Below are 276,564 nucleotides of genomic sequence, written 5' to 3' on the forward strand. Positions count from 1 at the left end.
TGCTTTCAGCTGAGTGTAAAGTCACTCAAGTGTGCCTCGTGATGCCTTTTCCTAGTTAAATGTGTTAAATCCTCATGAAAGATTTGGGACTAGTGAGGTCTCCCCCAACTGCCCCCACCCCCCCGGCAGGGGGAAAAAAATGCATGTTTGAAGATAGCCTATTACAAATTCCTTACCGGGATCCTCATTTAGTGTCAGTATACGGTGGTTTCTTGAGACAATAGCACGCACTCTGACACAGCTTGATAAAGAAGAAAATCGAATTTCCTGGGCCTTTCAGGTGCTCCCTGGCTCTTTTTCCATCTATAGAAGACTGGCCCCCAAACTGGATAAATATATCCATTTTTCCTCCCTTGCATAATGTTGCTCTCACTGATTAGTTGAAAGAGTGACTCCAAGGTTTCTAGAGTAGACGTTAAATGTTCTTCCGGAATAGTCTGATCCTTGTTGGTAATTTCAAGCAGATGCTGATTCAGTCATCAAGTCTTCACTCACTCAGAGAAATACTGATGTGCCTGTTGCTAGTGCGTGGACCGTTTCTGGCACTGCATGCTTAAGTCAGATGCATATTCCTACAAGAAAGCCTTGTTGCAGCCTTGGAGCAGTGCAGCCTTGACTAAGTGGACGTGGTCCACTGCGGACGGCTAGCCGGGAGCACAGGCAGAGGCTACCTAATGGCAGTGGCACTGTTACAAATCACCGGGAGTTATACCCTTGAGCTCAGGGTAAGAGCAAATGGGCAGGTCACCCTGAAACTGAGAATCGGGAGGAGGAAACGAAGTTGAAGTGCAGAGGTGCGTGAAGGAATATTTCAGACAGAAGCAGAGACCAGGGCTGAAAGGTTAGTGCATAATTATCTTTTGAGGTAGGAGTTGTTCCTCTCTTTTAGATGCAATATGCGTGGCCTGCCTGTTTCTCCTCTGAACTTCATCTTCTTGGTCTTTGTCCGGTTACTTTCCCTCTCAGTGCTCCACGTGTGCTCAGAATGAAATTCAGGGTGATTCCGGAGGCCCCTATACCCACCTCACTACCCAGATCCCACATTCTATACAGGGAATCTAAAATGTTACTGCTGTTTAAAAGTCAGTGTGAAATTTTTGCATTGAAAGTATTTCTAAGCTAGAGGAATTAAAAAGAGTTTGGGTTTTTTTATTTTTTTTCTTTAAGGGGGAGCCATTTTTGAAAGCAACTTTAAAATCAGTTTGATGAAACATCTGTTGCCCTGTTCTCTGTTACTCTCCTGTGTTACAGAAGTCCAAATGAGTGTTGAAGAAACAAAGAATTGAAAGGCTGTGGCAAAAAAAGACCAACACTAAGGGGAGGCATTTCAATGGAACACTAAAAGCAATTGTCACCATTTGATTCTGCCTTCATACTTGGCTAGCAGTTTGGGTGGCGATCGAATCCAACTCTGAAGGTACCGCTGCCTGCTCTTCCAGCGCCCTGTGGCCAGTAAAAAGTCCAATACATGTCTAAGTCACTCCTTTCTGGTTTAACTTATTTTTTCATTCAAGAAGTGTAGAATTTGGGGGGACGGTATAGCTCAGAGATAGAGTGCGTGCCTAGCATGCATGAGGTCCCAGGTTCAATCCCCAGTACCTCCACCAAAAGTAATAAATAAATTAACCTAATTACCCCCAAAAAAAATTTTTTTTAAAAGAAGCATAGAATTTGTTTCTGATGTTTTGAAGTTTAAACTTACCATGTCTAGATACATTCATCTGTTACTTAGTCCTAACTGGGTCCTTTTCATCTTTCCTTAGATCTGGGAGCTTTTCTTCCATTACTTCTTTACTCCCTTCCCTTTTTTCACTCTCTTTCTAGGACTTCTCTTATACAAATACTAGGTCCCCTGGATGTTTCCTGCACATTTCTAAGCAGTCTCTTATGTTTGTTTCACCCTGACTTCTGCTTTTCAGCCCATCTCCTGAGTATTTTTATTTCAACAAATTTTATTTTAACGTTATTTGTATTTTCAAAACATTAAGAGCTTCCCCCCAAGTTGCAAAAATAATACAAAGAATGCAACGTACCTTTCACCCAGATTCATAACCTCTTACATTTTGTCACAATTGCTCTGTTGTTCTGTGTGTGTACACACAAAACTACACATCCTTTTTTCTGAACTACTTAAGAGTTCAAAGCTACAGAGCTCACGCCTCTTTATCCCTGAATACTTCAGGGATATTCTGTTACATAACCAATTATGCACAATTACCAAAATCAGGAAAGTTAACATTTACACCATAATCTGCAGACTTTATTCAAGTTTTGCTAGTTGTTCCAATAAAGTCCTTGAGCACATTTTCTTGGTCCAGAGTCTGCCTGGGACCTTGCACTGTTGTCAAGTCTCCTTACTCTCCTTTAATCTGGAACAGTCCTCCAGCTTTTGTCTTTTGCAATACTGACATTTTCTAGAGTAAAGGCCACAGATTTTGCGGACCTGATGTCTGGGTCCTTCTCGAGGCATCCCATCAGGGGCCGTGGCTCCAGCGTGTCCTCTCTCTGATGATGTGACTGTCGATCACTTGTTGAAGGTGGTCCTCACCTAGTTCCTCTACTGTGAGGTTATCAGTGGTTACAAAGGGACGATTTTCTAATACCAGTATTACATCTCCATTATTAATTGGCATTCTGCTGTAAGGAAGAATGCTCCCTTTCTTGTTTATTTTTTATTATCACTATGGACTGGTGGATTCTTATTTTATTCAGTAAGCTATCATCTACTAGGTCAGTATTTGTTGTGGTGCTGAAACTGACCCAGACTTGGCTACTGGGAGTTCATCAAGCTGGCGCCTGAGTCCTTTTGACACACGTGTGTCATTTTTGAGTGTGTCTTGCTTTGGGGCACATTAAGAGGTTCAAAGCTCGTCTGAAACTTTCCTTGCCCCGGCCACGGAGTCAGCCATCTCCCCAAGGTGCTTTGGTTCCTTTTAGGGGAGGGCAGTATTTAGAAACCAGGATCTGGGTGGCAAATCATCAACGTAAATTCCCAGTTTCCTGTACTGTTTCCAGAGATCGTATATCCCCAAATTTTCAGTTTGTTGAGTTTCAGAACCTCTTTCTGCAAATGTTTGGCAACTGATTATCTGTGTGAACCCCTGCTCACCTCAGGTCTGTGTTCCTCATCTTCTTGGCTTTATCAGGGAGGATGGGCCTAGCTGTTAGAGCAAAAGTAAGAAGTAATCCTTTCCTCTCTTCTCGCCTACTCAAGACGGTTCAGGCTTTCCCCACTGTTCGTTTACCTTCCCTGCCCAAGAGTTTTGTCACTGTTGGGCCTGGTTCCGGGGAGTTTTCTAGATGCAGGAGGATGGAGGAATGGCACTCAGGCTAGAGCTAGGGGAAGAGTCTTTGATGTTTTCAAGATAAACATCAGGGGAGACCAGAGGAGCTTCAGAGTGTGAGAGGAGAGGAGAGTGTTGAGAAACAATTTTTTAATAGACCATCTATCCTCTTCACAGTGTTTCTGAAATAGAAGTAAAGGTCACAGTTGTTTCTGACATTGTGTTGTGGTTTGTGGAGACACATCTCTGGATCCACTCCTGGGGGGTCTTGATTGCGATCAGGTTATACGTGTCTTCTGGGCGTGGGGGGGACTTGCCTCCAAGAGTCAGTAGCTGCCCTGCGAGTGGGAGCTCAGGCCTGACCAGCAGTGCTCTAGCTCGAGACAGAGGCCACTGCTGCCCGCTGCTGGGCACAGGCGAGGGACGGCTGGGGCTGACCGCCCGCTGCCTTGACTGCCCCTCCTCCACGGCTCCCTCAAGTGTATCAGCGGCTGAGTTTGGGGCTCCCCTGAAATCACTCCCATCTCTCAAATGTTTGGGGTTATGATTTCCTCCTGCTAATTCATTTTGTACTTGCTCCCCTCTACTTCCTATTTTTCAGGAATTACTGAAATTTCCTGATCTGCTTATGGTACCCTTTCTTGTTGTTTAATGATGTTTTTTTATTGCTTTACTTTTGTGTATTTTTTTTCCGTCAGGTTTGGAGATAACACTCTGTGCTCAGGCCATTGTCTTGTTCTGGGTGCTACAAGTGTTTACACACTGGCCTGGGTAACTGGGGGTAGGGGTGGGGTCTAATTGAGGGACACTCAGTCTCCACCCAGAGATATTAGTGGAGATAAGAAATCTATCAAATGAACTTTAGAATTCTTGCTAATCTGGGGTCCGTATTATAGAAGTGTTTAAACTGAAAATTTGCACTTAAACTTGATAATTAAGGTTTTGTGAAATTTGCATGGAAAGCACCCAATTTAAAAGAATCATTGTTTTTCCAGTTCTAACCCCAGAAACTTCCGGAATGACTCATCCATGCTGCTGCCAGAGCTTACCAGTTAGCACTTTCATTAATAACCTTCCTATTGAAGAGCACCGGCCGCATGAGGGCTGGCAGACATGCCCCTTACAGAGGAAGTCAATTCACTCTGCTTATTATGTGCAATAAATTCCAAATGAAAATCTTAATTAATAAGCCTGTATTACCCTAATATTTCCACTTAGTCATCAGCACAGCCTGACCAGTAAGAGCAGGATTGAGGAGAGAGAAGAAACAGCATGGTCGTTCAAGCAGCCAGGGTGACCCGGTACTGGCTGTCTAGCCTTTGGTCAGGGGTGGCCCACGTACATCACGCCTTGGGTCAGGACTGGTCTTGGTCACTGGGCTGTGCTAGGTGGGAGGCCCTGGCCAGAGGGAAGGGCAGGTAGGCAGGAGTTGAACCTGAGGTCAAGGTAATAAAAGTAAGACTACTTGGAGCTGTTAGACTAACCACCTGGTACTATAGACGGAGAAGTTCAAGAGAGGTTGTGATTTACCCTGCGGTCAAACCGTCAGTGGCAGAGTGGCCTGGCACACTGTTCCTTTTAACACTGATATGTTAGCGCATTGAGCACACCATGTTTAGTGGTAAATTCCAAGGGGCAATTATTGGAATTAATGAACCCTTTAAAACATCAGAAGGGCTGGGAACTTTGTTAACCCTGATAACCAACTCCGTCCTTTTTCAATACCCAGACCAATCTGATTTGCTTAGGGAGAAGACTATATTCAACAAATATTGACTACCTACTCCCCAAATTAAAACATTTCCAGTCATCTAGATGACTGCTTTCCCAAGCCAGTTTGCACTAGGATCTGTGATTTTTTTGTTTAATTTTGAAAATCATTTATTGATATTGTGGAAAAACTGTAGCCCTGAGCTGTACTGTCTGTTCCAATGTTATTAATGCCATTGGCTACTGTGAAAGCCTCTGAGTACTTTCTGTGGAATTAACTGAAATTGAGAAGTCAAATATGGCCTGGAATAATCAAAGTCACACGCCCAAATCACTCATTTTGTCCCATCTTTCTACCTACTTTACCAAATCCTTTTGCTCGCCACAAGTGAACCAGGCAAAGGTCTGAAGGGCATCGCTTTATTTCAAAGTTGATCACTGTCGAGGGGGATTTTTACAGTCTTCCTTCCCTCCCTCAGCTCCGTTCCTGGTTAGAAATGCCGAGAAGAACTAGGGTGTCATAAGCTACTGGAAGAAGCAAAAAAGGTGAAGGGTATACACAGTTTAGTTCATGCTGGGCATGTCTCGGCCTTTACCCTCTGTGAGGCGAGGAGAAAAAGAAGTGAATTTAAAGTTACGATAAATTCAAGGAAGGACTGAAACTAAGGAAAAGATGCTAATTTTGTTTCCCTTGGTTAACGCAACCAGGTCTTTGTCTCCCTTTTTGACCAACAGACACCAAACGGGTTGGGCTTCTCCTACCGCCCTGCCATGGGAGGGGAATGGTTTCCAATATTGTCCCAAACGTCACCTCCATTGAAACATACTCCTTCCGGGAAAGAATGATTTTTCTAGCATAAGACGAGGGAGAAGAGGCAATGGGAGAAAGTGTTGAACGGAAATTTTCAACCACAGGAGGAGCAAGACACCAAAGAAGCTACAGAACACAGGGTTTGGGCCAGGAGCTTGGGTCCAAGCCACGCTGCCTCAGAAGGCCTGCCAAGCCAAGTTCATTTCACACTTCCCTGGACCAGGTCCTGCCCAGAGAGAAGCATTCCAGTCCTTCCCATTGCTAAGAAACAGCCAAACCCAGTGTGTCAAGAGGGAGGCCACACATACCACACTGTCTTTGCAGAAGGCTTCCAACTGGATGGTCTCCAGACCAACCCTGGCCTGAGCCCCTGGCCAAGGAGAGCTGGGCGAGTCCACGACGTCTGGTCTGCGCCCGGTGCTCAGGTCTTGAACATCAGGAAGCCCCCGAACGCAGTGCCTGGGGGGCTTCTCTTCATTACCGATCCCTGCGTTAGCTCAAACCACACCCTCTCACCCCTCTGCAGCTCGGCCATGGCAAAGGTAGTGGCCATGCTGCCACCCCTCCGCTCCTCGGTGGTGTGGACAGGGGTCCGATGGTGACCTCCAAACACCAGCTGCCCGGTGCCTGGCCCTGGGCCGAACTCAACGCTCACTGCAAACAGATAGACCCCACGCTCGGGGGCTCGGAAGTAGCCGTGTTCAGGGAAGTAGCTGCTGCCAATGTTGATGTAAGTAGTGTTGAACTTCACCGCCTGCAGGGTGGCCGTCCCTTCGGAAAAGCTGGCGTAGAAGGCCACTGGGGAGCCTGGAACGCAAGAGGGAAGTGTCAGTGACTCAGCCCTTCCCTGCCTTGGATGCAAAATTATACCCTGAGACCTGCCTTCCTCACCTTCTTAACACTACAAATAGGTCACTATTTCTAGATAACCTAGAGATTCCGAATAGCAATGTGTTTCAGTGAGTGGGAACTGACTGGCCAGCTCTCAGTATTTCGATAGTTAAGAGACAGGGACATGAGGTTCGATCCCTTCCATTAAAAATAAATAAGTAAGTAAGTAAAAATAAACCTACCTTCCTAGTCCCTAAAAAATAAATTTAAAAAAATTGAAGGAAAAAAAAGAGCAAGGGAAACACAAATCTGTTGTCTTTACTGGTGTACATTTTAACAAAGCACTTTCTTGTTTGATCCTTCTTCCGTCCAACCTCCTTGAGAGGTAAGTACTGTGATTGAGGAAACTTGAGTCTTGAGTGCTTAACTAGTGTCCAAGGCTATATGGCTTGTTGCTGGCAGGCTGGGACGGGTCTCAAACCCAGGTGTCTGACTCCCAGACTCCTGCCACTTGCTAGGGATCTTGAGATACCCAGGGGAAAGAAAGCATTACCTATCCTCAAAGTAATCATGCTAAGCCTGCTGAGGTAATTAAGCAATGAAGGGTGGCTCCCGCGCCATGTTTAGCACAGGAACCTGGAGAAAGAGAAAAGCAGGTGGGACCAGGGAAGAAAAGTCTTTTCAAGCTGGTCATGTTAATGTTTTCAAAGTGTTGCAAAGAACCCTGGGATTACAGAGAGGGAAACAGGCCCAGAAAAGGAAAGTTGCTGGGTCTCTCTTGCGTGCTCTCCCTCCCCCCATCCCCCCATCCGCGCCCCGTTGAGACCTTGCTCCCTGTTTCTCACGGGATGAAACCAAGACCTAAAGGAGAAGCAATTTGCACAGCAGTTAGTGACTCAAATCCCAGAACTACAGCCCCCGCTCCTTGGCTCCGGGTTCAGCATCATCCTTGTAAATGACAAAATTTTTGCTGTTCTCTAGCTCTGGAAGAAGTCCTGAGAATTAGAGTTCAGAATAGCTTTGCCATCTAAGACTGTTACGTCAGAGGCCCGCTGCTGGCTCTGCAGTTCCCCCCAGCACCCAGGAGGCGGCGCGCTCGCCCCGCCGAAGGAAGGCCAGTCTAGCGCGCCCTCTGCCGGCGACACTCGCTCACGCCAGCCTGCCCGAGGCTTGGAGTCTGGCTTTAGAGGGAGGCCGCCGGCAGCCAGCCGCCAAGCGTGCTCCTCAGAAGATGGAAGGTTTGTGTGAACACTGATTTGCTAGCAGGCAGACTGAGAGTGGGCTTCCCAGCAAGGCACAGAATCAAACCCTATAGCCTTCCCATAAGACAAATAAGGGCAAATTTTTATTTTTAATTCTAAGACAAAAATATTTTTAAATAAAATATTGCAGTGGTAAACTCAGATACCTAAATTATTAGGCTCTTGAAGCCTTGCACCCTCACAACAGGGAAAAAGATGTAAGAGTGTGGGAGGATACAGCCTCAGCCCTGAAAATGCCAGGGAAACTGGAAAACATTGGTTTCTACTAAGTATCAAGCCTGTGCTGTTTTTGGTAAATGTATCTGTTAGTCTTCCTAACTGTCCTTTGAGGCAAGTTGTGGTCCCCCCACTTCACAGAGGAAGAAACAGGCAAGTACGTCCTCCTGGACGACTCCTGGCCTTCACTGCTCCCAGGAAGACGGTCTCAGAGCCAGCCTCCCAAGACCAGGGCTTTGCAGGGCCCAGTCAAGAGCCTTTCACAGGGAAGAGCCAGCACCCTAGAGACAACCAGACTGGGATAAGGGTTCCTCTAAATTGCTTCCTAGCTGTGTGAGCAGGATGCTTTCCTGACCAAGCTTTAGTTTCAGGCAAGGGACAGTGATAACATATCACTGAGCGGTTGTGATGATTCAACATGGCAAAGCCCAGGAAAGGCACCATGGGGGACCTGGCTCAGGGTGGGTCCTCTGTGTTAGCAGAATGAGCTCCTTTCTGGGCCCAAGCCTTCCCCTGTATTCACCTCTTGTGGGATGCTGTCCACAGCAGATGGGATAGGGGTGTCCCAGCACCTGTTCACACACTCACTTACCTATAGGGGAAAGCTGAAGACACATAGTGGGGTGAATTTCAGGGGGTGGTGGGGAAGAGCTGAAACAGAGGGATTTGGGGTGTGCTATGGAGGAAAGAGAGGCAGCCCCCACTCCCTGCTTCACAGTTAGGGCGGCAGGCAGGCAGGGGTGTATATATGAGCTACAGACGTGTGCTCAGTAGGGCTCTGCCTGCTCACTGATGGTTGGGTCTTGTGAATTCTACCTCCTAAGAAATACTCCGGGTAGCTTAAAAGGCCTCTACGCCTGAATGGAAGGTAGGTCAAGGGCAAAGCCGGCCCTGAGTAGTGGTGATTGATGGTCATCCTGTTCTCTTTCACCCACACCCCCTCTGAGGCAGAAGAGGTGCTGGCAGACAACCCTGTCCTCCAAGACTCCTCCTGGCCTTCTGCGGCCCGGAAACTCACCTGCCTCCCACAGCGCCGGCCCTTTGACATTAACATGCACATCCTCCAAAGGTTCCACTGGCTTTCCGTCCCTCCTCCTGCGAGCTTCTAGATCTTTCTGTTGCTTCTTCCCTTTCCTGCTCAGCATGGCCTGCAGCTTCCCCAGGTCCAGGCTGACGTTGGCGGCCACGAGTCCTTGGAAGTTTCCAAAGAGGCTGTGGAAGAGGCGCTCGTGCTGCTCCAAGCCGCGCTCAGCGGTGGAGAGCGCCCCGCGGAGGCCCTCGAGGGAGCTGTTGAGGGAGGAGGCCCCGGAGGCCTCGCAGCATTGGCCCACGCGCTCGACGTCGGCGCTCAGGCGCTGGAGCTCCTGTGCCAGCCCCTCCGGGTCCGTCCCGACGACCTCCCCTGGCCATGCGTCCCGACTGGGCTCCAGCCGCTCGCCTTGCCCGCCGGCCCCCGAAGCCTGCTCCAGGGCGGCCACCCGGGCGGCCAGCGTGTCCCAGGCGAGCGCCTGCTCCTGCAGCCCGCTGGCGGCGTCCAGCAGGCCGGCGCGGATCTGCTCGTAGCGCAGGGGCAGCGGACCGGGCGCCTCCTCGGTCATCTCCTCCATCACCTCCTCCCCGAAGAGGGCGGCCAGCACGGCCTCGTGCCGCAGCGCGTCCTCCAGCAGGGCCGAGAAGGAGCTGTGCAGCTTCCCGACCTCACTGCGGATCTCGCCCTCAGCGGCCCGCAGCGCGCTCACCTCGCCGCCCAGCGCGCGCAACTGGCTCCGGAGCCGCGCCGCGTCGGCCCGCGCGCGCTCGCCCTCCGCCCGCTGTGCTTCCACCGCCTGGTACAGAGCGGCCACCCTGCCGCTCAGGGCCTGCAGGGAGGAGCCGTCCCGCTGGCGCCGCTCGTCCAGGCTCACCTGGGTCTCCTCCAGGGCACGCGTGGTGTCCCGCTGGCCCTCTCGGATGATGTCCAGGTCAAAGTAAAGCTTCTGGCAGTTGCAGTCCTTGACGTACTTGATGAGGTCCGCGTGGCCGCCCTGCAGGTGCTGGAGAGTGAGGTTGAGCTCCAGGAGCTGCCGCTCCATCTCCTCCTTGTTCTCCTCCATGATCAGCGACTTCTCAATTAGGATCACCCGCAGCTCGCGCAGCGCCGTGTGGTTCACCTGCAGTTCCTCCACCTGCCGCTGCACCTTGGTGATCTCATCGAAGGTCTCATCAGATTCCGAATACAGCTCCCTAATCTCCTCCACGTGCTGGGCCAGGGTGGCCTTCATGTCGGCCAGGGTGCTCTGTAGCTCCTCTTCTCTGCGGGCGGTGACCACGTGCAGCGCAGAGAGGTTCCTCTGCAGCTGGCCCAGCCTGGCCTGCAGGCTCTCTGGCTCTGGCCTTGCTGCTGCCCCTGCTGCTGCCAGGACCAGGCTGCCATTGGCCCCCAGGGACTCCTGAGCCTTAAGGAGCTTCTTCAACCTGGCATCCACATCAGCCTGGACCTCCGAGAGGGAGTGGTGCAGGGAAAGATGCTGGGCTTGCAGACGGTCCTCCACATCCTGCCGCAGCTGGCCCACTCTCTGGGCATTCTCCTGCACCTTGGTCTCAAATTTAGCACCAAGATCCTGGAAGTCAGCTCTGGCCACAGCACTCTCCTGGACCCTCCTGATGGCCTGTCGGTTGGCCTCCACATCAAGAGATAAGTTTCTTATGGCCTGTGAGAGGCTGTGCAGGCTTTGGTTGAAGCTTCTCCACATGGGGCTAAAATGTACTTGTAGGAAGGTGTTCACGTGAGGCAGCAGCACTTGCTCCAAGGATCTGCCAGGGAACTCTGCAACAGACGCACGCACTTACACAAGCCCTGGGGAGCAGACATCCCAACCCTGGTGGCAAATGTGGTGGGAGGCCACTGAGATTTGGGCCTTCCTGCCTCCCCTCCTACTCATCCCCTTGGACAGAACCAGGCTCTTCCTCAGCCCCAGGAACCTGCCACTCACCCAGATCTGTCTGATTTGCCTCAGTCGTTGCCGCTGTGAGGTTACTTGCCAGAGCCTTCCACAAGCCTGGGAGGCTATCCGCCACCTGGTGAATGTCGTTCTGGAGATCTCCCAGCCGGTGTTCCTGCTCCTCCACCATGTTGCTGACCTCTGCAGCAGGATGGCCTGAATACACGGGAGAGATTAGTGTCGAGGTCTCACTCCCCAGGCCTGGGCACAACATGAGGTCCAGAGGGGAGATTTGGGGGTTGAAAGCAGGGAGATGTGTCCTGGTGGCCTCTAAGCAGGAGCTTAGAAGCCTTTACTTCCAGAAGGGCAAATGTTGGCAAGTGAGCCCTAACCCCGCCCCCTACACCCATGACAGACATGACTAATCCATCGTGGCAAACTTTCCTCCTCAGCCACAGAGACATGGCCTCCCGATGTCTTTCTAGGCAATCCTTGTCAATAGATAGGAGTTAAGCCACGCAATGAAACTCATTTGCTTATCCCAACCGTGGCCCGCCCTTGAAAGGCCTCACAGATGGTGTCTCTTGGTGGTTCTGTGTGCTGACTTGAGAGCAGGGACAGCATGACCTCCTGGCCCTGGTTAGGGGCGAGGGGTGGGTGGGAGCTTATGCAGTTCAAGGGGCAAGGAGGGTGCCCAATGAAGCTGTCCTTTCCAGAAAATGGGGTCAAGGAGAAGAGGGGCGTGTGCTGAGCCAGCAGGCAGGTAGCCGAGGACCCTGTGAACTTGGCCACCTGGGTGTGGGGCTGGGGTGAGACAGGGCCACAGAGGGACCCCCACTGAATCTGGAAACAAAGGTTTCCTGGAATAGCACTGCCCTATCAGAGGAGAAAGGGCCTGGGCACGAGGGTGTCTTCTGCCTCCCCGTCCCTCCTGCGCCTTCCAGGAAAGTGGCATACCAGCTTCAAAGCTGACTGGCCCATCCCAAAGCTCCTGGAGGCTCTCAGCCACATCTTCGGGCTCGGGGACTGCCGTGGGATCTGCAGAGAAGAAGCATCAGATGTTGACCCCAGAGGTCAAAGGAGCTGCATGACCTCTAGGATCAGAGGGGAAGGGGGAGGAGGACCACAGGGAATCCTACCGTGGTGCTGGCAGTCGGGTCCCGTGAAGCCCGGGCAGCACCTCCAGGCCACTGAGGCCAGTACCTTCTGCTTGACCTGGTACACTGGCTTGTGGGCCACACGGTACCTGGGGGAAGAGGGTGGGCTCAGCGACTCCAGGGTGAGCCATCACAGGGCGGGGACGAATGGGCCACCCTGCTATACCCCCACTCACATGACTTTGACTTTCTGGCAGTCTGGAGCCTCCTGTGGACAAGGCTGCTGTGAGTGAACAATGAATTTCTCTGTTTTGCAAGCAGCTATGAAGGTGACCAGCCTGGACTTCTGGTAGGGACACCAGTTGCTGGAAAGAAACAAGCAGAGGAGAGAGTGTCTGAGCCACACCTGGGCCCCCCTTAAGTCCCCCTAGAGGTCAACGGGCCAGTGCAGAGCGGCCCCACTCCCTGCCTCTCTGACCCACCCAATCCCGGGATCCTGGAATCCATTAACCTGCGAAAGGAGTGCTCTGCATTATTCATCCCTCTGCTCCAGAGCAAAAGCTCCACATACTCTGCCTGCAAGAGCCTCTGCTCCACTGCCTTCCCTTCCCAGAAGTACCCGCCACTTCCAGGTCAGCACAGAGAGGCTGAGGAGCTCCCCAGAGCCACAGAGCAGAGTCACCCCCCAGAGCCAGGAAGGGCTCTCCCTGTTTCTCCTGGTACCAGGGAGGCAGTGCAGTGCTGCTGGGGCTGCAGAGTCCCCAGTTCAAATCCTCCACACTTTCTGGCTGTGTGACCTTGAGCAGGGCACTCAGGGAGTTTTCGTTTCCCACCTGTCCGATGGAGATTGTGACACCCTCCTCCAGATGGGCAGATGAGAGCCAGGGGCCTGGCTTCTTCCAGGTGTCCAGTGAGCACGGCTGCTCTGCCCCTTCTGGCGCCCTGGCAGCCTGTCCCATTGCAGCCCACACGGTTCCTCACTGGAGGCCCAGCTGCAGGGAAGGCATCTGCTCCCTGGCCGTGCCCCATTATGGCCATTATGGAAATGGACTTTTACACAGTTGTAGGGGAAGGCAGACTGGGCCACACTGAGGTCCTACCGAGTGGCTTGGGGTCGCACTTGGCATCCTGATCACCTGGGAGGTGCTCACTGCTGACAGAGCCCCAGCTCACGGGCGTGGTGGCAGAATTGATGGACTCAGGAGAAGGGGTCAGAGGGCCTTTCCCCCAACAGGCAGCTCTCGGAGCAGAGTGATAATGACCACCACGGCTCAGCTCAACATAGCACCTTGTGGGAGCAGGTGCTGGGCTCCAGCTCAGTGCCGATATGGAGGAGCGGACCTTCTCTTCAGGGTCCCGAGGGACAGTAGGTGATCTCAGACGGTGTGACCAGTGTGAGATGTGGGGAGACTTTCAGGAGGAGATGATGACTGGGCTGTGTCTTACATGGAGAGTGAAGTAAGGCACCAGGAGCTGTGACAGAGGCATGTGGCCCCACTGAGGTGCAGAGGGTGGGGCTGGGGAGAGGGCTGTCGAGGAGAGGTGACGGGGTAAGAAGCCAGGAGGCCTTGAGTGCCGGCTGAACACAGGAGTCTGTCTGAAGGCATGGGGAGTCATGGAGGGGTTTAAGTAGGGAAGTGACACGAAAGAGCTACCCTGGTCCCAGGGTGCAGAAAGGATGGGAGGGGTCAAGACGTAGGTGGTGGTGTCAGGGGTCTCGGTGGGAGATGCTGGCAGCTTGGACTGGATCGGGGGTGGATGTGGAGAGAAATGACCATATTTGTGAGATATTCGGAGGCAACATTCAGGGCCCTTGGTGATCGAGTGGCTGTCGGGGCTCAGATTTAATTCTCTGGAACTGATCTTTGCCCCAAGCCCATCAGGCTCCATCACACAAGGGTGCAGTTGAGGATGGCAGGGGAAAGACTGAAGGGGACTGAGGGACCATATTTATTTTGATTGCTGAGACCACACGCCCTACTTTCCCACTTGGCTCCCAGAAGCCTGGCAGCCAGACTTTATCCTTTCAGCAGCAGCCTGGAAAAGCCTGTCAGGGAAATGACCCCACTCAAGAGGAAAGACCTAAAGACACTAATGCCAGGGGTTCCCCCAACAAGCTAGTCCAGCAGAGCATCTGGTAGCTAAACAGATCACAGCCTCACCCAGCCACCCGGCTTCCAATCAGCCTCCCGCCCTGTCTATTCTTAAGTGGGCAGACAGCTAAGGATGGCCCCTGAGTAAAATCTCCTGCAAAAGCAGGAGGTCAAAACAAGCAAATGGAAGAAAATCAACTTGGAGAAAAGTGAGACCGTGCGGGGAGAAAAGAACTTCCCCCCAATTTGCATCAATATTCCCAGATTGATTAAAGAACTTACTGCATCCAAGAGATAAGAACAGGAAGCTACTTTAGAAATGGGGGAAGAACACTGAGAGAGAGCAGAACAGAGCCCCTGAAAATTAAGACTATTACGGTAGAATTCCAGAAGAAACTTAATAGAAAAGTTAGAGGGTAAAGTTAAAGAAGTTTTCCCTAAAAGAAAAGCAAACAGAGAGATGGAAAATAGGACAGAAAAGACCAGAAAAACAGAGGACCAGTGTTGGGACTCCAACATCCAAACAATAGGAGTTCCAGAAAGAGAGGGGGAGGGTGGGCAGGGGAGAGGCATCAATAAAAACGATCAAATGAATATTCCAGAAGTGAAGGACATGGAATTTCAAATTCAAAGGGCCCACAACATGATGAAAATAAACGCACATCAAAGAGTATCATTGTGAAATTTTGGAACTCAGGGAATGAAAATGATTCTGCACTTTCCAGAGAGAAAAACCAAGCCCCGCCCCCTCACCCCACCCCCACCCCACCCCCCAACACCAGTAATTAGAATAGCCTTGAACCTCTCAACAGCAATGCTGGACACTAAAACACAGTGGAGAATTGCCTTCAAAATACTGAAGGGAAATTATTCCCGGTTTAGAATCCTATACCCAACCGAACTATTAATTTAAGGAGCACAGAATAAAGAAATGTTCAACAAGCCAGATTTCAAAGCCTTTCCCTCCCCGGGACCCTCATGGGGAGCTATTAGGGCTGTAGTTTGCAATCCTACCATCAAATCTTCACATCAAAAGCAGTCCTGTGGCATCTTAAACACGGGCGGCTGAAAGCCCCACCCCTGGCCGGTTAAAGGAGAGTCTCTGGGGTTGGGGCCTGGGCACCAGCACTTTGAAGCCCTCTGGGTCACTCTAGGCACAGCCCGGGACTGAGGATCATTCTGCCAGGAGCGCTTTGCCAAAGCAAGGGAGAACACCAAAAATGAAGAAAGCACGGCGTCAGAAAATAGAAGTTCCAGCCCGGAAACAAGGTGAACAGAGACCGCGGGACAATGAGAGGCAGGGGCTGAGTGGGCAACGGTCCAGCCTAGACCCTGGCTTGGGGCTCTGAGAGAGGGGTCTCCAAGAGGACACACGTGGTCAAATACCTGATGGCAACGACAGTGGAAAGCAGATGGGGACAACTACCCACAGCTTGGAACTGAATAGTAACAGAGAGACAGAAACCTAAGCAAAAGAGAAAAAAAGATTAAGATGATTGTTTATTTCAGGGAAAACCAAAAGTGTGCAAGGAGGGAGAAAGATGAATAGTTTTTTCATCTCCATTCTAAGGAGCATACGTAAGTCATATGAACATAACTATTCAAAATGACAGTAGGGGATACTGATGACTGGAAAGTGCGTGTGTGTGTGCGTGTGTACGTGTGTGCCCCCATGTGTGTGCACATGCATTCCTATGCATGTGTGCTTGGGTTGGGGTATGGAGTAGGAAAGAGATCAGAATCCTAGATAATGCTACTTCCCAAGAAGTGGCAATATAAGCGTGTTACTTAGAGATACGGAGGTAAATGCCCCAAGAATCACCTGAACAGTTGACGGTCATTGCTGCTGGGGACCACAGCGGGCTGGGGCTTCTTGTCTCAACAAACCTTGTGGAAAACTGTTTGACTGTAACCTAGGGGGTCGTCAAAGTTTTTCTGATAGTAAACAGATAGTAAATATTTTATACAAGACCAAAGATGTAATTTGTGGGGTCCAGTGCAAAATGAAAATTTGGGCAACAACAGAGATTAAACCAAGTGCAGGGCCCTTCTGAGTACTGGGCCCTGGTTTTTAGGCTTTCCAGGACAAACAGACTCTGTTCCCATCTACTCAATTTACTCAATTCGGCCATCGTACCACAAAAGCAGGCACTGACAGGATGTAAATAAATGGACGTGGCTGTGTTCCAATAAAACTTTATTTAGAAAACAGGTCAGGGGACCAGATTTGTCCCACCATCTGGAGTTTCCTGAGCCTTGCTTACAGGTGTGTATAACTAATTAAAAGAAAACAAAACCTTAAAAGTAAATAAAATAATTTCCATCTGGAAGACAATACGCAGGTGAATAGGTACGAATATTTTGGAATACAATGAGGGAAAAGATTCTCGTCTACCTTTCATGACCGACTCTAATGCCAAATAATGAAATCAGTGGGACGCCGGCACAAGATCTGTCAAGACCAGGAAGGGGCCCCGAGCATCCCCAAGGGACTAGCAACTGATAAAAGGGACAGTTGAAAATTGGGACGGAAGCAAAGGATGTGCACATCCCTGACACACTGGGCTGTGACAGTGCTGGGCCCACAGGTCAGGCTGGGGCGAGGTGGCCGCCTGTACAGACTGTTTCAAGGACCAGAAACTGTGGCCCCCGACCCTGCCGTGGGCCCCATGCTCAGGCTTAGGGAGAAATATTTCTCTAAACCAGTTGTTCTCAATGGGGCGCAGGTTGGGGGAAGAGGGGATTCCCCACAGGTGTATTTGGCAATGCTTTTGGAGACATTTGTGGGTGACACACCTCAGGGGGTGGGGATGCTACTGGCATCTAGTGGGTGGAGGCCAAGGATGATGCGAAACACCCTAGATGCACAGGACAGCCCCACCCCCACTACAAAGAACTGGCCGGTCCCAAATGTCAAGAGTGCAAGGCTGAGAGACACTTGCTCCGAACAAAGTTCTGCTCCTCGCACACCCTCTAAACTACAGTAGAGGGTCCAGAAGTCCTGCGCCCCCGGTTCACGGGGTCACTGTGCCAGGGAGTGAACCGGGACTTTCCACCTCGGCTTCCCAGAACCAAAAGCGGTGTTACCCACCCTTCCTGCCCAGGAACTTTCTCTCCTGACCTGCCCAAACCTCAGGCTCCAGCAGCCGCTATTCTCCCTGCCCACGGTCCCCTCCCTTGGCAGCCCCATCCCCTTGGCACAGTACAGGCTGTTGGCCCAGAAGCCCTGGGAACATTCCTGACCTATGCTTTGGTTTCCTACAGCTCTTGGCAGTTTCTTGCTGGTCCACTGAGCCCCCAGTCCAGCTCTCTGAAGCACCCCATTGTTCTCATCGACTCCTGGCCTCAGGCCTGGGCCCTCTTGGCACCCTCATCTCCCAGTGGCCTACTGAGAGGCAGGTGCCAGCCTAGAAACAAGTGTGGGAGTCCTCCAGCCTGGTTTGGGTCTGTCCTGGGCCTCCGACATGGCCCCGGCCTGATGCCCCACCCCAGGCAGGAGAGAGTCAGGGTGACCTTGAGCAAGGCCCTTCCTCCAGTCCTGGAAATATGGAGAAGATTCCCACCCCCAGCCCCTCCCTGGAGCCCTGGCGGGCTGTTGGGGATTGGGGGGGGGGGGTGGCTCGAGGAAGGCAGCGAAAGCCTCTAGCAGGGAAAGGGCTGTTAGCCGGGGCCTCCTGAATTATAAATGTGCTGCAACCGCAGCCCACTGGGACACTTAAGTGCCTCTTAACCAGCCAGTAAAACCCACCTCTGAGTGCCCCTTCAGTCTTCCTGGGGAAGGAGGTTGTGTTCTCAGAACCCTTGTTTTCTGAGGCCCTGAATGCAGCTGTGAATGTGACGACTCCAGGGGAGAATTTTGCCTTGGTCTCTGAGCCACAGAGGGGCCTTGGCAGAGGAGCCCGAGGCCTACTCGGTGTCCAGCCCAGAGTCAGGATTCCCTGAGCGTTTATCTCAGGCCAGTGGGGCTGTTCCCTGTTAGTGCCCAGAGCCCCGTGCCCTGGAGAACAGAAACAGGTGCAGGAGGTACAACGGTGGCCCAGAGACTGGCAGCCAGCAACATGCTCCTGTGTGACCTCCAGCAACATGCGTGACTCCTCTGGGCCACAAGCTCCCAGCTGCAAAACCTGCAAACACTCCTTGTGAAGAGGCTGATGCTGGCGGCCGGGGCCAGCTGGGCTGCTGGACAGCCATCTCCTACATTCCCATCTGTCTTGGCGGAGACAGAACAGAGGACACCTGGTATTTGCTGCCCAGCGACATGGGCCTTACCTCTGACCTGTCACTTAGAAGCTGTGTGGCCCTGGCTGGCGACCCCACCCCTCTGAACCTCATAACAAGTAAAGCGGGGAGAACAGTGGTGACCTCACAGCACTGTCACAACAATGCGGAGATGGGGCACTTTGCATAGGTCTTGACTCAGTCCCCACAGCTGGCTTAGTCCTGCCTGGGAAGCAGTCCTGCATCTGAGGAGCCCACATCATAAGCTCCTGCTCTCCTCACCCCCACCAAAGCCAGGGAGCACAGAAAGAGCCACTCAGGGTCCCAGGGGACCTAGGAAGCATCCAACCATGTCCCTCCTCCATCCTGGGCCCTGACATCCGGCACCAAGCTGTTTGCTCAAGCTTCTCCTTGCAAAGGGTCTCATCTGGGTCTGTGTCCGGGACCTCCTCTGGCCCTGTGGCCCCAGACACAGGTGTGAGGGGCAAATGCAGGGCAGGGGCCTAGCTCCGGCAGCCAAGGGCAGTGGGCCCACCAGGCTGAGTGTGGAGGGCCTGGTTCACGTCCCCTTCCCCTGTAGCAGGAGCGGGGCTGGGGCTGGGTTTCCGCCTCTCTCCTTTGCAGGATCGCGGGAAGCAATCAGCACAAGGAAGCCGCGCAGAGCTTCCTTCCTTTCTCACCAGCCCCTCCGGAGGCCTGGACAACCTGGGCTTGACCTATGGGGACTGCAGTTTCTGGGTTGTGGGCAGGAGACCAGCAGGCCTCCTTGGGGCTAAGGGAACACAGTCCCTCCCCAGAGCCAGGAGGTGGCAGAGAAAGAGAAGCACTTCCTACCTCCTTCCCACCCTCTGGGGCCAGGTTGCCCAGAGACAGCCTGGAGCTAATGGCTTTGGGGAGGGAAGGCTGGGTCCTTGGTCCTGAAATCAGAGCTGGGTAGCTGGTGTCCCCCACCAAGAGCCACCTGCACCTCCTGGCTCTGAGCCAAATTAGCGATGGGGCAGAAAGGGAAGCGCTCCAGGTCCAACTTCTCCCCTCTCCTCTCGCATGGCCCACCCCTCCATCACCAACAGGCAGTGCCCACAAGCTACTCTCACCCTCCTACCTCTCCCCAGTCAAATCCACTTTCGGGAAAGTGTCCAACAAACACATTCACCTTGAAGTGTCAGAGCTGGATGAGCACTGTCCCAGGCAGATTCGGCCCAGGCCAACATGATGGGGAATCTCAGCCAGCCAGATGGGAGGCTCTGGGTGGGTATAAGTTGGCCCCTATCACCCTCCAAATCCATTCAGAAGCCCTCCACCAAGTCTTATTTGTTTGTGGAGGTTGGGGCAAGTGGGTGGAGGGGGAAATAAGCACCCCTGGACCTGGGCTGCCTCTGACTGTTCCAGGGACCAGAGTATGACCTCTGGAATCAGACTCAGATCCTGGTTCCAGATCTCCTTAGCTGTGTGACCTTGGGCCAGCTGCTTCACCTCTCTGAGCCTCAGGCTCAGCCAGGGCTGTTGGGAGGATTAACTGAGATAACACTTGGCAAGATGCCTAGCCCAGTAAAGATGGGCCCAGTAAGTGGCACCTGCTGCTCCGACTACAGGCTACCATGGGGAAGGGCCCACGATTCCAGCACCTTATCAGCAAGAGGATCAATCCCTGGCCCTGGATAAATAAAAAGACTGGAAAATGGTGTCCTGGTCCAGTCAGAAGACCATTCTGCCCATCTCTAGGGGTTGCCCTGAAGCAGAGCTCACTGGATGCCACGACCTCCTTTTTGTTCTGGAAATAGAGCAGGGCACCCTGGCTGCTCACTGCTTGGCTCTTAGGGCCAGGCTGAGGACCCACATCAGCCCCTTGGGCACTCAGATCCAAATCCAGTCCCCAGGAGCATCTGTCTTTTTATGGCTTAGGCCAGGCCAGCCTCACCTGGGCTCAGCTTTCAGAACTGACTTACTTCAAAGAACAGGAGCCACTCCCAGGCCAGCTGGAAACTTCTGGAACCACGGGCCCTCAGCACTCTATGCTGGTGGTTGATGGCAAAGAGTACTCGCCCCTTAACCCCCAGGGCCATCCCCTGCCATGGGCCAGGCAGGAAACTTCCTGTGGTCCTTAGGCTGCGCCCTAGGGTGCCTAGTCCAGGCTGGCTGGGGGTGGCCTCTTAAAGGGGAGCCTGGAACCTAGCACTTCATTCAGCCTCACAGCTGGCCCAGCAAATAGACAGTGTGAGCCCATTTCACACATGAAAAATTGAGGTCCAGGGAGCCCCTGCTTTGGCTGAGCTGGGACTCAGATCCTGTACCACTTCCTCCCCAAGGCCCAGGCCCTCCTTACCGCCTGATGGGGTCCCTGCCGGTGTCCTCAGCCTCTGCCCTCCAGACCCCAGGTGGCCTGGGGCTGTGTGGATCAGAGAACCTGGTACCCGGGACCTGGGCCCAGGCCCCCAGCAGCCCCCAGCCCAGGGGCCCCCCGAGGCCCAGCAGCAGCGTCAGAATCATCTTGGCTTAGGGCAGACTCAGCCTTTGTGGGTGACTCCAGAAACTGCCGCTGCTGGTGACGTTGTCTTCAAGTTAAGTCTCAGAAGGAAAAAAAAGCACGAGGACAACAAAGAGAGGAAGTGGCCTGGGCCGGCCCACCCGGTGAGTCTCGTCCGGCCCCCCTCACCCCCTGCCTGGCTCCCGCAGAGGCAGCCAACAACGCAGGCCAGTTTCTGTGCCCTGAGAGGACTTGGGTCAGGGACACTGGGGATGTGGGAGACCCGGGGGGAGGTGGCCCCACCAAACATGTACCCATGGGAGTCAGGAGCTGTGCACGGGTGTTGAGTGGGGCGGCAGGAAGCGGTTGGATGAGTCTCAGGGAACCTGCTGCCCATCCATGCTGGTGGCCCGGAAGTGGGGGGTACTTCTTGTCTAACTCAGCATCTCTCACCCCTGGGCTGTGGGAGCCAGCAGGTGGGCGGAGACCCAGAGGGAGAAAGGAGCTGTCCTAGAGTAACACAGTCTGTAGCCAGGGCCAGGGCACAGGGGAGCCCTTTGGTGTATCTGCCCCAGCTCCCCCACCTGACCTTGCCCGAGCCCCGGGATGGGGGCGTCCACGGTGCTAGTGAGTAGCCGGGCAGCCCAGGCCCGTCTGGGAGGTTGGCCACTCTTGCCTGACAGGTCTGTTTGGCTCTGACCCCTGCCCTACCTGGGATACTGGTAGCAAAGTCACCTCCCCTCTCTGACCTCTCTCTGCCCCAGAGGTACACAGACAGCAGCTGCAGGCCCAGGAGCATCCAGTCAGGGCCACCCCTGTGGGCATGCAGGGCAGCAAATGAATGAAGGGCAGTGATGGATAAGGATATATTCAGCCCTCTACGGCCCCATCTGGGTGGGTAGGGGGCAGGAGGGGAGGACTGAGCCAGCAGGGGCTCGGGGGACCCTGGGAGAAGGTAGCGGCAGCCCCACTCCCTCCCTCTTCCCCTCTCTCCCTCCCCGCCCCCACCCCTGGGCTGGCTGGGCTCCCATCAGCCGCGCTGCATCATCAATATTTCATTGGCGTCAATAAGAGGCAGCAGCCGGGACAGCGGCTGCGGCAGCACTCCAGCCAGCTCCAGTCACAGTTCGCCTGGGGAGTCAGGCTCCTGTCCCTGCCCACCACCATGGACGTCTTCAAGAAGGGCTTCTCCATCGCCAAGGAGGGTGTGGTGGGCGCCGTGGAGAAGACCAAGCAGGGGGTGACAGAGGCGGCTGAGAAGACCAAGGAGGGTGTCATGTATGTGGGTGAGTTTGGGCGTGGAAGGGCCGGGCAGGGCGGGGCAGCTCGGTGGCCGCCCAGCTACCTGGGCCCCAGGAAGGCATTTTGGGAGGGATGAGGACCTGGCTGTAAAGTCAGGGTCTCCCTGCCCTGGAGCACCTCCACTCTTTTACTGTTTGGGCCTCCTAGGGGGCCCCTGGGGTCTCTGGGGCAGGACAGCAAAGAGGGTCACTCAGCTCTCAGACACACCTGTTTGTGCACACACCAATGCACACCCCAGCGCCCCCGCCCCGCCATCACCCACGGGCCCCTTGACAGATAAGAAACCACACTGAGCCTGGAGCCCTGGGGGCAGAGCAAGCAGGTGCTCGACAGCCAGGCCACAGGTCCCCACCCTGGTCAGAGGGAAGGGGGTGGTCTGGGAAGAGGAGACAGACCCTCAGGGTCCTGTCTAGCTCCACCCCCCCATCAGCTCCCTCTGAAGGAGAGGCCAAGCTGATGACTCAGCTCTTGCTGGCCCCATCGTGTGCTGCTTCAGAGGCCTAGGCCACACCCGCACGAGGTCGGACCCTACCTTAGGCCTGTCTCTCTCGTCTCCCCATCCTGTCCTGTCCACTTCCCATCTGTCCCCTCCTCCAGACACAGCAGGAAGTGGCCTTTGAAGGGATGGCTGGGCCCAGACACCAGCCTTACCCGCTGCTACCCTGCAGCTTGTCCAGCTGTTCTGCAGTGTGTTTGCCCTGACCACTCCCCTCCCAGCACCAGGAGGGGTGGGCCTGGGTTGACATCTCCATTTCCTCCGCAGGAGCCAAGACCAAGGAGGGTGTCGTGCAGAGTGTGACCTCAGGTGAGGAGCCCCAGAACCAGGGTACATGGAGGCAGGGATGTCCGGGGACTTCTGCACCCTGGTACTGAAGGCCCAAGCCCAAGCCTCTCCCTCCTCTTCAGCTGTACATGGACCCAGACCTCTCCAGAATCTGAGGCTAGACCCAGGGTGGGCCACCCCTATCATCATCAGAGCTCCCCTGGATTCAAAAAGGGGGCAGCCTAGGGTCTCCGGTAGAACTAGGGTTTTGAGTGCCCTGGGACAGGAGCTGCTCTGGCCTGGTGGGCAGGCCAGGCCCTGGGGTGGGGGAGGGGTCAGGGCCAAAGCCAACCAGTTTCCTCCCACAGTGGCTGAGAAGACCAAGGAGCAGGCCAATGCCGTGAGCGAGGCCGTGGTCTCCAGCGTCAACATCGTGGCCAACAAGACCGTGGAGGAGGCGGAGAACATCGCAGTCACCGCCGGAGTGGTGCGCAAGGTGAGACCTTGTCCCCAGCCCTGGCCCTCAAACCAGTGCCATCCTTTCCCCTGGCTCCCAGGGAGACCAGCTGGGGAGCAGGCAGTCTCACCCCGCTGACATACAGGTACATGGAGACTTAGGGGTCCTGGTCCGTGCTTGGTATTGTCACATCTATTAACTTCTGGAATCCTCACAAACACGCCTACGAGGCAGGCAGCGTGAGGCCCAACTGGAAAGTGAGGCTCAAAACCACGCCCTCTTGATGGTGCTCAGCATTTAGGAGATATCACAATTTACAAGTGAAATCGGGGTCCAGTGGGCCCTACGTGGTGACAGGCAGCCTCTCACGGCCAGTGGAGAGCAGGCCAGAGCTGCCGAGTCACCGCCCACCCAGTGTCCAGCCTCCCCACCGAGCCTGGCGGAGGAGGGGGGTGGAGAGGTGGGGAGGGCTGCCACCTCCTCCTCCGAGGAGCGGGGAAGCAGCGCCCCCTGGTGACGGGAAAACCGTGAGGGTTCTGACCACGCCCTCCGCCTCTGCCTTTGTGAGCATGCGTGAGTGCGTGCCTGCGCCTGCTGAGAGTGTGCACGTGTGTGTGCCGGGCCGCAGAGCGCACAGGAACGGGGAGGGGGCGGGGGGCACGCCCAGGAGGCGGAGGCCGGCTGGGAGAACTGTCCTTGCACCCACCGCAGAGACGCTCTGATTGAAGCATTTTACACTTGCTAACTCATTTAATCAGCACAAAATCCCACGAGACAGGGTGTGGCAGTGAGGCACAGAAAGATCAAGTAATGTGCCCAGGGTCCCACGGCTAGTCCCAGTGAGCCTGCAATGCCCAGGGCAGCCCAGGTTCCGAGCCTGTGCTCTGAGAGAGAAACTGTGTGAACGTGGGGTCGTGGTGGGAGCGCGTTCATATTGGGGACAGGAGGTGCTCCTCTTAGAGACAGTGCTGTCACCAGCTCTGTGTAAGGCTGTCCTTTAGAGAGCTCCTCTGCCTGGCACAGCCCCCTCCCGGCAGTAGAATCCCAGGCACCCATCACTAAGAATCCCAGCTCCAGGGAGTGGGTGGATGGGAGAGCAGGGGGTCACCCTGCCCCTGGCTCTGGGAACAGCATACGTTCTCCAGGTCCTATTTCCCAGCTCTTCCTCTTCCAACTGTATGACCTTGGGAAGCTACTCAGCCTCTCCAGGCCTCCATTGTCTCAGCTGTAAAATGGGAGAGGGGTGGTGAGGGTACCCACCTCACTGGGCTGTGTGATGATGCAGGGAAATGGCCCGCATGAAGCGGCTATGCCTCGCTCATGGAGAGCATAGTGACTCTATCATCATCATCAGTGTCCCTGGGCAGGACCCATATGTGCCGCAGGAGGTGCCAGGCCCCTCCCTCCCTCACCCCCACCCCCTGCCCATTGGAACAGGCCCTGGGATGGGGCCAGGCTGCCCCTGGGCCTCTGAGTGGAAGCCTCGGCACTCCTCTCTGACTTTGGAGGAGGGCCGGTGGGCCCTTGGAGCTACCGGGAGAGACATTTCCTGGTGACACCCAAAAACCTGTCATGACTCACCCTCCAGTGAACGGTAGAAGGATGCAGCATTGCCTGTCTGTCTGACTGCTCATGCCACTGGCCTTATGCACCCACCTTGGGGCAACAGGACTAGGCAGGTGGCCACCTGCCCTTTGCCTGGAGAGCCTCATCCAACTCTGGCCTCCCCAGTCCATCAAGAGGTGGGATAGCCCTGTGGTAGCACACAGGTGGTAGGACCCTCCAGAGGCAGGTGCTGAGACTGTGGTCCTAACTGATCATCCAGTCTGGCCCCACCTACCAGCTGTCACTTGGCCACCCCGAGGCAGGCCACAATCTCAGGCAAGTGTCTGGCTGAGTAGAGGCAGGTAGAAGGAGATGAGAAGTGGGAGAGGATTGTATAGTCCCTGCTGCTCCCAACCAGACCAGACTGAGCCCACACCCATTCAGGAGGCAGGGAGAAGGAAAGAGGGAGGCACTCATGCTACTGGGGATATGGGTGGGCCTGGAGCAAGCCAGACCTGATCCCTTCCAGCCCCACTGCTTTGAGCTCTGAGGCCTTGAGATAGATAGCTGTCCTCTCTACTCACAGGGTCCCCATGTGAACAGTGATAACATGCCCCTCCTCCTAGGGCTGTTTGGGGTCTCAGTAGGGTAAGGGTTTGTGATTCAGGCTGAATCACATGATCACATACCCTTATCCTGCTGAGGTTACACCTAGGGTGGGGTCAGGCCTAGGGTTTCAGGGGCCACTGCCTACCTCATCCCACCTCACTGGGCTTCATTATGGAGGAGGCCCAACCAGGGACTGTCAGTATCAGCTTTTGGGGGTGAAGCTGAGATCAAGGGTACTGGGTACCGCCAGAAGGCCTTGGCTCCATCAGACAGGGCCCCCACTGTGATTCCTTCACAAGGCTCTATCACCTCCATGGGCAGTCTGACCCCACCTCCCTCACCTCCAGCAGACACATACAGCAAGGTGATGAGGACCTCTACTCCTCTTTGAGGCCAGGGTGACGAGACCCTGGTTGCAGGGCAGCTGGGGGCTCTGTGCCCTCCACCCGGTCCCACATCCCCTTTGCTTTCCCACAGGAGGACCTGGAGCAACCTGCCCCGTCACCGGAGGGTGAGACAGCCAAAGTGGAAGAGGAAGTGGCCAAGGAGGTAGGAGCTGGGCTCCTGAGGTTACACAGGGGTCCCTGGGCAAGCCTGCTTCCCTCCCAAGGCCTCAGAGTCCTCAGGGGAGTCTCCTGACCTGCAGCCTCCTGAGCCTGAGTGTGAGGTCCCCTCATGGATGACCCCCTCAGATGATCCCTGTCCCCACCCCACCCAGGGTGGCCACTGAGGGGTGGGGGCCCAGAGCTGTGTGTGAAAGTCACTCTCTCTCCAAGGCCAAGAGTGGGTGAGATTAGAGGGCCACAAGTGAGCTGCGGAGGCCCTGAGGAACCCATCCCCTTTGCCTTGGACACCATCCCTTCCCAGCACAAGGAGTGCCTTGCCCTGGAGTGTGACCTGCGGGGCCACCCATGGTCCCCACACCCTTGCCCGGCTGCCCACAGGCTGGTCCTCCCGTGCTGCCACGACCGCCTTCACTTCCCTCCTTTGCCGCCCCCTGCCTCCCGGTCCTTCTGACCCCACTGATGCTGCTGTGAATTTTTTTTTTAATGATTCCAAATAAAACTCAAGTCCCCACTACATACCTGCCCATGCCTCCACTCTGTGCTGCCTCATTCATGAAGAGGCCCCTGGGCCCTCCTGGGAACCCAGCAGACCTGGGGTGTATCCCAGCCTGCTGGCCATGGGCATCCACTGCTGAGGAGGCAGAAAGGAATAGTGAGCTGCTGGTCCCCAGACCTCCAACCCCACCATGGGTGGAGTGAAGGATCTGGAAGAAGAGCTGGGCCAGGTAAGCTACGGGGACATCCTGGGCATTTCTGAAACCTGCTGAGAGCAAGCGCTGCCTTCAGGGACTTCTCCTCATCACCATCATTGTGTTTTAAATTACTTGATTAACTGACTGATTTAACAGAGATACTGGGGCTTGAGCATGCGCTCTACCACTGAGCTATGTGCCCAGTCCAGCCATCGCCTTGTAACATGGAGGTGGCGGCCCTGCTTTTGGCTCCTGCAGACACCTTCCAGGACACGCTGTCTGCTAGAGCATGAGACCTGGACACCCCAGGTTTTGAGCTTTGGCTCATCTCCAGGGTGGACTCCACTGACAGCAGGGGGTGAGGACGGACCTCTTGGGCCTTCCAGCCACGTGTGTTTTTGGCTCCAGGGTCCTTTCAAGGGAACGGGGACACCTAACACCCCTCCCTGGAGCAGACGGTAACTTTTAAAGATGTGAAGTCTAAACCCATAGCGAGGACCCTTTGTTCATTCCTCGGCAGAGAAGGCCTTGACCCCAGGGCTCCTCCCAGTTGGCCCCACCCAGCCTTGTGTTCCCGCCAGGCTGGGGCTGGGCTGGGCTTTCCTTTCCTTCACCAAAGAGGCCTGTCAAGCATCATTAGAAAACACAACAGCTGAGGTGCAGGAGAGGAAGCCTCCGCCCTGAGAGAAAAAGAGAGAAAGCAAATTCTTGTTGAGCTCCTCCCAGGTGTCAGATGCTGTACGCCGTGCTCTGCCTCGTTTAATCCTCAGAACAAATAGTCCGTATGCCCCAGTTTCACCGAGAATGAACTGAGAAACTGAGAGGTTAAATAACTTGCCCAGGGGCACAGAGCTAGGAAGCTGGGGACTGGGCAGGAGGCGGCGGGGCCAGGGGGCCCAGCTCCAGAATTGACTCCCTTGCTCTGCTAGGTCCACACGGACTGCCTGGGCTTCAGGGGGATCAATGGCAAGTGCCACCATCCCCGGGTTGTTTTGAAACCCCGGTGGTTCTTACAGGAAGGGCTACTGACATCACACTCTGGAGTCTTGTTCAGAGACAGCTAAGCAGAGAGCAGGGTTCCCTCTCCTTTGACACCCAGGTTGGGCTCAGAACATCTAAGTGGCTTGCCCCAGGCCTCCAGCCCTGGGTGTTGGCTCCAGAGCCTGAGTCCACACTGCCTGCAGACACGATCAGGTCCACACCGCCTTCCCATCCTGCCTCCGTGGTGAGGAGCAGAGGTCAAGGGCAGCCGTAAGGGCTGGAAACCCAGTTAAGCATGGCTGAGCAGGGTTGTACCCCAGCCTGCTGGCCATGGGCATCCACGGCTGAGGAGGCAGAAAGGAACAGGGAGCTGCTGGTCCTCAGCCCCACCCAACCCTACCATGGGAGAAGTGAAGGGTCTAGAAGAGGCTCGGAGCGGTTGGGGTGTTCCTGCTCCCAGGCTCAGACACTGCTCACCAGCGCCTGCACGTGCCAACACATGCCCTAGGAAGAGGCCACCTGGGGCCTGGGTGTGCCTGACAGAAAGTGAGGAGGAGCTAGGCCCACTCAGGTGACCAGGGCCCTGGGGACAGCGCATCACCAGGATCCCAGTGCCCTCTCCTCAGCTGAAGGAACCTGACAGTGTCCCTGCTGCTTGCTCCCTACCCCTACCCCTGACACATACTCAGGGCCTGATTCTGTGGTCACACAGCAAGGTCTGTCCTGTCCAGGAAGCCTCATCCCCACCCCATGGGCACCAGCAAAGCTCTTTGCCTTTAAGCCCCCATCACGTGCTCCTGACTTCCCTAGAGGAGTAACTGCTCTCCCCTCTTCCCTCTCCTTATCTGAGAAGACTTGGGCAATCTGCCCCTCTTTTCTTTGTTTTTTTTTTTTTTTTTTGGTAGGTGGCAGTTTTAATAAGCAAGAGAACTTACATACAAGGCTTGTCTTGGGCAACTGTAAGATGAGTAGATCTCTGCCCTGGACCATCAGAATCTTAAAAGTTTATAGAGGCTGTAACTGGAGTCAGTCATATGTTCAGTCCAGATGGTCTCAACAACACCTTACTCTCTCAAGGCTACATCCTTGAAATGGCTGCTAGAATGGGAATTATAGGCAGGGCATACATTCCAAGGATGGGGAGGGGGTGAGGAGCCTCTGATGGCCCAGGTCCAGTGACCAATAGTTACATCCTCTTGGTGACCTTTTCCAACATTGCTACAACGAATTTTTCAGTCATCTACTATGTATCAGGCAAGGTGCTTGACTCTTAGGAACCAAACTAAGCAAACTAGATATGGTCTTTCCTCACAGATTGCTCAGAATCTTGGAAGTGTCGGGGAAGAATAAATTTCTGTTTACCCCTCTAGGTTTTTCTGGCTGGTCAGAAAATTAAATTGACACAAGACAGACTGACAGGAGAAAACCAAAGTTTAATAACATGTATACATGCGAGAGACCCAGGAAAACTGAGTGACTCATCACAGTGGCTGAAACCTTCACCTTAAGTATCATCTTAAGTTAAAAACAAAAGAGGATGCTGGGACTACGGGTTTGGGACTTCTAAGGGGAGGAAAGCAATTGACATGGAAATGGAAAAGCAAATGGTTGGTAAATAAATGTTCACTCGACTATATACAGACAATGGGACACAGAGAGGAATTTAAACAGAATTTTCAAGGTTCTTTTCTGTCTACACACCTAGTTCCTACTACAGTTATCTATGGTGATAGCTCTATTCCTGTATGTAATAGGCTGTCCATCTAAATTCTTTAGGCAGATAAGGGTGAAGGTCACTATTTCTTCCTGTGTCTTTCAGACCTTGATTGTTTTCAACTTGAAATAACCTGCATATACCAACGAGACATTTTGGAGTGGCAAATTATGCTCCCCTACAGAGGGAAGCGAGACAATTTGAAAAGCAGTAACACTAAAGTATATCATGTTAGGGAAGGATGGAATGCTGGGAGGCCCAAACTGGAATGCTTAATCTAATCTGTGATCGTTAGGGAAGGCTCTCCAGATATTGTGATATTTTTGATGAAACTGGAAGGATGAATAAGAATTAGCAAGATTAAGCCCCCCACCCCCAAGGCCCCTCAGCTGAGTGTTGAGAATGCATCAGCCTATTTAATCCTCACAATAACAAGTTGGGAGATTCTGTTATTGTGCATCCCACCATCAAGGATTGAGGTTTGATGAAAATCCTTTAGACATTGAAGCTCAGACAGATTAAGGAACTTGCCCTAAGGGGTATCCGAACTCTAGAGGTCTGACTCCAGTGCCTGCTGCTTTAGAGCCACTCAGCTGTCTCTATTATGACCTTCTGGGGCCGCACTGTCCCTCCCACAGAGGCTGCTGCCTCCCCATCTGCTTTCTTGCCCACTGGGCCTGGTGCCAAAGCATCAGCATCTCAGCAGTGAGCTAACTTGAAACAATGTAAATGGCCTTCCTGGCCAAAGGGACTGGTGCTACTGGTGGTTTTTCAGGAAGGCTGGCAGGCCTAGGGCAGGGGCTGGGTGGGGCTCCCCCGAGTCCCAGAGGCAGCAGTCGGGCGACCCCGCAGCGACTTAGAGCTCGGGCTGGACCAGGTTCTCGGCTGGGAGGGGTGGGGCAGGGTGGGGCGGGACGGGCCAGCTGCTTTGTCAGTGTGCGTTTGGTGTCCCTCTCCAACCCGATCTCAGCGCCTGCCCCTTCCTCTTGTTCCGGTTCCGTGTGTGTGTGTGTGTGTGTGTGTGTGTGTGTGTGTGTGTGTGTGTGTGTGTGTTTCCAGATACCCCACACTAGGGACTGACCCTCCCCGGCTTATCCCGCCTGCCTCTCTCCCTCTTTACCCCGCCCCCCGTTAGAGGCAGGGCGTGGGCCAACGGAGTGGACCTGGGTAGGTAGGGGCTTCCCAGAGCTCCAGGACAGGGGAGACTCAGACAGAGGTGCAGAGGCAGGTCCAAAGAGGATGAATCCGAGAGCGGCTTTAGAGAATGGAGCCCTACACCGAGACGCAGAGCGGGTGGCCTCCAGGCTCCCAAGGCGAACCCCGGAGTGGGAGAGCACTGGGTGGGGCGAGGGCCCGACCTGCACCCTTTAGTGCCAGGAGGATGTGTCATTTTGCTGTCCCCGAGATTCCTGGCTGCCCTGCTGACTCACAGGTCTCTAGCCCCCATCCCAGCGCCCCTGGATCCCTGGAGAGGTGACCTGAGTGGCCTAGGGATTGGCCGCTCCCTTCTTCGCTGTGTGGTCTGGGGTGCTTCCTGCTCTAGTAATCGGGCTTTGGTGACCCACAACGATTTCCTTGCCTGCGCCGCGTACACACCGACCGCCCTCTCCGTTACTCCCCCTTCACTTCGGGCTGCAGGTCCCCAGCCAGGGCCGCACGCACGCACACCAGTGACTCGCCTTCTACGGAAGCGGGGAAGGATTTACTCGACCTTCTCCCCACTGAGCTCCCCCTAGCCCGGTCCCAGTGGCGGCTGGGCAGATGTCCAGTCCGCGTGTCCAGGCTGAGTGTGTGGGGACCACGTGCTTGGTGTTGATCAGGGCCCTAAGGTTTACGGACAGCCGACACGGATTTGAGTCCCTGCCATGTGAATTTGGGTGAGACCTAACTCACCCTCTGTGCCTCAGTTTCTTCATATAAACTGCTAATAAGACTCATTTCAAGAGGTTGTTGTAAAAGTTACACTAGGGGCTATAAGTGTTAGGGCAGCGCCAGGCACAAGGTAAACGCTGAATAAAAGGCAGCTGCTATCATTAACGAAACTCCAGCTTTGAGACCCCGACCTGGTACCGACCCCAGGCTCGCAGGCTTAGGGATCCTCGGGGTCAGGGAAGCAGGATTTGGCAGACAGGGTGGAGGGAGTTTGGTGAGCCTCCCTCTGCCCCGAACAGCTCTCTGTACCCCGGATCCAGCCTCTCTTCAGACCCTGGGTGGGACCACCGCCTTCCCACCGCGGCCCGCCTTCGGCTAGGACGTGCTCTCGGGCTGGCGGGGCCTGGAGCAGGGCCCGGTCACTCCCCCGAGTCCGTGTGCTGGGAACCGCCCCGCGCCCCCTCCATTCCCCCTCCCTTGCGGGGCGGGCCGGCCCTGGGGCGCCTTAAAAACCAGAGCCGGCGCTTGGGTTGCCGCGGCTGTGAGCAGGATCCAACGTCGCTGCTCTTACTCTTGACCACCTCGCAGACCGCCCCCCGCAGCCATGGCCAGCAAGGGCTTGAAGGACCTGAAGCAGCAGGTGGAGGGAGCCACCCAGGAAGCGGGTGAGGACAGCAGGCGACCTGGGGCACATACTGGGGCACCCGGCTAGACGCGTAGGAGCAGAAGTGCGGGGTGGGGGCGGTGTCTGCGCAGCACGTAAGTTCGCAGGTGGCTTCGGCTTAGAAGGGCCCTCCCCTGTGATGCAGGGACTTGGCAGGACGCCCACCCTGGTTAGCGCGGGGAATGATGCCTTGAGGGAGAGGGGAGAACAGCGGTGCCTGAGAAGCCCGGGACTGCCCTTTGGGCATTGCCAGAGCCAATCTGAGGAGGCTGGGAAGGCGGGGAGCAGCCCCACCCCAATCCTTAGAGGCCCCGCCCGGGTCCTTAGGAGAGGGTGAAGGTCCCCAGAGAGTGCGCTCTGCCACCCTGAGATCGATCTCTGCCTGTCAGGGTCCCAGAGGCGCACAGAACCAGGATGGAATGGTTGAAGCCCCTCCAGACCTCCTCCGGGCATTGCTTTGATCCACCCTCCCCACTTCCCAGATACTTTTTTGATCCACCCTCCCCCACTTCCCAAATACTCATTTCCTTTTAAGTCCTCACCCAGAGAACCTTCCCACCCTCAGCCCTGCAGGGCAGGTCCCCAGTCTTAATTTCTCCATCTCCAGCTCTTTCCCCCTCAGACCAAGCTTACAGGACTGGTGGTGGGAAGGGACTGAGGAGAAGGAGGTGTGAGGAGATCTTGGGCCCACCCGCTGAGGCTCTTCCAGTCACAGCTTAGCCTCCCTTGGGACTCCAGTTCCCAATCTGTCTTACACACATCCCACTCAACAGACAACATCCAAACCAACCCCTCCTTCATCAGTACCCTAGGGAAAGCCCCTATTTGCTCCTTTGAGGCTAAAATTCTACCAAGAAGCCTCTGTCTACAGTACCCTTCCTTCTGGACCTCACTTTCCCCATCTGAAAGCTGGGTGTAAAGGCTTCTTCTCTGGCCATGCCAGACAATGACCCCAGGGACCTCTGTGGGCAGCAGACCCCAGGGCCTGCCTGACCCCCTGGAACCCTGGCCCCTGGGGTCTGGATAAAGCAGGTCCGTTCCAGTTCAGCACAAGGATGAGTCAGATCTCTGGAGGCCAGAGCCACCTGTCTGTCTACCCAGCAGGCGTGACCCACCTGATCCCATGGGAACGTTGTTTCCACAGGCACAAACTCTGGTGCAGAGGAGATGGCCTGCCCTTGGAAGTTTCACCTATTTTCTGCACTTTGTTTCCTAATGCCTTAAGCTGCCTGCCCACGGAGGCACTGGCATCATTGCTTGTGTGCCCTCTGGGGAGAAGCACAGAAGCGAGGAGGTAGTGAGAGGGCCTTGCAAAGTAGAAGTCCCAGTGCTCCAAAGGCAGGAATTCAGGCATTGGGGCCAAGCTTCTGGGAGAGAATCTGTTAAAAGGAGCAGGGTTCTTTCTGGGCCATGCCCACCAGTAGCCACAGCCCAGATGCCAGCTCCAGCCTGGCCCTGCCCTGCCTTCCTTCCTCTGTTGGATATTTTCTCAGCAATCCTGGAGAAGGCAAGGGAAGCAGGCCAGAGGGGAAGAGCCCAAAGTTATAAATAAACAAGAACACCCTGGAGTCACGGAAAGGACTCATGCCCCCCACTGGCTGGGAGGCCTTGGCCAAAAGGTTTTACTTCAATGGCATCCATCCCCAGGCCTGTAGCATAGACCACTTGTGAGAACAGATGGGGGTTGTCAACAGTGGGGCCCTCGTGGTTGCTATTATCTCAACAGGGGCTAAAGGGTACATCTCTTTGTTCCAGTGACTGCGGCTGGAGCAGCGGCTCAGCAAGTGGTGGATCAGGCCACAGAGGCAGGGCAGAAAGGTCTGATAGGGCTGGTGGGCAGGACGGTGGGCAGCCCCAGCACACTCCCACTCCACCCAGCCCTTGCCCAGACACACCCTCTCCTCTGCAACTGCTCTACCCACATTGCTTCTTGGGGAGGGAGACCCAAGCCCGGTTAACCCCGCATGGCTGTGGTTCCCTGCCCCCCCTCCCCCATACCCCCCGACCCTCTGCCTTCATCTGCCTTATCCTTTCCTTTCCCAGCCATGGACCAGGTGGCCAAGTCTACCCAGGAAACCATCGACAAGACGGCTAACCAAGCCTCTGAGACTTTCTCGGGTTTTGGGAAAAAAATCGGTCTCCTGAAATGATAGACGGGAGACACGGGTTACTCCCTTCCAGGCCATGAGCTCTAACAGGCCCCTGGCCAATTGCCTTATTAAAGCACATATTCCTACCCCGTGTCCACTTCATGCCTCCCCCTAGAGTGGGCCCAGCCCTCCGTCGCCTAGAGCAGAGCCCTAATACCCATAAACTCAGCCGCAACATCTAGAGTCCTGGCATTCCAGACTCAGAAACCTGGACACTCCAAGAACCCTCAGCCGCGTACCTAGACTCTCCGTTATCCAAAGTTCAACCCCCATCTAGGCACGTGCTCCTCCCCGCTCCATTTCCCCGCCCCCGATTCCAAAATCGCTCCCCAGCTCCAGGACCCCGGCCCCTCCTAGGAAGGGGATACTCAGTCCCCAGATCCTCTAGGAGCTCAGCTCCGGGCGGGGGAGGTGGGGTGGCGAAGGGTTCTAACAGCGGGGAACTCGGGAACTTTTCCCAGTGAAGCTAAGCCGGGGGACTGGGAGCACTGGGCATCCCCCGGGCCAGGCACCCGCGAGGACTTCGGGGAAGACAAGGAACGCAGGTGAACGGCTTCTGGCCCTGGTGACCAACCTCGCCCGCCCGCCGGGTGTTTGCGCGGCGGCCGCACCCTGCGGTGAATCACGAGGCGAGAAGGGAGGGCGAGGACACGCCCCTAACACCTGGGCCCCGCCCAGTTGACTTCTGTTTGGCGCATCCCCAGGAGCCCCGCCCATGATACGCCCCCTGGGGGTAAGGTCTTCGGTACACGGGGCAGTGCACGTGGGAATGAAACGCTGGGAGCAGGAATGTGCGTGCTCGCGCGGGACCACTCCCTGGAGCACCCTTTCCCTTCCGGACGCACCGGTACCTTCTGGCCCAGGACAAAGGCCGGCAATTTCGTCCGGCAGGTCCCCCAGATGGTCTAGAGTTCATTTAATTCCCTCCCGCCCCCAGCACGTGTCCACGTGTCCCTGCACGCGACACCAGCCCTGGGTACGCCCTGCTGATGGGTGACTCACAGTTGCCACAGGAAGAGGCCCAGCCCTGGCGCCGGGTGCTGGCGGCCCTCTTCATCGAAACCCCCTGCCACATCTCGTTTGGTGACTCCCCTTTCCCTTTCCCCACCTCCACGTCTTGGCACACGCTAGTCCCTCTGTCCCTCCGGTGTTTTCTGGAAGAGCACGAGCCATGGTTTTTCAACTCACGAATACTGGCTACACGGCACTCCCCAGTCCTGGGGAGACTGAGAGAAAACAGCATCGTCTTTCCTTCCCACGCTGACTTAAGGCTGGCTTTTCCAGAGGCCTTTCACGAACTGCCAGCAGGGGGCAGTGTCGTCGTGTACACCTCCTCCCAATCACCTCTCCTTCACACCTCCAAGCCCAGGTCTCTCTGTGGGTGGCTCTGCCTAGGTGACCTTGCCCTTCTCCAATCTGAGATTCCTCCCAAATGAGCGACAAGTCTCCTCCTTCACCCTCAGCAGCTCCCACCCTCACCCCAGGGCAAAGCCCAGTGTCCTGCTTGGTTCCTGTTGCTCACAGTCCCCAAAAGAAGGCCTCACCAGTCTGCAAAATGGGCCAAGGCTGCTCCTCCTGGTCTAAGGGAAGGTCCTTGAGGAGACACCTCGGGTAATCTGGAGGCACTTCCAGCATCCCCGGGAGCCCCTGCTCTCAGGAGAGGACGCCAGGGTCCATCCAGAGAGACCGCCTGGGGCCCCATGGTGTGGGGGAGGGGTGGGCAGGGCTGGACCCACAGAGCCCTCACATCTTTTGCATCCTTCCTCTGCATGACTCAGGAGAAATCCCAGTTGGCCCAACAATCGCTCTTCATCCTGTTCTCCTTGTGAGTGTTGGCCTGAGGGATGGGTCTGTGAACCAGCTCAGGCCAAGGACAGGAGGAGTCAGGTCTGAGGGCCAGGAGCCTTCTAGGAAAGTTTTTTCCACTCAAAAGAAAGGCAAAGAAAGAAGCAGTTTCTCATCTTCCAGTGGACATTTTTGTGGCTGGAAATGCTGAGAACTCTGGCCGTCACGTGTAACCACAGGAGGAACAAGCCTAAGGAAAAGCCAACGTGCTGGTTAGGGCAGAGCAGAAGTACAGAGAGAACCTGGGTCTCAGGTTACTTTATTCAGTCCCTACTTAATCAGTCCTCTGGCTGCCACAGGCTAGGTGAGAGTGTCAGTTTCCTCATTGTCTGAACCACGCAAATTAGGATTCTGTTGCAAACCAAAATTTAAATCCTCATGTTACGTAGATGCTAAGGTCCTGCGTTTGCTGGCCTCACCCACCTCCCCAGCCTCCTCCAGCAAAGCGCCCTCCCTCTCTGCCTAAACCACATTAACTTTTTTCCATTTCCCTTGACATCATCCTTCTGCTCACCTCAGTCCTTGCATGTGTTTTCTGTCTGGAATGCTCTCCATCCTGCCCCATAAACTGTCTGGTCTAGGTGGCTCCTGCTCTTAAGGTGAGATCCTTAAGATCTCACCTTCCCTGATCAGCTCCCAATACACAGAATGGGTCCAGCCACTACTGATATGTTCTCACACCCTCTGTGCTCCTTTTCCACTGCTGTATATTAAGGAGTCACTTTCCTGTGCTTCTTTGTGATGGTTGTCCACAAGGCTGCAATTAAGTCCATTCTAACTGCTTAGCTCACACCCAGTGCCTAGAATGGTGCTCTGGCAACACCTGCTGCATGAATGCAAGAATGCCTGTGCTTTGGTTCTACAGATAGCAGAGTTGAGGCATTGTCAGGTTCACCACTGATGCAGGAAAACGGATATGGGGTGTGAGGAGGGCTGTGTCCCGGGCTTCGGTTAAATCCTTGGGACATGCCCCACCAAATATGGGTCCTTGGCTTCACGCAGGAAAGAATTCAAGAGTGAGCCACAGTTGAGTAAAGGTAGATTTATTTAGAGATACATCAAAAGGCAAGAGGAAGGCCACGAGGTATGGGGGTTGGGTGCTCAGATTAGAGTAAAGGTAGGTACACACGCCATAGACAGAGTGTGGGCCATCTCTGAAGAGGGAGAGAGAGGGAAAGGCCACGAAGTGCTGTGTTGCCAGTTTTTATGGGCTCAGTGGCTTCATATGCTAATAAGTGGAAGGACCAGTCTAACTAGCCTGGGGAAGGGGCTGGGATTCCCAGGAAGTTGGCCATTTCCCACTCTTCTGTGGCTAGCCTTGGGACTGTCATGGCACCTGTGGGCATGTTGTTCACCATGTTAATATATTACAATAGGCGTATAATGAAGCTCAAGGTCTACTAGATGTCAAATCTCCCACCATCTTGAGCCTCAAGGCCTACTGGGGGCTGAATCTTTAGCCATTCTGGTGTGAATGCTTATATTCCTTGAATGGCTGTGCCCTTCCTGTCTCACCGTGGTGCCATCTCTTCAGTGTAGCCTCTTCCACAACCCCCTGCCTCCGTGCAGCTGGTCCTCCCACGCACCAGGCAAATGCCTGTTTCTGCGTGCTTCTATCCCCCTCAACACTGAGCCCTGGGGGGCAGGGCCAGGTTGGACTTGTCTTTGGCCCCATGTCTGGGACAAGGTGGGCATGGTGCTGGGGAGCCCTGGGAGTCTCTAGGAGTCCAGGCCCGTCTCCACGAGGTTCATGAAGCTAGTTGAGCCCAGATGGGCTGAAGGGAAGAAGGCTGTGGCCACTGCACCTGTTGGATTTGGTCAAGTCTCCAAAGATTAATTCTTCCATTGGCAATTCCCCAAATCATTCCTAATTCTACAAATCTCAGTCCCCAACTAGCCAAACACAAAGTCACTAACATCACATTTTGGTTCCCCTCAACTTCTCAGTACTGATTCCCATCCAATTGCAGATGAGAAAGGGCAGAGTTTTCTACTTTCCACTTTATCTCTCTTTCTCCTTTTTTTAATTTGGTTGCTGTTAGTTCTCATTTCTACTTTACGAAAACACATAGCATTTGCATTCCATTCCTTCACACCTTTGTTTTGTCTTAGATCTGCAGCTGAAGATATTAGAAGCTCTCTGCCATTCCTTCTGCTGAAATATTTTCTGCTATCTCTGGGTTGGTTGGAGTTAGTCCTCTAGAAGTTGCCTGAAGAAGGAGGTATTTTCAGATGAACTGAGAAGACATCTGGGATCTGAGTTGAGAATTGTTATAGTTCCGCCCCTTGGGTTATTTCAATGTGTCCATGAGGGTTCATGGTGTTCTATTTTTGTGTATGGCATTTTCTGTTTTTAAAAAAGCTAAAATAAAAATTTAAAAAGAAGGGCTCAAAAAAAAAAAAAAAGGAAGGAAGGGTTCACGTGAACCATATTCTGAGTTCTTAAAAGTCTGGTAATGTTGGTCTGTATGTAGCCTTTATAACTACACTTTCAACTGGGTTTGAAATTAATAGCGTGTATTCTAAATAAAACTTCACTGCCTTCTGGCACAGAAGGTTGACACGTCCTTAGAAGCCTGATTTCTAATTCGGTGGAATTCCAAATATGTGACTTGGTCTTTATGGCTGGTTGGCGTTCTTTATCTTTAAAGTACAATGATATTTCTGGAGTTCCTCTCCGTGATGATTGTTCTGGTTCAGTTTTCCCTGGTATGCTCTTTCAATATTGATTCTAGATTTATTATACTTCAGGAACATTTCTTAATTGTATTTTTAAATATTTGCTCTGTTCCATTGCTTGGCTTTCTTCTTTGGGAATTGTCTCCCAAACATTGTATGTGTCTTTAATATGACTTTTTTTGTTGTTGTTTTTCATTTCTATTCCCATAGATGCCTACCGTGGCTCCTTCTCATTTAGTCTTCATTTCTGCAATGGTTCATTTTATCTTTTTTCTTTTCTTTTAATCCCAAGGTTTCCTGTCCTGCCTACTCCTACTGTCTGCCATCTCAATCCTGAATTCTGGTATTTCTGTTTTACTGTCTTCCTTCATAACTACTAATGCTTTATTAAGCGTCTTATTTTCTTTTGTAATGAGTACGACTTTCACCCAGATCTTGATTTCTAAATACTACTCTCCTATAAAGGAACCGGGGCTCCAAGGAGAAGTAGCTGATCATATGACTGGGGCAAGGAAAAGTCAAGATCAGCCTGGAATGTCTTGTAGTGACAGAAAATAAGGAAATGCTAAAACAAACAAACAAACAAATACATAAGTAAATAAATAGTAAAGATGGGGGCTTATTGAAAGAATACGGGAGCCAACCTGATGTTGTTTCTAGTGGCCAAAGCTGCACCAATGAACAACAAAATAAATAATAGTATTGGATTAAAACTCACGGAATAAGATAAATATTCTATTAATGAATCCATACTGATATGAATAAATGTGGAGAAGGGGGCAACTCTTTCAGCAGAATTCCAATTATTTAAAATAGAAGGAAAGAGGGAAATAGTGAATCACCTTTAGTTAAACACCACAGAAGTAATTACTGCAGATAAGATTCACTGATGGATGCTAAAATTAGTGTGAAAATGTTTGAGGAGAAGTCAAATGATTTTTGACAAGGGTGAAGAGATCATTCAATGGGAGAAAGACAGTCTTTTCAACAAATGGTGCTGGGAAAACTGGATATTCACATGTAAAATAATGAAATTGGACCTTTATCTTATACTTTATATAAAATTAACTCAAAATAAATCTTGTATAAATATAAGACCTAAAACCATAAAACTTTTATAAGAAAACATAGGGTGGAAGCTTGGTAACATTGGATTTGGCAGTAATTTATTGGATATGACACCAAAGGAAGAGGTAACAACAATAAAAAGCTAGATAAATTGGACTACCTTAAAATGTAAAATTTTTGTGCATCAAAGGACACAATCAATAGAGTGAAAAGGCAACCTATGGAATGGGAGGAAAATATTTGTAATTCATATATCTGATAAAGGGTTAATATCCAGAATATATAAAGAACTCCTACAACTCAGCAGTTAGGAAATAATCCAATAAATAATGTGTGTTTCTCCAAAAATAATATCTAAATGGCTGATATGTATATAAAAAGAGGCTCACCACCACTAATCAGAAAAATGCAAATCAAAACCATAATATCATCTTATCCACTAACATTAGAATGGCTTCTTTCAAAAAACCAGAAAATAACAAATGTTGGTGTGGATGTGAAGAAATTTGAACCCTTGTGCACTGTTGGTGGGAATGTGAGATGATGCAGCCATGACAGAAAACAGTATGGCAGTTCCTCCAAAAAATTAAAAATAGAATTACCATGTAATCCAGCAATACCACTTCTGAGTATTTATCCAAAAGAATTGAAAGCAGGGTCTTTAAAATATTTGAATCCATGTTTAAGTAGCACTATTCACAATAGCCATCAGGTAGAATCAACCCAAATGTCCATGGATGGATGAATGGATAAACAAAATGTGGTGTATGCACACAATGGGATATTGTTCAGCCTTTAAAAGGAAGGACATTTTGACTCGTGCTTTACAACATGGACAAGCCTTGAGAACATTAGGCTAGAGGACAATAAGCCAGTTACAAAAAGACAAATAGTGTAAGATTTCACTTATATGACATCACTAGAGTAGTCAGATTCATAGAAACAGAAAGGAGAAGGGTGGTGGCCAGGAGCTAGAGGGACGGAGAGAAATGAGGAGTTGTTATTGAATAGGTGTATTTTCAGTCTTGCAAGATGAAAATTTCTAGAGATTGGTTGCACAATAATGTGAATATATACTGAACACGACTGAACTGTACATTAAAAATAGTTAAGATGCCTAATACCTACTCCCCTCAAAAAAAGTTAAGATGGTAAATTTTGTGATGTGTAATTTACCAAAATTAAATTTTTTTTTAAGTTTGAAAAGAAACAGAGTATGTCTCCCAAGATGTTTATTAACTACAAGGGAAAGAGTAATATTGCAGTGGGAAAGCCTGGCAGAAATTACCTTAACCAAATGGTCAAGTTTAACCTCATTGGTAATAAAACATATTGATGTCAAGAACCCTGTGAGATTATGTGCTGGGAAGGCGATACTCTTGCCAAAAATGTATAACATCAGTCTATCCATAAGGAAACATCAGGCAAATCCATATTTTTTCTCAAATGAGAAACGTTTGACAAAATAATTGATCCGTACTGGTTAAAAGTTTCAAGTTCGTGAGAAACAAAGGAAAACTGAGGAAATGTTATTGAAGTCCTACAAAACTGCAGGAGACCAAGAACTAACAGCTAAATGAGCGTGTGATCCTGACAGAATTCTGGGATAGAAAAAAAACACATTATTTTCTACTAAAATAGAAATAGGCAGCTCCCATCAGGGTCTGTTTGGTCCCTCCCTGGTGAAATTCCATTATGGTGTTTAACTTAGCTAATATGATCATTTGTTAACTTAGTTAAATAATTTTAATAATATTAACATATTTAAACTTATTTAATTAAATAATTTTCATTTATTTAGTTAAATTATTTAAATGTCCTCAGTGAAATGTGCTAACACTGACCCCTGGTTCTGATCATTGTGCTGTGGTTACGTAAGATGTGACCATCCTGGGAAGCTGAGGGAAGAAGATATGGGAGATGTACAATTTTTGCAGCTCAATTAACATTGAGTTGGAAGAGCCAAATCTACCCTTGTCAATCATAAAACCCTTGTATTCATGAGGTACTAGAGGCTCTCAGGAATCCAAGGTTCAAATCTGAAGCGGAATATTCTAGAAATCACTGGGAACTTCCTACGGAGAGAAGATGGGGTTGAGGTTACCCAGGCTCCTTTGCTCAGAAGCCTGCCCCCTTTCACTAAAGTGTTGAGCTCACCTATGCAGCCGTGACCTGCTCAGCCTCTCAGAGCCCATCTGGCTTCAGGAAGAGTCTACAGGCAGCCTTTCCCCAGTGGCAGCCCCCGGGTTCGGTCCTTGCCTTCCCAAGGGCTCCCTTCTCTCTTAGAAGGTGGTACCCCTCTAGGCTTCCTTGGGCAGGTTTCTCCTTTCTTTACCTCTTCCGGTCTTAGTTCTGGCCCAAGGAGTTCTCGCTCAGGGGGGCCTCTCCTCCTGGGAGGGAGTGTTGCTGGCAATATCTGAGACCCCCCAGGACGGCCCCCTGCCCCCATCCCCTGTTCTTCCGCACTTGCTGGCTATTCTGCTGGTCTTGACTGCTTCTGGATTTGTGTGGTTTCCCAGTCTCCTGGTTTCCCCGAAGTTAAATCTGATGTGTGAGTTGGTGAGAAAACAGAAGAAAAATCCTGTTTCTTCTCCTTTCTCTTTCTTTGTTACCTCATAGAGTTTCAAGAAGAAGAAATGGAACTGTTTAGAATTAAGCTGCCACCGTGTTACTCCCAGTCCTGGAAGTCTGGCAGGCAGGGCTGGTATTCTCTGTTTACAGAGAATCCACATCCACTCTCTACCTTCTCCTCCCTGCCCTCACCCTGAGAACCTGCCCTCTTGAACTGCATCACCCAGGCTCCCTCACCCTCAGGACATGATTGGGTTCAGCCAACTGGGTATATCGGTAGGAGGTGGAGAAGAAGAGGAGAGGAATTTGTTCCTCCTGCTCCCTTCTCGCTGGGCGTGGTTTGGCAGCACCGTGTTCCTCTGCTGACAGCTGCAGCTTCTGCCTGATGACTCTTTCCTACAGCCGCAGCTCCCATCGGGGTCTGTATGGTCCCTCTCTGAGCCTAACAACTCCCACTATTCCTGGTCCCTGGGGGCCTCACCATCTTCCATTGGTTTCCTCAAGTCTTGTGAACTGTCCCTTTCCTCCTGTACCTCTTTGATGTGCCCTCTGATTTCTTCCATGAATGTATGAGTGTTGACATGCTAGGGATGTCTTCCTTTGGTGGTCAAGTCTCTAGGAGACTAGTCTTGGCTCCCCTGTGGCTGGGAGAGGTCCGTGTGTGTAAGATATATGGGCTCGGTATATCCTGGGAGCTCAGACCCGTGAAGCAGAAGGGGAAAGCAAGAGGCAGGATGACAATCATAAAACTCTTGACATTCATGATATTTGCAGTTCAAATCACATGATACAAACTTACGGTTACTGGTAGGGGAGGCGGTGCGGGAAGGGTGGGGTGAGGGGATAAATTGAGAGTTCAGGATTTGCAGATACTAACTACTATATATATAAAATGGATAAACAACAAGGTCCTATTGCAGAGCACAGGAAACAACATTCAATATCTTGTAATAACTTATAATGAAAAAGAATATGAAAAGGAGTATATATATACATAGCTGAATCACTATGCTGCACACCAGAAATTAACACATTATAAATCGATTATACTTCAATTAAAACAAGAAAAAAAATCATATGAGAAATATTCATGCTTTGACATAAGACAGCCCTAAGTATTTAAGTACTTAAAATAAAATTTTTTTCAGAACTGTTAATTGCTCAGTTGGCAAATTGCTACTTGAAAAATTGGCTCTCCTTGACTTGATGATGTAGCCAGCTGGTCCTTTGCCAAATGGGGCTGTTGAGCAAATTCCACTTGGGGATTTAGTTGGTTCCTGTCAAGCCTCGATTCTCCCGCCCCAAGTACTGGACTTGACCTTCTGACTCAGGACAGGCTGACATGGGTGCTTGTGTTCAGGGCCCAGCATGGGTCAGGCTTCTTCCAAGATGGGGTGGTTCCCCCCTGAGTCATCTCAACCTCATCCAGGCAGGAGTGGCCCAAGCCCAGCCCCTCAGACTGGCATCCAGGCCTGGTCAGGAGGGTCTTGGGCTGTCCTAGCTTCTTGGGCTGGAAAGGTGACCCTCAGGGAGCCATGGATGGGCTGGGCTGAGCTGAGCTGAGAGAACAAAGATCTGGTCAGAGCTGGATTGGGAAGGCCCGTGGGGCTGGACCTGGGCCAGAGCACCGAGGTCTGGGGCCCAAGTCCAGCCCTGACCAGCCTGGCCTCTCCAGGCCTCTTGCCATCTCCCTGCTGGGCATTTGGGATCTGTGTCTGAACCCAGCCGTGCTAGGAGATCTGGGGCCACGGTGTGTTGTCACTGGAGTCTGGATGCTCACACAGGGGAGTGCATTAGTGGGGAGCAAGATCCCAATGGCAGGGGGTGCACTGAGGACCACAGCAGTCTGACAGCGAGGGAGAAGTAACACTGTAGTGGCCGGGGCTCCGGGCAACGCTGGGGCCAGAGCCCTGCGAGCTCTGACACGGGCCTGTCAAGGGGCTGGTGAGCTCCTGAGCAGAGGGGGACGGTGAAGAGTACCCCAGGGTGGGTGGGCACTGGTGGGGTGGGGTCGTGGGGTCAGGAAGCCGTCTCAGGACTGGTGCCATCCCGTCAGGGGAACTGGCACAAAGGACCCCTGGGAGTGTAAGGGACACACGCAACCTCAGGGGAAACAGGGAAGGGGCTTTGATGGTCCAGGGAACGTCTCTGTGGGTCTCTCAGCCCATTCCCATCAGCCATGTCCTGGAAGTCCCCCTACCCTTGGTGGCACTGTCCTGACACCTTGAGCAGTACTCTCTGGTGTTTGGCTGTAACAAGGGAGGAGTGGACAGAGTTATCTGGACCTGCTTACGCTCCAGGCCCCCTCAGTTTCACGGCCCCTTCTGAGTCATACATACATATTTATAAAACTTGCAAGAGTAGTATTACTGAGCTTTTTCTTTTCTTTTTTAATTGAACCCAGGACCTCGTACATACTAAGCATGCGCTCTACCACTGAGCGATTCCCAACCCCGCTCTGTATTCTTTTCCTTATTTAAGAGCTCATCTACTCCTGCCAATGGCATGTGAGGGGCTGTGGCCTTGTGACCCAGAGTTCCTACTGCCCGCAGCATCCACTGCCCACCCCAGAGGGGCTGGCCACTACCCAGGGCTTCCCAACACCACTCAGGAATGTGGGAGGGCCTCAGCCCTGCAGGGCCCAGGTTGTGAGGGCTTGTGGCCAGATAAACCCTAAGTAGGCCCTGCCACACCATGCTGGGCCCCTCTGAGGGATGAAGGAGCCTGCATGGGGAGAGTGGCCTCAGACTCCTGTCTTAGGCCTGGACCATGTGAACAGGATCTTGGGAGCCCCATCCTCCTTGCTTCCTGGCCAGTAGGGGTCACATCCCCAAGCCCTCTCACTCCAAGGCAGCCTCAGGCCCTGCCACTCTTTGCTTCACCCACTGGTTGATCAGGGCTCACTGCCAAGCAGCCCCTCCCTAGCACATCAGTGATGAGGGGGTAGGAGCGGAAGTTTACCAAGAGTTTGTATGTATGATCCCACCAACTATTACTGACAAGGCCAGGAAGGCTTGGCTGTCCCCATTTTATAGATGAGGAAACTGAGGGTCAGGTTGGGCCAGTGACTAAGGGAAGCAGCATGTGACACGTGGCCTGAGGCATCTCTATCCAGCCTGAGTAAGAAGGGAGGCAGCCCGGCTCCCCAAGCATGTGATGCATCAGGGGTTGGCAGAGGTGCTTGCTGGGAGCTCTTGCCAGAAGCACCTCCCCAGGTGGTGGTGGGTCCTCCATCTACTCCTCTAGGGCCTCCTGGGTGCGCACAGCTGACTTCACAGGGCCCCCCCGAGAGGCCAGGCCCAGTGTGCATGTTAAGGCTAGGCTCCCTCACGTGCTGGCTACCCCAGTGCTGGGCTACTCAGGTGCTCCCCTGAATGAGAACCTGGTGACTGCCAGCCAGAGATGACTAGACTTCTGGTCAGTGTTGCATCCTCCTCTGCCTTGGGCCAGGCCTGGCCTTGACCCACCCCCAACCTGTCCAATGGCGGCTGCAAAGCCACTCTGCAGAGCTGAGCTGAGGTCCTAGGGAATGGGGAAGGCAGCTGCCCCCACTCCGCTTGTGTTCTTGGCCTGAGGGACTACCCAGATCCCCAGGCCCACAAAACCCTAAACCCCGATTAGGCTACTCTAGGGACCCTGGACAGCGGGCTGGATGTCCTAGGCCTTGTCTGGGTACCCACCAGTGCCCACACTGTGGGGAGCTCGAAGCCCACGGGGCTGGCAGAGATGCGGTCCCCAAATGCCTCTCATCCCACAGGGCACTCAGGCCTCCTACCTTGGGAGAGGGGCATGTTCTAGAATCCATCACTCTGTCTAGCCTCAGCCCTGCTCCCAGTCCCTGCCCCTCACAAGGTCCCAGGATACAGGGTGTAGGGGGTCTCATGCTGCCAGAGGGGCACTGTCCCAGCCACAGAGCTGGGGTGGCCCCACCCAGCCTCTTCCTCCTGCCGCCTGCGCTGAGTCACCGTCGGGGCGAGGCCCGTGCCCCAGAGCCCAGCCAGGCATCAGAGACATCTATAAAAGCACATTGGTCCAGGCGCCAGCATCCGTCTTCATCACCACCCGTTGCCACACAATGCTGGGAGGACTGGGGAAACTTGCTGCCGAGGGCCTGGCCCACCGCACTGAGAAGGCCACCGAGGAAGCCGGTAAGGACCCCGAGGCTCATTTCCATCTGGGCTGCTCCTCCCACTAGGGGATGGGGACAGACTCCAGGGGTCCGTGCGAAGTTCATCCCAGCAGGATTGGGGCAGGCCTTGGCTCCACCCTCCTGGCCCATCAGCCCCACAGGGACAGGATGGAGGTGGGGGGCTATGGAAGGTGAGGAGGGCAGTTCCAGGAGGAGCCCTGAGGGGTCCCACTGCCCTAAACAACCCTCCCTGTCAGACCAGCTCTGCCACCCGGGCTTGGCCCATTCCTGGGCCTGTGGCTGAGGGCCGGAGGGAGGCAGCTCAGAGAGGCCCCTGGAAGCAGGCAGGGAGCTGGGGTGCTGGGTGAGCAGCTGGTGGCCTGAATCTTTCCCTCTGGAAACCAGGAAGGCCCTTCTGTATTCAAACAGCCTATTCTGAGTATATCCTACACAGAAAAAAGAATATGGATTTTTATTTTTACTGTAACTTTAAAACTTCAAAAATGTCTTCCTTAAGAAACCGCTGAGTCTGATTTTATTCATAGAGAGCCCTCAGGGTTTACACAAAGGACGTTTTCAATTTCTTCCAAATTGTTTTTGTTTTGTTGGTGGAGGAGGTAATTTTCTTGTTTCTGTTTGGCGGGGGGAGGTAATTAGGTTTAGTTAGTTCTGACCTCGTGCATGCTAAGCAGGTGCTCTAACCACTGAGCAAACCCTCCCCTATACCCTACGTTCAGAAACCCCTTTTTTGTAGGCAGCTGTCAGCCGCTGGATGCAGAGAGGCTAATTTAGGCCCCATCTGTTGAACATTGTGTGAGAAACAGCTTGAGTTTGCTGTTCTCTTTCTAAATGGCTGCAGACACGTGTGTATTTCATTTGCTAGCTCTGCAGCCGCTGGGGACGGCCCCTCTCTTTCCTCTTTCACCAGCTCTCTGAGTGTGGTGGTGTTTCCATTCTGCAGACCAGGGATCAAGCAGTGGGGTTGATTCTGAGAGTCAGAATCAGAACCTGTTAGTTCTTCTGACTCCAAAATCTTCCAGTCCTAGAGTGTGACCATCCTAGGAGGGCAGAGAGAGTTCCCTCTTACCTTAATGGAGGAATTGCTTTGGGGACCTTGGTGTTGCTGGAGGAAGCTTCGAGATTCAGGTCCTTTTGCTGCAGCCTCCATCCGGCCACAGGCAGGACAGCAGCTCACCTGAGAGGCGTGGTGACCTGGGAAACAGGCCTTGCCTTGGCTCCAGGGTCCCAGTGGGCAGGAGGGCCTATGTTCCAGGCCCCCTCCCAGGACATCCAGGGCTGTGTGGGCCGTGCAGCGAGGAGCAGTGGCTTGTGCTGTGTGTGCCCTCATTCTGGGCTGTTCTCATCTTTTCAGTCCACGCCGTGGAGGGGGTAGTGAAGGAGGTGGTGGAGCACGCCAAGGAGGCTGGAGAGAAAGGTAGGTACGGCCAAGGTCAGGACAGGGAGGGAGATGGGGAGGGAAGGTGGGAAGCTAGGTGCTGGCAGTAATCTTGCCCAACCAGGTCCAACCCTGACCCAGATGTTACTTCCTTTCAATCGCTGTATAATTATCTGCACTCATCTGAGGTCACAGACTGTACTTTGCTAAAGCAAGATCCATCTGGATCCATTCCTCTCTGTGAATGTTAAGAGGATGATGTCACAAAAGACCATGTGGCAGCGTGCTGGGACAAAACATTTAAGACATAAAATATATTTATACACATACGTATTTACGTCAATGTTTATACGTCTGTGCGTGCTGTGAAGATCACGACAGTAAAAGCACACGCACACTTCATTCCTTACAACAAAATCAATTCCAGATGGATTAGATCTTAAAGATAAATACAGGAAATTATTAACTTGAGAGAAGAGAACATAGATTTTGGCATAATCTCAGAGAAGGGAGGATCTTTTTAACTAGGACGGAAAATCCAACAGCCATAAAGGAAATATTAGGTACATCTGACAATAAAACTTCAACATTTTCCAGAGTGGAAAAAAAATACTACAAGCTAAACCAAAAGAAAAACCACAAACTAAGAAGAAAATATTTGTAATAGAAACAATGACCCAAGACAAAAATGATAAAAAAAAAAAATACCAACAGGTATTTCACAGAAGAATGAGGTATGAATAGACAAACACCCATGAGCAGATGCTCTGTCTCATGAACAGCTGAAGAAATGCAAGTTGTTTGGCGAAACAAAACCAAATTTGAATGCATCTCTCTGGGAGCTGGGTTGCCCCCTGTCCCATGGGCTTCCTCTGGGGCACGACCCAGTAAGACTGCCACATCCCATGGGCCACTCCAGGTGACAGCAGCCCGGCAAGCGGCTTGAAATGTTTCCTTTGTTCACCTGGACATTCTTTCTTCCTGACAGCCATTGCTGAAGCCTTAAAGAAGGCCCAGGAGACAGGGGACAAAGTGGTAAAGGAGGTCACTGAGACGGTGACCAACACAGTCACAAATGCTGTCACCCACGCAGCTGAAGGCCTGGGCAAACTGGGACAGTGAGCACGCCCGCCATCGGCAGACTCTCCCTGAATCTCAATAAAAAGCTGTGAAATGTGTACACCGAGCCCTGGATTTATTCCTATCTGAATGGAAACACTGTCTGTGTCCTGTGTGTCCCCTCTTCAGGGACCAGGGGCCAGCACCTCGGCACCCTCTGGGGGTCAGATAGGTCCCTGTGATGAATCAGATGTGCTGTTCTCATATCACGATTTCTCATGTCAGCAAGGAGCTTTGTGAATCGTTAGTGTCTGTGCTACTTTTCTTGAAAGATTATTTCCCCAGAAAATATACATGGCTTTCTGAAACCATAGTGCTTCCAGGACACCCCAAGGGAGGACCATAATTCAGCTTACGTGTTCTTTGGGTTTTCCTTGAAATGCTCTTACAGGACTCAGGGAAGGTCACAGACCAATGTGATGGAGAGGTTAGCTGGCAGACATGAGCTGCTTCATGTCTGAAACAGGCTTCAAAGCAGCGCTTCTGCTGGGCAGTAACAGAATCAGGTCAAGGAGAAACTGAGCCCTCTCTCTACTGGCTGTTGGAGATCTGTGTTAGACCTAAAGGGTGGTAAGGGGTAAGGACGCCTGGCTTCCCCTCCTTCCTTCCACGAGTGAGTCAGTACCATAAAACTTAAACATATATTTAAATAACATTTAGCTTAACATTTTGGATTTTAAAAAATAAGGTGGGGGGTGGGAATAGCTCAGTGGTAGAATGAATGCTTAGCATGCACAAGGTCCTGGGTTCAATCCCCAGTACAACAAATTCTCTATTGAAAAACAGAGAAATAAGTAAACAAACCTAATTAACCCCCCTCCCCCCATTAAATAAAAGGAAATGATCTGTAAAGAGGTAGCATTGCTTATTTATCTTGCTGGAGGTTACTTGTTCTTGGCAGAAATGAGAAGAAAAGGTGTTTTAATCGAATGAGTGAGTTGCTCACCATATTTCTGGCATTCTTTCAGAGCTGGCTTCACAAGTCTCTGAACAGCCAAGGAATGTCCAACATCCTGGCCTGGAACATTTGTCACTTTTATCTTGGTTTGGTTTCTGATGACTTTTCAATTCCCCCCAATCTCAAACTCAAAAGAAAGTGGATTGTGGGTGGCAGTGTCAGCCAGAACACCCTCTCTGGATGGCAGTTCCTCCTCCCAGACTTCATTCTCCAGGGACATACAGATGTCCAAAAGGCGAGCACACAGATTCATCCTGGCATGTTTGTAATAGCAAGAGCTTGGAAACATCCTAAAATGATAATATGAAATCACTTGGATGGTAAGTTTTGCTCTGCTTGTCAGGCTTGACACACAATACAGAGCTGACACTTATGTCTTCTAGTGGATTACAATGCCTTAGCGTGAAAATTGGGACTTGTGCCTAGAGGGCCATCAATAAGGACTGGTTAACAATTCTTGCATTTATATGAAATGGAATACTCCATGGTTGTTAAGAATGAGGAAAATGTACTTATATGGGAACATGTCCAAGTAACTCAATAATTTGTAAAATATGTATGTAGAATAAGTTCATTTGTACAAAGCAAACACATAATTGTGTAAGAATAGAAAACAATTTGTAGTATATATAGAGCAAACATCAACAGGGCTCAGCTCTGTGTGCCTGTGGGAGTATGAGGAATCCTCATTTTCTATATTACATCGTTCCGTGATGCTTGAATTTAAGAGAAAACCAATACAGATATATTTTTAAATGTGGCTGTAAATGTCACATACTAGTTTATTGAGGATTGTTTCCTAGTTAAGTGCTACTAAAAATTTGCTTCAAACTTTGTTACCACTTGGCGACAAGATAAGTAAAGAAATGGAGAGTGCTTAGAAACTCTTCTAGAAATTGGACGTCACCTGGACCTCCAGGAGTGTGAACAGTGGAGAATTCTTGTCCAACAGGGTAGAGACCAGCCCAGTTTGTTGAACTTGTACGACAAGCTGCAAGGCGATGAGTCATGTGGAGCCTCACCACATATCATGATGAATGAGATTAAGAAACAAACAAACAGAAAACCAAAAAACTGGACCTTCCCCACAGGAAGTTGGAGAAGCACTGCCCACGTTGCCTTCACTTCACCTTGCAGTGTGCTTTCCTAGAATAAGTACATCCAGCTCTCATTTTCTTCTTACTGTGTGCTGTGAAATGAGGGTTATGACACTGACCTCAGATAGACTCTAACCGTGTTATAAGGAAGCAATCAAGAATGGTATCAGAGAAAACAGTGGAGCAAGGACCTCCAAAAACTCTCTCCTCTGTAAAAGTAATGAGAAAACTGGCAAAAATACAGTTAGAGTCAACTTTTTCTGAAACTCTGGAAATTAACTGAAGGTTTATAGCAATCCAGGAGCATTTACATAAAACAAATTAAAAACAAACAAGATCTTGTTAAGAACAGTCAGCTTTGTGATGTTTTCAACTTGCTCTATTCTCTTCTCACTTCCCCCTGACTCCCAACAGCTGAACTACAGCTTTGAAAACCAACAACCCACAATCAGAGTGAAAACCAACAGCCTGGAAGCTACTGGAAAGAGCAGAACAGGGTTGGTGTTGTTTCAAAGCCTCATTCACAGAAAGCTGTCATTATTTGACTTGACTGGTGGTTCCTAGGAAGACTCCACTGCCTGGCTGTCTATTTGTCACGACTAGGAGCACCTCCAGTGCATTGTAGAGTTTAAAATACAACTGAAATTAAAAAATAGGAATTTGTTACCAAATCCAAGGCTGTGAAGACTTACAAATGTTTTCTTCTAATAGTTTTCTCTCTTGTATTTAGGTCTTTGATCCATTTTGAGTTAATTTTTATATATGGAGTGAGGAAGAGGTCAAACTTCATACCTTTGCATGTGGATATCCAGTTGTCCCCGTGCCTTTCGTTGTAGACTATTCTTTTCTCACTGAATGGTGTATTGAATTGTGTACCCTCCTCAAAGGATATGTTGAAATCCCAAACCCCAGTACCCGAGAATGTGACCTTATTTGGAAACATAGTCATTGCAGATGTAACTAGTTAAGATGAGGTCATACTGGAGTAGGGTACATCCTTAATCCAAAATTACTGGCGTGCCCTATAGGAAGACACAGATTCACAGAGGGATCATGGCCATGTGATGACAGAAGCAGAAATTGGAGTGATGCAGCGGGATTGCCGCAGATGTCAAGGCCGTACACCAGCAGCTAGGAAAAGGCAAATTCTCTACTACAGGTTTCAGAGGGAGCACAGCCCTGTTGATGCTCTATTCGTAGCCTCCAGAACTGTGAGACAGTAAATTTCTGTTGTTTGAAGCCATCCAATTTGTGGTACTTTGTTAAGGCAGCCCTAGGAAACTAATACAATTGGTATCGGAACCAATGTTAGAAATCAATTGACCACAGATGTTTCTGGACTCTCCATTCTATTCCATTGGTCCAAGTGTTTGTATGTCAGAACCAGTGTTTACTCTAGCTTTGTATTACGTTTTGAAATTGGAAGCGTGTGTCCTCCAAGTCTTTTTCTTTTTTTTTCAATATTGTTTTGGTTATTTAAAGCCACTTAAGTTTCATATTAATTTTAGGATTAGATTTTCTATTTTTACAAAACAGGCCATTGGCATTTTGAATCTGTAGATTGTTTTGAGAAGTAATGTCATCTTATAAAATTAAGTTTTCCAATCTATGAACATGGAATGTCCTTCTATTTATTAAGGTTTTCTTTAATTTCTTTTAAACAATGTTTTGTAGTTTTTTGTTTCCTAGGTTATGTAAGACTTTCACCTCCTTGGCTAAATTTATTCCTAGATATTTTATTCTTTTGGATGCTATTGTAAGTGGAATTGTTTGCTTAATTTCCTTTACAGATTGCTTCTTGCTGATGCATAGAAAAACAACTGATTTTTGTGTCGGTTTTGTACTCTGCAACTTTGCTTGATTCACTTATTCTAGTAGGGTGTGTGTGTGTGTGTGTGTGTGTGTATTCTGTGGGATTTTCTATGTAGAGAATCATGTTATCTGCAGATAGTTTCTCTTATTCCTTTCCAGTTCAGGTGGATTTTCTTTTTCTTGCCTAATTGCTCTGGCTAGGACTTCCACTATCTTGAATAACAGTGAAAGCAAGAATCCTTGTCTTGTTTCTCTTCAGGGGAAGCTTTTATTTTTCACCAATGAGTATGTTAGCTGTGAATTTTTTCATAAATGCCCTATATGTGTAGAAAGTCTTAAATTTTGTCAAGTGCTTTCCACAGCCATTGAGATGATTATGTGGTTCTTTTCCACTTTGTTCAGTTATTGGGGTGTATTAGATGAATCAATTTTCTTATGTTGAACTACCCTTGCATTTCTGGGATAAATCCTACTTGTTTATGATCTATGACACTTATGAGCTTTTGGATTTGGTTTGTTAATATTTTTGTGCCTATGTTAATAAGGGATATTGGTGTATAATTTTCCTTTCTTGTGATGTCTGGCTAGCTTTGGTATAAGGGTAATACTAGCCTCATTAAAGGTTTAGAAAACCAAGAAAAAAAAAGTGGACTCTATCAAAACTAAAAACTTGTATCAAAGGACACCATCAAGACAATGAAATGACAAACCAACAGAATGAGAGAAAATACTTGCGAATCACATGTCTGATAAGGGTTACATATCCAGGATATATGAAGAACTCATAAAACTCAACAAAAAGACAAATAACCCAATTTAAAATGGGTTAAGGATTTGGATACAATCAAAATGAAAAATTTTAAATTATTGGAAAATGAAACATCTAAAACTCCCTCTGGGGGGTTAGAAAACGATGAAGTGGGTGCTATGAATTGGAGGGCACAAACTATTTATTGTTCACAGTAAGCCCTGTAAACTATTTGGCTCTCTACCCCAGTAATTCTCAATACAGTGTGATTTTGCCCCTCATAGGACTTTTAGCAATGTGAATGCATTGACTGTCACAACTGCAGGATGCTACTGACATCTAATGGGTAGAGACCAAGGATGTTGCTAAACATCCCACAATGCACAGGACTGTTCTCCAAACAAAGGGTTACGTGGCCCAAAATTTCAACAGTGTTGAGGCTGAGAAATCCTGTCTAAGCTATGATTAAAAAAAAAACCAACAAAGCCAGTAAGTTGAGAAAAAAAGTTAAAATATCATTAACACTCATATTACAAGGCAAAAAACAAAAACAAACAAAAACTTTTGTGGAGGTTTCTGTACAAGGTTCACAGATGTAATTGTCTTCATGTGCTGTGCTTTGACTGCCTTATGTATCACAGCAGGGTTAAGAAAGCCTGCCAGGGATGTTTAGGGAATAGGGAATTTGTGAGTTAATATGCAGGATTTCTAAAGAAAACAGTAAATCATCAGTCCTAGCAAGTGAGTTGCCAGAAGCGCAGCTTAAAAAAGAGAGAAAAAAAAAATCAAGCTTTTACTTCTCAAGCTTCCCTAAACTTCATCTATCAGGGTAACTAGAACACATTCTGATGTAGGGGTTCATGAAGCAAGAGTTAAGTATTCTTTGAGTGCTCCATAAGCCATTTATGGCTATTTCAGAAGCAATTAACTTTAGAGAATTGTATGTAAAATTTTAAAAAGAATTATAAGTAAATTAGAACATTTCAGTGAAGCCAAGAGTAACTGACCAGAATTGTCTAACTCAGCCTCCAGGAACCAAAGCTGACACTACTATTGTGTTGTCTTTTTATAGCGAGCATAATTAGTACCAGTTTCCAACATTGTTACCAATAACCAGTAACACCCATCCATCCATGCCTTTAAAACACTATAAATACCCCAATATGTCAGCCAGAGGCCACCACTAAGACCTACTGTCCCTTTCACATGACCTGAATCTACTGCACCACCAGGCACTATTCTAAATATTCTGGAACTTATTTTCCTATCCCGCCACCTCTCCCACCTAGTGCTCCTCCTAGAGTGCAAGGAGACATCGCTGTGTGTGGGAAGGGCTTGCCACGGCCACGGTGCCACAGGCTTGTTTAGTCACTCTTGGACCTGATGCTCAGAACCATGGGGAGGCAGAATCAGGACAAAACGCTTGCAAAGTTATGTCCCAGAGGTGGCAGCCATGTAAGCTGGTGGAATCAGGTCTAGAGTCTAGTTCTGTTGATTATGGTTAGTATTCTCTTAAACTGTTACATTCTGTGCCTCTATTATTAAAAAATGAAACTTGCAATCAACAAAACCTTCCTTCATTAAGAAAAAAGGCACTTATATATATAAAAAGGTATATAAATTACATCAGTTTTCAGCTTTAAGCACTAGACCCTCTTCCTCAAGAACAGTCACTGATAGTGTTTATTAGAATGAAATACAAAAGAATTCAAGAATAAAATTTGGGCAGCTCACAATATAGTGGGAAGAAATGTTATACAGTTGGTTGTTCCACAAATTTCAGAAACCCAATTGTAGTTTTATCATCTATTAAGAGAGATACTATCAAATATAAAACACAGAAAAGAAACGCAAGCTTTGGAAAAGGTAGACTTTTAATAACTTCTTTTATCACCAGGTTAAGTCATGCAGTTACAAAGTAGTTAGAAATTTCTGAAAGGATATTGTTAAAAAAAAAAAAAAAGCTCATTCTTACATAAATAATATCTAGTACTTCATTGGGACACTACCGTTCAAAAGGCCCTGGCCAAGTAACTTCCAAACAAAACACAAGCCCAGGTTGTTTCCAGCCCACTGGGAAGGAAGCCATGTGCAGAATACGGGGCCTCCAAGAGGACACAGTCGGGGCCATTGGCAACGCTCAGAGCCGCCAGCCAGACTCCACAGAGGGAGCCCAAGCAGTTGTTTTCTGGGACACTACTTGAATTATTGTTCAATTAGTCAACACAATAGATCTTCAAGAGAGAAGAACAATTAATTAACATGATAAGGAGGTTACTGCACTCTTTGGACTATATGTCATTATTGTTAAGTAAATTCCGACGGTCTTAACAAAAAATAGCCTCCATCATTTGCAGGTATGAAGATAACTTAATTCTCCACCAGGCTTTTCATTTTTTGCTGGATGACAATATGTGATTGATAAGCTACAAATGATACTGTTTTATGTTATAAAAATACTAGTTTTTTTCATTTATGTTTACAGGCATTCACTGCTTGAGTCAAGGTTAGGCTTGTTAAGTGATTAAAGGCAATTTTATTACAGCAGCATGTACTTATTTTATTCTAAAAGAATAAAATGCATAAAGAGAAACAGCTTTTAGTTTTGTTTGCAACCTGTAAAATTGAGTTATTTTGCTGATGTAAAATACCAGTAACTCACTTTAGGACCATGCCACTTTCTGAAAATGCCGTATAAATGTGTAAAAGCACTTTATAGACTTGTCCAGAGCTGAAGCGGCAAGCAGCTGACTGCTCGTGGACAACAGGAGCTTTCTCAGGGCCATAGCTGACTGCTGGGGAGCGGCCACGGAGCAAGGCAGCACAGCCAGATGGATGGGACTTGTTATTAAAGGCAGAATGCCCAAATGACTCTCTGGGATCGCTGATTTCTACTGGCACACTTACCAGGCTTGCACATGATCCCCTAACCTTAAGCTTCTTCTTCTAAAGGGGCTGATTTGGATTGACTTGTTGAGTATAGTGTCCATTATCTACTAAGTCATGAGAGAGAGAGAGATTTCTGCGGTTACATGTAAACTTGTGGTAGGTCTGCAGATGAAGAGGTGAAGAGGGCAGTGAAGAAGTCAGTCGCGGCCCATCTATGTGAAGGTCACACCAGCTTCATTGTACACCCTGAAGACTTTCTCAATGGCGTTGACATAGGCAGCCGTCCTCAGGTCCAATCCCAGGTTATACTTCATGGCTGTGCGCATGATTTGCTATGAAATGAAGGAGAAAATGCAGTGAAGATCATTCCGATGCCAGCAGCCAGGCCACGAACACCCAAGGCACATCCTGGCCTGGTACAAGTTACCCGGCACCATTTCAGGGCAGGACGTGGGGAGCCAACGAGGAACCACTCAGGCAGCAGAACAAGCTCTAGGCAGGAGGGACTGACTCTTGAATTTAAAACAAACTACTGTTTAGGCGACACTAAGAAGTTGCTCTTTAGAATTTAAAGTGTGAGCTGTCTTGTGCCCTTCAGACACCCTGACATCCAGAGCAAGTTCATATGATACACACCGTGATAATTTAGAATGAGGTGAAGAAAATGTCCTGGAACTAGCGGTGATGGCTACATACACAGCCTTGTGGACAAAAGCTGCTAAACTTTATCTTTTAAAAGCATGCATTTATGGTAAGTTAATTACATCTCAATAAAAAAAGTTAACAACAAACACCACCATTGATATCTGCTCCTGCTATTTCAACTTAACACCATGTGGATAAAGGCTGAACTTGAGAAGAAATTAAGAAAACTGGATTCAACCTGGGTTTAAGGCTTTGAAATAAGGATCAAGTGGTCAAAACCTCTTTCACTTACACCAAATTCTATAGTAAGGTAACAGACTGGTGCCCTGAGCGGAAATCCAGTTTGGCTGACTAAGCTAACTGCCAGACACCACTTGCTCCTAACTTGGCATTAGTATTTATCACCCAAAGTCTGGAAAACATCTTCCAGACCCTAAAAACAATGCCCATCATCCCAAGACTGGAAAAGCACACGTTCTGCTAGACATAAACGAGGAGCACGTAAACAGGCTGCTATTTTCTGTCACTGCACACACGATCTGGCAGCTGACATGACAGCTGAGCTGTACTTTGTGTAACTGGCAGGAAGAAGGGCAAACAGCACCTGTATACCCACCCTGGCAGATCGCTCCATAGTGTAAGCTAAGCCAGAGTGCACGATGTCTTTCTCAGAGGCGCCCTGTTAGGAAAAAGAACATGAATTTAACATAAACCATATGAAGATATGCTTCACCCGCAAGAGCACAAAACATTTTGAGTCAGTACACAGTCAGATAGAATTGCTTTGTCTTTCAGTAAAGAGACACTTAATTTTTGTATATAGTACCTTGAGATCTATTTAAGTAGTTGTGGTTTTCTTTTTTTTTTTTTTTGGAGTAAAGATAGATTTATTTAGAGAGATACATACAACATAGAGTGTAGGCTGTTTCAGAAGGCAAGAGAAAGGCCACAAGGTATGACGGTTGGGTGCTGGTTAAAGTAAAAGTAGATACGCGCTCCACAGACAGAGTGTGGGCTGTCTCTGAAGACGAGGGAGTGAGAGATTAAGTAGCTGTGTTTAAACCACAATTTGGTTTTCGTTCTAGCTGACAGCAGACGAATACCCATGAAATTATGATCATGGAAAAACAGCAAAGTATGGACTAAGAAACACGAGGCACTGGTCACGCCTCTGGTATGGAAATGCATCACAGCACACGTCACCCTGCCCGGGTCACGGTGCAGCCACCCCCTCTCCCCTAGATGAATGTACAGAATGGAACCCAGCTACCTCCCACAGCAGCTGTGGGTAGAATCCTGCCAGTCTATTCAGCAACTCTGAAAGCGGGACGGACCTTAGCTTTTCTTCAATTACCCCCTAATTCTACTGATGAGGAAACTGATGATCAGAGAACTTGGCCAAGGTCATAGGTAGCTGTCTTTAGAGCCGAGCTATAACCCAGGGCCTTTGACCATCAAATCAGCTCCTCTCTTTCCTATGCCAACTATTTCTATGAATCACTTTGTTTCAGTGGGTTCCTCTAATTTGGTTTTAGGAATGCTTTCTAAAATTAAGACAATTAACTATCACCACCACTACCAATATGACATATATAGCTATTCAAACACATCTTGATATGCCAGATAAAAACTTAATGGGGCTCACCAACCAAAGTTATCCATCCTGAACTTTATCCAATTAATGCTTTATTCACTTAAGAAGGTATATTTCTGTAATATTTGTATCAGTTAAGAAACATTTGAGTTAAACTTTGTTTTGTTCTACCAAGTTGGGAAGAGGAAAACAACCCTTGCTTTACAGGTGGAAAACTGCTATTTTCTTTTCACTCACTCATTCATTCACCATTTACTGAGTACCTGGCACTCTTCTAGGCACTGGGGACACAGCAGAAAACAAAATAATGAAAATTCTGTTCTCAGGGAATTTATATTCTAGTAAGAGGTGATAGCACATGCAGTTAAAAACCATGAGGCTGAGTGAGATACAATTTTGAATTCAGACAGAGAAGCACTTCAGACTGAGGACTTCCCAGGAAGGAATGGCTAGCAAAGCAGGAAGGAAACCAGGAGGATGTAGTGCCCTGGAAGCTAAGAAAAGAAATATTTCAAGGAGGAGAAATCACTGGTGACAACAGCTGCTGACGGGTGAAGTAAGATGAGGGCTGAAAGGTGACCACTGGGTTTGGTGATGCTCATGTCATTGGTCACCTTGATAAGAAGAGTACTGGTGGAGTGGTGGGCAGAATAGTAGGTTTGAATATGGAAGAAGAATTGGAGGCAGAGTATATACAACTTTTAAAGAGGTTTGCTGTAAGGGAAATAAAAATGGCAGGACCTGGAAGGGAAAGTAGGATTAAGATTTATATATATATTATTACTTAAAAAAAATATATTTTTTTAAGACAGCATTGGGTACATTGATAGGAATGACTGAATAGAGGGAAAATTGACTGATACAGCAGAGAGAGAAAGATTTGCTTAAGCAGTGCATTTTAGATACTGAAAACTGGCCATCCGCTGCCCAGAACAAGATGTGGGCTTAGATGGAAGCACAAAGAGCTGCTCTATGACAAGAGAAGACACAAGACAGGGTACAGAGACGAGGAGCCGGGCGGACATGGAAGTTCCCTGACTGCTTCAGCTTTCTCATGAATAGATACCAGGCCATGAACGGGAGTGCAGGGGAAGGAAGACAGTATGATATAATAAATCAGGAGGATGAGAAAATGAATGGAACGGGAAGAGCAGTAACTGCTGGGCAGCAGAGGGCCTACTTGAGGTTAGTGGTCAGAATTTGCCAGGCCTTCTGCTATCGGGGGATAGTCACGGAGCGGCCAGAGAGCCAGAGCTCACCAGGGTTCAAGTGCTGACATGGGGGTGTGGTGAAGCAAAACAAGACCAGGGACTGGCTGTAATGATGGTATGTGGAATTTAAGTGAAGACAGGGGTGATGAGGGACAATGATGTAGGTCCTGGCAGGGCCAGAGCATGGTTAGGGAGAGGGTAACTAGAGGGAAGGAGCCAGGAAAACAAACAAACAAACAACCCCCCCCCAAAACCGGGTTTTTCAGCTGACACGAACACAAAACTCCTGCAATAAGTCAGAAAGAGTGAGAAAGTGTAAAATTAGCACTAAAGTGTAATTTTAGCAGCACAGAAAGTATCTGAAAATTGGGAGATGAATACCCTGGGCAAAGATTTTTTAAAAAGGAAAGTCATCATGGCTCTGTCTTCCTAACTGACTGGCTGTCCTCCTCACTCCCGCTGAGTGACTGCTATGTGGCAGGCACGTGTGGGACATGAGGCGGCCACAGGGAGGAGCAAGAAGCCCATCTTCGAGCTGCAGCAGTAGCAGGTCCTTTCAAAGCGCTCCGAGTTATTTGCCATGGAAGGATACATGGAATGCTGGCACGCAGAGGGGACTTTCAGGGAAAGTCACAGAGATGCGGTGATACTTAAGCAGGGAGTGGATCAGGGCACTCCAGACAGAGGGACAGAACCAAGAGACACATGGATCTGGGAAAGAACAAGGTTCTTTTAGGGGAACAGTCAGTACCCAGAGTGGCAAAAGCATCTTTTCTCCTTCAAAACAAAACCCTTAACCTTTTTTCATGTTGCAATATAGTTTTAAGTCACTTTCTATGACTGAATATTTCATAATATTTCATATATATACAACAGCCATTTCATCTCCCTAACACCCACCACACACATATTGGACTGTTAAATCAAACCCAATTTTAAAAAGTAGACTGCAGACAGCTCCAATGACATCATCATGCATGGAGTCAGTCCTCTCCTTTAGAATTGTTTTCTCAGGACAAATTCCCAGAGGGGACGCTATTATGGTGTCAAAGGGCAGGAACAAGTTAATAACTCTCATATTTTCCAAAGAGCTGCACCAGTATGCATGTCATCAGAATAATGGTACAACTGCTTCACCACAGACACGGTGAGTGTAAGATCCATTAATTGTTTCCGCTGGTTTAACACAAAGATATTTTAATTTGTATTTCTTTAACAGCGAGGTTAAACATTTTTTAAGGCCTATTTCCTGTGACTTTTCTTTTTCATATCTTCTGCCATTTACTGGTAAAGACGTTCTCTTTGTGATGTGTATGCAGTATTAATATACCTGCCAACCTAATTCACATAAATTATCTTTTCTATTTATTTTAATTTTCTTTGGAGGTACTGGGGATTGAACCCAGGACCTCTTGCATGCCAAGCACACGCTCTACCACTGAGCCATATCCCCACCCCGCCCTTTTCTAATTTTTCTTTTACTCTTATTCGTGTCCACATTAGCAATTTCAATTTTTATATAGTTCAATCGAATGTTTACTTTTCAATTCTTTCTATTTTTCTAAAGCTTAAAATACGTAATAAATCTTCACAAATATGTTAGAATCATTTGTTGAGTCATCTGTATGGCGAATGTATCAAAAGCAGAATCATTAGCCATTTACTTTAAACTAAGAATCTTACTCCATTTTTAGAACGAAAGAGGAAGGTACAAAGCACACACGAGTCATATAATGACTGTCGTGTGGATCAGCATCCCTTGATTCCAATGAACCCACTCTGCCTGAATCTAAAGAGGGCAGGCGGTGTCTGTCTGCACACTCACCGATATCCTGTCTTGGAACTCTGCTGTGGGTACAATGGGAATAGTTCCACCATGCTTTCCGAATTTTCTTTCCAAACTCTCTTGAACAGACACTATAAAAAGCCAAGAAAAAAAAGTAGAAAAAAAAAGTAGAACCCAAAGTCGTCCCAAACTATCTCCACAACCGAAGACTATCAGAGTTTTAACATGAATGACATAAAAGGGTTAACCATTTAAAACTCAGTTAAAAAGGAATAAAGCACTTTGCCAAATTCCTATATAAATGTGAATTTAGGTCACTGCTCTGTTTCCATAACACCCATCACCAAGGTTTTGCCTTGGCTCTTTTAAAAAGAAAATGCCAAGGGAAAAAGGAACGGAAGTAGTGGGAACGCTTCACCCAGATTCTCAGTGGGCTCAGCAAAGCCCAGCTGGAGGGCTTGGTCTTATTTCAGCTTGATGAAAATTCTGATGTTAACTCGGGAGAACCTAATCTAGTCAATGAAAAACAGTATTCTCATCAGAAGACTCAAAAAAATTCTTGACACTAAATAGGCCTTTACTAGGAGCAACCTGAGATAGAAATGGATGAGTATCAACAGGAAGTCCTGGTTTAAAACGATCCTCTTTATAGTACTAACTTCTCCTGTGTTCCGGGAACATTACATCACAGAATAAACATCTGAACGGAAATATGTTCGAGAGACTTAATATACTTAATATCTAACAAACAAATTGTGTAATTTTGGTCTAAGGCTCATGAGACAGAGCAACACAGTTTTCTGTTCTGAGATTAAGTTATCTGATTACAAAAGGAAATTTGTTCTCTTAGTAAATGTAAGCTTTCCCCAACCTTTTAGATGACCCAAAAGATTTCTAGAGAACAAGATAACCAGAACTTACTGAGCAAGTGGTAGTTAGAATCCCTTTCATATTTGAAGGTCAAACGGCCATAGCTGACATGATTCAGATTCTTCAGCCACTCAAAGTACGACACTGTCACTCCTCCAGCGTTTAAGTAGAGATCCTATCCACAAACATGTGACAGGAAGACAACCAAGGAAATGAGGAGACGATAGTTTTAATAAAAGCTTACAATGAACATAAGAGTTCAGTTTTAATATCATAGAAGACCAAGCTTTAAGCTTCTGAAATATATCTTAGTATCAGAAATTTTACATTGAAATTTAACAAGTCACCTTTCCAATCCATCTGAAGTTTTCTCAATTAGAGAAAAAAGGTTTTTTTTGTTTTATTAATCAGCAAGTACTCGATCAATTTTGGTTACAGCCTTTTCTCCACCAAAAGGTTCTCAGAAAAAATTGCTTGCCCACTACCCACTGGATTGGATTGTCCAAGGGTATCTCACCGGAAGATTAGCATTCCCTTTCCCACTAAGTAAGGACAGACAGCCTATTTCAGTTAAATTGAATTTCTTAAGTGTTTTTGGCAAAAGGGCTTCTTCACAATGCATCCCAATTCCACACTAACTTCCAATTTCCAGTGACCTTTTGGTATAGACTCCATGCTTATCCACTGAGCCTAAGCACATGCTACTCATGTTAGCTTTCTGAGTAAAGCAGAAAAAGACATTCCAAATGCATAAGGTTAGGAATCACAGAAAATAAGAGTTTGAGTAGTATTTCTAGCACATTATACATTTATATGATTGGGGTTTTAAGAAGGGTAAATATATACCCAAGAGCCTGAAACTGGAAGAAAATGGCCAGGTCCAAGTGAATTGACAGGCTTATTATATATAGCCCCGCTCCTACTTATATTTTCTTAAAAGCAAAATTAAAAACTTCACTAAGGCTTGGGAAACTAACAATCCTCCTCTCCCCTCAGTTCTTTGCAAAAGATAATTATGATTCCAAGCACATACAAAACTTGGCAAACACAGATGACTTACTGGAATAACCATAATGTTCCTCTCCAGGAAAATTTTATCAGCTTCTGGAGTTGTTGGTCCGTTGGCACCTTCAGCAATGATCTGCAAGAGTCAGGAATATAGAGAAATGCCAGTAACACCATCAAATCCCCTCCAACTGAGCTCAAGAGATGTGAGTATATGGGAAGGGGGCTGTGGGAAAGAACAATCATCCCTCTGTAAATTGTACCCTTGGGGAATTACATGGTATGTGAATTACATCCCAATAAAGCTGTTAAAAAAAGAAAGAAAGAAGAAACTCAATTAGAGCTTTCCTATGACCCTCAACGACATTCCACATTGGTAAGGCTGAACCCATCAGGCTCTCACCTTGGCTTTGACTTTGGGTGCATTGGACTTGGTCAGCTGCTTCTCGCTGGCAGCAGGGATCAATATGTCGCAGTCGGCCTCCAAGATGCTCCCTTCATAGATCTTTGCCTTGGGGAAGCCCAGGATTGTTCCATGTTGCTATAATTGATTGAAAATCAGAATTAGTGACTGCACCAGAGTTTAAATGTTTACGTTTACTGCCTATGATATGAAGACTCATTTATTAAGAGCTCTTTGAGTTACATTTAAAAAAATAAGCACAGGAAATAGACTTCAGTTAAGACTTATTTCAACTTTACAATATTCAGGTGGTCAAACCATTCAGATATTAGATGAACATACCAATTTGAAGTCTTCTAGTTCTTTTGGGTCAATACCATCTGGATTATATATGCTCCCATCAGATTCACCAACACCAACGCATTTAGCACCGAAACGATGTAAGTATCTCATAGAGTGCAAGCCCACGTTACCAAATCCCTGTGAAGAACAATTATGCGTGAAACAAAAACCGAAGTCCCAGCAGACGGTTAACAGTCATATTCTGGCCAATACACATTCTTTTAGTTTAGAAGTAATTCTCAAAATCCTTTTGGCAAAAGAAACAATGGTCTCTCTTCAGCAATAAATTTCTATGTTTAAGAATGTAGAAACCAATCCTTTGTAATCTGTAATAATGAGTCCTGAAGAAGTTCAGTTAGATGCAGCCTTGCTGACTTACAGAGAAATGGCAGTGGCGTCAACCACATTACCTCAGTCCCTGATGACCCGACAGATGTCCCATGGTCATGAAAAGGTAAGTCACTAATGAGGAGGAGTGAGTTTTATTTTAAAGTAGCATTCACCTTAACTTAAGATTCCCCTAAGTAAATTAATTAAATACCAAGTAAATTCTTCCTGAAAGTTGAAATTTGGGTCATTGTGCAAACCCTTCTATATACACATTAATAAGACCTGTCCTCTTCTGGATATAATTTCAATTTAAATACTGAATAAAAGAAGCTGGTGAGTTTCATGTCTATCTGACTGATACTTGGTTTAGTCACATGAATCACACCAAGGTACAAAAGATAAAGGATGTATTAATACTTTTCAAACATCCATTCTAAAACTTAGGAGATTCAAAGGAATCAAATTTTAAAAACCGCAAATCTAAAAACCCTGAAAAACTTTCTATGTGTATATCAGTTGTTCTTTCAGAAAGCAAACATTTTTACCTGAACAACAAATGACTTATCTCCAAACCCTGGTGTCATTCCTAAAATACTCATGTAAGAAGCTTCATTGATGAAGTTTTCTATCCCGTGGAAAACTCCCCGACCAGTAGCAGAGATCCGTCCGTGGATTCCACCCTGACTGATGGGCTTACCGGTAACACAGGCGTGGGCATTAATATCCTGTAAGAAAGAAGTCAAAACTTAAAAGATAAATGTCAAGGTCAGTTTCTGTGATGAACCAACATAATAAGTCGAAACACATTCCCATTTAACTAATAGGCTCATCAGGACTGTGTGTTTAAGGTACACTTCCATTAATAGGGATAAGCCTCACGTTCCTCAGATTTCTGTCCCCAGAAAATACGTAATAAAGTAGACTGTAATTTGTGATGGGAGAAACAGGGTTTTTAGGAATTTATGTACAAGTATGTACAAACAGTATTATTACAAAAGTAGAGATAGTTCAGCTTAAAACTATTATTCCATCAATAAATGTTTAAGCCCTATGAAGTCATAGTATACGTGCCACCTGTAAGTGTCTTAAAATTTACCACAAGACTTGAGCATGTCACCAAAACACAAAGACAGGAAGAGGCAGTCAGGTGTTCTTGGATGGGTGGACTCAACATTGTAAAAATATTTCCCCACCAAACGAATCTAGAAATTCAATACAATGCTACTCTTTAAAAAGAACTTTATAAGCTCATACTCCAGTTCACCTAAAAGAGTGGATTAACAAAAGTATTCAAGAAATTAATTAAAAAAAAAAAAGACAAGAAAATAACTAAGGTTTGCAGGGCAATTTGGAATACCTAGCAAAATAAAAATACCCATTAACCCAGGAATTCAATTTTTTCTAGTTAGTGTGGTATCATTTGAGTCAAAAAAAAAAAAAAAAAATCGGGCGGGTATACGTGGGTGGGACACAGAGGCCCGTGCTACGTGTAAGTAGTGAATAATAAGTTTTAAGTTAGTGGCCGAAGTAGGGGTGATTTAATACATTTGCTCGGGCAATTTGCTACCCACATGAAACAAGATAAAGTGCCTTACTTCATGCCATTCCCTCCACCTGCCACCCCCATGTGTATTCTAGCTGGAAAAGTTAAAAAGTGACCTGGTCTGTATCTGTGCTGTTTGAACATTTTTATGGAGAGGACTTAGAATTGAATTAGTTGTACAATTACCAACAAAAATAATAAAAGCAAAACAAAACAAGACAGTCTAGTAAAGTGATTTATGGAATTAGGGGTTTTCCCACAGTTTTCCTTCATGAATAGTTAACACTTATGAATACAGAACTGCAGACCTCGTGCCAAATGCTTTGGAACAGTGAGAACGCAAACGCTGGAGCTGTCAGTGATCTGGCTGAGGTCCGGCGCGGCGCCGGCTGGTGCGAGCTCCCCCGCATCCTAACTGTCCTGGAAGCCGGCGGAGGACCCTGCGCCCACATTTCTGGGCCAGGACAGACGAAAGGACCTGAGTGTTCAGGTTCTCGTCCGGACATATTTAACACAAACTGTGGCTTCTTACCTTAGGCCTTGACTTTGGGTTTCCCATCTTAAGAAGGGAAGTCTTTTACCAGTATAGTCCAAGGCTGAGCTGGCAGCACCTCACAAAACTTTCTTGGGAATGAGCTACTACGTGTAACAGCATCCTGCCTCCTGTTTTGCACCAATCAGCACCTTGCTCCAAAACAGACCACACCCAGAGCTCTTTTAACATAAAAAGGTGACTTGAAAAGCAACCTTTTTTGGGAATGGCAGTCAAAACCAAAATTTTTTGTACTGTTCCTGTTTTATTTCAGGGGATTTGTGGAATTTACCTGATGTAGTATTTATAAATATTTTTGTGCGTGCTTACTAAGGGCTGCGTTATACTATTATTCATTTAGTCCTCAACTGTCTCATGAACCACGTACTATTATTGTGATTTTACATCTGAGGAAACCGAGGCACAGAGAACTTAAGGCACTTGCCACAGGTCACAGAGCTGGTGTGTGAGGGAGTCAGTGCTTGAATCTAGGCTGTGTGCCCAGGCTCCCAACCACAGACACACTACCTCAGGAAATGAGGCAAGTCTAAATTCCTCCACTGAATGCTGTCGCCCCCTTTCTTCCTCTCAGAGGAAATAATATTCCTCCTCTTCTAAGGCCAGTCTTTCCACTAGGGCCCTTAAAAGAGAGATCTGTGGCCCACAGCCAATCGACATGCCAAACAACAAAAACCTTTCTCTTTGGACAACAGGCACCTTTCAAGCTGCCTTCTCTCCAGGGGCATTTGTCTTAAGTGAAGGCTATTTCTCATGCTCCACTTACCTCTCAACACTCCCTTGCGGTTGGTCTGGCTCCAACCTCACTCTTCCACAGAAAATCTACTTGTTGAATTGGCCTCTTCTCAGAATCCCCACCAGCACCCACAACCTGGAGCTCTCGGTGCTTGTTCTTTTGTAACTGACTGCTTCTGCCCCTTGAATCTCTCTCCAGTCTGTCCACTCCTCTCCAGCTCTATGGCAGGCCGGTACTACCTACCTCTCTTTCGGGCTCAATCCCATCCTCCGCCACACACACAGTGACGCTTAAAATGCACACTTGGTCCTGACACACACCTGCTTTCATTAGCACCTCACTGCCTTCCTTCTGTTTTTTCACTACAAAGACCAAAGTCCTTGCTGTCACTTACAGGGCGATAATCTGGTCCCACCCTCCTCTGCTGGCCTCTCACACACCCCATCCTTTTGCTCTCTACTCTGGCCACCAGAGTCTTCCCTCAGCCTCTCTGGTTCACCTGTGAATGCTTGCCACATCAGTAAACAAAGGATGTCGCTGCCATCAAGCCGCTACGGCTGCTCCCCCACAGTGAGTCCAGGATGCCAAGCCCTCAGCCACTGTAGCCACCCACAATGGTGGCCCTGAGGGGACTTAGGATGAGAAAGAACAGGGTGCAGGCCCTAGACAGCTAAGGTGCGTATCAAAGGCAGGATTTCAATAAGCCCAGACTCTTGCATCTTCCCACACATAGAAAAGTGCTAAATTCATTAACTTGAGATATCTTGTCTTTAATTAACAGTAATCTTATAATGTTCTGACTACTTGGTCTTTGTTATGAAAACCCCTATAAATCTTGACACCTCCCCTACCTCTTCAGAGCAGTCCCTCAGATTTTTCTGAGAGGCTCTCTCTCGGGCTCAGAAAGTCCACCAAATGACACATAATTCTCGGTGTTTAGATTGTGTGTGTTTCCGGTCGATACCTCTTTTGCATGTCAGGACCTTTACACTCAGGTGTCTCCTTCGGCCTCTTGCCCAGCAGCGCTCCCCCAGTCCTTGTCTGCTCATCTTTCTGAACACAAACTGGAAGGTTACATCTCAAGGAGGCTTTTCTGATCCTACCCTACAGATGTGGTCAGGCCCCTGCTATTCTTTTTCATACCTTCCAAACTCTTCCTTCAAGGCTTTATGTAAGCAGATAGGGTAGAGAGGGTCTCTGGAGAAAGAGAACCAGGCATGGCTTTCTAGACATAAGAGAAGCCATTTTTGGCCTAATTCATTTTGTGATCTAAGCCTGGCCAGAATGCTTGCCCTTGAACAGGTCTCAGTGATAAATGATCTTAAGGGAACAAAAGAGTGCAGAAACAAATGACTGTTATCAGCTAAGAGAATTAACAACAGCAAAGATAATAAATCAGTTGTAAAGACTAAAGTTCTATTTCAATGGTAAAGATAAGCCTGAAGTGTCCACCACCAGATCAAATGGAGTCTAACAGATGATGATCTTGACCTTTTCTGACCCTCAAGACTTCAATCAACTAAAGCTTGGACTCTGTGGACTGCCCAAGCCCCTTCATGAATATGCATGTACCCTTAGCTTAAACTTCCCCAGTTTTGCTCTCTGGGGAGACACTGCCTTGGGAAAGATTCAAGGTGTTTTCCTTACTTGCAAGTGATAATACATCCTTTCTTCTCCTGATCTTTGGGCTGGTTGTGTTTTTTTGCCTTTTGGACACCCACCAGGAGATGAACCCAGTTCTGGGGAACATTTATCTCAATTGTATTAACTCTTGCTTGCACTTAGCCTTCATATAGTAAGTACTCCATATATATTTTTAAAATGCTTTTTCAACTCCCTTTCTCTTCCCAGTCCTTAAATGTTTGTTCCAGTGTTCTGTATTAGTGGCACTACTGCTCAGTCCCCCAGACTCAAGTCCTCCTGGTTCTCTGCCATTCAACCTTGTCCTTTCCCTTGGTCCCACACATGCAATCCAGTCCTGCTGAGTCCTGCTCTGTCATGCGCCAGTGCTTCTCCCCAGCACTACGGCTCCCGGGCTGTGAAGACAGGCATGGAGGCCATCTCTGTGCTCCAGCCTAACACTGCAGCCTAAGGAAGGGTCAGCATCAAAGGCTCCCCTCGGACTAGCAAGTAAAACAGAAACTCTAGGACTTGAGTATTTCTCTACTAGTTCATGTCTTCCCGCTTCTGTTACCTTTCTAAATGTGCCTTATGTTTAGACAATCTGAGCCCTACAGTTTCTCCTCCCATCCCCCGAATCTCCATGTTAAAATTCTATCCATTTTCAAGGTCCGGCTCTGACCCAAATGCCTCTTGTGGGAAGCCTTCCTTCAGAAACTCCGCTCAGGTATCACACGACCTCCATACCTTATCTGCTTAAGTGAACGCTCTTTGAGGGAAAAGTCAGAACGGAACGCTTCTTTATTTCCCTTCTACTGTCTTGCAATGTATCCTGCCCTGGCAGGTGATCTGTCTTTGAGGGTCACATCCCGGCGTTCAGGATGGGGTTGCATGTAAGTAAAGTTAAAGTTCCCTACATTCACGATTTAAGAACAAACAAACAGATAGCAGTAAAATAATACATAAATCAAAATATGATTAAAGGAGAGAAGAAAAACCCAGTGAATTCTCTTTTTATATGCAGAATCAATTTAACTGTTACTTCTGGTAGATAGCAAATGAAGCCTTCAGGGCTTCTGGTGGGTACTCACATAGTGCCCTATGGTGCTGGCATAGGTGTCAGCAATCCAGGACATCTCTCGTTCTCCTGTGCTCATGTCTGGGGCAGGCACATCAATGCCGGGACCTGGGGGCACAGGGGAAGGGCAATGCACCAGTTTTTAAGATAAAGGCATCTCAAACACATAGATCCTTGCAATTCTCTATAATAACAAAGCTCCCATGGCTAGAAAACTTTGGATTTCAACTAGGTAACGAATTGAAGTCATAGAAATACTCATCATTAAGTACTTCACTACAAAATGTACACACACACACAGTGTTACATGGTCATTTTTCCCACTGGTGTTTACTTGCTATGTTTGGAAGTTAGCTATGCACAACAGAGAAGCCACTCAATATCTGAATGTGCAAGCAAAGGCAAAATCACTTTAGCCTCTCTTGACCTCAGTTCCTCAGAATTAGCAAATTGAAAAGTTTGAGGATTACAAGAAGTTAGCCCAAAGGCAGCAATAAGTACCAATGGTAGCACTAATACTGAGGTCCACAGTGAGGTTCAGATGTAAATGTGTTAAATGGTGCCCGCTCAAATCTGTAAAGGCTGGAATACATTGAAATAGATTCATCAAAATAGTAAGAATAAGAAACAACCTAATTATCTAGCAGGTCAGTTAAATAAAATACGGTATATCTACACAAAGAAATACTATGCAGCCATTAAAAAGGATGATGTACATCCACGTGAATGGCTTGGAATCATCAACAACACATATATGTGGAAACAAAGGAGGTTTCTTATACCATGTATAACATGTTCCCATTCTCATAAAATTCTTTCCCTCTATTTATATATCTATGCATAACATCTATACATGTATTTCTAGTGTATATATATATGTATGCAGGTTTACAGAGATGGACCAACTTTTTCATCTATGTTGGGGTTTCAGCCTTGTTTATAACTTTATATCATTTCAAATGTAAAATAAACTTATAACCTTTGTAAAAAGAAAAACAACTTTAAAATGTTTAAACCATTGTCTCCCAAATAAAGGTCTTTCTAAGAACTGTATTTTCTATAATTATTACTCTTCAATCAGCAGACTAAGTTCCATTTTAATATTCTCCTACAGTTAAGGGGCCTAGCCCCTAGATAATGCACTTCTTTGTACAAGTTGTGATGTAATGGAAATAGGACTGGTGTTAAGACAACTCTGAAATGGTCAAGATTTGCTTTCTACATTCCTGCCACCCACAGTTCCCCACCCAATCTGTCACTCTTCTATGCCCGGGCAATCTTTTCCTTAGGCATCTTACAAATCTCAAGTCCCCCCAGCCTACCCTGGCCCCATACAAGTCCCCTGCATGGAACAGTTCATGCCATATTCTAGCCTTGTTCTCTGACATAGGGCTCTACTCTACTGTTCCCACTTGCTCACAACTTCCATTCCTTTACAGAGACATACCTCAACCGGAGGTCAGTATAAATCTGTTTAATCAGTATTTCTCTCCTAAAGTGTAAATGACAAATTGCTCCCGAATCCTTTCAGAGGCATCTACAAAAGGATTATGCTGGTTTTCAGCAATACCAAGTGTTAAATAATCTTATGGCCTCAAATAACAACAATTCCATTTGCAGAAGGTATGTTGGTAAATGGCAAGTTTGAGGGACATAGTCTGTAAACCAAAAATGTATAATGACTACAAGTAATTCCTGAATTACAGATAAATCCTCAAATACCCTACAGAGCACAGGTCTGAAAGTCCATCCTTTTGAAAACAGGTAACTACCCTTAGGAAAGTTAAAATGCCATCACTCAATCCCATAAAAGATGAAAAATTGGCTAAAAAAAGCAACTGCTTTAACAGAACATGAGCACAGGGGTAGGAGTGAAAGGTTAATTTTGGTGCACAGAAGTACAGAGGGATGAAAAGGATGAAGACATCAGGTTATTGCAAGGGAACTTTACAGAGATGACATCTAAACTCACAGACCAGAATTAATACCCTTTCACAAACTTTTCCAGGGGGGGAAAAAAAAAGGAAAGACCACTTCCTACTTCAACTCATTCGGAGGCCAGTATTATTATCCCGTTATCAAAGACCTCACAAGCAAAAAATACTGCAGACCAGTATCTCTTAGAAAAGCATCAAAAAGAATAAAATACTTATGAATAAACTTAACAAAAGTAGTGTGAGACTTGTAAGCATCATTAAACAAATTAAAGAAGACCTCAACAATGGAAAGATTTTTCAGTGTTCATGGACTGGAAGACAGTATGGTTAAGGTGGCGATACTTCACAAATTGGTCTAGATTCAAAGCAATCCCTTCCGAAATCCCAGCTGACTTCTGTAGAAATCAAAACGCTGATCCTAAACTCACACAATGTGACAGGGCCAGGACTCAGACTCTGGTCTAACTCACAATCTGAAACTCCCTGTGGAAAGACAAGTCAGAAAATAACTGAAAAATGACATCAATTCCAGGGGTTTGCTCAGATTAGTTCTGTGCCCTAGAGAGAGAAAGAATGCTGACTGCCTCCCTCTTATGTGACAAAGCTTTCTGAGCCCAGATGTCAGTTTAGTTGCACAGTGGCTTAGTAAAGTTTTTGCACATAAGCAAAGTCAAACGCTAGTATTTAAGCTCTCAGTGTTTCAATGAATCACTTTTTAACCTTTGGAATTATAAGGTACTTGTCAATATAGTGAAAATAAAGCTGGATGTACTCCAGATATGGGTGATAAATACAACTAAATAAAGTCTGAAACCACTCAAGACTTGTAAGTTTGAGATTCAAGCTAAAAGTTTAAGCTAAGCTATGATATAATACACTATGAAGGCTTTCAGAATTAGTCGATATTTCTCTGAAGGAGGGAGTTAACTCATTACGTCCTAGTGCTTCCCCTGTAAAATGACTGTAAGTAAAGCTCACAGTAGTGCCAAGGAAGACACATGCCAAGAATCCAAATGCCTTTTAAATTATGAAAGACAAGACAACTCTAGCAAAGTTCTAGTGTTACTTAAAAGGGACACATTTCAAAACAAGGATATTTTAAGTTCACAAGAACTTGTCAACAGTGGGAAGAAAACCACAGGGGCAGGAAAACAGAAAAAGTAAACTTTCTTTGCTATTTAATTTAATCTTCTTTAGTTAAACTATGTTAAAATGGAAAATGCTATTAAATAATTTTGTTTATTTTATTAAATCAGAATCCTAGAATAAGAAATAGAAAGACTTAATTTGCTTAAAAATTAAAGATTAAATAATACTTATATCACAGAAAATATTCACATTGTTCACAAAAGAACGTGACACAGACAATAGTATGATACATAAACATCCAGCAAATGAAGACCAGCAACCTCATAATTTAGTCTGATTGGCAAAAGCTCCTAGAAACAAACATTAGGAGCCCCAGGAATCCTCAAAACCAGCCAGGGACGGATGGCAGAGTGAGCCTCCCGCCTGTGCCCACTGCTTTGAAGGAAGAGGCCTGCTTATTTAGGCCTCCAATTCCAAAAGGCATCACGTTTCTCACTGCTTTCAGAACAACAAGATTACTACTATAAAACTGCTTTTTGCATATTAAAAATTACTTATAATGCAGGTATTATTTACTCCCTAAAATCTTTTTGGATGGCACAATAGGGATTGTTCAATGTTGTTACCCTGATCAAAAACCTTTCATTATGTCTGTACAAGGAGAAGAGATGGAAGTGATCTCTCCTGGGGTCCACACTGCATACTGAGAACCTAACTTTTCTATTGGAGATTATATACATCATATACAGGCTTAGGTGTGCCCACCACACCTAACATAGAACCCCGTTGCTCTAAATAATAGGGCAAGTCTATCCACGCATGTATAGACAGAAGCAGGAGTTTAAATTAAGACAATTACTTTTTAGATGTTCCCACTCTATGCAGAAACCTACATGGCAATACATACCAATAAAGCCCTTCTTTGCCAGCTCCATGGTGAACCTCCTAGTGATTTTTTCCAATTCATTATCCTGCAAAGGGAAGAAATGAAATCAAAGACAATAATGAAAAAATTTGATAGAAAAACCACTAGTGGCAATAACTAACAGTTGCGTCCTATTTCCTATTTATAGGACACTTCCACATATCTCCAGAACAACTCATAAAGCGGGCATTTCCATTTTAAATGAAATTTTAAATTTCTGAGATCAAAAATTAGACTAAGCAACAGACAGAACTGTGGACCAAAGCTGTTCTCCCTGCATTAATATAGGACCCTATGAGTAATCCCCATGATATATTTTCATTTAAATGGCAGATTATGTTTACATAGATATTAATTTACATAACTAACTTAATATAGATGTTAATCAGAAGAGTAACACCAGCTTAGGTTAACTTGGAACGGATAGGATAAAACAATAAAATTTCTACCAAATTAGTTAAGATATGTCAACCTTGAGATCCCAACATAAAAATCTCAGATCACAAGGCGGGAGGGTATAGCTCAAGTGGTAGAGTGCATGCTTAGCATACACAAGGTCCTGGGTTCAATCCCCAGTGCTGCCTCTAAAAATAAATAAATAAACCCAATTACCTGCCAAAAACAAACAAAAAAAACCAAAAAAACTCAGATCACAGATATACATATTTACATACAGTACATAATACATGATATTCATTTATGTATAGAATATACTTATATTATAGTTATATATAATAAACATGACTATAAATACCTAAGAATATAAAGGTATACTAATCACCTTTTAATCAAGAAAATGAAGAAAATGAGAAAGTACATTGATGTAAGCAGCTGATCTTTTATACAGCTAAACATTCAACAATTATTTACTTATTTTTCTATTCCTTTTAAAAGCAATAATAACCATTAATCTCACTGGTAGAGGGGATACACAGAAGCCCAGTGACTGCTACCTATACCACGTGTACAGATGTCACTTTGATACTTACGGTATAGTTCTTAGGGTTGATCTTAACACCAGCTTTGGCACCCCCAAACGGCACATCTGAAAGAGAAGGCAGAAAGTTGTTACTCCATATAAAGGATAAAAGAATTAAGGAAAATCCAATTAGTTCCTATAAAAAATTCCCCATTTTAAAAAAAGACTAAATCTTAATTAGGATGAATTGAAAAGTGACGTAAGCCTTAAATTGTGCAATGCAAAAAAAAAAAAAAAAAAAAAAAAAAAAACCCCAGTTCTAATAAAGTATATATCTCTAACATCTTAAAAGTAACCTTGTATGCAAACATTATATCCCCAAGGAGTTTTTATTAGGTAACAACAAAGGAGATCACTTACCAACCACTGCACATTTATATGTCATCAGAGAAGCCAAAGCTTTTACTTCGTCTACGCTCACATCAGTGCTGTAACGGATACCTGAGGGTTTAAAAAAGAAAGAGGGGGGAGGGGAATGTATTTAGCCCATCCTTCTAGCATGTCCAGACTTTTTACTGGTTATTTTCAAGAACACTTGAAGTAGTTTATGATTAAAAAACCAATAGGAAAAGCTGCTAATTAGCCACCCAGAAAGAGTGACAGAATGAGCACTGCACTTGATTTGAAATATTTTGATATTTAAGAGAAAACGATTGGTGTGGAAGTTCAGTTTTTGCTTTCTGGTATGAGTAGCATCAGGCACGATTTCTGGGAATTTAGGGATGGGATAGCCCTGTCCTTCAGGGACTTACAACCTAGAGGGAAACAACAGTAACCATGATTTCACAAGACAAAGACTACCTTCAAATGAATGTTTACACTTTCAAGAAGGCAACTAACTCACTGAAAGTTTGATTTTTTTACTTTTTGGTTGAGGTGATTTGGTAGCGGGGAGTTAAACTTTGCATTCTGATAGCATACAAATAAAGGCAAATGGCTCATTAGCAAATTCGACAGCTTCAACTTAAGTATCAGATGTCTAAACAGAGGTTTTGGCTTCTCACAGATGCACACAAAGAGATGCTTACCCTGTAACTCCCTTCACCCCCCTGCCAGCCTCTTTTAACCGAGAGCTGAGAAGCTGACAACGTCATCTCTCCTTCCTGGAAATGAGGTAATTCCCTTCACTCTTTCTACAAGAATGGGAGGGGGCCAAGCAGACAGACAACTCTGAGTCTTAATGCCCACCCCCGTACTTACAGGTAAGTAGGTGTTCGGCAAAGGGGACACAGGAAGTGAGTACACCCACCATTTTGGTTTTGGGGATCTTGGTCAATCACCCTTCCAAGTTTTATAGGGTTAAACCACCTTGCATCCTTAGTTCACTGCTTCTCAACCCCAGAGAAGAAGGTCTTTTGAGGTTGATGATTCCATGCTGCTTGGGGCCCTCTGACACTGAGTTTGTGTGATGAAGGACACCTGGATGAAGTTGCATGCAATTCCACGGAGAGTCACAAGTGATGGGGGCCCAGGGACATCTCTTAAAGAAGAATTCTGGGAATACAAGTTTTTCGGTAGAAATCTACAGTAATTTCATGGACTGGCAGTTAGAGAAAACACCCCTATCCATTTTAAAACTGGCTTCTTGTGCTTCAGAAAACACCTGTCTAAAGATAAATGACATGTTTTAAGAACATTTTCTCTATGTAGGATCATAAAGAACAAATTCTGAAACTGAACATATTTCTTTGACCTACTGGAAAAATAAAATAATTGTATTTTAGAAAAGTGAGCTATTAGAACAATCTGTATCTTGCATATAGTGGGTTCTCCGATTATCTGTGGAATAAATTTACTCGTTGCTAAAATTTTAGATGAGAATTGACTTTTTTTTTTTTGCATATAGCAGATCTAGTAGCTCTATTGCTATACAGCTTGCTTCCCCATTTTGTTCAGGTCTTTATTAAAAACTTTCTTCATTCTGAGAGGCCCTTCCTGACTATCCCACTTAAAATAGTACCTCTTCCTCATCCCCACTCTCCAGCCCCTTCTACCTTATTTAATGCGTTGACATTGACTTTGTATCATACTTGTTCACTGCCTTGCGTCCGCACCTGGCAAGTTAGCACCACGAGGACAGATTTTTTGTTTACTGCTGTAATTCCTGGTGTCTCACACAGAAAATGGCTCAATACTCAAATACACGTTGAATGAATATATGACTGTTTCTTGACTCCTAAAACTTAAGGTAGAAAGACAAAAGCCATGGCCACTTAAAACTGACATACACACAAGTTCTAAGCAAGTGTCTGTGCATATTGTGAAAGAACTAAAAAGTAGTAAAAAGCAGAAGTATCAGGTCCTAGAAAGTATTCAGGAAAAAAACCCTCAAATTTGTGAGTAATATTAAGAACAAATATTTGTTTTTTTAAAACAAAAATTGCTTTTTCATTAAAACATTTTTTAATTGAAGTATAGTTGATTTACAATATCATGTTAGTTTTACGTATACAACATAGCGATTCAATATTTTCAGATTATACTCCATTTATAGTTATTACAAAATACTGGTTATGTTTTCTGTACTGTACAATATATCCTTGTAATTTATTTATTTTACACATAGTAGTTTGTACTTAATCCCCTACTCCAATCTTGCCTTTCCCCCGGGTAACCATTAGTGGTGTTCTCTAGATCTGTATGTTTCTGTTTGGTTATATTCAGTTGCTTATTTTTCAGATTCCACATATAAATGATAACGTACAATATTTGTCGCTGTCTGATTTATTTCACTAAGCACTAATGCTCTCCAGGCCCATCCATGTTGTTGCAAATGGCAAAATTTCATTCTATTTTATGGCTGAGTAGCATTCCATTGTCTGTAATGTATATATATACGTATCATATCTTTATCCATTGATCTGTTGATAGACACAAGTGCTTCCACAATCTTGGCTACTGTAAATAATGCTGCTCTAAACACTAGGGTGAATGTATCATTTTGAATTAGTTATTTTTGTTTTCTTCAGATAGATACTCAGGAGTAGAATTCCTAGATTATACAGTAAGTTCTATTTTTACTTTTTTGAGAAACCTCCATACTGTTTTCCATAGTGGCTGCAACTGCATAGCGTGAGAAAATGTTCTCATTTCATTCTCTTACATGTAGCTGTCTAGTTGTCCCATGAACCATTTACTAACTTTTCCCAACTGTATAGTCTTGCCTCCTTTGTCATCGATTAACTGACTGTAAGTGCATGGGTTCACTTCTGGCCTCTCTATTCTGGTCCACTGATCTATGTCTGTTTTTGTGGTGGGACTTTGTGTTTTGATTACTGTAGCTTTGCAGTACAGTCTGAAGTCCGGGGGCACGATACCTGCAGCTTTGTTCTTTTTTCTCAAGATTGCTTTGGCTATTCAGGGTCTTTTGTGGTTCCAGATTAATTTTAGGATTATTTGTTCTAGTTCTGTGAAAAACTGTCATGGGTATTTTGATAAGGATTGCTTTAAATTTACTGATTGCTTTGGGCAGTATGGACATCTAATATTATGAATTCTTCCAACTTGTGAACACAGGATTATCTTTCCATTTCTTTGCATCTTCACTTTCTTTCAACAATGTCTTAAGTTTTCAGAGTACAGGTCTTTCATTTCCTTGGTTAAGTTAAAAAATTGTTTAAATACTAAAATGTGTTTAAACAAGTTATTACTTATTACTGAGTAAATAGGAATTACTTAAGCTTACTATTTAGTGAAAACTATGCTAGGCCAGGGATCTGGGTGGGGTGCAGTGTCCAGCACCTCCTAACCCAGTGAATCCAGCCCAACAGAAACTGCTGTGGACATGTGCACTTGCTCACCTGGGGAGGTGTTAACAGTACTCTTAGGCTTCATGCCAAGATTGCTTGGGACAATGTGTGCGAGGCAGGTGGCGTAGTGTCTGCATGTGGACAATTTTTCAAATCTTAACTATCATTGCTACTATAGTATGACAAAGTAGTGGCAAAAAACAAAGAAATTTATTTTAAAAATTCTAAATGTATAGGATTTTAAGCAAGCAGCTCACTGAACTTTGATTTGATTACTCAAAGATAAATTCATAGGGGTGGTAAAATAGTGCACTCTCAAGAATCAGTATTCCTCCTATCACCTCTTTATTGTTCTTTTAGAGTCTCTGGAAGTAGTTAATAAGTTATCCTAATTTTCCTTGCTTTCTTAAGTGGGGGAAAAGTTACTTTCCCTTAGCCAGTGTTAATAACTAATGCATTCAGTGGGAAAGGAAAAACAGCTTGAAATCAGACAGCAATCCTACCATTCTAGATATAAATGCTAATTAAAAACCAGGCCCCTCCCACAAAACGATGTAAACAAGACTATTTTATTGCAGACATCCTAAACTGATGAGTCAGAAACTGTGACTGTAACAAAAAACATGTTTCCACTGGAGGGAACTCAGGAATTCCTACTTGTAAAGTGAAATTTTCTTTCCAAACCACACCCATTTAGAGAGTCCAGGATACTGAAAAGAAGTAGTTACATAAATTACCTCTCACTCTACAGGCATTTTCTGCAGGCTATGAATCAAGGAAGACTTCTAATGAACTGAGGCAGGGAGCACTATAAGGAGAGTAGCAGATGAGTTGGGGAATAAACCTTGGAGTAGATATGGGTGGGGACAGAGAGGGACCCAGAAATGAAAGCAGGAGGTGCTTGGGCTAAAGAAGACGTAACGCTCTCATTTTAACTTCCTAAGAAATTAGCGATACATAAATAATTTTACTTCTAGAAATTGGCAGATATACTGGTATAGTTACTAAACTGTTAACAGGGGAATAAATAAAACAAATACCTGTAAATAAAATACTCTGCACTAAATATGAGATAATAAGTAAACTCCAGTAATACAGGAATTACCCACACCCAAAGGAAAGCTAGTTACTCTTCCTCCTTTGAGACTGAAAACCAAAGACAACTAATAAAAACACATTGTTACCTTAAAATTCTTAACCATTTTAACAAACGCTAAGAATGACCGCAAAAAAGATGATCCTCTCCACCGAATTTGTAAATTCAGTGGATTAGGAGATATTAGCACAATTGGTGTACATGAAGGGCAAAATGATGTGACATGTACTTCAAAGTTCTGAAAGAATGGGAAAACCTAGCATTTTTGAATGCCTACTCTATTTCAAGAATAGTGAATTTGAAGACAAAGTCATCCAATAAAGCCAAAAAGATACATACAGACAAGAAAACCAGAAAAACTTAAAACATTTTAAATCAAACTAAGACAAGAAGGGTCTTATATGCAGTGTGAATATTCTCACTTTTATAAAACCAAGTCTTTCCACCTTTCCCACAGCAGAGAAGGATAAAGGTAAGCAAGATCAAGGGCGACTGGATAGGGGCAGAGGGATAGAAACTGGAAGGAACGAAAGTTCTATCATAGAAAGTTAATTATAGAAATACATAGCCTATGTTGGCCCCAGCATTACTAGCGTTTGGGAAGAGATCAATTGGGTATTTGAAGGACACGTAATCACGGATGTAGATGCTTTCAATGGAAAGCAGGAGTCCATGGCTGGCTACACTAAAAAGGGAAGTGGGTGATGGTCCACAGATGTGGACCACAGGACTGATGTCATTAGAAACGGGGTTTAAATGAAGGACCGTATCTCAGAGTAATCTGTGCTTTCAGTTCATCAGAGGAAACTAAAAAAGCACCACCCATGACAATGTTTATTGTTTATCAAACTTGGTAAAGTTGGAGGAAGGGTTGTGATAGAACTTTGACATCATACCTTTGATTCTCAAGAGGAATTAGCTTTATAGTCATTGAGTTAACTGGTATCCAGATGTTTCAAAAGAACATTAATAAAATGCAGATATCTGCAAACTACACACAGCAGAAAGCATTCCCTCTTAATTCTCCAAAACTTTCCTTGCTATCCTCAGAGCCTAACATTGGTGTACACTAAAGTTTTTCTAGGAGAAAAAAATTAAAAAGAAAAACTGGCTAAGTTACTATGGTGATGAAGAAAACACACCAGCTAATTACTTTGAAAAGATGCAGTGAAAACCACAACTGAGTAGCTTGAATTTTTCTTCCTTTTGCTAGCTGACTCAAAACCAAAAACATACAAAAAAGCTCCTTAGTGACTAAGTCACCATTGTTTTTTATGATGAATCATTAACTAAACACATTTGTGAAAATTCAAATGGTTTTAAAACTTAACTGAACGTGGATCTTTTACTAAGATTTGACTTATTCACTAGAAATTCAATTTCCAACTGTATTATCTCTTTCCAGAAACTATTACTTAATAACCAAGAGTCCTACCACAAAAATAGAATCTCCAGAAAGGCAAAATGGACCCAGAACTCTAAAAATGCCTTCAGCACAGGGAAGAAGCATTTAGTACAGGAGCTCAGGAAAATCATACACTTTAATAGCTTTTGACAGTATCCATGTACCGTTCTGTGTAAGAAGGCAAGGAGCAAATAGTTTTCACCCATTATCAAAATATTTATTTTAAGGGTTTTGAGAAGACAACCTTAAGCTTTCTGGAAAGCAAACGTTTAGCTAATGTTGGGGGAAAAAATGAAATCGAAGGTATTTCTTCTTTCCACTAAAATTTCAAAATTATGTTAACTCCCATGCATATGTTTTCATCAAAATTCAAATATAGGAAAAACCGAAGTCTTCTGATTACCACTTGTGACCCCAGTCCTTAGGGGTGACCATCCTTAGCAACTTTTATATATATATAGCCTTTCAAGTCATTTCCCTTCATTTATGTACATACATACCTACAGAACGTATAGCTTTGTTTTGTGTTTAAGTATATAGCCTACTGCCCAATGGAGAGAAGAAAGAATATGCATTAAAAGGGGGATTCTGTTAATTTTTTTTATAGATTCCTTATTCTAACAATGACTAACAGTAAACTTAGATCTTCAACCTAACAGGTCTTGGAAATAATGCTAGTAAAACTGGTGAATATAAAGTTGATAACATTCAGTAAAAGACAACAATAAATGTTTCAAAGGGGTAAAGACGCAAAATTTTAGATACCCAGTTTCATAGAAATTACTTACAAGTCTAGGTGGCATGTGAGAAGGATCTTGAGAGGAAAATTATAGGGCTATTGGAGACATGGTAGGGACAGACATGGTAGGGACAGGCTACTTTCCAAGGGTAAGACTGAGAAAAATATATGCCTGTATTTTCATTTTTCCTAAGGATCATTTTACCCCAGATTACCTTTCTAATCGTCTTTCCTAATAACACTTTTCTGTCCCTTATACCATCAGTTTTTCTACCAGTGTCTCAGGCTCAAAATCTGAGTTATCTTTGACTCATCCTCATTCCACACATCCTACCTGTTGAAGGATCGTGAAGCCATCCAGGAGCCCATCAAGAGATGCCTCATTAAAACAAAAGGTGATCTTACCACCCAGGAAATTCCAAGGGATTTAGGAACTCTGTGTAGGACGCTCCTACCATCCCCCATAACTCAGTAAATGACAAGAGTTTCAGGAGCTCTGTGTCAGCAACTGGATTCAAAGGCCTAATAGCAGAACAAACGGTTGCTCCCAGCACCCCTATCACTCAGGAAATTATACAGATTTTAGGAGCTCTGTACTAGGAACTGCGGACAGAGACCAAATAAATATTTATTATGCCATAAAGCCTTACTTTCCACTATTTACAAACACACAGGCTGTCCCCATGACCCTACCACAGAGTCCTGCCTCCTGCCTGGGCTGAAGCCACCCTCCCTACTTCTCTTTATCTGAAATGACCTTTCCCCTTTCTAACCCTTCTCCAGGCTTCCCTACTTTCAGATCAACACTGCCTTTCCCTGGCATCTTCTTTGAACTCCTATTGCAGCAACACATTGTCCAGTGTGCTTTCAACTGTGTCACTTATTGACTGGTTCCAGGAAAGGAAAATCAATCTTTTAAATTTTCATTTGTGCTATCTTTCAGTTTCCCTCTAGCCAAGGAGCAATTCAGAAAAATTTGAAGGTCTGACAGAAATTCTCCAAGAACAATCAAGAGAAATAATAGCAATTCATGACAAAGACTTTTTAGTTCTTATGAAAAGGCACCTAGAAGAAAGCCAGTTAAAAACTGTTGCACTGAAGACCCTCAAAGATATATGTAATAACACTCTGGCAGAGAAATGAGTTGTTCTGGCTGACACACTAAACTGCTTAAACACCAAAGCTCTTCAAACCTCTTTCAATGGAAAACTCCCTTTTAAAATGTTCTTTTGCTGCCTAAATAATTATAACAAATGGACTGGTAAAGACATCACTGATGAATGCATTTCTTTTCTAGGAAGGAGGTAGGTCTTTTCATAGCTTTTAACAAATCTCAAATGATCCAAAGTTTTAGGAATCATTGTGTTGAGGGCATAACATGGTTCTCAATCAGTACTTACCCCAAGATACAACTTGTAACTTTTTACACAAATGAATCCAGACAATAATGACTAAGAAATGGGGAGCTGGATCAGATGGCTGGAGCCTGAACCCAACCCTGCTACACACTGTTGTGTAATCCTGCCAGGGGGAGGGGGGGCTTACTCTTCAGCCTTAGGATCTGCATTTGAAAATCTGGATCAACAGTGCATTTCATGAGGTTGTTCTAAGGAAATCAAAGGAGTGATGCAGGAAAAGCTCTTGGAAATGTTTGGTGTACACATAGAGCTCAATAAATGTTATCTATTACTGCTCTCCCCTGCTTTGCCAGTTGACCTTTGCGAAGGCATACTCTCCTAGGTACAGCTGCCATTGTGAAAGGTACCTAAAGGTGCTATGAGCAGCCCTCTCCCAGGTTGTCTTCTTGCCCTTCATAAAACCCTTCCTGCCTTTACCAGTCGTAATTCATACATTAACACTTCAGTCTGGATAGAGAACAATCTGCATTAATTTCTGCCTCTGGAAAAGGGGAACACTGATTCATCTGGATAGCTGGGTTAGTTTTCGGTAACAGCTTTGGACCTAACACTGTTCATGGTTACCTTGTAGGGAAGGACTTGGGGTAGAGCTGCTTCATTTTTCACTCTACAACTTTCATTATTATTTGAGTATTCGAGTCATACTTACAACTTTCATTATTATTTGAATACCCGAGTCATACGTATGTATTTTAACAAGGGATTGCTGGGTAGAGCAGTTATAGGCCATTTATGAATCAATGTGCTTCATTAAAGTGATATTAGAGGACTTTTCCTTTATTATTTGTATTATAAAAACCTAATTATTATGCAAAATAGAAAACAAAGGAGTGTCATGTCCAGAGCCCAGTAATTTTTCAACATCCCAAAGTTAATATTTCAGTCTTTATTGGTTCCTGGCAGAACCCTGAGTATCTTTAACATAATTGAAACAAAAAGAAACAATTTTCCCAAGCAATCTAAGTTATTGCCAACAGTGCTAAATACAATTTCTTCCCCCTGTAAGTCAAAAAGTTTGTGTTCAACGTTCATTTCTTATTAAACACTGTCAGTTTTACTGGAGTTTGATACACACTGGTGCTTGTCCTCCAATTTTTGACGCCCCAATTCCTGCAAAGTGTACTCTGCATAATGAGTGAGCAGCAAGTGTTTAGTCTTCCTGCGTATGGGTTTTTACTGCCAAAGCAAACTATCTAGATGGATTCACACAAAGTGATGGGAAGACTGAACAATAATCTGACGTCTAGGTCTCCATCATTATCCTAGCTCTTCATTCCCTAGTATATTTGGAGAAGGGAAGGGGGTAGAGGCATTTGGCTTCTTAAAAACAAAAAGGCCTTTATAATGGCAACACAATTCACATTAAACTAAAAAGTGCGAAACCACCACCACCACCTCAGGGCTAAAGGCTAGAGTAGAAGAAATTATCTGTCTTTTAACTGAACTTTCAGATGGAGTCGAATCTTAAATTTAAATACAAAGGCTACATTTACCTTGTGGTAGCAGATGCAGATACAACTCACACTTTAAAAATAGAAAGTGTGAATTTATTCAAAGTCACCTATGTTTTGATGGTTGTCAAATTCGGCAAATACGTCAGAAGTATTTTTTTTTCCAGTGAAAGTAAAGGATGCCCCAACTGTATCAGTACTTTCTACAGTTTTCCCCAAGGCACTACCATCTACCACAGAATCAGATCCCAGAGGCCCAGGAGGATTTCAGTATTGCACTGACTCCAATCCTTAGCTGCCTCCCCTGCCCCCACCCAGGCATCCTGCCACCCAAAGATGACAACAAAGACCATCTACCTCCTACGGTTTCTTTTTTGCATTTTGGCTCTTAAAAAACAAGTCAATGGGTTAACAATGGTCCTGATATCTGTAGTTAAATAAAAGCTTTAGGTCAATGCATCTGAGGATTCCATCAACTTTATTTAAATGATAATCTGAGAAAGTTCTAAGATAAGAGGAAGAATCTGTCACTGAGTTTGGACTCAGTAAGTTTTAACCTGAAGACTGGAGGTGGGGGTGGGGGAAGGGAGGACAGGCTGGAAGGGAAAGTAAATTGACTCCCACATCAATGAATTGGAACCATCAATCTCTCTACTTTTCCCCCAAATTGACTTTTAAATAATAAATTTCCTTCTAAAAAGATTAATCACAGGTAGAACCCTGGCCAATAAAACACAGAGATTTTATTCGGGGAAAGTTAACAGGAACAATTACTTACAATGTCTGAAAAAATCTTCTCAAAGCACAAATTTCCACAAAGTTCATCTTTGCTGAAAATAATTTTAAAGCCTCTCTTAAAACTTCCCTTCAGAGGCTGGAGCACACTCTTTTGCAAATCCTTAATAGATGGAAGCCTACGGCTTCAGTTAAATATGGTATGTTGGAAAAGAGAAGCAGATAAACTGTTTATTATTAAATATTTACTTGGTACAAAGTACACATCGGCCACCCTCAGGTCTTAAAACCACCTGTTCCCCTTACAGAGATTTTAAGTTAGACTGCTGTTTTACTTCAACCTGCGAACTTTATTTTGGAAAACTCAGGTATAAGGTCGCTCCTGAGGAAAGACCAGAAAGCTGAGGGTTGGGGAAAGGATGAAGGGGAGCAGATAAGGTGTTTTGTTTTTTTCCCCAGGGAACAGCTTGTAGAGAAGGCAGTTGAGCCGGGTCAGGACAGGGAGGGAAGGGTGCTAAAGTATGCACAGGAAGGAAGGACTCATGTTAGTGAGGATTATCCAAAGCATTTAAAAAATCTCAATCACCTAATATACGCAGTATTACTAAAACCAGAGTGAAACCAAGAACAACTTTCTTATACTGTTTAATTAGAAGAAAAAACCCACTGAAAACAAGTCCTTCATGGAGTATACATTCTGCAATCAGACAAGGGGTTGATAAATGGGTAGGAAGATCCCAGAGTGTCATGAAATCAAAGCATGGATGTCTAGAGTACCCCAACTTTGTTCATCATCTATCAGTATCCTGTTTATTACCTTAAGCACTCAAATATCCTGGAAAGCTTTCATAGCTATATAATCCTTCCCAATCCTGTTCTCTCTATAGTCTTTCAAATTCCTTAAGATAATAAATTTACCACTTTACAGAGGCTGATTTTCTTTCATGTTAAATTATCTTGCAATGCTTGCTACTATTAGTTGCAATTCAGTTTCTGTTTATATGCTGGGAATTAATAATGCTTTCAACAGCATGCCTTCTTGTAAATGGGATGAATAGAACAGAGAATTGTATCTTACGTTCTAGTAAGAGCAAGTGCTACAATAACAGTGCTTTGGCTGATGCAATTTGTTGCTAGGTTTATTAATATTTTGGTATAAAACTGCTGTGCCAACAAGAGGAAGAGGAAGAGGACTGACAAACTATGGCAAACTTTTGTGCGTCTGTGGAGTTGTGACTCATAAAGATAGGAGAGGGCTTGGCATATAAACAGAAGAATATAAAGGACTTCAAGGAAACCAGACCCTGCAGAAAAACAAATATACTGGTTTAGTTGCATATATTTTAAGCAACTGGAAAATACTGCCAACTTGATGTCCATTTCAAAGAAACATTGCAATTTAGTATTTGCTAACTTTGCCACTTCTCCTAACATCTTTGTTTGCTTTTCTTGGGAGCCTGAACTTGTATTCTTGGTTTAGAGAACAAGGGAGTGGGTAGGAAGAGGGAAGGTGATGTTTTATGTAATACTGCAGCTGGAAAGGGAAAGTAGAGCTCAAAGTGGTTCAAAAGTCGGTGTTAAAAGAGGAAACTGAGAGCTAAAGGGTAATAAAGCTTTGAAGGTTAAGTCCTAGTGGTGGGTGGGGTCAATGCAAATTTAGCAAGTAGTAGAAGTAAATTATTAAGCAGTTTGAAACAACCTTTGTTCCTGGATTAGGAATACCAGCAGAGCTCAAATTTTTCTGGTAGAGAGATTTCTAAAAATCATTCTTAGAAATCAGCTAATATAATAGAACACTGGACCAAATTTATTGAGACAAAGGGTCTAGCCCAACATTCTCAGTACTCATTAGCCAAGCAACCTCCAGCAAGGCTTTTACCTTCCCTTGTCCTTTATTCGACATAATTTTAATAGGAAAAAAGTAGCTTTTCTATGTCACTTTTAAACACCTTTAAAGATGTATTGTGCGGTTTACTGGGTTAAAAAAAAAGGAAAAAAAGCTTTTATTTGCTCAAAGAAAGCCATATGACTGCAGAAGAAGCCAAATCTACAGACATTCAAAAATTTAAACTACAGGATAACTTGGTGACTATCGAATTTTAACCTACTTAACTCCTTTCTTCAAGCACTTTTCCTCAAGCTCAAATCTGGTCCTAGCCAGGACCAGTACACACCCCCAGAGCTATTTCATTCCATTGGCTGCCGGGCGGTCTTGCTGTCTACACCCTTTAGATTTAATGTCACGACGCCCGGTGTTTGTGAGGTTACATTGTTCACGTATTAACCTTTTTCACGTGTGTGCAAAACTGAAACTGTCAGGGTAGAAAAATAATTTAAATATCAACGTATAAATGAACAAATTCATTTGGTTAGTAACACTGTCTAAATTTCAAACCTAGAAGGCAGTTCACTTTGTATGTTCCTGTATCATCTGCCACTGCTGTAGAAAGAGTGACAAAAATTTCATGGTTTGCATTCTCCTGAGTCACACAAGCCCACAAAATCTTGCAGAGGCACAATCAGATGAGCCGGTCATTTCCTTTTCTACAAAGGCTCTTCGTCAGGACCCACCCTGTTTGTGACATACGCTAGGATCAAAAGAGCGGTGCAGTGCCTCTTCTGCATACAGCATCAACATGCAAAAGCCGGGGAGATGGCTCATGGGGGAAGGAGATGCGACCAACTACATGGTGGTGACATGGGTGGAAAAATCACGATTCACCCGCGCCTGACACATCTGAGACTGAGGCCAGGGGTGGAAAGCGTGGGCGGGAGACAGTGCCAGCCCTGCTGGGCTGAGCCGTGGCCTCGGGAGGCAGGAGGCCGGCCTGGGCGGGGCAGGGCCGCGGGGGCTCGGGCGGGCGCTCACCTCCCTTGCAGGGCGTGCGGTGCTGGCTGTGCTGGGCCCGGTAGCCCTCGATGACCTCCCAGGAGCCGTCGTCGCGCCGGATGGGGAAGGACAGGCTCAGCACATGGTTGCAGGGCTTGATGATCCGCAGGATGCCACGCACCCGGTTCCGCTTCTGCTCCTCGCTCTCCCGGGTCCTGAGATCCTCCACCAGCTTGTCCTCCACGATGCTGGCGCCGCGATCGAAGAAGCCCTCCACCATCTTGAAGAAGTTGGGGTCGTCCTCGCGGTCCGCCGCCGCGTCGCTGTAGTGTCGCCGGGTGGGCGGCGCGAGCCCCGGCTGCGGAGCGGCAGCGGCGGCGGTGGCGGGCTGCCCGCGGGCCCGGCCGAGCAGCGCGGCCGAGTCGGCCGCCGCAGAGCCCAGGGCGGCGGGCCCGACTCGGGACAGCAGCAGTGCTTCACCCAGGCAGCGGTACATGGCGGCGGGGCGGAGGCCGTGGAGGAGAGGCGCTCTCGCAGGCTCGGGGACAGACGGAGGGAGGAAGGGCCCGGCGCGGGCTGCCCTTTTAAGCCGCGGCTTCCTGCCTTTCTGCCGTCCCCTCCCCTCGGGCGCTCGCTGCCTAACGGGGAGGGCGGACTTTGGGGGCCGCGGGCCAACGTCGCCTGTGAATGGCGGGGGGGGGGCGCGCGCCGCCCAGGGAGCCGGGCCTCCGCCTCCGCCGCGGCCTCGCCCGGCCTCCCCGGCGGCGGCGCGTGCCGGCGGGGTCGCTCGGGGGCGCGCAGGCGCGGGCGGGCCTGGTGCGCATGCTCGCGGGGCAGGGGGCGGGGCGATGGCCTCGCATGCTGCTGGGATCTTCCGTGAGCCGAGGATACTTCAGGTCTGCGAGCGGCCTCCGCCTCGCTGGGGGAGGGGGCTTGCCGGGGGAGGGGGCCTGCCGGAGGAGGGGGCCTGCCTTGGGAGGGGGCTTGCCACCTCTTGGGGGCGCTGAGAGCTCGGTCCCGGGACCACACGCGGGTGAAGGTGGTGCGGTCTGGCGGCGGGCCCGGAGCGAGTGAGTCACGGGTGTCTCTCCTTTGCGCCCGCGCGCCCTCGGGCGGGGCGGCCGTCCTGCCACCCCTGCGCCTGGCTGTCTTCGGGCCACCAGGAGAAGCAGTGGTTGGAGGGCTGTATCCGCGGGGACTGCTAAGAACTCATGTCATCCGGAGTTGGAGTTTTGAGATGGCTTGCAGAGACTGGAAAGGGAAAAGCCTGGGAGCTGGGGAACCCCTTACCTATTGGCTTTTACACTTTTAAGTTTTTAATTTTGTCCCATCCAACCAATCAGTGAGGGTGAGATGAAATAGTTCCGTAAATCATTGTATCTTTATAGAATTTCCTGACTGTGCTTCCCCATTTCAGAAACATGTTCTTGAAATAGTATAAACTGAAGGAAATTCTTTTTCAGTAATATATGTATTAATGGTCCAGAATAGGATTTGTAAACTTTAAGGGACATGAGAGTTTAATTATGTGCTTAGAGACACTTGATGAGAAATGCTAAAGTTATATACACTCCTGTAAGTTAAATGCTTGTAAAAGTCTAAAGACTCAGTTTTTAAGGCAGGCTATCAAAGGCCACATTACTAGCTTTAGGGGTCCTGGTGTATTTTGGTGATTTTAACATGGCACCCTTTTCACGTGCAAAGCGACTTTCTTCCTCACATTCACTTTATTCACCTATTAGAATATGGAAGAGAATGTTTTAATTCTCAACAATATTCTGTGAAGTCATATTAAACTACGTCAACTAAATTGCATTCGTCTGTTCAGTGCACTGTCAAAGCAAACAAGATGGAGCTTACCTTTTTTTTTGCTAGATGAATGATAGTCATTATTTGTATTTGTATTGTGTTTTTCAGTGAAAACTGTTTCTCTGGACTGAATCCTGAATTTGTCTTGTTGGTCAAATGATTAAAGGTACTAAAATTCCTTTTCACTTCTTAGTATCATTTTGTATTGCAAGAACAACAACAGCAAAAACTTGAAAGTGTTAGAATAAAGTGATTAGAATCAGTAAACGTGGAAATTTTTTCTTTTTTGATTAAATTCTTTGGTATGTTTTGAGGAAAGTGGTTTAAAAATTAGTTTTATTGCCCTTGGGTATCTCTTTCTTGATAACTATAGCCTTCAGAAAAATAAATGTTTAACTTTGCTTCTTCCACGGTTTGTTCACCTGAATTCAAGAAGATGAAAAGGCTTTGGAAGGAGTGAGAAAATTTATTTTTAACTGAGAGTCTCTCATGTGTAGATGTCTTACAAAAATTTCTCCAAAAGAACCCCATAATGTAGATTTTTAAATTTTTAAATCTTCAATGTGTTTTAAAATTATTTACAGATTGTAAAAAAATAATTCAAGCAGTTTAGATAGATTTAGTGAAATCATCCAAGCACTATTCCCCCTATCTTCCCACTACGTAAATAGTTAAAACCTTTCTTTTCATACTAAAGTAGGTATTATAATTCCTGATTTAACCGGAAGGGGAACTGAGGCTCACAGGGACCAAGTAAATTGTTCATGATCACCTAGATGGTAAATAGCAGACTAAGATTCAAACCTTGTGTCTGACTCCAAGTTATGCTATTTCTGTTATTCCAAGAAATATTTTAAGTATTTGTTGCATTTAGTTTAAAATTATTTACTGTAATATAAAATCCAGCACGTTTAAGCTTTACATTGATGATTGCCTTTATAAAATATACAGATATTTTGTGAATTAAAGTTAAATTCTTGACCATAATTTTCATTTCAAAAGGAGGCTGGAATTTACCTTGAAGGGAATTTTGGTCATTTGAAAGACAAATTGGTTTTCTGCCTTTAAGGTTTATGAGTTTTCCTTAGCTGTTTCAAAATTCCAGGTCATAGGGGAGGGTGTAGCTCAAATGGTAGAGTGTGTGCTGAGGAGGTCCTGGGTTCAATCTCCTATACCTCCTCTAAAACTAAATAAATAAACCTAATTGCCACCCCCACCCCACCCCCAAAAAAAAGAAAAGAAGGAAAAAAATTCCAAGTCTTTCCTCTTTGATTCATACCTTTCATCTTTGATTCATAGCATGCTTTTGTGCTTTCAAGTGCTTTAAAAAATATTTTAGAAGAATTAGTTTAGGATTTAGGAAGACATAGCACATATAAACATAGGAACAACATAGTTGTTTTAAAAAACAATTTAATTTGATAAGGTAATAGATATATTCTACTTTATGTCTCCTTAGATTTGTCTATTTTGTACTTTTCATTTACATGGAATCATGTAATCAATATGTGATCCTTTGTGAATGGCTTCTTTCACTTAACATATGTTTTAAAGATTCATCCATGTTGTAGCATGTATTAATATTCCATTTCTTTTAATGTCTGAATAGTATTCATTGTATGGCTACATCCCTCTTTTTAAAATCTATTCATCTTTGATGGGCATTTGGTTATTTCCATTTGTTGGCTATTGTGAGTAATGCTATTATAAACGTTCTTGTGCAAGTTTTTGTTTGGATAGATGTTTTCAGTTCTCTAAGGTACACACCGAGGAGTGGAATTTCTGGGTCATATGGTAACTGTGTTTAACACTTTGAGGAGGTGGCCAGCTGTTTCGCATAGCAGCTGGACCGTTTTAAGTCCTACCAGGAGAGAGTTCCAATTTCTTTGCATCCTCATCAACAGTTGTTATTATCTTATATAAAGTGGTAACTCATTTTGGTTTTGATTTGGATTTCCTTGACGGCTAATGATGTTGAGCATCTTTTTATGTACTTACTAACCATTTGTATATATATTTAAAAATAAATGTATTTTTGCATATTTCCTATTTTTAAATTGAATTGTCTTTATATTGTTAAGAGTTCTTTATATATTTTAGATACAAATATTTGCAAGTGTTTAATTCCATTCTGTGGATTGTCTTTTCACTTTTTTGATGATTTTCCTTGAAGCACGTAAGTTTTTAATTTTGATGAAGTCCATTTTATAAATGTTTTATTTTGTGGCTTGTGCTTTGGTGTCATGTACCATTGTCTAGTTGAAGGTCATGAAGATTTACACCTGTGTTTTCTTCTAAGAGTTTTATAGTTTTAGTGTTTACCTTTTGAGTTAATTTTTGTATGTGGAGTGAGAAAGGAGTCCAATTTCCTTCTTTGGATAACAAGTTGTCCCGGCACTGTTTGAGACAACTGTTTATTCCTCATTGAATTGTCTTGGCATCCTACTGAAATCAGATGACCTAAATGTGAGAGTTTATTGCTGCACTCTTTAATTCTTTTCCACTCACCCATATGTCATGTCTGTTCACGTGCTAGTACCACACAGTCTTGGTTACTGTAGCTTTGTAGCAAGTTTTGAAATCGAGAAGTGTGAGTCCTCCAGTTTTGTTCTTTTTCAAGATTGTTTGGTTATTGTGAGTCTCTTGAATTTTCATATGAATTTTAGGATCAGGCAGTCAATTTCTGCAAAGAAACCAGCTGGAATTTTGATTGATTTTATGTTGACTTAATAGATCAACCTGGGGAGTAGGGCCATATTAACAATATTACACATTCTGATTCATGAATGTGAGATGTCTTTTCATTTGTTGGGTCTTTTAAAATTTCAGCCATGTTTTATCTTTTCAGAACATAAGTTTTATACTTTTGTTACACTTATTACAAGTATTTTATTCGTTTTGATGCTGTTATAACTGGAATTATTTTCTTAACTTCATTTTCAGATTATTCATTGCAAGTGTACAGCAATACTGTTGATTATTATATATTGATCTTTTATGCTTCAACATTAGTGAACTCATTTATTAGTTTTGATAATTATATTAGTGTGTCCCTTAGCATTTTCTATGTACAAGATCATATCATCTGCAAATAAAGATAGTTTTACTTCTTCCTTTCCAATCTGGATGTTTTATTTTATTGCCTAATTGTTCCTTGTTTTTTTTACTGTTGCATAGTACTTTGCTGTATGTATGTACTATAATTATTTTTACTCATCTCTCATTGATGGACATGTAAGTTGTTTCCAATATCTTGAAGTTATAGCAGTGCTGTAGTGAATAACTTATTATATAGAATATCAGTTTTAAAACTCTTTCATTTTAGGACTGCTTTACCTTCTTAATTATGAGTAGTGAGTTTGAATGTAGACAGAATTAATAGTCACCAGAATTTTATTTTCTTATAAAGCTGTTTAATTCATATTTGACATAAATTGTTATCCTATCTAAATATTAAAAATGATGTAATAAAACCAAATGATATAACAAGTCAAATATTTAAATTGTTTAAACAAGGACTTTTAAAACAGGGAACTACAAATCTTGATTTTTTTTTTTTTAAATCAGGTTCCCATATTACTCATTTTAATAGGTTTTAGTTCTCAGGTACTTATCAGTACCTCATTAATCAGCCAGATGAGTTGGGGAGAGAAGAGTGCCCTGTACAAAGGGAACACTGTATGCAAAGGTCTAAAGATAAGTGAGACCATGGTTTGAAAATATAGGGTAGCATATACTTTGGTTGAAAGCAATTTGATCATCATAGCAGTTTGGCTTAAATAGCCATTTGGTTGAAAATGAGTATCCCCAGTTCTGTTTTTTTGTTTCCCAAGTATTGGTAATTTTAGTGCATCATGAATTTTTTTTTTTTTTGAGTCTTTGTGCTATATTTTCACAAAAATTTTTTCTAGTATTTGCTTTTGTGTTTCTAATTGATTTTCAGCAACATTTGTAATTTTGATTTTTTTCCCTTTTAGTGGGCATATTTTTGTAATAAGCAGAAAAACAATAAAGGAAACTACATCAAAGAGAAGGATCTGAAGTTTTCAGGGTCTGTGGGCTTTTTCCTCTTAAAAAACTGTTTTCTCCTAATAAATCACATGTCAGTTTTACCTGCTTGACTAGTTTGGCTAAGTTTTCATTTTGCTGCATTGCTGTATAATATTCAACAAAGGTTTTATCAACTCTTGCTTAAGGGTTCTTCCCCTATTGTGAGTTTACATGAAATATCTTAGTAGGATCTTTGTCTCTTTAAGCATAGCATGTAAGAAACAAGTGAGGTCTCTTAAAAATAAACTATAATAAGCTAGGATTTTGAACTCATCTGTATATAATTCATTATGTCTCTTTTTCCTTTTTTGTAAGTTGAAATTAAGTTTTTTGTGTTCCTTATAGATGGGAAGGCTAGTATATTCAGTTATTCATCATTCAAGATGCTCACCACTCACCTCCACTTACTGATGTATGTGGATGACCCGCTCCAGAGGCAAATTCTTATTTTATCTTTAGCATTTTTCTCTCTGGAAATTTTAGATCAGTTGTGACTTCAATATGGGATTAGGGTTTGAATAGTAAAAAAAGTGCAAGCTAAAGATTGTAACACATCTGTGATGCTGTTAAAAGCAGACATAACCGAAAAACATACTTGAGAAGCAAAAAGTACCTTCCCCTTGACCGTCATGTTGAGTTGCAGAAGAAACAAACTTTATTGTGAAGCATAGATGTGAGGTGAAAATTACATTGAGTTTGCTCCTTAGTGAAAAGCATGAACGAAACAGTAGGGAACAAAGCAGAGACACTGGTAATGCCTAGAGTCAGCTAAGTAGTCTAACTTCCTGATCTGGATAGCGTTGAGTGAACAGGTATTTGCTAGCTCTATTAGTTAGGATGCTTTGGCCCTCGAGTAACAATACCCAGATAAAGATGGCTTAAACTAAAGCCATAAACAAAGAACTATTATCCAACAATAAGTCTGGAGGCAAGGCTATTTGTTACTGGTACGGGGCTTAGTGATCCAGTGCTTCAGGGATGCGGGGCTTTTCTCAGTGTTATTTTCAGCAAATTGGTGTCTCTTTCCTCAGGGTTGTAAGATTGCTACAGCAGTTCCAGGGATCACATGCAGGCACCACCAAGTATTGTGTAAAAAAGAAAAGCAGTTTCCTCCCGTACGTATCTCTTTATTGGCAAAGAAAACCTTTTCCAAAGGCCTGCCTGCCAGCTTTAGCTCTCCTAGGCCCATGTGATTGCTGTAAGGGAGGCTAGAAGGAGGACTTTCTGGCACTTTTAGCTTTTGAAATATAGGCAGGCTCTGCCAGCAAGGAAGAAAATGATGGAAGAAATAATTGCTCAATTGACAGCCAACAGTGTTTGCCATATTTGTCCTTGAAAATAACTGACCTGCTCTGTGTTCTCTTATCATGATAATATATTTTCTTAGAATACAAGTACAGTTTGGGGGGTGAGAATAGCTCGGTGGTAGAGCACATACTTAGCATGCATGAGGTCCTGGGTTCAATCCCCAGTACCTCCATTAAAAAGAATTTTAAAAAATACAGTATAAGGGAGGTGAAAGATTTTTAAATATGACACTGGGAATTGGGATACGTATGGTTTCAAATCTGCAGAGTCTAGTTCCCTTTGAGATCTTATATAAAAGTGATAGTTTTAAGATCATACCTCCTTTTTTTGAACAGTTTTTTTTTTTTTTTCCACCATGGACAGCTTGTAAGCAATAACTCCATGCTGTGGTGTTTACTCCATTGCCAGACAAGAGGACAGAGCAGAAACCCATCCTCAACTTCAGGGGGAAATCTGGGAATTGTAATGAAATATCAGGTGCTCAAATGACTTCAACAGATTTTCACATGAAACTGCCATCACAACTTACTGTCATCGGTGTTAACACATAGGCAAGTGGCTTAAATTAACAAAATGACTAATCTAGCCTTTATGTTGAAATTAGAAGTTTTTCTTATCTTTGTCCTAAGGGTGGAAATGACAGCCTCATTGTTGTCTCTGTGTTATAGTAACTATCAGAAGCGCAGCTTGGGATAAGACTGTTTTGAAGATACCTGGGTAGATACGTAAAGGTGCCCTTTACTTAGTTTTGTCCTCCACAGTGTCCTCGTCAACTGGAGAGTCTTTATGGTTGCATCCTTGCAGGCCATCTAAAACCAATGAAGCACAAAGGGATTACATCTTAGATTCTAGAAACTGATATCTGCCAGCTATCCACAATGAAAATTCCACTCAGTTATTTAAAAAAGAAAAAAAGAATGAAGTGTCAGTGAAAAGGTGCTAATACAGAAAGAAGAAATATCAGGACTTCGAGAATGAGAGAAGTTTTTGATGAAAGATTCAAATTAAAGCAAGTGTTTATCCTTACCTTCATGTTTTTTTTTCCTAGATCAGATATAGAATGGAATTATTTTGAATAAATTATCTGGTAAGTCTATTCAGGTGAATTTTAAACTTCGACTATCTTCTGTAATTTCATTTTTTTCTGCCTTTTTAAAAAATACAATACAAACACCAAAAAAGTGAACCAAACCACGTTAGAGAGGCAACCACAATTGGCTTTAAATTAATTAGAAAATGTTTGAATGGAAAAACTCAAAAAACCATGCCTTGAGAAATTCTAGTTCCTTGTCTCTTACGGTTTTCATTCATTTTAACACTTCCTTAGAGAAAAATTAAAAAGTGTACAAATGAGAATAACAGAAATTCTTCCCCTAAGTCCATGACACCTGTGCATTTTTAACTATAGGTGTTCCTCACTGACCCAGCTCTTGGCTGCCTGAACTCAGAAACAGGCTAAATGGAGTAGAAAGCTTAGGTTTTACTCCTAAGCTCCTTCTTTCTTTTTTTTAAAATTTTACTTTTGTTATTTTATTTTTTAGGGGGGATGTAATTATGTTTATTTACTTATTTATTTTTGGAGGAGGTACTGGGGATTGAACCCAGGACCTTGTATATGCTACGCATGCGCTCTGCCACTTGAGCTATACCCTCTGCCACCAACCTATTTCTATCAATTCATATTATTTCTTATCTAAATCACAATTTTTTTCATATTGTTTCTCAGTATGAAATATTTAAGTTGTTCTCGTTTTTCTCTATAATTATCAGTTAAAGCAGTAATAACTAGTAAAAATGAATTAGAATTTTTAAAAGCAGGATAAAACCTGAAATTTTTGAAATATGAGAGAGTAATGCTTAAAAAATTATCTAGGTGCATGAAAGCACCCTGTGATATAATTAAGGTATGAATACAGGTAATTCTCCACTTTTGGAAAATTTGCTTTATGCCACTTCACTTTTATGAAAGACCCACGTTAGTACCTGTTTTCAATAACTGAAAGAAATCTGAAGAGGATTTTTGCTTTAATGAAAAATGGCAAAAAGCAAAAATAGCATTCAGCGTTTGTTTTGAAGGGAGCCAACCATGAGCAGCGAAAGTGGCCCCACCAAGTTCCTTCTCGGGAACCATAGTCAGCATCTCAGCATCAGGTGGCCATGGCTTTGAACCGTTCCTGTGCATATCTGTGCTTTGTCTCAGTCTGTTTTGTGCATCTATTAGCTAGAGTTCTCCTAAGGTAACTTGCTTCTTCGCTTTACGCTGTTTCAGCTTATGAAAAGTTCCTTTGGAATGGTCTGCATTTTGGTAGTGGGGGAAACTACCAAAGGAAAAAATGACTAGGTATTTTTAGTTTTTCCATTTTTTATTTTGAATAATTTTACTGATAATAATTTTTCTTGTAATAATTTTCCTTTAGAAATAACTTTAGATTTACAGAAGACATACAAAGATACTGCAAAGAGTTTCCCTCACCCATCTTTTCCTGATATTAACATCTTATGTGATACATTTTTATCAAACTAAGAAATTAGTTTTAGTACAGGTGTATGTTATGTATGTATGTATGTATGTATGTATATTTATTTTTGATTGTCATTGCAGCCAATCTGTCATATTGACCAACATGCTTTTTGCCACATTACCTGTACATATACTGTTGATCTTAATCACCATCACTGCTATGTCCTCAGTCCTTTAAGGTGGTCATGTGTCTTTAATCTACTGTTTCTCAGGCTACAGATGACCGATTGCCTTTTGGGAAGGTCCCTTTGGGCAGCAGATGCCTTTTGGGCAGCCACATCCAGTCTAAATGCTGGCGAGAAGCCTGTGATATGACATGATCAGAAAGAGGTTTTCCAATTTTAATTTTGTTTCTCATCTATGTATATAATATCCCTGTCCCCTCTTTTAAATGTGGTCTGAGTTTTCTTTTTTAAACCAAAAAAGCCTGATCAAAATGGTGTGCATTAGGTAGCTGCATCATAATTCACTGTGGCTGGAGTGTGTGTGTGTGTGTGTGTGTGTGTGTGTGTGTGTGTATGGCAGAGGGTGGGGGAAGGGGAAGGAAGGAGAGGCAGGAGAAGAAATGGCACGAGATCAGGTGGGGCAGCTCACCAGATGGTGTATCTCTTCATAAGACCAGTGTATGACTGGCCTTACTGATATCCTCTGTTGTTTGTTTGTTCTTTGTGATTTTTGAATCTAGAGATGGGCATCTTTCATAGGTTTGAGAACATTTTCAACTGTTACCTCTTCAAATACTGTCTCTACTCAATTCTGTCCTCTCTCACTTTATCTTCTATGTATCTTACTTATTCTTTTTGTGTTTTCTGACTTTTAATTTTTTTAAGCTTTGTTCTATAGTTGCCTGAGGTCAGGCAAAGTGCCACCTTAATCCAAGGTTTGCAATTCCCAGGACCATGAGACAATGCAAACCTTGGTTACAGGACTCCAGGGCCTGGCTTACTTACAGATGACTGTTACCCTGAGAGTGTTGCCCTTCAGGGTTACAGGTTACCATCTTACTAAACTCATCATTTTATGTAGGTTCTGTGCTTTGAATTATGTTTCCCATACCCTGTGATACTGTCAGACAAAAATTTATATTTTCCCTCAGGTCAAAAGCAGCTCCAATGCTAACTTGCTCTAGACTCCTGATTTTCTCTTACAGTTTTAACTGGGTAATTCCTTACTATCTTGTTATCTCTTAGTGACTTTTAATAATTTGTTTTTTATATTTCATCTAGTGCTTTTAGCAGTTTTCATAGGACGAGTTGGCTTGAATCTAGCTCATCATTTTGGAGAGCTGGAACTTATGTTTCTGTTTATATATTTAAGTATGTCTAATATTGATCATGATTAACTGAAACATATACACGATCCTTTTGTGTTTTACGCGAAGTTGCATTAGATTTATAGAGTCATGTGGGGAGAATTGCTGTCTTACATTACTGTTTAACCATAAAAGACTATGAAGCACCTTCCATTATATTCAAATAGTCTCTTTGGGTCTTTGGTGTTTTTATATGCTAAATTTTATTCTTGTGGGCTTTATTTATTTATTTTAATTAAAAAAAAACTTGCCCTGATTCTTTGCTGGATGTTTGTCTCTGTTTTAAATGGCTTTAGCCTGGAGAAAGCGCCCTATGGTTTTACATACCACCTTTCTGAAACTCTTTAATTGCATTGTTCTTAAAACAGAAAGAGAAACTTACTTATGGTCTTTTATTTGACTTTGATATTCAAATTAAGATGTGGTGGTTGTCCACTTTTAATTTTTTTAACTCTTTAATACTTAGATTTATTAGAAGATTTTAAAGTTTATTTTGTCTCTCCCATTTAACTTTGATTCTTTCATTCACGTAGAACTATTTATTGAGTGCCTATCGTTGACCAGACCCTGGGGAGAACAAGACAGACGAGGATAGAGCTTGGGAGTTTAGATTGCAAGGGGTGCAGGATAGGAGGTAATGGGGTGCTGTACTGCTTTTTACAAGGTGGTCAGAGAGGCCTCTTCAAGGAAGAAACATTTACATTGAAACTAAAGGTTGAGTTGGAGCAACCTATATAAAGAGCTATGGGAATGAGTAAAGGAAATAGCGAGTGGCAAAGCCATGAGAGAGGAAAGACCTTGGCATATTTTAGGAATGGACAGAAACCAATGTAATTTCGGTTTCCAAGTAAAGAGCAGCATGTTGTGATTTTGCAGTGGTAGATCACGCAGGCAAGGATTTGACATTTTACTTTTTGTGCAGTGAGGCACCTAATTGGAAGTATAGCAGGCATAGATTTCGTAAACTACAAACTTGAATGTGTAAACATGTAACTTTCATTGTTTTTCTATAACTAAAATTTCCTTGTCTCTGGAGCTTCTTATCTCTAGTGGGTAGTAGAAAACAACCTTTGCAATTTAAGATAAAGTCAGTAGCTTCTGGTTTAACCTAGTTAATTCCAGATGAAATCAGACCTTTGGGTAAGTAGTTAGTTCTATGGATAAATACTCAGTTTTTCCACATAACTTTCCTTTTTTTCCCTCTGGTCTGGAAGGTATTAGTAGAGAAGCCCTGTAATATTTCCTGGTATTGAAGAGAGGGCGTCTCATCTTTGTGCCACTCCTGAGTTGTACCTTGTTCTGGCTTAGTCTTTTTTTTTTCTTTAGTACATTACAACGTTGTGTCAATTTCTGGTGTACAGCGCAATGCTTCAGTCATACATGAACATACATAGATTCATTTTCATATTCTTTTTCATCATAAGTTACTACAAGGTATTGAATATAGTTCCCTGTGCTATACAGTATAAACTTGTTATTTATCTATTTTATATATGGTAGTTAGTATCTGCAAATCTCAAACTCCCAATTTATCCCTCCCCCCACCCCCCATAACCATAAGTTTGTTTTCTATGTCTGTGAGTCTGTTTCTGTTTTGTAAATAAGTTCGTTTGTCTTTTTTTTTTTTTTTTTTTTTTTTTAGATTCCACATATAAGTGATATCATGTGGTATTTTTCTTTCTCTTTCTGGCTTACTTCACTTAGAATGACAATCTCCAGGTCCATCCATATTGCTGCAAATGGCATTACTTTATTCTTTTTTATGGTTGAGTAGTATTCCATTGTATAAATACACCACAGCTTCTTTATGTAGTCATCTGTCGATGGACATTTAGGTTGTTTCCGTGTCTTGGCTATTGTAAATAGTGCTGCTATGAACATTGGTGTGCATGTATCTTTTTGAGTTAAGGTTCTCTCTGGGTATATGCTCAGGGGTGTGATTGCTGGATCATATGGTAAGTCCAATTTTAGTCTTTTGAGGAATTTCCATGCTGTTTTCCATAATGGCTGCACTGAACTTGTTCTGACTTAGTCTTGAATGGCACTGTCTGCTCTATTGCATCTGAGGCTGAGGTTCCTGCTGCTACCATGGATCTTTGTCTGCTGGGTCCTCCTTAATCCCAGGCTCTTTTGCACCCGTGGGCCCAAAGCAAACTCCTTAATGGTTTCTACATCATGCTGGGATGATTGGGATTGAGGTAACTTTTCAGGAATGTGGTCTGGGCATGTCATTGGCAATTGCTCCCTTACCACATCCATACAGTGTTGGTTGCAAGGTTTTGCTAAAAGGCTTGCAGTTCTCTGGACCATAAACTGGGAAGGAGAAACATAATTATTTTCTATTTTGAGTCCTTCCCTAAACATACTGGAGATTTTTCTCACCCTTCCTCACCCCAAGACTCAGTCCCAGATAGGCCAGGAGGTAGGGATTTTGAACTAATATCTAAACTATCTTCTAATTCCTCTTTCTCTCTGTGCTCCTCCCCTAGGTTTTTATGGCCTCTCAGTTGTGTGGGAGAATTGCATTTACGTCACCACCTGCCACTTCCTCTATGCTGTAGTTTACAGTATAAACTCTGCCAGGAAAGTTCTCTTGCCTTGGGGTGTGATATTTAAAGCCATGGCTTTAGAAGTTAAAAAGTTTTTTTTTACTCTTTAGACATTGCCATTGAAATTCTTAGCTCTCGAGAATTACGGTTTCAGTGGATTAAAGACCTAAATATAAGAGCTGAAACTATAAAACTCTTAGAAAATATGTAGGTGTAAATATTCATGATCTTAAATTAGGCAGCAGTTTCTCAGACAGGACTCCCAAAGCACAAATAGCCAAAGAAAAAAATAGTTAAATTGGACTTTATCAACATTGAAAACTTTTGTGTATCAAAGGGCACTATCAAGATAGTGAGATATCCAAGTACCAGTACCTTTTCAGAGGGAGTAAATGGATCCAGAACTTGGGGTAGATTTCTCAGCAAGAGATATAAATTTTGTAATCATCAGTGAGTAGGTAATGTCAATACAGTAATCCTGGGATGGATGTGAGAAGAGCAAAGATGGGAGGCCTGGGGGATGATCAGCACCTAAGGGCTTAGTAGAGAAAAGAAGGGATGATCTGAGAGGTGGAAAGAAGGGTATGAATTATCATAGAAGCTTCCTCAACTTGATTTTAAGTTTCTTGAGGTCTAAGACTGTCATGTTCATCATCTTATCCCCTTATCATAAAGTAGGTTTTCAGTAAATGTTGTTAAATGAAGACTGAGAATTTTTAAGAAAAGAGTGGCCAGCAGTGTCAGATGTATCAAATGGGTCAACTAATAGAAGGACAAATCAACAAGTGGCTGACTGACCATCTTCTGTAGAACAGTGTCAGTGCGTTTCCATGGTAAAGATAAATGCCAGGTTGCTGAGGACTGACGAGTGAATGTTGTGAGAGGTGGGAAGCAGTAAATGCAGATGTTCTTTCCAAAAAGCTTGTGGAGATACAGGATAGTATGTAGACGGCATGTTCCATCATGATGAGGGAAAGTTAAGCATGCTTATATGCTAAACGGAAGAAGTCAGGAGGAAGGGAGAAGTTGAAGCCACTGGGAAAAGGAGGTGTGTGAGACTGATTGAACATTGTCTTTAGGAGTAGAGGGGTCAGTGAAGACGCTGGTGTGAGTGGGAATAAGAGTCTTGTTTCCACTGAAGCAGGAATAAAGGAAGAAGGGATGGTGCAGATGGAGAAAAGTGTTTGGCTGGTAGGTGAGAAATCTGGGGCATCAACACACTTGATGAATTTTTTTAGTGACCTAGGGGGATATCCTCATCAGCTGAGATTATAGGGGAAGGTGATGGTGATTGGAGAGGAGAGTTTGATGAGAAAGGGAGAATTTTGAGAGGACCATTGAGAGAAATGAGAGGGCTAACTGAATGGGATTACTTAGAAGAATTGTAATAATGCATTATTCAAGGCTCTGGTGTATATGGTTGTGTGATGACTCCTACCTCCCCTGCCCCCCAGGCCTCACCAGCCTGAGTATCAGAGCAGACAAGTTGAACAATCGGACTGATCTTGGTCCGAGTTTTACTGGCCAGTGTGGCAGAAAGGGTAAGGAGGCAGGAAATTCTAGTAGTGGGAGCACTTGGAGTGATGGGCCATTGAGTCCAGGCTGAATGGGGAACAAATGAAGCCAGAAAGTAGCTGCTGGGATATGAAGTGTTTGAGACTGGATGCTGGAATTTAGCATTAAATAGGAGGGGCAGTTGCTGGTTATGACTTGGTCCAAGATCGGGCTATAGAAAGGGTTTCTGCAGTGGAGAGAAAGAGAAGTTTCCTGGTGCTGAGGAGACAAGGGAACTGTAAAGCTCGAGTCAGAAGTCAGCTACACAGCAAGTGAGTTGCTCAGAATGGAGGCAGAGCAAGGGATGGAAAGATTCTGAACCAGGTTCCAAAGCCTGAAGTGAGTGTGGCCAGGAGGCCAGTGGGTGACAAAGAGAGAGAAGGTAGCAACAGAAGACCTAAACCTCAAAAGAGGTACCTTTATTTGAGGCTAAAGAACTGTGATGGTGAACAGGGAATGGCGTCCATGCTTCATACTTGCTGAGTGGGAGAGAGTTCACTGCGAGGTTAGCATAGAGAAGAAGAAGAAGACCGCTGGCATGTTGTATAATTTGGTTGGGGTCTAGGATCCTTGTTTACAGTGGAACAGTAAAAGGGTTACCAGGGATATAGCTGTTGGAGGATGTGTGATGGCCGAGGAGGGGAAAGAGTACAGAGCAGAAGCGAGATCAGCAGGAAAGAAGAATCGATGCGAGGGTCTTACATTTTGGAGGATCGTGGTGATGATGAACATGGTGGTCTTAGCTGAGCTCAAAGATGTTCTTATTAATTTTGCAGCAAATTGCATTTATGCTGACAGACTGAGGTACAGAGTTATGCACAAAGCTAGGTGACTTCCTGTTTCCAGGTCTATTTGGCAATGTTTAGCAGCCTGTGGCCTTTGCTCAGCATGTCATGAAGAACCCTAGCATGGGGCTGTTTTCTTTTGCAGCAAGGCTTAGCCCTGGGGGAGGAGGAAGGCAGGGGTAGAGGCTGTTGGTGCTCACTTGATCTTTTGGCCTTGACAAGCTTGTCTCTTAAGGGATAGGTAGGTGGGTAGAGATAACCCTGAGTCCAAATTGAGGTGAGAATTCATTAGGTCATCAGGCCTTTGCACAGCTGACACCAGGTTGGGGGGCAGCTTGAAAATTTCTGAGTCATGAAAGGAGGGAAAAGCATTATGAATAGTTCATGATCTCTTTCAAGGCATGTAAATTTAGTAATACTGCAGCAATGATTAAGTCACATTTAAGTTCTAAAGTATAACCTGAAATGCTACATTCAGAGTGTTTATTTTTTGGAATTAGAAAATGTATCAAATCATAAAATTGTGAGATAATACTCCAGGAGTTTTACTTCTCCCCAAATGCCTTAAAACCAAAGGTTACACTACATTAATCTTTGGCATAAAATATGCTTTCAGACTTCCTCAGGTCATAGAACCATGATGCATGGTGTTTTTGCAGAACACTGAGAAATACTGATGTGTATGATTACACTTACATAAACTAAGAACAATTTAGCTAGCAGGAAATATGATTTCATTGTTGTGTTTAACCATCTCCGCCTCTCACAAACTAATAAGTAACATTTGAAAGAAATCACATTTCACAGTTTCCCCATCTTTTTAACCACTAGGCCAGTTTGCTTCACACTGTTTCTTTTGTCATCTATTAGAACTTTAGCTCAGAGGCAAGTGGTAGCAAGTAAGAATTAAGCGAGATTTGGGGTGGGGGTACAAAAAAAATTTAGGGGCAAAAATTCAACTTTTTTTTTTAGATTTAGAAAAAATATTTTAATAGTAAGACATTCTCAATAAAGGAAACTTGGAAAATGTAGAGACTTAGAAAGAGGGTCACCTATGGCTCAAATCAACCATGGTTGACATTTAGGTGTATTTCTAGATTTAGCTTTTGTCTTAGATTTTGATTACTTAGGGTTTTATCGGCTTGTTTTAGAAAATTATGCCTATACTGTTAAAAATGTATAACTTGCTTTTTCACATAGCATTATTCATAATCTCTGAAATATAATTTGTAATGACAGTGTAATACAACTAATGTACCACTCTGTTTAATCCTTCCCCTAAAATTACTTTTTTTTGGTATTTCTAGTGTTCCAGAATATTAAACAGTGTTGCAATATGTGTATTTACATGAAGTTTTATCTTGTATTCTTATTTATTCCCATAATATTGATTCTTGGAAATTAATTCTTTGATCGAAGGGTGTAAGCATTTCTGAAGATCCTGACACATACCGCTTAGAAAAAGTTTTAAGTGGAAAGGTAGCATAATTGGCATTTCTGGTAATGACTGTAAATTTGCCGCATGGGCACAATAAACACCAAATGGAAAAAAAACACCATCATTTGGATATTGACTTCAAGTCTATACGATGGCTATAAGACTTAGATAGATGACTATATCTTGATAATGGAAACCATTCAGGTCCTTATTCAAATGATCCCTGGCTGGATGGTACCATACAGTATCTTGGATAATTGAGTGGCAACTCTGATGAGGCAGATGATTTCTTGAAGCCCCTGGGGGCTATGAGAATGAAAAATAAAACAATGTTCCATTCCACTCCATGTGCAGGTTTCAGGCACTGAATCCATGTGCAAGAATCTGTAAGGAGAGATTACTGGTTTACTTCACAGGATACAACTCAGGAAGAGCCAGATGGAAGCGATGCGGGGGGGCAAGGTATGGGGGAAGGGGCGTGGACCTTCCATGCCCTCTGTGGACACGCCACCCTCCCTGCACCTCAGTGTGTTCACCAACTGTGAAGTGCTTACCTTGTGTTTTTTAAAACAGATTTAATTTTAATGATGGAATTCTGTATTGTTTCTCAGACTACTTTTTGTTTTATTTTATTTTGAAAAGACATTAGCCAGTCTTCCTGATGGATGGTCTGTGGAAAAGTGGGTTCTATCATATAAGTTTGGGAAACTGCATATTAGGTTAACTCTTTGCCCCTTGGCAATTCACAATGAACATCAGCTTTCATCAGCTTCATAAAGACTCAGGGAAATGATATTACTACTAGTAATTTAACGTTTATCGAGCACTTATTTTAAGGCTCTGTTCTCTCAACCTCACATTTATTAATCTTTCTAATCTTCACAAGTCTGTCTTCTGCAGTTATCTCTTTTTTTTTTTTTTTTTTTTTTGAACAGATTAGAAAACTGAGGCCCAGAGTGGTGAAATACCATGCCCAGAGTCCCATGGCTAGTCCAAGCTAGTAGGTGGAAGAGCCGGGGTTCAAACCTAGATAGTCTGGCTCCAGAGGACTCCAGGCACTGTGTTATATTATTTGTAACCAGCAAAGAAACTGGTTTAATGTGAAGTCCAGCATTTCGTAAACTTGTTTGACTGTGGAAACTCATTATCTTTCAATATTTTTGTAGAGATTAGTCTTCCGTGGAGTTAACTCTGAAAAATGCTGCTTTGAGCCAGGCTATGCTAGTGACCTACAGTCTTTTAAAAACCATTGCTTTAGAATAAAACTAGTTTTTTTTTTTTTAAACTTAGTTCTCTTTTGATGATATTAAACGATTATATTTATTTGTTAATTTTTTCTACTCGAAAGCCTAGTATTTTGACTTAAAGGCATTTTATATTCTCTTTCACAATGACCATCCTAGGAATTTTTTAAAAAGATCAGCATCATTCTCTAATACTTCTGAGGCACAAAAACAGTTTACAATCCAAACTATTATTTTACTCTGCTTTCTCTGCTCCAATATTATATTACCATAATTTTTTTTTAAACAGAAGTTTCTTTATCAATGAAGACGTAGGTATTTAGTGCTTTGGAACATTGTAATAGTTGACATCACAGTTTGAACCTTGGCGCTCTGCCTCTTTATTAGCTATGTGACCTGGGAAAAGGTACTTCATTTCTCAAAACTTCTATTTCTTCCTCTAAAAGACAAAGTTAATGTCTTGCAGGTGGCTATGAGAATTAAATAAGAAAATGCATGTGGTATCTGGCACATAGAAGGCTCTTAGTACATGTTAATTACCTTTTTCCCCCCTAAGTTAAGTCATCTCAGTTCTCTACCATAAATGAATAAGGAAAATGGTTGGAAAAGAAACATCAGTTTTAAATTTGAACTGTCTCAGTGTTATGCTGACATTAGCGCTACATTTCTGATAAAGTGATGTTGTCATGATACAGGTTGTAAGGGAGTTGAAACCAGTCTCCTTCTGGCTTTCCAACTGACATAATAAGCAAAACCTGACTGGGCAAACACAGACCTATTTATTAGATCACTTATTATTAATGTTAAACTAGCCTTGGTGCTGACTTCTCCTATTCTTTTTGAAATTTCACTCCTGTCATTTAAAATCTGCTAGACCTTCGAAAGCTTCGCAAAATGCTTAATGGTTTAAATCATCCTTCAGAACACAAGGAAGTGTATTTTCCAAAGTGTGGTCTTCTTTACCTAGCAATATGTTCAAAATCATGCCTGTAGGACAGAATTGCTTCAGTTTTCTCATTTACTACTGGAGGCTTGTTCAGTTTTTCTGACAATCCACTTTTTGGGTTTCGGAGTAGTACTTAACGTGTATGACCAAAGCATGAGTAATCATTTAAAACAAAGCTATTCAAAGAAAAAAATCTGTGGGGATTTTTCAATTTTACAATGATTTACTCCCTAAGCAAAAAGAGGATGGGTTTGGTTTGAGCTGTATGTGGGGGAACTCTAATATTCCATTCTAAGTGCCCCATATAGCCCTGGTACGTAGTAAACACTCAGTAAATATTTATTGAGGAACTGAGTTTGGTTTCCAGTTCCAACTATATGCCTTGCAACTTCTGTAACCTTGGCCCTTCTTGCACCTTCTAAACTTCAGTTCCATCTTACATAAAAAAGGAGGTAGTACCAATATTTACCTCCCAGGGCTGTTGTCACAGTTAAGCGATCATGCATTTAAAATGGCCAGCACAGCACGTGGCACATAGTAGGCACACAGTGCATTGCATTTTCCCTAGACACCTCAGTTGATTATTCAGCAACGTTCTTTTCAGTCACTCTTTTTCTTCCTTATTCCCAAAGCATTTAGAAGCCATAGTCAAGAGAAAATGAGTATTTGCCTTAAACTGAAAATATATTCCTGTAAAGCCTGCACTTGGAATGTTTTAGCAAGACTGATTGTGTGTTTGACAGATCTTGGTTTGAATCCTGGCTTTGCAATATACTAGTTTTGTGACCTTAGGTCAGTTACTTAATGTCTCTGTAAGGACTGTGAGGCTGAAATGAGTAAAATATATAACGCCTTTACTTCCATTGCCTGGTTTGCATAGGTCCCAATTAGATGTAATTATTTCAAGTTGATATTGTTATTTAATCTGATAATTTATGTAATTAATTCATATATGTTGAGAGCCTATTCAACTCAAATCTTGTTAAGAAAGAGCAGGAAGATTGTGAATGAACATTGGGCAAATTATTATGTAGGTGAATTTGGCCTTGCCTAGAATCACATTCAGCAGAAATGGTATTTTCTATTGTATTTGAGATAAATAGATTAATGAGCTATTATTGCATTTGGCATGGCCTTTTTTTGGATGTTGCCTTTTTGTATTGAATGTCAACGTTTTAAAAAATGAATGTCAGAGATAGGTTTGTGAGGGCTAAAGCAAACCAGGTAAATTTTGCTATCTAAAAAGTTTCTGATCTTTTGCTGATCTTATTCATCAGAAATAAATATGTTCCTCTCTTGTACTAAAATTCAACATGTGATATTGGTAAGCCAAATTTAATCGAACATTCTGCCCATTTAAAAATTCACTTGAATTATGTAGGTATTATATAAAATTGGTCCCGACCCCGGCAGATTAAGCATTGCAAAGCTGGTGGTAAAGAGTTTTATGAAAATTCCCGGCAAATAGAAAGTTAAGGATGGCATTGGGCATTGTAGAAAAACGTTTAATTTTGAAAATGTTTCTAATGTTCTTATGAAATTAACAATAAGATTTTTAAAGGTGTACTGAAATAAGCATCGTTTGTTTTGGAAGTTGATAAGATGTTAGCATTTGTTTTTTGTTTTGTAGGGTTTCTTTCATTAATTAAAATATAATTGACATAACACACGTTTCAGCGATGTTAAATATATTCAGTGTTATGCAACCATCACCATTATCTAGTTCCAGAACTTTTTCATCACCCTCAAAGGAACCCCTCTTAAATTTTTCCACTTCACCCAGCCCCTGGCAGCCACTAATCTGCTTATATCTCTATAGATTTGCCTATTAACAGTAGTTCATATAGGGACATGGTACTGTACACCAGAAATTGACCCATTGTAACTGACTATATTCCAATTTTAAAAAAGAGAGTAGTTCATATAAATAGGATCATAGGATATATTGCCTTACGTGTCTGCATCCTTTCACTTAGCATGTTTTCAAAGTTTGTCTGTGGTGTGACATATCAGTACTTCATTGCTCTTCAGGGCTGAATAATATTCCGTTGTTAGGATATACCACATTTGGTTCATCCTTTCATCAGTAGTTGGACATTTGGTTTGTTTTCATTTTTTTGACTATTAGGAATGATGTTACTTGGACATTTGTGTACAAGTTTTTATGTGGACATATTTTCAGTTTTCCTTGTTACTTACCTAGGATGGAATTACTGAGTTATATGGTATCTCTATGTTTAACTTTTTGAGGAACTGCCAAACTGTTATTCCAAAGCAGCTGCATCATGTTATGTAGTGTTTAATGTTATTTAAGATACTTAGAAGAAATGTGAAAAGAGTTTATGAAAATGTTAACCTAAGAATGTTGGTACTCGTGACAGCCCTTCTGGCAGCCAGCTGGAAGTCTCAATTTGCCTCGTTTGCTTTTCAGAATGAAAACACTAAGATATAAACCTACACCATGGAAGTGTGTCAGTTTTTATGCTCTTTTGTTCCTTCACCCACACTACCTGAAAGTTTGGAATATGCTTGGAATTGATGATATTTACTATAAGGGCAGGTGTCTAAAAGTGACATAGTAAGTTTCCTGCTTTGCTTTCCCTTAGCAAGTTCCACATTTTATCATATAGTTTACTAAAGCAGAGAAGTTGAACATTGCTCTTGCTACAGAAAACATTCTTGAATCAAAATTCAAAATAGATTTAATTAATTATGATTAAATTCTTTTGGATATAAACATATTATTCAAAAATATCACATAAAGACCTCACTTATAAAACAAAAAAAAAAATAAGACCTCACTTATATGATAACCTATAATGGAAAAGATTCTGAAGAAGTTACACATCTATAACTAAATCACTTTGCTATATACCTGAAACTAACACAACATTGTAAATCAACTATACTTCAATTAAAAAAAAAAATTCTCCAGGGAAAGAGACTGTAATGGGGAGTGTAGATGAAACAAACAAACAAAAAACCTCACTTAAAATTTTGGTGTAAAAGATGTTGTGTTAATACGGCAGGTGATTTAGAGGTGCTTTTGTCCCCTTTGCTGATGACACAACCCTTGTCTCTTCTTTTGCTCAATAGTCATTATCAACTATTCAAACTCCTACATTCATTCTAACAGATATTTATACAGCCTTCATAAATTTACATGAAATGAAATCATTATAAAAAGTAAAGTAAATTGGTTTTTCACTGGGGAAATAGACTTTCAAAGCAGAAAGGGCATTCAAGAGAAATAATATTTGTGGATTATTTCTAATACTAGATTGGAGCTTAAGTGCTTTTCATGCTTTACTCCATTTAAGGTGACAATCCACCTGAATTTTGTGTCGGGAAGAAGAAATGTGATTATCAAATATTCCATAAAGCTTGAAGTGAGCTCTATCTCTCTAGGATAAATTAATCTTTATTCCTTTAAGGACGTGTCATAGGAATTGAGTTGTTTTATTTGAGTAATGAAAAATTAAAGGATTTCTTTTTTAGGTAAATTGTCTCAGGATTTAAACTGTGAAATTCAGCTTTGCAATGTGGACATCAAATACATTGTTTGCTAAAGTCTGTAATTTTAAATAATTTTCAGTTGTTTTTGTAATTATTTTTGTTCCTAAAATAATTTATATTATTCCATTGGGTAATTTTATCTACTTCATTTCTGAAATCTCTAAGTATAGGTAGTTGCATTTGAACTAGAAAAATGTTGGGTTTTAATTAGGATTTTTGTCTGAATATTGAGTCTTCTAATAAGTTTTTTTATTGCATGTTTTGGGCCATTGTATTGATTTTTCAGTTGATAGCCTTCTGTACTAACTAGAAATAGTAGAAAAACTGCAAATAAAAAAACCTACCTCAAAAAATTGAAAATGGACTTACTGTATGATCCAGCAATTCAGCTTTTGGGAATATATTCTAAAGAAATGAAATCACTATCTTGCAGAGATATCTGCAACCCCATGTTCATTGCAGCATTATTTGCAATAGCCAAGACATGGAAAACCGAGGTGTCCATTGATGGATAAATGGATAAGGAAAATGTAGTGTACATATATACAATATAATAATACTCTTAATTCTCATTATCCTTTTGTTAAATAAATATTTTATTTATTTAATAGATAGAAGGGAGGTACTCTGTTATATACTGTTTATGTTTACAAGGATACAGAGTGAATAAAACAAAGTGTGACACAGTTCTTAATCCCAAGTAGAGCTATTTTTTTGCTAGCTATGAGAGCACAAAAGAAGTGCTGGAAAGCACCTAACATGGTTATATTTATTCTTTTCTTTTTTCCATGATTCTTCCTTTGTTATGGATTAAATTGGCCTTATTCATTGCCCAAGGTCTCAACTTTATTTCATAATTTTGTTTCTTTGGAAAAGTGTTCCACAGGTTTTATAACAAAGTAGAACTGAACTTGGAGAGCACCATCTGTGCATAATTTGGAGACTTTACCTATTTAGAAATGGAAAAAGCTTGTCTCAGCATTACTGAGTTAATGTATAGTTAGTACAAACTTTTCTCATTGCTGACTTGCTTCATGAGTGAATGATTGATCATAATCCAACTAAAAATTGTAAGATAAAGCCTGGTGGCCTGAGTATTTTTTCAAGTGCAGTCGGTTCTTCAGTATGATTAGCATCTTTGTAACAATCTTCATTAACTGTTTTTTCTGTTTCTCTTGGATAATCACTTTATCTCCTTCCCCCCCTTTTAGGAGATATATGTGAAAGAGTTAGAGGCCTGGATGTTTGAGTATACAAGGTAAGCATTCAAGTAAACTTTCTGTATCACTGTGACAATTGAATGATTTGAAATAAAAAATAATTTCAGTTGTTTAAAAAAAGAGTAAAGTATTAACTGTGTTAATAATATTTATTTCCAACATTGCTGTCTGCTCTTTAATGTTCATTATTGTATCGAAGCCTCACAACAATCCTATGAGAGGGATACTGTTATCCCCACTTTATAGACTGGGGAACTGAACACGGAGACCTAGGGGTTTCCGCTGTTGATGTCATGCATTTGGCAAGGGTTATGACAGCATGAGAACAATGTTGCTTCTTTGTTGCTCTTCCTCCCCCCCTCCCCCATCAAATGCATTCTTTTTTGTTATGTTTCACTTTGCAGGACAATTAGGTTAGACTTACTAGTTTCCAGAGGTCACATTTAGTTGCCAAGGTGGGTTTATGTCCTTGGGAAATCCTTAATTATTTTATTTCCTTGTCTTCTATATTTTTTTTAAAACTTCATTTGTTTTTCAAAGTTATACAGTTTATTGAGTTAAGCGGTTTGTCTGGGATTGTCCAGACAAACAGTACTTCTCAGTCCCTCGCTCTGTTTCTTTCTGTTTTTGTTTTCAGTCCCTGCCTTTCTGTCCCCTTCTCAGAGGTAGTTACTCTCAACTTTTTCAACTCCTAGCCATCTGGTATTTGCTTGTTACTCTTCAAGTGACATAGTTGAAGTGATGTTTTCAGTTTAGGACATAACTTATGTTGTTATGTCTAAATCTCCTGCCTGGTGGGTGAAAGCTTATTTGTGGGTTCTCTAGGGGCTGCATGAGGGAAGGAGAGGATTTCAGCATTCAGTGTATGTATGTATTTACGTGAGGCCCCTGGTTGCACTGCATGTTTCTCCCTACAGTGTGCTTTGTGTCCCTCTATTTGGAAATCCTCTTCAGAGAATAATCCTCTAAAATTTTGCCTTGGTGAAAGAGGCATAGTAACACAACCACATGAAATTTAGGAAGACATTGAGAAATGAAGCCATTTCTTTGAGAGCTTGTAATTAAACTTCCTTATTTAGTGCTCCCTTTACCCCTATTTCCAGAGGTAACATCTGTTACTAATTCCTGAGCCTTTTGAGAATTCTGTGGGCTCAGTCATATTGGTTTTTTGCTTTCCACATTGCTGGTTTAGGGTTCATCTTTCTTGGGTCTGCTGATAGTTATCACTGGTCCATCTGCTGCTTTCCAGCCTTTAAATTTTTGTTCATGCCTTAAAAAATGCTTTATTAGCAATTTAGCACAGTTTTGAGAAGGAATGAAATTAAATGTGCATTCAATCTTCCATCTTTACCCAGAGCCTTGTTCCAGATGTTTTTAGTTTGTTTAAGCTTTTATTTATCTGTTTTTCTTATTGTGGTAAAATACACATAAAATTATTAACCATTTTAAAGTGTACAGTTGAGTAGCATTAAGTACACGCACAGTGTTGTACCACCATCAGCACTATCTGATTCCAGAACTTTTTCATCACGCCAGAAAGAAACCCTATACCCATTAAGCAGTCATTGCCTTTTCCTCCTCTCCCCCAGCCCCTGGCAACCACTAACCTGCTTTCTGTGTCTGTGGATTTGCCTACTGTGGGTATTCATATAAATGAAATCATACAATATGTGGTCTTTGAGTCATATGTTTTCACTCAACCTGTTTTTGAGGTTCCTCTGTAGTATAGCACAGACCAGTGCTTCATTCTTTTTTGTGGCTGAGTAATTTCCATTGTATGGATGTACTACATTTTGTTTATCCCATCACCAGTTGACGAATATGGATTTTTGATTATTTCCACTTTTCACTTCTACGTTTAATTTACTGAGGAACTTCCAAACTGTTCTCCACAGCAGTTACACCATTTTATATTCCTACCAACAATGTACGAGAGTTCCAGTTTCCCCACAGCCTTGCCACCACTTGTCATTTTCCTTAAAAAAATTTTTATAGCCATTCTAGGGAGTGTGAAGTAGTGTCTCATTGCAGTTTGGAGTGGTAGCTCCCTAATAACTAATGACGTTGAGCATATTTTCTTTTCTTTTTTTTTTAAAAATTTTAACGGAGGTACTGGGGGTTGAACCCAGGACCTCGTGCATGCTAAGCATGTGCTCTACCACTGAGCTATACCCACCCCTCAACGTTAAGCATGTTTTCATGTGCGTGTTGGCCATTTGAATATCTTCTTAGGAGAAATATCTATTCAACTCCTTTGCCCATTATAAAATTGGGTTGTTTGTCTTTTTGTTGTTGAGCTGTAAGAGTTCTTTATATATTCTGGATATTAGACCCTATTCCAATATATGATTTGCAAATAATTTTTTCCATCTCTAAACCTGTTTTTATTTTTCATTGAATGCCTATGTATTCTATGGTTGTGATGTATTGACAGAAATAGTGTCATTTGTGTTTACTTCTCTGGTTATTTAGAAGGATGGTATTTTGGGTCTTTTCCCTCTGCTCACCCCCTCCCCAAATGGCATTATGACAGAAGGTTTTGTGAAAGAAATGATAGGAAATGATTAATGACAGAAGGTGAGGTAGACCAACTATATAAATGTGGTCCTAGCAAAATGAACTTAGTTGCATTAGTAACTGTAATCAAAAAGCTATTTTTGACCATGATAATGTATTATAGTTGTGATTTAAAATTATATTTCTGCATTAAATATATGCATATAATCTTGTCCTCTAATATTTCAGGTAATAATTGTTGTATTGTACTCTTGATAGGTACCCGACAGTATTCTAAAGTCTTTTTCATAAATTATCTTCATTACTCTTGTTCATTGCTGTATCCTAAAAAATGAGTACTCACATATTTGTTGAATGGTTAATCTTTCCCAAACCCTTTGAAGTACAAGCTGGTTTTGGAGAGGTTCACTTGCCCAGGGTCACACAGTCGGTAAAGGCTGAAACCCAGATTAGCGCTGAGTTCTGATTGCAGAGTTGTGTTTCTTAACTGTACTGCTTTCTGTGGAGTTCTGCTACTGATCTCTAGACAGAAAGTTCCTAGCAAGAGAAGAATCTAACTCTAGTATCTTAGTTTGTTGCTTCTTTTAAAGGCTAGTTTCTTCATGGGATGTGTTCTTTATGCCCCTTGTTCAATCTGAGGAAGATGTTTTAAAAATATGTCTTTGAAATCCCAAGGTGTATCATATCACTTCCTCAGTATCTGAATTCATCCTAAATTTTACTTACTTCATGTCTCCCTTCTACAGTCCTTTCTATTATTGCTAAGCATCAAAACACTGGTTTTATTTTTCTTTCCCATCTAATTTTTAGTGTTATGCTTCCGGTGTCCAGATACCATTTTTTGATCATTAAAAAAAAAAGAAGAAGAAAGATAAGTGATATTTGGCAAGCAATGAATAATGTTCTTTTCATTGAGAACAATTGCTAATTCTCTTATCCTTTCATGAAGAATACATAATTCTTGCTCAGAGCCTGGGTTGATGGCAAGATCTGAGGAAGCAGTAAATGTACACAGAATGATTTAGCTGGGAAAAAAAGAATTCTAATAAAGCATATTATGTTGCCTAAAGACAGAGTGGCACCAATTGGATGCTTCTTTTTTTAAGCTTCAAGATTCCTTTTCTCCCGTAAAAGTACTTTCTTCTTTTATAAAATGAAACAATTATTTTATATTAGATAATTGATTTTAAAATAATTTATAATTTGTAAGCAATCGTATTTGCTCTCTACCATTGTTCTAGAACTGAGGATACAGTGACAAATAAGAAGAATAATGTTTTTGTCCTAGTTAAACCTAACTTACAGTGTAGAGAAAAAGCTGAAAAACAAGATGAACACATTTCAGGCAGATGTGGGCAGTGCAAGAAAAATAAAGCAGGGGGAGGGTATAGCTCATTGGTAGAGCACATGCCCAGCATGCATGAGGTCCTGGGTTCAATTCCCAGTGCCTCCATTAAATAAACAAACAAATAAACAAACCTAATTCCCCCCATCCCCAGAAAACAAAAACAAAAAAAGAAAAAGAAAAAAAAGCAGGATAGGCACGACGGGAGACTGGGGTCTGGTGAGACTTTTTAGGTGAGGTGATCAGGGAATGCCTTTTTGAAGAGGTAATATTTGAAGAGAGACCTTAGTTTTACCGTTGGAGTGAGCCATCAAAATCTGAGGAAATAATTCTGCTTCTTCGGATGTACAAAGTCATCGGATATTGTCATTCTCACTCTGAAAACCAACAGCAGCCAAATAAGAATCATAGTTTTTGAAAATGCATCAGAGAGCTGCGGACACAAGGAATCTTAAATGAACCAAACTCTAGAAAGTAGTGAAACCTTCATAGCAGAGAATAAACCCATGGCTGCTCTGGGGGTAGGACAGCCCAGAGAAGAGGAATCTTTCGTAAATAGGGGAAAGGAGAAAGCAGCCAGACTTTCAACAGACTGTTAGTGGCCACACGTGGGCTGGTGTGATGGGCTGGGAGCCTGAGGAGCCCAAGTTCCTCTGGCACCAAAGGGCACGTCTTCTCCCACCTCCAGCTCTTACCCTCAGGTCTTCCTTCACTCAGTGCTCAGGGGTAGTAAGCCCCATGCTTGGGCCAGGGATGTAGAGCTGACAGATCCTACCTGAGGCATGTGAATCGTCCCCATGTGCACCACAACCACCCTTAGAAGGCAGGGGGTCGAGGGAGAGTGAAGGAGCAGAGCAGGAGCATGAGGGAAACCCACCAGAGCTGCTCTGGGCTTTCAGTTATGGGACGCAGGGAGAGCTGGAGATGACGCCCACCCCATACACACTCTCTGCTTTCAATCACCAAGGACAGGACACAGCAGGAGAGGTAAGGGAAACTCCTCAGATTCATTTCAGGCCTTCATGGAACAGAGGGAAGCTGCCCTCCAAAAGGATGGCTGGGGAGAAGGAACAGGGCTGACAGATCAGCTGAGCTGTGGAAAGCAAGGTGTGGGGCTGGAAAGCAAAGACGATTTTCTAGCAAATGAAGAACCTGGCAGTCATGCTTAAAGCAGAAAGACAGCTCCCAGGTTTTGGTTTTGGATTTGGTTTTTTTTTCAAAGATAAACTTTATTTTTTGAAATAGTTTTAGATTTATAGAAAACTTGTGAAGATAGTATAGAGAGTTCCCATACACCCCTCACCCAGTTTCCCCTGTTATTAACACATACAGTAGTATCATATATTTGTTACAACTAATGAGCTAATACTGAGACCCCCCTTTTTTTTTTGTCAGATAATGTCATTCCTCTCCTTCAAAACCCCTCAGTGACTGCATATCTCAGAGTAACAGTCAGTTTTTCAGGGGCTACCAGGCCCTTTATGACCAGATTACATTATCCTCTCTGGCCTCACCTCCTCCCTTCCCCTCTGCCAAGATCAGTCAGCTTCAGCCTCAGTAGCCTCCTTCAACTTCCTGAAACCTTGAACTTGTTCTTGCCCCAGGGTCTTTACATTTGCCCTTTCCTCTGCCTGGTGTCCTCTACCCAGGGCACATGGCTTGCTCCTTCATTTCTTTAAGGTTGAGACATTATTTTTTAACTGAATTCCATACTTTATTCTGTATCTTTTGTCTTTACAGAATATTCCTTTTTTTTGGTTCCAGGATCCCATCCAGGCACCACATTACCTTTAGTTGTCATGTCTCTTCAGGCTCCTCTTGACTGAATTTCTCAGAATTCACCTATTTTGGAGGACTTTGACAGTTTTGAGGAGTATTGTTTAGGTATTTTGTAGAATGTACCTTGATTGGTATTTGTCTCATTTATTTCTCATGATTAGACCAGATTTTGGGTTTGGGGAGGAAGACCACAGAGGTTAAGTACCACTCATCACATCGTATTAAGGGTACATACTGTCATCATGACTTATCAATGTTGCTGTTGACCTTGGTCATCTGGTCAAGGTAATGTTTGTCAGGTTTCTCCACTGTAAGTTATTCTTTTTTTTTTTTTTCCTTTCCATTCTATACTCTTTGGAAGGAAGTCTTTTATTTGCAGTCCACACTTAAGGAGTGGGTAATTATACTCTCTCTCCTCAAGGATGGAATATCTATGTAAATTATTTGGAATTCTGTGCAGGTTTGTCTCTTCTCCCTCTTATTTATTCAGTCCTTTTTTATTGGTATGAATTCATGGATATTTACTTTATACTTGACATTATAATTCAGTTACTACTTTATTTTATTGGTAAATTGTTCCAGTTTTGGCCATTGGGAGCTCTTTCAAATTGACTCCTGTGTCTCTATGACATACCGCCATCAATGCGCGTGCACGTGTGTGTGTGTGTGTGTGTATGAATACTTTCTTACTTTTTGACTCTGCATGGTGCTTCAGGTTCATTTTGTATATTTCCTGCTGCAGCCCTAGAATCAGCCATTTCTCCAAGGAGCCCTAGTTCTTTTTCTTGCAGAATGGAAAAACCAAGGTATAGGTGCTAGATGTACTTGTTGCCTCTGGGGTATTGTTGCTTGTAGACCCTCTAAACTGGCAGAGCTAGGAAATATATGCATATACTAATCTGTATATATATACAGTCTATAACTATATCTATATGTACCCATCTATATCTATATTAAGCTAAACATGAGACCATACTGGTGTATTAAAACTTGAATCCGTTACCTCATAGATCATCCTAACCTTGCCCCCTGTTTATCTGTAAACTCTTACTCCTGTAGTGGGAAACCTGGCTCATGCTATGTGCCATCTGTTTATTTAATTGTTCAGTTCCAGTACACGTGTAAAGTACTCCCACAGTTTTGAAACTGTGGTGGCTTAGCTGTGAAGCAAAGGCAGATCTCTGGAATCCTCCTTGGGTTCAGATCCCAGACTCTGCTGAAGTGAAAGTCCTGATTCCCACTCTCTAAATATTTTAAGCTAGTAATGAACTGAATCAAACTAGAGCTGCATCAAAGCCCCGACCCAGCTACATTTCAGATGAGATTGACTCAGACCCCATTCTACTGGCCCAACAGCATGGTTATATCTCTTTCTAGAAGTAAAATATTACTTATTTCATTTACTAATGCATTTTTCTACCAAATATGTGTCTTATAATAAACGATATAAAAAAACACAAGAAAAAGCAAGAAAATGTGACCAAATTTCAAAAGAGGAAACAATCGGTAGAGGGAGACCTAGATAAAATCCAGATGGTGGAACTATCAGACAGGGATTTAAAGTTAGCTATGAAAAAATAAATGCTAGAGGATCTAATGGTAAAGTTGGACAACATGCATGAAAATATGGGGATTTTGAGTAGAACCATGGAAACTATACCAAAGAACCAAGCTGAAATTCTAGAAATGAAAAATACAATATTAGAATTGAAGAATGCATCACATGGGCTTTACGGCATCCCAGCGTGTAAGAAGAAAGGATCAGTGAGTGTGAATACATGTTGATGGAACATATCCAAATTGGTAAACAGAGAATAAAGAGTAAGGGAGAGGTAGAAAAGAGCTCCCAGATCTGAGGGATAATATGAGTCTAACGTACATGTAGCTGGGGTTTCAGAAAGAGAGAAGGTGTGGCAGAAAACATATTTGAAGAGACAGTGGTCAAGAACTTCTAAAATTGATGGGAAAACGTCAACTCACAAATTCAAGAGGTTCAACAAACCCCCAGTAGGTTAAATACAAAACAAGAGAAAAACCTACAAATAAATCCCAGACCTAAGCACATTGTAATCAAACTGATGAAAACTAAAGAGCAGATCTTACAACAGAAGAATAAAAGACACGGGGGAATAACAATATGAATCATGCCTAAAATGCTCACCAGTAAAACTGAAGGCTTGAAGGCAGTGGAATGGCATCCATAAGGTGCTGAAAGGGAACAGAATCTTGTCAGCCTAGAACTCTGTATCCAGCAGAAATCAGCCTATGAAAATAAGACAAAACAAAGATGTTTTTAGAAGACAGATTAAAAAGTGAAAGAATCTATCTCTAGTAGATATGGACTGTGAATAGTTACTAAAAAATGTTCCATGAGCTAAAGACAAAAGAGACCAGATGAAACCTTGGGTCTGCAGAAAAGAAAAAAAACCACCAGAAAGGTAAATAACTGCATACATATAGAGAAAAAAAATTTGGTACCTTCACCTATAATATATTCACACAGACTATTGATTATTTAAAGCAAAAATACTAATATTTGTGGGCCTTACAGCGTATATAGAAGTAGGGTATAAAACCATGAGACTGCAAAAAGAGGGAAATGGAGTTAGATTGTCTTAAGTTTCGTATACAGTGAATTAGTATACTTTTGTTTGAAAGTAGACTGTAATAACATCAAGATTCATATTTTAATCTCCAGAGCAGCCTGTAAAAAAAACACCATAAAGAGGAATGCAATACAAAGAGCACATCTACTCATGCAGGATTAATGAGTATGAAAATTGCCCTCCTACTGTAAACAGCTAGAAGACAGGATAAAAATACATGAAACAACTATTTTGAGACATTGGACAACACAGGATGGTGATCCTTGACAGAGGGGAAATAAATGACATGAGCCCTACGGGTGCTCTAGCACACTGCATTTAGGCAGTTAAGATTGTAGCATGGGGTAGAGAAACCCAAATAGAGCTCGGGAACAATTAGAGAAGCTAAGGCAACTAGAATTTGTAGGGTAGAAAACCGGAGCAGAGGGTGCTACACAGAAATCTGTAGAATTAAGATATCTCTGGAGATCTATAGAAGGGTCCTCTAGAATTTTTTGTGGAATACCCATCTGCACATGCAAATTATAAACCTCCACAGTGCTGGGAAAGTCACACTGCAAATCATTAAGTTAAACAATTTCAGGAGCTCACAGAGTGCTAGAAGTAGATTGTGTTCCTACTAGGCGTAGTGGAAAGAGTGTTTCATATGTAGGGCTTTGGCTAGAGACCTTGGAGTGGGGTTAAACTAGCCATAACTAAAGACCTCTCTAAATCCACCCCAACAAAGCTGAAAATTAAGCACATTCTGGAAGTATTGGATTGATTGCAAGTAACTAATCTGTGTGCCAAAACTAAGTCAAACACTCTCTAAGGGAATACAGTAAAAACCAACACCCAGCAATTAAAATGTCCCCCATCAAATAGGGTTATTAGGTATACAAATAAAACAGGAAAATGAAACATAACCAGGAGAAAACCCAGTCAATTGAAAGAGACCTAAATCAAATATTTCTGATGACAGAATTATCAGACAAGGATGTTAAAACAGCTATTATAAATGTTCTCTATATATTGAAGAATGCATAAGAAAACATCAATATGATAAGGATAGAAATCAGCACTAGGAAAAAAAGACTCAAATTAAACATCTAGAGGGGAAAACTGCTATATCCAAAATGAAAAACAGATTCCTCTGAATGGGATTATTAGCAGATTAGACATTGCAGGAGAAAAGATAATTGAACTTAAAGATGTATCAGTAAAACCTATTTAAAATTAAATGCAAAGAGAAGAGAAGACTGGAACAAAATTAACAGAACATCAGTAATCTGTGGAACAATACCAAATTGTCTAATATATATATAATTGGAGTACCAGGAAAGAGGGACAAGATAGGCAGAAAATTATTTGGAGAAATTATAGCTAAAAAGTTTCCAAATCCGATGAAAACCACAAGCCCTCAGAGCCAAGAATCTCAGTGAGCCCTTTGTACAATAACCATAAATAAAATCATACCTGGTACTTAGTAATTAAATTGCTGAAACTCCATGATAAAAAGAAATTCTTAAAAGCAGCCAGAGGGAAAAATCACATTACTTCAAGAGAAACAAATCTAAGATTAAAGGCTATGCAAGCCAGAAAACAATGGAGCAGTCACTTCAAAGCACTGTAAGAAAAATAAAAGCTGCCAACCTAGAGTTCTATACTCGGTAACAATTCCTTTAAAAAATAAAGCATTCTTTCAGACTAACAAAGATGAAAGAGTTTACTGTCAGCAGATCTGAGCTATAAAAAATGTTGAAGGAAATTCTTCAGGCAAAAGGAAAATAATGCCAGAAGGAAAGCTGAATGTTACATAGAGTTCCAGAAATAGCAACTATGTGAGTATATAGTAAAAATATTTTCCCTATTTTTAATCTCTTTAAAGGATAACTAATTGTATAAATAAAAAATAGTTGCAGCCATATTTTGGGACTTATAAAGTTGACCCTTGAACAACACAGGTTTGAACTGTGTGGGTCTACTTATAAACAGATTCCTGTTCAATAAATATGTCCTCCAATACTACACAATCCAAGATTGGTTGAATTTGTGGATGCAGAGATTCAACTATAAAGTTATATTTGGATTTTTGACTTCATGGAGAATGGGGCCCCTAACCCTTGAGTTGTTCAAGGGTCAACCGTATAAGTAAACATGTATGAAAAAATAGGACAAAGAATTGGGGATGAAAATGGAAGAATGCTGTTGTAAGGTTTTTAGACTAGGATAAGTGGTACAGTCATCCCTTGGTGTCCATAGGGAGTGGTTCCAAGACTTTCCATAGACATTAAAGTACTCAGATGCCCAAATCCCTTATGTAAAACAGCATAGTATTTGTATGTAACCTACAGCATAGTATTTGTATGTAACCTCCTGTATATTTTAAATCATCTCTAGATTACTTATATACCTACGACAATGTAAATGCTATGTAAATTGTTGCTACTACATGACAAATTCAAGTTTTGCTTTCTGGAACTTTCTGGAATTTTTTTTCTGAATATTTTTGATCCACAGTTGGTTGAATCTGCAGGTATGAAACCCACAGATTTGAAGACTGTGTAATGTTAAGGATGTAAATTGAAAATCTTACAACAATGGCTAAAAAATAGTGCAAAGTCAAAACGATACAAATAGTAATGCAGTCGAAGCAGTGTTTGGAGGGAAACATTGGATTAAATTCTTATATTTGACGGAAGGAAGGTCTTAAATCAATGGTCTAAACCAGACATCAGCAAACTTCAGCTTATAGGCCAAATCCAGACCATCACTTGTTCCTGTGTGGCTTGTGACCTGAGAATGGTTTTTATGTAATAAAATGACTGAAAAAGACTCAAAAGGAGACTCATATTTTGTGACATGTGAAAATAATAGGAAATTCAAATTTCAGTGACCATAAAGTTTTACTGGAACATAGCTATGCTCATTTGTTTATATACTGTCTGTGGCTGCATTCCTGCTATATCTGCAGTATTTATGACAGACTGTATGGCCTGCAAAACCTAAAATATTTACTTTCTGACCTGTTATAGAAAACATTTGCCAACCTCAGCTATGGATCCTAAAAATTTTAAAATAGTAATATGGGTCTGTATTTCTCTTTCACTATTTTTATTCAGCATTGAAATAGTGGCCCTAGAAAGTATGATAAGCCAAGAAAAAGAAAATAATTAAGCATAAAAATTAAAAAAGAATCAAAACTATTATTTACATATGACATGATTGTGTACATGGAAAACTCAGTGGAATCTACAGAAAATAATTTTAATAAGTGGATTTAACAAAGTCAGTATATAAAAATCATTTGTAGTTCTCTATGTTAGCAATGAACAATTTGAAAACTGAAATAAAACCTATTATTTCTCATAGAATGAAAAAAACAGATTCCTATGAATAAATCTCACTAAGCACAGGTTCTCAACACTGAAAGGTACAAAACATTGCTAATGTAAGTTAAAAAAATTAAAAACTAGGTAAGTGGTGGCATCCCATATTCATGGATTGGAAGACTCAACATAGTTAAGATGAAATTCTCCTGTAGATTCAATTCAGTCTTCATTAACTTCCTAGTAGGCTTTATTTGAAGAAATAGATAAGCAGATTCTATAAACTTATCAAAATGTAAAGGACTAAGAATAGCCAAAATAATTTTGAAGAAGACAGAGTTGGAGGCCTTTTGTTTCCTGATGTCAGGATTTTCCACAAGGCTCGAGTAATCAAGACAGTGTGGTGTTGGCATAAGGATAGGCGTATATATCAATGATACATAATAGAGATCTCAGAAGTAGACTCATATATTTTCCCACCAAAGTGCCAAGTTAGTCCAATGGGAGAAAGACAAATACTGCTCCAACTTGATATCTAGATGGAAACTCACTCCATACACAGAAACTGATTTGCAATGGAGCACATATCTAAAACGCAAAAGCAAAAACTGTGTAACTTCTGTATTGTCTCTCACTTCATAACAAATTCCCCAATATTTTATGGCTTACAGCAACAAGTATTTATTACATTAGGGTTACTCTTTGTCAGGAACTCAGCAGGAATTTAGCTAGGTAATTCTCACACAGAGCCTCTCATGAGGTTGTAGTCAAGAAGTTAGCAAGAGTGCAGTAATCTGAAGGCTAGACTGGGGCTGGAGAATCCTCTTCTAAGATGACTTGTTTCCCATGGCTGTTGGCAAGAGGCTCAGTTCTTCACCACATGAGCCTGTCCATAGGACTGTTTGAATGCCCTCATCATATGGCAGCTGGCTTCCCCCAGAGTGAGTGATCAAAGAGTTAGGACAAGGAGGAAGTGGCATTGCCTTTTATGACAAAGTTTTGGGAGTCTCATACCATCACTTCCACCATATTCTGCTCATTACTCCAGCCCACATTTAAGAGTAGAGAAATCAAGCCTCATCTCTTGAAGGAGGAGTGTCAGTGAATTTGTGAACATATTTTAAAAATGTTTTAGTTTCTAGAGAAGGAAAAAAGGACACTATCTTTTTGACCTTGGAGTATTCAAATATTTTTGAATAAAATCCAAAAAGAAAAAAGATACATAAAAGAAAAAAATGGATGCATTGGAACTCTTTTAAATTAACACTGCTGTCCTTTAAAAGATACCGCTAAGAAAAAGAATAGGTAAATCTAGAGTAGGGAAAAAATACTTCCAGCCTATTTATCTGTCAGAAGACTTATATGTAGGGTATGTAAAGAGCTGCAGTAACCCAATGGCAAAATGAGGAAAAGAAGAATAACCTAGCAGCAAAATGAGGAAAAGAACAGACTTCCCCAAAGAGGATACTGATGGCCCGTAAGCACTTGCAGAGGAACTCAACATCCCTTAGTCAACGGGGAAATAATGCAGAGTCAGCTCACACTGAGATACCATTTCACACCCTCTACAATGGCTGACAAGAGAAAGGCTGAAGATACTAAAAACTAGGCATGACCTGATGCAGTTGGAACTCATCCATTGCCGGTGGGTGTGCAAAATGGTACCGCTACTTTGGAGAACTGTTTGGCATTTTCTGATTACGTTAAACACCTATCCACCCTATGATAGGGCAGTGCTACTCCTACATGTGTAGTGAAGGGAAATGAAAACATGTCCACAAAATCGTGAATTCAAGAATGTTCATAGCAGTCTTATTCATCATAGCCCCAAACTGGAAACAACTGAAATGCCCATATACAGGAAAATGGATAAACAAATTGCGGTGCATTCACAGTACCCAACAACTGATACACCCACCAGCACCGGGAATCGCAGGACCATTGTGTGAAGTGAAAGAAATCAGACACCAATGAGCGTATCCTGTATGATTTACATGAAGCCCAACAGAAGACACGCTGTTCTGTAGTGATAGAACTCAGAAAGTAATTGTTGGCTGGAGAGGGAAGAAAGCAATTTAGGGAAGGACATGAAAGAACTTCCTGAGGTTCACACAGATGTTCTGTGTTTTGTTTTGGGTGATGGTTATGTGGGTGTAAACCATTGTCAATAGTCATCAAACAGAACTCTCAAAATCTATGCCTATTGTTGAATGTTTAATTATACTTCAGATTTTAAAAGTAGTAAACAAGAATCTAGGGAAGAATGATGAATGCCGAGGGAACAGCTAGTGACCTGGGTGCTGAGGTATGACTTTGGGATATTAAAGGTGGAAGGAAGAAAGTGGTTTAGGTCAGGTGGGTAGCTCCCTCATCTGTGATTTGTTACATTTACTCTCTATTTTAACTTGCTAAGCAACAGCTTTTTACATTTGAATATTTAATTTCTTGGAAGCTTATCATTCCATTGCCAGATGATTAGAGAGAGAGAATTTGTCAGATATGAAGAAAAGGATTAAAAGAAAGATGTCTTCTTGAAAGCCATTTATTATTCACTTCATTATTAAGTTTACAGTGAACTTAAATTCCACTTAAAGTGGAATTCTTTGATAATGAAGCTCATTTGAAGTTCTATTTTCTTAGCTCTCTAGATAAGCCAGTGCTTTGTGAGTAATATTTCATATGACTCAATTGCAGGGTTCCTACCTGAATTCTAGCCCACAGTTGTGCACAGACCAAAACCCAGAGAGGCAGTAAGGTTATATTGGTTAAGATCTTAGACTCTGCAGTTTGCTTTCCTGCATTCCAGTCTTGGCTCCACTGCCTGCAGGCTGTGTGACCTGGGGCAAGTCCCTTCAGCTCCTGTAAACCTGTTTTCTGACGGGCAAGAGGATAAAAAGGGAAATCAGGTTATTGCAAATAATCAAGATGATGGTGCTGTCATCTAGGGCAGTAGCAGGTGAAGGTGGAGAAAAGTGGTGAAATTCTGAATGAATTTTAAAGGTAGGGCTCAAAGGATTTGATGACATATTGGAAGTATGAAGAAAAGAGCAGTGAGGACACCATGGATTTTGGCTTGAGGAACTGGGAGAAGGGAGCTGCCGTTTGCTGAGATGAGTATGACTTTTTACAAAGGAATGTCAGGGCTTAAGTTGCAAAGCTTTTTTTTTTTTTCCTTCATTTTGTTTTTCATCTTTTTTTTGGAGGGTGGGCAGAGATGAGAGCAAGCACAGGGGTTGGCAGGCAGACCCCTGGGACCCATGCTATGCTTATGAGATCATGATTACTCGTGATAAAGTTCAGTCCTTTTGATAGTACATGGTCTGGGGGAGGAGGGAGTGAAGTGTGATATTTTAGGATTTCTCCTTCAACTTTCTTTAGAAAGGGTGAGTCTTGGACAAGTTGACATCTTACTGTCTGAGACATTTTCTAGGAATATTGGACCTAGAACCTGAAGCCAGATTCTTTTTTCCCGTTGGTTGACAAACAGGTTAATTCTCTTTTTCTCGCTCATTTAATTCTTAAATGCATGAGATTCTTAAATGCATATTATAATTTTTAGGTACTATTTAACCTTATTTCTATTAGTTTTTTGTTATTTAAAATTTTTTTGCAGGAAAACTGAACAGAATGTTTCCCTTTACTTCTTAAGTTGTCCCTATTTTTATAATGTTTCTGACAATGCATTAAGAGGCACACTTCGCTAATAGGACATTTATTCATGTATTTATTTGGTTCTTAACTTGATCACTATGTAATTTGTCTCTAAACAAAGACATTTTTAAGACTAAAAAAGGAAACTGACAAAACAGAATGCCAAGATCACATGCTTAAACTAGGACTGGACTGGGCAGGTAAGAACGTCTGGTCACCCTGTTCTTATAAAGGCAGAAGAGCTGCTAGATTAAGATTCACTTCCTGTTGAAATACTTTACTGAGAGAACACAAGTGCCTGGAATAGGGGGTGGGAGGGAGAAACCCCTACTGTAGCGCAGGCAGGACTAATCTTAGGGCACCTCAGGTGGTGATGAGAACATGATTACAAATCTCTCACTTGAAACTATGAGAAACTATTGCAAAGGAAATCGGAGCTTATAGAAGGAAATTTAAGAAACCAGTTGTCTGCTTACAGGTTTGTTTTAGCAGCTATTATTTTATCTTATTTTTTAGGGGAGGGAGTAATTAGGTTTATTTATTTACTTATTGTCTAAGTGGAGGTACTGGAGATTGAAGCCAGGACCTTGTGCATGCTAGGCAGGCACTCTACCACAGAGCTATACCCTCCCATAGCTATTGTTTTAGGTACAAGAATGAGTAGTAGCTTTAAACTTCATATATATTTTTGTTTTTAAGGGACAAATAATATATCTTATATCCTTTCATAAGCCACATAAAGTGTGACAAGTTCTGTCATTTTAAGTAGGAAATTCAGACACTAGCATTTAGTCACTATTGGTTATTCTTCACAGGAAAGAGTTCAGCATAAATATACATAGGAAGTGGGTTATTAGTACTCAGTGTTATTTCCTAGCACAGCGAACTAATATAAATTGGATTGATTAAATGAAGTTAAAGAATAGAAGAACCATTTATTTCTTTTTTAGCACCATTTGTATCAGTTGCTAAGGAGAATGCATAGAAACTGTAGAAAATGGTCTCTAACTTCAACATAAAAAGTAAATGGAATACTGGGTTTTTTAAAATATAAAACCCTTCCATATATAATTTTCGATTGCCTCCTTGTTTTCCATATCAGTATATTAAGGAAAAATGTCTTGTAATAGTACATATCTTCATGACTTTAAATGGCCAAATAGCTTGCCTTTGTAAGGATGTGCCATAATTTATTTAACAGACCTCAGTCAGTGCACGTTTCCTCACTTTTCTAACATTTTACATGATACTGCTGTGAAGATCCTTGTAGCTAAGTCTGTGAGTGTGTGTACAATGTTTTCCCCTTTAGGTTAAAACTAGAAGTATAATTATGGGGCCAAAGGGATACAGAATTTTAAGACTTTGGACGTACTTTGCCATATTGCCCTCCAGAAAGATTTTACTTGTTTAAACTCTTATGAATGTAAGTTATTTCCCTGCACCCTTGTACCTTTTTAATGCATCTTTGCTAGTTTGATAGGTGGAAATGTTTTCTCATTAACTTATAAATTTTTCTTTCATTTTATTAGGAGGATGAATGTTTTCTTTGTTTTTTTAACCGTGTGTTTTTTTTTCTGTGATAAAACCTGGTTCTCTCCTTAACCCATTTTTCTATCACTTTGTATGTCGGTGTGTGCACTTACATGCTTGCATACTCCTCAGATATTATGGATTTTAATCCAAATGTAATTTAAGATTCACTATTTTTTGAATTTGGAAATAACTAGGGACATACAAATAAGACATCAGTGAATTAGCTCTGTACCCTCACTAAATAAAATTACTTTTTAAGATGCTAACAAAATTATGGTAAGACTGGAACTCTCACTGATTATAAACTATCCAGTTCTTTTGCAAACACCATGATAATAAATATTAAGAGCCATAATATGTACATATCTTTGACCCAATAATGCCATACTTGGGAATTTAACCCAAGAAAAGAATCGAAAAGTAATGTTAAATTTCTCTAATTATTTATTGCAGCAATGGCTATAATAGTGACAAATTAGAAACAAATTAATGAATTAGAGAGTAATGATGAACTGAATCAGATTGATCATGAAAATATTAAGCTAGCGTTAAAGATGATTAGGAAGTTACAGATGAACATAAAAGAGTGGCCATATATGGATTGAAGCAGAATACAAAATTATTTCAGTTTTATGGTTACAGCTGTGTAAATATACCCATTAAAAACAGAACCTTGGAATACAATGGGCTGGTTTTCATTTGTGTCACTAAGTATGTATGTGTAGAGTGTCGGAGGCTTTATCTCACAGCAACACTGTTAAGATCGAGACTGATGCGGTTCTCATTAACAGATAAGGAAACAATTCTCATTGGACATATAAAGAAATTTATTTTTTCTTATGGGTGTTTTTAGATATATACAGAAATACAAAGAATAGTAAAATGAACCCCATGTAACTATCACCTAGCGTCAACAGTTTCAAGTTGACATTTTTAGTAAGTTGCAGAGTAGGGTTTTAACCCATATCTATCTTTCTCCAAAACCCATGCATTTAATTACAATCCTATGCTCTCTCTTCATTTTGTCATCTGATGTTGAATAACTTTATGATGCTCATATTTTTGATAAAATAGACATGGGAAGGCATTATAGCACTGAGTTCTTAGGTTGGTAATAAGATGGAGAAAGCACTCTCTTTTAACCACGTGTGTTTTGTAACAAGCACTTTTGGTTGCCGTGTTCTGCAAAGACAAAACCTGCTGATACAGGTCATCCTGTTTTTTAATAAATCTTTGACCCATTCATCAGACTCTGACCACTCTAAAGATAAAGGACTGTGGTTACATTGGGCTTTCTGACTGAAGTGGCCTTCTGCAGATTGAGAAATTGTGTAATTATTAACTACAGTAATGGATATGTACTTGCAGGTTTCATCTGGTATCTTAATGAGCTTTAACCCTCTGAGTACACCCCAAACACATCCCAGAATCGTTGGAATTTATCAGTGCTCACGACTTAACTCTTCAGTCTGTGTATTTTTACTACGATAAATATTTTGACCCTCTGCCCTCAGCACATCCCATCCCCCTACTCACAGACTCACAACTCCTATAAATCAGAGGATTTAGTAGCAGCAGCCTTAGATATAAAGACATTTTTTAAAAAATTATTCTTTTTTTGAATTAACAGGACCATACTTTCTAGTCAGTGTTTTGGGGGTGGAATGGGAGTCCCACACTTACAGGGGTCTACATTTAGACAAATAAGTGAAGGCATACTGAATTAATTGTTATATACAAATTACCTTGTGTTTTATAGAACTTTGATTTGTTTCAGATGTCTCTCATCCTGGGAGATCTTCTCAGAACTCTAAAGACTGCTTTGCGTCACCTCTGTGCTTCAGCGACTTCCCCTGCCTGGTGGGAAAGTAGGGCTCTGAATCTTGGGGCTCTGAGATCTGGTGGCCTCATAACCTTAACTCATACCAAACTCGAATCCAAGGACTATGTGATATAGTCTGGATATAGGGTCGTTAAGTCAGATTTTCACTTCAAGAGCAATAGGGAGCTGCATTCTGTATCTTGTGGTAGCCTTTTAATGGGGAAGGATGTGAAAGCCAATATATATATGTGTGACTGGGACATTTGCTGTGCGTCAGAGAGCGACACATTATAACTGACTATACATCAATAAAAAAAAAAAAAGAACAGGCTGAATAGAACATTGCTTTTTTTTACTGAGTTATAGTTGATGTATAATATTATATACATTTCAATTGTCCAACGTAGTGATTTCAAAGGTTATATTCCATTTATAGTTATTATAAAATATTGGCTGTATTCCCTATGTTGTATCCTTGTAGCTTATTTATTTTATATAAAGTATTTTACATCTCTTAATTCCCTACCCTTATCTTGCCCTTCCCCCTTCTCTCTTTCCTCTGGTAACCACTAGTTTGTTCTCTATATCTCTGAGTCTGTTTCTTTTTTGTTACATTCACTAATTTGTTGTATCTTTTAGGTTCCATATATAAGTGGTATCACATGATATTTGTCTTTCTCTGTCTGATTTATTTCACTTCGTATAATACCCAAGTTCATCTATGTTGTTGCATATGGCAAAATTTCATTCTTTTTTATGGCTGTATTCCATTGTGTGTGTGTGTGTGTGTGTGTGTGTGTGTGTGTACACCACATCTTCTTTATCCATTCATCTGCTGATGGACACATAGATTGCGTCCATATCTTGGCTATTGTAAATAATGCTGCTATGAACATTGGAGTGCACATATCTTTTCGAATTAGTGTTTTAATTTTTTTGAATGTACATCTATGTAGAAGTGGGATTGCTGGGTCATATCATAGTTCAATTTTTAGATTTTTGAGAAACCTCCATAAGAACTTTGCTTTTTTTAACCTACTTTGTCTGTGTCAAATGTAGTGATTTTAGAAATGTAAGTCCTATGTTAGGGAGAATAGTTGGTTCGATATAGATCGGTAAAGCATCATTGGATATTTGGTAGTTAAATGAATATGATTAGATAGAATTCTGCAGCATTTTATGGAATGAAAAGAGGAGATGGCCCAAGGAAAAAGAGAAGAATCGGAGAGGGTAGAACTAGTTAGGAAAGAGTAGTGTTATAGAAGCTAAGGAACGAGTTTCACAATTGAAGTGGTGAATTACTGTGGGTACTTACTTGACAATTTGGACTTCACTGTTGTCTTAATAGAGATAGGAAATAGAAGTCAGATTGCAGGACATTAGGAGAAGATGTTAAGTGAGGACACAGAAGCAGTGAGTGTCTTACACTCTCTTTAAACATTTGGGAGTTTACCTATATAGCAGCTCTGCCCCTTGGGTAAGGCAGCTAAAGCCGCTTTACTGGCTCCTTTGTTGAGGGGGGATGTCTTGGGGGCTATATTGTACTCCTTTTTTCCCCTGAATATTATTTATATTCCAATTCAAAATTTTGTCACAAACCGTAGTCCAAAGAGCCTATGAAATATGCAGGTAATGGGCAGTCCTACTTAGGTTGAGTTGCCCCAGGCTTCTCCCTTCTAGGGACACTGCATTTATTCCTGTGGTAGCTCAATATCACTGTTTCACAGCTGCCTTCGTAGCTTTCCCATTAGACTGTAAGCTCCTTACAGCTCTTTGTTATTGTTGGTGAATTCCCAGGACTCAGCGTAACACCTGGCACGTACTGTTGAGTTATTTGTTACGTGACTGATTAAATGAATAAATCAATAGCTTTCCAGGGTTTTTTAAGCACAAAAGAATTCTAGTTTGATGGTCTCACAGAATCAAAAAAGTAGAATGTTTCAGGAAAGAGGAATTGGTAAACAGTTTCAAATGGCCGTAAGATAAGGGTTGAAAACTGACCTTTGGATTTGGCTATGAGAGGTCATTGGTTTCCATAGTAAAAAGCATTATAGCAAAATGATTGGCTCAAGAGCCATATTTAAATGGGTTGAAGAATAAATGGGAAGTGAGAACAAAAACTGCATGGAAGTGTTTTGTTTTGTTCTGTTTTGTTTTTATAGATTTGAGGCTAAAGTGAAGAAACCGATGTAGAGAAACTCAAAGATCTGAGAGAGAGTTTTTTAGCATAGTAATTTTATGCATTTGATTTGAGTATATCTAAGTGTTCCTAGCTACCTGTGGGGATAATATAATTTCTGCCTTTTCCACTTGGTTTTGAACTTGAACATTTTGCTGTGCTATTTGGTGTCTCCTAGTGGCCAATTTAATAATAACATAAAATAGTAAACCAGTTAGATCTAATATACCAGTTATTCCCTATGCAGATTATGCTTTCTATGAGAATTGGATTAGGATGGAATAAGTGATTATAGTACTTAGTGATGCTTAGATCCCTTTGTTTTGTTATGGGTCAAGACTTGACACCTAAACTTGCTATAATTTTGTTTCCTCAGTAATAGTTCACTGTTACGGACTGTTTGAAAATAGCAGTGTATCTTTGTTTTAGCTGCTAATATGTTACAGCCACCATCATTGTTCTCAGCTCTTATTCTGCAGTGTTAGATTTAGGTCTACTGTTCAATCTCGATTGGAACATCATATTCAGTTTGAAGACTGTGAAAGAAAACTATGAATAACCCAAAAAAAAGATTTGATTATTATGAAAATAATAGACATTCATTATTCATCACAATGCAACTCTTCAAATATAGAAATCTTAAAAAATTATCCTTAATCTTCTTAATGTTTTTCTTTTTAGGATTTTTTGTATGTTATAAAATATTTCTGAACAGTACAAGGAACACCTCTGTAACCACATCTTGTTAAAACAGTAAAACACGTTTGGTAGAGTTGAAGCCCTTCACGTGCACTTTACCTATCACACCCCCACTCCTCCCTCCCGAAGGTGACCACAATCCTGAATTTGGTGGTTTATTCTCAGGCATATTTTAAAGCTCAGTATATTGATATCATAAGTTACATACTCATCAATTTACTTCTTTTATTTAAAATTATGTTTGTAAGATATAGCCATGTTGACATGTGACTCTTGGTCATTTATTTTCCTGCCATGTAGCAGTCTTTCTCTGAATATTTCATTTTTATCTCCTTTGGTTTTGTTTTTGTTTGGTTTGGGTTTTTTTGGGGGGGGGTTAATTAGGTTTATTTGTTTATTTTTAATGGAGGTACTGGGGATTGAACCTAGGACCTCATGCATGCTAGGCAGGAACTCTACCACTGAGCTATACCCTCCCCCACCATGATTTATCTCCTTTTCATTGACTTTTAGGTTCTCCTTTTTTTTTTGTTTATGAAGTCTCCCATGATCATTCTTGTTCATGTTTTCTTGTGTAGATATGTACAAGAGTTCTCTAGGGAAGAAACTTGGAAGTGGAATTATTGGGTTGTGTGGGATGTGCATTCTCACCTTTACCAAATTGTTCCTCAGAGCTGTGTGTGAGTTCCCCAATCTTGGGTATTATTAGACTGCTTCAATCTTTCCCCTGTCCTGTGAGTATGAAACAAAATTTCTTAAACACAACAGAAAAGACTTGTGCTATGGGATATTTTAAACATGTACAAAAGCAGAGTGATTAGAGAAGTAAACCTATGTGTTCCATCAACCTGCCTGGGCCACCATCAACGTACTGCCCATCTTGCTTCGTCTGTAACGTCACTCCCTCTCCCCTCCTAGTGTTCTAAAGAAACCTGAGGTGTCACGCCATTTTATATGCAAGCACTCATTTTGCATCACCAACACATAACTCTTTCATACATAGCCTCATTAACATGTTCCCACTAAAAAAAAAAAAACCTGGTAATCCCTTAATACTCTAAAATATCAGTCAAAGTTGCAATTTTTCTAGTTGTCTTACAGTATTTTTACATTTGTGTCTTCAAATCAAGATCTAAATATGGTCCATACATTGTAATTGGTCTCAATGTATAGATTATATATATATATATATATACACACACACACACACACACACATACACACACACAACACATACTTAATTGCCTGCCCCCCCAAAAAAAAGAATTAAAAAAATACAGATTCTCTCTGCTCTCCCTTAAAACATCTACCTTGTGCTGTTGGTAGCCATTAATGATCATTGCCTAGAAAATCTACTAATTCATTAGGACTTGCAAAATGGTGCTATTCTAGCATTCTTGTGGTTCTTGTTATTTATTAGCAGAATACCTCTATAAAGAAAGATTTGTTCTCATTTAACAGTTGGCCATCTTGAGATCCAGTTAGTAAAGAGAGACAGGATGCATTTTCCTTCCTTTTATTCACCGACTTTTAAGATAGTTGTTTTAGTCACCCAGTATCCTCCTGAGGTGGTCACTGAATTTATTTTAGTTGTCTTTATGAACTTATGGACTTAAACATGTTTGGTGTGTTCCAAACCATTACAGTAATTGCCCCTATTGATGCTCAGATTGCCCAGCTCTGACCAGTGGGAGGCTCTGTAAGTTGGCTCCTAAGTTCTTTTGATGCAGTCCTACTAGTCTTTGATAATTTTCTTGTTTTCTGGTATGATGAGCTGTTTCAGTTTCATTTTGTACATTTCCTGCCTGAAACCTCGCATCAGCCATTTCTCTAAGGAGTCCTGGTCTCATAGCTATCCTCTGCTTAACACATAACAAAAATTCCAGTCTCTCATAAGGAAAGGAAATGTTCATCATAATGTTGTTTACATAGACAGTCTAGGCACAGCAAACCATTTTTATTGAGGAATAGTGGGAACCCTCCTGAAATCTGAATTCACAAATGCCAGCCAAGGGCCCACCTTACAGGCTGGCCTTTTAAGGACAATAGTCTCAGGCCTGCTACGTTAACTCTTTTCTGCACCGGTGCTTATTAGACATTTTGTGGAGATGAGGAGTAAGTAGAAAGTTGGATAAGGGGTCAGGAGTTCAGAGGAGAGGGTGTGATGGAGATATACACCTGGTCGTCATTAGTGTAGAGAAGGTATTTAGATCCTGAGACTGAATGAAAATCACCTAGGGGGTGAGTACAGAGAGCGATCCAAGTACCAGGCCCTTGAGCAAGAAGTTCAGGAGATGAGGAGCTGCAAAGAAGACTGAGAAGGAGCTCCCGGGGAGGTCGTGTGAGGTGGAATGAGGATCAGGAGGATGTGGTATCCCTAAGCCAGATGAAAAGAAGAGGGAAGTGATTGGTGGTGTCCGATCCTGCTGACAGTCTGAGTAAGTTGAAAATGGGGAGTTGACTGGTGCCAATGCAGAGGTTACTGGGGACCCTGTAATACTGTTTCAGTGGACTGGTTTGGACCAGTGCTTGACTGGAGTGGGTTTAGGAGAGGATGGGAGCAGAGGGAGTATAGACAGTTCTTTCAAAGAATTTTGCTGCAGAAGGGAGCAGGAAAAATGGTGCGATAAGGGGAGGAGTGTAGGAGCTGAGGAATAACAGCATGAGGGAAATAACTGCACGTTTGTATGTTGATGGAGATGCTCCAGTTCAGAGAGAAAAATCAACGACGTAGAAGGAAAGGGAAGAATTGTTGTAGCCGAGCTGAGGATGAGGGTATAAGATCTGACGTCTAAGTGAGGAAGAGATGGCCTTGCTTACAAGCCCGGACTTGCTTTGAAGTTCATCCATAGTAATAGGAAGGTGGGCAAAAGTATTTGGGTACAATAGAGGTGGGTAGATAAGTTGCTGAGAACTTGTAAATGGAAACAGCACGGTCACCAGTGGCACTTGAGGATTGGGGAGGAGATGCTGGGGATTTAAAGAGTGAAAAAGTAGAGAAGAGCTATCTTAGAGAATGAATGGACATAGAAATATAAGGTTACTGGGTACCACCTTGAGGTTAGTGGTAATGAACTTAAAATGAGACTAGTTTTCATTGGCTACAAGTGTAGAGTGGGTGATGCTTCAACCAGGGTTTGCGTTTAGCTGGGCAAATACCGTGGAGAGGAGAGCAGCAGAATTAGAGATGTATGATAGGGAATGATTATAATAATGGACCATGAATTGTAAACTGACTGACTATGCTTCAGTAAAACAGTAAAATAAAGTAAAAAAGAAACAGAAGCAGAAAAACTGAGGAGTAACAGCAAAAGGAGGAAAGAGGATAGAGTTGGAGTCCATTCCACCTTCAATTATGTGCATAATTTTGGGGATGGAAGAGAGAACTATAGATGATCAAAATTGTGAATATTTTAAAGTTCTTTTTGGCTTTGCCATAAAACAAAAATACACGTGACATAAAGGGGAAAAATGTACCATGGAATTCTGCTGTTTGAGGAGAAAAGTGAAGAATGAGACTGTAAAAATGTGGTATGATCAGTGTGTTCAACATAGATCCCACATGGTCATAGAGTTGTTGGAGTTGTGCGTTTAGAGGGAGTAAGTCTAAGACTGAACAAAGTAGTCAGAGAGCTGAAAGCTTGAAGCTGAGATTAAGGAAAAGTGTGCTGTTATTGACAACGGTAGGGTATATAATTATGAGAATGGATAACTAAGATAAAGAGGAAAATAAGATCAGTGGAGGAGAAGAGGTCAGAAATGCAGAGGCCAGGATATTGGAAGGGACATCCATGTTGATGTTGAAATCACAGGAATTATAATCGAGTAGGTTATTAGATTTGAAAGAGGTGACCATGAGCAAATCTTCAAGGAATGATAAGAGTGATTGGGGATTATAGCTGTCATTTCTATGTACGGCCATACCTCCTGTACTTCCACCTGGACTTTTCATGATCTGAAACCTTCTTACCTGTTGGCAAAGGACCTTGTACTCTAGGCATGCCATGGTCTTCATAACTGCCTTTTACAGGTACTCTTTCTTCTGTTTAGATGCTCTCAGACACAGTGCTTGCCTTCCACAGTAGCATTCTTCCCCAGTAGACTACTGTTTCCTGTTTATAGTTCATAGCACTTATGACATTATTTTGAAACTATTAGTTTACGTTCACTATTTTTCTCTCCTTTTTTCTTTCTCAAAACCAGGCTAACGGTTCCCTTAGGCCAAGAACCTTACCTGTCTTTTTGTCCCTGTAACACTATAGAAAAGTTACCAGCAAACTCTAGGAACAGATCTATTTAATAAATACTTTTTGAAAGTCTATTATTATCAAGTAAATAGTGGTATGAGTCTTTATTTTTATCTCACTAAATATGATGCTTACTTAGATTTACTTATATCAAGCCACAGTTAATGAGAAAAAGTTTAAATTATAGTGAGTTTCTTTTATCTGTGTATTACAAAATGACTATTCCTAATCTTTCTATTTGTATTTCAGAGATTAAAAATACAGAAGCAATTACTGATTGTGCTAACAGATTGGAGTGAAGCTAGATAATAAAGTCACATGTACATTTTGAAAAGAACCTTGGTTTTTTATTTTCTCTTCCTTCTGGTTGGAGCCTATTTCGGTCTTGGGAATTGAGTTCACAGTTGAAGGAATGAGACCCTAGACTTACTGGCATAATCTATGGAGTAAAGAAAAGAGGAGATGTAAAGGTACAATTAAACAAATCCTGTTTCCCCCCTTCTTTACTAACTTGATATTTGAATGGTGCAAGTTTTTATAAGAAATGAACATGTTAAGAATTTTCTTATTTGTGTTAGTATGCTTAGTTTAATTTTCCTTAAGGAGAGTCTCTTTGTGAGGATTTTGTTTTGCAGATATTTTGATTTCTCCTTATGATTTCTTGTATATTTATCACTTTTGTAACTAAATGGAGTACCAATATAAATCACCTCTATTAATTATGTTTTTGATCCATAGTTTATGTTACATTTGCTTTGGGGATATTATAAGTTAATATCAGTATATACAAATCTACTGACAAATGCTCATTTTAGATTCTTCTTTTTTTTTTTTTTCCAGAGACCATGAGTGGAGGATCTCAAGTCCACATTTTTTGGGGTGCTCCAGCTGGTCCTTTGAAAATGACAGTATCACAGGAGCCAACTTCCTTAATGTCTACTGTTGACCCCTGGAAAGAAATTCAGCTTTTCTATAATCAACATCCTTTACATCTGAAGGATGGAAAATGCAGGCACGAAAGTCTTGAAGACTGTCAGGCCCTGGAGACTCTGGGCCCTCCAGATCCTCCTTGTAATTTTCCAGCAGGCTCTATGAGCAGATCTGTTCATATGAAAGACAACTTTATACAGTGCATTTCTGAAACACGAACTATAAAATCCCAGAAGAGTCACCCCTCAGGAATGATTGATGGAACCAACTCTTATGAGCAAACATGTGGATTTAAGGGCAGAGTTCAGCATTTAGCTGAAGAAGGAAAGTATCAAATGCTCTTCAGTGAACATAAGAAAATCACAGATGAACAGTGTAAAGATCAGTCAAATGTATGTGGTCAGAACTTTCCCCCAAATTCCCTGCAATTAGATCATAAATGTGCAGCTGTGTTGGATGCAGTCGGTAGGACTGAACAGACTAACATGGAGCCAGGAGCTCCGGAAGCAAAGTGTGCACCAGCAGAACATCATGAACTGCAAAACCTTCGCCTGGAGCTCTCTTCCTCTGACTCAGTAGACAAGCCGAGGCCCGAGGGAGCGGTTAGGAAGATCTCAGGCCTTAAAATATCGACTGAGACTGAATTCCTCAGTATAATGACCTCCAGCCAGGTTGCTTTTTTAGCTCAAACGGAGCGTAAAGGGCAGAATTCTGTAACTAAAGGGACTGTAAACATGGCGATCAAACCAGAGGCAAGACCTGGGGAAATAAGAGTAACTGAAGATAGTTTGAATCAGCCTAATGATGATTCTGCAGAAGGATATGAAAGTGGACAAGACCAAGCCAGTTCCCTTGAACTTTTTAGCCCTGTTTGTCCTGAAACAAGAAGTAGCCACGTTCACATAGACTCTGATAAAGGTCTTGAAGAAAATACAGATTCTGAAGAGCTTTTCAGTTCCGAAGATAAACCGCCACCAAATGAGATATGTATTGAGTCGTGTGGCTCAGGAATCCTGTGTTCCCAACTAAATACCTTTGACAAAAGTTCTATTAGAAGAAGTTGGACCTCTGAAGATAAATCAGGCCATTCTAAAACTCCATCTGAAACCCCCCACAGAGCTAAGAAAATTAAGTTGATTTCTAATGTGCGAGATCATACTGTAGCAGTGGACCAGAGGAATGTGTCTGAATTTAAGGGCATTAAGAAGACATCATTAATAAAACACTGTGTTTCTAAAAGTCGGAAGTATAATTGTTTAGTCATGGTGTTGTCTCCATGTCATGTGAAAGAAATAAATATAAAATCGGGACCAAATTCTGGCTCTAAAGTGCCTTTAGCAACAATTGTGGTAATTGACCAATCAGGAATTAAGAAGAAGGTTTTCCTGTGGAGGGCTGCAGCGTTTTGGGCACTAACAGTGTTTCTTGGTGATATAATTTTACTCATAGGTAAGGTCATCATGGTATAGTGGGAGTTTATTTTATAAAGCTGGGGGCTCTTTTCGTCTCCCACTTTAAGCGTTTGAGGATTCTTGTTTACTGTCTGCCTCTCAGGGCACCAGCACAATGGAGCGCCTTAGAGCATCCGCATTGGTCTCCTCACGGCTGCCCAGTGTCCTGTGTGTTGCCATTTCTGGGCGTTTGTTCTGGCCTTAGTTTTGTCCCTCCTTCCCACTCATCTTCTCCTTGAGAAGTCTTCTCTGGTTGCTCCTCGTATTCATTCACTGTGCTGGCATGCAGGTCGTATCACCAGGCTCTTTCTCTCTTTTCTTGTAGCTCTGTCTATGTGTGTCTTATTTTTTAACCCTTTTCTTTAGCTATATGAACAGTCTTATGACGAAAGGACAGCCTTTCTACTACTTTACTTAATCCCTCGTAAAGCTGTCCATGTTACATTCTTATTGAAGGAACAGATATAGAATTTCTATTGCATTTTTAAATTATTAAAACTACGATTGACTTTTTAAAAATATTATTGAAGTACAGTCCGTTTGCAATGTTGTGTCAGTTTCTGGTTTACAGCACAGTACTTGAATCACATAGGAACATACATACATTTGTTCTCATATTCTTCTTCGCCAGAGGTTACTACGAGATACTGAATATGGTTCCCTGTGCTGTACAGTATAAACTTGTTTTACGGTTGACTCGAACAACCAAGTCAGTGAGTGGGCAAAGAAACAGGAGGCAAAGGCTGGGCTCTCAACACCCCTCCACCTCATCACCGGTAATTACCGTTTCACTAATCCGAACATAGCTTTTACAGTCTAGTCTTCTGAAGGCTCTCTGTGAAATTTCTTATTTGTTCCTTTCTGAAGAGCAGGTGTCCCAAACGTCAGATCATGAAAAGTCTTGAATGCTGTGCTAGCTATTCCTGGCCAGGCCAGAGGGGGCCCCTAAGGGTTTTTAAGCAAGTCACTAAATCACATTAATGTTCCCGATAAATCACTCATTTGCATTGTGGGACGTGGATTGGAGGTGGGAAGGGGCCCTGCTAGGAGAGAGAGAGAAATGGCAGGGCTGTGGGCAGATTCAAGAGGCTGAGTCAATGGTTAGGGGGTTGGAGATGAAGGTGGGAAGGGAGAGGTAGAAGTTCATGGTGACTTCACATCTTAATTGACTTGGCTAGCAGCATAGGGCCCACAAACGAGATGGGGAACAAGAGATGAAAAGCAGGTTTGAACAAGGCTGAGTTTGAGGAGCTAACAGATTATCCAGTCTGGAATGTCCACTAGGCATTTGTGGGTAAATGGGTAAATAAGTTTGCCTGAAGCTGAAGAGAGGATCTGGGACATAATTTGGAAGCACTTACTTGGAATTTATGCATCCTTCTTTTCTTTTCTATTATCTTCTAATTAGTTTTCTGCTATTAGTATATCTATATACCTCTAACATTTGTTTTTTTATTGTTGAAGTACAGTCAGTTGACAATGCTGTGTCAGTTTCAGGTATACAGCATAAAGTTTCAGTCATACACAGATACATATATAGCTAACATTTTATATACTGATTATATTCTTCCTGGGGTCGATCTGTCTCTGTCTCTAACTTACAGGTTTTGCTCTACTTAGGATTGTTTCTCCCAGCTGGTGTGTTTAGTTCCACTAAATATTTTTCCTTTATCCATCTTAGATCATACAGCTCTCTTTCTCCTTCTGGAAACGTTCCTTACCTCCAAAGTACTTCACTTCTAACACCTCAAGAACATGATTCCCATACTATTGAGGGAAAATCATCGAAGTCCTTTAAGAAAGCCTTACATTATCTTTATATATGCTTATAGCAGAAGGGGTAAATGTATACTGAGTACTTTTTACTCTTCTAGGCACTATTACTTTGCTTCCTGGCCCTGAATATTTAATTTATCAGAAATGTATATTTTTACATTTGCCTTAAGTAAGGAAAAGCCATTAAATTTTTCTCTCCAGAGCAGAGCTTCCATATTGATATTGTTTGAATATACAGAAGCAATTTTGTTATTTTGCCTACATACAGACATATCTAGATTCAGAACTCAGATTTGCTTTTTTTTAAATCTTTTTTTTTTTTTTTTTTTTGCCTTTAGACAGATCATTTAACCTACCTGAGCTTTAGTGGCCTGGCATGTGAGAGGCCTGCACAGTATTTTGCTATGATGGGTACCTTAACCCCAGTGTGAAGGAATTTATGGCATGATCAGAACTTCTTTTCCCCCTTTTCTAGATGTTACTATTCATGAAGATCATTGGGTTGGTGAGACAGTACTACAATCAACGTTTACCAGTCAGTTATTAAATCTTGGGAGTTATTCATCTGTCCAGCCTGAAGAATGTAAGACACATTTTAAATATACTAATTTCTTGGTATTTAAAGTACATACACATAAATGGTAAATTTACAGAATGTTTTCTAAACAGATTAGCTGAAAAGTATTGGTTTATTTTCTTTAGTAAGAATGAAAAAACTTATAAAAATGAATTTGTACATGTAAATCGTACTTATTTTAAGAAATATTGGAGTTCATATTTCATTTGCTTATTTTGGAGCCAGAGGTATTGGTATAGACTCATGGTTTTCAGTATATAGGTAGATAAATAGATAAAGGGATACAGAAATGCAGATATATGTGTATGGGTGGGTTAATCCATACAGTATATACATTTCCTAGCTCTGGCTGCTGAGACAACACAGAAGCAGTGAAACCTCAGTTAACGATGAGCATGCCTGGTGCCCAGATCTTGGTCTGCAAAGGGGCCAGCACTCCTAGAAGTGGCTGATTACAGGACTGGGACAGGGAAAATACAAGAGCCTGGAACATTTGGTGGTATCAGGAAAGGCTTGTTTTGAAAGAACACACCAGAAGGAGCAACTACTGGTTAAAACTGCAACAATTTAAGGGAACAAAAAGAGATAGTATGAAATTATAGCCCTTAGAATAAGATATTTATGGGTCTATATGGATATAAATAAATATTCAACCGACTGACCAACCTACTTAACTAAATAAATACATAATAAGGGAGAGCTCTTTACAATTCCAGTGAATAAACTGGAATTCCAATGAATAAATGTGAAAAATAAATACTGCAAACAAGGATCCATTGATAGATGCTAAAATTAGTAGGTGGAAGTTTGGGGAGACATAGCATTGCATAATCTCAAAGTATCTCCCCAAGGTAGTTATGAGCTTACAAGGAGAAAAATAAGTTTTTAGTGAAGAAACTTGGCAGACATCATGTAACTGGGTGATTAAGGTAAATGTCATCAGAATTAAGATATATGGATATCATGAACTCCTTGCTATGAAAGGGACACAGCATAATTTGGGGGGTATGCTTGCTAAAAACACATAACCTCATTTCATTCATGAGAAAACATTGGAGAAACCCAAATGGAGGGGACATTCCACAAAGAAACTGGTCAGTACTCTTCAGAAGTGTCAAGGTTATGAATGACAAGAAAGACTGATGAACTATTACAGACTGGAGGAGAATAAAGAGAAATAACAACTATATGTAATGTAGAATCCTGGATAGGATCCTATGTAGGAGGATATTACTGGGAAATTGGTAAAATTTGAGTAAGATTTATAGTTTTGTTAATATTTTACCAGTATGAATTCTTCTTCATAATTGTTCTGTGATTATGTAAGATGTTCACATTAGAGGAGGTAGGGTGAGGAGTATAAGGGAACTACTATTTTTGCAACTTTTTTGTAAGCCTAATATTAGTTCAAAAAAAGAAGTTAGAAAAAAGCCATGTATGATCATCTCAATAGGTACAAAGAAAGCTTTTGAAAATAAGATCCAACACTTACTCATTGGGACTAGAAGGAGATTTATTTTAACTTCATAAAGAATATCTTTAGGGGGGCAGGGTATAGCTCAAGCGGTAGAGAGCATGCTTAGCAAGCATGAGGTCCTAGGTTCAATCTCCAGTACCTCCTCTAAAATAAATTAAACAAACAAACAAACAAAACCCACCCTAATTACCTCCCCCTGTCAAAAAAAAAAAAAGATAAAACAATTTTTAAAATTTTTTTTAAAAGTATCTTAAAAAAATGCAGAGCAGATATCCTAATTGGAGAAATATTAGAAACATATCTTGAAAAAATTAAAAATGAGACTAGGATGCTGCCGTTACTACTGTTTTCAATATATTATTGGAGATACTAACCAGTGTGAGAAAACATGGAAAAAGAAATTTCCAAAAAGATTGGAAAAGGAGAAATAAAGCTGTTGTTATTTATAGACGACATGATGAATTATTATTACATATAGATTTACACAGGCTCTTTTCCCTCTTAAAACTATAAGCAAATTACTAGAAATAATGGGAGAGTTAAGCAAGGTGGCCAGGTATAAAGTTAACATACAAAAGTCAGTTGCATTTCTAGAGTGGAGTGACAATCAGCTAGTAACACAAATAAAAAGAAGGCACCATTTATAATACTTTGTGGTATTAAGTATCTGCTAATAAATTGAATAATTTTATTGTTAAAGGAAAATTTTAAAAATTAAGAGATTTTAAAGAAGAACTAGATAAACATATACTTTGTTCATTGATTAAACAATTCAACATTGTGAAGATTTCAGTTCTCCACTGCTTGATCTATAAATTCAGAACAAATCCAATTAAAATCCCAAAAAGATTTTCATGAAATTTGATAAAAAAGAGTAAGTGGTCAAAAGCAGGCTGGCCATTTTTGAAAAAGAAAAGCAAAAGAAGGAATAATTTGCCCTCTTAGATGTTAGGATTTGGTATGAATTTGTAGTAATTAAAAACAATATTGTGGGGAGCTCAGTGGAAGAGCTGCTGCTTAGCATGCACAAGGTCCTGGGTTTAATCCCCAGTACCTCCATTAAAAAATAAATAAAAATGAAACTAATTACCTCCCCACCAAAAAGAATTTTATGGTAGCTCACAGAGAGAAAAATGTGACAATGAATATATATATGTTCATGTGTAACTGAAAAATTGTGCTCTACACTGGAATTTGACACAACATTGTAAAACGACTATAAATCAATAAAAAACGTTGAAAATTTTTTTAAAAATTTAAAAAGTAAATTTAAATAAAAGGGAAAAACAAACAAGCCAGAAAACCAAACAAACAAACCAAAAAAACAATATGGTTTTGGCCAACTGAAGTCAGCCAATTTTTGAATTTTTGGATTTTCTTTAAAAGATTTAAGTTTAATCTTTTATTGTTGATATTTGAAGTTGCTACATCTTGGAAAACATTTCCAAGGAGCTAAATGGCTTTTCAGTAAAATTCACCATGTTTTATAGATGTTAATACAATGGAAGGGTAAAGAGTGTGCTGAAATGATGAAAATAGCATGATATGCAAATATTTTGCAAGGGATTTGAGAGATAGATGTAGCAAGCTCTGGTTTTCAGGCTGATCTAGATTGACGTAAGGTTGATGTCATTCAGTAATTTCATAAAAATCTTAGGATCTAGTTCTCGATGGAGAATATCCCATGGAACACCTGGGGTGCTTCAGGTTTTGTTGAACAGTGTGAAAAACCTTTAACTAATTAACTAAGCTTTAGAGTGACTTCAGATTTGTTTTTATACTTACATAGGAATTTATATTGCCTTGTTTTTCACAGGTTACACAACTTAGTAGCTAAATAAAGTATATGCTAAGACTTTTTTTGTTTGATTCAGTTGGTACTTTGAAAATATTTGCACTTGTTTTTCTTCTGAAAGAATAAGTCCATTTGGTTAGTTCAGGTTTTGGGGGGTTTTTTGTTTTTGTTTTGCAAGTTGTTACAACTCAAGAGCATTCTTACTGCTGATCAGTGTATGTTCTTTCCTTGTTTCAGTAAGGTGTTATAAATTTTACAAACATAGTCCTGATAATGTGAAAGGATATAAATTTATCTTAAGTATTATCAAATTAAATATTATTAAATTAAGTGTATAAATCAAAGGTTACGACAATATTCCCATGAAGTAGACTGTTTTATTTGAAATCTAAGTAATCAGATGTTTCTGTACAAATTTTTACAAAGCAGGGTTAAGGGTTAAGTAAATAATTTGTTATTAGGGATCTTCTTTTCCCTCCAAAAGCTCTTATTGTAGATAAAGAATAAAGCCCAGACAAATTGTGTACAAGTTCACAGGAATCATTATTGACAAAGCCAGAGTATGAACCCAGCTCTTCTGATTCCGGATGTGCTGGAAATATTGTGAAAGAGGAATCAGGAGGTCTGGTGAATCAGGTGGAGCTGTGGAAGATGTTTGGAGTTGGGTTTTGCTGTAACCCAGTTGATGTTTATCCCCCCTCTTCCCCTCTTTCTGTCATTCATCTTTCATGCTGTCTGTTCTTTTCTCTTATACTCATTATCTTTTGATAGTACCTTTGTTTTTTAAAATCCATTTAGGAATCAAATAACCTTAATTAGAACAGATTTCATGTATCAGGTTTAAAAAACCTTAAAACATTTGTTTTTATCCATCTACTCAGTTGTTGCCAGAAATCTGGACGTCCTCTATAATCCGTTCTTTACCCTCCACATCTAATTGTTTCTTGGATTCTGTCTCTTAACTATTTCACAGATCTACACCCTTCTCCCCTTCATGCAATCTTGCCTGGTTTCCAACCTTTGTCATCTGCTGAATGGCCACTAGCCTCCTAAACGTTCTTCCTACTCTTTCATCTATGAAAATTGATTCCTCTGCATTAAAGGGTCCATAAACTTGGATGGGAAGGCACTACATCTTTTTTTTCCCTTCTGGTTTTATTGGAATATAATTGACATACAGCACTGTGTAAGTTGAAGGTGTGCAGTATAATGACTTGACTTACGTACATCATGAGATGAATATCACAGTAAGTTTAGTGAACATCTGTCATCTCACTAGATGTGAAATTAAAGAAATACAAAAAATTTTTTTCCCTCTGATGAGAACTCTTAGGATTTCCTCTCTTCACAATTTTCATGTATAACATATAGTACTGTTAATTATGTTTATCATGTTGGACATGACATCCTAGTACTTATTTACCTTATAACTGGAAGTTTGTACCTTATGACTGCCTTTATTCAATTCTCCCTCCTCCCACTCCCACCATAAGATATTGCATCTTTATTTTCACTAATTGCTCACTGAAAATTATCCTTTTCTTGCATTACAAGTAAGGCAACAATCCACAGTAATATTGTCAGTACTTGTGACTTGGTCACCAATGAACAGCACATATATATTCATATCACATTACAGTTGTTGAAGATAACATGAGTATCATTAATGCCCGTGATACTTTGACATACTTTGAATTTACAATAGTTGTTGCATACTCTGCTACATCCTGTTACTAGTTGGTTTTTTTTTTTTTTTTTTTTTAGTTCTTTTTTTTAAATTGAAGTGTAGCTGATTTACAGTGTTGTGTTAGTTTCTGGTGTACAGCATAGCGATTCAGTTACACATGTATAGATATTTTTCATATTCTTTTTCATTATAGGCTATTAAAAGCCATTGAATATAGTTCCCTGTGCAATATGGTAGGACCTTGTTGTTTATCCCATTATTTAATATTTTAATGAGGCACATAAGTTATCTCCAGTTTAAAAATATTTCGATTACTTTATTTCCATATAAGTGATTTTTGAATCCTATTTCATTTTATACATTTGAAAACATTATTCTATAATAAAAATGTTCTAAAAGTTGATAATGAAAATAATTGCACAACTTTGTGAAATACTTTAAAAAACACTGAATTATACACTTTAAAAGGGTGAATTTTATGTAGGTGGATTATATTCCAATAAAGTTGTTATAAAAATATTGATCTGATAATGGGTCTCTATGCTTTATCAGCCTGCCAAAACATCTGTGGTATGTAAAGGATTACAAACCCCTTCTCCCCTCCCACTTACTACCTAGAAACCTTTTATTAGGCATTTTTCCAAAACGCAGCTCAAATATTCCCTCAATAAAGCTTCTTCCAACTTCCCTGGGCAGTTCTTTTTGTGTGCTCTTAAGAATGCTTACATATATCGCTTGTACCCTAAGCCCAGTGTTGGCTTAGGGTTGGCTACCTCTAGGTTGATCATTCCTTCAGCGTGGGATGATGGCATGGTATGTCTTTGCATCCCTAGCACCTGGTATAAAGCCAGGCACACAGTGGCTGGTCTACTGATGAGTGAGTGACTCATGAGGCTTTAGTGTGGCACAAGAAATACATTAGGGTAAGACTGATACTGGGAGAAGGAAAGAAGAATCATTTATTTTTTTTCTATTGAAATTGGTTAGTAAACTCTGCTTTCTGAAAAATCCTTGTGTTTTTGCTAAGATCTTATTTTTGGTCAATGATCAATCGTTTATTCAAACATACCTCCCTTTCCTTCAGGGAAATTAAAATTTAATCAGTGAAACTCACCAGTCCGTCATTTAAAATGTGTGTATTTTATTGTATGTAAATTGTGTTTTAATAAAAAATGGGGAAAAAAAATTGAGACAGGAGAGAAAACCGTCAGTATGACACAACAACTGAAGAATTAAATAACCGATCTAAACAGCCAGGAGAAATATTATGAGGTAGCGGGCGCATGCTCAAATGCCAAATGAGAGTTAGAGATAAAAGCTAAGTTTAGGGCAAGGAGAAATCACTGGAAGTCTATAGTGGTTTTAATTCTATATAGTATTTAGATAGGCAGAGAGGAGGTTGACGGTGTTGCATCCAGTGAAAATGGTGAGGACAGAGGCTTAGAAGTGGGAAAGAATAAGGCATGTTCGGGGAGAGCCAGTTAGGCAACTCATAGAGTACTTCAGATGTGAAATTCTAAGTCTTGAGGAAGACTAGGCGGTGGTTGGGATAGTTGGGGAAGACATGATCAAATCAGACTCCAGGGATTAGGAAACCAATCAGATACAACAGGGTATTGGAAGGAGTCAAAAAATAATTGAAATAGTGGTCTTGATTAATTAGTGGAAAAATGATATTATTAACAAAATAGAGAAGTAAGGGAACAGGGCAAGTTTTTTGGAGATATAAATAATTCCACTTCCATTGGTTGAAAATACCAAGCTTATTTTTGCATCTAAAACTGATTCAAGAATAAGCTACACGTTTTATAGAAATGAAATCATGTTTTACATTTAATCACACTTTACAACATACAATACAGTTCCAAGAGAAAGTTATGTTGTCAAGAAAATATAATATTTCCATCTTTTGTACGTATGTTTTTATTTTCTTTCTTAGATTCCTGTATGGTTAGTGATGTTTTACTTCAAGACTTACTGGCATATGTGTCTTCAAAACATTCCTATCTCAGAGATCTTCCTCAGAGAAAGCCTCAGAAAATGAACAAGATAGAATTTGTAGAATTGGAGCAGCTTCAGCCAGACACATTAGTCCATGCAGTTCTGAGAGTTGTTGATATCACTATACTGACAGGTAAACATTTGGGGCTCCTCCTTAATTTTAGGTTATAAAAGAAATTAAGATACAAGACCATCTTAGTGTACCATTTGGTTATCACTAGATATTTGTCTTTAGACACTGAAGTATGGTATCACATGTAATAGAGTAATGCCAACTGAAATATTCCTTTTCCTTTTCCAGAGGCATTATACAGTTATAGAGGACAGAAGCAAAGGAAAGTTATGTTAACAGTGGAACAGACCCAAGGTCAACATTATGTGCTTGTATTATGGGGTCCTGGAGCAGCCTGGTACCCTCAACTTCAAAGGAAAAAAGGTAAATACACCAAAAAGCATTTAACTTATTTATAGTTAGGTAAATGATTAATGCTTATGAGCCTAAGATGAAAAGGCTTTGGAGATTAGACTACGTTTGAAATATAATTGATCATTGATCATGATTGAAAATTCTTTTGCAAATTTCTCCTGTTTTAATTTTATACTTCCTGTAAGCAAATCAGTGATCTAAAAAGTCCTCCATAATTAATGGTAGCAAAATAAAAGCTCCCATTTATTCCCTGGTATGCTACTTTACCTTTTTAGTGAGGATCTTACCTTCTTTGGATAAAGTTCTTTAAAAATTTAATTCTGGAGAAGCTTCTACGATTTTTATTCAGCCAAAGTACTCTGATAAATAAACTTCTCTCTGGTCATAAGGCAGATGTTAGGAGAGTTTCATTAACTCTTTCAAGTCACAGTGTTACTGTTTCATAAATGACTGTGTTCCAGGTTTTTATTCCAGTTGCTTTAAAAGTGTGGACTATTAGCCATCCATAGAATGTTCATGTTTAAAGGATGACCCATGACTACCTTTTTCTTTAAAGCATAAGTTAATAATTTTTGATGCATTGAATTAAATGGAATTGATATTTCAATAAAATAATATAATATCTTCCTTTTGATACTGTGAGACCCCTTAATTGTAATAATCAGAGATAGTTTAATCACTGGCTTATGAGTTATTTTACTCTACTAAATTAATTCAGAGACTGATTAAGTGTATAACTCATTCTTTTTTACCTGAAAGAGTTAATGTTTCTTCGCAAACTTCTGTTTCAAAATAGTTATCTAAAGATAAGATCTATCACTTTGTCTCTCTTAATCATTAATAGCCCATAACTAGGATTTGAGATAAGTCCAACTTTTGACTTTTATGTTAAGATCAAACAGTGATAAATATTTGTTTGGTTGAGAAATCTGGCAAACATGTGTCAATGGCAGACAGACCATCGTTATTGACCAGGAACACGAGTCTAGTGCATGCTGAACAGAACGTGGGTCAAAGGTGTCATTCCACTTATGATGGAGCTGGAGCAAGGCAGATTGCTCCATGCTTAATACCAATATTCTTTTAAAACAAATAGTTTTTTGGTTAATAGAAGAAGAATTATAGTTATCTCTAGATAACTCTATCATACTTAGGTCAATATTGAAAATTTATGAATCCAGGAATTAAGGTATAATTGTTCTTTGTTCATTCATTCAATAAATTTATTTATAACCACTGCTTTTAAGTTTTAATATCCACCTTAATACTTCAATATCATTCTTTCTAAAATGGGAAAATACAGGGAGAGGGTATAGCTCAGTGGTAGAGCATGCATGAGGTCCTGAGTTCAATCCTCAGTACCTCCATTAAAAGATAGATAGATAGATAGATAGATAGATAGATAGATAGATAGATAGATAGATAGATAAACCTAATTACCTCCCCCCAAAACAAATTAAAAAAATAATAATTTAAAAAATTAAAATGGGAAAATACCAATTTGGAAGGATCGTTTAAGTAAGTGATTCTACTTTTAGAAATTGTTAGCATTCTGTCTATTCATTTAGTATTTCTTGAGGCATTCTCTGTATTAACCTTTATACTGGGCACTGGTTTTACTCGTTCCTAAGGATGACAAACTCACATCTAGGTGATATAATCAGAAATGATCATCAAGAAGTCATTACTGAATACTGGAGATATCAGAGTTGAAGTTTTGGATAAGAATAATAAGATACCAATACCAAATTCACATTTTTTTGAAATATGCATTACTGGTAGGAATTTGGTATGCCTCATATGTAGCGAGCATTGGTCACAACTTAGGTCCTAATGAGGGTAGGCTACGGACATAAATTACACTTCCTGGGGATAATTGGGTACACATAAAATAAACTATTCAGAACTAAATGCCATTACAATGCAATATTCTCCTGAAGTCATTTAATAAAGTCCAATATTTAAAAAATACAACAGATTACAATAGAGGACTCTTAGGACATAGCTAATTAAGCACAGAGTAATACAGATGACCCTGACCTTTGTGATTACACTTCATGCAGAATCACAGTTACGTCTGCATTTAGTTTGAAATCCATTCACACCCTTAATTCATGATTGAAATGTAGACATGTATCACAAATTGTCTCGTACTGGTCAGTCTCCCTCAGACTTAGTAGCCTAACCTGCATACAACTCCTTTCTGTTACTTGAACAAACCAGTCTTTTCTCCTGCCTCCAGATCGTCAGTTTACATGTTTCCCCTGCATAGGGTGAATTTTCCTCCATCTCTCCACGCAGATGGCTCCTTCGTCTCCCAGCTTCAATTTCATGCCCTCGTAGAGCCCTCCTGCATGTGTATACATATCGCTCCCTATCAGATCACCCTGTATTCCGTGTCTGCCCCTTAACACAATCGGGATTATCCAGTTTATTTGCTTGCTTGATAATTAACTAAATTTTTTGGTAGATTGTAAATTCTGTGACTGAAAAGCACCCTGACTAGTTTGTTCACCATTGTATCTCCATCACAGCACTGCCTGCACTAGCAGATACCTTCTTTATGAATGAATGAAGGAAACACTGTTCAGGCAACTGTTCAAAATAACCACTATCTTTAAGGAGTAAGAGACTCAAGTTTGACGAGGAGATAACTTTGCTTGTTTCAGATAATAAGAAAAAAAATCAGAGTTAAAAGTGCATGCACATGAAGGTTTTGCAAACCATTGGATGTATTAAGAAATTATATTTAAACTTGGGCACTGAAGGTTCATAGATAAAACTGTAACTCTGCTGTGGTTAACTTAAACAATTTATAGGTTATATTGGAAGCATATGGGAGTATCTCAGAGTACATAGGGCAAGAGTGCTGATGGGTTTCATGGGGACTGGGAACTAGGTGCTGAAAAGCTTTTTAGGTCCCAGGCAGCTTCTGCATGTATCTGCTTTTATTTACTCGGTATAGACTTTCTCTGCTTCTTAACCTTATGGAAAGCAGATTGTTACTCTGTAGCTCCTATTTTGCTTTTCCTTTTGAGAGACCAGTTCCATTCCCAAATTCCCAACAAAGAGAATCTGCTTGCCCAGACTGAATTTGATTCAATCAGACGAGGCCTGGAGGACATGGTCACAAAGTACAAACTGGAATACCTGAGCTTATTTCCGAGGGTGAGGGAACAGTGAAGAGGATCATTTGTGGTCTTGTGGACCACACTACCAAAGATGTGTATGTTCACTAGCCTAGAGAGGTGTGTGTGATATAATATTTATTTTTAATTTTAAAAAGTAGATAATAAAACTTCACGTATAATAAGATCCCATTTTAGTAAAAGTGAATGTATAAGTATGTAAATACACATTTAAAAAATCCAAAAATACAGGTACTAAAATGCAAGCAGTGACTGTCTCTATATAGTAATATTACGTGGTTTTAATTTTTTCTTTATATCTTTAGTTTGAATTTTAATGTATAGAATCTGCATTTATTTTTTAAACCTTTTAGTACAAAAATCTTCAAACATATAGACAGAATAATATAATGAACTAAAGTACCCATTATCCATCTTATTGAAACATGGCCACAAAAAAATAACAACAACAAAAAACATGGCCAATCTTATTTCACTTACTACTTTCCTTTCACCATCTAAATAGTTTATAAAAAGTATATTTTGTTTTATAATTAAAAATTAAAGTAAAAATGTCCTTTAAAAAAGAATAGATAATGTTTGGCATATGTAATAACAACTTGAGAAAAAATTAAGAATTAAATTCATGCTTTATATTTGGACCAAAATAAATTCCAGATGAATTAGAAATTCAAATATTTAAAAAAAAAAAAAGGAACAATGAGTACTAGAATAAAATATAAGGAAACTTACTTGGTCTCCAGAGATTAGTAAGTTAAATAAAATGCAGCAGGAAAAACTACCGTATATAAAAGTCACTGTATACAAAATTAAAACACGAGTCAAAAGCCAGAAAAAAAATGCATTTTGTCAGAAAATAATGCAATAAGCAGAAGACAAATAATTGTAAGGATAAATGGACAACAGACATGAACAGGCAAGTCCATAAAGGAGAAATTAAAGTGGCCAATAAAATATGAAAAAAAAGTTACTCTTACTAGTAATTGAACACAGACAAATAAAATAATAATGATGGATGATTTTTCTCCTAAGATATTGATAGAGAAGATATGGGAAAATAGCCTCTCTCATAAAGTATTGATGTGAATTGGCAAACCTTTTTTCTTTTCTTCTAATTAAAGTATAATTGACTTACAATGTATTAGTTTCAGGAGAAGAACCTTTCTTGAGGGCAGTTGACAATGCATATGAAAAGCCTTAGAATTTGGAATACCTTTGGCCTAATAATTACACTTAATAGGAATTTATCATGGCTATGCATAAAGATGCAGTTAAAAATGTTTTATCCCTGTACTGTTTATAATAGTGAAAAATAAGAAACGACCAACATGCCCCAAAATAGACAATTGACATAATAATTTTTAAGATTCTGATGTGTCTGTGCAATGACATATTACACAATATTTTAAAAGAACGCAGAATGATACTTAGTGACATGTGAACATATATTTGACATCTTAAGTAAAAGTCAGACAAACTGAGAACAACTGGATGGCCACTAAAATACTAACTGTTTATTTTGGGGTGTTGATGAAGGCTGCCATTTATTTCTTTGCTTAGCTTATCTGTGATTTCTAAGCATGTATTTTGTAATAAGACAAAAAAACTATTTTAAAAATAGTGATTGGTTTTAAGCAACAACTTGAAATACATATGCTTTAGTCCTTTCTAATGATGTTCTTGTCTGTATGGATTTACTGACTTACTTAAAGATTCTCCACAAAAAAAAAAACTGTCCAGTGAAAGAAACTGAGGAAGTGGGTGGGGTGTGTGAATTAGGTTTATAGGCTGAAGTAAGTGCGATACTAAAAAGATAGCTGTCATTAGAAAATTTAGTGCTAAGACACCTGTTTCTGTTTTAACGTAGTTTTAAAAGTTGCATTTATTAATATATAATATGATTATTTGGCAAGAAAGGCTGTGCTGCTGTAGTTTTAAGACTTTGAATTACTACTGAGAGAATAGTAGAAATAGGAGCAACTGAATCTAAATGCTTTTTGTTGTTGTTGTTCTGAAAAAATTAGCTAAATAAGGAAACCAAGGTGTTGAAAAATCAGTGGGAAATATTGCTTATGGCAGATGTGTTTATTTCTATGTCATTGTTTTAAAAAAATCTTTCCTGTAGATATCAAAATAAGAATTTGCTACTCTGAAAAGCAGTTGGTTATGATAAATTTTGACTATTAAGGAGAGCAGATAATCTTTGGAAAAATTTTGTTTAAAATTATCTCCTTATTGCCTCAATACAACATTCGCATTTTGCCTCTTTATACCCAAATTCCTTAATGTGATAAAAGTTGTATTTAATTGATTTAATCAGGTCAATCTATTTAATGTGATTATGAGCCTAGATTATTTCCCTTTTGGTAACTTTCTGTTTTTGTTTGTTTGTTTAAGATTATCTTTGGGAATTTAAATATCTTTTTGTTCAGCGCAATTGCATCCTAGAAAACCTAGAGTTGCATACAACAGCGTGGTCATCCTGTGAGTGCCTGTTTGATGATGATGTAAGGGCCATTACATTTAAAGCAAAGTTCCAAGGAAGCACACCCTCCTTTGTGAAGATGTCAGATTTAGCAACACACCTAGAGGATAAGCATTCAGGTGAGATCTTTATAAACATAAGATACTGCTAGTTTTAATATAAGCAAAGAAGCTACCACTTGTGGGAAAAAACATGTAATTGAATATAAAAGTGAAATATAGATCCTTGTAAATAGCTGAAGCAGATCTTGGCATCTTCCTAGCTTTTTGCCTCAATCCTTTGAGGTTAATTTGTAATTATTAGGGATTACTTAAGAATATTTTTTGCATATAGTTACAAACAGCTTATCATTTAATAAACCAGGAATAGAAAAAGTGACCCTAACCAGAGTCACTATTGAGATATACTAAACTATCGTCTGTACACGATTGTTAAAATTTGACACTGATAGAGAGTTTGTGGAATTTCCTCACTGCTTGGTATAATGTAATATACTTCCTGAACTCAGATGTGTGTGTGTGTTTATAAATTTCATTTTCAGAAGCATAGTACATAGAAGAATGCCTTCGATGATGAGTTTTGTAAACACACTCACACAATTTCCATGAACTAAATGTAATTAAAGTAATTTATTTTGAGTGAAGAAGTAAAGGGGGTATGTTTTAGGGATGAAGAGAGAGTGAAATAGTGAAAATAACTAGACAAATTGCTACCATTTTAGTGGGAAATACTTTTCACTAAATCACATTGGCTTCCTAACTACAGAGATGATGATAAACAAAGATGCTAACTCCTGGTTGAGGGTATAACAAACTACACAGCATTTAAAGATACATTTAAGGTTGCTGAATCCCAGTAATTAGTAAATGTCAGTGATTAGCAGTTTTGGAAACTGATAAAATTTTCCAGTGGCTTTTATAGCAAATGTATTTAGAGGGCAAATAAGGGTTGAAAAAAAGTGAGATGTATCTGTAGGTTTATTGTTACATAATTTAAATTTTTTAATGAAGATTTGCCCAAAAATTTTCTTCAGAATTTGTATAAGATGACTATTCTTGGTGCTTATGTAGGTTGAATTATTAAGAATAACTCAGGAACTTTGGATCTTGATACTGAATTTTAACTTTATTCACTCATTTTCATAAATAATTTTCTAAACTCTTATAGATGGTTTTAGATTTTACTAAGTGCTAGATGTGGTTTAAGTGAAATAAGATTATTTTTAGTTTTTCTAATGAAAAGAATCTGGTCCCAAAATAGGTTGTAGCTCCTAAGAGATTCATGGTAAGATTCTCAGCTGTATTTCTGGGCTTTTTCACTACCATGCTATGCCCCCTTTTGGTTTATTCACAGAAGTGAAAGAGTTGTGGCATACGCAGTTAATGGGATATTTCAGAGTTAGTGCTTTTCAAGTGTGGCTCAGAGTGTCCGATTTTTAAAAAATTTTAACAAGGTTTTTGGAGTATAATTTTCATATGGGAAACCACCCTTATTTTTTAAGTGTGCACATTCACACGGGTGAGTTTTTACATGAAACCCGTGAAAACATCAGAGTCATCAAACTGTCACCTGCCCCTTTGTAATCTCTTCCTTCCCCTCATCCCTGCCCTGGGAATCCTTCCAAGTAATCAATCTACTTTCTCTCACTAGACATTAGCTTGAATTTTCTGTGATTTTACATACATGGAATCATGCAGCATGTACACTGTTTTGTTTGGCATCCTTTAACTTAACAGATTCTTTAAGATGTATCTACGTGGTTGTGCATATCAGTAGTTCATTCCTTTCTAGTCTCTTATATGAATACACCATGATTTGTTTACTGGTTCTACTGTGGATGGACATCTGTGTTGTTTCCAGTTCTTGGCTATTATAAATAAAGCTTCAAACTTTGAATGAATAAGCATTCAAGTACTACAAGGCATTATATGGACATAGTCTTTCTTTTCTCGTCAGTAAGTACCAAGGAATTGAGTCAAAAGCTGGATTATATGGTAGGCATATGTTTAACTTCTAAAGAAACTGCCAAACTGTTTCCCAAAGCAGTTGTACCATTTTGCATTTCCACCAGCAGTGTATGAGAGTTCTGTTTTTTTCCACACCCGCCTCAACACTTGATATGGACATTCTTTTTAATTTTGTCCATTATAAAAGTGTTTAGTGATAGGTCATTGCGGTTTTCACTTGCATTTCCTTATTGGCTGATGGTGTTGAACATTTTTTATGTACTTAATTGCCATCCATATATCTTCTCTGATGAAGTGTCAGTTGAAATCTTTTGCTTACCTAAAAAAAATTTGGGTAGATTATTTTACTGACTTTTGAAAGTTTTTTATATTCTGGGTAATATACTCTTTGCAAATATATTGCTTATCTTTCTCTTGTCTTTGCTCTAGTCTGTTATTTGTCTTTTCATTCTTTTAACCAGGTCTTTTGAAGAGCACAAGTTTTAAATGTTAATGAAGTCCAGTTTGTCCATTTGTTCTTATATGAATTGTACTTTTGGCATCTTTTCTAGGAGATCTTTGCGTAACCCAGTGTCACAAAAATTTATCTCCTCTGTTATTCTGAAAGTTTTGGAGTATTAGGTTTTAAATTTGGGCTTATGATCTTTTTTGAGTTAATTTTCATATATAGTATGAGGTATGGCTCAAAGTTGTTTTTGTTTTAGTGTATGAATATCCAGCTGTTCAACCATCAGTTTTTGAAAAGATTATCATTTTTCCGGCAAATTGCCTTTGCATCTTTGTCAAAATCAATTGTCCACATGTGTGGTCTGTTTCTGGGCTTTCTCTTCTGTTTTATCCATCTATTTGTTTCTCTTTCCACCAATACCACACTATTGATTACTGTAGCTTTATAATAAGTTTTGTGAATGAAAAATACTGCAAACCATCTCAGTAAACAAAGAATGCTGAAGCCATCAAGTCATCAGCGGCTACTGCCACCCCCCAGGGAAGACAAGCCTGCAGCCCAGCCTTTGCAGCCACTCACAATGGTGCACTCTGAGGGGACTCAGAATAAGAAAGGACAGGATACTGGCCCTATGTAGCTAGGTGCTTGTCAAAGGAATGAATTCAATGAGCCCAGATGTTTGCTTCCTCCCATACATAGAAAAGCGCTAAATTCTTTAACTTGAGATGCCTGGTTTTCTTTAGTTAACAAGTAATCTTTTAATGTTCCAACTACCTGGTCTTTGTTGTAAAACTCCTATATATCCTAGCTCCTCCCCTGCCTCTTCGGAGCAGTCCCTCAGAGCCATCTGAGAGGCTGTTATGCCGGGCTTCTAGGGGTTCGAGTCCTCAGAAATGTCCACCAAATAAAACATTGCTCTCAACTTTTAGGCTGTGCATTTGTTTCAGTCGACAAACCTATACAGTCTAGGGTAGATACTGAAGCCATAAGTGAGTGAGACTGTCCAGGAAAGGAGTGGAGACAAGATCAAGAACTAGGCGTCAAGTGTATACTTTCCTCTAAGTAACTGTGAATCAACTGTGTAGTTAACCATGTTTGTAAGTTACAGTTACAGTTTTGGCCTCCTAATTTATTGTCTTTCTTTTTGTTTGTCTTTTATAGGAGTGATTCTAATCAAAGCCCAGATTTTAGAGCTCGTGTTTCCTATTGCAGCCTCTCAGAAGATAATTCTAAATGCTCACAGTTCTCTGGAGAGTATTTATTCTTCTCTTCCCAATATTCTTTACACCGGCTGTGCAAAATGTGGATTGGAACTAGAAACAGATGAGAACAAGATCTACAGACAGTGTTTCAGCTGCTTGCCTTTTACTATGAGGAAAATACACTATAGGTAAGGCAACTAACCCAGCCCGTTGGATGGAAAACACTCATTATTATAGGACTAGAAATGACCAAAGAATTACATATATCAGTTCTTTCTAATGAGAACTAACTAAAGCTAATCTAAGAGAATAAATTTTTCCTCCTGAGTGATAAATACCTACTTACGAAAGCAAAATTTTTCCGGTTATCATAACAGGAATTTTTAAATAACAGTAATTGGGAGATTTTATTGCCTTTAAGCAGCTATACTGAAGAAAACTTTTCCTTGGTTTCCATAGTCTGGACGTGGCACGTTTTATTTATCCATTCGTTAATTGATGGGCATATGGATTGTTCCCACTTTTTGGCTATTACAAATAATACTGCTCTGAACATTCACGTACACATTTTTTTGTGGACATGTGTTCTCATTTCCCTTGGGTGTACACTCAGGAGTAAAATTGCTAGGTTGTGTGGTACTGTATGTTTAACCTTTTGAGGAACTGCCAAACTGGTTTCCAAAGCTGCCGCACAAGTTTACATTCTCATCAGCAACGTGTGAGACTTGGTTTCTCCACATCCTTGTCAACACTTTCTATTATCTGTTTTTCTTTTTGTTGCTTGTACTTTTGGCACCATATCTAAGAAAGGTATTGTTGCTAAGCTAAGATCGTGCAGATTTAGTCCAATATTTTCTTCTAAGAATTTTATAGCTTTAGCTCTTACATATACGTCCATGATCTATCTTGAGTTAATTTTTGTGTATGGTGTAAGGAAGGGGTCCAACTTCATTCTTCTGCATGTGGATATTCAGTTGTCCCAGCACAACTGGTTGAAAAGACTATTCTATCCCCATTGAATCACCTTGGTACCATCATTGAATAACTTACTTTCTATCCCACTAAACTCTTAAATTCCTTGAGTAAAGGAACAAGATCTGTCTTATTCACTAGTGTGCACTCAGTGTTTTGCTCATTGCATGGTGCATATACATACTGAGGATGTATTTGTTGAAATAAAGGATAGAGGAAGGAAGAGAGCCTGGGGAAAGAGAATAGGAAAGGACATGGAATCATCAGGTGGATAAAGGGGAAGTAGGTTTTTGGAGGGAAAATCAGTAGTCATGTTTTAGCTGTTATGCTAAATTCCCCTACATTCGTGAGTCTTCCCAAATTCTGTTCTCAATTTATTTTTAATAATTAATTTATTTTTAAAGGAGTTTCTTTTAAAAGTATATAGATAGAATAATATTATTCATATAGTTTTGTTCATGTTGTTTGCCCCTTACAGTATATCATGGCATTCCTTCCCTAACAGCACTTGTAAGTCTTCCTCATTTATTTTAACAGCCACATAGTATTCCATTACATGATGGACTGAAAATTAGTTATCTAATTCCCTATTTATTGGCACACAAAACAGTTTTTTTTTAAAACATTCAATTTTGTCATTTTATTTGGATAGGGTAACCAAAATCACAGAAGACTGAGTTATGAATGAGAATGACAATTTATTGGTGCAAACTTAATAATCTGTATACACCTCAGAAGGAAAATTTACTGGAGATATTAAGTTAATATGAAAGTGTGCTTTGCTTGTCACAATTAGAGAAAATAAAATTTAAAAGCACAGAAGAATTTTGATATCAAATTATAATGTACAGTGCACTTTGTTTTAATATTCCAAATCAACTAATGCAAAACGGCTTGTTTTTGGTAAGAAAGACTCCTGTGGGAAAAAATAGCTTGAAGTTGTGACTATGAAATATGTGATTATCATTTTTATTTGATTTCCAAAAATAACTTACACAACAATGTAAACCAATGTTTTCTTATATTAGTATCTGAAAATTTAAAATGAGTATGGAATAAATAACATTTATTAATGTATCACCTGAAACTCTTTTTTAAAAAGCCCTTCTATTTCTAGGATGTTTCAGGACATCCTCAAGTTGTTTTAGTCATTAAAATTAGCCCTGCATAAAAACCCAGTGATGTTTGAAATTATACTGCATTTAAACATTCCTTTAATTGGAGATCTTTTTGAAGGACGTGTGCTGTTTACTCTTTTGTAGGCCAGCTTTAATGACCATAGTTGATGGAATATATAAGGTTTGCGTGCACGTAGGATCAAAGCTGGTGGAGCAGATTCTTCTCAACATTTCTCCTGACTGGCTCAACAGAGTTATAGGTAAGATACCAGCATGCCCTCGAGAGGTGGTTCTTGGTAAAACCACTTATTTCAGGAGTATAGACAGTATACTGGAACAGAAGGAACACTATGCTGCGAATTAAGCTTTTTTTCTGTCAGTGTAAAAGCAGAAGTTAGCTTGAGTGAAACACAAGACTAAGTCAGTCAGAAGGCAAGACTTGCTCTACACCTGTCTCAGCGCATGATGAGAGGGAAGTAAGTGCCTGATCCCCTTCTTGCTCTAAATTCCCAGTCAGTAAGCAAAAACACGAGGACCTTTGTTTCAGAATAGTTAAGTAAACGAGTGTGGGACACCTGTCCATGTATGAAGATTGTCCGGTGTTGGTAGAGTGGATTTGCAGGATCTTCAGCTCTGTTGGGAGGTGTAGTCAGTGACTGACCAGGAAGTGAGGGTAACCCATTGGTCAGATGATCAAACTCCATCCTTTCCACATTAGTCTTAGGCTCTCTAAGCAGAAGAGTTAATCTGGTTCAGTTGATTTGCTCTGTCTCATAATAGTGGATTATTTTTTCTTTAATTTTTGCTTGAATGCTGAACATTGCACATAGAATAATACAAACTGAGGTAAACAATATTTGTACCTGGAAACGGGCACTCTTGTTTTCCTAGACCTTTACTAGGGGTGGGGGTGGGTGGAGGGCGGCAGACAGAGTTAATCTTGTCAGACCGAGTTGGATTTGAGGTTTTTTATTGCCAAGGTTACCTTCAGGTCACCACTGACTTCAGATTATCCAACATTATCTTGTGCTCATGGTGGGGAGCGGTTTTCCAGAGACTTTTCCCCAATAATCCTGCCCCACCATCAGCTTTATCCCTTCACTCTGCACCTGGGCCTCAGAGACAGTTTCTCTCCATGTTCTTTTACATCCCGAGACTGTTCAGGCTCTGTTGGTTGATATTCGGTGCATCTTAGCCTGCAGGGAGGGGCAGGAGTGACTCTCTTTGACTCTGGTCCAGCCTTGGTCTTACGCAGGCCCTGGGTCTCTGGGTCTCGGGTGGGGTGCTTTCTCAGCGACCCTGCCCCTCCAGCCACGGCAGCCAAGCTCTGCCTTGTGCCTTTGGTGGGGCTTGTGTGGTCCTGCCCCTTCCCCAGGGATGTTCCTTTCATCTTTCCTCCCTCTCTCTCCTCTTTACCTGTAGCCTGGGCAAGATGAAGGCTTTTGTTCCTTAAGGTGGTCATGCTGAATGGTGTTTTGTGCTTTTCCTCGGGGCAGCTTCTGCCCTTCTCCAGGCCTTTACCGCAGCTGGACGCTTTCTCTTATGTCCTGTCCTGTGTCCAGCCTTGCGAGCACCTGGTGGGGTGAGAGAAGCCAGCAAGGCCGCACAGGGCGCTGGGCCATGCTTGGCTTTTAGAAACTCATCCAAACTTCAAGCACATTCTTCATTCTTGCTTGTTTAATGGACTGCCTTCTTTCTGAGCTCGACCCTCCCGAAAACCCATGCTCCTGTTCTGTCTCTCCTTTCACTGTGGTCTTGGCAGCTGCACAGCCTTGGCTCACTTGTAGGTTAAAGAAGATTGTGATTTTGTAGCTTTTTCAGCTTTTTCTAATCATTGTTAGGGTAAGAGCCACTCTCTTCCCAGTTTTCTACGTCCTAATTAGAAGCCTCTCTGTTCTTTTTTATTCACTTTGTTAATTTTCATTCTTTTTGCTGTTTTCATTGCTTTTCTTGGTATTCTTTCTTGTATTTTCGGCCTTTTCATTTTTTGTATAATGTCATTCTTGATTTCTCAGAGACTCATCATCCTCAAGTCAAGTGTACATCTGTGTTTTGCCCATTCCCAAGAGAATTCAAGTCATACTTCTTGTTGTTAATTAAATTGTAACCATAAGTGAAATTGTGGGTCCCAATTATACAGTGTTCATCAGATCATTCAGATTATCACTAACCTTGATTTTTTTTCAGCTTATGAAAGTGAAAAATACAAACATTTTAAGTTTCGTGGGGAATCCTTACCCCTCCACCGACATGTCATTGGCCCTCCCGGAGTCTGTAGACCCAGTCCAAGGAAGGCTGATGGTGTTGGTCAGGGAACTGGTATAGTTTGAACACAGTTGATAATAGTGCATTGTCAGTCTAGTATTGGGCATCCTGCTGAATGACTTGATTAGATGTCCTAAAACAGTGAGAGGGAGAGTATAGTTTTACTGAACACAGTGCTGTGCCAGACGCACAGTGGGACCAAACAAACTGAAACACTGGAGTTAGGAGCAGAGAAAGGCTTACTGTGGGACCCAGTAAGGAGAAAGGGTGGCTCGTGCTCAGAAATCCTGAACTCCCCAGTGGGTTTTGGGGAGAAATTTTTATAGGCAAAATTTGGAGCGAGGGCTGCAGGATGTGTGACTTTCTTCTGATTGGTTGGTGGTGAGGAAACTGGGCAGTGTCCCAGGAATGTTGTGCTCAGCCCGAAGTTGCCATCCTGCACCTGGGTGGGGGCCTTAGTTTCCTGCAGAAGAACTCAAAGATATGGTTATGTGTATCCCCTGAGGAGGAACCAGAATTCTGCTTTAATAGCTGCACTATAGTTTCCTGATCGCACCTCCTTTGTTTCCGTGTTCCCTTCTCTGATTAGCAACCGTTTGAATCTGCCCTTCGGAACTCTGGGAGGTCCAAGAGGCTGAAGCCCTTGTCCCGCGAATAAGAAACAGACACAGAAAGGCTTTTGTGCCCAGGAGATCCCCACAGGGTCCTGCTCGGTTTCAATAGGACAAATGCAGAATATAATGACATATCTATCTATCATTTCAGTATTTTTATATAATCAAGATTTGACATTCATTAAGTAACAGATTCAGGGTTCTATTATATGAACAATAAATATAATGTATATATAACTATGATAAGAGCTATAGACTGGATAAATATAAGTACTTTTCTGAAGTGGACACACTCGTTTTGTTTCAGGCTTAATTTAGGAAAATATAAATTGCAGTTCTTCCTTCTATCATTTGAAGAAGGCAACAGCTGTGCCATCCTAGGAAGTGCCATCAGTCTGAGCAGTGCATCATCTGTGCCTTCTCTCAGATCAGCGGGAATCGTGTGCCATCATTCCAGAGTAACCTGTGACTAGAAAGAGCAGGCATAGAAAGAGACATTCACAGTGGCTTAGGGACTTGAGAAACCAAGGGCAACGACCCACCGTCAAGTGTGAGCCTTTCCGTCCTGGAAGGGATGCTAAGAGCTGTGCTTGTTTCCTTCTTCCTCAGCCCCGCCCTCAGAGGTGACCTACCGCATGGTCGCAGCGGACCTGCTCCATTCCTTGTTGGCAGGCAGCGGGGCACCTTGGGTCCTGAAGATGCAGAGCCTCTTTGTCTTAGATGAAAACAGCTACCCACTGCAACAGGACTTCTCTCTCCTGGATCTTTATCCGACAATGTGAAGCCCGCATCCCCGGCTCTCCTCTGAGCCCAGATGAGGGAACAGCAGGCACTTGAAGGAAGAGTACTGAAGAGATGATCTGTCTTTCCAAATGAATGACAGGGCTTTCCCTCAGGGTTTTAAAATAAGTATATTTTATAAAGAGAATTGTGTTAAATATGTTAATTAAACCCCCCCCCAAGAAAATTCTGTGAGTTTTTTTTGTTTGTTTGGTTTTGGGGCTTTCCCTTTCTCTCTTCTAGAGAAATGATCGAGCAATAAAGGCAACACGTTAAATTTCATTGGGAATTGAAGAATCACTCTGTTTAGTACCTCCATTCCGAAGCACTGGGATGCAGAGCTGAGCGTTTACTCAGGAATTGCTTTTCTGCTCTGCTCACAAACTCGAAGTGCTTTCCTTATTCCAACTTTAATAAACTACAGACTCAAAAGGATTTCCTTAATCACAACTTTATATGGCCATAGTTCACATAAGCCTACATTTAGACAAGTTCCAGATGAGTACGTCTTTCCATAAAGAAGCGTTGAAAATGAAGGAAACGTGATTGTGTTTCAGCTCGTCGTCAGGGGAGGCAGAGAGTCATACTGTTAGTTGATTTCTAGGAGTTGAGTGCCTCACTGAATTTACTTTCCCAGCAAACACTTAGCAGTTAGTCTCTCATTACGACTGTAGCAGCAGCTCCCAGAAGATGGTAGTCACCAGGGAGGAAACAGGGGGCAGTACTTAACTTGGAAGTTTGGAGTATGCCGAGTGTTAACAGATGGGTGATATTGCTTGAACATAACAAAATTCATAATAAAATGAGCAGGTTTATTTTACTAGGTGTATTTTTAATAAAATTCTTTTGGGTCATTGAAATTGTTTTCTCTAATTGAAGCTTTTTTTTTTTTTTAAACTTGGTTTCCCTATAAATGAACCTCAGGAGTTCTGTGATTCTCATCAAAACAATATGCAGAAAAGGTTGTATAAGAGTGCACACACGCAAAAGTACCTTTTTCTGTGGAGAAGGGTCTGTAGCTTCTAACAAAACCTTAGAGGGATCTTTGACAGGAGCAAAAAAAAAAAAAAAGAAAGAAAAAGAAGAAGGGTAGGAACCAACCAGTGCTTTATAAGTAACTAAGTTAATTCATGGGGAGGATAAGGGGATTAGGTCAAATGATTGCCAAGGTTGTATCTAGCAGAGAAAGAGTTGGCTCGAGTGTGTATCTAGAGGTACTGGAATATGACTAATGTGTCAATTTCTGGGGTACAGCATAATGTTTCAGTCATACATGTATGTACATATATTCATTTTCATATTCTTTTTCATTGTAGGTTATGACAAGATATTGAATATAGTTCCCTGTGCTATACAGTAGCAAGTTGTTGTTTATCTGTTTTATATATAGCAGTTAATATCTGCAGATCTCGAACTCCCAGTTTATCCCTTCCCACTCCCTTTCCCCCTGGTAACCGTAAGTTTGTTTTCTATGTCTGTAAGTGTTTCTATTTCTTAAATAAGTTCATTTGTGTCTATTTTTTAGATTCCACATGTAAGTGATATCATATGATATTTTGCTTTCTCTTTCTGGCTTACTTCACTTAGAATGATGATCTCCAGGTCCATCAATGTTGCTGCAAATGGCATTATTTCATTCTTTTTATGGCTAAGTAGCATTCCATTGTATAAATACACCACATCTTCTTTATCCAGTCATCTGCCGATGGACATTTAGGCTGTTTCCATGTCTTGGCTATAGTAAATAGTGCTGCTTTGAACATTGGGGTGCATGTATCTTTTTGAATTAAGGTTTCCTCTGGATATATGCCAGGATTGGGATTACTGGATTATATGGTAAGTCTATTTTTAGTTTTTTGAGGAACCTCCAGACTATTTCCCATAATGGCTGCACCAAACTACATTCCCACCAACAGTGTGGGAAGGTTCTCTTTTCTCCACACCCTCTCCAGTATTTATTATTTGTGGACTTTTAAATGATGGCCATTCTGACTAGTATGAGGTGATACCTCTTTGTAGTTCTGATTTGCTATTGTCTGATAATTAGTGATATTGCGCGTTTTTCATGTGCATATTGGCCATTTGTATGTCTTCATTGAAGAATTGCTTGTTTAAGTCTTCTGCCCATTTTTGGATTGGGTTGTTTTTTTGTTGTTGTTATTAAGTTGTATGAGCTGTTTATATATTCTGGAAGTTAAGCCCTTGTCAGTCGCATCATTTGCAAATATTTTCTCCCATTTCATAGGTTGTCTTTTTGTTCTGTTTATGGTTTCCTTTGCTGTGCAAAAGCTTAAAAGTTTAATTAGGTCCCATTTGCTTTTGAATGCTTGCTTTCTGATTCTCTACATAAACTTAAAACAAAAGAAAACAAAATAAAAAAACCCTGGAGGGTTTAAGGCTGCGTAGTGAGGTAGGAAAAGCAAGAAAGTGATTGCCATAAAAATCAGGTTAGTTGATGTTTTGGTGGAGAGGGAGAGGTAGTGTTTGGGAGCCCGCACAGGAAGATTCTGGGAAGGCTGGTTTACCAGTTACCAACTTCTTCCTAAGTCCAAATTCATTCTTCAATATGTGTTCTGCAGACAGACGGAATTCCCTCACGTGTCTCTCCTTCGCAGTGAGCACGATGCTGAACAGTAGAGGGCACTAGAGACACACGAAGGAGGCCGGCGCTTTTCTTGCCAGTTCCAGTAGCACGTCAGTCCGGACATGGGTGCGGGGACACCAGGTGGCGCTCTGTTCCGGCCCCATTTCCTGAACGCGCTGGCCCTCTACCAGCCTGCATCCCTGGTGTGGCCTGTCAGTCATGTTCCCCTGGCCCTCCTGACGAGGAGACCACCAGTTCCAGGCCCCCATCCGGTCTGTAACTGGACGACACCATCCCACTATCATCCACTCCCTGCAAGTTTGTCTCATCAGATTTGTCAATCAGCAAACCGAAAAAAAGCATATCATCCAAAACAAAGGACAGATAGGAGTCAAATCTGGTCACTTGCTGGATTTTACTTCATCAAGTGGAGGTGAACAGATAATTTACACAGACAGAAGGACTGAGAGGGAAGAAGGGAGAAAGACAGGTACGAGAGGTGGAGAAAAGCACATGCTCACTAGCAACTAAAGATGCACAAACAGAAGCGGCTCTATCTAATAGGCACTTAGGTCCTTTAACGGACCCCAGGCTGTGGGACTGCGACAGCACCGCACGTTCTCTCTTTTTCGTGGTCTCTCTGGCAGTGTGTAATAACGATACCATTTTTAGACATCCGGAATCTGATCCAAATTCCAGCTTCACCACTTCCTAGTTCTGGGGCCTGAGAAGTGGTGATGCGCACTTTCCTCATTGCTAAGAGTGGGAAAGTAAAAGGGTGATCTGAGCAAATAATTCCATACTTTAAAATTAGGGGAAAAACCATATTAGGCAGATAGTCCAATCTGTCTTCATGAGGGCACACTAAATTCAATTAAGAAATATATCCATTATGTGGAAGGAGCCAGGCTCATGGAATGTAATCAGCAGACTGACTACTTCATTTTTTTTTTCCCCAGTGACCCATTCAAACCTGCTTGGCAGGTAGCTTCTCCCTGTCCTTTGGATAAAATCTAGGGCAAGTCCCATGACTTTTTGATCACTCTTGTGTAACAACACATTTTTCCTGTAACTTCTAGTTGCAAAACCAGACCAAGTGTTCAGCACTTGAAATGTCCAATCTGTCCAATCTCATGTAGTGGTCCAAACCTCCAACTTCATTTAAAGTTTACACTTCCCTTTCCCTCCTGCCCTCACCTAGGCTCCTGCCAAAAGCAGGCAGCAGCAGGAAATGGGCACAGAGCCCTGTTTTCCTGTTTCTCCACCTCGTGCTTCCACTCCTCCTTCCCCACCTTGCTAACAGGGATTCCTGAGCATCTGCACAGGGGCAGAAACGGGGTACAGGAAGGAGGCCACCTAAGGGGCAGGAGAGGTCCCACGTGACCAGTTATGAGCTGGAGTACTCACATGGGTTCTTCAAGAGCCTCCTGTTTCTGCTGGTTCCTGTGACTCACATTTGCCCCAGAGAGCAGGTTGGCACACAGCACCATCCCCTTCCCCTGTAAGGGTCTTTATATTACATTTTCTGGGAATGGAAGTCTAGAAATTATGTTTTCCAGACACTCTTACAGACAGGGTTCCAGGTTGAGTTTGCCAAATGTGAGGCACTTGGGTGAGACTAGAAAGCAGAAAGAAGGTTAAAAAAATTTGTTTCTTCCTTTGACTCTCACTTATGACAGCAGGATGCTCAAGGCTCCTGTAGTAATTTGAGCAAAGAATTTGTGCAAATCCCAGCCAGTCATCACTATGGGATACCTAACAGGCAGCACTGGCTTCAAGACCTGGCAGCAGTTATGAGGCAGTGAGGTCTCCTCCTTAGGGACTTCACCTGCCTGAGAAGGCCAAGCACAGGCCTTGGAGTCCCCCATTTCTAGGACACTTCAATGCAGTATAGTGAATTATCACCCCAGTCCTTAACCCCTCCTTGTAGCTGTGTCCATTGCCATGGTGCTCTATAGTGCCTCTCACAAAAAAAGCTGTAGTTTACCACCCTGCCCCATGATTTTGAACTTGGCCACACCACTTACTTCAGCCAGTGGAATACTGGAGACACAACACAAGCAGAGGGTAGAAATGTGTTTGCCCTTCTTCTGCCTTTCCTATGAACAGAGCTTTCCCTGGGTAGCTGCCACCTGTTCAGTGGGTGCTCAGAATGAACAAAGTTGGAGCAGGCCTAGGGGAGGACCTGAGCCTGACCAGGCTCACAGCTTGAAATAAGTTGCCTAACCTAGATCAGCCCACACTCAACGGACCCACAGATGTATGAGAAATAAATGTGCATTTTAGTACAACACTGAGATGTTGAGATTGTTTGTTATGCGCCACTATTACAAAAGTAGCTAACTGATACAAGCAATGTTTCTCCTTTTAGCTTTATCAGTCTCCCAAGAAGGCTATGTAACTTGTGCCATCAAATTCACTGTAGAAAATCACTCTTTGCCCAAGAATTCTTTTTCTGGGAGAAGAATTCTGAGAAAATAATTGTTTTTCTGCTTGAGGCAGAGCTTTGTTCACACTGAGAGCAACTAGAAAACCTGAATAAAATACAGAAAACCTCTTTGCTGAAGAGCTGCCCAGTTGACTAGCATTTGGTGGGCTGTGATCTCAGAAGAAGGAAAATGCAAGGAGATGGGCTGACATTCTGTAAAACACTTTTCCCTTCAGGAAACTTGCTGATTCTAGTGAAGAGGCTGAGTGTTTGGACAGAGGGCCATGGCTAAGAGTTGGAAAAGGCAGCAGAGTCTCTGGAGCTGGAGGAACAAGACATTGGAGTTTGGAGTTGCCAAGGCAGCTGGGACTGGAGGAGCTAAGATGTCAGATAAAAGGGAGACACACAAAAGTAACTCTGAAACTCGAATAACATTTTCAAACTGCTAAGAGAAAAGGAAATGTCAGCCTGGAATTCTATATCCACAAAAATATCCTTTAAAAATGAATTTGAAATAGACATTTCTCAAAAACTGAGAGAACTTGCTGCCAGCAAATCTGCCCTAGAAAAATACTAAAGACAGTCCTTCGGATAGAAGGAAAATGATCTCAGGTAGAATCCCAGAAATGCAGAAAAATAATAAAAAGCAAGAGAAAGATTAAACACGTGGTGAATATAAATGAGCATTTGAACACAGTGAAATTAGTCATGCCTTGTTAGGTGTAAAATATACGTGGAATTGGGGGGAAGGATACAGCTCATGATGAGCAATCACAAGGTGCTGGGTTCAATCCCCAGTGCCACCATTAAAAAAAAAAAAGACTAAAATATACTTTTAAATATTTAATTATTTAAAATATACTTTTTTAAAAAGCTGAAGTATTTTATTAATAATTTTTTGTCAGTAAGAAAGACTAGCTAATAGTAGTTTTCAATGGTAGTCTGTAGACAGTGGCCAACCGAATACAGCGTCTCTCACCTCCCCATCAGAGCAGAGAGCCTGCCAGTCTCTTGCCACTGAGATTTTTTAACTGTGAGTCAAACATACCCGTCCATGCGAAGGGGACACTTACCAACTTTTCCAAGTGGCTGTGGAAAGGCATGAACCTCCCCTTGAAATATGGGGATGGTTGGCACCTATGGTCTCAGGATTCCAGGTGAAAAAGGAACAGTTCCGTTTTAGTAGCTGGCTATACAAACACATAGAGAATGCCTATTACATGTGTGCCCTGACACTATTAGAAATTCCTGGAGTGTGGACTACATTGAAAATGTGCACACGAAATAAGTAAGGAAAAGCAAACACAAAGTACTGCATACGGACCACTGTCGGGCAAAGCTTGTATCAGTGCATTGACAGAGATTGAAAGTGCCATCAAAGAGGCACAGACCGAGGGCAACAGTCACTACATTCTCTTGCTGAAGTTGTTTCAGTGTGTAAGAGATGATACTTACTGTTTTAAGTATTGCTTTACTTATACAGTAATGGGGCTTGAATCTGCAAGTTCAGTAGCACAGAGGTGAAAACACAAACTGCCCATTAAGTAACAGTGACCAGCCCAAGGGCTGCCGGTGACCTTGAGTACAGCTTTATGGGGAGTTGATGATGGTGGTTTGTGGGAACTTCCATCTTCATCAATTTTACACCGACACCTACCACAACACAGTAATCATGACAGAACGGCTAGGTTTACAAAGAAAAGCCCTCAGCTCTGCGGGCCCTGCTTTGGCTGCGAGCTTTCACCATTTCTTGCCTTAAGTGAGAGCCCCAGGAGCTGAACGCTAACCTGGGAGACACAGAAATCAGCAGCAGACCAGCGGTGTGAGGTCTTGGGGAGGGTAGGCTGGGGGCAAGACTTGACATGATATGGGGCAGGATTAGACACAGCCCTGGGGAGGGACCTAATGCACAAGTTAGGCCCTTCTCATCTGGCCCAGGGAGCGGAGGCTGAGAACCTCTCCACCACTGGGTACCAGCGCAGCTGCTCACGGCATTCTCCCGCAGGTGTGAAGCTATAGAGAGTCTGGATCCCTGAGAGCTCGCTCTCCCAAACTGTGCTGCCCGAGCATCCTGGGATGATCCCAAACATGCACGCCGAACCCAGTTCTCAGGCTGTGCTTTTTATTGTAGACCAACTGAAGTAAGCGCTTTAGGCATCTCCTCCGACCCTCATTATTTCCTGCAGAGCAGTCTGTTTTTGCCTCCAGGCAGAAGGCAGATAAACCACAGTGGAGAAACAGTGTAGGCTGAGAAGCGACCCATTATCAGCTTTCCAAGCTTACCCGGCACTTCCACACAGCATACACAGCTATGCTGTCCCTAAGGAGAATATTTCTTCTGAACACCTGAGATTCTGATCTAAGTCGTGACTGGGATGACCACGAGCCAGGATTCTCAGCCCAGGCAGTCCCACGGGTAAAGAAGGATGGAGTGAGTTGCGAGGGCCTCTCAGGCTGGAGAGGTGTAACCCACCAGCCACACCGCTGCCCCAGCCGGGGCTCTCTTGTCCCCTCTTCTCTTCTGCACAACAGCATTCATGACCCTGCAGCCCAGTGCAATGCTGGAGGCAGTGTCCAAGCCTATGGCTGTCATGCCTGGCTGTAAAGCAGACCCGAGGTCCCCGCCCACCCAGGTCAGGGCTCCGTGGTGTGGCAGAGCTCATGCCAGCGCCTCACCAGCTCCTTGGGTTTGCTAAGCATCTCGTTCCAGTGCTCCAGCTCTTTGCCGCGGGTGTACATGTAGGGGCCCACCATCACCCGGCCCAGCTCGTGGCTCTCTGTGGGGGAGGGAGAACACTGTCACTCTCTGGAGCACAGAAGCCACATCATCTCAGGGGTTCCCAGTGCCTTCCCTCCCTCTCTCACTCACTCCTCCCCTCAAAGGAAGTAGCCAGCCCCTCCTTCTTTCATCACAAGCTGATGGCCTCCAAAGAGAGCCTGACTTTGCTCTGGAACTGCAGCTGGTGGGGAAAAGGAGCCCGGGTGGACAGCCTGCTCCCACCTCCCTGTGGGCCATCAAATCAGCCTCACATGAAAGAAAGGGGCCCCTCCAGAATGAAGTCAGCTTCCGTCAGCCCACCAGTACATTCAGAGGGAATATTCAACAATAATTTTCACCTACCAACAACCACCATGGAGAAGGGTCTTAAGCTCTGGCTCACGAGACCAGCTGGCCAGACAGCTATGTCTCAGTGACAGTGTACGCTGTTGGGGGGGGGGGGCAGTGGTGGAGGGCTGGCTGGGATAACTCCACCCCCTCATCCACGCTGAACCTTGCCCAGGACCCTCAAGGCCATTACAGAAGGCACAAGGCAACACAGGGCACATAATGACCCATGGTACCAGGTCACTTGGCCGGTGGCAGGTAGCCATGCTGCCCCTCGACCACTCTGGTGACTTGCCCCAGGAGCAGGTAGCAGAGGCCATGTTTAACCTCTTTCTTGGGGGCCACGGACAATCAAACTGGAATAAAGCTGGGTGGGAATCGCAGCTCTCCCATGAGCAAGCTCTGTGTCCTCAAGCAAGTATCTCAGCCTCTCTGAGCGCTAGTTTCCTTGGGTGGACCACAGAAACCCTACTGCTCCCTCCAAAGGGTCCAAGCCTCCTGAATGCACAACAGCCCCTCCTCAGCCCACTGTCCCTCCCAGCCCGGGGTTGGGGGAGCAGCCTTACTGTCCCCTTCCACGCTCTGCAGCACTGTCAGCCTGAGGCTGGCCGTGTCCAGCTCGGTGGGGTCGGCCCTGAAGCTGAAGGTCTCGTTGTACACAGGGTCCGCAGAGCCCAGCACGGCCGAAGTCTTCTTGCACTTGACAAACTTGTTGTGGTTGATCAGAGACACTTTGACAAACACACCTGAGGGGCAGAGCAGACCGCGGGCTGGGAGGGGCATGCAGGGGCCAGGACTCCAGCCTGTGAAGGGTCCGGCTCGGGGAGGGGGGAGACCTGCCCAGCCTGGGCGCCAGGACCCCATTACTCACAGCCACCACAGCCAAAGGGCGTTCCAAGAGGAAACGGGGTTGATTAGTGAACTGCCTTAAAGCCGAGGAAATGCTCAGCACCCTTCCGCTTCCTTCCTTTCTGCCTCCTGAACGCATCCACGGCTCGGCTGGCCCTTGGTACTGGAGCCTGGCACCACTCCCATCGCTCCCCACTGCGGGGACCGGGAGGTGGGGAGGGTCCTGCCTGCTCCGTGCTCAGGCCTCCTTGCGTCCCTTAAACACCTTCTCCTTCAGAGGCCAAGTTTTTTGGGGAGGGAAGCTTAAATGGGTTTTGGATCCACACTGGAAGGTTGAATGTCGGCTTGCTCACAGTGATTCAGCTGCAGAGAGCACAGGGGACCGATGACCACCACCTTGCTAGGGACCCTGTGGGGGCGAGGCATGTGGGGAGAGCAAGACCAGGGCCTCCGCTCCTCCAGCTCCCAGGTTCCAGTGTCAAGCTTTTTGTCGGTTTACCCCCTGCCCCCAGCACAGGGAGGCCTCGCCCCACCCCTCCCCACCCCTCCTGGAGGAATCAGAACCTTCACAGAAGGGAAGGGGTGGAGGGAGGGAGCAGAGTTCAAGGAGACCAGACACTGCCTTGGGAAAGGCGAGGGGCAGACTTGGTTTCCAGGGTCATAGGGGTCTTGGTTGAGGCCAAGGGGATACTGCCTTGGGCTCAACATAAGGAAGCAGCTTCTCACACCACAACTGCAGGGAGGTGGGTAGTGATGCTCTCAGCAGCCAGATGCAAGAAGAAACTGGATGGCGGGGCGGGGTGCAGCGGAGGAAGGGAAGGCCCAGACTCCAGCTCCCAGTCTCAAGCTCCCTGGCTGGCCTTGCCTCAGGAGAAAGACTTACTGACAAAACTGGCATCCTCCTGGAGCCAGAGACCCTTGGCTCGAAGCACAACCACCGTGAGGCGGTTCAGGCAGTCACTGTAGCTGAGGCAGAACTGGAGGTCGCCAAATTCGGAGGGAGGCTGGGGAGGTCAGGAAGAAAGCACCCTGTAGTAAGGACCAGAGCTGAAGATTTGAACCCGGGTCTGGGGGATTCCCAGGCCTATTCTGAGGAGCTCCAGTCCTTCCTGGGGGTTGGGGGAAGAGTGGGTATTTCCCTTGGCTGGTCCATTCGGTGGGGGGACCCCTTTCACAGCTGTCTGATCTGCATGGGAATCCAAACATGGGTTTTTTGGGAATGCTTCAGGTAATCTGATCTCCAGGGCAAAAGAGCCTCAGGCTCCCCCCTTGCCCAGGCAGGGCTCCACGCACCCTCACCCTCGTCCCATGCAGCTCCAGCCCTAGGCCCACCATCCAATGTCACACTTGTAGGGGTGGCAGGCAGTATGCTGAGGGCTGACGCTAGCCAGCAGGTGCAGGGCCACACCAGCTGGCTGCCCACAGTAATCTGACACACATGATGGCATTGTGTGGTGACCCTGACCTGTACCTCCAGGCTCTCGGCCTCCAGGTCTCTCCAGATGATGCACTGGCCGTCTCTCTCCAGGATCTCCTTCAGGGGAAACAGCACCTGACCCAGGAGCTGGTGCTTCCTCTGCCTGTCTACGTGGTACACCAAGAACCTCAGCACTCTCTGGGTGACGCTCTTGCTGGACACCTGGGATACATGAGGACCGGGCTAGGGTCAGGCATGGGGTCAGGGGATGGTGTGGTATGTTGTTCTGGACACAGGATCTTTCTGTGAAGAGTGTCTCAACCAGGGACCTGCATACCCCAAACCCAGGTGTCTTCAGGGGACCCTTTGCAGCACTGGGGACAGTATCCCCACAGAGTATGGTCCAAGGACCAGCAGCACCCACCATCCCCTGGACCTTGTTAGAAATGCAAGACCTTGGCCTTCACCCAGATCCATGAAGCAGAATCTACCAGAATTTAACAGGGCATCCAAGTGATTTGCTGACACATAAAAGTGTGAGCAGCCCCTGCACTGGCAGATGGTTAACTAATACTGATTTTCTTCTCTTCCTCGTCTCCTTCCCCTTCCCCCTTAAAGCACAAAGAGGCTGGATCAAGTTGGTGCAGGGACAGGGCGGGAAGTGATGGGTGAAGAAAAGTGAGCATGTGGGCATGACCATGCTGGTCAGCAAGTCTCCTGCTTTGGACCTTGCTGTCCCGAGAGGAGCAGGTTCACCTGTGAATTCTCACGGCCTCGCCCCCAGCAGGACGGCCGGGGGCTGGGCCCCGTGCCACCCCTCTTCTCAGCTCTCAGCCCTGGAAAAAGGCAAAATCACACTCTTCCCAGATGCTACTGGCCTCTCCTTACCTTGCCAGCCAGCCCGCTGCCCTGCTCTTAAAAATGTTTGTCCAAGGCCTCTCAGCAGCCCTTGATTGCTGGCTTCCCATAAGGGCCCCAGGCACCTGCTGAGGCTCCCAGGCCGCTGTGAGCTTGGCTCAGTGCCCGGATAGCCTCCGCACCTCCAGGCCCTGAGCCCGCCCACCCACCTGCTGCAGGATGGCTCTCGGGTCCTGCCCTGCCTCTGATGGGATAGGTGAGGCCCGAGGCTGGTGTCTCACCCTCTGCCTTCATGAATATCTTTGCCAGAAAGCTCATATGCTCCCAGGCTTTGGCATGCTTCCCCGGACCCTATGGGCCAGGGGCTGGCATTCAATGGGTGTTCTAAGAATATGTCTTCCTTTCTTACTTCTGGGCAAGCTGGACAGAAGGAGCCCAGCCCTCTGCCCCTCATCACTCAGATCTCTCATCTGCCCCTGCCATCAAGGCTAAGGGCTCTTGTACACCCTGACCTGGCAGGCAGGGTAGAGCAGAGCCTGTGGCACGGGGGTCCTGGGAGTCGCAGGGCCTGGGCTAGCCTGGGAGACTGGGGCTCTCCTGCACAATGTCTGTTCTTCCCAGGAGGCAGAGGCACCGGACCCTGTCCACTCCAGAGGCCATACCTGGAAGATGAAGTGCTCGTCGAACTGTGGGCTGGAGGTTCTGCGTCTGGTCTTGGACTGGAGGAAGCGGCGCTCATCGGGCAGCAGGTGGAGCTTCACCAAGGGGCTACAGCTCTCAGAGGGGGCTTGCAGTCGCTGCGCCTTGATCAGACCCACCAGCAGCCGCTCCACCTCCTGCTGGTACTCCACGGAGAACCACAGCCACCCCAGGCAGCCCTCGGGGAAGTTGGTCTCACTTTTGTCCCCTGGGAACTTGTAGAGCTCTGGGTTGATGGTCCCCACCACGCACGCGTCTCCTACAATACAGGGGCTGGGAGGACTGGCGGCCCAGAGGAAGTCAGGGCGGTGGGAGACAGCAAGCTCTGGGCTCCGCTGACCCCTCCTGGCCCAACCTCTCCTTGGCTGAGCCTTGACTAGACAGTTCCCTGGCCTCTCCTGACCACGTTCACATGACTCGCTTCTCCAGACTGAACACAGCCCCTCTCTCTAGTGCAGCGCCCCCAAAAGGCCTTCTCAGCACTAAGGCATTCTACATCCAGGCCTGCTCCCCCCTGGGGCCCCTAACAGAGTCCACAGCATTCATTCAGCCCCTGTCCTGGTGACTGACCCCCATCCCCAGAGGTCAGGGCCTGCAGGGGTGGGGTGCACAGTGCCCAGGACCTGGCCTTGCTCCTTTCTGTGGTGTCCAGAAGATGTCTCAGTGATAAAGTGTTGCCTCTTTTCTTCCTCTTCCAGTTAGAAGGGACTAGTTGATTACTGAGGGGTTGTTCCTGAGCAAAGAGGTGGGTAGAAAGCTGTGTGCTCGGCTTCCACAATTCTGCCCTCTGGATTGGCCAACTTGTCATCTTGGAGTAGGACCCAGTACAGGTTCCACACCTGGGAACAGTGGGGTTCCAACCCCAGATCTGTTGCTTACTGCTTCTGTGACCTTGGGCAAGGCACTGTTAACCTTCTGAGCCTCAGTTTATGAATGTGTAAAATGGGGTTATAATCCCTTCCTCCACAGAGGCATGGTGCGGTCCAACTCCAAAATGGCACATGAGGCCATATCTAGCCCAGGCTGGGGGGTGGCAGGCACTTGGTAAACCCAGGTACCTGGGAAGAGTGGTCACTGGGCAACTCTGGCATCCCTGGGCCCATCCAGGCTCTGTTCTGGAGCCAGGCCCATGAAAGCAGATGGGTCCACCCTGGGCAGGCTTCGATGGGCACACTCACCAAGATTGCTGCCAGTGGCATGGGGCAGGAGCTCCGGGGCTGGGCGGGGGTCCTGTGGAACCTGGGCCCACACTCTGCTGCTCAGGGCCATCCAGTCTTGGCTTTGGAGGGAAGGGGGCACCACGAACAGCATACCAGGTGGCCTGTCCAGAGGCAGTGAGATGACATGTAGGTAGCAAGTGAATGAATGATGTGGCCTCTGAGCACTCAGCCTGGAAGGGTTAAGGACCAGGTGCTGGAGGAGAAAAAGCCAGCAGGAGCCGGGAGAAGGCAACAGCATCATTTTCTAGGCCCTCACCGGGACACACACACACACACACACACACACACACACAGCCAGAGCTGACGCATCTGCCTGCCCACAGCTGTGGTGAGTTGGAGAAGGAGCACCGCCTCTGGAGTCGGCCTGCTTGGGTTCTGCCACTTACCAGTTGTGCTCTCTGGACCTGTTATTTATAGCCTCTGAGCCTCAGTTTCCCCAGCTGGAAAATGGGCTTCATAATGCCTGCCCCATAGCTGTGGTGAGGATGCTGGGGTTTCTTTGTGATGGCACCTGGCATGCTGCCGTCATAGAGCAAATGCTCTATAAACAGACCTTTCCTTCCTCACCACTCTCCCAGGGAAACCACCAGAAGAGCTGGGAGCAAGGCCAGCCTCACCTGCTTGTCTGGGTCCTGGCACCCAGTGGGCAGAGCTTGTCCCACTGCACGCTGGAGGGAACCCCAGTCCCGGGCAGCTCCTCATAGGTGAATGTGGCACCAAACCTCTTCCAGAGACAGCAGCTCACCCCGATCAACAGCAGCAGCAGCAGCAGCCCCCCAGGGATGCCCGCAATCACCAGCGCCACCTGCTCTGGGGGCAGACACCACCAGGACTGTGATGCCTAGTAAATGCCACTCCACTGACCTGCTGGGGGTAGAATTTGGGCAGTAACTCCTGGGCTGGACCAGAAGGCTTCCTGTGTCTGCTAGAGAGGACTACTGCTGGCTGGGCTCTGCTGGGACTCCTTCTGGGGTCCTACTGCCCTGGTGAGCCTTCTGGTTTCCCTTGGAAAGCTGCTGGCCCTGGGCTTGTGATTCTGGCTGAAATGAACCATTTCCTCGTGCTTCTGCGCAGAAAATCAGAACTTCTCTTACCATAACCTTCATCTTCCCTGGACTCTGCTCAGGCTTAATGGTGAACTGAGTATGGGCACCATGTACTTAAGGAAAGTCTGGGAAGGGGTGATGCCCTGGGTGGCATTCAGAACCCTATCCTTTGGGTCCTGGAACCTGCTGAGGCTGGACTCTTTCTTGAATTCTGTTACTTTCTCTAAAAGCGGCTTCTTCCAATCAACCCCCTATCACAGGGAGCCCACTTAGGGGAGTTGGTGGGAGGCGGTGAAGGGGGTGTGAACAAGGATGGGAGCAGCGAGTGTGAGAAACCAAGACACAACCGCTTTGCTGCTGGCACCTGCACCTCACAATTTCGGGGACCTGGGAGGCTCCAGCCGGCGCCTGCTGACCTTTCTTCGGGTCACGCGCGGGAGCGGGGCTTCCCGGGGTCTGACCGGGTTGAGTGGTGATAGGCAAGACTCCCACACCTCCTGACCTGCAACTGTCTGCGAGGAGAGGGCCTCACTCTCCATCCCCGCACCCCGGTAGGAGCTAGGGGCAGGGCAGGGGCTGCGCCCTGGTGGGACCAGCGGAGCGGAATGAAGTGCTGCAACGGGTGGCGGAGGGGCCGGGGTAGGGCCCTGGGAGCTCGAGTGAGGAGGGGAGGGCACTTACCCGCCATGGGGCTGCTCTGGCCGGCCGTCGGGGCGCCAGCCCGGGCTCGGTCTCGCCGGTCTCCGCACCTCCCGCCGCCGCCGCCGCCGCCGCCGCCGCCGCCGCCGCCGCCGCCGCCACCGCCACCGCCACCGCCACCGCCACCGCCGCCTGGCGGGCTTTTAAAGCGCCGAGCGGGGGCCGTCGGGGGGACGCCGGGGGCGGTTCCTCGTCCCGCTATGGTCAGTGGTGGCGGCGGGATCAAGGACCCAGCCCCCGGAGCCCGCAGCTCCGCCCTGGCCCAGCCCAGGCGGTGGCCCAGGAGGTGCGCCGAGCCGACCGTGCGCTCCTGGAACCGCGGGGCTCCTCGCGGGGCAGAGGTAAAGCCTTCTCCGCCCGCAGCTAATAGATGGCTCCACAACTGGCCCTTCACACCTGGTGGCCTTGGCACATGCCGTCCCCCTCCCAACTAGCAATATGCCTCCACCCTCAGCAGATCTTCTGCAGGCTGAGGCCCAGCTCTGACCCGTACTCTGTACTCCCGGGAGCCTTCAGACCCTCCACGCGCGGTGGGGAGCTCGTTTACTCTTTGGCCTGTTTCAGTGGACAAAGCAATGGGTCGTTGGAGAGCGCAGATTCTGCAGCCAGAGCACTTAGGTTCCAACTCTTGCTCCCCACTCGCCAGCTGTGTGATTTGGGACAGTTTAGCACTCTGGGCTCATTTTCCTCAGTTGGGTTAATAATAGTCCCTTCTCTAGGGTTAACGTATATAAGGGACATTTAGATCGGTGACTGGCCCAAGGTGGGGGAGCGCAGCGTGTACCAGCCTCTATTGTGATTATCTGACCGAGGGCAGCGTTCCCTGGGCCTCCGTCCCTCTCTGCACCCACAGTCCCTATTTTTGTAGTGATTATTATCAGACTGCAGAGGTTGTGCCAAGCGAGGCTGGTGAACACAGCTTTGACAGAGAGGCTCCCATAAAGGCCCTCTTGACCCGCAGCCTACTCTCATCCAGTGTGCTCCCCGTCGAGGAATGTGCACGCATAGCATCTCTGCGGGCACATCCCTGAGACCTGGGACATGGCAGTCCTCTTGCACCCCATTTTCCTACAACAGAATCTCCAGCATCTCCTCCTCCTTCAAGAAGCCCTTCGCCTGCCCTTCCCTGTCCTCACTGTCCCTGCAGCTACTGTGCTGGCTACAGGACGCTGTGCCTCTGACTGTCACCCTAGTTCACTCTCCCTGGCAGACCAGGAACTCCACGAGGGCCGGGGGCCATGTCTTATTCAGCTCAGCGTTCCCAATAACCACCTCCAGGGCCAAGGCTGCGCTGAATGGGGGATGAAGTGCTCGTGCCCTCAGGATGAGCTCCGACCTGGCTCTGCCACCATTGTCCATGTATCACACATCCTGCGCCCACACTCTGGGGCCTGATAGGAGCTCTTTGGCCTTGCCCTGGAGACCAGGCACTGGCTCTTGCACTCACTTTGCTAGCTCTGTCAGCAAACACCCTACACGTCCAGCCAGCCCATTGAGTTTTGAGTCTTCTTCCAGTGGAAGATGGGAGCAGATGGCAGGAGGGAACTCACCTTTCTTGCTGCTCCTTATGTTCTGGGTATCGTGATGCGGGCTGGATGTACATGATCCCATTGGGCCCTGCCTGGTGTCAGCCCTGCGGGGCTGGGACCACCCCTTCAGATGAGGAAACCAAATCAAAGAGTTTCCGTGGCCCACCCAGTAAGTGGCAGATTAGACCTGACACCTGGCTCTCCTTCTTGCTTCCTCCTCACTGGCCCGCTGAAGGGCCCATCCAAGATATCAGGGGACCATTTCCTGTGGCATTGGCCATGAACAAGGCCAACAGCCATCGGCGTTGTGGTCAGTCTCCCTCCCACAGTCCCCCAGAGGCTCTGAGACTGGGCTGGCCTGGAGCCAACCCCACAGAACAGAAAGGCCTCCAGGTCTGGCTGCAGCCCTGGCCTTGCATCCTGTTTTCAGACCTTACTCCTTACCGGGTCTCTGGGAGCTGGGAGATTTGAAAACAGCAGCTGACAATCTTTCTCTTTTCTGTGGCCAAAAGGAAGTCATATTTCCACTGGAAAAAACATTTCCGAGTTGAGTTGCAGGAAGTCCAAGTGTTTAAAGGCCTGCAAATGCCTGCAGGAGATTAATAATTCAGTGCAATGGATGATTCACGAGAAAGGCCACTTTCAATTAATCTTAAGAATCAGCCCTGTCTAAGGAAGTGTCATCTCTCATCACTTAAGGAACAGAGAGGCCAGAGCAGGATAAAGGCCATGCTGAGAAACATATGGAAGACTGTGTTTCTCACATTTGTGTCAGTTCCAGCCTGGTCACCCCGGGACCCTCTTTGTGAGGTGGGGAAGGGTTCCCAACACCTCTTTTCTCCGATTTGATTAGTGTGGCCTCGGCATGAATTCCTACAGCCCCTTCTTTTGAGGAACTTGGAGGGAGAATCTGTCCTTGTTAGACCAGAAGTTCCCTCCTTCTCTCCCACTCCACCATGCTGGCTCCAAATATGTTCCAGCTATGGACAAGCACCCAGGGTCCCAGAGTGGAGCCCAGAGTCCATGGCTTGCTCCTGCCTCCCAGGGATGTTCTTTGCTCCCCGCCCTGTTCTCCCTGCTTCATCCCCTGCCTGGCAGTCTTTTCCTTCTCCTGGCAACAGCATCCTGCCTCTTCTTTCTCAGGAACTACTCTCTCCCCTCCCTGTCCACGCAGTAGCTGATAGAAGACAATCTCTTCCTTGTTTCCACATTACCAGCTTGCCTCTGTTCCCGAGCTCTGGACATGACCTGGGCCACAGGGATAGGTTCAGGGGTGGGTCATGACCCAATCAGGATCAACCCTGAAATTTTTGTGGGATCACCCCCTTTTTGTGTGGGAGTTGTTCAGCTGAAGGAGCTCAGCCTGGGGCAGTTGGGAGCACCTGTGCGTAGGTGTGCATGTGAGACAGGAGCACAGAGCCACACAGGAGGCCTGGTGATGCTGTCTGCCCCTTGGTCTTGCTGTGCCAGCGGCCATCTACTCCCGGGCGGTCCAATAAATTATCTTTTTTTTTTCCTCAAGCCAGTGTGAGTTGATTTCTGTTACTTGGAACTAAGAATCTTAATTAATTGTCAGCCAAGGCGGAAGTTGAATGGTGGCAGTGGCGGGTGTGGGGGGGAGGCGGGAAAGCTCTGTGCTGCTCTTATTCCCATTTTATTCAGGTGGAAAGTGAGGGGCACTGAGGTGATGCAACTAGAAAGTGGCTGTCCAAGGTATTGTTTTCATTGTTTTTGGGGGGGGGGGTTGGCGGGGTGTAGGTAATTAGGTTTTAAAAGCAAATTTGGAGGAGGGCTGTAGGATGTGTGACTTGCCATTGGTTGGTTGGTGGTGAGGTTCCAGGAATCTCAATCATCAGCCTTCTGGTTATGACCAGTCTGGGGTCCACAGGCTTGTGCTCAGCCTGTAGTCACCATCCTCCATCTGGGTTGGGGCCTTAGGTCCTGAAGAAAAACTCAAAGATTTGTATCAAATTGCTCTGCATATCCTGTGCCCACCATCCCTGACCCCCAGGAACCAGGACCCTGCCCCATCACTGCACTACTGTTTCCTGACTGCCTTTCCTTTGTTTCTGCATCCTCTCCCTTCCCTTATTAGTAACTTAGTAACTGTTTGAATATGCCCTTTAGAACTCAGGGAAGGTTTAGCGGGCTGAAGCCTTTATCCTGCAAATAAGAAATAGGGGACACTGAAAGCCTTTTGTACCTGGGAGGGCCCCTCCCCAGATTCCTGCTGGGTTTCAAATCAAGACTGTTGAGTGCGGTGGACAGAAGAGATCTCTGTTGAATGTTGCTCCATTTCCAGGTGTGGGCTCGAGGGAGCTTGGGGGCTCTCGCATATCTTCCTTCTTATTTCCCCCCAACAGATGATGTGATCAGGGGCAAGGCCATCTTATTGGGCTTTAGGGCTCAAGGCTGAGCTTTGACTATAACGAGCAAATCAATTAAAAGTGCTGAGCCTGTGGGGAAGGTCGTTCTTTGGTTACCTTCTGTGGCAGATTAAATGATGGTCCCAGTCCTCTTTTCCCTGTACTAGTACTGTACTTCCCCAACCTTGCAACATGGTAGGCAAACATACTTCCCTACCACTTGACTTTGAGCTTGGCCTTGTGACTTGCTTGGGTCAGTATCACATTAGCAGAGATGACGTGAGCAGAGGCTGGACATGCCTCGCTCGCCATTGAGGTGAGAAGAGCATGCCCCAGGTAGCTGCTGGTTCCAGACTGATGAGAGATCTGTGGAGCAGATCCAAACCTGACTGGGAGTCTGGACTCAACGAGGCTCGCCTATGCCAACCCACTCCAGCCAAGGAGCAGACACAGAAGGACAAGGGGCATAAACGCTTGTGGATGATTGCCACAGAGATTCTGTAAGCAGCAAGAGTTGACTGAAACCCAGTCCTTCTCTTGTCAATCACTTTGGTGAGACTAGAGTGATGAGCTGAGCAGGGCTTACCTTTGAAAAGCTACATCCTTTAGTTGCCTCAGTTCCTGGGGGACTATGACGAACAGTGCCCACCTGCCAACTTATGATGAACAGAGAGCAAGAGAGAGAAATAGACCTTTGTTTGGCAATAACACTGATATTTTCATGAGGTTCGCTACTGCAACATCACCTCATCTATCCGGACACAGGTAAGTCATCAACGGTGTCCGCCATTTGGTCCTCAGGCAACATCACGGCTGGGTCAGCAAGGAACCAGCACCCTGGCCTGGACTGGCACAAACTATGTCCCAGTTTCCCCAGAGCAAGGGCTGTGTTAGTGGTCTCATGAGAAGCATTGGGTCTGTAGGTTCCCAGGTGTGAGGGAAGCCCGCAATGGAGCAGCCACTGATGCCACATCTGAGCCCACTGACCCCGCCACCCACTCACTAGCGAGCTCTTCAGCAATGTGTCTCTTCATCAAATCTTAGAAATACATGCAGCGAGGATTTGCCGTGTTAGTCCAGCATCCCTGATTGCCTTGTACAATAACAGAAACCATGTCTCCTCTTCCATCAGACACACTCTGTCCTGGTCAACGGGTGGGTGCAGGATACAAATTAGGTCAATCAGATGCTCTCAGTCTGAAACTTGACTCTTGAGTGGAATAAACTGGATGCATTGGAAGCTGATTGGAATTTATTCACCCCAATGGCCGCACTCTGGAGAGATCACCCATTAGGTCCTGCTGTCTAGTCCTCAGAGCTTCACCTAGTGCGGTTCTTTCTGGGCTCCCTGAAGGGACCACACATCACCCAGAACTTGTGGATCTGGAGTTGGATGCAGCAGCCGATTGAGAATCTTGGTCCCCTGTAGTCTTCTGTTGCAGTGGCTATGAGAAGAGTTTGGGTGGCGTATGGTAAAATTGCATTATCTTAAGCAAGGCTCTTAACCAATATGTTTCTGGGAGGAAGGATAGGAATGGATGCTGGGCAGCCAAAGATGCAGGCTGCAGTGGATGTTTGTTGTTCTTGCCTGTCCAGCACCCATTCTTGCTTCTTCTGATGACAAAACCCATATGACCTCCTCTATTCTCAGACCTCTATTCTTAGAGTGGGCTGACTTCTCCTTGACTCTAGAGCTAGGCTTGATGCAGACATGGCCAGTCAGAGCATTGCATTCCATAGACCATAGTAGTACGTGAAGGGCTGGGCAGTGCCGCATGTTAGTTTACTACGAATCAGACCTAGAATTTAGGGGAAACTGTTGGGAGTGATATTAACAATAATAGCTATTACAAGAACCTGACATTATTCTCAGCTCCTTAAACTCTTTTCTATGGACTTAAAGCTGTGAGGATATAATCCAGGAGCTGTATGCTACACCTGTTTACCTCTCTCTCAACCTGAACCAGTGGAAACATTCAGCTTGGATTGGAAGGCAACATCCTCGATCTGGTCTTTGCTGTTGAGCTGACTGTAAGAACCTTTAAATGAGAGCGCTTGAGAAAGACAGGGGTCCAAATTCTTGTCCCCTGAAACACTATTTCTTCAGAAACCTCTCCTACATCTGCTTCAGTCTGAGGTCTAGAGAGTTGGCTTTTTCATCCCAGCACCACTGCGCTCCTGCCCATCTCTTCCTGCAGGCTGCCTAGTTCAACACAGCTCGTGTAGGACTTTGTTGAGAGTGGCAAGAAGCAGCCTGAAAACCCTAGCATTTTGAAATTTTCCACCGTTTCCCTAGAGCCACAGGTGACTTTCCAAGCCATTGCAGAAATCAGTTTCTCAACTGCTTTAGTGTAGCATAAGAAGGGTTTCCAGCTTTCTAGCCTGCAGTAGCTTTACATTTAGAATATATATTAAGTTCGGTTACCTGCAGTCCTTCTCCTCCAGGAAAAATCCTGTATTCATTAGCATATAGGCTTTCCTCTGTAAGAGAGCCCCACCCCAAATAGTGGCTCAAAGAGGCTAGAGGTTGGTTTCTCTTTCATGTGAACATGGGTCATAAATAGTCCAAGGCTGATAGGCAATGCACAGTGTTGGGATTTAAGCCCCTTCTGGCTTGGCGCTCTGACATCCCTAGGGCCTGATCCTCATCTGGATGGTACAGACTGGCTTAACACCAAGACTTCATTCCATCCAATGGAGAGGGAAAGGGCACGGCACAGTCTTTTTAAAGGGCACAACCGAGAAATTGCACTCGTCACTTCTGCCAACATCTCACTGGACACAACCTAGTTCCTTGGCAAGCCTCGCTGCATGGTGTCTGGGAATAATGCCCTTTATTTGGGGCAGTCATGTTCTTGGCTGGAGGAGTTTTATTACTATAGAAGGAGACCGTAAGTACTGGGGGACAGCTAGCAATCTCGGTCTTGGGTGATCTTTCAAGTGAAATGGGGGGATGGATTATGAGGAGCAAAACGAAACAGATACAGATGTTCCAAAGACATCCAGATGGCCAATAGGCACATGAAAAGACGCTCAATATCATTAATTAGTAGAGAACTGCAAATCAAACTACAAAGCGGTACCACCTCACACCTATCAGACTATCATCAAAAAGTCTACAAATAATAAAAGCCTGAGAGGGTATGGAGAAAAGTGGACCCTCCTACACTGTCGGTGGGAATGTAGTTTGGTGCAGCCATTATGGAAAACAGTATGGAAATTCTTTTAAAAACTAAAAATAGACTTACCCTATGATCCAGCAATCCCACTCCTGCGCATATACCCAGAGAAAACTATAATTTGAAAAGATACACACACCTCAGTGTTTACAGCAGCATATTTACAATAGCTAAGACATGGACACAGCCTAAATGTCCATCGACAGATGACTGAATAAAGAAGATGTGGTATATATATAGGATGGAGTAACAGCCGTAAAAAAGAATGAAGTAATGCCATTTGCAGCAACATGGATGTCCTGGAGATGATCATATTAAGTGAAGTAAGTCAGACAGAGAAAGACAAGTATCATATGATATCACTTATATGTGGCACCTAAAAAAATGATACAAATCTTATTTACAAACCAAAAATAGACTCATGGACATGGATAACACAGTATAGTTACCAAAGGTGAAAGGGTCGGGGAGGGATAAATTAGGAGTTTGGAATTAACAAATATGCAGTACTATATATAAAATAGATAAACAACAAGGACCTACTGTATAGCACAGGAAACTATATTCAATTTCTTATAGTAACATATAATGGAAAAGAATCTGAAAAAAAAATATATATGTGTATGCATAACTGAATCTCTGTTTTACACCTGAAATTATCATTGTAAATCAACTACATTTTAATAAAAAGCAAATTTTTTTAAAAAAGGAACAGATGTCTATTTACAGGGCCTCTCCTCTTAAGTCCTAGCCCCTTCTGCCTCCTTTGATCACTGTGATCTAATTGTTTGTCTGATTGTCTGTCTGTCTAATTGCCTGTCTGACCTAATTGTCTGTGTCTGTCATTGCCGTCCCTGAATCTCCCATCACATAGACTTTGAGGTCGATGGACCTCTGATTCAGCCTGTATTCTCATCCCATAGCCTAGGACTGACACTTATTAGGGACTCAGTAAACTGTGGACTAAACTGAGTTGGTAATAGGTATCCCCGGATTAACTACTTTTCATTCCTTTGTTCACTCAGCGAACATCTGTTAGATGCTAGGTCCCGGGGAGTCTTCTCTCTCCAGAAGGTCCTTTTCCCTCATGGACCTTATGGCTAGAGAGGTCTCTTACACTCTAGGGATATTTGTGTTTGATAAGCATATATCCTTTCAACTTAGCCAGAGCTCTCTCTTCCTTAGGCATTGATGACACACAGATACCTTCGAACTTTCAGCGTACCCTTTTCTAAGACTCCCAGAGATGCTGCCCTCAGTGGTCATGGCACTTTGGGCCAGCTCAGCATCACTTTCCCTTTAGTCTGGCAACAACATCTTGCCTTTTCACCACCCTCCGTGACCCTGGAGGGGCTGTCAGTCATAACACCATGCCCCTACCCTCCCGGGAGGAACACACGACACAAGCTGACCAATCAAAGAACTCCCTCTTCCTGGCCTGGGACTGTCAAGCAGGGTTAAGATTTGATTTGTGGATTCAGAGACAAGAGGATGCAGATGTGGGGCTGCCAGAAACCTTGTTTCCCAACAGGAGAGAGCCTCTGTAAGAATGACTGTAACCCAGAGAAAATCAGAAGGAAGGAGTGTGATCGACCAAGTCTTTGGATTTAGCCTTGCTTGAAGCTAGATTCAATAAATTCTCCTCTTGGCCTGAACTACAGAATATTAGCCTTTTTATCAAGGGTTCAGGTCTGATAAATGATTGGCTAATAGGTAAGTCAGGTCAAGATGATTCTGATTCAGAATTCTTCTAAATTGTTATGATTTTCTTCCTATGTTTTTCCAAGTTGCCTTTCCCACACTTGACTGGCAGCAGTCCTGATGATTCACTTTGCAGAGCATTTAACCTAGTTTTCACGGGAACAAAACTTCCTTTTCATATTCATTTCCATTGGTTCCTGTGCTGTTTAATTACCTTGCATAATGACAACAGGTACGGTTGGAGTAAGGAAGTCTGGATACAAACTCAGCTGACTCTTGGTAAGCCAACAACTCAGCTGGTGAGAGCAGAGGGTCCCAGCCAGCTAGAGTGTGTCCTCTTGGCCACCAGCGTCCAGAAGGCTGTGGCCTCTGCTCACCGTTTCCACTGAAGGAATGGGGACGGTGGCTCATTCCGCAATTTGGTTAATTTGGCTAATGTGTCAAAAGCATCTTTTAAAGTTTGACTCTCTAATTCGCTCTCGTTAACTGTGAGTCCTAGCTAAAACTCATTTTGCTTTGAGTGAGATTCTTTCTTTATGATTGCTGCTTTCAGACTTGTGTGGGCCCCCATACTGCCTGACAATCTTCTATTGCATGGCTTTGGCCAACAGGCTCTCCCACTCTCCGCAATGACAATTTCAAACCTCCTCCACTCTCCTTGCCCCTCCAACCTTTCCATCTTCCACTTTCTGTTTCCGCACACAATCTTGTCTTCTATTACACAAAGAAAACAGAACCATCAGACAAGAAAACAGAAATCCTCAAATCACCATTTCCAAACCTAGGACTACCTCAGCATTTCTTCTTGACCTCTGGTTACACAGAGAAGCAGGGTTAAGATTTGATTTGGGTTCCGGATCTCTCTCACCCCTCCTAGGAGACTTTCTGCCAGCAGTGATTCCCACTCTTCCCTGTTCTTCATTCTCTCTCTGTGGGCCCTTCTCCCCGCTGTCAAACATGCTCAGTTTGTTACATTGTGTAGTGGATCTGTCTGTGCCTGGCCACCCAGTCTCCATTCCTCTTTCTGGGGCAAACGTCCTGTGTGTGTGGTCCTGGCGGGTCCTGTGTGTTGCTTCTGGAGCTGCATTCAGCCAGGTAATCCTCTCTTCATCCAAGGACAAAGGGCACATGGCTGTAGCTGAGCCGAACAAGCTCCTGCTCCCCGGGTTCTTTGAATCTCAAGCTGCGAGGCATAGGAAGGACAAACAACTGGGATCCTTCCTTCCAGGGTGGTGACCGCGCGAGACAGTGGGGTGGCCCCTACTGCTGAGGTCTGCAGTCACCTAACTCCTGTCTTGAGGAATCCAGGCCAGCCCCCTGGCATTACCTTCCATCCTAGGCTCCCTGCAATCTTCCAACACATTCCTTCTTTGCTTAACTTAACCACTGTTGTTTTCTGTTGCTGGAAATCAAGGAAACCTACTACGTGATGAGCCATATGAAAAAAAAAAAAAAAAAACGAAACAAAAGCAGCACCAACACCAGAGAAGTCTCTTTCTTGACCCCACATCCCTTTCCAACTGACACCTTTCTTTCCTCTTTATAACCAGGCTTAAAAGAGCTGTCTGCACATGTACTGTCTCCCATTCTCCCCTTTGACTTATCCCTTCGCCCATTCCAGCAGCTTTTGCTCCATCGCCTCATTGAGGCTGCTTGTTCAAAGCGCCCTGGGTCACAGCGACGAACCAGTTTCCCTCCTTCCTTTCTGGCTGCTCCTTCCCAGTCCTTTGCCACATGCTTACTCACTAGGCTGTCTTCTCCACACTTTCCCTGAAGATCACATCCAGTCCTGTGACTTCAGGGACCCACGTGCCTGTGATGCCCAGACCTCCTGGGAAACCCCAGTCCTATACGGGCCGCTTGCCTCTCCACCTGGTGTCTCACCCACCCTGGCATGCCCCCACTGAACTCCTGAGCGCACCATACCTGCTTCTCTTCTGTTGGTGTCTGGGTCTCAGGAAATGGCACTTGACCCGTGGGGTCCTAAGCTGGAGACTCTTCTGTCTACCAAAGCTATCAACAAACCCTACTCCTACCTGCACCCCATGCAGTCCTAGATTGTATCTCCAGAATTTGATGCAGGAAGAGCTTAATAAATATTTGATCAAGTGACTGATAGCAGTAAGAACACTCCACAGAACACTCAAATCCCATCTTTCCCACAGACCTGTGAGGTAAGAATAATTGTCACTCTGCAGAGGAGGAAACTGATGCCCAGAGAGAGGGACAGTTTTGCTTGGGTGTGGGATGGCAGAGCCAGTGAATATGTGGGGGAGACTGCAATTCCTGTCTGATTCTCTACCCTGGGCTCTCCCTGGGCAGCCACAGAAGCCAGGAGAGCTTCCCTGACCAGCCACAAATGGAAGAAGAGGACGAGTTGGACAAGGAGGCAAGGCCAAAGTGATGTTCAGAGACCTACTGGCAGGTCTGGCCAGGCTGCATTTGCAGGCATCCAGCATGGCAGATTCCTGCTGACACCAGCTCCAAGCAGGGCTCCTTGAAACACTCACAGTGAGGTTCTCAGAGGGTGCTCTGATGCTCAGGGAGCTGGGGGCCCCAGAGGTGAGTCTCAGATCTGGCACCAACTCTCAGTGTAACCCCGCATAGTTCACCCCTTTCTGGGGCTCAGTTGACATCCCTGAAAAGGGAATATGGGTAAGATTCCTGACTCGTTGGAGGAGGAGCCCTAATTCCTGGGAAACAGTAGGAGTGGGTGGTGGCCTTAGCAAACAATCCCCAGTTTGCACCCTTTGGGTGGGATTCCCCGCCAGGCTGTGCGTGGTGGGGAGGCCAGCCATCTGCCAGACCCTGCGAGAGTGCACTAAGACCCCACTGGAAAGGGGTGCTTAGGACAGTCTGAGTCTTCCTGAGCAGAACCCCACTTTCTCCACCAGTGAGTGAGCCCCACCAGTTACAACTTGAAGCTGTAACTGACCACTGTGAGGGCGGGAGGCGGGGAGAGCAGAGAAGGGAAAAACCAAGGCTTCCAGGCCGTAAGCAGCAGGATCTCAGGCTGGGGTGTAGACCTTGGTGCCTGTCATTAAAAGCCAGGTGGGGAAGCGTAAGGGCATGACCCACAGGGCCAGGTGCTGTGCGGTGACATGGTAGTATAGTTGCCCCTCTGTATTCACGGGTTCTGCACCTGCGGATTCAATGAACTGCGGATGGCAAACTTAATACGTGATCCACAGTTGGTTGAATCCAAGGATGTGGAGTGTGCCCATAAGCCTATGGGACTTGAATATCCATGGATTTTGGTATCCTCGGTGAGTCCTGGAACCAGTGCCCCAGGGATGCAGAGGGATGACTATCTGTTGTCTTCTTTGGTCTATGAGACAAAGTGCTGAAGGGCAGCTCAGAGCTACAGCAGGAGTACAAAGGCTTGGAGGGGTCCCACATGCAGAGAACACACCAAGGCATGGGATGGGGGCAAGGGTTCGAGGTCCAAGCCACACCTCCTGCATAGTGCCACACACCCTTCCTCTGGACTAGGTGCCAGGTTAGGGACCACAGGGAGTGAATGGTGCACACTCCTGCCTGAGCTTTCCACTCTCCAGTGGCTGGGGAACTTTCTGCAGTTCCCTTCCTGATGCTTGGTGGAGGCACAGGGCTGAGAGAGACCAGAAAGGTGAGGCTGGGGCCTGAGGTCTTCCCAAACTGGAAGAGCGGCAGCGATGAAGTTGCCTCCTGGGCCAGTAAACCAGAGGGGTTTATACTCCTCTGCAAAAGGCTGGGCAAGCAAATCGGTGGTCCCTGGAGCTGGGATCTATAGAGAAGGGCCGACACTGGGACTCAGTCCTCAGATTCTGAGGTCCAGAGACAGGACAAGTTTCTCTTACCGCAGGGCCCTGGGGGTGGGTGGTAGGAATCTCCAGGGCAGAACAGGTTAGGGTTAGGGTTAGGGTTAGGGTTAGGATTAGAAGCAGACTGCCTGTTGGGAGTCTGTGAGTAAGGAGCCCTTGGCTGTCAGAGATTGGGGGATGTTGAGAACAGAAGTACTGGCCCCCATCCTAGCAGGGCAGGATCAGATTTCCCGAGACCGGCTCGTAGGGCGGGGAGAGAGCGAGGCAGGGCGTTCTGAGCAGCGGCAAGGGGTGTGGGCTTGGGTGGGGTTGGCTCACCCCCGCATGGTCACTGCGCACCAGCTGTTGAGGTCCATGGGGGCAGGCTGGAGATCGAACGCCCGGAGTTGGGTTCGCTGCGGGGCAAACAAGGACGTAGGCGGGGAAAGGGGTGGGAGAATACGGGCTTTGCGGCCGAAATTGGGGACGCAACTCTGAGGATGGATGGAGCCTGCGAGGTTGGGGTCGTGGGGGCCGGGTGGAGGGTTCTGGGAACAAGGCTTGGAGCATGGAGAGGCCGTGGAGGCAGAGCACAAAGGACAGCGTCGGTCTTGGGGTCTGCGAGAGTGAACTTGAGAGGATGGGACCGTGGGGTTCTGGGCTTGAAGAATGGGGAGTCCGCAGGGCTAAGAGGGACCCGGCCAGGTATCCCAGGGTCTAGAGGTTGGGGTCGGAAGTCCGAGATCTGTGAAGGGTCGGGCCAGAGTGACCAAGAGGAGGGAGGAAGGGGGTCGCCCGAGGGCCTGTAGACCTCGGTGTGGGGCGTGGTGTGGGAGGGAACAGAGGTCGAGGGGGCGGGGCTATGAGCCCTCGGGCGAGGAGCGGGGTCTGGGGCTGAGGGGTAGTAGGGAGCCGAGCCTATACGACGGGGGACGGCAGGGTTGGGTTGGGAATATGGGTCCCTTGAAGGGTCGCTGGGCAGGCCTGTTAAACTGGAAGTCATGGTGAGGGCGGGGCCGAAAAGACGGGACAGTGGGACGTGCGTGAGGAGGGGGTCGGAAGGAGAACTGAGGGCTCGTGGGGCAGAACCGGGGAGGGCTCGTGGGGCTGTGGGCTATGGGGACAGTGAGGGGGAGTGGCAGGGCCATGGGGGCGGAGCGGGCAGGGTCTCGGGGGCGGTACCGCGAGCAGGGGGCGGGGCCGGGACGCCGACGTGGGCGGTGGAGCTCGGGGGCGGGCCCAGGTGAGCAGGGCTACCGCCCCCTTCGTCCCTCCTCCCCCGGTCCCCCCGCCCCCCCGTCACCCCTCGGCACCTCCCCTGCGCTGGCTCCGCGGGCCGGGCGGACGACGGCTGGCGGCGTCTTCGGCCCAGGCCGGGTCCGGCTCGGCTCCATCTTGGGCCGCTACGCTGGGCACCTGTGGCGGCTGCAGGAGCAGCGCTTCCGCCGGTCTGCGCGGCCTGGGGCGGGCGAGAGGGTGAGAGGTCAGCTTCGTGCTTGCCCGTGAAGGTGGGTGGGCTGGGCGGCGCCTCCCTTTCCTGCGCCCCGGAACCCCACTCGTCACTTATGCCTGCTCTCAGACCCCCCGCATCCCGGCCCCCACCCAGTGCTCAGCGCCCCGCGTGGCCGCATCCCTCCTCCCATCTTTCCTCTCATTGCCTATCCCATCCCCTCTTCGTGTCTCCTCTGCCCATCCTCCCATTTCTCAATACTCTGCCCACGACCCCGTCTCCTTCTGCCTCCACCCCTACTCCTATTGCTTCTTACCCCTCCCCTTCTCCTCCCTTTTCCATCCCCACCCCTCCCCCATCCCACTCTCTTCCCAGGCCCCCAGGCCCAAATCTCCCTTCCCTCTCCTTCCTCCTGCCCTCCATCCCAGCCCTCTTGCCCCACAGCCGTCTCTTCCTTCAGTCCCTGTCTTTGATTCTGGGAAGGTCTGTAGCCTAGTTTGGGCAATCGTGTTGAGGACTTTCTCACTGAGATCGGGTGGGCTTTGTGTGGGAGGGGCAGGGCAGGGACCCTTGCCCTGGGGGAGAGTGTATGGTGTGGTGTGTTCAGGCCTCGGCCCACAGCCAGAGGCGGCCTGCGCGTTTGGTGTGCAGAGTGCAGCTGTGTGGATGCTGTTTCCTGCAGGCTCGCACTGCCAACGGGCCTGTGTGCTGGCCTCTGTTGTGTCCATGGGTAGGTCGTGGGCCTCTGCTGGTACATGGGTGCCCATAGCCACGCAGGTAGGGGTACCTCAGCCACTTGGACTGCTTCTGATTTGGGGCAGCTGGGCTTGTAGGCTACCCTTCTCCACCCCAGGTTCCTCTGGGATGAATGGATAAATCCTCTTCAGGGGAGGAGTCTCTGGGGCTGGTGGGACCTAGGCCTCTCTGTAGTAAGCAGAGCTGGGTCCTGGGGTCTCTGCCCCCCGTTACCCCAGAATCCTTTTCTGGCACAGCTTGTGAAAAGACAAAGTCTTTTCAACCTCTCTGTGATGGGCAGGTTTTGTCTCTCTAAACATTTCTCAGTAACTCAAGAATGCTCCATACTGCACACCCCAATTCTGGCCCCTAAAGAGTGGTTCGGTCCTGTCAAGCTCTCTTTGGCTGCTGGAATGGATCGGACCGCTTGCTAGACGTTGCCACGCCCTCACTCTGCAATGAGGGAATTGGGTGGTGTGTATCCCTAGCTGGTCCCTGAGGGGCAAGGGCCATATTTCAACAAGTGACCACATAGTTTTGCTTTTTCCAGTTTTGGTTTTGCTGGAAGCAGAAGTCATCCTCTAAATGCCTGTCCCTTAAAAAAGGTGACTAATATGGATGCCACAAGTGTGTTCTGCAATGGAGCCTGCTTGCACTGGCCTTGGTAGCCCCCCCTGGGTGCACCCCCAAAGGCCTGGGCTCTTCTGCTGGGGTGACATTGTAGGAGCTGGAACTTCAGACCAGGTCAACCTAGCAGTCTCTTTGGTTGGGCCAGTCTGAAAGTTTCTGCAGAACTGGGAATTTTCACTCAAAGTTGTTGATTGCTGCACGTGAGGCTGGTTGCTCCTCCTCTTACTGACAAGAAGACCTGAGGCAGCAGGCGAGTCCTGCTTGGCCACAGGGAATTGGCCACATTGCAACTTTGACCTGCCTCAAATCGGGCAGGAGAGAGAGAACATTAAAGTGTCATCTGAAGAACACTAGGGGCCTTGGATACTTCGGTGCCTACCTTTAACTTGTGCTAAAACATCTTCCCAGGGTCTTTATTTGGAATGAAACCAGAGCCTTTTCCAAGATTTTTAAGGCAGACGGGCATGCCATTTGGGGCATTTAGAATGCAGACCTCAAACTTGTGTGTGTCTGTGTGCCTGCATTTATGAGCAAGTGCATGCATAGCCTCTCAAGCTGAGGTTTAAAATAGACCTGGAAACTGTGATGATGGAGACACTGGGAACCTGGTGGTGACTAGGTCCTAGGATGGGATGAGGGTAGGAAAGATTAAGAAGCAAGACCAAGCTAACCTATGGAGTGTCTCGATGGCTTCCTGAAAGGATCTTTCTGCCCCTCCAGCCCTGGTCCCCAGTACTCATCCTGTGACACCTTGAGCACAAGTCATTTCTGATGTGAGGAGGAAAGATAAAATTATTAACAATCATGTTCACTCTTCACGACAGCCTTGCAGAGTGGGGATTTATTTCTGATTTGCAGATTGAGGAAACTGAGGCTGAGAGAGGTGAGGGGTCCATCCGAGTGCACACATGAGGAAGAAGCAGACCCCTTGCCCACCTGCTCGCCCATGGCTCCAAGGCTTATATGATCAGCTTCCCCACTTCCTGGGAGGCCCTTCTCCTTTGTGGCAGGGGGTTCATCTGTGGGTTCTTGGATGTTTCTGAGCTGTCCCAGGTGTCAGTTTTGTCACCTGTCACTTTTGGAGGTGAGCTAAAGAAGGAAACCAACAGACATACAAGCTCCCACCCCCTGGGATCTTTGTGCTCATCACTCTCTGGGTGATGGCCAACGCTGGGCACTAGGCAGCCATCTGGGGAGTCAGGCACAGTAGGACCCTTGTCGCTGACAGCTTCTCACTAGCTCCTGGTGGGGTTTGAGGGTGTCCCCAGTCTTGTCCCACCTGCTTCCTAAGAGGGGCCGGGGTCTGGCCTGGCTCCTTCTGGCCTGGCCCCCAAGGAGGGTCAGGGTAGGTGGGGCTCAGCCAGAGGCCAGGTAGGCTGTCCAGAGATGGCTTCCTTGGCCTTCTTGGACTAGTGGCTCAATGGTTGTCTGCCTGCCAGGGGCTGTCTATGACCACAGTCTTCCCTCCTGACTCTGGGCAGCCTAAGAAGATGCTAAGAAGCAGGTGGGGTGGGATGGGCATCCAGGCTCTGTTCCAACTCATTCACTTGTTCCACCGGCATGTCATGGACACCACTGGGAGTGCCAGACGCTGTGCCGCTTCTGGGACTCCTATTGAGTCACTGCCACGGTAAATAAAAAGGAACGACAGTGGAGGGTGATAGCAACTAGGATGGAGGTCTGTACAGTGCTCAGAGAGGGGGCACAGAGAACCTCGGACACTCCTGGGTTTGATTCCTGGCTTAGTCACTTACCAGCTGTGTGCCCTTGAGCAAGTCACTAAACCTCTCTGAACTTTAGCCATCTCTTCTGTAGAATGGGGAAGGTGATGTATTTCATGAGGTTGCTCTGACTGTTAAATGAGACAGTGCCAGAAAGGAGGGGGCATATGCCTGGCACATGGTGGGTGATGGGGCACTGAGAGCTGCTATTGTCATCACTGTGATTGTTATTGGCTTTGTTGCCCTCCTCTGTTTATACGTCCATCTTGGAGCTCCTTGAGGGCAGGGCCTGGGCCATAGTCCTCTCTTGGCTACTCATCCTTTTCCTGACCCTTCTGGGGACCAGTCTGGCTTCAGCTCGAAGGAGCAGCCAGGCCAGGACACTCCTGCTGAGGCTGGACCCCCGTATAGAGCTGCACAGTCCAGTATGGTTGTCAAAATGTGGCCATTTAAATTTCAATTACTTAAATTGAAGTAAAATCAGGAAATCTGTTTCTCAGTCTCACTAGCCACTTGTCAAGTGCTCAGTAGCCACATGTGGCCAGTGCCTCCTGTACTGGATGGCACAGAGCAGCATCTTTCCAACATTCCAGAAGTGCTGATTTGGACTTCATAGCAAGCCTGGAGCTCTCAGGGGACAGCTGCTCCCGAAACAGCCTCACTGTTGGCTCGAACAGCTAGCAGCCATCTCCTGAGCTCTGGGACAGCGAGAAGTTTGTAATATACAGAAACTGATTTCCCGAGAGCCCTTCCTACGTTCCCTTTCGGGTGGCTCTGCTCACCTGTTCAGGGTGGTTGGTTTGCTGGCAGTCCTTATCAGCCCAGGGACGGAGGGCAGGACTGGGATTGCCCAAACTGCAGCTGTTGCCTGCTGTCCTCACCCTGTTTCTCCAGCTGGTCCTGCCTGGCTGGGAGTCCCAGAGTGATGTTCCTAATATACAGTTTTGGCCCAGGCCAGGCTGACCCAGATGCCGCAACCCCACTCTCTCTAGAGCCCTGCCCAGCCTCCACTCTGCTGCCCTTCTCTTGTGCTCAGAGCACATGGTCTCCTGCCTTCTGTTCCCTGTTCCGCCCTTTCCCCTGGGGCACCATCTCCAGGCCCAACTTTCATGGCTGGCCTTCCCGGAAGCCTTTTCTGATCCACGATGCAAAATGAGCCCTCTTGCCTTGGAAATGCCCTCCCTCGGGCCTCATTCTTGGCACTCAGCCCTTTCCTCTGGATTTACTCTTGTATTTGCTCGTTAACTCCGTCAGGCATACAACAGACACTCTCAGAGTGCCAGCTACGTGTTAGGGCCAACAGAGGGGAACAGGCCACAGGCCTGGCTTGGACAGCTTCAGGTTGGTGGGAGGCCCAGAGCTGGCCAGACTCTTGCATCCAGCCCAGACAGCTCAGTCAGAGATGGAGCCAGCCCCGCTTGGGAAAGCTTCCCGAGGGAGGAGATGCTGAAGTTGAGGGGGCCGGTGCTGACTCTGGGCTATGGATGGGCCAGTCGGCAGATCCAGAGGGCTCTGTGTGGCTGGAGGAAGGGGCAGGATGTCAGGGAGGGAGGAGGGCAAGAAGGGTGCAGGCGTCTGATTGATGGTACCGGTATCCCCCGCTTTTCAAAAGTTCGGTTTATGCCACTTCTCTTTTACAAGAGACCTACATTAATTAGTACCTTTTTTCAATAATAGAAAGAAATCTGGAGGGTTTTGCTTTTACAAGAAAAGGTAATTGCTTCTTTGCTTCATGCCATTTTGGTTTATGACATGTTTCATAGGGTTGCTCTGCTTTCGGATAATGGAGGAGACCTGTATTGGACCCCATTCTGGGGGACACAGCAAATCTAAATTAGTTCCATGTTGCTCAATTACAGGAGCCTGGAAAGCGATAGGTGCTCAGGAGATGACTGTGGGAGGAATGAACAAATGCCGAGTGAGTCCTGCGTTTGAAGGGCTGATGTGTGGAAATCAGGAAACCCCTCCCTCTTCAGAGCGGCCAAGGCTGAGCCCCAGAGACGTCTCAGCCAGGCTAGGCTAGAGAGGATGGGGAGAGGGGCATGGGAGAACCCAGGGTGGTTCTCAGTTCACACTGAGATGATGAATGGTCCTTTATTCATTTCTTGTTCATCCCACAAACCTTCTCTGAGCCCTCACAGGGCACCAAGGATGCTCCAGTCTGAGCAAGACGGATACTGACAGTCCCAGGAGGAACCAGGCTAGTATTTAGCAGTCTAGCTTTACTGGTTATTAAAATACTGCAATACTTCCGTGCTGATTGACTAAACGCTGTCATCCCAAAGCCCCGGTTTCCAGGGCCACAGCAGGCTCGGCCTCTCTCCTACTAGCCCCCCCTACGCCCCCATAACCCAGCAGTATAGTCAACAGCTGGCCTGGTGGGTGGTCTCTAGGACCTTACTCAAGGGCTGGTTCTAATTGCTCAGTACTGGTTATTAGACATTTGTAGTGTCATCCTGGTATATAATGTGTGGTGAACTTGATTTAAAATGTCTGGTGTCCTGTCATTGTTTGGCTCATGGCTCTGACCTGTCGGGCAGGCTGGGATGGAAGCTGCCCCTCGCATCGTGTGAGCGCCCAGCAGGGTCCAGCAGAGATGCTGCCACCCAACTCAATGCCAATCCCTCCCTCCCTCCCTCTCTCTCTCTCTCTCTCCCTCCTGCAGGCAGCCATGAGATCCAGCCGCCTGGAGCCAGGCGCCCGGGAGCCCCTCAGCCCGCGCCCTCAGCCCCTGTCCCAGAGCTCCTCCAGCCTGCTGGGTGAAGGCCAGGGGCAGAGGCCAGAGCTCCGCAAGAGCGCCAGCAGCACTGTATGGCCAGCCCAGCCGGGTGAGGCCAGCGCTGAGCCCCGGGCCCCAGAGGAGGAGAGGCCCCAGGCTGAGAGCACGGAGCAGGCACCGGCCTCCAGCACCCGGCCACAGCCCGGAGCCGTGGCTCACTGGCGGAGCAGCACAGTGGGCAATGTGTCTACCATGGGCGGTGGTGACCTGTGTTGCCTACGAGACCCCAGCGCTGCCGTTGTGCAAAGGAGCCACTCGGACCTGGCCCAGAGTACCCAGACCCGGGGCCACAACGGTGCTCGGAAGGCCAGCCTCAGCTGCTCGGCCCTGGGCAGCTCACCTGTCCTTGGGGCTCAGCCACAGCCTAGCGGTACTTCTGGCCAGGGCAGCCAGGCCCCTGCAGGCCTGGAAAGGGACCTGGCTGTGGAGGACGGGATGTCAAACTCAGCCCAGACACTGGGGGAGAGTCAGGTGTGGGTGCCGCCGCTAGACCTGGGAGGCACAGTGACCCGGAGCAGCAGCCCCAAAGCCACTGGGCAGCTGGCCACCACTTGCTGCCATGCTCTGTCCCCAGCAGCTCTACTCTGTGGCATGAGGGAGGTAGGGGCCAGCAGCTGCTGCCACGCCTTGCCTGCCCCAGGGATCCTGACCTTTCCCAAGCTAGTGGCATCAGTGAGTGAATCTGGGCTGCAGGCTCAGCATGGGGTGAAATTCCAGTGTAGGTTGCCCGGGGGGCTTCCTGGGCATTCCCACTGCTGTGCCCACCCTTGGGGTCCCACCGGGTTAGCCATGGAGCCTGGTGCCAGGACCAAGGATGTGTGGACCATGACCTCAGCCAGTGACTTGGCCCCCGTCTTGGTGTCCCCTCTGTCAGCCCAGGATGCTGGCGTGCAGGTGGCCCCCCAGGCAGTCTGCAAGGCGGTGGCCACCAGCCCACCCCTGGAAGCCCCTGTGGCCCTGCACACATTCCCAGAGGTGACTGTGGGGTCCAGCCTGGAGGAGGCACCGTCCCCTGTGCGAGATGTGCGGTGGGATGCCGAGGGCATGACATGGGAGGTGTATGGAGCTGCAGTGGACCCTGAGGTGCTCGGCGTGGCCATCCAGAAGCACCTGGAGATGCAGTTCGAGCAGCTGCAGCGGGCACCTGCCAGCGAGGACAGCCTGTCTGCCGAGGGCCGCAGGGGGCCACTTCGGGCCGTCATGCAGTCCCTGCGGCACCCTAGCTGCTGTGGCTGCTCCAGTGCAGCCCCCGAGTGAGGAGCTGTAGTGCTGGGAGCTGCCCTGGGCCCATGGACTCTGCCCCCGGGACAGTGAGGGTCCCTTTCTCTTTGGACCCACTGGCAGCAGACATGTCTCTGCTGTCAGCTGCCTGCAGATCACAGGACTGCAGCCTGGGGGCTTCCTGCCCCCTGCAGCTGGGCTGGTTTTTAAGGGCTTGATTCCCAAGAGCCACATCTGCACATCCAATGGGCTCTGAACTGTGGGACAGTTTCAGCACTGTGCACAAGATTGATCCTGACTTTTCTGTAAAAATCCTTGACCTGCTCAGTCTCTGCTTAGAACTCTGCCATGATGATTTCCCCTAGGTCTCTTGGTGGCTTTATTTTTCACAGCAGTTGTTGAGATGTAGTGCATTCCTGACATGAGAGGTGGAGCCCTGACTGTCAAGGGCTGCCTGGGTCTTTAGGGAAGGGGATGGGCATTGTCCAAGGCCTCCCGTGGGCTACACGCTGGTTCATCCACCTTTCTTTGTGGAGTCTTCACCTCTTCCTCCGTTTTACAGGTGCAATGACAGACATCTGGCAGGGCTATCCTGCCACACCCCAGGTTGGGCAGTTGGGGTGGTGGGCTAAGATCAGAACTAGGGCTGGCTGAAGCCTGGAGTGCTTTCCTACAGCACGTAGCTGCCACGAACAAGAACTTACTGAGCCCGTATTCCGTGCCAGGTTCCATGGATTCCCTGGGGAAGGAGACAGAGGCTGCCTGTGCCCTTGCTGAGCTCAGTGTGTGGGACGAGGGCTCTGAGCATTACTCAGGGCCACAGGGGACTTCTAAGAGCCAGCCACCTTGTAGGTCACTGTGTCAGGGGTCTTCCTTAGCAAGGCTGGTTCTAGTGATCACTGCTTCCCTTTCTAAGATCTTGGCCACTTCTGTTTAACAAGCTCTTCTAGAAGCTTGAGATCAACAGCATGCTGAGATATGCAGACTCTACCGTATAGCTCTTTTGGAGATTGGGGGCCGCCCTGCCCTCACCCTTGGCCCCACCCCCCCTCTTCATCCTGGTCCCTGCCCATGGCACACCTGGGCTCACCTGCACGGGTCCTGGGAGGTGGCTGTGAGGGGGAGGGGGTCCAGTCCTGTCCAAGTGGTCCCACTGGCCAGGCGGTGGGGGCCAGGGCATCCTGGGGACGGGGAGTCCAGGACACTGGGGCTTAGCACAGCCTGGCTTCATCGCCCAAGGAGCTCTCAAGACCTGTGGAGGGTGGGAGTGAACTGTGTCCTTGTTCTGAGGCTTAATGTTGAGGATCCCAAGTTCTTGAGACAGAATCCACCAGCCCACCCTGTGAGGGAGCCAGAGGTTAGTGTCCTGCCCAGAGTCACCTGGCAGGGGAGGGTGGAGTCAGGGGCACCTGCAGCTCTGCTCATGACCTGGCTGTGTTCCTGAGCCCTCTTCTGCACCCAGGAACCGGGGCCTGACAGCTGGCTTGCTTTTTCCCACCCCCAAGGGCCCAGTATGCTTGAGATGGAAATGACTCATGCAACAGTGGGCTAACTTTTAAAGCCGGAGTAGCATTCTAACCCACCAAAGGAACAAGGTGAGAAAGGCAGGCTTCGGGTCAGAATGCCTTCCAAGGTCCCAACATGGGGTTCTCTTACCCGCAAACCTGCCTTGCCCACTCCCAGCTGAGGCCAGGGAAAATGCCACCCCTGCTTGAAAATGACAGCAAATCAGAGCTGCTTCTGAGGGGAGGGGCTGGGGCAGAGGGGGTGGGTGTGGTATTCAGGAGGGGACTTGCCCTTATCCCCTTTATAAAATGTGATCAAGCAGGTTCTCATGCAGTCGTGAGGCTCTAGGTGAGGTGTGGCCGGGGTTGGGGGTTGGGCTGGTCCTGTCGGTCCCTCCGTGTGTGGTCCTGGGCATGTCACGCTCTGGGGAGTGACACTTGGGTACCAGGCTGCCCTCATCTCTGGCCCTGCATGGGAGCATCAGGAGCATCAGCTGTAGGGACACGAGAGGAGTTGGGTGAGGAGCTGGGGTTGGGAGGACACCTTCACACGGGGGCCAAGCTGAGCAGGGTGTTGGGGCAGTGGGGCTGGACAGGTGGGCGAGTGGGCAGGGGCATAGCAGGCAGAGAAGACAGCCTGGCCCGAGGCTTGGTGGTGCCTGTCCTGCCCAGGCTGCGTTGAGTCACGGCGGCACAGGCTGTGTTGGGGTGTTTGTTGGGTTGGGAGGCTGGCAAGGGGGTTCCAGGTGTGAGGCTCCTGGTGTGACCAAGGAAAGGGACTTTATAGGGGCTGTGGAAGCAGATTTCATTATAGAAATATCTGGTGGCTATGAGGGGAGATTCACGTGGAAGGGGTGGGAGGCTGGAGCCCAGGGGGGATTTGGGGGTGGGAGCCATGGACGGGCCTGTTGGGGGAGATGGAGTGGGCAGCTGGGGGCTGGGTGCGCGCACACACACACACACACACACACACACACACACACACACACACGGTGCGTGGTGGATTCGGGAAGGAGGAGGAGTTCCAAGAAGTTGAAGTTTCCAGTTTGAGTAAAAGGAGGGGAGGCTACCACCTGAGACAAGGGGAGGCAGGCGGGAGGTTCGGGACAGGTAGGCGAAGAGCCACGTGCCACAGGGTTTGGCTGGGATCAGTGAAACCCTCTGTGGAGAGACTCTCTCCTCTGTCCCATGCAGACTGGCAGGAGTGCACGCTATTTGGCCGATGTGTGCTGGGCTGCGCCACGGCAAGGCTGCATGCGCCTGGCGGGCCCGGATGGCTGGCTGGGCTGTGCCTGGCTGGGAAGGGCTAGCTGAGCCGCCCATCTTTACCTACCTCATCGAGATGGAGATAAATGTTTGCAGGGTGGTGCTGGAATCCAGCCGGGCCTGTGTCTGGCCCTGGGAACAGGACACCCTCCTGGTTAAGCTGGCCACCCCCAAAACAGCAGAAATGGTGTCCTAGGCCTTATTAGGCCAAGATGCACAGCCTCTATGGACAGGTCAGCCTGGAGCAACTGCAGCTTAATTTCTGAATCAACCTGGAGACACCCCACCCCCAACAGCCTTCTTGCTGCGGCCCCTCCCCAGCCAGGTCTGACTGGCAGTGGTTTAGGGTCCCAGGACATGGTCACCAGCTTCGTTTACAGATCCCCTCCACTCAGACTCCAGATTTCTGACCAGACTTTCCGAGTCCCCTTCAGGCCTGGCTCTAGGAGTGGGTGGATTTCATTGTTTGTATGTTTGTTTTATTTGGAATTCAAAATAAAGTCACGGAGGTCAGGGCTTTGCCAGGGAAGGGTCCATTTGGTCCAGGCTGGTCTTTTTTGTTTTGTTCCGGTAGATTCTGTCCTTTGGAGCATCCCCCAGAGTCCAGCACCTTGGTTAGTGAAATGCAGGGTTCTGCATTTACCCATGTTAAATTCCTTCTTGTTTGTGACTTTGGCCTGGCCCAGTTTTGTCATCTGAAGCTATGACGAATCCTTTATCAGTTTCCATCTAACTTCTCAGGCAGCCAGACAGACTAGGGCCTGTCACTGGGACATCCTATATAGATCAGCACTGGTCCCCAAGTCCTGACAAGTCCATCATGGTCAAGTTTGTTTAAGGACAAATTTGTTAAAATCCAGGCCCTCAACATCAGTAGCACTCTTTCTCACCCAAATCGTAGCCCGGGACTGTCCCCTCCAAACAAGGAAGAAGGATAGAAAGCATGGCCCTATTGAGTCTTCCTTAGCAAGGCTGGTTCTGGTGATCACTGCTTCCCTTTCTAAGATCTTGGCCACTTCTGTTTAACAAGCTCTTCTAGAAGCTTGAGATCAACAGCATGCTGAGATATGCAGACTCTACCGTATTGCTCTTTTGGAGATTGGGAGCCACCCTGCTCTCACCCTTGGCCCCACCCCTCCTCTTCATCCTGGTCCCTGCCCATGGCACACCTAAGCTCACCTGCACGGGTCCTGGGAGGCGGCTGTGAGGAGGAGGAGCATGATGCTCACCCAGCAGGTCTCTGGCACCTTCCTTACTGAGCCTTTCCCCAGGTCTGCTCCCCCTTTCTGGTGAGAGTCTTTCAGAGGCTGGGTGGAGACCTCCCCGATGGACTGGGAGAAGAGGGGGCTCGCTCTGCTGCTGTGGTTGCACAGAGATGATAAACCATGAAAATGTCTCAGAAATTTGGATGTTTAAGAAAACTAATCAATGTAACCAAATCAAAGTTGCATTGGCCCATGGGACTGGAGATGGACTGGTGGAGTCTGACTCCCTTACTCCAAGAGTTGGGTAAAGGCGAACTTGGCTCAGTTTCCCCATGATTCTCCATGACTCCTGCCTCACTCCTCTCCCTCCAAGCCCAGTGAGGGTGCAGATCTCAACCCTGGAACATGTGTTCCCACATGGGTGTCCTAAAATTCATTTTTCACAGTCTCACTTTGTAGGAGACAGTGTGGGGATTGGAGGCATACAGCAGTTGACATCTGGGACTCGGAGTGGGTGAATGTGTCCCATTTTAAGGCGTGTGGCTTTTGGCCTTGTACCCCTCACCCAGGCTGTCCTGGCTGGGAACTTGTCATTTCCCGACATCTTTCCTGGGAAAGGACACAGTGTGCTTTCCCAGCACCCTATGAACACGGCTGAGAGGGTGCAGCGCCTCCATCAGTGTCCATCCAGGGAGCTGGGGGAGGCTGTGAAGGCTGTCCTCCCCCCTTCTTCCTTCTCTTTATGTCAAGGCTCTGCCTTACCTTCTCCCTCCTTCTCTAAGTCTCGGCACCCCCATTTTCATGAGTCTAAACCATTTCTTCCCACCTGTTCTTTCTTTCTCTGGATAAAACCCAAACCATCTGAGCTTGCCAAATAGCTTCTGAGCATCTCCCTAGAGAAGGAGGCCTCCCTGGGACACACTAGGAGATTTCCATCGCTTTTGCCCAAAGAGAGAAATCAGTTGTCAGTGGTCCTGCCGGATGAGTGAAGAGGCTTTGGTCAGGCTACAAGGTCACATTTTCAGTCCTCAGTTTTGGTGGCCTTTATTGGGCCCTGGCTGGCAAGGTCACCCAAGAGGCATGCCAGGTGGTACCCCCCTGCTGGCTTTAGGCAGGCCATCTCTCTTTCATGTTTTCAGAATCTTCTTGCTTGGCTTATCATTAAGTTGGGTCACGTCCTGGGCCTCAGCAGGGACCCACCCTTGCTGTCTTGTCTTTGTGCTTTCTTCCTGTATGGGATTGGGAGCCAGGGCTGGGGACGGGCAGAGACTTCTGTCTTTGCCACCAAGTGGACACTAAGTAGGTACCCACTGAGAAGGCCTGAGTTAGGCCCAAGTCAAGAGACTTTGTTGGGGCTGGAAGTTTCCATGGCTCACCAAAGAACTATACTTGGGGTGCTGGAGTCCAGCTGGGAAGGAGTGCAATTGCCCCTCACCCCAGGCCCACTAGACCCCTCCCCTCGAGACTTCTGCTTCCCCCCGCCCTCTGTTCCCTTCTCATTTTTATCAGTCAAGGGTCTGGGAAGGTAGGGCACATTTTGTAGGCAAGTTTTGTGGCTTTTTTAAGCCCAGCCTGCATCTCCTGAGGAAGACTCTCTAGTTTGATTTTCTTTCCCTTCAGACTTGGGGGAATTCAGGGAGAGGAAAAGGGACTTCTTTAAACTTCCTAATAATATAGTACAAAAAAGATTTCAACCCAACTCCCCTCTCCGCTGAGATACTCCCCTGGCCCACAGCCTCCTCCGTGGCCACACCACTGGGCTGGGAAAGGGGGAGACAGGAACCAGCAGGGCTGTGGTCCCAGGAGGTCTGGAACACAGAACTGGGCACATCTGAAACCCCCGGGAACACTACCTGAGCCTTGCTGAAGGGCAGGACAGCTAGACGGGTGGTTGGATCCTGCCTTTATTGGAATTTTGGATATTTGATCTTTAAAAAAAATTTTGATTTAAAAATATTGCATGAAAATATGATTTATCTTAATTAATGAGTCTTTTCCCAGCCCTTTAAATTTTGTGCCTGGTCCCTGCCTGGCCTCCTTATCCTCTCCCAGGGCCTTAGGTGCCATTGGTCCCCTGTGGTTTTGGAACTGGGGCTGGGAGCAGTAGCCCCCTTTCCTTCTCCTGCCCCTCATCCACCACCGACGGGTGCTAGGTGGCGCTGGGACGGGGAGGTCTCTCTGGATCGAGGGGAGAGGGGAAGAAGGTCCAGCTCAGACTCAAGCAGGTGGGGTCCCGGCACTGGCCCCTGCCCTAGGCAGCAGGTGGGCTTGGCCTAGGGCTTCGGTGCAGGGCTGGTACCCAGGCAGCGCAGCCCGTGGGAGGGGTCCGGGCGCCCCATAGTGGCCGCGGAGTCGCCCTCCGGAGGCTCTGGGGGTGGAGGCTGTGAGCCACCGACCCAGATCCTACTCAGAGCGGCCTCCACTGACCTCCCGCCAGTCCCGCCCTGGGTTGGAAACGCTGGGCGGGGTGGGGGAATTCTGGTCAATGCCAAGTCCTTCCCCTCCCCCTCTGCCCCTCCTCCAGATGCTCCATGCCAACCAAGACTGCTGGGCAGAAGATTCCGGAGAGGAGGATAGAGATGGAGAAGGTGGAGGGGATGGGTTTACGTGGGGGCAGGGCAGGGGGATGATTGCTGGTGCCTGGAAGGAGCAGGGGCAATTTCGGCCTTTGAAAGGGAAGACAGCTTCTTGTTACTTACACCTTTGACTCTAAATGTGAATTATACACGCTGAAGGGACTGGATGTGGGAGCCTTCGTCATTCATCCTTAAACTCCAGGGTTTTTTTGTAACCCTCCTTTGCCTTGTTTTTGTCTGTAAATTTACCTAGAGCCTCTAAATGTGCCCTGTGGTCCCACTCCATGAGGGGCCTCCTCCTCTCACTGGGGACTGCCTCTATCTGGCTAAGGGTGTATGTACGTATGGGAGGCACTGGGCTTGAGGAGGGGTATCTGAGCCGGAGCTGACTGTCAGAGGGAAAGAGGGGCCTAAAGTTCACTGCAGCAGGGGGCTGATTCTGAGGGTCTTTCCCCCTGCCACTCCTCGCCTGGCATGATTTCCACTGGCTCCGTCCGGTGCCCAAGGCCAGCTGGGTCTGCCAGGGGTGATGGCAGCCAAGAGAGAGGTTGGAGGGAGAGCCTGTTCTTTGCAGAAGGTCAGGCCAGAGGACTGGAGAGAGTCCAGCTGGGGTGTGGCTGAGGGGTGTACCTGGGACTGAAAGAGAGTAGACCTTGCACAGGGTTGGGCTTTTGCGTCTTCCCATACATAGAAAAGCACTAAATTCCTTGACTTGAGAGATCTCGTTTTCTTTATTTAACAGTTATCTTTTGATGTTCTGACCACCCTGTCTCTGTTGCAAAAACTCCTATGTACCCTGGCTCCTCCCTTACTTCTTCGGAGCAGCCCCTTAGTGCCATCTGAGAGGCCGCATCCCGGGCTTGAAGTCTCCAGAAAGTCTGCTGAATAAAACATAATTCTCAACTTTCAGGTTGTGCATTTTTGTTCAGTTGGCAGAGCCAGGGGCACCTTGACCCTCTGAGCCCTTAGAGGGGCCGCTACCCCAGTAGGTCCCTCCAGGGCCCTAGAACAGTTGTGTGTCCCAGGTGGACAATGCATGTGCTGGCCAGCTGAGCGTGTAGGAGTCTTTGATTTCTGCACCCATGGTAAGTGGTTGCTGGGCGCTGGTGGGGTTCCTTTTCATTCCGTTTTAGTGGGTCCCGTGAGAAGGGTAAAGGATGATCTGCTGTCATGGTCCAGCACTCACGGGGCACCCACTGTGTGCGAGGCAGTGGGCAGAGAAGCAGAGGCAAGAGCTCTGGGGAGCATCCTCCCCGTCCCAGGCCCCTCGTGCATCCTCGGTCCAGCCCTGGGAAGTAAGAGGGGTGAGTAGCTGGGCTGAGTGTGCAGACATGGTGAGCCACACCGCCGCACAGCTACCTGGAGCCTTCTGCCCCCAAAGCCAGCCTTCTCCTGGGCCACTGCTCCACTTCCCTGCCACGGAGAGCCCAGCCCTGTGGACAAGAAGAGCCGTGACATGGATCGTGAGAGACTTCTGACACCCAAAGGTGCTCTTTCTTCTGTAGCCATTGCCTTTTTTCCCCCCAAAGTTTCAATTTTTGAGATAATAATAGATTTATGCAGGAGTTGCAAAGATAATCTAGAGAGTTCTTGTACGCTCCTCACCCAGCATATCACCATAGTATATTTATCAAAAACACAGAGATGAACATCGGTACAGTATAAACTAAACTACAAACTTTACTCAGCGGTCCCCAGGTTTCCCTTTGATGTCCTTTCTGTTCCGATCCCTTCCAGGAGCTCCCATTGTATTCATTGGCTACTGCCTTTTAACACACATCACTGAAGTCTCCTCCCTGCCCTCCCAGCCTTTCCTTCCTTTCCCCCACTCCCCTCCCCTGCCCTTCCTCTCTGTCACACCTTCAGACTCATTTCTGCATGTGCCAACCACAGATGCTGGCGATAGAGCTCCTGTTCTGAGCAGCACAACAGGCGCCCAGTGGCCACAGGAGGGGCTGAGGGGACCTCAGTGAGTTAGGGATGGGGCGAGGTCAGAATGAGGAATCAGGAGGGGTCATGGGCCATTGAGGGTCTGTGCTCTCCCTAGGACCTGGGACCTGGGACCTGGAGACCCTGGGCAAGTCGGTCTGTATGAAAGCCTGCTGAGAGAGCACCCACTGGCCTGGGGCGGCTGCCGCCTGCCCTGGTCTGTCACTGTGCTAGTTCGGGTCACTGTGAGCTGCCAACCACCCCACTTGGCCAAGAAGGACCAACACCAAGATGCTTTGAAGGGGGCATACTTATCATGTTCCTCCCATGCCCGGAGCTTAATATTCATTAGTTCCTGCCCCCGCCTTGGTGAGTCAGCTGAATGATCTCTCCCTATTAGCGCTGAGGCATGAGCGGCTCAGGGAGGCTGACCAACTGGCCAGGTCCCCAAGGCTAGGAAGTGACACAGCCAGATTGGGAGCAGGGTCCGCTGACTCAGATGGGCTGCGGTGGAGGCTGGGAGTGACGCTGAGGAGGCACCTGCTCTGAAGACCAGACCTCATCTCTCTTCATTTCTCTGCTCTGGTTCCATTGTGACCTCTTTATCCTTTATCTTCAGTTCAGTGAAAGGAGGCAGGTGGGCGGGGCCAAGGACCAGCATGGCACCTAGTTCCAAGGGGTTTAGTCCACCCCCCTGGAGTGGAGCCAGCTGCCAAGTGGAGGGACATACCAGCCAAATGAGACCTATTACCGTTTTTAGGGGTTCCTGCTTCCAGCGTAAGGTTTATTTAATTTATTTATTTCCGTTTTATTTTGTTTAAAATTTAAAATTTTTTTTTTAAATAAATGATTTATGAAACTGTTCTCTTTGGTCGAATATATATTGGTATTGAAAACAATTAACAATGTGTAATGGTGAGCTACAAAAAATTATTTCTGTTTTTTTGGGGGGAGGGGATTGTAATTAGTTTTATTTATTTATTATTTTTAAATGGAGGTCCTGAGGATTGAACCCAGGACCTTGAGCATGCTGAGCACGCACTCCAACCACTGAGCTGTACCCTCCCCCCTCAAAAAATTACTTCTGATTGTGGTACTCCCTCAATACTACACTCATCTGCACAAGTGTGAGGCTATTATATTCCCCAGACATTTTATATTCAGAATGAAGTTTAAAAGGGCAATGGTTTCCATAGTTTTGGTCTGGTGAACAGGTTATTTAAGAACCTGTTAGAAGGGGGCACAAGTCATCAGAATAGGTACCAACCATCAGAAGAGGCCCCCAATATCCTGACAGGGTGCCAACTGGAAGAACAGGACACCAACCATTAGAACAGGCCACAACCATCAGACTAGGTACCAACTATCAGAACGAGGCATCAATCAACAGAACAAGCACCAATGACCAGACCAGGCCCCAACCAGCAGAATGGTTGCCATAAGGTTTATTTTAAAACAGCTTGCCCAGCAAAGCAGACCCTGCTTGTCTTTTCTGATGCCAGAGGCTGCTCAGATGTTTTGACTATAATCAACAGTTAAAAATTACAAATTACTGTGTAGGCTCAGTGCGCACTTGCAAACACACACACACACACACACTCACACACACACACGCTATTTTTTCTTCTCTTGTCTTTCATTTCATGAAAAACGTGCTGATCCCTGGTGGATTTCACCCCCACTAGTGGGTTGCAACCCACAGAGAGCTGGGATACTGGCAGAAAGTTTTAAGGAAACTGTGCTGGGCCCCCACCTCCCGCAGGCCTGGCGCACAGCAGGCACACCAGGGCGCTTATAGCTGAGCCCAACCACAGGGAGTTCCCTGGGCACAGAAAAATGCCACCGCTCTTCATACCTGAGCTCCAAGCCGCTGGCTCCCAGCTGGGCTCATCCTCAGGGACTGAGCCACGCCCAGCTGTCTGTTGAGCTTATTGTTTCTTAGTGACTTTGAAAAAGGATTTGAGGTGGCTTCTAACAATGACCAGGGTTTTCCCCCAGTGGAGATGAAAAGAGTCCTACGGAGATGGGCAGCGATGCTGTGAGAAGCTTTGCCGGCTGTGAATGCTGACCCTGCATCACTGCTTCTGGTGCCGTCCTGACACAGGGGGTGGAGCAGAGCCATTGAGGCCAAGCCCTCCTTGGGACACCACTGTGATTAAACTACTGGGCAGGGATGGAGGCTTGATGTGGAGACCTAAGTGTATGTTCAGGTGACCAAGATGTAATTAATCAATCCAGTGAGTTAATGGACCCATTCATCCATTTATTCAATAAACGCTTTTTGATATGTCAAGTTCATGACTCGCACCCGATGACATCAGGTTAAGATACAGGGGAGATCTTGTTACCTTCAGCTGAGGCTAGGGTTTGCTCACAGCAGCATCTGAAAACATTTTCTATATACCCCAAGGATGTGGCCTCGGGCACCTGTCCCTTCCTGCCTCTCACTCTCAGCCTCTTTCTACAGTGCAATGGCCAAGGGAACAGATCAAGGATCGCATTTTGAAGGAGGCTTGTCCTTGGCAGAGTTGGCCACACAGGCACTATTGTGGGAGCCACTCTTGGGCCCTGCCTGCTCTGAGCAGCTCTGTGGTCATCAGAGCGTGAAGACCTCTGCCCGGGTAGGCTTGCACCTTCCAGATACCTCCTCCCCGACGGGTCATCTCAGATACCGTGTGTGAAACAGGTGTTTAAGAGAGACATCAGCAGAGCAAGGAGGACCTGAGAGAGAGACAGGGAGAGAACAAGGCAGGGAGAGAAGGAAGAGAGGAGAGAAAGATGGAGACACAGGGACTGAGGGAAGAAGATAAAAGGTGTGGAATGACCGACCTGTCCCAGTTTTCCTGGTTTTAGCCTCCAAGACCCGTGTCCTGGAGACCCCCACAGGCTCGGGAAAAGCGGGACTCTTGGTCACCCTACAAAAGAGAGACAAGGAGAGAGACAGTGAGGAACAGAAAGCGAAGACACAGACACTGAGAGATGGTGTATTCCTTTGCTGGGGCTGCTGTAACCAAGGACCGCAGACTGGTGGTGGGGGGCAGTGACTTAAACCACAGGTAAGCCTTGTCTCTGGCGGCTGAGGTCCAAGATCGAGGTGTCAGCTGGGTTGGTTCCTTCTGAGGGCCGCCAGGGAGGGATCTGTTCCAGGCCTCTCTCCTTGCCTTGTAGATGGCAGTCTCTTTCCTATGTCCTCACATCATCTTCCCTCTGTGCGTGTCTGTCTGTGTTTAAATTTCCCCTTTATAAGGACACAGATCACATTGGATTAGGGCCCACCCTCATGACCTCACTTTAACTTGATTTCCTCTGTAAAGACCCCCATCTCCGAATAGAGTCACAGCCTGAGGTCCTGGGGGTTAGTACTGCAGCAGGTGGATTTGGGGGGGGAGCACAGTTCAGCTTGTGACTGATGGGAAGCCAGAGCGAGACATTCAGAGGCAGGGACACAGATGGAGATAGAGTAGGTGGCGTCGCAGGCGGGAAGGAGAGGAGTGAGTGACAGTGGGGTCACAGAGAGCGAGGAGTGATCACACACCACGGTCAGTCTTTCCTCCTGACACTAGGTCTCCATCCACTATTTGTTTTCCTCCCATGTACCTCCTGCCTCCATTCTCTGTCCCAGCCAGGGCCCCTCTCCAGAGGCTTCATCCAAACAGGCCTTGCATCCTCCCACGGAGGCCCCCACAGGTGGTACGGTCCCCGCCCCCAGCTCCCACGTGCTGTGAGCAGTGGGTCCCCAAGGGCCCCCAGTGCTGCCTCTGTCTCTCCCCTCAGCTTCCCTGAGCCCAAAGGCTATGACACGTGGTCTGCACGGTCACTTTCGACAGGCAGACCTGCTCCTACTGCCTGGTGCCCAGAGCCCACCACTCCCTGCCCTGTGGGACGCTGCCAGGGACCGCCGATCACCCCTCACCACCCCTGCCTCAGCCATCTGGACTCAGAATCTCATTCGTCAAGGTGATTTGTGATTCCACATACCCGTCACTGCCAACCCCACCCCATCCCACCTCCCACCTTCAGGAGTGGCCGGGTCATTGGTGATGAAAGCTTATTTGCTGAGATTCACTTAACAGCTGATTTGTAATCCAAAAAAGTCATTCCAACCTGCAGGCCTTACTCAGGTTCCCTGACTTTGCTTACAGCCTTGAGAAGTGAAGGGCATGCCTACAGTCTGAAATATACATCCTGAAATACTGGATGCAGGTGGCGTTTGGCTTAATACCAAGCCTTAGTGCTCAGTTTCAGCCCATTGAGCCTGGAGATCTCGGCAAGGGTAAATGGCTCCTCTGACTCTGCAAAGATTTATTTGCTAGCCCCTCCCACTTTCCTATTGCAGTTTTTTCTCCTGCTTAATTCATTGGTGATACTCTCATCCATCCACTTACATTCCCATCATCACCATCTTCCTGTCCGTCAATCATCTATCCATTCTTTCATCCATGTATCCATCCATCATCTCTCCATCCATTAATACATTCAACAATCCACTCATCAGTCATCCACACATCCATCTCCCTACCTATCCGTTACTCAACATTGACCGCAATCCGAACATTCGTCTCTCTATCCACCTTCATCACCTAACAACACATCGTCATCTAACCACCATCATTCATCCATCCATTCATTTATGTCCCCTCCAATGTCTATCACTGAGTCTCCTCCCATTCATCCTCCCATCCATCCATTCTATCCCATCTGTCCCAACTGTTCATCAATCCTTTCAGCAAGTGTGCCATATATTTTGGTAATACGACAGGAAAGGTCTGAGATCTTGAGAAACAGAGATGAATAAGATACCATTTCCATCCTTCATGGGCTTTATTCTAAGGAGGCAGACTGAATGAAAACAAAATGAAACAGTACCAAAAAGTACTACAACAGCAGTAAGGGTGCCCAGAAGAAGAAATCACTACATTTCTGAAGCGGTTGGGGAAAGTTTCAGAGGAGGTAACATTTGACTGGGACACTGAAGGATGCATAGGAGTTGCCATAGAGAAAATTAACGGGTGGTACTGGGTAGAGAGGAGTAGGGAGGAGTGGAAAGTGCACACGCCAGGCTGAGGAACTAACTGCATATGCGAGGGTGAGGATGATTCAGGCATTCCAGGGAGCAGGGAGATGTTTAGTGGGGCTAGGATACAGGAGGCAGGGAAAGGAATCTCTGGAGCTGAAGACTTGGGGGGAGGTAGGAGCCAGATCGGGAGGGTTGTGAATGTCAGTCTTTATCCTGTAGGCACTGAGCCATCACTGAAGCTATGAAGAAGGAATGGAGCACATTCAGGTTTGGGCTTTGGAGTGATCGTTCTGGCAGTCAGGTGGCGGAAGGGGAGGCGGTGAGACTGTGCTTTGGCCACAGGTGAGCGTGGGACCTGGAGGGTGCCAGGGTCCACACCAGCTGGCCTCTAGCTATTGGGTGCCCTTGGTATTGGGTGGCAGGCATTTGGGAGGCAGGAGCTGGTCCCAGGGGTGCTGGGGTCCTGGAAGGTAAGCCGATCAGTGACTCCAGCCTCAGATGGAGTCCTGGGGCCCAATTAGAGCTGACTGCAGGTGGGGAGGGTTCTGCTGGTGAGACAGAGGCTGGCCTGGTGCTTCCATCAACAGGATAAAAGGCACTCTGGTGGGTGTCATGTGGGCACAGCAGAATTCCTGCGAGCAGCGAGGAGGCTGCCCAGGCAGAGTCTCAGGCAGCAGGAATCCAGTCCACCATTGCTGAGATTTGGGGTCCCAGATCCAGGCATAGGGGAGTGCTGGGGTCAGGGCAGGATTAGGTCCTGATGCCCTGCAGGTGGAGGTGGCAGGGGCTATTCACATGGTTTGGTAGCTGGATTTGGGTGGCCATAAGCCCATACTATGCCCAGCTCAGCCCTCTACCTAGAGATCCAGAGACCCCAGTGGGATAGCCCAGGGTCCCTTCTGTCTGCTGCTGCCTCTGCCTCCCAGTCTGGGGTGTGTTGTCTCACCCTGTGACATGGAAGACTCATGGTCTGGGTCATGGTCCTCAATGCCCCAAAGGCTGGGGCGAATGGAGGGCGCAGGCATCCTTGCATCAATGCCTTGCCTCAGGGGCTCTCATTGCCCCTCTAGGGGATGGTGGGGTACATGGCTGTAGCGCGGTCTCTGTCGTGACCCCCGGTGGGAGGGCTTCCTCCCCTCCTCTAGCTCAGTGGTGTTCTTGCCCTCCTATCACTGTCTGCTTTCCTGACTGCCTTTCCACAAGGCAGGGTCCTGACCCTTCATTTCCATGCCCACCATCTAGCCCAGGATGTGGCCAAGGTCTGGAATCCCCTGAACCTGCTCCTGGGTCCTGCAGGATCATTTGTCCTCAGACTGGCCACGGGAATCAGGGTCTAGCCGAGTCCTGTCTCTGCTGGTTTGGGGGCTCCAAGGTCCCTCCTGAGGGCTGGATCTACTCTGAATGGACCTTAAAGCCACAGGTGGGAGCCCAGGGTGATGGCAGAGTTAGGGGCAGGGATACTTGAGTCCCAGGCTTTATGGTGGCCCCGCTGGATTTGTTCTTCTAACAGCATTCTAACAGCACCATGCAGTGGTGGTGGTGGTGAAGGTGCGGCATCGACTCTGGAGCCTGATCTGAATGCCAGCTCTGGCCTCACCTGCTGTATGAAACTGGATAAGTCACTGAAACTCAGGGAGCCTCAATTGCCGTTCTGTACAATGGATCTAAATGCAGTCACTTCCCAGGGGCTTGGGGTTCATTGAAAGAGCAATGCATACATGGACCCCATGTCTCCTGGGCAGTTTCTGTACCCTTCTGCTCCAGATTCCTCCTCATTTCACAGTCCGCAGAAGGTACTCCTGTCTCCAAATCAAGGGTGAGAAACTTCACCAAGATATTGCAGAGGCCAGAGGTGTTTTACTGCCCTCTAGTGGTCATCACTTCAAATCCCTGGTTTGTCCATTTCTTTTCCTCAGTGCCTTTTTCTCCAGCGCCCACAGAAGATCCTTTCTCCTTTCTCCACCAAGGTTCTGCCTTAAAGACTCCACTCTTCCACCCCTGGTTCTCAACCCCTCATTCTCTCTCCTTTCCCATTTATGTCTGCTGCTCGTCCCCCACATTTTTGCACCGCGTGCTCAGGAGTCCTCCAAAACCCAGGACCCATGCCTGGGAAGAAGGCAAGAGCAGATTAGAAACAATGTGACTTTTGTCCCACTGATTTGACAAGCTCAAAAAGTGGCAGCTAGTAGAATTTCCATTTTATTTATTTATTTATTTTATTTTTAGGGGAGGTACTGAGGATTGAATCCAGGACCTCATGCATGCTAAGCATGCACTCTGCCATTTGAACTATGCCCTCCCCCTTTCACAATTTCCATTTTAGACAAAGGAATATTGAGCCCCCAAAGATTAAGTTGCTCAAGGTCACCTGCCAGTTAGCAGAGCTGGTTCAAAGCCAGGTCTTCTGGCTTCGGTCAAGTTTTGCTCCATGTCTGCTGCCTCTGTGGGCTCCAGACTCTGCTACTCCCAGGGTGTGGCCAGACATGGCTTTGGATTTCCTGAGGCCAGTTCAGCCCAGAACATCCCTCAAGGGTGGGTTCTCAGGCCTAGAATGCCCAGAAGTTCTGGGTTTGGGGACCAAAATGGGGTCCGGGCTGACTGCTGGAGAGTGCAGCCCAGGATCATGGAGTTGGGGTGGGCACCTTGTGTAGGGCTGGGTGGGGTGGGTCCTCAATGATGGGTGCTGTGCTTGGCACTTCAGCCCCTCCACTACCCTTGGGCTTGATGTCCACTGGGGAGGCCAAGTGCAGGGGGCTGGCTCCAGGCAGGCCATCTAGAGCTAGGCTAGATGGTAGGTCCTCTAGACTGTGTTTCTGAGGACAACACAAGCATATTAATGAACCTGGCAAGTGGAAGTCCCTTGGTACATGCTGGCTGCTCCTCCCTGTTCCTTTTTAGGGGCAGGTGGCTGAGGAGGGAACCTCAAGGGAGAGCCTGGTGCTGAGAACACCATGCAAGGGCATTTCTGGCACAAGAAGAAGGCGTGCTAGGAGCCCTTCACCATCTTAAAGTGTTCCTGACGCAGAACATCTGGTAGACTGAGTCATGGTGCCCCACAGATGTCCATGTCCTATCCCTAGACCTTGTGCACCTTACATGGCAACAGGGACTTTGCAGATCCAGTTAAAGATCTTTCAATGGGGAGATTATCCTGGATGATCTGGGTGGACCCATTGTAATCGCGAGGATCCTTATAAGAGAGAGGTGGGAGAGTCAGAGTGAGAGAGAAAAGATGGGAGGACAGAAGTAGGGGTGAGGAAGAGAGGCTGGAAGATATGCTATGCTGCTGGCTTGAAGATGGAGTGAAGGACCACGAAGCAACCCTTACAGCACAGGAGAAGGAGAAGGATGTCCCCTGGAGCCTCCAGAAGGAATGGCGTTCTGCTGACCCATTTTAGACTCTGATCTTGAGAACTAAAAGGTAATGAACTTGTGCTGTTTTAAGCCACTAAGTATGTAATAATTTATTACAGCAGCAACAGGAAACTAAGCCAACTTTCTTTCTTTTTTTTCATGGCATGCTATTTTATTTATTTATTTTTTCAATATATATATTTTTATTGAAGTATAGTCAGTTTACAATGTTGTGTCAATTTCTGGTGTACAGCATAATGCTTCAGTCAAACACGAATACACATATATTTATTTTCATATTCTTTTTTACCATAAGTTACTACAAGATATTGAACATAGTTCCCTGTGCTAGACAGTATAAACTTGTTTATTTTATATATAGTAGTTAGCATCTACAAATCTCAAACTCCCAATTTATCATTTCTCATCCCCTTCCCCCTCTGGTAACCATAAGTTTGTTTTCTATGTCTGTGAGTCTGTTTCTGGTTTGTAAATAAGTTCATTTGTCTTTTTTTTTTTTTAAGATTCCACATATGAGTGATATCATATGATATTTTTCTTCCTCTTTCTGGCTTACTTCGCTTAGAATGACATTCTCCAAATCCACCCATGTTGCTGCAAATAGCATCATTATATTATTTTTTATGGCTGAGTAGTATTCCTAAGCCAAATTTCAACTCTGGGGCTGGATATTTTCCCCATGAGGATGGGTCTTCAGTTTGTACATTGTTAGTCACAGGAGCATGGGATACACTTGGCCAAAGTTCACTCAAGTTATCCTTTTATGGGGGGCAGTGCTGGGGACATTTGAGTGAATTAGGCCTAGTCTTTCCAGGGTGGCCCTACCCACAACGGATCACAAGCAGGGGTGATGTACATGATGGGAACAGTGGTTGAGGGGACACAGAAAGGGACACCTTGCCAGCTCAGGTTTGGGTTTGTGGGCAGCTGGTTTATGAGGTGAATCATTTGGAGGGGGGAGAAAGCAATGGCGGACATGAGAGAGGGGTCTCTTTTCAAAGGAAATGACACATGGGACAGCAACCACCTACACTTTTCATAAAGAGACTGCTGTGGGAGAGGGTATAGCTCAGTGGTAGAGTGCATGCTTAGCATGCATGAGGTCCTGGGTTCAATCCCCAGCACCTCCTCAAAAAATAAATAAATAAATCTAATTAACTGCCCCCAATTAAAAAAAAGAATCTTAAAAGAGAGAGAGAGACTTCGAAATGCCAGTGTAGGATGGCCAGGATGCCTGGGTGATCAGGTGTGATGACTGTGGTCCAGGATGAAGAGGAATGTCCAGCCTCTCACAGGCCATAGCAACCTCCCACCAGCTGGGAGTGTACAGGATGGCTGAGGCATAAATATTCTTCATAGCTCATCCATGGTGCTCTGACTACGGGTAGCACTCAGGGGTGAGGGGAGGCTGCTGGTGTTTGAAGCCCTTGGTGACCTCCAGAGAGGCAGACGAGGTGATAAGGCCCACTTGGCAACCACTGAGATGAGCCTCCACTCTGGCAATGCCCGGAGGTTCTGAGCACAGGGGAAACAGGTGTTGATTCTGCTAATGAAAAGGATTTTTAGGAGGAGACAGAGGCTTGTAGAATTAAGGGAGATCTGAGCAGAGAAGAGAACCAGGGGAGTTCCAAAGAAGGCCTAGAATGTGCAAAGCCTTTGGAGGCCAATGAGAATGCAAAGTGTTGATGGTGGGGCTGGTGGGTAAAATGAGGCTGGTGTAGACAGTTGGGCACCTGGAAGAGGGAGAGGTACTGGGAGATGAGGCCACCGTGGGAGGCAGGCCGCTAAGAAGGTGTTGCGCTGGGCACATGCAGCTGGACAGATAGGCAGCTTGGGTCAGTTGTCCTGGTGGAGAAGCCATCCTTCTGCAGAGCCGGGACCCCTGGCAGGGCTGGGGGTTGGTTGCCTCTGCCTGAGTCCTTACTGGAAGGTACATGCCCTTGCTGTGGGCTGGGGGGCCCACACTGCGAAGGGAATGTTAAAGAAAATCAGAGCTGGACAGTAAAGGAGGAAAAACAGATTTTATTCAGAAACTACTGCACCGGGGGGAAAGAGACATTACCATGTAGAACGGGGCTCAGTTCCACATACAGCATGGACATGTGGGGATTTGTAGCCAAGGAGCAGGGCTGGGGTCAGTGGATGGAAATTACTGAGAGGAAATATCAGGGGTGGGGAGGGTTCTGGTTAAACAAACTGGACAGAATTTTTGCTGGAGGCAGGCTTGAGTGATCGGTTATCAAGGGTTCTCCCTAAAATGACTTCGAGAGATTCTTGCTACAACTGGGCCACACAGGCCTGAGAAGGATGGACACCAAAGTCAGGCATAGAGGGCTTAGAGGAGCCTGAGTGGAGTTTGGTCAAGGAGAGAGTCTTTGTCACAGCCTGGGCAGTGCTCCAGCCCTAAAGCAGACTAGACTGGGAGCCAGTTACCTCCTGCGTAGGTGAGGGTCAGGGTCAGGTTCAGGGTCAGGGTCAGGGTCAGTGGAGGGACTCTCACAGTGGTGGGTGATGGAGGCAGACTCTGGTTGTTGCCATGGAAACCAGGGCTCTAGTGAGCTGATGAATGATCTCCAAAATTAAGTGTAAAAGGCAGGCCTGATACATTATACATGAAACTGCTATTATTTGTTGTGAAAAGAATTGTGGTTAGAACACACACACACACACACACACACACACACACAAAGAGCCTGGTCACTCTGGGGCCAGCTGGGGAGGAGGAAAATCTCTGGACCCCCTGAGAGGCGAGAAAGAAGGGCCTGGTGAGGGGACCTGGGGTGTGAGTGGTCCTCACTCTCTGCCCCTGCCTGTGTTTGCTCTTCCCCGTCCAAATCTCAAGTGGAAGCAAAGGGCTCTAGTTCTCATGGCTAATTAAATTCACCATATTGCTTCTGGGAGAAGCCCACTGGGATGTGGCGTGGCCCTGGCAAAGGAGGGAGTTGTGAGAACCAACTTCTCCCTGAGATCTTTCCGGCTTCCTGTCTGGAGAGCAGCCAACCCAACAGAGGCACAAATTCATTGTCTCTAATGTGATTAGAGATGAGTTATGAATAGACAAATAACCTCAATAATACGATGGTCCACCAATACCGCTACCGCACTTTATGGGTTCCAAAGCACTTCATATTTGTTATCTCATCTAGTCCCTATAACATCCAGAGAGGATATTATTTTTGTACCCATTTCATCAGCTGGGAAAAACTAGATTTGGAGAATCATAGGAAAATCACTTAAGATTCCTGAGCTCCTAAAGGGCAGAGCCAAGGTTCTGGTCAGCATCCTGTGAATGAAAAATATCGCCGCTATATCAGTAAACGAAGGATGCTGTGGCCATCAAGACATCAGCCTCTACTGCCCACCGACAGTGAGTGGAGGGAACTCAGGGTGGAGCCGAGCAGGCAACCTGGCTTCTGCAACCACCCACAAGGGTGCCCCCGGAGGGAACTCAGGATGAAAAAGAAGAGGCTACTGGCCTTAGATAGCTAGGTGCATATCAAAGGGATAATTTCAATGAGCCCAGACTTTTGCATCTTCCCATACATAGAGAAGGACTAAATTCTTTAACTTGAAGTATCTGGTTTTCTTAATTAAGAGTAATCTTTTGATGTTCCAACTACTTGGACTTTGTTGCAAAAACTCCTCCTCCCCTACCTCTCTTAGAGGGATCTGAGTGGCTGCCTCCCGGGCTCAAGCCCTTAGAAAATCCTCTGAATTAAACATAACTCTCAACTCTAAGATTTTTTCTCAGTCAACAATCCTGTGCCCTTCCGGGGCCCTGTCCCCCCTCTGCTTGCCTGGACAGAGGTTGTGTTAGAGCAGGCAGATAGATAGACATGGGCAGAGAAAGGGGACACTGGCCAAGTGGCAGGAAACCATGCATGGTGTGAACGACGGGGGTCCTTGGGCAGATAGAGGAAAGCAGGAACATCTGCACTGACAGGAGATCACACATTTTGGGGGGACAAGTGGCCTGGAGGCAGGCCAAACAGTGGGAAAAGCGAGGACTCTCTAGTGTCTGAGTGTAACCTTTTGTTCATTATGTCCTCATTGCAATAAAATTAGTCTTGCAGGTTAGAATTACCCATCATGCATCGATGCCATGACACTTCCCATCCAGTCTCAAAAAGGACAAAAATCCCTCCTCCCCTTGGGAAGGTGAAGCTGGGATGGAAATCAGGGAATATGACCCCAAACCCTTTCCTCCCCAATGAATATCCTGGCATTCATTTTTACACCCTGTGTAACCAACTTGCCAAAGAAACTCAGCATAGCTGCTGACTAAGAGGGTACCATCCATCCCTTAATAAATCCTCACTTTACTTTCTTGACCCCAGTGTCTCGTCTCTGAATTCTTTCTATGATAAGAGACAAGAACCTATGGTAATAGTTGGGCTACCAATGACCTTTGCTCTCCAGAAACAAAAGATTGACCGAGTAACCGAAGAACGTATACAACACAGGACAGCGGGCCATGTGTGACGTGCCCACAGGAACAAACCATCCGCAAACACTGAGCAGGGCACTGCCCACCTCCACAGAGTGGGCGGTAAGTGGCTCGAATGGAGGCTGAGCACAGATGACGTGGGTGTGAGAGGGGTGCCTTCTCTGAGAGGCAAGGAAGGGATGAGAGACGGTACAGAATCCCTGCTCCCTCCTGCCTGACTGCATACAGCTTTCAAGGCCCTCTTGCTAGCATGTCCTGCATATCCTTGAGTTTCATTCTCTTCCTTCACATGTGAACATGGTTGAGTGGCTTAAGACCTCTGGGCACACAATGGAGGCTAAGGACCCCCGCTCTGGCACACCTGAGGACCTGGACTCACATCTCAACTGAATTGCTCTGGAGTCCTGAGCATGTCCATGTAATGTTTTCCACTGTTTTGATAAAATCAGGCGGAAATAAAATAAAGCATTTAAGTGGTGGACAAATGCTGCTGTACAGGCAAGGGTGTCTTTCTGTCTGGATTGGCCGGGCCATGCATAACTTAACACATCTCCCCGCAAGTGTGAGCAAAGTTTGGATCAGACAAGACTTTTTTTTTTTTTAATTAAAGAATAATGATTAGTTTATTTACAGAGCTACTTAACCAGGGCTAGATTTTTTTTTAAACATTTTTTAAAAATTGATTTACAATGTTGTGTTAGTTTCTGGTGTACAGTATAGTGATTCAGTCATATATGTAAATATATATATTTGCTTTCACATTTTTTTTCATGGATGGAAAGTTCTAGGATATGATGAAAGCTCACCACTGTCTATGGATTGGAGCAGTCCCCTTGGGGACCCCTCCAGGGCTGTGATTTCTGAGCGAGGTGCTGGATTTCAAAGCATTTCTGTTTACATATTCTGAAAGTCCGACTGGACTTCCCCTGGTCCATCTGGATGAGTGTAGTTTTGCTCACAGAGAAAATGCTACTTAATATTAGAAATTAGAGGAATCAGAGAAAGGAAGCAGTTGGGCAGTGAGGCGGGTCAGGGCCCTTGAGAGGCAGAAGGTGGCGGCAGGAGGACCCCTTGGCCAGCTCTCCTCCTTGGGAGAGAAGGTGGCAGGATGCAGTCTAGCTCCTGGGGTTCATTTAGGAGAAAAGGAAGCTCTTGATCTGTCTGTGCCTGACAGAATGGCTGACAGGGGTGGATCCCTTTTTGTTTGCGGGTCTGAAAATGATGAAGTCTCCTATGACAGATCTATGTTAACTGATCTTCAGCTGTAATATTCCCACAGTTTTCCTTCCTGCGTCTACCTGCAGAAATTCTGCTCAGTGCAAAATGCCTTCTTCTGTGAAGTCGTCTCTTACCACCTCGGGCTGAGTAATGGTGGTAGTCCCTGGGTGTCCCCTGCACCTCTCCTGGGACATTTAGCAACTTTTAGAGTTAACTATTCACCGGGTCTCTGCCTTGAGAGGATGAGGGCCCCTCTATTTACCTCTGAGTCCCCAGTATTGGGCACAGGACCTGGACAGGAGTACCCACTCCTGTTGAGGGCTGGCGGGGGATGGGACAGAAGGACTAAGGAATACCCAAGGAGCATGTAGATAAACACTTGTAGCCGTGAGGTGAAATGTGCCCGCCTTTCCTCTTTGGAGTACCCGGAACGTCTCTCCCAGCGTCTTGCTCCTCTTCCTCCCAATGCGGGGATGCTGGCTCTTCTCAAAGCACTTTTCAAAGCACTTTTCCCACCAGGCTAGAGGTAAGAGCAACAGCAGTGACCTTGGGGAGGAGGAAGTGGTCCTGATGTTAGCAGAGACTTGCGCATCATTGGTGCCCTTGGCCCAGGTGGTGATCCCAGCTGCCATACCTCCCTTAGGGCCACTTACTGACCAACCTGGCCACATCACTTCCATTCGCTGAGTCTGGTTCCTTATCATCTGTAAAATGGGGATAATAACATTGACTCCCAGGGTGACATGAGGATTAAGTGAGAAATACAGTATAAAGCACTTGGCAAGTTACAGATGCTCACAAAACGGAAGCTGTCATTGTAAGATCTTGGCCTGATCCCCTGGAGGGCACACCATGGATGAATGAAGCCTGAGCTCCAACGCCAGCCAGCAGGCTCACAGCTGCTGTGACCAGCTCTGTGGTTTGCTGTGGTCTTATTATGGGATATTGCATATAGAAAGCAGAGAGTGCGGAGGGAGCCCCAGACTAGGAATCCGAAGAGGCTTAAGTTTTAAGTCTTGTTCTGTCCCATTGTGGCTGTGTGACTTCCAGCAGGTCAGCTGCCCTCTCTGAGCCTTATTTTTTTCATCTGTAAAATGAAAGTAATAATATCTTTTAATCAAAATTCTCAATTCATAGTGCTCATCATCATCAGTGGAGAAAAGCCCCTTTTTAAAATAATAATTATTTTAAAATTATTTTCCCACTTCTTTTTTGATCTCCTACTCTCATTTCCCTCTCTCCTCATAAAGACCCTCTCGAGTGTATTTGGTATAAGTCCATCTCAGGTATGAATCCTTGACAAATACTCGGAGTTGTTTTGTGGATGTATGCGTCTTTGATTTCCTTAGATCTTTTGGGGTTCTGGCTTTTGTTTTGTTTCTCCTGTGTATTACTTAAGATTCCTTGGAGATGCCCTAGGTCAGTTATTCCCAGCCCTGCCTGCACATTAAAATCACCTCAGGCATTTAAAAAAACATATCTTGTGGGAATGGGTATAGCTCAGTGGTAGCATGCATGCCTAGCATGCATGATGAGGTCCTAGGTTCAATCCTCAGTATCTCCATTAAAAAAAAAACCTGAATGGTCCCCACCCCAAACCCCCTGAATCAGAATCTCTGGGAACTGGCCAATAAAACAAAGCTATAGAAAGACACATAAAACTAAGGCGTGGCTTCATGCATTTTTACAAGGGGAATGCCTCGTAACCTCCATCCAGACTAAGAGAGAGAAATTTACCCGAGGCACCTCCCTGTGCCTCATCTCAATCTCACGCCCCTCCCCCCCTGAAGTCACCATTACCCTGATTTATAATGATCACTTCTCCGTTTTGCTTATAGTTTAATTATTACCCAAATGTGCATCCCTTCACCCTGTATTTAAGTCGCACCTGTTTTATAAAAATACGATATATCTTTTACATGTTTGCTAATATTCGGGCTCCTGCCTCCAGCTCTTTTTTTATTCTTATAATTTACTTACTGAAGATTCAGGTCAATTGACCTATAGAGTTTTCCACCGTCTGGATTTTGCTGATTGCAATCTCATGGTGCTCTTTTTTTTTTTTTTTTAATTAATGTTTTCCTCCTTTTACTCTTTTTTTAAATTTAGAATATAATTTTATAGGATAATTATTTAGATGTGTAATCTCTCTCTCTTTTTTTGTAAGCAAATATTTTCCCTCCTTGTGGAGCATCTTAGAGTCTCCTCTTTACCCTTGACATTCTGAAATGCTATAGTGACCGGTCTAGGTGTGGAGCAGGACCCTGGGGTCCTTTCAATTGACATCTCTGGGAAAGTTCCTTTAATGATTGATGATTCCTTGTGCTGGCTGCATACTGTTTATACCCCACACAGGTGCCTTCTCCACCATTGTTTTCTGCCCTCTTCTATGACCAGGGAGGATGGATGATCCTTTGCTGGCTGGATTCCAGTTGGACTTGGTCAATGGCAGGCATCTATAGGAGATCAGAAGTGGAAGGAGTGGTTGGTATATGTCTTTATTGCTTCCCCTTGTTTCAATACTAGGTCTCTGGTGATGGTGCCATGCCTCCAGACTGTAGCAGCTCACTGGGTCACCTTTCCTCCACATCAGTTAGCCTTTCCCCTGGCTCTGGTGACATGGTTTTCTCCCCAGTTCCTTTAGCTGTATGGTGGTAACTTCTGCTAGTCTCTGAGTGCCTCACCATTTCTTGTGTTTTCTCTTAACCCTACCCACACCTCTTCATTACCTTCCCATTAAGGTCTCTTCTTTTGAATATCCGTGGGTGAACTCTATTTCCTGTTTAGACCATGACTGATATGTTACCTTTTATTTTCTTAGTCCTCCCTTCCTGGAAATTGTATTAATGAGATAATGGATCATTTGCATTAATCATTTATGCCTCTTATTTTTGTTCCTAGGTTTTCCATCTTTTTGTGTTTTTTCTCTACATTATGAGATGTTTCCTTACCTTGTCCTCCCACCCCTTCCAATAAAATGTTTTTGAATTTCAGCAGTCACATTTTAATTTTCAAGGGTTCTTTTTTGCTCTCTTGGTCTCTTGTTTCATAGCAATCTGTTCTTGTTTGATGGATTCAGCAGCTTTGTTAATTTCTCTAAAGATTAATGGAAGTTTTTGATCTCAAGATTCCTTTCTATTTCCTGAGTTATTCTGGTTTCTTTTGAGGTCAATTATTTTGTTTATTTATCTTGATGTTTTTTCTTTTGTGCTGTTGATATTCTGAATTTATGGGGTTTTTTTTAATTGAAGTATAGTCGGTTTACAATGTGCTAATTTCTGGTGTAGGGACTCTTTGGTTCTATGTTCATAAAAATGGGAAAATAAACAGATATTCCTGGGTAGCTGATGACGTTTTCTTTGGCTATGGGTCTTCCAGGAAAAAAGTAGGACAGCTGCCTGGGAGCTCTCTGTGTGGGCGGCATACTTGTCATCTTCCCTTTAGAATGAGCAGGTGGCGGGTCAGGGACATTTCACAGGGCATTGGCTGTGTCTCCAAGAATGAGCAGGAATTTTCCAAGGAGAAAATGAACTCAGGGAGTCCAGGTTGTGGAAACAACATCTCCACAAGCCTGGATATTCCCTAAAAATGAAGAGTGTATGTGGAGAAGTAGTCTAGGGGAGGCACCCTAGAAAAGCTAAAGGAGAAATAGTGTCAGACTGATTTTAGGGGCTCCCATGGTCTGTTGGGACCGCAGTGGACTAATTTAGGTGAGAGATGTGGGTCATGCCATGTGGCTGGAGAGGTTTCAATCTAGAATGGATGGGGACTGTTCATTAGCTGTGGGGGGTGGGGCGCTCAGGGAGGAACTGGAATAACAAGAGTAGCTATAGATCTCCAGGGATGTCTTTCCTGCCAGGAACTGTGCTAGAAACCGCATCTCATCTCTTTTCTCAAGGCGGATTTTATTATTAGCTCCATTTTCCAAAAGGTAATCTGAGGATTGGCAGGTTGTCTCCCAGGCCCTGCTTGTGATCACCCACCACACTGGCTCTCAGGGTGTTGAGAGACCCAGCAAAGTGCCAGCAAGGAGGTGGTTGGGGTCCAGCCCCACTTCCGGACCCTCAGCTTTCTCATCAGACCCAGGGGAGAATTGACCTTGCAGGGGACTGAGAGTTCAAACTTCAGGTGGAACACACCTGAGGGCTTAGTGCTCCTGTTTGACTCCAAGGTGATTCACACGGAGCATTTCTACGGGGTGAGGGAAGTGAGGTCCATCACGAAGCTATCAAGAGGATCAATGTCTAGGAGGTCAGACAAAGCTAGCTTCTTTTCTGGCGCAGGGAAAACCCTATTGAGCTCCTTCTCCAAGGACTGCGAAAGGCAGCTTGGCCACTGGCAGGACCTCCCAGATTGGGGTCCTGGCCCCGGATGCCAGCGGGTGGGGAAGTGCAGCTCCCAGTTTCTTGTTCAGGGGCTCTGCGTTCTCTGGGAGCTTCATGTACTCCCGCAGTGCTCTGTAGGGGGCTCAGCTGCCACCAGGGGGTGCTGTTCCCTTCCCTGGCTGATGCTAGAGGTCTGACAGCCAGCTCCTGCAGTGTTGGTTTAACTAGGAAGTCTGCCTTGAGGGGCTCCTTCCGCCTCTCAGCGGCACTCTGGTGCTGGAGAAGGAACTAAGATCTGAGCGGTTTTTAGCTGAGTAACTTTGGGGAAGTAGCTCGATCTTTGAGTCTCACTTGGCTCCATCAGTAAAACAAAAATAATGCCTGCCCCTTGGAGCTGTTGTGATGATCCAATAGGGTAATGTCTGTGGGTCCACATACACCATAAATGAAAGCTGTCATTCTAGAAAGGCCCACTGCTCACAACTCTGGAACCATTTCCATGAGTGGTACTTCTGGGGTTACTTGGTGTGTGTGGGGAGTTGCTGGGGGATCTGGGTCATGTCCTGTGGGTCATAGGGAGCCATGGAAGGTTTTTTTTTGGCCCAGATTTACTGAGATATAATTGACATATAACATTATGTAAATTTAAGGTGTACAGTGAGTTGATCTGATACATTTATATATGGCAAAATGATAACCACCAAAGCATTAGATAATAGCTCCATCCTGTCACATAATGACCATTTCTTTTTTCGTGATGAGAACATTTAAGATCTACTCTCTTAGCAACTTTCAAGTATATAATACAGCATGATAAGCTATAATCACCATACTGTACATTAGATCCTCAGAACTTTTAAATCTTATAACTGGAAGTTTATATACCCTTTGACCAATATCTTCCCATTTCCCTAAACCCTCAGCCCCTGGGAACCACGGCTCTCCTCTGCTCCTGTGAGTCTGAGCTATCGAAGGTTTTATAGGAGAGTTGTGCATGTCTGAAATTTAGGAAGTGCCCTTGAAGCAGATCCTACTCTCAGGAGGTCCTCCAAGGACACATGTGATTTTACCGTGTGGCTTTCTTGGGGGAGGATATTATAAGTTAGCATACTTAAGACAGGAGCAGCCTTTGTAACAAAGATTGTCCCATTTCGGCAAGTCCTGTATCACCTAGACTCCAATGGAGAAGTGCTTTCTCACTTCACTCTTTTTGCAACAGTCTTGGAGGCCTTTCCAGGATCTACCAGGCTCTCCCTGAAATGTTCTATCTGCACCTCTGAAAGCCCTGACTTCCTCCAGCCACACTGACCGCCCATGGTCTCCAGTGACCCAATGCCTGCAGCCTCAGGGCCTTTGTCTTTACTGTGCCCTCTGCCTGGCCCACCCATCTAAAGCTGACCCATTTCCCCACTGCATCTCACTCTCTGCAGTAACTTATTTACTTGTGTATTTATCCCTGGTCTGCTTTCTCCCCCAGGGCTGGGAGCTGCAGGATGACATCAGGACAGGAACCCTGTTATGCTCAGCTCTGTGTTCAGCAGGAAAGCCAGGCTCATAGGAGGCTTACAATTAATATTTGCGAACGAGTTTATGAAAGGCAGGTCTTCTTAGGCCCATTTTGTGGATGAGGACACTGAGGCTCAGAGAGAAAGGGGGAACAGCGCAGTTCCAGCCTCCCGGCGAGCAGGGCGCAGGTGGGCGTGGGGGAGGCCGGCCTGCGGGGCTGCGGCTCCGGGTGGACCCGAGCGCTCGCGGGCGCGGCTCTGGGGCAGGCGCCTGGGTCCCCGGCGGCCAGAGCGTCCTCGTGGGCGGCGCGGGCGGCTGGCTGGGCGGGCGCTGGCGGCGGCGGCGCGGGAGGGAGCCGAGCGGGGCGATCGGGCAGGGCGGCTCCGCTCCGCACGCAGAGAGCGCCGGGCGGCCGAAGCAGGTGAGGCCGGGCGGCCCCGCCACGCGCGCCGTGGGTCCCGGTCCGAGGGGCCGCCGGGCAGCCGCGCGCTGCCTCCGCCGGGCGCCTGGGGAGGGGGCGCCGGGGGGGGGGGGCTTCGCAGGGGTCAGAGCTGCGCAGCCGGGGCCAGGGCGGGGTGTGGGGTAGGGGGAGCGGACTCGGGCTCCCGCAGCCTCGGTGTCCTCACCTGAAACGCGGGTGGCCCGCTGCCTCGCCCTGTGCGCTGCCAGGAGAGAAGGGAAGGGGTGCGCGGAAAGTATGGGCGCGCCGCGGGCGTCAGGAGACAGGAGCTGTTTTGCTGAAATTTCAGGAAACAAAGCAGACATCCTTCCCATTGCTACCTCCCTGGGAGATTGATATTGTTTGTATTATTCACTAGTTTTCCTCTGACTGCTGGGAAGGCAGGGCTGCAGGGGAGGGCTCCCCGGGGGTCGCAGGGGTTCCCACCTGGTCACGAGCGCTGCCTGCGAACATCTTGAAATGTCATTTCGCTGAGTGTGCACCATCATCCGCCCTCCCTCTCACAGAATCGCCACCACCTGGGGTATATCTGGAGGACCTGAGGTCTCCTGGTACTCACTGGGCATCTCTGAGGAATGCAGTGGGAAGCGAGGGACAGTCTTGGTGTGAGGTCCCCTGGAGGAATTCCACGTCTCCCAGAGGGGTGGGAAGCGGTCAGTATAGCCCCAGCTCAGCGGTCTGGGGGGAATGGAGTGGACGTGATCCCCTCGAGGTGATCCAGGCACTGCTGGAGGCTGCAAGGGACAGAAGCTTGCTCAGTGATAGCTCTTCAGGTCTGTCTCTGCCCTGGGAGCTGTGCTCTTGTGTTCTGCCATTGTGAGGGGCCTCAGAAGTTCCAAACTGCCTCTGAAGTTTCAAACTGCTCTATCTAGGAGTGTCATTCCATTAGGGACTCGAAGCACCAGTCTGCTTGGGAAGGATGAGGGGCTGGAGAGGCTGGCCATCCTTGGAGCTGCCAGGGAGGTGGGGGGTTCTGAGCCAGCGGGCCGGGGCCAAAGGCCAAGGGACCCTGGGCAGCTGCCCCTCCCCCTGGGGCATCTTCCCACTTGGCTGAGCCACAACCCAGCACCCCCAATTGCTTACCTGGGCCCTGGACCAGGTGAGTGGGCCATGTCTGGCTTTGTTGAGGACCTTGGATGTCCATCTCCAACCCTGCCTCTGCCGCCCCACCTGCCACACATCAGCTCACCTCCTGCTTTAGCATGGACCCTGATTCCCTTTCTTCCTCTGCAAAATCTATCTGGGAGGGCCTGGTGCTGGAAGCTTAAGAATCAGACTGACCAGGGTTCTAATTCAGCTTTGCCATTTACCGACCGTGGGGACCTTGGGCAGGTCCCTTCATCTCACTGGACCTCAGTGTCCCCCTCTTTAAAATGGTGGTGATATTAGATCCAACCAGATCAATCTGCTGTCTTTGCAGGTTGAAAATGGTGGAATACTGGCCATTTCCTATGGTTCAGCCTAGTAATGCCTCCTTTCCAGGGCCGTGGTGTGGATGAATGCTCAGGGAGATGTCTTGTTCCCAGTGCTCAGTGAAAGCTAATGTCCCTTCTGCCCTCTGTCTCCCAGCAAAGCATGTGCTCTTTAGGGTGAGATGAGACCCCTCCCTCCTTGGACTCTCTCCAAGACTGGGCTCCCGCATTCCCTCTCCTGCCTGCCTTTCCAAATTCCCTTCCCTGCTCCTCTGGGTACAGCAGTCTGGGATGTCTCCACTCCCCTCACCCCTCCTCCCAGCCCCAGGTGTAGCCGCTCAGGCAGCTTGGGCTTCCCAGGTGTCTGTGGGACCAAACTCAGAACAGAGTGACCTCTGCCTACTTGAAGCCACTGCCTTCTCCCTACTGCCTCTGTGCATGTTCCGAAAAAGGAGTCCAGCTTTCATGCTGACCCGGGCACTGGGTTTGAATTATTACTGCCTTGCCCCTGGAGTATGCTTCTGAAAACCCTCAGTCCCTGTGCACAGAGGGCTTTCCAGGGTGGGGTCTTATGGAGTGGTACCCCCCCCCACCTCAGCCTCTGCAGCTTTGGAGAGAGATACAAGGGCCTGCTGGCAGTTCTGCTGCGTTCCTGGTTCCCATGTTGCTGGCTTTCCCGGCCCCAGCACTTCCCTCCTCTGCCCTGTTCCCAGAAGCTGCTGGAAAGGGCTGATTTGGGCTCAGGCATCCCTGTGGTCTGGTCAGCAGGGACTGGCGTGGGGTTTCCCAGCCCACTGGTGACCTTGTGTTAGCTCTTTGTGGATTCTCTGAGAAAGGGTCTGCGAGCCAGGCAAGTCCCCAGTGCTGCCTTCAGCACCATGGGGAGGGGCACGCTGACGGGTACGTGCTTATTGAGTGAACGAATGAATAAATGAAGCAGGGGACTTTTCTGGAGCACTCCCCATCTAGTGATCGAACTCTGATCATGCTGCATTCACCAGTTTGGAACCAATGGTGTCGCTCTGTGTTGTGGATCCAGCCTTGGCTGTTGGTCAACCAGACTCTTGGGTTTACATCTTATTTGCTGCTTCTGAGCACATTGCATCTGCCAGTTTCATGCACCTGTGGCTGTTTTTTCACCGAAATCCTGGACATTCCATTTAGCCCTGGTATATTTCATTTTGTCATTTTCAATTCAAACTGGCCCTTTTTGCCAGAAGACTGTGGTATCAGAAAAATCCTCTTGCCTCTGAGATTGGCTAACCAAAGTAAACCAGACTATAAACTGTTCATAGAATTCATGACTTGATCTTGTAAATGGCCAAATGTGACTCATCTTTATAAGCTGAATTACATGTACAGTGGGTAACGTTTATGACAGCTGACAAATTGATTTTATTGACCCCTGGTTCATTTTGGCTATGGTCTATAAAAACTGCCTCTAACTCAACACTTGGTCATGGAGAACATACATATGTTCACAGATAGACACGACCACTGTAAGAGCTTTAAGGAATATCGGAAATAGGATATTCCTCTATGATCAGTACGTATCAAAATGGGGTCTAAGAATCATGTGCATTGGAATCATATGGGCCACTTGCTAACATACAGATTCCTGGGCCCCATCCTGGACTCACTTAACTGTATCTCTTGGGAGGGGCTCCAGAATCTGTACTTTCAATCTGCTCCTGGAATGATTCTGATGTCACCCGGAGGTTGACTGCTTGTGGGATTAATGACAACAAGAGAAGTCACGAGGAGGGTGAGCCACGATGGTGTGTGCAGATACGGTGGCTCTCCAGGTCAAAATACCTGTTGTTGGCATTATCACCTGGAGGCTCTGGAGTCCAAATTCCAATTTGGTCTTGGCAGAGGGTCCCTTGTGTTGAGGCACCAGAGAGAAAGGGAAGGCTGCGCCGGGACATGGAGGTGTGGACCAGGCTGGTGTCTGGGAGCTGCCAGCTGTGATTTGAGTGTAGGCATGGAGGAGACCCAGAGGGAAGGCAGTGAGCATCCCATGACCTTGGCCAGGTGTGTATGTACACATAGGTGCCAGGAGGAGGGAGCCAGTGTGATGATGACCCAGCCTTTGCATACCTGGCTGTCTTCAACTCTGCCATGTATCACCTGAGAAACAAGACTGGCAGGGCAGGTAGAGGTTGAGACCAGAAGGGCACACTATGTGTAAAGCCCCAAGGTTTGAGCTCTGTCCTAAAGGGCACGGGGCATCTGAGCACATGGCAGAATATGCTGCTGTCTCTATTTGCGTAAAATGTGGTAAGGGGATTTCTACCCATGCTCCCTAAACAGTTCTATCCCTGAACAGTTCTGTCCCTGAACTCTGCACATAACAATCCAATTTCTTCTTCTTCTTCTTCTTCTTTTTAATGGAGATACTGGGCAATGAACCCAGGACCTCGTACATGCTAAGCATGCATTTTACCACTGAGCTATCATCCTCCACTCAATAGTCCAACTTCTTTATCATCAAAACAGCCTTGAACGTGGAATTTGTGGAACAAGTTCTGGCATCAGATGGACCTAGGTTTGTATCTGGGCTCCATTGCTTGTTAGCTGTGTGACTATGGGCAAGTTGCTGTACAACTCTGGGTCACAGGTCTTCTAGGTCCCAGCCTTGGGAAGGAAGCAGCCACAAACCTTCCTATGTGGGCCCCACTCTTCCCTGGATTCCACACAGGAGGCACTAACCCTAAGGACCATTTATCTTTGCTTTGCAGGCATCATCACTGAATCTGCTAGAATCTTCTCACATCCGCCATGAACATCTCACACTTCCTGGCCTTGCTGTTCCCAGGGTCCTCACAGGGGCAAAACAGGAGCAAGTCAAAAGGCATCCCATATAACTTCTCTGACCACTGCCAGGATTCCGTAGACCCAATGGTCTTTGTTGTCACCTCCTACAGCATCGAGACCATCGTAGGGGTCCTAGGTAACCTCTGTCTGATATGTGTGACCATTAGGCATAAGGAGAAGGCCAACGTGACCAACCTGCTTATTGCCAACCTGGCCTTCTCTGACTTCCTCATGTGCCTCATCTGCCAGCCGCTTACGGCCATCTACACCATCATGGACTACTGGGTCTTTGGCGAGGTCCTTTGCAAGATGTCAGCCTTTATCCAGTGTATGTCGGTGACAGTCTCCATCCTCTCCCTTGTCCTTGTGGCTCTGGAGAGGCATCAGCTCATCATCAACCCGACAGGCTGGAAACCCAGGGTCTCCCAGGCCTACCTGGGGATTGGGGTCACCTGGCTCATTGCCTGCTTCCTCTCCCTGCCTTTCCTGGCCAACAGCGTCCTAGAGAATGTCTTTCACAAGAACCACTCCAAGGCTCTGGAGTTTCTGGCGGATAAGGTGGTCTGTACTGAGTCCTGGCCACTGGACCACCACCGCATCATCTACACCACGTTCCTGCTGCTCTTCCAGTACTGCATCCCGCTGGCCTTCATCCTGGTCTGCTACGTCCGCATCTACCAGCGTCTGCGGAAGCAGAGGCAGGTATTCCGCAAAGGCACCTACAGTTCGCGGGCCTGGCAGATGAAGCGGATCAACAGCATGCTCGTGGCCATGGTGGCCGCCTTCGCCGTGCTCTGGCTGCCCCTACATGTGTTCAACAGCCTGGAGGACTGGTACCATGAGGCCATCCCCATCTGTCATGGCAACCTCATCTTCTTGGTGTGCCACCTGCTTGCCATGGCCTCCACCTGTGTCAATCCTTTCATCTATGGCTTTCTCAATACCAACTTCAAGAAGGAGGTCAAAGTTCTGGTGCTGACTTGCCAGCAGAGCGTCCCCACGGAGGAGTCCGAGCGCTTGCCTCTATCCACGGTGCACACGGAAGTCTCCAAAGGGTCTCTGAGGCTCAGTGGCAGGTCCAACCCTGTGTAGCCAGGACTAGGGTTTCTCCTTGCCATGGTCATGGCCAGGCTCCTTCACTTAGCTGGCCGCATTGCAAGCTGGGGGCGGCACTCCATCATTACTGGCTTTCTGGGGCCCAGATGGGCTGGCAGGAGCCTGTTTTTGCATCCTTTTGCATTGTGAAGCCTGGCATCCAGATGGTTCAGCTATTGTTCCTGGGAGAATTCTGAGTCTGGATTCTGCAGGTCACACACAGAGTGCCTTGTAACTTGAGCGGATGCCCGAGCCGGAGATGGTCTGATCGTATCAGGCAGAGTTCATTCTGGTAACTCAGCAACAGATGCCCAGCCCCAGAACCCAGGGGTTTGACCTCCACCAGTGAGTCTGCAAGGTCACTGTGGGCTGAGGGGAAGAGCATGTGGAGTCAGAGTTCTGGACCTTGGTGCTCCCCTAGCCTCTGTGGGAGATGATGTGTGTGGATGGGCTTTGTCAGTGGTGAAGAATTTTATGGAGGCAAGACAGTGGGATTACTGTGTATTATTAGTACATCCAGCTGAGACAGGATCCTGGTGGCCTTCTCACACTCCCCTGCAGTAGAGAATCAGCCCCGAGCAGCAGGAATTCCAGGGTTCACATCCTACTGCATCCTTTTTCTCTTGTGTTGCATCTGCCACTTTGCATGGAAATCAGCCTGCAAGTATTTCTCCTTGATAAGGTTGCGAGCGCCTTGAGGGTGACATCTGTATGGTCATAGAGCCTGGGTCCTCTGTGGCTAGGACAGGCACTGGCACAGGAAGAAGGGATCCAGAAAGGTTTGCCATGGTAGATTGATAAAGACTGGGAGAGGCACCCAGCGGAGTGCTTGGCTGGGGACAGGCACCTTGCACCATGGTCCGATGTGGGCAGGGCTCAGGCTGCTGCAGCCACACTCTCTCGCCTGCCCTTCCTCGCCTCCAGGACATCTCTTGACAGGCAGCTGGCCAGGGACTCTGTGACCCTCCCCAGTGTCGATCCACTGCAGAGACTTAGAGTATTCAAAGCCGTGACTCTAACCTCCTTCATTCACACTTGGCCCTTGAGCTGAATTGCCCCAGGTGATGTAACACGATTCTTTCAAAGCCTCCCCAGGACTTTGGGCCTCGCAGTGGCTTTCAGTCATGACAGGGCCAGGAAGTTCTTAGAGCCTGGCTTCATGGGGCACTGGCTGAAAGGAGCAGTGGGTCCCCCTTCCTCCAGCCAGTCCAGGGAAATGGAGGAAGGGTTATGATCAGTGTGAGTATCTCACCCGTGGAGGTCAAGGTTCAGTCTCCTGGAAGCTGAGCCAGATCCAAGGCTTCATCTGTGTGTGGAGCAGACAGCGTGTCCTTGCAGAAAAGGAAGTGTCAAGATCGCTCTTGGGCCACCTTGGATAGGATGTCCACATCTGGCTGGGCTTACTTAGACCCACCCCTCCTCTGGTAAAGTGGCTAGTGGTTCCCAGGCCCCTTGAGGCTGCCAGGGTTGGCTCTGCACAAGGGATCTGGCAAAGGGCCAGGCCAGAGATGGAAGAGCCACATCTGACCTTGGCCTGACCTCTGACCCAGAACTTGTACAACTGACACCCAAGACAACTGCCCTTTGAGCCACCAGCTCCCTTCCTGGAGCTGTTTGTTTTGTCCCAACTTTTGGCCACATCTCCCATTCTGTTCCTTTGCTGACCTTTGTCCTGGTTTTTGGGGACAGATTGTTGAGCCATTCTCTTGGATGCAGCTTGTGCTTCTCCTCTGGTGCCCTCTGCTGCCCTCTGCTGCTGGCTGCTCCAGGTAACCACCTGCTAGCAAAGCCCAGACCCTGGGACCCATCCCAGCAAGATGTCACTGATCAAGCTTCCCAAGGAGTTGAGGGCCTCAGGCCCCTCCAGATCCCATGCAGTTGCCTGGAGTTTGCATGTCATCACTCTTCTCAGCGGTGCCAAGATGCTTGCGGACAAGGATGCTTGAGGACTGGGGGACCAGGCAGGGCATCTGGTGAAGGTGCTTGGTATTAGGAATTGGGGTGGTGGGTGGAAGCCTCACTGAGCATCTTCTGTGCTCCCCTCACTTTGCTGGGCTGGCACAGCCTACCTGGATGGCTGTCTCATGCTCCCGGTTCCTAATGACCCTTGGGGTTCCCTGGTTATCCAGCATATTTGGCATTTGTATCTCAAAGTGTGCTCAGGAGACCAGCAGCTTTAGCATGTCTTGGAGCTTGTTAGACATGCAGACTCTTTCTTCCCACTCCAGACCTATTGAATCTGAATCTGCATTTTATCCAGATCTCCAAGTTAACGGTGCACACACTGAAGTTTGAGAAGTTCTGCTCTGGGAAACAGATCTCCCTGAAGCCTGGAACCAGTTGGTAAGCATCAGTAGACACACACTGTGGGATCTCGAGTAGAGCTATAGGGATCCTAGTTCTAGAGATACGGCTGTAAAATGGTATTACTGAAAATGTAGATTCAGTTTTGGTTGGTGGTCCATCTCTGGCTGCACCTGGATGTATTTCTTGTGAAGCCTTTTCCTTCCTTCAATAAATATTTGTGAAATGAACAGTTTTGAATGGTTACATTCTTGGTGAACACGGCCCTCTGTATTCTGCTCTGTTTCACTTAAAACTGTGTCATCAACTGTTTTCCATCTTACTGGATATTATTTTTGACAGCCGGTTAAGTTTAGGAAATGCTCCAACAAAAGCTGGCATCACTCTAGCTCCAGGAGGGGCCTTCTTTCACTCGGAAGTAGATCTGTCTCCAGGTGTGTGAAGATGGAGGAGCCCATCTTCAGAGGAGCACCGGGACTGCAACTGGAAACTCACACCCAAAAAGACTGCCTGGGATCCCTCAGAGGGTATAAAACCTTACCAAATCTTGGTGATGAGAGCTTAGATCCTGCCTACTCTAGCCCGTCCTTTTTAGAGAAATGACCTTGATTTGTTTTTTTTTTTTTTCCAGTATAAAAGTAATCATATTCACTTTAAAATATGCAAAAATAAACAAAAAAAATGAAAAAGGAAATCATGTTCCACCACCCAAAGATAATCACTAACAGCATTTTGGGGAGTCATGTTTGGGGTTTTTGTACACATAGTATTATGTTTGATAAAAAACATGATTGAGATCATACTGTGAGTATATGCATTTAAGGATTATTTTATATATAAATTTAAGGATTCTTATATATATTTCTTTGCTTAATTTTATAAGAATTTTTATTCATTCACTCAACAAATATGTCAGTCACGTGGTAGGTGCTGGGGATAAGTGATAAATAAAATAGACACTGTCCCTTTTTCTCAGCGAGCTTATATTCCAGTCACTGGGCCTGTCCTGCATCCTTAATCATAATCTATCGTGGCATATTTAGCTATTTCTACACCTATGGTAAATAATTCTGTGAAAGACATCTATGCAGAGGACTTTTTCTGTATTTGGAATTATCTCCTGAGGAGAGATTTCCAGAAATGGAATTAATGGGTCAAAGGGCATGGACATATTCAAGGCTCTTGAAGTGTACTGCTAACCTGATTTCCCAAGAAGCTGGAATGATTTGCACTCCCTCAATAGTGCCTGCTTCACTGTACCCTGGCTGCTGTTGAAAAATTACCATTAATGAGAAGACCCCATGGTCACTTGATCTCATTCCTTTTTATCCACTCATGAATGTCATTCCAACATCATCAGTCTTCTGGGCTCCCCATTACACAAAACTCCTTCAAAGGCTTGTGTAATCTTGAAGTCTCTGCTTCATTTCCTCCCATGCTCTTTCATCCATTTAAATAGCTCTTGCCAAGGTGGCCAGTGGCCGCCATGTTGCCAAATCCTATGGCCAATTCTCAGTCTCATCTTATGTGGCCAATCAGCGGCATTTGGCAGTCAGTCAGTCCCTTCTCCTTGAAACTTCTGCATGTTGCTTTTTCAGGACGCCACACTGGGATTGTCTCCTGCCTCACCAGGCATTCTTTCTGAGGCTCTTTTCCTGGGCTTTTGTCTCCTTGACCTTGGAACATTGTCCCATTCCCCATGGGGCCATGGAGGCCCATCTGCTCTCGTTTCCGGGCTCATCTAGGCCTGGCTTTCAACACCACCAAATGTTTCAATGTCCAGTGCTCCCAAATGGGAATCTCCAGTCTGGACATCCCCCTGATCTCCAGATTTGTCTATCCAGCCACTACTTTGTGTTTACTGGGCATCCAATCAGCATCTCAAACTAGGTATGTTCAAAAGCAGACTCCTGATTTGCCCCCTTACCTCTTCTTCCTCAGACTCCCCCCTCAGTGAACAGCAACTCCCTCATTTCATTTGGGTCACCATATTGGGACCGACCTTCTGTTCACACCCACATCCAATCCCAGCAAGTTCGGTAAACTCTGCCTTCAAAATGTACTTAGAATAACCATTTCTCCCCTCCCCTCGGCCTGTCACCTGGTCCAAGCCAACATACTTCTACCAGAATTATTGCAATGGGTTTCTCTGGTCTCACCCAATCAGAGCTATCCTTTAAAGCCTAGGTCAGGTCCCTCCACACCTCCATTCAAAACCCTTCATGGGTTTTCTTCCACTCAGAGTAGAATTCACAGTCCACGGCCTTCCTGGGCTGCCATCTGCCCATCTCTGGCCTCACTTCCTACCACCCCTTCCCTTGCCCACCCCATTCAGCAGTGCTGGCTTCTCCGCCGTCTCTTGAAGATTCTAAGATCGCTCCTACCTCGGCCGTCTGTGCTCCTGCTCTGGCTGCTTGCAATGTTACCCCTGATACCAGTGGTTTCACTCTCTTGCTCCCTTTACCTTAAGTGAGCCTTTATCAGAAGATCACTTCCTCAACTATGCTATAAAAATACAGCCCCCCACCCCCATCCCACAGTCCTATTGCACACACATTTACTGCTTCACTGTGGAGTGTCTCACTTCCTCATTGGAATGTAAAGCCCATGAAGGCAAGGACCTTGCATGTTTCATTCACTGTCTAGCTCTCAAAGGAATCCCTGCAAACAGGGGGTACAGAAGAAATGTCTGTAGAGTAAATGCATTTAAACACTTTAACAATTGATTGGTAGGGACAGATACTTCAATCTCTTATTTCTGGAGTGTTATGTGGTTTTGTGAGATTTGGGTCCCAGGCGTAACAGTTGTTGTTAGCCAACTGTGTGACCCTGAGTGGCTCCCTCTGGACCTCGGTTTCTGATTCCTCACCTGTGATAATTACTTGCTGCTTTGTATTTAGGGTCCCAACACTGTGCTAGACACTAAATACATTGCCTCCCCACAACCCTGGGATTGAGTCGATAAAAAAACTGAAGCTCAGAGAGGTGGAAAACTTTACCCAAGTTTTCAGAAAGAGCCAGTTTTGAAACCCAACTTGATGGATCCCAAAGTCCATTACTTGGACTCTTGAAGCATGAAAGAAGGTTGATCAGATGGCCTTTAAGCTGCCTTCCAGCTTTTAGCTAGAGTTTGAACTTCACTAGCAACAGAGAAGCATTACAAGGTTTTAAGCAGGGAAATAGTGTGGTCAGGTTACAATGAGAGAGAACACTTGCTGAATTGGTCTGGGTTCCCCTAAAAACAGAAGCTGAGGCAGAGGCTTATGGGCTTTTTCTTTATTAGAGAATCCAATCCCAGGGAACAGATTGAGGGACCTGGGGAATGAGACAGGGAAGGAAAGGCGCCAATTCCAAGATGTGTTATTGAGTTGGCTGCTTCTAAGAGGCAGCTGATTACTTAACTTTAGGTATAACTATCTTAGGACAGTCTGTCTGGAAGGAGAAAGAAGTAAGAATTTATCCGCTGGCTCCTGTTTTCCACTTGTCAAAGGCTTGCCCCGAGGAACTGTGCACTTGTAGACACTGAACACACCTTCCTGTGAACAGAGCAGCTCTGGGAAGATGTGAGGAGAAGCGTTGTAAGGGTGTGAGATGAGGTGGTATCAGATCGCACCGGTGGGAAGTTGGTCAAGCCTTGCAGGACTGGATGGACCAGAGGATCTGAAGTAGTCTGGTTTTTTGGTTTATCTCTGGACATGCTGTATTTGAGGCCCTCTTGGGTGTGCAGATGGATGGTCAGATGCTTGAATCTGCGAGCTCCAGGGAGAGCTTTGGCCATGGCCTGACCAAGTCATGCTGAGGGATGGGGCTGGGATGTGGCTAGACTGGGATGTGGGCTGATCTGGAACTGGATGTGGGCCAAAGGAATTCCAGTTCCCCAGAGATGAATCTGGTGATAGGGCACTGAGGTCAGCAAACAAGGTGGGCTCCTGGGATACGAGGTGGGGCAGTGCTCAGCAGGGAGGCCCCGAAGGACAGGGCAGAGTAAGCCAGGCACAGGAGCTGTTTTCCCAGAGATGACACCAGGTAAGTTGCCCTTCATCTGTGTTCTGTGGCCTCACTTCTTTAGAGAATCAGGGTCAAGCTTGTTGGCTGGAAGTTGGGAGTTGTTGCCACGACTTCCTGCCTTGTAGGGATACATTGATGCCCGAGAAAATGCTGAAAAGACTTGAAAGTTCTTCAGAGAAGAAATCTTTGATTCTTACACCCTGTTGAGAGATGGTCTGGGGTGGAGGGATGAGCACAGCTGTCAACTCTGTCTTAAAGTGGGTCTTGCTGACTTGGACAGACATCCTTTAGTGGGTGGCCGGGTCTGGTGGTGGGGCTTCTCCCCACCTCTTCAAGGTTCTGATATATATCTCACAACAGCTGCCAATACACAGATATGGACAAGACTGGGGCTCCTGGGTCCTCAGAAGACACTGGGAAGGGGTTTGCAGAGCATATTAAGATGCCTTCTTAGCTGACAGCAGCCAGGCACCCCCTTCCTTGGACAGTTGAGAGGGCTTCTGCAGGGTGAACTTGCCAACGAGCCACATCGAGCCGGAGGGTGCTTGTGAATGTGGTTGTGTAACCACAGCCCTTGAAGTTTCTAGTTTAAATGTCACCATTGATTTGAAACTGATTTCTGTCAGACTTTGAAAACAATGCATCGGTGCAATTGAGTACCGGCAAAAAGTGCTCTTAAAATACATTTCCTTTCCTTCATGAAGCTGTTAATGGGCATTCGATTAGTCATTCAGTCGACTGCCAAAGAAACCATACTGAAAATAGGGCAGGCTTTCAGAACAAAGAGCTTGGACTCGCGGCAATAGCCATATCTCCCTCACAGATAGGCGCTTTGTGATGGCCAGCACCCTGCTGGCACCTTGTAAATGTCATTTGCGGCCCTTTCTGGGCTTGATGACTTTAAGGTATAGGGGTGGATCTATAAAGGACCTCTTAAAGAGAGATCTCTTTTTCCTACTTTTCCTTTTACAGACCCCAGACCTGGAGCAAGGGGGAGACTCGAGCCGCACCTGGGCAGGTGTGCTCATCGGCCTTGCCCCCAGGTCCCTGGGCACTGTCAGGGTCTGTTGCCAATTGGCAGTGGAGCCTCAGTCACATCCCAGTGGAGGGGATACTGAGGTTCCCGTCAGTGTATTTCACTACTCAGAGGAAAGGGCCGGTGTTTCACCACCGATGAGGGAAGGCACTAAGGAGTCTTGGCAGAGGATGCCACAGTGAAGTCTGAGTTCAGGAAAGCAGTGAGGAGAAGGAGTTGGGGCAGTGACAACTAACATCTTCAGCTGATACCTGGCTTAGCTATTCTCAGCAGGCTGGTCTTGCAGAGAAGCTGGTCTCCGGCCGAGCTCCAAGGAAGCTGGTTCCAGCTGAATCCTGAAGACAGCCAATCTTGGTAGAACACTGCCATGTCAGAGGCTGGAGCCCCAAACCCTGGCCATGCCAGTGTGAGGCTGCTGCTCCTCAATGCTGCAAACTGAGGTAACCAGTGTTGTGCCAAACCACACTAGGATCGAAGCCCAAGTCCTGATCCAACCAGGAGGGGGCCCTGTGCTTCCCCCATCATATGAGGTCCAGGAGTCTGACACCAGCCTGCCTAGATCTCCATGCACGGGTCTGGAGTGGGTCCACACGCTGTTCCGAGCTTATCTCTGTGGGTTTCCCGCACTGAATCCTGCTCCGGCAGGCAGCATGTGTGGGCTGCCAGGTACTTTTATTTGCTCAAGGAGTTTGGGGCCCTGAGGCCATTTCCTCAGCGTTCTGGTTCAGTCGCCAAAGGGAGACGGCTCTCCCTCACAAGCACAGAGTCGTGATGAATGCGGGACTTGGAGGATGACAGGGCTGTGTAGGGCAGCTGGATGACGGGGGCACTTCCTGCTCTGCCCACCCACCTCCTCCTCAGCCTCTCTCCTGATGCCCAGATCCCCTTCCCACAGTGTGTGACTCGGGCCCACCCTCCAGCCCAGAAGTTATGAGGCCTCTGAGTCCAGTTCCGAGCCCCGCAGGGTATGGTTTGTTGTCCAGAACGGGTGGAAGCCTAAAAGACTTTTTGCATCCTGGTAGCCATCTTTTCCTTGTTCAATGGATTCTGCGTCACCCGCTCATTGAGAAAGCTCTGGAAGTCACAAACAGTTTCAGTTTCCGTATTAGTCAAATGAGGGATTTGGACTAGAATATTTTCAGGATTTTCTGTTCTTTTAGAGGAGACCATGATTGTTTGTTTTTTATTTTTTTTGCAAGGAGATAATTAGGTTTATTTAATTTATTTAAATGGAGGCACTGGGGATTGAACCAGGACCTCGCACATGCTAGGCCCACACTCTACCACTGAGCTCCACCCTCTGCTGATGACTTCTTTATCTTTGTTGGAAGCAGCATCACTTTGTAGCCCTCCCATCTCTCCAGAGAATGAGTCCAAGGGCCTTGGTGGCAGAGCCAGTGTCGGAACCAGTGAGTAGAATTCCCAGGACACAGTGGGAGTTGCCTGCCTCTTGTTAAATTCATAGTCCGTTTTCATGAGGACTGTTCTGACCTTTCTGGTCTGGCAAACCAGGCCAGAGCTTGAGTCTATGGCTGGGTTAGTTAATTTAGTCATTTAGTTAACCTCAGCCTTGTCGGAACAGTACAACTGACTCTTAAAAGCCAGACGGCAGCCTTGCCCGTCTGAATTATAACTGTGCACCAACGGGACATGGGGTGAGAGGTAACGAGCCATAAATGTCCAAAATGTTGAGGAAAAATGTGGGATGAGCAGAGTCAGAGACCCACGTCACACAGTTGCCAGCTTGCCACGTGGTTCCAGATCTCGGGCCTGTGTCCAGCCCTGCATTCCACAACGTCCCCTGACTCAGGATGTCAGTGCTTGAGCCTTGCCAGGCAGCTTCTCCACGGAGCCCTGAGCCTCCTCCCCACTCCTGCCTCGCCTGAACTGGCCTGAAGCTCAGGACTGGGGAGTGTCAAAGCACCCGAGCCTGCAAGATGGTGACAAATCCAAAGCCTGCTAGGGTGACTCTTTTTGGGGAAGTTGATCCCATAATTAATGACATCACAATTCTCCAGCCTCCCAGCGTGGCATCCTCATACTCCCCACCTCTACAGCCTCTGTCACCCCGACCCACAAGCGTGATGAAGCGTGAAAAATCCCTTCCCGTGACTTTGCTTACCGCCTTTTAAAGATCTTCTTCCCTTGAACAGCCAAGCTCCTCTGAGAATATTCTCCATTCCTGGCCACCACGTTCTCATTTTCTCTTTGCTTCTCAATTGCTGGGTGTTTTGTATCCACGGCTGTTGAGGTTGCTGTCCATGAAGTCACGGACGGCTTGCTGATCGCCACGTGGTTTTGGTCTGCACACCACCTGATCTTTGTAGCATTTCGTCTTGACATGGTGTCCCTGAATTCCCCTCTTCTGTTGGCTTCCATGGTATGACTCCAGCCTCGTTCTCTTAACACTGGCTGCCTCTTCTCAGCTACTCCGTCCCTGCCAGGCTTTTCCTGGTTCCACCTTGGCATTTGTGTCCCATGTCCCATGAGCAATTGCGTTATGTTCCTTTGGTTCCAGCTGCCACTCACAAGTTGACAGTTCCCAAATGTACACCTCCTCCAAATTTATCTACTTGCTGCTGGACACTGCCACCTGGGTGTCCCCCACCACACCCCTCAAATGCAAGTCAAGCAAAATGGGAGCGTTTCTCTTGGATTCCCGCTGGATTTTCCATTCTAGTTACTCCTGTCACCAACCACCTGGTTGTCTAATTCACAGCCTCAGATTCATTCCGGTCCCTTTGGACTATTGTAAGATCCTCTCTCATTGTATCTCCGCCTCAGTCTTGTTGTCCTGTGGTCCCTTCTCCACTCCAGTCATCGATTTGACCTTGACTCTCCCAGTTGGCAGCTCCTACCGTCTACAAGCTGGAGTCCCAGTGCTTTTACATGGCCCTCGGGCCATTCGTGGTCTACCTCTATTTGGCCCTCCCATCCTCTGTGTATTCTAACCCCACCTGAACCCGCACCCTCTCCAGCCCACCAGACTCCTTATTTTCTGTTCCTCAAACATAGCAGACTTTGCCCAGATGGATGCCCATTGAATTCTTGTGCACTTTCTAAGTTTACCTTCTCTGAAAACATTCCCTGGCTCCCTTGTCACATGGTCTGCATTCCCAGAGCAGTTCACAAGGACTCTCTGTTGGGCACTTAGGGAGTCTTACAACTGGGAAAAAGAAAGGCTGTTTCTTTGTCTTTCCACCTGGCTGTAGCCCCTCAAGCAAAAGGACTGGGTCTTTATCTCCTGAAACACCACCGTCACAGCCCCTGGCCTCCAGTAAGTGCCCTGTGAAGCGACGGTATGCTGGCGTACACTGAGAAGAACAGACAGACACAATTTGAAGCTTAGAGCTGAGCAGGGCTTTGGGGAGGAGACCAGGAAGAGCCAGGCCAGCAACCTCTCCTTTCTACAGTGCAGCTGCTCAAGGCTACAGTGTCTCATGTGCAGGGTGAATCCACATGGAGAGTTTAAACTCTGGCATTTAGGGGAATGTAGCTTGGTTTTTTGTTTTTTGTTTTTTGTTTTTTTTTTTGTATTTAGGAAAGCAGGGCAGTATAATGTAAATTAAGAGAAAGAGAGAGAGACTGAGAGAGAGGGAGAGAGGGAAACCAAGGCAGAGCGCTGTCCTCTGTAAATTCCTTGAGCCTGATGGAAGCAAGTTCTTTATCTTGAGCTCAGTACTTTATCACCTGGCTGTACTCCCTCCGCTTTTCCCCAAGCAAAACTGTTGACACAAGAAACTACTTTTATATATATATATCAACCCAGAAACCAATGAACAAATGTTTTGTTCCTGTGTAAATATGCAAACTTCCTCTTGCAGACAGTGGGGAGCAGACATTTGGCTCAGAAATATTTGGTTTTTAGAAATATTTAACGAACGCAGGTCCAGATGAGATGCTGGCTGCTGCACCCTCCTCTGGGCAGTCAGGTGCCTGGACCCACCTGTTTCCATCAGTCTCCCCTGCTGTGCTCTGAGCGTTTCCGTGGTCACTGTCATTAGCTTCCTGGAAGCGAACGTGTTCTTTAGCGAGTGTGTGTCAGATCCATGCACTCCCTCACTTAACAATGAGTGGGGATGGGTGATGTGTGAGTCATCAATGAATGAGGGTCATTCAGTCACTATCATCAGACATCTACGCACGTGCCAGGCCCTGAAGCCACAGAAGGCAGGACTGCACACGTGCATGAAGCAGCCTGGAGGAGCTCAGAGCTTATGAAGGAGACCTGTAATTGATGGTAAGATTTCTGTTCAAGAAGACCTCTCTGTGCTGAATCAGATAGCGAAATACAGAGAAGAAGCAAATATTCTACCTTCAGAGAAATTTAAATAACATGGTACGACGGGGTACGGGCTGCTATTTGAATAGCACTAGGATTCTTATGATTTGCTAAATATTTTAAAATCAGGATGTTAAACCATACACATACACCCCACTATTTATAAGTGAACTTACACAATCATGGGAAAAAAAAAAACCAATAACCCTGGTAGGAAACACACCAGGGATTATGGGATTATAGTGATAAGTATTTGTTTGCTCTCTTTATATTTTTCACATTTCCCATGTTTTCTACCATTAGCAGACATTGCATTTATTTATTTAACAACTTTTCTTTTTTTTTTAATTGAAGTATAGTTGATTTACAACGTTGTGTTAGTTTCAGGTGTAGAGCAGAGTGATTTCGTTAAGCATACATATTTTTTTCAGATCCTTTTCCATTATAGATTATTACAAGGTATTGAATATAGTTCCCTTTGCTATGCAGTAGGTCCTTGCTGTTTATCTTTTTTTTTTTTTTTTTTGACAGTATAGTCGCTTTACAATGTTGTGTTAGTTTCAGGTGTACAGCAGAGTGATTCAGTTATACATACACATATTCCTCTTCCTATTCTTTTTCATTATAGGCTATTACAAGGTATTGAATATAGCTCCTTGTGCTGTACAGTAGCACCTTGTTGTTTATCTAGATATTGAATTTATAATCAGAAGAAGCTATTTTTAAAAACTCTTCATGCCTAGGTGAGAAAGACTGTTCATGGAGGTCCTTCGTGTCCCCTGGGTTCTGCTCTCCTGTCAAGGAAACCTGGTTCTAATAATTCCTGTAGGAGAGCCATCTAAAAGTGATATGAAAGAGAAAGAGGAAATGCACATTTCTAAGCTTCTGACATATTTTGCAAAGTCACTTTCCAACAAGGCTGTGCTGATTTCCCTTCTCCCTCCATAGCCCAGGTGAGGGGTTGGAGCAGGCATCTGGGTCCTGAGGGAACAGATATCTTGTCTGGTGACATTTAGTGGCCAGGCCACTTCCCTCCCACAGGACACTTGCTGATCTAGTCACCAAGGTTCCTGCTCATAACCCATTTTATTTCCGAACATCTAGGCCTGGTTAAAAGATCGGAAATACATGCATTTTGACAGGAGACTGGAGCAGACGTCAATCAGCCCCCGAGGACTCTCTCCTGGAGCAAACGAGTCCTCTTGTTGCTATTGACCTTCCCCTGCCTCTGTCGGAAGTATTGGAGTCTGTCTGAATGGCCTGTTATCTCCAGAGCGACGACATGAAGTTTGCAGGAGGCTGGCTCTGTCAGCTGTCTGTCGCTAGGATGGTGCTGAGAATTGAGGAGGCAGGAAGTAAAGAGAGCCCCGAGTAGGGAGCTGGGTGGCCTGGCAACCCTGAGCAGATGATGCCCCTTCCTGGGCCGCAGCTTCCTCACCCATGACGTGCATTCTGAGGTCCTTCCTGCCCAAACATCCCACCATTCTGCGTGCTCTGGTGCAAGGAGATGCCAGATGAATCCTCAGGGCACCCCCATTGCCAGCGTAAACTCCACTGTGGGTTTTTCTGGTGTTACTTGAGGGTCTCATGTTTTCATTAGCTTTGAGCTTCAGGTCATAGATTGTTTGAGCTCACAGTGTTAGGACTGGGATTTGACTGCATCAACATTCTCAAATTACAGATAGGAAATTGAGACCCAGAAGGATAGAGAGCCTTGCCTGAAGTCCCAGGACATTTGCAGCCTGCTCAGAGGACTCCTGGGGCTCCCTCGTCCTTGTGTGGGGCCTCTCCCATCACCTTGCTTCCCCAAAATGTTATATCTGAGCACTCCTCCTCGGGAGGAGCAGAGCCAGCTGAGACTCGAGTCCTGGGTTCCGAGTGTGATTTCCTCACACATGTGATGGGCAGGATGCTCTCCACACACACGCAGCTGAGGCATGCGCAGTGCGGCAAAGTGCCCCTTGCCTCGAAGCACCTGGGGGCAGGATGGACATAAAGCCACTGAGAAGAAACCCCAGGACTTTGTCAGAAAGGAGAGATGGGGACCCTCCCCTCCTGGGCCCTGCCGGAGTCTTAGCAGAAAGTGGAGAGTGGGCAGAGACGGAGGGGAGGGGTGGTCTGTCCTGGCCGTTCTTTCTAAGCCTGGTCACTGAGGCTGCAGCCCCGTCACCGCACAGCTCCTGGGGTCACAGTAAGGAGGCGTGGGGCTCCGAGTAGGGCTTTGACAGTGGATTTCTTTCCCTTGTTTCCTAGCAAATTGAGCTGCCTGAATTAGAGGCAGATCCCTCCCAGCCTTGCTCTCTGTTTTTGAGAATTCAAAAAAGATTTTTTATGAGGGAGAGCTAATTAAGTTTATGTATTTATTTATTTTTAATGGAGGTACTGGGGATTGAACCCAGGACCTCGTGCGTGCTAGGCATGCGCTCCACCACTGAGCCATACCCTCCCCAGCACCTGTTCTTGAAAATGTCAATTCCACCTTTAACCTCAAAAGGGGCTGTAGGAGGCAGCAGCTTGGTTTAGTGGGAAGGGAGGACTTTGGACGGGGACCGAGGGCCCAACTCTACTGCGTAACCAGCCCCATCATCTTCACTGGCATCCTGTGTAAATGGGACACCCTTGCCTACTCTGAGGCAGTCTACCAGGCCACTTTGTATCCCCAGCCTAGATCTTTCAAAATTGGCCAGGCCTGGAGGCCTCCCCTTGGGGAGCAGGGCCTGGCCGGGAAGCCCCTGCTGCAGACGTTCCCCTTCGCCTTGAAGGGCACCTCATTTGTCATAGACCCTCCTCCACCCCATGCTGGTCTCTGGGCTCTGCTCCCATCTGTGTGCCCAAACCCAGTCTCTCAGTCCAGGATGGACGGGGCTAGAAGGTCCCACCTACTCTCCCGACAAGGTGGGACCCTCTTCTTCGTCTCTCCTTGCCTGGGTCTCTGTCTCCCCTATTCCAGCTCCACAGGGCTTCTTTCTTTTTTCTTTTTAATTTTATTTTATTTTGGCTTCTTTCTTCCTTAAGCTCTCCATGTTCCCCCCTACCCCCAGGATTTTGGATATGTGGTTCCCTCCTGCCTGGAATGTTCTCCATCCCCTCATCCCTTCCCAGGGTAACCTGGAAGGAACGACTTCCACTTCACTCTCTCTGAGATGCCTCTGCTGAGCCCCAAGACTCACTCAAGCCCTGTGTTTGACCCTCTCGTGGCTCCTTGAATTTTCTGGCACTGCTATAACCTAGCTTGTACTTAAATGTTGTGTGACTATTTGACATTTGTCCACCTTCTAGAGCAAGGCCCAAGCCTCTTTGTGCTCAGGTGTCCCAGCAATGGTACAGAGAATGTTTTAAGCTCCGGATACTCAGTAAAGCTGACTAAAAGGACAAGTTCCTTCTATTTAGAAGGGGCTTCCCTGTGGTGGCCTCATCCCATTTGCCTTCACTGGGTAAGGGCCTCCTTGTTCACTTCCTCACTGCCTCCACAAAATTGCCCCAGCCTCAGCCATACCTAAACTCCTTGGAGTTACTCTAGGGGCAACCAGAGCCCTCTTCCCATTAGCTCCTGTGTTTTTGTGAGGACCTGCATTTCCCGCATGCTGACACCAGAGCTCTTCACCCCTTGGGTGTGCACTGGAGTTTACCCCACATATGTGCACTGGGCTGGGCTCCAGGTAGATACACAGCAAAGGGCAGATAAAGAAGGGCCAGACCAAGAGCAAAGAGATTTGCCCTCAATAGCTCAGAAATGTAGGCCACAGGGAAGGTGATCAGAGAATGGCCTTAGCAGCATCCAGGGACCGCTAGGGAAAGGCCCTGGTACTTGGAGGACCTGTGATGCAAGTTATAGTGTCATATATGTGACCCTTGGTTTTGCTTTGTCCTCCTAGAATGGGTAGCAGAGCAGGAGCCACTATACAGAGGGTGGTCACAAACATCTGGGCTTTCTTTAATTTGGGTCTGTTTTTGCCAATGAGTTCTTCATTCCTCAATGAGCTGGAGAGATGGACAGCTAACAATTTTTTCTAGGTGTCAGAAGATCTGGGTGCCTTCTCTTCCTCTCTCCCTGCACACCAACCACACCAGCCACTTTGACCTTCTTTTAGTTTGTAGAATGTTTGTGCTTTGTTCTACCCCAGGGCCTTCACACATGCTGTGCTCCATTTATGGAAAGCTCTACTTTCAGTCTCACTGCAGCCTCTTCAATTATTTGACTCCTACCCCTTCTTCCACATTCAGCTCAAATATCATCACCAGACTAGGAAAAATTTGTGTAATAAACTCTCTTTGCTTCCTCCGAATTTTCCTTCCCAGTGTTTATCCCGGTTTGTAATGATATCTTTTTGGTGGCAATTGACTTAATGTCTGACTCCTCGCTAGTGTTTAACCTCCACAAGGGCAGCGACATGAGTAACTGGTTTAATCTTATTCCCATCATCGAGGCCGGAGCCTGGCCTGCAGCAACTGCTCTGTAAGCACTGGCCAAGTTGACTTGAATAGCTCTAGCCAGAGGGGGTGTTTAGCACCAGTAGGCAGTAGGTGTCATGGGAGAAGACATGTTCAACGTGGACTTGAACCAGGGGTGTTTTCTCTCCTGTCAAAGGCATGAGGTCTGACCCTCTCCATCTGACCAAGTATGAGCCTGAAAGTCAGGGTCAGTCTACTTCGTCTGCCTGCCGCAGTTGCTAACATTTCATATGTAGGAGATTTTAGATAAACCTGGACTTGTAGCTTCTGAAAAATCAGAAGTCCAGCACCCCTTATTTGCATTCACATGTGCCTACCCTGGCTGGAGCTGAGTCTCAGCGGCCCCTCTGGATGCTCGTGTTACCCTTTAGTTTACTGGGTCCTCGTCACTCATCTGTGGCACCTACTTGTATCTGACAGCGGATGTGTGACCCTCACTGGAACACTCAGGTTAGAGAATGATGGAAAAGCCCCAGGGCCTTGCTGAATAAATGAGCTCTCGTCTCCATGTAATGAGGAATCAGTGGTAGACCGTTCCATAGAATCTCCCTAGAGTGAGGAAGAAAGGCTGATAAGGGTGAGAAGCTACTATAGAAACACACTGGTGAAGATGGTACTTGAAGGAAGTTTTGAACAGGTGCAATACAGGAGCAGGGACGAAGTGCCCTGGTGGGAAGAGAACATACAGGTGCTCTTCAGGTCAATGACCTCAGACAAGGGCCAGAGAAGACACTGGGGAGGCCAGGCTGACTTGGGACAATGCAGAGGAGCCCAGAGGGGACTTTTTGCAGCCATTTGCATGTCCTTTCAAATTCCCTAGGTATGAGAGAGAAGAGTTGAGGCTAGTTCCCACTGACCCGCTAAAGGGACACTTGAGATTGAATCAGAATGAGGGGACAGTGATTGTCTGTTCCAGTCAGTCTCAATGAATCCTTGGCCATTCATTGCCAAAAAGTCCCGAGTAAGTTCCAGGCTTCATGCTGGGTAAGACGTGGTCTTGGGTGGTTTTTTGAGTAGTTTTCTAATTCAGTAATCTCCTGGTTACAAAGAACAAGACATCACTTACACTAGGTTAAGCAAAGAAGGGACACTTATTAGAAGAAGCAGTGGTAAGAAGTAACTGGGCCTCATGAAGAAGGGAAGCATGGTATAGTTAATTAACTCATAGTGGAGATAAAATGGAAGCCTAAAAATTCAAGTAATCCAAAAGAAATCAGGAAAGGAGAAAAAAGGAACAAAGAATAGGTGAGACAAATACAGAAGAAATGGTAAAGTCGTAGATTTATATCCAAACATTGTGATTATTAAGTGTAACTGGTCTAAAAACTTCAATTTAAAGGAAGATATTTTCAAACTACATAATAACAGAAGATCCAACTCTATGCTGTCTATTTAAAAAAACTCAGTAATTTAAAGACACAGTTAAGTTAAAACTAAAAGAATAGAAAAAGATACAAGCATTAATTATAAGAAAGCTGGAGTGACACATTAAATATCAGAAAAAGTAAACTTCAGAACAAGAAACAGTATTAAGAACAAGGAATAAAGAGGGGCATTTCAAGACACAAAAATTCTAAAAATGTATATTCTAATCAGGGAATTTCAAATATATGACAACAAAACTGACAACTTAAAGGATAAATAGGCAAATCCATAATTATATTAAAAAATTGTCACGCTCCTCCCTCACTGTTGTTGTTCAAGTGTTTTATTCACTTTTTTCTACTTGTTCTATCAGTTACTGAGGGAGGAGGTATATATAAAATAGATAAACAAATTTACACTGTATAGCACAGGGAAATATATTCAGTATGTTGTAGTAGCTTATGGTGAAAAAGAATATGAAAATGAATATGTGTATACTCATGTGTGACTGAAGCATTGTGCTGTACACCAGAAACTGACACGTTGTAAACTGACTCTACCTCAAAAAAAAAAAAGTCTCAGAAAAAACCCACCTGAACAACACTTTTCACCACATTGATTTAACTGACATTTATAGAACACTCCATCTAAACACAGCAGAGTACAAAATCTTTTAAAAGCGAACATGGAAGGGGAGGGTGTAGCTCAGTAGTAGAGCCCATGCTTAACATGCACAATGTCCTGAGTTCAATCCCCAGTGCCTCCATTAGAAAGAAAGAAATAAACAAAAACCTACTTACCTCCCTCCCAAATAAATTTAAAAAATAATAAATGAAAAAAGTGAATATGGAACATTCATAAAAATAGACCATATCTGGGGCAGAAAACAAATTTCAATACATTTAAAAGGACCAAAACAATACAGAATGTGTATCTGAGTACAATGGAATTAAAATAGAAGTCAGTAATAGAAAGATATCTAGAAAATCCCCAATATTTAGAAATTAAGCAACACATTTTTAAATAATGCATGAGTCAACTAGAGGAAATAGTAGAAGAAATTAGAAAATATTCTTTACTGAATGAAAATGAAAATACAGTATATTAAAATGTTATGCATAGAGAGAAATTTTTAATTTTAAAGGATTTTATTAGAAAGGAAGAAAGATCCAAAATTAATAAACTGAGCATCATCTTAAGAAATCAAAAAAAGAGGAGTAAATTCAACCTAATGTAAGTAGAATGAAGGAAGTAATCAAGTTAATAGCAGAAACCAGTGCAATAGAAAGGAAATAATAGAGAAAATAATAAAACAAGAAGCTGTTTCTTTGAAAAGATCAATAAAAATGATTAAGTCCCAGCAGAATGACTTTTAAAAAGAACTATAAAGTAAATTATTAATATCAGTAATAAAACGGGTGATATCACTACAGATTATACAGACATTAAAAGAAAAGCAAAGAAATAACAGCTTTGTGCCAACAAACTTGAATATTTAAATAAAATAGACAAATTTCTTGATAGGAAAATTACTGAAGCCCATTTAAGAGAAGAAAAAAAGACAACCTGAATAGTTCTATTACTGTTAATGAAATTAAAATTTAAAAACCTTCGCACAAGGAAACTCCCAGATCTGAATTCACTAGTGAATTCAATCAAATATTTAAGGAAGTATTATCAATCCTACATATACTCTTTCAGAAAGTCAAGGAGGAGGAGAGACTTCGTAACTTAGTTTATGGGGCCAGCATTACCCTGATATCAAAATCAGAAAGAAGGCATTACAAGAAAAGAATCCTATAAACCATTGTCCACAAAACGCATACATGTAAACATCCTTAATAATACTGTAGCATATTGAATCCAGGAATATGTATGTATAAAGAATAATATATCCTGATCAAGAGAATTTATCTCAGGAATGCAAATTATGTTATGCAATTCATTGCACTAAAAGTATAATTGGAAAAACCCACATGATGATCTCAATAGATGCTATAAAAGCATCTAACAAAATTGAGTGCCCACTCATGATTTAAAAGAAACCCTCTTTAAAAATATAAATAAAGGGAAACCCCTCAACCTAAAAAAGGCAGCTATGAAAACCTACAGCTATTATCAAACTTAATAATGAAAGACAGAATGTTTTTCTCCTAAGATAGGGAAAGGAGCAAGGCAAGAATGTTTATTTTACCACTGTTACTCATTATTGCAAAAATTTTGAATAGGCACTTCACAAAAGAAGATATGCAAATACCCAATAAAGATGTGAAAAGATACACGTCACCATTAGGCATCAGGGAAGTGTGATAACACCACACATCCACTAGAAAGATTGAACGCAAAGAACTCCAAGTGTTGGCAAGGATGTGGAGCAACTGGAACTCTCATTCATTGTTAGTGGAAATGCAAACTTTTACCTTCACTTTGAAAAGCAGTTTGGGAGGTTCTTATGAATTTAAATATGTACTTACTGTATGTACAGCAGAAATTTCTGTTCTAATTATTTTCTCAAGATAAACAAAAACACACACTCACACAAGAATGAATAAAAGTTGTGGTACAACCATAGGATGGAATGCTACCCAGTGATAAAAAGAGAGGTTACTGATATACACAGCAATATGGATGGTGCTCAAAGATATGCTGAGTGAAAGAAACCGGACACAAAACGAGTATATACATTTTAGACGTTTCCATTTAAATATTTTAGAAACAGCAATCTTGTGTATAGTGACAGGAAGCAGATAGTAGTCACTTTGGGTTACAGGTGGGAGTGAATGTTTCTAAAGAGACAAGAAGAAATTTTTTGTGATGATAGAAAGGTTGATATTTATCTATATCCTGACTGTGGGTGGTGGTTGCATGAGTGTATAAATGTGTCAAAATCTATCAAACTGTCATTTAGAATATTTGTATTTTACCATATGTAAGTCATATCTCAATAAAGTTGATTGATGAAAGCGGGGATGTGATGGTTAATTTTATGTGTCAGCTTGGCTGGGCCACAGTGCCCAGATTTTTGGTCAAACATTATTCTGGATGTTTCTGTGAGGGTGTTTTTGGATGGGTTAACATTTAAATCAGTGAGTAAGGCATAATGTAAGTGGATCACATCTAAACAGTTGGAGGCCTGAATAGAACAAAGGCTGACCTCGCCTGAGCAAGAAAGAATTCTGCCAGCAGACAGCCTTCAGACTTGCACCACTCCATCAGCTCTCCTGGGCCTCCAGCCTGCTGGTCCACCCTGCAGACTTTGGATGCACTAGCCTCTAAAATGACATGAGCCATTTCCTTAAAATAATTCTCTCTCTCTCCCTCTCTCCCTCCTCTTGGTTCTGTTTCTCTAGAGAACCCTGACTTATACAGAGGGGATGGGAAACACCTTATCCTCAACTGTGATTTACTTCAGGTGAGAGAATCCTCTCCTACCCCACTGCGTCCATCGTCCCTCTGCTTGCTAAGTCCTTTGTGGTTCTCCCGGAACCAACTTGCGCATCAGTTTTGTTTTACCTGTAAGGTAGGGCTTAATTAAACACTGCCCTGTATCCCTCCCTGGCTTTCTGTGTTCCCACCTGACGCTGCCTCCTGCAGCTGGTACCCACACCTGCTCGGGCATTACAAGCCCGGGCACCGTGTATGTATGTCCTATACTTTAACTCATCTGCACATCCTAGATATAGGTATGGTCTCTCCAAAAGAAAGGATGTGGGAAATATTTTTACTTTTCCAAAGTCTCTGAACTCCATTCCTCCCTGGGTCTCAGCAGGGGGACATGCTGTGGATGTGGAACCCGGTGCCCCAGGCTGTGGATGTGCCTTCACTGCAGATTCATGGATTTTACATGTTTTATGGTCTGCTGGTGCTCAGAGGAGCACTGCTTTCAGTGAGTGGGCCATCAACATCAGCTTATGAATATTCATGAGTCTCTTTGTGCTCTAATTCCAACCCAAACTTCTTTTCCTTTTCCAGAGGACAGGAATTTCAGGGCTGTCAGCCGAGGTTGGGTCAACGTGCCTGTCAGTTGGGTCTCTGAGGATAAGAGATGGTTGGGGTCCAAGACCCCAACTAACCATGAAATGCTGGTAAGTGCCTGAGGACCATGTGACTCCTCCCCTCACACACATTTTAAAAAAGTTGATCCTCTGTTTCCACAGATTTCTCATCTGTGGATTCAACCAACCCCAGATTTTAAATATTCAAAAAAATTTCAGAAAGTTCCCAAAAGCAAAACTTTACCACACTTGGCAACTATTTACATAGCATTTACCTTGTTTTATGTATTGTAAGTAATCTAGACATGATTTTAAGTAAATGGGAGGATGTGTGTAAGTTTCATATAAGGGACTTGAACATTGGTATCCGTGGAGGATTCCTGGAACCAATCCCCTGCGGATACTGAGGGATGACCGTATAACATAAGGGTCACCATTTTAACCATTTCCTAAGTGTGTAATTCAGTGGCATTAAGTACACTCATGTTGTTGTGAAACCATCACTATCTATTCCCCAATTTTTTCATCATCCCAAACAGAGACTCTGTAACCATTAAACACTAGACCCTCATTTCTCTCTCCCCTTAACCAGCCTCTGTAAACCTCTAATCTTCTATCTCTATGAATTTTCTGATTTTTAGATATTTCATATAAGTGGAATCATATAACATTTGTCCTTTTGTATGTGGCTTACTTCCCTTAACATGTTTTCAAGGTTCATTCGTGTTGTTGCATGTATCAAAGCTCCATTCTTTTCTATGGCTGCATAATATTCCATTGTATGTATAGAACACATTTTATTTACTCATTCACCTGTTGATGGACACAGGCTGTTGCCACATTGGCTATTGTGAGTAGTGAGTGCTTCAGTGAACACTGGCATGCAAGCGCCTGTTTTGGGTATATACCTAGGGGTGAACAGTCTATGTTTAAATTCTTGAGGAACTGCCAAACTGTTTTCTGCCGCATCTGTATCATTTAACATGCCCACTAGCAGTGTGCAAGCGTTCCAATTTCTTCACATCCTTGTCAACACTTCTTCTTATCCATTAAAAAAAATTATAGCCATCCTAATAGGAATGAAGTGGTGTCCCACTGTGGTTTTGATTCGCATTTCCCCAATAATCAAAAACATTGAGCATCTTTTCACGTGCTTATTAGCATCATTTGTACCTCATTTCTTTGAAGACATATTTATTCAAGTTTCTTGCTCGTTTAAAAGACTGATTGTTTATCTTTTTTATTGTTGCTCTTTAGGAGTCCTTCATATATGCTGGTGTTAAACCTTTACCATATACATGATTTGAAAATATTTTTTTCCATTCTATAGGTTGTCTTTTTACTTTCTCAATAATATCCTTTGATTCTTCAAAGTTTTTTAATTTTGATGAAGTCCATTTATTCATTTTTTTGTTTTGTTGCTCACGCTTCTGGTGTCATATCTAAGAATCCACCGCCGAATCTGAGGTCATAAAGATTTACCTCTAAGTTTTCTTCTAAAAGTTTTATAGTTTTAGCACTTACATTTAGATCTGTGATCCATTTTGAGTTGACTTTGGTATACGGTGTGAGGTAGATTCCAATTTTATTCTGTTACAGGTTACAGGGGTGAGGATGTGAATACACCTTTTGGGGGAGTTTAATTCAACCCACTACAGGATTTTACTAATAATTATACCAGGACAAAAGATATAATGCAGGAATGTCCTCAGCAAAGTAGGGCATGTGGTCACCCAGACTGAAGACTCTGGACTTCACCTTACATGAAGGGGTGGTTCTTTTCTGCCACAACACAGGGCGGAGGCTCCCTCCCTCTCACTGCGCCCTGCCATGCTTCCTGGTGCTAGGCCAGGGTCTGGTCCACGTGGCCTTCCGAACCTGAGGACTCCTCTTACAGAGGTGGCATCTCAGTCGTTGCCTCTCCATACCCCTGCTAGGCAGGGAAGAAAAGAGCTCTGGTCCCTTTTGTGCCTCTCACCCGAAGCTTCCCATGCCCCTATAATAGGCCCACGGGGTGTCAGAGAATCCGTGCGGCTCCTGAACTGACCCAGCTGTGTCCCCTTGTCTTTCCCTAGAAGTCGGGGGAGGATCCAGCCCTCCGGATGTTTGCTCGTCCTCTCAGAACTCAAGGGAGGGGTGAGAGTTGGGGGAGGGCTGGGCGATGAGTCCATTTGCAGGCAGAGCAGGGCACACAGGCTTCAGAGGGCGCACAGAAACAGGTTCCAGGTGCCAGAGGAAATGTCTGGTCTTCTGGAGAAGGAAGCAAGAGAGGCCTGGGAAGGCAGATGGCCTGGGAGGTCTGGGAGGACGGAGAGCCAACAGAGGGGTGGAGTGAAATCTGGGCACCTGTGGGCAGGGGCTGAAAGTGGGGTGCTAGGAATTCCAGAGGCACGTTTCTCTTTGTCACCTCAATGCTGGCTGCGTTGCCCCTCACATGGCATTGCAGGGACCTCTGGTACAGTTTTAACTTCATGGTGCCCTGCTTCAGGAAAAAGGCTCCTTCTCACAATGTTCTGTGATTCTGCGGGGGTCATATTAGAAGGACCCCCTCCACCACAGGGGTCAGATGACACACGATGGCCAATAAGAACGTCTCATGGCATTAGACGTGCTCATTAGCTCAGGCGCCGGCACATGATGCACGTGGCCAGCCAGCATCCGCATGCCAGGACCTGAGGATGGTTGCTGGGGAAGGAGTGCTCCCTCTGTCTGTGTGTACGGTGAGGGCTGTGTGGGTGGGGGCTTCTCCACACACTTCTTCTTGCTGTCTCATGGAGAGAAGGTGTCTGAAGCTGAAGCCAAGCTGAGGCCTGCAAAGTCTAGAGGTGGAGAGGGACAGTCGAGGACCCTGTTTGAACTCCTGAGCCCAGCCAGACACCCCGAAGTCCTGGTTTTAGGCTTTCCAGGGAAGCAAGCACATTAGTTTGCTTTGGGCAGCATGTCTTCATGGGAGATTACAGATGGCCACAGAATATTTGACAGAGCTCCCCTGGACAGGTCGAGTGTATCCTTGATGGTCCTCTAAGCCAGAGGCCAGTGGGGAAGAACTGGGTACCAAAGAGCACCGTCACTGGAGTCGAAGGGCCTGGCAGGGGCAGAAAGCAGAGATGGACTCTGAGGAACCAGAGCAGGAGATGCTCATCACCTCATGTTTCCATTTCATACTCACTCAGCCTTGGAAGTGGGCGCTGCTCCCCTTCCAATGAGAAGATCGAGGCTGTGGGAGGGGAAGGCTAAGTTTACCCGGTAAGCCAGTAGCGGGTCTGGAGTCTACACTCGCCCTCCCCAAGTCAATTTTCCTGATAACGAGGCAGTGATCGCTGTGCCCTCACTGCCTCCTGAATTATCCTCCTGCACAGACCTCGTTACCACCGGGAGCAGGGAGCGTGGCTCCAGCCTCGCCCACCTTGGCTGCTAATGAGCGCCCTAATTTGATTGGCTCCAAATGAATGTGACGCAAAATTAAAAGATGCCAGAAGACACTGCCATAAATCGAATGAGTTGGCTTCAATTTATTATGTTTTGAATTTAATTAGATTTCTCCTCTATTCCTCTCCGAATATGAATCCAGCTGCTGGCTACAGAGCAATACCTGGAAGGGGCTATTACTGTTAAGTTCCAACCTCTGCCGTTCGGCTTGAGCTTGGGGGACAGCGCTGGATGGAAGAGCTCAGCCTGGGCAGGGGAAGGTCAAGGGAGTTCAAGGCCAGCTGCCAAGACTCCCGCCAGCAAGCCAGCATATCTCCTGTCGGGGAAGGGATTCAAAGCAATGTACCTGCTTAAAGTGGTTTAAAATTATTTTGCCACTTCGAGAGGCAATATAGAAGGGGGAGCATGGAGTCATGGACTTTGTTGTGTGACCGGCAGCAAGAGACATGGTGACCCGAGGTCTGGGCTCAGCCTGGCCACAAACTATGTGACTAGGGTAAATCACCAACCTCTCCCAGCCTTGGTTTCCCCATTTGCAAAATGAAGGAGTTGAGCTCCAAGAAGTTTCGATAGCCCTGGATTCTGTGCTGCCCACCTGCCCACCCATCCCCCATGTCCCCCTCCTGCTGTCCTTCTCTGGCCCATTTGGCCTGGGAATCTGGCCCCTTCAGGCTGCCCCTCCAGGGCTTTCTTGCTGTCATAGGTCAGATTCAGCCAATGGGAGGCTCTGGCCGGAGGGCCAAAGGACAGGAAGAGATGGGTCAGGGTACCCCCTACCTCCGTCCCTTCAAGACCCCGCTCCTGTCGGCAGCCCTTTCCCCACATCTCCAGCTCTTCCTGGCAATGGCGACACCATTGCCTCTTGGTCTTTTTAGCCTCGTGGCTAGTACAACATCTAGAGTTACTGTCTCCCTGTTCCTCAATCTCCCTTGTTTGTTTTCTGCACCCTGTCCGCACTTCTGCATGGAGTATTGTCATTAAAGTCTCATTAATTGAACCATCTGAGTTGAATTCCATTTTCTGCCATGACCCCAAATAATGCAGATGCTCAATCCGCTTTTTGATTGAGGGTCTCCAGGGAGGGTCCCCCAAGGAGAGAGGCTGTAGCTGAGAAATAAAAGAGGCTTCTGGTTTGGGAGACTGGCATGAAGCCAGGGAGGTCTGGGAGCTTGCAGAAGGAGCACGGGAGAAGTTGTCCCCATGCGGACTGCCGATCCTTGGGTGCAGAGCACCGAGTGGAGAGGGAGGCAGTGACTGCAGGGGACTTGGAAATGGAAGCTGGGGAGTAGCTGTGTCTCCTGGCCCTCAGAGAGCAGATGATGCCACATGCAGTTGAACAAAAGAAAGAGGGAATGTCTCCCCAGCCCTGCTCCATCCTTGAACCAATTGGATGTGGGAGAGTGAGAAGCCCCTGACTGAAGGCAAAGGGCATGTATCTTCAGAGAGCATCAGGGCTGATGATGGAGGGGTTTGTGTGCTATGGAATAGAGCTCCCAAGGGTATGGTAAAAGGACGTGGAGTCAGCCGTGGAGGAAGAGCCGGAAGGAGAGGGGTCCCAGAGCAGGACAGAGGGAGAGGGAGCTGGTGGGTAGCTATGGGCTTGCTCTGGGATGGTGCCCAAAGATTACAAGGGAGGGGTCAACTAGGGTTATTTATGGCTCCTAATTTACACCTTCTAGCTTTGGTGTAAGTAAATGACCGGGACCCTGGAGGAGGGTGGGGAATTCCTCTCTGTATGCCTGGTCTGGGATCCTATGCGGGTGAGCTTGGACCTGGAGAAGAACCGGAGGTCAGTGTCACCAGGACTGGAGGCCTGGGTCGCCGTGTATCAGCATCCTTAGGGCAGCAGCCTGGCCACCTCGGGGCCAGCTGGCAGAGCAGGCTGAGTTCTGCCTCAGTGGCTCCCACATTTTGGTCCTCGTGCTGCCCCTTGGCTCATAAGGAGACTGAGCAGTGATTATTGACTTACCTGGAGAAGAAGCAGTCAGGGGAGGGATGTGGTCCCTGTCCCTGCAGGTGGGTCTCGAAAGCCCAGGACTGATAAGAAGGGATACAGTTGACCTCAGGGACCTTTCCAAACTGGGGGCTCCAGGGGGCTGTGACCTGTGAGTCACAGGAAATGTAGGTATGAAGAAGCCAGACCCGGATTCTGGGCGACAGGAGATGGGGGTGTAAGCCAAGAATCTGAGCGCCAAGTCAGGGCCTGGGAAAGCAAAGGCGAATAGGACCCTGGCCAGCTGCTCTCAGGGGGCTTCCATTCATTCCCCAGGGCCAGAGCTGGCAAGAGCAGAGGAGTGAGCACAGTGTAGCCAGTGCCCTGCAGACACCAGAGACGGGAGAGCCACATGCCTGCCAAACAGGTAAATGTGGGAGCGGCAGGTCTTCTTGTGGGAACTAAGACAACTCGCCGTCTCTTGGAGAAAGAGGGTTGACAAGTCGTCCATCCATTCACTCCTTTGTCTGTTTGTAATGGCTTTTGTTTCCTGTTGTTGGAGCAGGTGAGTTTTTTTTTTTTTTTAAGCCTTGGAACATGTATCTTCTACTGAAAACGACATAGCACTTCAAACTCCCTAGAGGATCAGCCTAGCAGATAAGAAACAAGGTAGTTTTCTTCTTAAAAAGCATAACTTAAATGCTAATAATTATCTGATTGTCTCACAAACAGAAAACAAACATGGTTATGGGCGGGGTTGGGGAAGCGGGGAGGAAGGGATAAAGAGAGGGTTTGGGATTTGCAGATACTAACGACCACATATAAAATAGATTAAACACCAAGGTCCTACTGTAGAGCACAGGGAACTATATTCAATACCTTATAATAACCTACAATGAAAAAGAATATGTATATATATACATATGTATAACTGAATCACTATGCTGTACTCCAGAAACTAATACAACATTGCAAATCAACGATACTTCAATTTAAAAAAAGGAAAAAAAAATCATCTTTATCTGTATGTGACCCTAAAATTTCACAGTACTAGATATTGATCAGATCCTTTTCAAAGCTTAGGTCATTCATCCAAATATTTAAAGATCTTTTACTATCACAGTATGTCTTGCTACTGATGTAATGCGTACACATAGAAACAAATCAAATAGGAGAGAAGTTTATGATGAAACAAAACAGTTGTTAACCTCACTTCTCCCCAGTCCTGGTCTCACTCTCCAGAAGCACACTTCTTTTAAACATTTCCATTTTTAGTACTTCTGGTGGATACCTCCACAATTCTAAGTAGCATGTAGACATATGCTTATTTCTTGATCCATCATCTGCAGAAAGTTTATGGACCCCCTACATTGGAAAATAAGAAATTGCTTCATGGATATGCTTCTCCTTCCTCCCTTCATTATCTCAAGTTTTATAGTTTTCCCATGATTATTTTTAGTTCTTCCATTATTTACTTTTTTTCACTATTCATTAAATTAGTGTTTAATCTGCATTTAATTTTCATACATTCAGAGTAGATATTACTATAAACAATTGAAAAGAAGGTACACAGTAACATAAATTTAAAAATATATTTTTAAATGTTTCTATATAAATAGCTAGTCTGGATAAGACAGGACTAACAGCCAAACTTGATATGCATCAAAACTAACTGGGAAATAGAGAGCGATATAGCTCATTGTATTAAACACGTAGTCTTAAAAATAATCCGAAAACTATCATCTTAGAAACTACATATTACTGACAGTGAAAATACAACTTACATGGCAAATTTTTATTTCAAAGTTGTATCTTAAGTCTATTCCCTTGAAGGTACTACGCCTATCCTTTCTACAATGATTTAGATTACGAGTGAGAAACACTTCCTTCCTACATGAAAATATTTTAAATCCAATAAATTTCTGAATGAAACTTGAAACATTAAGAAATACAAGATCGATAACTTTCTGTAGCTTGCAGTACAATATTTATGGACACAGAGCAATACTATAGAGTTCTGTGATGAGGTCTTCGATAAAAAAATTTACATGTAACATACACAGATCGTCCTCAGTTTATGATGGGGCTGTTATTTACTTTTATAACTACACTGTGTAATTATACCTTGATGCTGCATTGCATCAGCCTCAGTGAAGGTAATGGGCTGTGGCAGCCAGTTTTGGTCTCTTCCTGAACTTCCCATTCTTTTCTTTTGGGAGGAATCTTTCCTTGTCTCCCTGGGCTGGGCTGGAGCCTGCTCCTGGCCGGCCAATCTGTGCACCCCATCTCCTTAGCCATAGCAACTGCCTCAACACCGGGCATGTTCCCCAGTCCAAGCCATTAAGCATCCTCCCCAAGCCTTTACCACTAAGACTGCTCTCTTTTTCTCTGGGATTACCTCTAGCAGGGAAATGGAACACCCGCTCTTGTCAGGTCCCTCTGGGCCACCATATGGAGCAATCCTGCCTGAGAAAACCAACCCAGAGGCCAACAGTGGTGAGAGAGAGACTGAGCTCTGATGATGGGAAAGACTGCTGGATCCATCTCACCTGGAGCCCAGTTCACCTCTTGACCTTCACAGCTACGTGAGCCTGAACATTTCATCATTAGCTTCAACCAACTGTATCAGCTCCCTGACTAACACAGGGCTAACGTGGTGTGCTGAACACCCCACTGGATGGAAGATGAGAATTAGCAACTTGTTTCCCGTATTATTTTCCTATGGCTGCTGTAACAAATTACCACAAGTTTAGTGGCTTAAAGCATCACAGATTTTACAGTCCTGGAGGTCAGAGGTCTGAAGGGGTCTCACTGGCCTCAAGTGTCCACAGAGCTGTTTTCCTGCTGGAAGCTCCAGAGGAGAATCTGTTTTCTTGAACTTTCCAGCTTCTAGAGGCTGCCTGCCTTCCTTGGCTTGTGACCATCTCCATCCATCTCCATCCCAGCAACGGTGGGCTGAGTCCTTCTCACCTGACATCACTCTGACCTCCTCTACTGCCTCCATCTTCCCTGTTTAAGGACTGTTGGGGTAACACTGGATAATCTGGGAGACTCTTTTTCTACCTCAATTTCCCTTTGCCACTCTGATGTTCTTTCTGACACCCTGTGTGTGGAATCTTTTCCAACACCAGTCAGTTCTCCAGTTCTCCAAGATTAACACCAGATCTCTGATTCTCTGACACAATTCGATGTCCAACAGTTCAGTTCTGACACTAACTACCCAGATTTAGCACAGACCACACAGTTTTAAGGGTTCAGTCCCTCAGAGCTGACCTCAATTCACTTGTCAGTCACAAATACCACGGCTCCAGGTAATCCACCCTTCTGTCCAACAGCTACAGATTTGAGGCTCTGCCCCCACCAGGTTTGATAATTTGCCAGAACAACTCACAGAACTCAGGAAAGTGCTCTACTCACTATTCAAGTTTATTATAATGGATACAAGTGAGCATTTAGACGAAGAGGTACATAGGTGGGGTCTGAAAGGGTCCTGAGCCTCTGTCCCCACGGAGTTGAGATGCATCACCCTCTTAGCACATTGATGTGGGCACCAACTTGGAAGCCCTCCAAACACTTCTGTTCAGGGATTATTTTTTTGAATTTTTATTGGAGTGTAATTGACTTACAGTGTTAGTTTCAGGTGTACAGAGAAGTGATTCAGTTATACATTTATATACATATATATTCTTTTCAGATTCTTTTCCATTATATGTTATGACAAGTAATTGAATATAGTTCCCTGTGCTATACAGTGAGTCCTTATCGTATGTCTATTTTGTATATAGTAATGTGTGTCTTTTAACCCCCAGCCCCTAATTTGTCTCTCCCTGCCCTTTCCGCTTTAGTAGTCACAGTCTGTTTTCTATGTCCGTGAGCCTGTTTTTGGTTTGTAAATAGATTTTGTATCTTTTTTTTTTAAAGATTCCACATATAAGTGATATCATATGAGCAGTTAGATGAAGAGGTACATAGGTGGGGTCTGAACATGAAGTGAGATTTTTGTAACCAGCATATAATTGGGTCTTTCTTTTTTTCATTTTTAAATCCACTTTGCTAAGTTCTGTCATGCTTGGTGTATTTAGACCATTGACTTTAAGGCAATTATTGAGATGTTAGGGATTAAATCTGCCATTTTTTTATTTGTTTTATGTTTGTTTTCTATGGTTCTTGTTCCTGTATCTCTTTTCTTACCTTTTTGCAGGTTACTTGAGCACTTTTTAGCATTGCATACCGATTTATTTAATATGCTGAAGAGTGAATCTCTTCGTTTTGCTTTTTTGGTGGGGGGAGGGGAGGAGATAATTAGGTTTATTTATTTCAGTGAAGGTACTGGAGATTTAACCCAGGACCTCATGCACGCTAAGCACACACTCTGCTGCTGAGCCACGCACTCCCCCTAAGAGTGTGTCTCTTTGTGTCGTGGTTACTCCGGGCATTATGATACACGTGTATGTCTTATCGTCTGTTAGTATCAACATTTTACCATCTTGAATGAAATGTTGAAACCTTGCCTGGTTGCAGCCTCTGTTCCTGCCTGTTAAATGTGTGAAGAGAGCCTCCCCCGCCCCCTCTGGAGTCCTCGCACACACTCAGAATGCAGATCTTCCCAGTCTATTTCTCCTCTCCACACTCTCCCATGAACTTGTCTTCCCAAAACACGTTGGTCTTTTTCATTCACAAATGGCCCTCCCTTCTTTTTTCTGCTGCCTTCTGGGCTTTATTCATTTAAAACTTACAGGATTAAATTTCAGGATATCTTCAGAAGAAGAGGAGGTGAAGGAACAAAGGTAAGGAACAGAAAACTCCGAGGTCCCTTTAAAAGGCGTGCGGTGGGAAGAGCCTGGACTCTGGCTCTGGGCGGCGCTGGTGCGATGGTCGTGGGTCGCCACTGCTCCTCATCACTCACCACGCGGCCAGGGTGGGCGTGTGCTCACACCAAGCCCCAGAGTCCTCCCGGCAGCTCACAGTGTGGCCGAGAGGATGAGTGAGAAGGTGTGAGCGAGGGGTCTGGCTCGGGGCCGGGCACAGAGAGGTGCCCAGTTAATGGCTCTTGTTGCTTTCATGCCTGCACTTAGGTCAAACGTGAGCGCTGGGAGGTGCCGCACATCCCTGAGGAGCGACCGCAGACCTCTTTCACTGTGACTCCTGAAGCAGTCTGACTAAGCCACCTTTGGTGCCGAGGAATGTCCCAGGGAAGGAGGTGTGTTCCCCCGAAGGGGACAGCTTCCTGGTGACTGAGCTGAAAGGTCAGGGCCATTTTAAGAAAGTCACTGCCCGCTACCCTCTATTCCTTGGAGGCTCCACCCACCCCATTTCTAACAATAAAACGACCCCATCCACCACCATTAAACGCAGTTTATATGTAACTGTAGGAGTTACACGTAACGACGACAAACAAACTCACTAGTTGACATATTACATATTGTAGGCATTTAGCCAACTGTAGGCACATTATTAAAATCCGTACATATTGTAAGGGATCTTACATCAAAAGATGTCTTTCTAGTTTTGAGAATTTCAGAGCACCACACCCCCATGGTTTCTCATGTCTCAAATGTTTTTACAGGCCCTGGATTTTAAAGGACCTGCATTCTGGGCTCATAAACAAAACAGCCCTGGGCAGTATTCTCAGGAGGGTGGTGGGGACCAGGCTCCCTGAGGGAGGGCCAGCCGGTTGCCCACCACACCAGAGGCAGGGCATCATGCTGCAATGATCGGTTTGCTGAACACACCAGCAGCAGGACTAACCCACAAAGCCCACAGTGAGTGGCCAGTGAGCGCTAATAAACAGACAACGGGTACAAAACGAAGTAACTTCCCCACAGAGAAAAAGAAAGGGATGGAAGGAAAATGATGGCGGAAGGGGTGGGTTAGACTTTAGGGAGGGAAATGGAGAGTGGTCTCTGCTAAGGATCAAGGGGGAGGAAGCTGAGGCTCAGAGAAGTGAGGTGACTCACCCCCAGGCCACCTCCTGGCATTGGCCAGACTAGGTAGTGGGTTGTCCTTTTCTACTTTGTCCTCATTATGTCAACCTATTGAGATGAGGGTCTGAGCCAGGGCAGAAACTACAGTGCTGCCGGCATGTGGAGCCCCAGTGGAGAAGGTTAAAGCCCCAGGCAGGCCAGTGCCTGAGCCTCTAGGCTCTGCTTTTAAAGTCAGAGTCTAGCCTCCTGTCCCCTCCCAACACCCAGCCTTTTCCTGGCTCTACGCTGGTGCGTGGGCTCAGGAGTGAGACATGCCCTTTGCAAAACAATGAAAAACAAGGAGCCAGATTTTAAAGGTGAACTTGGAGAACACCACCGCTTATTTTATGAAGGAGAAAAATAGGTCCAGAGAGGGTGAGTGATTTGCCTGAGGTCACACAGCTGACCTGGAGTAGTCTCCCAAGGGATCCCTCAGTGCTCTGCCCACTGCTGTGGTTATATTCCCTCCTAGGAAACTTGCAAGGACCCAAAGGAATGCATCACTAATGGTGGAATTTCATGGAAGGTGGAAGTGAGGGATATGTGTGGCGTGGACACAGCCTGCCAATGGCATGATGTGGAACTAGCACACGCTTGGTATGTGGGAAGCCGTCCACGAGTGGCCACTCCTTTCCCCTTCCATCACCTGGTCTGGGACATGATGTCTGAGTTCAGGGCCTTAGGTGCTGTTGGCACGCTACCAAAGTGTGCTGAGTGACCGCAGGAGTGCTGAGGTGTGGGGATGTGTCTCCCAAAAAACACTCCTTAGACGCTTAGAGTGGGGGCGGTGTAGGGGGCGTCCACTGTCACCCTTTGTCCTGATCATGTGACCCTGCCTGCACACGTGCACACGTGTGGGTGTGCACACACACGCCTACACACACACACATGGCCCCCCCCATATACCTCCCCCTCAACATCTCAACTTTTGGAGCCAGCAAGGAGCATAGCCAGGCCTAAGATAATATTTGCTGGCCTCTTTTTTCTTGTGCTTTAGCAGAAAAAAAAAAAAAAAAAGCAACCCTCCTAGCCCACAGCTGCAGAGATCTTCTGGGCAGCAGAGTCTTTAATCACGTTGTGGAGGACAGGATGATCTGTGACTCAGGAATCAGCTGGGTTGATAACTCAATTCTGCCGCTGGGCCACATTTGTAAGCAGCGATAGCATGCCCCACGGAAACCCAGAATCCAATTAGGGCGGAGGGCTGCATCATTTCTCCTCCCTCACCTGACCTTCCACAGCCCCTGACCGTCCATCTACCTTGGCTGAGGCTCCCTGAGGTCTGCAGGGCAAACTTCTGACCCTCCCACTGGGTCCCCGGGCTGCTCCCCTGAGCCTCACAGTGGCCATGGGTATTGGAGTCAAAGCTCGAGGGGACAGGCTTTTCTTGGTCCCTGGGACTGGGGCACTTAGGATAATTCCAGACCTCCAGTGACTGGTGGCACTTCATCAGCTCAGTCCCACCTAGTCCTGGGGGTCCCAGGGGCTTTCAAAGCTCCCCCGGCCAGAGAGCCACTCGTGTGAGGCTGCATGGATTGCTTACTGGCGACAAATGTTGAAGCGGAGAGTGTTAGAAAATCAGACAGGGTTTTCACAGCACAGAAAGCAGACCCCCAAGGGTTTAATCAGCTTCATTCACACAAAAATGCTGGTGCGCTATTAGATAAGGCCCACATGGCTTTGCATCAGGCCGCCAAGATCAAGAGTTTCCGAGTTTTTTCTGAAATTCATCCTCACCTCCCCATTTCTAGGACTACTGAGGTTCCCCCAACACCCCCCACCCCGGGAAATATCTGACAGATACACTTGTTCCGTGGGCCGCCTCATTTTATGAGGACATCATTTGTTCTACTACATTTTCCCCCCACGGCTCAGCCTCCTCATTTCATTAACTATTTAGATAAGAAACAGCAAATGTCTTTCAACTTGCCTGTCGGCTCCAGGTGATCCGTGGTGGCTGCTCTTAAAACTGGGTCTAGGAGGAGTCTGAGTCCTCACTGGGCGCAGAGGGAAAGAAGGCCAAGTTCAGTCAGCAAAGCCCTTCACGCCTGCTGGAGGGTGAGAGGTGGCCCCTGTGCGATGTGATTTGCTGTCTTTGCACTGAGCCATTCTAAACACTGAGAGGGGCCCTGAGCATAAATGAATAGAGCTGACTCCCCAGTTGCTCCCAGTATCGCAGGGACGGTGCGCCAGCAAGTGCTCTCCGGTCAGTGGACAACGCCCTGGCTGAGGCAGACGTCAGCACTGGTGTCCAAGCACATGGGCTCTGGAGCCGGACGTTCCTCGGTACGAAGCCTGCTTCTGACACTTAAGCGCTGGGTGGCCGTGCTCCGAGTCACACACCTTCATCTGTGAAAAGAGGAGAACACCTGTCTCACAAGGTAGCGGTGGTCATCAAACGATGTCAGGTGTTTGAAGTATCGGAAGCCTACCTGACAGCAGGAATTACTACTATAATCATCATTGGTGTGGAAGCACAGACAGGCCTCTCAGCTTCACCTTGGCCTACAGAAGCCTCCACAGAGAAGCCCTGTTTCGCACTGTAAGAGGTACACAGACGGTCTTCAGTAGAAGACACAGGCCATTCAGCACGGAAGAGGACATTCTGTCCCTTTGGTTAGGGAAATCTGAACGATGGGTCAGAAAAAAAATATTAGGCTCAACATTCAAAACAACTTTCCTGAAATAAAGGAAGACTTGAATTTACTGACTGAAAGGGAAATTGATACGGAGTGGTCAACACTGAGGCAGATCCTAATAAATGAATGTTTGACTTTAGAGAAAAAAATTTTAAGGGTGTGCAGTGAAAAACTACCCCTTTAAAAGCCAAGTTAAGAAAGAACTCCCAGAACAAACAAATGAAAAATCACGTAAAGACTCAAACCAAGAGAAGCACTTTAAGAATGGCCAGATAAAGGCCTCAGAAATCATTTCCTCCGTTAAAACAATGAGAATGCTGGCAAAAAAATCATTGAAATCAACTTTTTCAGAGCTCTGGAAATAACCAAAGGTTTTCAACAATCTGAGTATCATTTATTGAAGGGAAATGGCTAAATCATGGCAAGAATAGCACGTTTTATGTTGTTTTAATTTGCCTTATTTCCAGCCTCCTCTCAAGCTCCATGGTAGACTTGAAAACCAAAGGCCTTACAACCACAGTAGCTGTGAAACCTGCAGCCTGACTGCCACTGGACAGGACGGAATGGTTTGGAGCTTTCCAAAAGAAGCCGTCCCCAGAGAACTGTCACTATTTGATCTGACAGCGCCCTGGAAAATCTCCCTTCTTAGGGATTATTTTATTTGACATGGCTCAGAGCTTGTTCTGTTCAAACAACTGTAATTGGTCTTTTGTCAAAAACAATCAGCAGCCTGGGGTGGTAACACCAGTTGGGGCTAATAGGAGACTGATCAAAACACTCAAAAGGAAAAACTGGGGAATAAGATACTCACAAGGGCTTGGAAAAGCGTATTCCTAGAATTCTAGAAGGCCTCGTGCCTGTGCGGAGTTGTACACGTGCCCAGGAAAGACCTGCATTGGCCTTAACCCCTGCCTGACCCTGAGGCTCTGAGAGAGCAGGAAGTAAAGCCTGAGGCAGAGGTGAAAGTTGCTTGCTGGGTTATTGAGGGCAGACCCCCAACACACACACTAAATTTCATAGAAGAGGTTGGGAGACTTAGTGGTTCCAGCATTAAAGGAAATCTCTGTCCAGTCATTAGCTGACCACCAAACCAACCAAGGGGTTTTTATATTCTTTTTCATTAAAGGTTAACAAGATATTGAATATAGTTCCCTGTGCTATACAGAAAAAAATACATTTTTAATCTATTTTTATATATAGTGGTTAACATTTGCAAATTTTGAACTCCCAAATTTATCCCTTCTCACCCCCTTCCCCCCGGTAACCATAAGACTGTTTACTATGTCTGCGAGTCTCAGAACGTACTCACCTTATAGCTGGAAGTTTGTACTCTTTGACTGTGAGTTGTAGGAATTCTTAAGCGTTCTTCCATCAGGTTCCTTCCTTGGTATGTTTTGTGGGTACTTTCTCCCAGTCCTAAACTTGTCTACTAATTCTCTTACTGGTGATGTTTAAAATTTTGGTAAGATCTAATTTATCAATGCTTTCCCACTGTAGTTTCTGCTCTCTGTGTCTTGCCTAAGAAAAATTTTCTTATCCTAAGTTGGTGAAGATATTCGGTTTTATTCTAGATGTTTTGAAGTTTTTATCTATAATTTATCTCTATTTTTTTTTACCAGATGCATACGTTGCATTTAATATTAAAAAAAATAACTAATTAAAGAAAAACATGTAGGAGTCAGTGGGAACATTACTGGCCTTGAAATCCAAGGTGTATGTTGGTTGTGTCCAGCCAGGTGGCCTTGGGCAGGTCCCTCCCTAGGAAACAAAGTGGTCCTAGGGGTGAGTGCAGCAGTGACCCACTGAAGTTCAGTGCACGTGTGTTTTTGTTTTTTATTTAAATGGAGGTACTGGAGATTGAACCCAGGACCTCGTGCATGCTAAGCATGTGCTCTGCCACTGATCTATACCCACCCCCTCTAAAGTTGTCTTTTTTGTGTATTTTTTTTTTCAATTAAGTGTCTTCGAAATCTAATTGGAGAAACTGCTCAGCAGTGAGGACACATGACACTCCAGAAGGCTGATGTACAAGAAAATGTGGAACTCCCAGTGCCCAGTGCTGACGAGGGCTGGGGGTCCCCCTCCAGGGCCCTCAGCTCTCTTGGCCCGGGCAGTGGGTGGCCACCCCCAGGCAGACATTTAGCCTTCCCGCTAGCTGGAGTCAGCCACAAGAGGGCACTGTGACAGCAGGTTTCTAGGCCAGCTTGGTGCTGCCTGCTGCGACCATGCAGGGCTGGGCCCTGCCTGCTTGTGCAAGGGTGGTGTTGGCTCTCTGGGGGCAGAGGGGGCTTTACATGTCATGTACGGTCACACGGGGAGGTGGGGAGGGGAGCAGAGCAGTGACTTCCCCTAAGGTGTAGAAGGGTCTGCCCCAGCTGGTGTGTTCCCTCAGAACACAGACCTGGGAATGGATCTGCCAGGGGGACAGAGGCAGCCCGGGAAGGGAGGAGGGGCTGAAATGAGGGGCAACGTGGGACAATGGGGCCCAGTCAGACTGGCACAGGGAGACATGGGGACCAGGACACAGTCTGATGTCTGCAGTGGGTCAGTCCACCCTAGGTTACAGGGGCTGAGCATAGATGACTGACTGCTGTTTCAATTAGGATCAATTCATGACAGGGTGGGATGGAGGTGGGGAGTAGGGAACTTATCTGTGGGGAGCTACAGACAGCAGGCACAGGGGTAATGGGGTAGGGGGGCCACGGTTCACCCATGGCAGCCTGGTCACGCCAGCAGCGAGGCATTCTGGCAGTAAGAGGACTACTGAGTGTCAGAGAGGAAGGCTTGGCTGTAAAGCTGTGGCCCTGGGTGGGAGCTGACTGGCCCAGACAGAGTGAGGCGGGCATGTCCAGGCAAGCTGAGAGTCAGGCACTCTTGGGGTGTGGGTCTGAGAGATGCTGATTGGAGTTTGGCTCTAGAGCACATCACAGAAACATATAAGCCCTAATCTCCAGGCCGGTGGCCCCGGAATTCCAGCAGTGCCCAGCCCAAGGGCTCGGCCCACAGCCAAGAGTGGGCTGGCAGGGAAGGAAGGTAGTCACAGGTCACTGGGGCATCAGATAGGGTCCACTTTGGCCAAGTGCCATGAGGGAACTCGGACACTTACACAGGGTCATGGAAGCCCCCAGAAACTCACACCCAGGCCCAGGGCTCACAGAGCTATTTCAGAATTTATGGGCTGAGGGTGAGAGCTGTGGGAACCAGCATCTGCTCCTCATCACAGCGACAGAGATGCAGCGGCCTGGTGCCACATCACACCTACAGAGAAAGACCCCCCAGGGCAGGACAGGAAGTGGCCAAGGCCACCTTCCTCCTCAGGAGTCATCCCCTGGACAACAAAGTACTAGGCTGGGAGGTTGGAGGAACAGCTGGCTGTAGTTGCAGCAGCTTCAGCGCTGGGCTCCCTGCTTCTGGACTCACGCAGGCGGGCTCACCTTCGGCAGTGCTGCGGGAACTCTCACTGAGATCTGTCCCGGATGCCCCCTGCCTGACCCCTTAAAGGCTCCCATTGTCCCTGCAAACAGTTTGAGCTTCTCAGCCTGATAGCTCAAGGCCTCTGACTTGCCCCCCACAACTTTTTTATCTTCCAATGCTCCCACCTCCTGTGGCATGAACTTAACATTCTTGGTGTGTTTGCATTCCTCCCTCTGCCTGGAATGTTCTTCCCTGCCCTATCTAACTGATAAGCACTGAGTCATCCTTTGAGACTATCGCCTTCCTTGTGAAGACTTACCTGACCAGCTCCAAGCTGGTTGCAAGTAGAAGGCTTGACTGTGGTAACAGACAATGTACGGTTCTGACCACAAATCTGTTCTGCCTTTTGTTTCTTACCAAGAGAATCCTGATTTTTTTCCCAAGTAGTCAACCCTCAGCAAAGTTACCCTCTCTGAGCTCAGGGATAAACTGGAAAGAGGCCACGCCCAGCATGCTAGCCCATCCCCCCGGCAGTGAGAAATTGACACTGGTGGGTGTGTCCTGGTTCTGGCCATTGCCCATGTGCCCCACGGGACTGGTGGGCAGGGTGGCGAGCTCTCACCAAAGGGCTCAGTCAAGGGCTGGTTCTGCTGGGCTTGTCTGTCATCACAGTGACAGAACCTGAAACAGGGCTTCCCTCCTCGGGGGAGCCCAAAGGTCCAGTGCACCTTCTGAGAATCAGAGACGATGGAGGACTGGCTGGGGCTCACTGGCTGTCAGGTTTTCTGTCCCCCCAAAGTCTGTGCTCTTCTTTGTTGTCTTTCATCCAAAAACCTTCGCTGAATGCCTGCTACGTGCCAGCTGCTGGCTGTTCACAAATGAACAAAACCCAGTTCCTGCCTCAAGAGGTTCACAGCTTTTCGGAAGGAGGCACACAAACGGGTAACTATCCTCTGATGCCATCAGGGCAGTGATTCTATGTAACAGAGAGACTTCTTCGTCGCTCGCAAGAGCATCCACTCTGGATTGTATACGCCAAAAAGGAATTTGTGAAAGCTCTTTGGATAACTCACAGAGTCCTGTGCCGAACAAAAATAGCGTCTCAAATCAGACTTGTGGGCGGGGGAGGGTATAGCTCAGTGGTAGCATGCCTGAGGTCCTGGGTTCAATCCCCAGTGCCTCCATTTAAAAAATCAAACAAACAAACAAACAAACCTAATTACCTCCCCCCTGTGGGGGCGGGGGGAAGGAATCAAATCAGACTGTGGGATAAACTCTGAACTCGTTTACTAGATCAGTTTCTGTCCTTCCCCACCAGGCACTGCAATGGAAGAAAATGAATCCAGCTTCAGAGAATGAGAAACCGTGGGTCTGAGGCTACTGGGGGAGTGCATGAACACATAATGTGTTCTAGAGTTAGAGAACAAAACAAAACAGCATTTTTCATTATAGAGCTACAAGCAGGGCGTAGATACCCTCTTATTTTCCCTCTTCGCTGAAATCAGAATGACTAGACCCCCCCCCCCAATTACCTTCAAGAACACAGATGTGGTAAAAACAAAACAAACAAGACCCCTGAGGAGCAACTGCAGAAGTGCCTCAGGAACGTGTCTGTCAGAAGTTCCCCAAAGCTTATTCCAGCAAAAATGAGTTGGAGGTCCAGAGGACGCTACCAGTGTCCCGGCCAAGTCCCTTTGCCAGCTGGTGCCGCCTTCCCCAGCTGCCAGGAGAGCCAGCTAATGACACCTAGCCAGTCCCTTCTCAGGAGAAGGCTCTCCACTAGAGCGGAGCCACCTCAGAAGGGGGCCAGGTGACGCCCCTCGCCCCTCGGTGCTCCAGCTGTGACCCCAGGAGGAGAGAGCGTCTCTCTAATCTGAGGGGGACCTCCTGCTTCCTCCCTGGGGGGATGGGGAGCGCTCCCTTCTGCTCCATCG

General features: G+C 45.4%; 9 protein-coding genes, 1 long non-coding RNA gene and 1 other non-coding gene across 25 annotated transcripts; 7 read left to right on the top strand and 4 right to left on the bottom strand.

The window, feature by feature from the left end:
- Window positions 1-5,398: 5,398 nt before the first annotated feature.
- On the bottom strand, window positions 5,399-20,987 carry MMRN2 (multimerin 2). Its single transcript, XM_032491615.1, has 7 exons — window positions 20,767-20,987; window positions 12,369-12,497; window positions 12,175-12,281; window positions 11,993-12,073; window positions 11,087-11,251; window positions 9,133-10,920; window positions 5,399-6,612 (listed from the first exon to the last, which is right to left on the bottom strand). The coding sequence occupies exons 1-7, from the start codon at window positions 20,928-20,930 to the stop codon at window positions 6,227-6,229; spliced, it is 2,820 nt and encodes a 939-aa protein (XP_032347506.1). The 5' UTR covers window positions 20,931-20,987; the 3' UTR covers window positions 5,399-6,226.
- Window positions 20,988-21,518: 531 nt separating this feature from the next.
- SNCG (synuclein gamma) lies at window positions 21,519-26,667 on the top strand. Its single transcript, XM_014555659.2, has 6 exons — window positions 21,519-21,534; window positions 21,980-22,193; window positions 22,973-23,014; window positions 23,341-23,468; window positions 26,061-26,132; window positions 26,360-26,667. Exons 2-6 carry the CDS (start codon window positions 22,073-22,075, stop codon window positions 26,372-26,374), a joined length of 378 nt encoding a protein of 125 aa, XP_014411145.1. The 5' UTR covers window positions 21,519-21,534; window positions 21,980-22,072; the 3' UTR covers window positions 26,375-26,667.
- Window positions 26,668-31,910: 5,243 nt separating this feature from the next.
- Window positions 31,911-34,308, top strand: ADIRF (adipogenesis regulatory factor). Its single transcript, XM_006180458.3, has 3 exons — window positions 31,911-32,073; window positions 33,828-33,890; window positions 34,116-34,308. Exons 1-3 carry the CDS (start codon window positions 32,013-32,015, stop codon window positions 34,220-34,222), a joined length of 231 nt encoding a protein of 76 aa, XP_006180520.2. The 5' UTR covers window positions 31,911-32,012; the 3' UTR covers window positions 34,223-34,308.
- A 12,068-nt stretch (window positions 34,309-46,376) lies between these two features.
- On the top strand, window positions 46,377-49,090 carry FAM25A (family with sequence similarity 25 member A). Its single transcript, XM_032491652.1, has 3 exons — window positions 46,377-46,533; window positions 47,887-47,949; window positions 48,899-49,090. The coding sequence occupies exons 1-3, from the start codon at window positions 46,461-46,463 to the stop codon at window positions 49,030-49,032; spliced, it is 270 nt and encodes an 89-aa protein (XP_032347543.1). The 5' UTR covers window positions 46,377-46,460; the 3' UTR covers window positions 49,033-49,090.
- Window positions 49,091-55,500: 6,410 nt separating this feature from the next.
- On the bottom strand, window positions 55,501-89,348 carry GLUD1 (glutamate dehydrogenase 1). Its single transcript, XM_032491631.1, has 13 exons — window positions 88,639-89,348; window positions 75,537-75,617; window positions 75,187-75,242; window positions 74,180-74,243; window positions 70,260-70,354; window positions 65,265-65,444; window positions 64,390-64,527; window positions 64,048-64,185; window positions 63,700-63,780; window positions 62,691-62,814; window positions 61,809-61,900; window positions 57,795-57,857; window positions 55,501-56,865 (listed from the first exon to the last, which is right to left on the bottom strand). Exons 1-13 carry the CDS (start codon window positions 89,093-89,095, stop codon window positions 56,746-56,748), a joined length of 1,689 nt encoding a protein of 562 aa, XP_032347522.1. The 5' UTR covers window positions 89,096-89,348; the 3' UTR covers window positions 55,501-56,745.
- TRNAA-GGC lies at window positions 61,365-61,436 on the bottom strand. Its single transcript has one exon. It is a non-coding gene; the product is annotated as a tRNA-Ala (tRNA).
- LOC116667232 lies at window positions 63,302-76,715 on the top strand. Its single transcript, XR_004324046.1, has 3 exons — window positions 63,302-63,850; window positions 76,183-76,290; window positions 76,591-76,715. It is a non-coding gene; the product is annotated as an uncharacterized LOC116667232 (long non-coding RNA).
- Window positions 89,349-89,407: 59 nt separating the features above from the next.
- SHLD2 (shieldin complex subunit 2) lies at window positions 89,408-166,518 on the top strand. Of its 8 annotated transcripts, none has more exons than XM_032491618.1 (13): window positions 89,408-89,495; window positions 90,517-90,574; window positions 96,815-96,853; window positions 112,843-112,889; window positions 138,787-139,007; window positions 139,378-140,916; window positions 143,170-143,277; window positions 150,170-150,364; window positions 150,533-150,667; window positions 156,205-156,411; window positions 159,869-160,097; window positions 162,144-162,259; window positions 165,488-166,518. In XM_032491618.1, exons 6-13 carry the CDS (start codon window positions 139,383-139,385, stop codon window positions 165,658-165,660), a joined length of 2,697 nt encoding a protein of 898 aa, XP_032347509.1. In that variant the 5' UTR covers window positions 89,408-89,495; window positions 90,517-90,574; window positions 96,815-96,853; window positions 112,843-112,889; window positions 138,787-139,007; window positions 139,378-139,382; the 3' UTR covers window positions 165,661-166,518. The 8 variants fall into 8 exon arrangements, with proteins under 8 accessions (XP_032347509.1, XP_032347510.1, XP_032347507.1 ...); XM_032491619.1 differs by having other exon boundaries at window positions 96,820-96,853; XM_032491616.1 differs by lacking the exon at window positions 96,815-96,853.
- A 3,428-nt stretch (window positions 166,519-169,946) lies between these two features.
- LOC102504492 (synaptotagmin-15) lies at window positions 169,947-180,641 on the bottom strand. Of its 4 annotated transcripts, none has more exons than XM_032491644.1 (8): window positions 180,547-180,641; window positions 179,684-179,885; window positions 178,778-178,920; window positions 177,563-177,858; window positions 176,091-176,264; window positions 175,509-175,629; window positions 174,343-174,522; window positions 169,947-173,447 (listed from the first exon to the last, which is right to left on the bottom strand). In XM_032491644.1, exons 3-8 carry the CDS (start codon window positions 178,908-178,910, stop codon window positions 173,305-173,307), a joined length of 1,047 nt encoding a protein of 348 aa, XP_032347535.1. In that variant the 5' UTR covers window positions 178,911-178,920; window positions 179,684-179,885; window positions 180,547-180,641; the 3' UTR covers window positions 169,947-173,304. The 4 variants fall into 4 exon arrangements, with proteins under 4 accessions (XP_032347535.1, XP_032347534.1, XP_032347533.1 ...); XM_032491643.1 differs by lacking the exon at window positions 179,684-179,885 and adding an exon at window positions 179,437-179,629 and having other exon boundaries at window positions 176,097-176,264; window positions 180,547-180,617; XM_032491642.1 differs by lacking the exon at window positions 179,684-179,885 and adding an exon at window positions 179,437-179,629 and having other exon boundaries at window positions 180,547-180,617.
- Window positions 180,642-194,342: 13,701 nt separating this feature from the next.
- Window positions 194,343-209,115, top strand: GPRIN2 (G protein regulated inducer of neurite outgrowth 2). Of its 5 annotated transcripts, none has more exons than XM_032491635.1 (2): window positions 194,343-194,364; window positions 200,323-209,115. In XM_032491635.1, exon 2 carries the CDS (start codon window positions 200,329-200,331, stop codon window positions 201,691-201,693), a length of 1,365 nt encoding a protein of 454 aa, XP_032347526.1. In that variant the 5' UTR covers window positions 194,343-194,364; window positions 200,323-200,328; the 3' UTR covers window positions 201,694-209,115. The 5 variants fall into 5 exon arrangements, with proteins under 5 accessions (XP_032347526.1, XP_032347527.1, XP_032347528.1 ...); XM_032491636.1 differs by lacking the exon at window positions 194,343-194,364 and adding an exon at window positions 194,383-194,629; XM_032491637.1 differs by lacking the exon at window positions 194,343-194,364 and adding an exon at window positions 194,383-194,597.
- Window positions 209,116-230,382: 21,267 nt separating this feature from the next.
- On the top strand, window positions 230,383-238,274 carry LOC102523912 (neuropeptide Y receptor type 4-2). The gene is made up of 2 exons (XM_032491645.1): window positions 230,383-230,447; window positions 234,640-238,274. Exon 2 carries the CDS (start codon window positions 234,680-234,682, stop codon window positions 235,805-235,807), a length of 1,128 nt encoding a protein of 375 aa, XP_032347536.1. The 5' UTR covers window positions 230,383-230,447; window positions 234,640-234,679; the 3' UTR covers window positions 235,808-238,274.
- The last annotated feature ends 38,290 nt before the right edge of the window (window positions 238,275-276,564 follow it).

This window comes from Camelus ferus, chromosome 11 (genome assembly GCF_009834535.1).
Source record: "Camelus ferus isolate YT-003-E chromosome 11, BCGSAC_Cfer_1.0, whole genome shotgun sequence".
Classification (NCBI taxonomy): Eukaryota; Metazoa; Chordata; class Mammalia; order Artiodactyla; family Camelidae; genus Camelus; species Camelus ferus.

What these genes read in the sequence shown, in the direction of transcription:
- GLUD1 (XM_032491631.1), bottom strand. Translation starts at nt 89,095, where the DNA reads ATGTACCGCTGCCTGGGTGAAGCACTGCTGCTGTCCCGAGTCGGGCCC. An exon ending in AACTAGAAGACTTCAAATTG is followed by an intron (nt 64,186 to 64,389) that starts GTATGTTCATCT and finishes AATCAATTATAG; the next exon opens with CAACATGGAACAATCCTGGG. An exon ending in CACCCAAAGTCAAAGCCAAG is followed by an intron (nt 63,781 to 64,047) that starts GTGAGAGCCTGA and finishes TGACTCTTGCAG; the next exon opens with ATCATTGCTGAAGGTGCCAA.
- LOC102504492 (XM_032491641.1), bottom strand. An exon ending in GCCAGGACCCAGACAAGCAG is followed by an intron (nt 178,990 to 179,436) that starts GTGAGGCTGGCC and finishes TAACCCTTCCAG; the next exon opens with GCTGAGTGCTCAGAGGCCAC. An exon ending in TGGAGGCCGAGAGCCTGGAG is followed by an intron (nt 175,630 to 176,096) that starts GTACAGGTCAGG and finishes TGACCTCCCCAG; the next exon opens with CCTCCCTCCGAATTTGGCGA.
- MMRN2 (XM_032491615.1), bottom strand. Translation starts at nt 20,930, where the DNA reads ATGATTCTGACGCTGCTGCTGGGCCTCGGGGGGCCCCTGGGCTGGGGG. An exon ending in GCCAGTCAGCTTTGAAGCTG is followed by an intron (nt 11,252 to 11,992) that starts GTATGCCACTTT and finishes CCGTGTATTCAG; the next exon opens with GCCATCCTGCTGCAGAGGTC. An exon ending in GGCAAATCAGACAGATCTGG is followed by an intron (nt 10,921 to 11,086) that starts GTGAGTGGCAGG and finishes CGTCTGTTGCAG; the next exon opens with AGTTCCCTGGCAGATCCTTG.
- ADIRF (XM_006180458.3), top strand. Translation starts at nt 32,013, where the DNA reads ATGGCCAGCAAGGGCTTGAAGGACCTGAAGCAGCAGGTGGAGGGAGCC. An exon ending in GGGAGCCACCCAGGAAGCGG is followed by an intron (nt 32,074 to 33,827) that starts GTGAGGACAGCA and finishes TCTTTGTTCCAG; the next exon opens with TGACTGCGGCTGGAGCAGCG. An exon ending in CACAGAGGCAGGGCAGAAAG is followed by an intron (nt 33,891 to 34,115) that starts GTCTGATAGGGC and finishes TTCCTTTCCCAG; the next exon opens with CCATGGACCAGGTGGCCAAG.
- SHLD2 (XM_032491618.1), top strand. Translation starts at nt 139,383, where the DNA reads ATGAGTGGAGGATCTCAAGTCCACATTTTTTGGGGTGCTCCAGCTGGT. An exon ending in ATCTGTCCAGCCTGAAGAAT is followed by an intron (nt 143,278 to 150,169) that starts GTAAGACACATT and finishes TTTCTTTCTTAG; the next exon opens with ATTCCTGTATGGTTAGTGAT. An exon ending in CTGGCTCAACAGAGTTATAG is followed by an intron (nt 162,260 to 165,487) that starts GTAAGATACCAG and finishes CTTCTTCCTCAG; the next exon opens with CCCCGCCCTCAGAGGTGACC.
- LOC102523912 (XM_032491645.1), top strand. Translation starts at nt 234,680, where the DNA reads ATGAACATCTCACACTTCCTGGCCTTGCTGTTCCCAGGGTCCTCACAG.
- FAM25A (XM_032491652.1), top strand. Translation starts at nt 46,461, where the DNA reads ATGCTGGGAGGACTGGGGAAACTTGCTGCCGAGGGCCTGGCCCACCGC. An exon ending in GAAGGCCACCGAGGAAGCCG is followed by an intron (nt 46,534 to 47,886) that starts GTAAGGACCCCG and finishes TCATCTTTTCAG; the next exon opens with TCCACGCCGTGGAGGGGGTA. An exon ending in CAAGGAGGCTGGAGAGAAAG is followed by an intron (nt 47,950 to 48,898) that starts GTAGGTACGGCC and finishes TCTTCCTGACAG; the next exon opens with CCATTGCTGAAGCCTTAAAG.
- SNCG (XM_014555659.2), top strand. Translation starts at nt 22,073, where the DNA reads ATGGACGTCTTCAAGAAGGGCTTCTCCATCGCCAAGGAGGGTGTGGTG. An exon ending in GGAGGGTGTCATGTATGTGG is followed by an intron (nt 22,194 to 22,972) that starts GTGAGTTTGGGC and finishes TTTCCTCCGCAG; the next exon opens with GAGCCAAGACCAAGGAGGGT. An exon ending in CCGCCGGAGTGGTGCGCAAG is followed by an intron (nt 23,469 to 26,060) that starts GTGAGACCTTGT and finishes GCTTTCCCACAG; the next exon opens with GAGGACCTGGAGCAACCTGC.